Source organism: Lethenteron reissneri, chromosome 14, assembly GCF_015708825.2.
Source record: "Lethenteron reissneri isolate LAM-NWPU_2019-01 chromosome 14, ASM1570882v1, whole genome shotgun sequence".
In the NCBI taxonomy this organism is placed as follows: domain Eukaryota; kingdom Metazoa; phylum Chordata; class Hyperoartia; order Petromyzontiformes; family Petromyzontidae; genus Lethenteron; species Lethenteron reissneri.
Genome location: NC_083792.1, coordinates 6,866,930 through 7,118,975, shown reverse-complemented (window position 1 = coordinate 7,118,975; position 252,046 = coordinate 6,866,930). Strand labels below are relative to the sequence as shown.

At 53.4% G+C, this 252,046-nt stretch overlaps 4 protein-coding genes across 7 annotated transcripts; all 4 read left to right on the top strand.

Moving 5' to 3' along the window:
• Nucleotides 1-38,679: 38,679 nt before the first annotated feature.
• Nucleotides 38,680-46,997, top strand: ZFYVE21 (zinc finger FYVE-type containing 21). Its single transcript, XM_061551389.1, has 7 exons — nucleotides 38,680-38,864; nucleotides 40,861-40,911; nucleotides 41,620-41,788; nucleotides 42,530-42,608; nucleotides 43,021-43,115; nucleotides 45,311-45,453; nucleotides 45,880-46,997. The coding sequence occupies exons 1-7, from the start codon at nucleotides 38,712-38,714 to the stop codon at nucleotides 45,931-45,933; spliced, it is 744 nt and encodes a 247-aa protein (XP_061407373.1). The 5' UTR covers nucleotides 38,680-38,711; the 3' UTR covers nucleotides 45,934-46,997.
• A 7,358-nt stretch (nucleotides 46,998-54,355) lies between these two features.
• PTK7 (protein tyrosine kinase 7 (inactive)) lies at nucleotides 54,356-147,168 on the top strand. The gene is made up of 20 exons (XM_061551332.1): nucleotides 54,356-55,357; nucleotides 84,759-85,034; nucleotides 98,449-98,551; nucleotides 99,069-99,253; nucleotides 101,572-101,719; nucleotides 103,161-103,291; nucleotides 103,959-104,240; nucleotides 104,538-104,671; nucleotides 105,451-105,589; nucleotides 109,282-109,401; nucleotides 109,789-109,941; nucleotides 123,421-123,571; nucleotides 130,071-130,198; nucleotides 131,157-131,360; nucleotides 132,129-132,272; nucleotides 132,746-133,035; nucleotides 134,202-134,282; nucleotides 135,662-135,813; nucleotides 138,902-139,080; nucleotides 141,591-147,168. Exons 1-20 carry the CDS (start codon nucleotides 55,297-55,299, stop codon nucleotides 141,749-141,751), a joined length of 3,222 nt encoding a protein of 1,073 aa, XP_061407316.1. The 5' UTR covers nucleotides 54,356-55,296; the 3' UTR covers nucleotides 141,752-147,168.
• A 2,708-nt stretch (nucleotides 147,169-149,876) lies between these two features.
• Nucleotides 149,877-171,650, top strand: LOC133342288 (atlastin-2-like). Its single transcript, XM_061551358.1, has 13 exons — nucleotides 149,877-150,130; nucleotides 154,672-155,003; nucleotides 156,221-156,355; nucleotides 162,048-162,152; nucleotides 163,300-163,350; nucleotides 163,974-164,030; nucleotides 164,512-164,604; nucleotides 165,875-166,013; nucleotides 166,393-166,520; nucleotides 167,267-167,323; nucleotides 168,014-168,085; nucleotides 168,259-168,690; nucleotides 168,970-171,650. The coding sequence occupies exons 1-13, from the start codon at nucleotides 150,100-150,102 to the stop codon at nucleotides 169,081-169,083; spliced, it is 1,746 nt and encodes a 581-aa protein (XP_061407342.1). The 5' UTR covers nucleotides 149,877-150,099; the 3' UTR covers nucleotides 169,084-171,650.
• Nucleotides 171,651-178,572: 6,922 nt separating this feature from the next.
• LOC133342276 (sodium/calcium exchanger 3-like) lies at nucleotides 178,573-239,698 on the top strand. Of its 4 annotated transcripts, none has more exons than XM_061551335.1 (10): nucleotides 178,573-178,700; nucleotides 182,250-183,509; nucleotides 185,249-185,994; nucleotides 224,377-224,483; nucleotides 227,085-227,108; nucleotides 228,468-228,580; nucleotides 230,589-230,688; nucleotides 232,402-232,683; nucleotides 234,738-234,870; nucleotides 236,231-239,698. In XM_061551335.1, exons 2-10 carry the CDS (start codon nucleotides 182,349-182,351, stop codon nucleotides 236,472-236,474), a joined length of 2,910 nt encoding a protein of 969 aa, XP_061407319.1. In that variant the 5' UTR covers nucleotides 178,573-178,700; nucleotides 182,250-182,348; the 3' UTR covers nucleotides 236,475-239,698. The 4 variants fall into 4 exon arrangements, with proteins under 4 accessions (XP_061407319.1, XP_061407318.1, XP_061407321.1 ...); XM_061551334.1 differs by having other exon boundaries at nucleotides 228,465-228,580; XM_061551337.1 differs by lacking the exon at nucleotides 227,085-227,108.
• The last annotated feature ends 12,348 nt before the right edge of the window (nucleotides 239,699-252,046 follow it).

Below are 252,046 nucleotides of genomic sequence, written 5' to 3'. Positions count from 1 at the left end.
ACTTCTCGATATCACTCGCCACCGACGGTAGCCGTGGCCTGGAATCGAACTGGGGTTGACGGGCTCACAGCGCAGTGCCCCAACTCCCCGTGATGCCGGAGACAACTCCGCGCGCTCCTGCAAAGGAGACTCCATCCTGGTAGCTCCGAGCTGGTCCACGCGAAATGAACTTGAAAGTTGAAACCACTGCACCGACCCACTCCGCTCCGCGATACGGGTATTCCAACGGTTTCAAGGTAATTTTGGGGTGCTGATTCCAAATCTGGCATCAGTTTTTGTCTATCACATCAGGTTTGTGAGATATCAAATATTGCATTTTCAATAAAAAACTGCAGAAGAAAAATAGTAAATAAATGTGGATATCTACGTAAAATTATATTATAAACACACTATCCTAAAAATACAGCACCTTATTTTAACACTAAAGCAGTCACTGACTCGCAACAACTTGCAATCATAAGTGACAGAGTTAATTTCGGGTAAAATCAATGAAAATGGGGTATGCCGATAGCATAAAATGAGATGTGATAGAGCAAATCTGAGATCAGATTTGGAATCAGCACCCTGAAATTAGTCTAAAACAGCTGCAAAAGTCCAGGCCAAAAAAAAATGTTTTTCTTTGTTGACCAGTGTAATCGATTCCAAATCCGGCGTCCACCCCCCCAACCTTGGTTGCATGCAACTCGACTCGCTCCCTGCATGTGGAGTGTCTCTGTGATCGGTCGCTGCTCCCTGCCTGTGGAGAGGCAGTCGACTTCTGAAGCGCCGATTTGGCTCGGAGATGAGAGGCCGTGACAATCCTGAGCCTGCCGTTTGAGTCCACCGAGTCGCGCAACTATTCGCTCGGGTGGGGGACAAAGCAGTTCCTGGCAATTAAAGTTGCGCTGCCGATTGCTCGCCCAGGCGTGGGACATTGCTTCGGAATCGATGCATTTATAAAAAAAAACATTTCTACCGGTGATTATATTGGATCTGATGAGAGATCGGACGATACAAGACCAACGGGACCGGTGTAAATCGGCCACAATGATCCGTCGACTTCTGAATCGATTCGTGACAATCTAATTCTGGGGGGGGGCGGGGGGGGGGAGAGGGAGAATGTGGTGTGGTGGTGGTGTGGTGGTGTTGGGGGAAGGAGGGAGCAGGTGGTCGTGGGTGGGGGTAGGTGGTGGGATGGGCGAGAGAGAGAAGGAGGTGGTGGTGGTGTTGGGAAGGGGGTTAGCACGGTAGGCTACGTACGGTGCGAAAGAAGTTCAACATACATACGGGGGGGGGGGGGTTAGGGGGAGCGGGTGCGAGTCTCTAGGGGCACGGCAGACACGTGTAGAGAGAGCAGTCCCGGCTCGGGCTTGGTTCTGGCTCAAGCGAGAGCCGGCTCGAAGCCGCTCCTCACTTGAGCCGGCTCAAGGCCGCTTCTCACTTGAGCCGGCTCTCAGCACGCTCCTCACTTGAGCCGGCTCGAAGCACGCTCCTCACTTGAGCCGGCTCTCAGCACGCTCCTCACTTGAGCCGGCTCGAAGCACGCTCCTCACTTGAGCCGGCTCTCAGCACGCTCCTCACTTGAGCCGGCTCAAGGCCGCTCCTCACTTGAGCCGGCTCTCAGCACGCTCCTCACTTGAGCCGGCTCGAAGCACGCTCCTCACTTGAGCCGGCTCTCAGCACGCTCCTCACTTGAGCCGGCTCGAAGCTGCTCCTAACTTGAGCCGGCTCTCAGCACGCTCCTCACTTGAGCCGGCTCTCAGCACGCTCCCAGCAACGCCGAGGATTTCCTTTGAGCCGAGCCATTGGCTGAGCCGCTCACTGCGCGCGTCTTTGGCAGCAGCTGAGCGGCTCGAGGCCGAGACTCAGAATCGGGCCCCAGCAGACAGCAGCAGCGGGGGGGGGGGGGGTACGCGAGGTGAGGGCCAAGGGATGAGAGGGGGGTGGGGAATGGGTGGAGCTGCCCCGCCCCTCAGATGGCGATGTGCTTCATAATGGCCGCGCCCCCCACGACTCGACGATTTGATTAAAGTCGGAGCAAGCGGCTTAGTGAGCGGCGCGCTCCCCGTCTCTCTCCCTCTCCCCCGTCTCTCTCCCCCGTGGCTCTCTCCCTCTTGTCTCTCCCTCTTGTCTCTCTCCCTCCTGTCTCTCCCTCTTGTCTCTCTCCCTCTCGTCTCTCTCCCTCTTGTCTCTCCTTCTTGTCTCTCCCTTGCCTCTCATTGTTTCCCTGTCTTCATGGTCTATCGCTCCCTCTTCATTCACTATCCGTGTATTTCCCCGCCTGTCTCCCCGTGTGTCTGCCTGTCTGTCTCCCTGCCCCCTCGTATCTCTCCCCTCTCCTTGCACGTCGTTGTTGAGGCTGCAGCTCCCCCGTCTCCCCAAACCCCGCGCCCCCCACGTCTCTCCCCTGCCTCTCCCTGCCCCTCGCTCTCCCTCATCTCTCCCCGTCGACCTCCCCCCCCTCCCCCGCGTCTCCCTCTCTTTCCCCGCTCTCTGTCTCCCCGTCTCCTTTGTATCTCCCTGTCACTCCGTGTCTCTCAGTGTCTCCGTCTCCCCATCTCCCTCCCCCTCGAGTGAATAGGAGATGGGGAGGGGGGTGATTCTGGCGGCAGACCAACACCTCGTGGCGCCGTGTCAGCCTTAATAGGTGCTCGCTAACAGCACTTGCCCCAACAGTCTGTTCAGGCTGTATGGTGCATCTTTGTCTTTGTATGTGTGTGCTGTGGAGATGTACCGACGACGAGATCAGCTGGTGCAGAGGAGTGATGCTGATGGTGATGATGGAAGCCTGGGGCAGGTCTTTATGCAGCAGTGGGTAGACCATGGCTTGCTGCTGATGGTGATGATGGAAGCCTGGGACAGGTCTTTATGCAGCAGTGGATAGACCATGGCTTGCTGCTGATGGTGATGATGGAAGCCTGGGGCAGGTCTTTATCCAGCAGTGGGTAGACCATGGCTTGCTGCTGATGGTGATGATGGAAGCCTGGGGCAGGTCTTTATCCAGCAGTGGGTAGACCATGGCTTTCTGCTGATAGTGATGATGGAAGCCTGGGGCAGGTCTTTATCCAGCAGTGGGTAGACCATGGCTTGCTACTGATGGTGATGATGGAAGCCTGGGGCAGGTCTTTATCCAGCAGTGGATAGACCATGGCTTGATGCTGATGGTGATGATGGAAGCCTGGGGCAGGCCTTTATCCAGCAGTGGGTAGACCATGGCTTGCTGCTGATGGTGATGATGGAAGCCTGGGGCAGGTCTTTATGCAGCAGTGGGTAGAGGTAGACCATGGCTTGCTGCTGATGGTGATGATGGAAGCCTGGGACAGGTCTTTATGCAGCAGTGGGTAGACCATGGCTTTCTGCTGATGGGGGAGGCAGTGGTTGCAGGTGAAGGAGGGAGAGGGGGATGGGGCAGGTGATTTTTTTAAGGGGGAGGGAGCGCGTGCCGTTGAATTCGCTTAGGGGATCAGTGGGGGGGGGGGGATAAAGGGGAGGGGCCGGACCAATTACCGCACGCGCTCGCCCAGACCCATTCGCGTGCGGTCACGTGCGTGAGCTACAGAGAGGGAGCGGGCGGGGGAGGGAGGGGGCTGAGGGGGGAGGGGATGGGGGAGAGGGGACGCGTGCCCTGCGTGCAGAGCGGCGCATGGATGCGAGCGGAGAGTGCGTTTGTTGCGCACGCGCGTGCGTGTGTGTGTGCGTGTGTGTGTGTACTGTTGCGCATGTGGGGGAGACAAAGGCGGTCGGGCGTGGTGCTGGCCACCCACCCCCTCGTGTACCGTTCCGGCCTTCATAGGTGCTCGCTAACAGCACTTGCCCCTACAGTCTGTCAAAGCTCTACGGGGGATCTTTGTATTTGTTGTGCATGTGCACCTAGCCTGGCACAAACGCTGCGGTGACAGCGTCACAGTCACTTGGGGGTAGATTGGCGGCTGTGGTTGTGGCGTGTGCATGTACGGTGTGCGTAATTGGGGAGCGGTGGCGCAGTGGTTAGCGCACTGCGCTCTACTAAACCGGCTCGGCGAGTTCGATTCCCGCTCGCAGCCCACATGAATAAGGAGCGTCTCAACCGCTGCTGGGCCTTCCCTAGATCGACTCCGCCTCAAATGAGTATCAGGTGCAATCATAAGCACTGGGGAGACAAAGGCGGCTGGGCGTTGTGTCGGTGTTGGCCACCCACCACCATTGTGTGCCGTGCCCCCCCCCCCTTAATAGGTGCTCGCAAACAGCACTTGCCCCAGCAATCTGTTGAGGCTATACCGGGGATCTTGGTGTCGCCAAAGGAGGGCGAAGGAACGACGCTCACAACAACGAGCGAAGCACCAGGTGGCTAAAGCGCATCGAGGTGGCAACAGTGGAGAGCACAGGTGGTGCATCTCAGTCAGAACTCCTAGCCTGGCACATCAATCAACACATAACACCTGGTCTGTCACGTGACCTGCACCTAGCCTGGCACAGCAGTCAACACATAACACCTGGTCTGTCCAGTGACCTCCTGCACCTAGCCTGGAACAGCAGTCAGCACATAACACCTGGTCTGTCCCGTGACCTGCACCTAGCCTGGCACAGCAGTCAACACATAACACCTGGTCTGTCCCGTGACCTCCTGCCAGCAGCGAGCCTTCCACATTTGACATGCTCTCAAGGTGCACCTAGCCTGACACACGGCCCGTGATGACGCCGTGTGTGTGTGTAGGGGGAGCGGTGTCTAAGTGCTTATTACACTGCGCTATTAATTGCACGGTGACCCAGATTCGATTCCCGTCCACGGCTACCGTCAGTCGCAATCATCTCAACCCATCCCGCGTCCTGGGATGGGTTGAGATAATGAGTAGCTGGTGCGGTGCGCAGTAAACATGAGCTCTGGGGAGACAAAGGCGACCGGGCGTGGTTGTTGCCCACAACCATCTCATCGTGCACCGTATTGGCCTGAATGTGCTCCCAGCATTTTAAGGATATAGGGGATGTGTGTGTGTGTTTACTGTATATATGTATGTATATTCACACGCGTTAATAAACCAGTGTTTTATGTCCGTATGTGACGAGGTCCGTCGCTTGCTATAAACATACACAAGACTTGCTATTAAACATACACAAGACTTCAAGGAGGGACTCTGCCCGCGTAGCGACGCCGCTGTGTGCGATGACAATTGCAGAGTGATTTGAAGGCAATGTGCCACGTTCAGCATTGAGATGTTTGACCATCACCAGTTGCCCGCACCCGTGAGTGCGTGTGGGCTTCATCTGCTGGGGAGTTTGCAACGGGAGGACGTCTCGTGCAGAACACGGGCAGAGCCGTACACTCTCCACGCAGAGAAGCGCCCGAGTCGTGAGTCGAACCTGGGGAGGGGGGGGGCGTCGTTCTTGCAGCTCTAGAGCCTCCACGCTGCCTCCCAAGTCTCGTGGTGTCGTCGTCAAATTCATAAAGTCGCCGAAATCAACCGAGTCATTCGCCCGCGTGCAATGTGCGACGTTGCAGATTGTGTATTTAAATACACGCATATACATATATATACATGGATATGTATATACTTGCATGTATATACATCTTTTTTTCGACACTTCACGTGGCCTCAACGTGCACGTAGCCTGGCACAAGCGCCCTGGTGGCGTCACCGCCACGCAGTGACGAATGGCTGCTGTTGTTGTGTGTACATACAGACACGTGCCTCTTTGTGGTACTGTGTATGTGCGTCGATACACACACACATGCACACGTGTGCATGTGTGTGTGTGTGTATATATGTGGGGGTATGTACACACGTGTGTCTGTGTATACACACGTTGGTGTCTATATATGTGGGTGTGGGTATGGGGGTATATGTCATTGTGTATACATGTATGTATGCAAACATCGCCACTAAGAGAAACAAAGGCGGCCAGGCGTCGGGCTGACTACCCACCCCTTTGCGTGTCGTGCCGCCCTTCATAGGTGCTCGCTAACAGCATTTGTCAAGGCTATACGGGGTATCTTTGTGTGTGTGTGTGTACACGCGCGCGCGTGTGTGTGTGCGCTTTCGTGCGCACTGCACTACGAACCCGGGTCGTCGATTCTCCCTCCCGACCAAGAACCATGGCAGCGAATATTTGAACCATTCTTGGGCCTCTCCTGGGTCAACTTAGTCTCGGATTAGTTCCCGGTGCGGTGCGGCAACATCAGCACTGGAGAGACAAAGGCGGCCCTGGAGTGGCTGCTGGCCACCCACCCCGTCGTGTGCCGTGCTAGCCTTAATAGGTGCTCGCTAACAGCACTTGCCCCAACACTCTGGTGAAGGCTGTACGGGGCGATCTTCGTCTTTGTGTGAAAGAGAGGGATGCGGTTATGATCTACTGAGGATCGATGTTTGGAGAGGTCGTGGGGATAGAGACACACGGGGACAGAGACACGTGGAGACACATGGAGACACATGGATACACTATCGACACGTGGAGACACTGGACACATGGAGACACTGTTGACACATGGAGACACTTTAGACAGAAGGCGCAACCGTGGAGACACCGTGGAGACACCGTGGAGACATCGTGGAGACACATGGAGACGGCGCTAATGAATGCGCGGAGAAGGGGGCAGTGGTGGCTGGAGAGGAGAGAGTTGGGGGGGGAGAGCGTGGGAGAAAGAGAAGCATAAAGAGCGCTAAGAGGGAGAGTGCGCCCGGGCAGAAGCGGGGGGAGCAGGGGACACACGCAGTGAGAGACGGGGGGGGGGGGTGCGAGAGACGGAAATATAGGGGAGAGTCGGGGAAACAGGGAGGAGAGATTCGGAGGAGAGAGATAAGGAGACATATAAATATGGGGACAGAGAGAGAGTAGAGTAGAGAGAGACGGGAAGAGAGTCGGTGAGAGAGGCAGGGATACATAGAGATCAGTGAGATGGAAGCTATGACATGAAGAGAGAGCGAGAGAGAGAGCGAGAGAGAGAGCGCGAGACGGAGAGATGCAGGGAGAGAGAGAGAGAGCGAGAGACGGAGAGATGCAGGGAGAGAGAGAGAATGGAGGGAGACTGGGAGAGCAAATGCGGAACGCGCGAGAGAGCGGGGGCGGCTGAGACACCGCGGGGATCAGAGGCACCAAGGGGGGATCACAGGAGGAGGAGGGGGGGGGGGCGCGAGGGGGGGTCACTCACTGTAGACCCCAGGACCGCTCATCTCAGCCAAGGCGATTCCCGTGAGGCACAGCAGTAGGGATGCGACTCCCATCGCTCTCTCTCTCGGCTCTCGCTCTCCCCGCGCGCGCTCTCTCCGTCTCTCTCCGTCTCTCTGTTGTCTCTCCGTTTCTCTCCGTCTCTCCCTGTTGTCTCTCGCTCTCCTGCGAGGGCGGCAGCAGGAGAAGCAGCAGGAGAAGCAGCAGGAGCGTTGGTGAAGCTCTCCCTTCCCGGTGAGGAGGAGGAGGAGGGGGTACCACGTTGGAGGAGGAAGGCGCACAGGTGGAGGTGGGGCGCCGGGGTTTGGCTCTCAACACTCCACCGGTAACATCGCGCCCTCGTTTGCTCTCAGACAGCTGTGTCGATGAACAGCTGTTCTGCCGGGTAGCTGTTCCGATGAACAGCTGTTCTGTCGGGTCGCTGTTCCAACGTACTGCTGTCCTGCTGAGTAGCTGTTCCGATGAGCAGCTGTTCTGTCGGGTAGCTATTTCGATGGGCAGCTTTTCTGCTGGCTCGCTGTTCCGATTAACAGCTATCCTGCTGGGTAGCTGTTCCGATGAATAGCTGTTCTGTCGGGTAGCTGTTCCGATTAACAGCTGTCCTGCTGGGTAACTGTTCCGATTAACAGCTGTTCTGCCGGGTAGCTGTTCCGATGAGAAGCTGTTCTGTCGGGTAGCTGTTCCGATTAACAGCTGTTCTGCCGGGTAGCTGTTCCGATGAGAAGCTGTTCTGTCGGGTAGCTGTTCCGATGAGCAGCTGTTCTGCCGGGTAGCTGTTCCAACGGATGGCTATTCGTCCTGATATCTGTTTGGCTGAATGGCTGTGACAATTGGCAGCGGATGGTCAGCGTAGCTGTTGTGCTTGAGAGTCGTCGAACCGGACAGCTGTGCGGGGCTTGAATGCTCTTGGTATGGGTGGCTGTCTCGCTGGTCAGCTGTTGGGCAGGGTGGTTGTTGGGATGTACAGCTGGCCCCGGGACGGGGGTGGCTGTTGTAGCCGGAGAGCTGTCGCAGCTACGGATGGCTTTGCGTTCCAGCGTTACTTCAATGGCTCCGTCTCCGGATGGCTGTAGGGAATGGCTGTAGGATGGCTGTCGTATCCCGGAATTCTCGCTCGTCTCGGGGTGATTATTTCTCTCCTTCCCGACGGACGCCGATGCGAGGCGCGGGGAACGCGGGAGCCGGGGGGGGGGATCGCGGCTTTACCCCGCGGCGCGGGAGCCGCCGCCGCTGCTGCTGCCGCTGCTGCTTAATTGTGATGCTGCTTGCACATTACCGCATCTCCCGCACTCCCTCGCGCTCTCTCTCTCTCGCCGATCTCTCCCCGAGCTCTCGCCGCGCTCTCTCTACGAACACGGACGGACGCGGTGATTAAACCGCGCAGCGTTCACTTAATCCTCTTGCTCCTCCCACTCCTCGTCGTCGTCTCGTCCTCCACCACCACCACCTCCACCACCTCCACCACCTCCTCCTTCCTCCTGATCGTCGTCCGTGGAGGACGAGGCGCGATGATATCGATGGTTGCTCCTCGCAGCTCGGCAACGATGTGGCGCGAGAGAGGAGGAGTCTCTTGTCCCCCCTCCTCCTCCTCCTCCTCCACCTCCTCCTCCACCTCCTCCTCCACGAGCTGTCGCGCGCTCAGAGACGCGCGCCGCTCGGCGGCATCGCCACCGCCGTCGCGACGTCGCCGCCGCCGTCGTCAATTAATTAATTAATTGACGACCCGATTAATTGGCATTCGCGTCTCTCCTTAAAGCGCGCATCACGCTCGCCACGTCTCCCGATCCCGCGCGTCGCCCGCAATCCTCCCTCCCGTTCGCTCTTCTCCGCGCGCGCTCTTTCTCCCTGCCGCCGCTGCTGCTGCCTCTCTCCCCGCTCTCTCTCCCCGCTCTCTCTCCCCGCTCTCTCTCCCCGCTCTCTCTCCCCGCTCTCTCTCCCCGCTCTCTCTCCCCGCTCTCTCTCCCCGCTCTCTCTCCCCGCTCTCTCTCCCCGCTCTCTCTCCCCGCTCTCTCTCCCCGCTCTCTCTCCCCGCTCTCTCTCCCCGCTCTCTCTCCCCGCTCTCTCTCCCCGCTCTCTCTCCCCGCTCTCTCTCCCCGCTCTCTCTCCCCGCTCTCTCTCCCCGCTCTCTCTCCCCGCTCTCTCTCCCCGCTCTCTCTCCCCGCTCTCTCTCCCCGCTCTCTCTCTCCGCTCTCTCTCTCCGCTCTCTCTCTCCGCTCTCTCTCCCCGCTCTCTCTCCCCGCTCTCTCTCCCCGCTCTCTCTCCCCGCTCTCTCTCCCCGCTCTCTCTCTCCGCTCTCTCTCTCCGCTCTCTCTCTCCGCTCTCTCTCTCCGCTCTCTCTCTCCGCTCTCTCTCTCCGCTCTCTCTTCTCTCGCCGCGCTCTCTCGCGATGAGAACAGCGATTCGGTGCGCGTCGCGCCACCGTTCGCGACGCGGGAGCTCCGGCAGCCGTTGCCGTTTCGTGTCGCGATCTCCGCTTCTGCAGCGGCAGCAGCAGCAGCAGCAGCAGCCTCCAGCGAGCGGCGAGAGACGGAGATGTGGGGACCAGGGAGGGAGGGGAGGGAGACAGAGCGAGGGAGGTTGGGGGAGGGAGGGAGATTGGGGGAGGGGGTAGAAGAGAAGAGGGCTGGGGGGAGGGAGGGAGGAGGGAGATGGAGGGAGGTGGGAGATGCGAAGTCTGTAAGGCACGGAGCGCGCTGGGCCAATCAGCACCGCACCCCTCTCCCCTTCCCTCCCACTCTCCCCCTCCCTCCGTCACGATCAAGATCAGGGCTACAACGATCACCCCCACCCCCCGACTAATCTCACACAACCACCACCACCATCAACACCACCATGAACATCACAACCACCACCACCATCAACACCACCATGAACATCACAACCACCACCATCAACACCACCATGAACATCACAACCACCATCACCATCAACACCACCATGAACATCACAACCACCACCACCATCAACACCACCACGAACATCACAACCACCACTACCATCAACACCACCACGAACATCACAACCATCACCATCAACACCACCATGAACATCACAACCACCACCACCATCAACACCGCCATGAACATCACAACCACCACCACCATCAACACCGCCATGACCATCACAACCACCATCACCATCAACACCACCATGAACATCACAACCACCATCACCATCAACACCACCACGAACATCACAACCACCACCACCATCAACACCACCACGAACATCACAACCACCACCACCATCAACACCGCCATGACCATCACAACCACCACCACCATCAACACCACCATGAACATCACAACCACCACCACCATCAACACCACCATGACCATCACAACCACCACCACCATCAACACCACCATGACCATCACAACCACCATCAACACCACCATGACCATCACAACCACCATCACCATCAACACCACCATGACCATCACCACCACCATCAACACCACCATGACCATCACAACCACCACCATCAACACCACCATGACCATCACAACCACCATCAACACCACCATCAACACCACCATGAACATCACAACCACCATCACAACCACCATCAACACCATAGCTACCAACACTTCCCCACTGCGCAGACGAACCCCTCACAACAGCAACCATACCTCTCTCTCCACGCTCTCTCCTCCCCACGCTCTCTCCCCTTCTCCTCTTACGCTTCCTCTTCGCTCTTCACGCTCTTCCCTCGCTCTCCATGCCCCCCTCCCCTCTTTGCTCTCCACGCGCTCCCCTCTCTACCCTATCTTCCCACCCTCTCCCCTCTCTCTCCACACACTCGCCCCCCTCTCTCTTTCCTCTCTCTCCCTCTCTCCCTCTCTACTCCTTGTGCTCCCTCTGACCCCACGCTCTCCTCTCTCTCGTCTCTCTGCTGCCTTGTGAGGCGACAAAGCATCATCATCACGATCATCATCAGCAGCAGCAATAACACACTCATGTGTCGCTTCATCACCATCCGTATCATCGTCATTATCAACAGTCAGCATGAGCACCATCAGCAGGACCAACATCATCATCAGCAGGACCAATATCATCATCAGCAAGACCAATATCATCATCAGCAAGACCAATATCATCATCAGCAGGACCAATATCATCATCAGCAGCAGGACCAATATCATCATCATCAGCAAGACCAATATCATCAGCAGCAGGACCAATATCATGATCAGCAACGACCAATATCATCATCAGCAGGACCAATATCATCATCAGCAGGACCAATATCATCAGCAGGACCAATATCACCATCAGAAGGACCAATATCATAATCAGCAGTGGGAGTCGATATAATCATCGTCATCAACATTTATGTCATTATAATAAGGTAGCGTCAAAATAATTATGCATATCATTATCATCATCTGCAGAAACCTCAATATCGTCAGCAGCAGCAATATCATCATCATCATCAGCAGCAGCATCATCGTAAGCTCACCATCATCATAACCATCAATATCATCATCTAAACCACTTTGCTACCCACCCTGAACCTCATCACCCCCGCCCCTCCCCCCACCCCTTCCCCCCGCCCCCTGTACACACAACCCCCCCCCACTCGCTCAGCCTCGTTCAGCCTCGCTCGTCTCTTCACGCCGCCACCAGAGGGCGCAGGGGGGCGGGGGCGTCTGGGGGAGGGGGGAGGGTGGAGGAGGAGGGGCTCTGGCTGGGTTCATTGTGGCCCTCCTGGTGGGGTTGTTTTCTCTCTCATTGCTATTCAGAAGGGTCATTGCCTGGAACGTCTCCTGCTACTACATATTTCCCCAATTTAAAGCTGCAGCGCTGCTCTTGACACGGAACGGGCCGAGGTGGGTTCGTAGTTGGTGCTCTGAGCATCGCCACTGCGAGCACAATATCAGCAGCAGCAGCAGCATCATCAGTAGCAGCATCAGCATCATCAGGAGCATCATCAGCAGCAGCAGCACCACCAGCAGCATCATCAGCAGCAGTATCATTAGCAGCATCATCAGCAGCATCATCAGCAGCATCATCAGCAGCACCACCAGCAGCATCATCATCAGCAGCAGCATCAGCAGCAGCATCAGAAGCATCAGCAGCAGCATCATCAGCAGCAGCATCATCATCAGCAGCATCATCAGCAGCAGCAGCATCAGCAGCAGCATCATCAGCAGCATCATCAGCAGCAGCATCATCAGCAGCACCACCAGCAGCAGCATCATCATCAGCAGCAGCAGCATCAGCAGCACCACCAGCAGCATCATCATCATCAGCAGCAGCATCATCATCATCAGCAGCAGCATCAGTAGCAGCATCAGCAGCATCAGCAGGGACCACCTGGGCGCGGAGGGAGCGGCAGGCGGGGGGAGGGGACGCGAATATCTCCCACAGGCATCGAGCAGCCAGCGTGGTGAAGTATGGCTCAAACGAGCACGCAACCCACACGGCTCGGCAGACTTTATAATCCAGCAGTGGCTCGGCACACGGTTCGTGCACTGTTGTATTATATTAATAATAATAATGATGACTGTTATTATTGTTGTAACATCCAGGTTATATTTCCCACGGATGGATTTTGGCGCCCAGCCACTTGCATCTCGCCTCGTCTCCACGCACCCCTCCCCCCAAACCGAGAGGCTCCAGGGAGTCCACGCACCGCGCCTTCGTGAACCCGCGCGCATCCCCCCCCCTCTCTCTCTCGTAGGGTGATAACACTGCCGACTCGCATCAAGGAGCGTTCGAGTTCAATTCCCGACTCGGGTGCCCTTTTACTGCGTGGCGTTTCTACGTCTCTCTCTCTCTTTTGTTTACGATCAGTGGAAACAAGAAGATGCTCGGTGTAGTCGGCACTTTGCTTCGTTCATCATTTCGTAATGTTTTTAAAAACATTTTTAAACTTTGCTTTATGTAAACCCCCACCTCTCGCTCACTCTCTCGCTCACTCTCTCGCTCACTCTCTCGGCCCCGTGATCCGCATGGGGGTTTCTCCGGGTTGTCCGGTTTCCAAAAAAGACACAGACAGACTGTTTGGGCAAGTGTTGTAAGCGAGGCTTTGCTGGGTTCGTAGCACAGCGCGCTAACCGCTGTGCCACCGCTCCCGGTCTCCTCACACACGCACGCCCATACAATGCAGCTGGCATTGGGCAAAAACATCCCAATGTTGAAAAATGACCTTCAGATTACTCAATTGTGATCACACACAGCAGCAGCCGCAGCAACGTCGCCCGTCCCCTCGTGTGACGAGCTGGCAGGACTCTCCTGAACGAGTCTTGTCTGCGTGACCAATCGGCTCTAGCCGCTGTTGTACCCGGGGCACAGCGCGGCAAGAGGAGCAGAGTCAAGGATGCGATGCGTGGCAAGAAGAATAAGAAGAAAACAAAGAAACGGGAGAGGGAAGAAGAGAAGTGAAAAGCGCTTCATAGCTCATCGGATTCCTGCAGTCTAAATACAGATGCTGAGATCAAGAATGGGGAATGTGATGGGGAAGGAATGGAAACACGGGAGCAGAGGGGTTGGGAGAGGTGAGGTGTGGATCTGGAGGAAGAGGCCGCATCAGGGCCTCGACGCTGCTGCACTGAGATGAAGCAGCGTCTGTTTTCAAAGGGGGCGGGGAAAGGGGAGGGATGCAGAGTGGGGGGAATGGGGGGGCTACACAGGAGTCGCGTGATTTACGGAGAGGCTTGGGCTGGTTCAGATGGCTCTCGTTCGTTTATCCAGAACTAGCTGTACTACCCGGCTTCACCCAGGACTTGGATTCACCACGCCCGGCCGCCTTTGTCTCCCCAGTGGCGATGTTCACACACCACACCAGTTACTCGTTTGAGGCTGAGTCGCCCTAGGGGAGGCCCAGGACCGGTTCAAATAATCGTCACAGGTGGTGGCCGTGAGCGGGAATCGAACTCGGGTCGCTGGGTTCGTAGCGCAGCGTAGCGCTAACCACTACACTACCGCTCCCCCCACACACACACGCGCGCGCGTCCATAGGTACACATACACAGCTCATTGCAAAATAGATGCATTATTGCGCGCCCCCCCCCCTCCCCCCCAAAATACAAAAGTATATTTTAGAATGTTTGCATGGTGTACAGTCTGGAAGCTACCCACATGCCGAATGTAAAGTTTTTTGCATGTCGGGAAGTATGCTAAACATTTCGAACAGACACACATATTCACAAATTTCCCCTTTATATATCTAAAAATACCCTCAGGGAGTGTCAAGAGCAGTGTTGTCTAGGAGGGTCCCTGCTTTGCGAGGCTGGGCCACTTCACGCTTCGTGACAGGGAGTCTTGTTTCGTGTGTGTGTGTGAGGGACACGGAGATCCCGGAGGAAACTCACAACGCACACGACAAGCACCCAAAGGCTCCGCCAACCACCTGATAGGAGCACTTTCCCCTACAGTCTGATGAAGGCTATACGGGGGATATTTGTCTTTGTGCGTGAAATTGTAGTGGTAAGCACTGCAACGAAGCCTGTTCCATTCCCGATCATAGACAAAATCAGTGGCGAATATCCGAACCGGTCTTGGGCCTTCCTTATGTCGACTCAGCCTTAAATTAGTACTGACAAAGCCGGCCGGACATAGTGTTGGCTACCCCACCCCCGCGTGTGCCATTCCAGCCTTAATAGGTGCTCGCTAACAGCACTTGCTCTAACAGTCAGTTCAAGGCTATATGGGGGAGTCTTTGCACGTGTAACGCCAAGTGACTCGGCCGCTCGCGATCGGAAGCGTGCGAGTTCAAATCCTGGTTGGATGGGTTAACTCGCCTCATCATCCCTCGGAGGGTCGATAAAACGGGTACTACTTAGTGGGTACGTCAGCAGCGGTGGTCCTTATGAATCCCCTCGCGTCCGCCACGTGAACGTCAACAGGATATGACCACCGCCTTAATGCTCATTCTGAGCGGGGAATCATTTTGAATGTTTAATACTACGTCTGAGTTCGAGTCCCGTCCCGGGTTGCGGGTTTCTGTGCGGCGTGCAGGGCACGGTGTTTGCTCTCAGTGCCACGGATTAAATCCCACGCGCGTTGTATCACTCGCAGCCGAATTAAAATTAAAATAGATGTTTATTTTATTTATATTCCCCTCTCTTCCTGAAAGCACATAAAAGAATACGTAATTCACGCGCATTGATCGGGTCAAACATTGTGTATTTATCTCTGGATCCTTTGAAGATTAAGCCCACGGTCTTATCAGCTCTCAGCTAAGCAGGGTTGAGCCTGGATAATGCTTGGATGGGCGACCACCCAGCAAATTACGGGTTTTATAGGCCATGCAGCATCACCCGTTGTTTATGTCCTCACCTTATTCAACCTGCATTGACGATCGGGGTGAAATATGGTCAAATAACCTCCACACGGCGGGGAGACAGAGGCTTCAGCACCAGGGACAGCAGCTTCAGCGGCAAAGACGGCGGCTCGCCTTAGGTCTCTGAGCTAATCAGAGCGAGGAGAGCCAATTAACTTTTCTGACACAAGACTAAGATCCCCCGTATCGCATTAACATGCTTTTGAGGCACGTACAAGCACCTATGACGACCCGTTCAGCACACGAGGGAGTGGGTGTCTAGCACCACGCCCGGTCCGTAGTGGCGATGTTTACACGCCACACCAGGTACTCATTTGAGGCTGTGTCGACCTAGGGTAGACCCAGGACCGGCTCAGATAATCGTCACTGGTGTTGGCCGTGAGCGAAAACCGAATTCGGGTTTGTAGCACAGTGGGCTAACCACTGCGCCACCGCTCCCCCCCGCCCCCCCCCCAAACAAAGACAAAGACCCCCCGTACAGCTACAACAGACTGCTGGGGCAAGCGCTGTTAGCGAGCACCTATTAACCCGGCATGGCGCACGAGTTGTGGCTGTTTTGTTTAATCTTAAGGGAGTCTATGCATAAAGAATGAGATGCATATGTAAATAAGATCTGGATTGTTGATTGTTTGTTTGTTGTTGTTGTTGCCGAGGGTGTACGTAGCTCCCACAGTCTCGCAAGGGGGATTAACAGCTCCAGGACGGGAGAACGCGAGATATTGGAACAAATGCAAAGGTACATATCCCCCATTTATCCTTCAACAGACTGTGTGGACGAGTGCTGTTGTTAGTGAGCCTCTATTAAGGCCGGTGCAGCACTCGAGGGGGTGGGTGACCAAGTGCACACCCGGCGGCCTTTGTCTCCCCAACGTTGATGTTTACTCACCACACTAGGAACTAATTTAAGGCTGAGTCGAACTAGGGGAGACCCAGAACCGGTTCAGATCATCTTCATCGATGTTGGCTGTGAACGGGAATCGAACTAGGATCACCGAGTTAGGAGAGCAGGTAGATAGTACGTATGCATGTTGAACTTCTTTCACACCATACGTAGCCGACCGTGCTAATAGGAACACAGCAAACACGCACATTGGTGTATACACACACACATACACGTGTACACACGACTATATATATACACACGCACAAGAGTGTGTATATACAAATAGAAATACACAAATAGCACAAAACAACTTCCATAAATCCATGCAAGTGTTATTAGCGAAACGATGGTAATGATGATGATGGTGGTGGTGATGGTGATTAGAGTGATGAGGACGATGGTGATGACTGTTGTGGTGATGATTGTTAATGCGAATGATGATTACGATGGTGATGGTGACGATGACGATGGTGAGGATGGTACTGATAATGATGGTCATGATGATTACGATGATAATGATGATGATAGCGATGTGATTGATGATGGTAGTGAAGTTGAGTGTGTTGATGGTGTGTTTGCGTACTGTGGGTCGTGTCTCTCTTTGGTGAGTGCTCTGTGGTGAGTGCCCTGTAGTGAGCACCCTATGGTGAGTGTTGTGTGGTGAGTGTTGTGTGGTGAGTGTTGTGTGGTGAGTGTTGTGTGGTGAGTGTTGTGTGGTGAGTGTTGTGTGGTGAGTGTTGTGTGGTGAGTGTTGTGTGGTGAGTGTGGTGAGTGTTTGTGTGGTGAGTGTTGTGTGGTGAGTGTGTGTGTGTGGTGAGTGTTGTGGGTGAGAGTTGTGTGGTGAGTGTTGTGTGGTGAGTGTTGTGTGGTGAGTGTTGTGTGGTGAGTGTTGTGTGGTGAGAGTTGTGTGGAGTGTGGTGAGTGTTGTGTGGTGAGTGTTGTGTGGTGAGTGTTGTGTGGTGAGTGTTGTGTGGTGAGTGTTGTGTGGTGAGTGTGTGTGGTGAGTGTTGTGTGGTGAGTGTTGTGTGGTGAGTTGTGTGGTGAGTGTTGTGTGGTGAGTGTTGTGTGGTGAGAGTTGTGTGGTGAGTGTTGTGTGGAGTGTTGTGTGGTGAGTGTTGTGTGGTGAGTGTTGTGTGGTGAGTGTTGTGTGGTGAGTGTTGTGTGGTGAGTGTTGTGTGGTGAGTGTTGTGTGGTGAGTGTGTGGTGAGTGTTGTGTGGTGAGTGTTGTGTGGTGAGTGTTGTGTGGTGAGTGTTGTGTGGTGAGTGTTGTGTGGTGAGTGTTGTGTGGTGAGTGTTGTGTGGTGAGTGTTGTGTGGTGAGTGTTGTGTGGTGAGTGTTGTGTGGTGAGTGTTGTGTGGTGAGTGTTGTGTGGTGAGTGTTGTGTGGTGAGTGTGGTGAGTGTTGTGTGGTGAGTGTTGTGTGGTGAGTGTTGTGTGGTGAGTGTTGTGTGGTGAGTGTTGTGTGGTGAGTGTTGTGTGGTGAGTGTTGTGTGGTGAGTGTTGTGTGGTGAGTGTTGTGTGGTGAGTGTTGTGTGGTGAGTGTTGTGTGGTGAGTGTTGTGTGGTGAGTGTTGTGTGGTGAGTGTGTGGGTGGTGTGGTGAGTGTTGTGTGGTGAGTGTTGTGTGGTGAGTGTTGTGTGGTGAGTGTTGTGTGGTGAGTGTTGTGTGGTGAGTGTTGTGTGGTGAGTGTTGTGTGGTGAGTGTTGTGTGGTGAGTGTTGTGTGGTGAGTGTTGTGTGGTGAGTGTTGTGTGGTGAGTGTTGTGTGGTGAGTGTTGTGTGGTGAGTGTTGTGTGGTGAGTGTTGTGTGGTGAGTGTTGTGTGGTGAGTGTTGTGTGGTGAGTGTTGTGTGGTGAGCGCCCTGTGGTGAGCGCCCTGTGGTGAGTGTTGTGTGGTGAGTGTTGTGTGGTGAGTGTTGTGTGGTGAGTGTTGTGTGGTGAGTGTTGTGTGGTGAGTGTTGTGTGGTGAGTGTTGTGTGGTGAGCACCCTGTGGTGAGTGTTGTGTGGTGAGTGTTGTGTGGTGAGTGTTGTGTGGTGAGTGTTGTGTGGTGAGTGTTGTGTGGTGAGTGTTGTGTGGTGAGTGTTGTGTGGTGAGCGCCCTGAGCGTTGCGCGCGCCGAGTCAGAGCCAGGCGATTCGGGGAGGGTGAGTGGGTGAGTGGGTGGTGGAGGGATGTTGGCGAGGGGTGAGGCGCGTGTGGTGAGTGGGTGAGTGGTGAAGGTGTGCGGCTAGGAGCTTCACCACAACGACGTCACTGCGCCGCCTCTCGTCACCGTGACTTTCAGCTCGCTTGACCGCTGTCCAGTTGACGAAGCTCCCAGCCCCCCACCCCACCCACCCCTTCCCTCCCCTCCGCGTGTATTGCAGCCAGAGGTGCCCCGCGACTCGTCTCGGGAGCGTAACTACGAGAGGGAAGAGACCTGGGCACGACCGCCGAATCGCATCGCTCGCGTGCACCGCCCCCCATGGACGCCGCCCCTCCGACGTCTGTCCGAGTCGCCCGAGCCAACGAGGTGGACGATCTCGCCAGGATACCTCCCGCTTCGATAGTAAAGCACGCGGGCCAATCGATCGATCGATCAATCTGCATAATCGCTCGCTAAACACCCCGGTTCTTGTCCCCAATTAGCCGCGTCCCGGCCTCTCTGCGCTCACTAATTGCGCATTTGCATAGCCTCGTTCATTAACTTACATGAGCAGGCAGTAAGCGGATTATGATGATAATGATGTTGGTAATGACAATGGTGATGCTGGTAATGACGGTGAAGCAGTTCGTGACGAGGGTGATGACGAGGTATTTGATGGTGACGGCGACGACGACCACGATGGTGGTAATTAACCGTCGTGCTTTGTGTGCGATCGAGTGCTCTCCTCTTCGCCGGTGCGCGTCTCCTCGCGTAGAAAGTGCAGCTCGAGTGGCAACTGCCCCTGTGCGGCGTGAGGGTGGCTCCGCACCTGGCCTGACAACGGTCCCCGTAAGTCAGCCAGCAGGGGGGCGGACGATTGCAGTGATTCCCAATTGAGCCGTTTTCGAACACGGCAATTTTTTGTAGTGAGTCCACCTGAATTGCAGACGTTATTCATCAGAGGCAACACATTTATTTAACATCAACACGTTAACACAAACGGGTAACTGCCCCTTTACCAGATACAGCCTCGGGTGGTGACCACCCAGCTGACTACACTATACGTAGGAGTTACAGCTACGAAGGAACAGACCCTCACTCGGGTCCCCGACCACGTGTTGATGCCTCGTAGGACGTAGAGCTTCCAGCTTGTAGACGTGGAGTTTACAGCTTGTAGACGTAGAGCTTCCAGCTTGTAGACGTGGAGCTTCCAGCTTGTTGACGTGGAGCTTCCAGCTTGTTGACGTGCAGCTTTTGGCTTGTAGAAGTTGAGCTTCCAGCTTGTAGATGTTGAGCTTCCAGCTTGTAGACGTGGAGCTTCCAGCTCGTTGACGTAGAGCTTCCAGCTTGTAGACGTGGAGCTTCCAGTTTGTAGACGTGGAGCTTCAGCTTGTAGACGTGGAGCTTCCAGCTTGTAGACGTGGAGCTTCCAGCTTGTAGACGTGGAGCTTCCAGTTTGTAGACGTGGAGCTTCCAGCTCGTAGACGTGGAGCTTCAGCTTGTAGATGTTGAGCTTCAAGCTTGTAGACGTGGAGCTTCCAGCTCGTAGACGTGGAGCTTCCAGTTTGTAGACGTGGAGCTTCCAGCTAGTAGACGTGGAGCTTCAGCTTGTAGATGTTGAGCTTCCAGTTTGTAGACGTGGAGCTTCCAGCTCGTAGACGTGGAGCTTCCAGTTTGTAGACGTAGAGCTTCCAGCTCGTAGACGTGGAGCTTCCAGCTTGTAGACGTGGAGCTTCAGCTTGTAGACGTGGAGCTTCCAGCTTGTAGACGTGGAGCTTCAGCTTGTAGACGTAGAGCTTCCAGCTTGTAGGACGTAGAGCTTCCAGCTTGTAGATGTTGAGCTTCCAGCTTGTAGACGTGGGGCTTCCAGCTCGTAGACGTGGAGCTTCCAGCTCGTAGACGTGGAGCTTCCAGCTTGTAGACGTGGAGCTTCAGCTTGTAGAATGCAGCGACCCCGGTCCCTTTCAGGGACCCACCTTATATCCTCCCGGGTCGAGGCCGCTCCGCCCTCGGCCTTCTTGAGTGTTCCAGCTCCCTCTCGATCCCCCTCGAGAGCTCTCCCTGGACACGTGATCCCCCCCCCACCCACCTGGGGCCTTCTCTGTGGACACTCCGGATCACGTGTCTACGGGGTCAACCAGAGTGCCATGGCCCGGGGCACCCTGCCCCTGGGCTGACACTCTCCCACTCCCCCTTGTGGGAGCCCGCACTGCACGCTATGCGTGGTGCCCGCGCTATCCCAGCACTCACCAAGCCCCGCTAGGGCTGGTACTACACCCGCCTACGGGTTGTACGAGATGACGGTGCATCGCACGCCGTGCTATGCTAAAGCCGGCATCACACAGCAGCACACCGGTGCTCTCCGCGATGTCGGGACATCGCACGCCACGGCCCTCCCGGGCCGGCACCATACAGTGACATCCCCGATATCACTACACTTGGACCGTGACACGGGCACACACAGACGATGGGCCAACTCTTGCGAAATGACGCCGCGGGCGTCCTTAACGTCCGCTGTGAAAGCGGGCGGAGGCGTAGACATTCGCTTTCGTGGATAATCCTCCCGCCAGTATTAATCGGGGCGGCCGCTGGGCTTGAACCGGGAACCTCTCTGCAACAACCAGCGGCGGACGCGCGACACGCCGTGGGCCCGTGATGGCAATGGAGGCGCTTCTTGCCGCAGCAGCTACTGCTGCTGCTGATGATGGTTTTGATTGATGATTTTGACGTTTTTACTGCTGCTGATGCTGTTCGTTTATTATCAATGGTTATATATGATCCCGAGTGAAGCAGCGACGCAAGTGGTTCACCCACTGCGCCACGAACCCAGCAACCGCGGTTTGACTCTCGACCGCGGACCGACATCAGGGGGCGAACGATCTCTGAACCGGCCCTGGACCGCTGCCCCCCCCCCCCTCTAATCACCAACACGCACTGACCAGCGCGGTGAAGTATGGTCAAACAACCCCCATGACCCACACAGCGTGTATCGTCATCGCCATGAACCCTGCAACACCTGAGACGGACCGTGGCCGTGTTTGTGCGAGCGGCGCTGCGCGCGCACCAGTGACGAACGGTCCAAACGAGGGAACGAGGATCGGTTCACGCGAAGCGAGTGAACGCTCGGATGGATTTGTTCGATGCAGCGGTAAAAGACATCCGCGGAAGTTCCCGCGACTCGAGGGGATTTCAGCCCCGTGCAGTCAAATCGATCCCGCGATCCGCTTCCTGTGAATTATTCACCGCGATGAATATTAACGCGTTCATTACAGACGCGAGGCGGGGAGGGGTTAGACTGGGGGGCTGGGGGGGGGGAGCCGGGGGGGAGGGGTTGGTCTGGTAGACGGGAGGAGGAGGAGAAGGAGAGTTTGGATTGGAGGGTGGCGGTGGGTGGAGTGGAAAGAGGGCGTGCAGGCGGGGGTGCCAGGAGAGATGAGAGGATGAGGACATTAGGGGGGTCCCCCCCCAATCTCCCACCTCTCTTAGAGTAACAACTTCAGGTTCAATTCTCATTCCTCCGTACAGCCCCCCACCTCATCGCACAAATCCGCCCCCCCTTCTGTCATGCGCCCCCCCCGCCCCCCCTGCCCACGTCTCCCCCCCCCCCCCGCTCCCTTCCGCCTCCACTCCCAGCCACGTGGTGGAGTGCGCGGTAATTGCTGTCCAATTAAGCGGCGCGCGCGCCTTCTTAAACATCCACACGGGAGTCATTACGGAGCGAGCTGACACGGGTTGGGCGAGACAGCCCCCTGTCCCCCCCACTCAGCCCCCCCCTTCCCCCCCCCCCTTCATGCCCCCCCCCAACTCCACCCATTCAGCACCGCCCCCCCTGCCGCCCGTTCTTTCAGCCCCTCCCAGCCTCGAGTCGAAGCTCCACGGCTTAATTTCCCTAGCGAGGCGCGGGATAGAAAGGTTATCGCTTACCGACGAGAGAGGGGTGGGGTGGGGCGGGGGATCAACACTGCCCCCCACCCCTCCGCAACTACCTCCCTACTCCCCCCTCCACCCACCCACCCGCCCGCCTCTATCCCCTTGCTACGTCGCCCCCCCCCCCCCCCCCCCCCACGGCGGTTCGGTTGTCTAAACCCCCCCCTCCCCAGTGCAGTTCCCGGTTCTCACCGCCTTTGTATCTCCAGTGGCGATGTTTACACACCGCACCAGGTACTCATTTGAGGCTGAGTCGACCTAGGGGAGGCCCGGGACCGGTTCAAATAAACGTCACTGGTGTTGACCGTGAGCGGGAATCGAACCCGGGTCGCCAGGTTCGTAGCGCAGTGCGCTAACCACTCCACGACCGCTCCCCCCCCCACACACACACACCGGCAAACAGGGTCAGAATATTCATCAATAACACGGCTTACATAATACAACACATTTAGGCACATTTAAAACGGCTATGAATCTCCCTAGAAAGTTATAAATAGACGTCGCGCGTCGGTGAAGATGCGCTTGAGGACTCTGTGTGAGAACTGGCGCTCGCGCTGCCCGTACCGACCACGTGCCGGGCACAGGTCCACAGGGGGGCCCCATATATAAGAGGCCAAGCGGCCAGCTACAACCAGCACTATTCGTCTGTGGTGAGTCCATGGGTGAATAGGATATGTTGCACCCTGTGGGTATCCACTTGATTTGTGTATATCGTGGAGAGCGGTGGGGTGGCGGTGGGCTCACTGCGCTACGAACCCAGTGACCCGAATTAGATTCCCGCTTACGACCAGCATCGGTGATGAGTGTCTGAACCGGTTCTGGGCCTCCTCTAGGTCGAATCAGCCTTAAATGAGTACCTCTTGGTGCGATGTGTAAATATCGCCACTGGGGAGACAACGGCGGCCGGGCGTGGTGCTGGCCACCCACACCCCCTCGTGTGTTGTGCCCGCCTTCGTAGGTGCTCGCTAACAGCACTTGCCCCAAGAGTCTGCTAAGGCTATAACGGGGGGATCTTTGTCTTTGTGTAGATGTAATTGCATCAATTTTTAACACGATTGTTAAGCGCAGGTCCAAAGTGACCAACGCGTCAAACGGTCAACAACAAACGGGATGATGTAATAGTTGTCATAGATAACGAGGATGTGACGGCGATGGGGGGAGGAGGAGGAGATGAGCAGGGCGAGTGAAGGAGCAGAAAAATAAGTGTGGCGAGTGAGAGGGCGACGAATGGGAGGGCGAGTGGGGATGGGCGCGTGAGCGAGTGGGTGAATAATTGAGTGTGTTGCTGTGACCTGCAGTGTTGGTGATTGAGCACACAGGTGTGTCAATGTCGCGGCGGTGATGTTATTGTGGTGTCGTGGTTATGACGTTGAATTGTCATTGTTGCGGCTGTCGTTGTTTTGGTGATGATTGCATTTATTCTGAGTGTTGTTGTTGTTGTTGTTATTATTTCACCCAGGAAAGGTTTCAGTGATTCTTCAAGACTCTTCTTCAAGATAGTCCTGCCAGGCTGTCTCTCTAATGGGGGCGACGCTGTTGCTGCTGCTGCTGCTCTGCGTGTGATCCCAAGTTGAGTCAATTGCAGATGATTTTCCAGCACTGGGATGTTTGGCCAATCCCAGTTCCATTTCGCGGTGAGTCATTCTTTCATTTGAATCGTGTTTATAATCCATGATGAGTCGTGGTGACCGCTGCGTGGATATCATGACAGTGGCAGTGGTGGTGACGCTGCTGCTGTTGTCAGTGGCACAACAACAAACAACTCAACACATTCCTCAATAACAACACCGCGTGGCCTCCAAAGGCAAAATATAACATAGAATTGTTACGGGAAATAATTATCCCTCCTTTTATGTGCTTTCTGAAGTAGGCGCATTGCTAGAAACGTCGGCTATTTCTGTTAATGCCACACACGCGCAGAGAGAGAGGGTTGTTTACGAACGCGTTTGAGTATTTTGTTTGTTGTACTATTATCGCGACTGTAGTTATTGTTGCCGTAGTAGTGGCTGTTGTTTGTTGTGGTGGTGGTGGCGCTGTTGATATGAATTATAATTCGCTGCTCGCTTCGTGTCGCGTGGCGCAGAGGAAAGGGCACGGGGAGATGAATGCAGGACCCGAGGCGCAATAATGAAGCTTGGGGGGGGCGGAGGGAGTGGGGGGCCCGTGGGGGGGGGGGGGGGGCACGTGCGGGGGAGAGAGAGTCCGGAGAGAGAGGAAATGAGAGATGGAAGGGACTGAGAGATAAGGGAGCGGAGGAGAGGGAAGAGTGAATGTGCGTCCATGTGCAGCCCCTTGCGCCGATATCAACGCATCAAGAGTCGCAGTGATTTCCTGCACACGTGAGCGTGCAGGAGGCGGAGGCATTGGGGGTCATCTTCTGCTCACAGTCCTGCAGCGACAGTGGTGGGAATTCCACATTTCTATGGCGGGGCCCGGGGGGGGGGTCTCGTGGTAGAACAACCGCTGTTGACTCCAGGGGGGTGATGTGCTGAGTCAACTTCTCCCCTTTCCCCAACCGCGATGCGATCTCGCGACCTTCCGATTTTGAATTGATAATACCAATGATGATGATGCAGATCATTAACACCCTTCACTCCACTGCTGGATGAAGGCCTTCCCACGCCGTGCGGGTCTTGGATGGGGGGATTATTTCACCATACTTCACCATGCTGGTCAATGCGAATTAGTGAATGCGGGGAGCATAGACATTGGAGGAAATAGGTACAGTACAACAATGGACTGTGCTGCATTGCCCTTTGTTCACGTGGCGGCAGCCTATAACACCTGTTATGCATGGTCGTGGTCGCCCATCCAATCGTTGTCCAGGCTCAAGCCTCCAACATCTGGCCAGATCGGATGAATTACGGATGTCCGCAGACAAACGCAGAAGAGCACCTCGTGACGATGCTGACATCTCGATTTAAAGTTTTCGTGACTGCAGGGGTTCATCTTCTTGGTTCTTTCGGTAAAGTCACGTAGAAGGGAAGTAATAAAATAATACAAATAAAACATAATAAAATAATTCTCACGACGTTTCGGCCACAACGCAAGCAGCCGTCCTCATGTGAAGAACAGGTCTGTCAGAAAGACAGCGTCTGAATGAACACCACCAGGCTTGGCAGCGTATATTTAAGCTGGGTTGGAAGGGGAGGAGCGCCCCGACAAAGGAATTCGCATATCAAGAGGAATCTAGCATACCCATGGGAAATGCAGGTATGCGACCAGTACCACTTATGCCCGTGCATTATTATGTTTTATTTTTATTATTTTATTACTTCCCTTCGACGTGACTTTACCGAAAGAACCAAGAAGATGCTGACATCGAAGTGCGGCACAACAATGGCACGTGCCGCACTGCCTTCTGCTCGCTGCTGTGCTCAACGACTTCTCGGAATCGGCTTAAAATGTAGTCGCGAGCCGTGCACAACGAAAGTCGCGGGTTGTTTCCATCCGGCGGGGGCTGCAAAGTGTGCCACCCCTTGTCTCTATAGCCTCACCCACCCACCTCCTCCTTTCACCACCAACCCAGCCAGCCACGCTCGCACGCCGCTTAAATTGGCCGCGTGTTAATAATTGAACAGGAGGAGGGGAGGAGTGCAAGCTGGGCAAACCGAGCCGTTAAGGGAGCCTCGGTTACACAGTGCAGCGTCAGCAGCAGCAGCAGCAGCGTCAATACCTGCAGCTTCAGCAGCATCATATTCATCACGAGCAGCAGGAGCAGTCGCACCATCAGCTTAATCCCACCACAATTCCCATTGACATCATCATCATCATCCTCATCATCATCCGTGCAACAGCAACATCATCGCCATCATTTTAACCGTCATCATCATCATCACCAGCAGCAGCAGCAGCAGCAACGGCATTAGATTCATCATAACAATCACCAGCAGAAGTCGCAACACCGTAATCATCATCATTGTCACCATCATCAGCAGCATCATAACCATCATCATAAGCATTATCATCATCATCTCCATCAGCAGGAGCTGCAGGAGTAGCAGCAGCAGCGTAAGCAGTAGCAGCATCAGCAGTAACAGCAGCATCATATTCATCATTATCAGCAGGAGTGCAGCGATGGGAGCTCGGGGTGGGGGGTGCGGAGTTGCGGGGTGGGGGGTGTTGATGGATATGAGGGGCCTGGTGGAGGGGTACCTGAGATTGTGGGCCCCTAGCATCGCTCAGGGGTCCCTGATTACCCCAGTTAAACGTTGCCACGTGGGGGTTCCATGCTCAATCCAGGCAGCGGCGTGTCCCTGCAAGTTACCCAGGGAGATCATAACCGATCAATCACCGATCAATCGTTCAATCAATTTGCCAATCAACCCGCCAACCGATCAATCGGCCAATCAAACGATCGTCCAACCAATCAGCGACGATGTTGACACACCGCGCATTTGAGACTGAGTCGACGGAGGACGAGCGAGGCCCAGGACCGGCTCAGATAATTACCGTCACCGCGCGGGCGCACTCACGCAGACTCACACACAGAGACTCGCACTGGGGGACGGAGGAATCCCGGAGTGACTTCTGGTCGGATGAAGGGGGGCGGGGGGCGGGGCGGGGGGCGGGGCACCCACCCCCCTCCACCCCCCTCCATCCCCCTCCCCTTCTCTATCCCGACTCGCATTAATTGCTCCCGCAGGGTCCATCAGTCCCCCGTCAGTGACAGCGGCGTCTTGTTGTGGCGGCGCGCGTCAATAGAAACACGGGGGCAGGGGCGGTGGGGGTGTGGGGGAGGGGCGGTGGGAAAGGGGGGGTGGGGGGGGCAATGGGGGAGGGGGGGTGGGGGGGCAGTGGGGGAGGGGGGGTGGGGGTGTGGGGGAGGGGCGGTGGGGGAGGGGCGGTGGGGGAGGGGGGGCAGGGGCAGTGGGGGAGGGGGGTGGGGGGGGCAATGGGGGAGGGGGGGTGGGGGGGCAGTGGGGGAGGGGGGGTGGGGGTGTGGGGGAGGGGCGGTGGGGGAGGGGCGGTGGGGGTGGGGGGGTGGGGGAGGGGGTGGGGGAGGGGCGGTGGGGGAGGGGCAGGGGGGAGGGTGTGTGTGAGTGGTTCTGTGTGTGAGCGATTCTGAGTGTAATTCCCGCTCACGGTCAACACCAGTGAAGTTGACAAGAACCGGTCATGGGCCTCCCCTAGGTTGACTCAGACTCAAATGAGATACCTCGCGTGATGTGTAAACATAACCATTGGGGAGACAAAGACGGCCGGACGTGGTGTTGGCTACCCATCCCCTCGTGTGCCGTGCCGGCCTTCACAGGTGCTCGCAAACAGCACTTGCCCCAACAGTCTGTTCGGGCTACATGGGGGATCTGTGTGTCAGTGCGAGGGAGCGGTGACGCAGTGGCTAGCACACTGCGCGACAAACCAGGCGACCCGAGTTCGTTTCCCACTCCTCACGAGCAGCATTTGGCCGGTGGCGAATATTCGAACCGCTTCTGGGCCTCCACAAGGTCGACTCAGCCTCAAAACGAGTACCTGGTGCGGTGTGTGAACATCAGCACTGGGGAGACACAGGCGGCCGGGCGTTGTGTTGACCACCTGCCCCTTCGTGTGTCCTGTCGGCCTTAATAGGTGCTACTCGCTAACAACACTTGCCCCAATAGTGTGTTAAAGGCGAGACGGGGAAACTTTTTCTTGCATTATTATTGTACGCTCTGTCTGTTGTATCTTCAAATCTTGTAACTCAACTTTTACCCACTTCCCAATGTGGTATCGACTGCAAACGTGGTATACTTATGTCATACTGATGACCATACTATATTCTATCATTAAAAATAAAAGAATACGTATTTTTTAACATTATTTTTTATATGTTATGTTTCGGCTTGGGTCTAATTGTCCACGCTCAACAGACGTTGACTGTAATTGCCCACGGCCCCTTATGTTATGGCAAGCTTCGGGGCCACTTCATGGAGTCGTGGAGGTCTACCATCACTAGTACATTTCATTAAAGCGTGTTTAAAAAATAGTTTTTAAAAAATATTACTTATTTGTTGCCAGCAAAATGTGGACCCCTTTGCGCTGATCACCCGGACGGCTTAAACCATTGAGGCTGGCCATGCCTAGGATCCACCCTTGATCGAACCAAGCTGCACTGTTTGAGGAGCTCACAAATCCCTGAAAGATCGGGACACGGCTCACCCATCATCATCGGCGCTGGCTCGGTGGTCTCGCAGCCCGCAATGTCCACCCACCCGCATGCCCAAGCAGCTGCTGCTGTTTCGTCCGGATCGAGGCTATCGGGCCAAGTGCTGTGAGCGAGCACCGTTGACAGCCGGCACGACGGGGTGGCGAGTTTCGGCCACGCCCGACCGCCTTTGTCTCCCCAGTGGCGATGTACCAGGCACTCGCGCACACAGGCGCAAGTGTCTCGTTATCCGCGCGCTCTCCTCGCACTTGGTTCCAATTAGCCGGGTTGAGGCACGGCTCCCCTCCACCTCTCCCCTCTAGCGCCCCCCGCCCCCGCCACTCTCCCTTCGACACCCCACGGGAATCACGGAGAAGCACGCGCACCGACACGCCGCGGATGCGTAGCGGTGAGTGAGGAGCGGTGGCGTAGTTGTTAGCGCACTGCGCTACAAACCCCGGTGAACCGAGTCCGATTCCCGCGCTCACGGCAGCCAACGTCGACGATGATTGTTATCTGAACCGGTGCTACATGGGTCTCCCCCGTGCTACGGTGCGTAAACATCAGCACTGGGGAGACAAAGGCGGCCGGGTTCGGTGGTACTGTATCCCTTCGTGCGCCGTGCCGCCCTTAATAGGTGCTCGCTGAAAGCACTTGCCCCAATCACCGGCGTGGGCTACACGGGGGATCTTTACAAGTGGCTGCGTGCACGCGATCGCGACGTGCCCTTAGCAGAGACGCGCGTGGCATTTTGGGAAACCGCTAATTGGGTCTCGGACCCGACAGCAGCCGGGACAGGGGGGGGTCCCCTTACCCCCCCACCGCTTCCCCCCCCCTAATTACCCCCCACCCCCCGCCAGCCTCCCAGAGCTCACGTCGCTACCTTCCCATTCCCAAAGCCTTAACAGACACACACACAATCTGGATTTGAAGCTTTCGTGACTGCAGGAATCCATACTCACACACATATGCCACATGAACCCGGCCACGGCTAACGTCAGTGGCTCACGCAGTATTTGTCACTGGTTCCGGGCCTCGCATAGGTCGACCCAGCCGTAAATGAGTACCTGTTGCAAATGTGTCCTCGAGAAACAAAGATGCCCGGGCGTGGTGCTAGCAACACACCGTACAGAACACTTGTTTTTGAGGCTGCGTCTACCTAGGGGAGGGCCAGCTCCCTGGCTGGTTGATTTGTATATTCGTAGCCGATTGTAGCCGTGAGTGGGAATCGAACGCGGACGCCTTAACTACTGCGCCCACCACTCCCCGCTGCAACAAAGACAAAGATCCGCCGTATAGCCTTAACAGACTGTTCGGGCAAGTGCTGTGAGCGAGTACCACCTATGAAGACCGGCACGGCACACGAGGGGGTGGTTGGCCAGCACCACACCCGGTCGCCTTTGTCTCCCCAGTGGCGATGTTCACACACCGCACCAGGTACTCATTTGAGGTTGAGTCGACCTAGGGGAGGCCCAGGACCGATTCAGATAATCGTCACCAGTGTTGGCCGTAAACGGGAATCAACCTCGGCTCGCCGGGTTCGTAGCGCTAACCGCTATACCACCGCTCCCCATAAGTCGACCTACACACACGCGCGAACACACCCCACACGCGGCTTGCCCTCTCCTCCTCCCCCCCTCCCCGCTCCCCCGCACGTGACCGAATGAAGTTATAGGCGTAACCAATTAGCGGTGTTTGGTGCGGGGCGCGGAGAGCAATTAGCCGCGATCTCGAGGCGCTGCGCAAAGATAACGAGGGTGGGGTCGCGTCTGCCCCCCTCCCTCCCTCCACCCCCCACTGCTACCCCCCCCCCGATCATCACCACCTCACCTCTCAACACTCACCTCTGGCCCCACTGCTCCCAGCCCTGAGATCCTCGCCGACTCCACGGCCCGCAATCCCCTCCTCCTCCCCCACCGACTCTCTCGGTCAGGGTTCGTGTCAGGGTCAGGGTTAATTATAAGGGCCAAAGGTTCGTGCCCGAGACAATGTTTAGCTGACAACTATAGTTTCAAGGCGATGGCTGTGGTCACTGTTGAGGCTTGGGTCAAGACCCGGGTCGGGGTACAGGTGAGGGTCAAGGATAGAACCCTCCCCACACGCGCGGTCACGAAGCAGAGGGCTCCTGGTCAGCTCACCTCTCCCCCAACACCCCCAACTCATCCCTTCCCTCCCACCTCATTCCAGCGGCAGGAGCTATCGACGGGTGCGCAGGCGGTGCAACTGCACCGGGGGCCCCAGGGGCCGGAGGGGCGGGATAGGAAAGGGGTTGGAGGAGAAATGTGAGGGAGGTTGGGCCCCTCGTTTGCTGCGTCAGGGCGCCACGCAGGCCGCGTGTCTCACGCGCACTCTGTCGCCTGCACAAGGCTCGTTCTTCTCGGCCTTCGGGCGTGACCGTCCGTCCGTCCTTTCCTCCAGCCAGCCAGCCAGCGAGCAAAACTTTGTGTTCATACTGTACGAGTATGATACACACCGTGTCTGTGTGTGTGTGTCACTTACGCACGCATACGCGCACCCGGCGGAGGAGATTTCCCCTCGCTGCGTCTCCTCTTCCCCCATCTCTCTGCCATCTCTCCCCCACTCTCTCTCTCTCTCTGCCTCTCCTATTTCTCTCACCCATCTCTCTCCCGAATTTCTCTCCACGATTAAAATCTCCCTTCCTCTCTCTTTACCATAGCTTTCTCTCTCTCTATCCGATCTCTCCCACCCATCTCTCCTTTCTCCCTCCCGAAAGACTTTTCCCATCTCCCTACCATCTCTATCGTTCCCATCTCTTCCCTACACCCCCCCCCCCACATCTCTCTCTCTCTCTCTCTTTGTGTCGCTTTGTCGCTATTAGAGCCGAAGAGGCCACCACTAGTTTACACTGGCAGGCGGAGTTGGTGGAGGCGGGGGCGTAATTCCTCGCCCCGCCACGCGCGTCTACAGATGGAGAGTTTGATAGCGGGCGGGTATTTATGTCTCTCTATGGTATTTATGTGTAGAGTATTTATGGTCTGTGTGGTCTGTGTGGTCGCGAGGGTAGGTAATCATCGTGTCGAGGTAAACTGTCAGAGTAAACCACTCACAGGCTCCAACACCCCACATGCCGCACACCACACACCACGACACTCACCACACTCCACACACTCCACACACACCACGCTCCACACCACATACCACCACTATCACCACACTCACCACACTCACAACACTCACCACACTCCACAGACACCACGCTCCACACCACACACCACCACACTCACCACACTCCACACACTCCACACACACCACGCTCCAGACCACATACCACCACACTCACCACACTCCGCACACACTCACCACACTCCGCACACACTCACCACACTCCGCACACACTCACCGCACACACTCACCACACACTCCGCACACACTCACCACACACACTCACCACACTCCGCACACACTCACCACACACTCCGCACACTCACCACACACACTCACCACACACTCCGCACACACTCACCACACACACTCACCACACTCCGCACACACTCACCACACACTCCGCACACACTCACCACACACACTCCGCACACACTCACCACACACTCCGCACACACTCACCACACACTCACCACACACAAGCCTTAACAGACTTTTGTGTGAGTATGGGGCAAGTGCTGTTAGCCAGGACCTATGGAGGCCGGCACGGCACACGAAGTGGTGGGTGACCAGCACCACGCCCGACCGCCTTTGTCTCCCCAGTAACGATATTTACATACCGCACCAGGTACTCGAATTGAGGCTGAGTCGACATAGGGGAGGCCTAGGACTGGTAAAGACAATCGTTACTGGTGTTGGCCGTGAGCGCTAACCGCTACAATACCGCTCCCCACAATCACACAAACCTACACACACACCATTACTCCTAACGTCACACACACACCATCACTCACAGCATAACCCAAAACATGACATACACACATCACACCCTTTCACTCTCACAGTCACCCACAGCATCACACACACACACACCATCAGTCGCACAACCACACCCCATCCATCACGCCCCCTATCACACGACACACCATCACTTACACACAATCACTCACATAACTCCACCATCAATCAAACACACAATGACACACATCATACACACCGTCACTCATAACGTCAATCACACATTGCCACGACACACCATCACTCATGCATTCACATCCTCCATCACACACTCGTTCACTCTCACACAATCACCCCTCTCCATCATGCATACAAACTGCCTGCTTCAGTACGCGTCTGTGTGCGTGTGAGTGTCTGTGTGTGTGTCCCTGTGTCTGTGGGTGTCACTGTGTGTATGGAAGCGTTAGCGCGCTGCCCTACAAACCCGGCCACCCGAGTTCGATTCCCACTCACCGTCATCACCAGGTGACGATTATCTGAACCGGTCCTCGGCCTCCCCTAGGTCGACTCAGCCTCAAACGAGTACCCGGTGTGGTGTGTGAACATCGGCGCTGGGACGTGAATGGTGCTGGCCATCCACCCCCTCGTGTGCCGTGCCGGCCTTCATAGGTGCTGCTCGCTAACAACACTTGCCCCTACAGTCTGTTCCGTCTCCAGCGAGGGATCATCATCATCGTGAGTGGGCGACGCTGGTAGTACAGTGCAGAAGTTCGCGCGTTGTGCTAGGAACTCAGAAACCCGAGTTGGATTCCCTCTCGCGGAGGCCTCTCCTAGGTCGACTCAGCCTTAAAGCAGTACCTGGTGTATCTTGTGTAAACATCATCGCTCGGGACACGAAGGCGGCCGTGAGTGGTCATGAACACATCACCCCCTCGTGTGCCGCGCCGGCCTTCATAGGTGCTCGCTAGCAGCACTTGCTCCAACAGTCTGTTTCGGCTATACGGGGTGGGGGGATCTTTGTCTTTGTTTTGTTTCGCCTATTTCTCGTTGAATGCGAATAATCTCTTGTTCTCTTCCCATTGTCTCAGAATCCAGGAGCGAAACTGGGGCAGCCGAGGAGCGACACACACGTGACTCACACCTCGCTGCGAGCCACGCGACTCTCCCGAGAATCGAAAAGTGAACACAATGACACATACAAAGACCCCCGTGTAGTCTCCACCGACTGTTGAGGCAAGTGCTGTTAACGAGAACTTATTAAGGCCGACACCACACACGAGGGAGTGGGTGGTCAGCAGCACGCCTGGTCACCTTTGTATTCCCAATTATTTACGGCTGAGTCTATCTAGGGGAGGCCCATGACCGGTTCGGATATTCGCTGCGCCACCGCTCCCCACATGCACACCCTGGCACATAGCGAAGCAAACACACGGATACGTGCGTGTGTATCCTTGTGTGTGTATCTCTTTCTGAGTCTGCGTTTCTATGTGGTCCCCCCCCCCCCCTCTGTTACGTATATTTATTGAAACAGTCGGGAGAATCTGTGGGCTGCGATTGAATCCCGGATAGTCGCAATATCTCTCCACACACGCGGCTCGCAGGGATCGGGAAGCGGGGTGGGGGGGGGTCCTCCCCCTCCTCATCCCCCCCTCACCCCCACCCTCATCCCCCCCATCCTCACCCCCCCCATCCTCACCCCCCCCCATCCTCCAGGGTCTCTGCGTGTCCATGCATCACCGGGTACACAGATTCGTCAGTCTCTCCCTCCCCGCATCCCCCACTGCCTCCCCCTCCCTCTCCTACCCCCCCCCCCCTTCCATCATCGCTACCCGGCGACTGTCGATTAATGGCTGTAATCTATCATTAGGGTAATCGGTGAAGCTCAAACTGATTGCGCGTGCGATCCCGCGCTGGCAGTTGTGGATATAAACACAAATAACCACCAATCAACACATCCGTCAGTAACACCGTCGGCCTCAAGTGGGACAACAGTGTTGGTCCCTCTCTCTCTCTCTGCCATGAAGAAGGCTCGCCACCTGAAACGTCGCCTCACGGCTCGCAATCGGGAGGTTGCGAGTTTAATTCTTCGCTGGGGGTTGACTCCGCAGCCCATCGATGAAAGTGAGAACCGCTTTGTAGGGAAGACAGCAGTGGTGCTCCTGTAGATATACTCTCCCCCGCCATAGGAACGTGGAATTTCCACCACCGACTCAGGAGATGAGCACTGCCTCAGCAGGAAATTAATCGTCTCGTTGTTGAGCTGATCTTTTTCTCGTCTGCAAGTGCACGCGCGTATCACTATTTGGATTAATCGTCACGCCTGTGGTCACGATTCCAGGAAAGCCTCGCTGAATCTCGTGACTCGTATTCGGGAGGGTCCTGCCAAACGTTCGCAGGAGTGAGGGGGGGCGATGATTGCTGTGCATCATCCCGATTGGGTAAATTTGCGGTGTCATTTTTTTAATTGGGCAAATGTGAACCCATTTACGTCGCCACACAGCGGCCCTCTCCTGCGAATGACGCCACTGGATCTGTGTAATGTGCACTGTGAGCGAAGCAGACGGGTGCGTCTTGTGTCTACAATTAGTATGCACATCGCAGTATTCATCGCGGGCGGCCGCTGGAATCGAACCGCGACCCTCTGCAGCAAAACGGCGAATGGGCCACCGCTGGGCCGCGTTACCGTGGGCCCGATTCAGTGCCACCCAGAATCTAGAGCAGTGATTTGAGTCGAGTGACGCGAATGTATAAAATGTACAACTACCGTATAATCCACAGGGCTACGAATTCCAGTCTACACGTTGTAGTGGTGTGTGTGTGGGTGATAGTGTTGTGTTTAGGTGTGTGGATGATAATGTTGGAGCGGCCAACACCAGTGACGATTATCTGAACCGCTCCTGGGCCTCCCCTAGCTCGACTCAGCCTCAAATTAATACCTGTTGCGGTGTGTAAACATAGCCACTGGGGAGACAAAGGCGGCCGGGCGTGGTTGCTGGCCACCCACCTCCTCGTGTACCGTTCCCGCCTTCATAGGTGCTCGCTAACAGCACTTGCCCCTACAGTCTGTTCAGGCCCTTTGTCCTGTGTGTGTGCGTGCTGCCAGCACGCAATTTCCTCTGATGTCTCCTCTCTGCTTTGCATTCATTTCATCTGCGCCGCGAGTTCCTCGCCCCGGGCCCCCGCGCCCTCGCTGAGTCTAATTTACCAACTTCAAACATCCCCACGGGAAGCGCGCGGTCCCACAACCTTGCCCAAGGACCCACCACCATCCCTCGCGGGGCGCGCAGCGTGCCCACCACAACAGCCCTGCTCACAGCCAACATCTGCGGCGTAATAGTTGGACCGTTCCAGCGGCGGCCGATCCAGCACGGCGCATTCAATGAATTCTGCCAATTCGTAGAATCGCAGGGGAGCGGTGGGGAGATGGCGGAGGGTTATGGGATGCTGAATATCTTCTCGTCCAGTTGTTAATACCAATCCAGCAGCATTCGTTTAACACCCCTGACTGCTGATGATGATGAGACCCAGCAGGTGGAAACCGGATCAGAGTTATTTTTTTATTTTTTTAATACAAACGCAGTTTGATAAGACTGCTCTGGAAAGCCAGGATGCCAACGGAATAAAACATACGGAGTGCTTTTTTAAATCTAATGTTTAGGTATGCGTGTAGACACAACGGAGGTGTGCCGCTTATGATATCTGCTTTCCCCCGCTATTGATGTGGGAGGCGAGGTCGCTATCAATCGCCGGCAGAGGAAGAAGAAGACACGCGCCGTGGAGCATCACACACTCGTAATCTCATCTCATCGCCGCCGCCGCCGCCTCGCATTATCATGGAGGCGCCTGCTGCACATACAGATTACGCGAGACACTCTCTGCCGAACACAGGCGCGCTCAACAACGACGACTCCCGTTTGCCGCTAAGTGGCGGTGACGTCACCGCGGCGTTTGTGCCAGGCTAGGTGCACCTTTAGGCCACGTGAAGTGTCGAACGCTCCCTTGGAAGGTCACGCCATAGAGCCATGCGCTATGAGTTGACCGACTGAGATGACTGGCAGATGCACCACGTGCGTTCCACACTGCGCAAACTTGTTGCGTTTTAGCGGCCCAGCGCTCCGCGCTATGTTCTGAGCGTCGCTCATCTGCCCTCCGCTGTTGTTGGAGGACGACTTCCTCCAACTGCCCAGTAGCGTCCTTCACGAACCTCCTCCACAGAGGCCGATCTTGGCACCGCTGCTACCAGTCACCGGCAAGTCCACTCAGCCCCACATTCTCCTCCAGCCCGTGCCGCGTCCGTTTAGCCCCCTCTCTCCGGCCTAACAGAAGCTGCGCGCTCACACGCACACGTGTTTATCGCCTGCTCGCCCGTGCATGAAAGCACGTGCTCGTCATCATCGTCATCGTTATAATCGTCGTCATCGTCAATGTTGCGGATCATGATCGATTATGAGCGGTGGCGCGTTCGAGGCTTGTGTCGCAGAGGTTCCGCGGTTTGAGTCGAGCGGCCGCCCTGGTTATTACCTGGTTATTTGCAAGAGGAAGGCCATCGGGTGTCAGCGACATGGTCCCAATGTGCCAAATAAATCAAATACACCGAAAATGACTCAATTGCGATCATGCAAAGCATTAAAAGCCCCCCCCCCCCTCCCGATTGCAAAACTACTTGACAGGACCCTCACTGGAACAGAGTTTTGGGACTCACCGATGCTTTTCCTGGGTATTTAAAGCGTAATAATGATGACAATTAAGGATTCGTTAACGTTGAATTGTTACTAATGTCGTGGATAGTTACATAGTTTGGAGAAACGGTCATGCGTGATAGAAGCCAGCAGGTGGCGTGAGATTGAGCAGCGTCGGCGTGGCAAAAGAGCTCGGAGCATTCCTTTCTCCACGTGCCAGACGTTTCGAGAAACGGCCCTTCTTATGCTATGAAGGGCCGTTGCACAAAACGTTGCCATTATATATCGTGTGTCCTTTTAGGGCCAGAGTTTCATTGACGAATGTGTTTAGTATGTTTGTTATTTGTGCGTGTGCATCGCTGCCAATGCAGCAACAGCGTTTAGGCTAAAGCTATCACTGGTAACCGTTTTCAAAATCGATTCTTGAAACTGCTCGTGTTGATAGGAATTGTTGATAGGAAACTGCCGATGCTGAAAGGAACCGCTGATGCTCATGGCAACTGTTGATAGAAAATTATGACGTTGATGGGAAGAGTTGATGCCGATATGAATTGCTGATTCTGAAAGGAACTGCTCATATTCTTGGTTCTTTCGGTAAAGTCACGTAGAATTGAAATAATAAAATAATGCAAATAATGTTTTTATTTTATTTTATTATTTTCATTCTACGTGACTTCGGTAAAGTCACGTAGAATGGAAATAATAAAAGAAAAAGTAGTTTTATTATTTCATTATTTCCATGGAAATAAACAAATGAAACATCCTTTTATTTTATTTTATTATTTCCATTCTACGTGACTTTACCGAAAGAACCAAGAATATGAATCCCTGCAGTCACGAAAGCTTTAAATCGAAATTTGAACTGCTCATAGTAACTGCTGATGACTCTCGTAGCGATATCAACGCAACACCGCACGTGGCAGGCGTGACGTCACGCTCACGGAGCCGAGAATAGGCGGAGCCAGAGGAGAGTGGGCGGAGTATCGGGAAAGCGGGCGGGGGGTCGCCAGCGCAGAAGTAGGCTGGGCATCGACAAGTAGGCGGGGCATCAACAAGTAGGCGGGGCATCAACAAGTAGGCGGGGCATCAACAAGTAGGCGGGGCATCAACAAGTAGGCGGGGCATCGACAAGTAGGCGGGGCATCAACAAGTAGGCGGGGCATCAACAAGTAGGCGGGGCATCGACAAGTAGGCGGGGCATCAACAAGTAGGCGAGGCATCGACAAGTAGGTGGGGCATCAACAAGTAGGCGGGGCATCAACAAGTAGGCGGGGCATCAATAAGTAAGCGGGGCATCAACAAGTGGGCGGGGCATAAACAAGTGGGCGGGGCATAAACAAGTGGGCGGGGCATCAACAAGTAGACGGGGCATCAATAAGTAGGCGGGGCATCAACAAGTGGGCGGGGCATAAACAAGTGGGCGGGGCATCAATAAGTAGGCGGGGCATCAATAAGTAGGCGGGGTATCAACAAGTGGGCGGGGCATAAACAAGTGGGCGGGGCATCAACAAGTGGGCGGGGCATCGACAAGTAGGCAGGGCATCAACAAGTAGGCGGGGCATCAATAAGTAGGCGGGGCATAAACAAGTGGGCGGGGCATCAACAAGTAGGCGGGGCTAACGCTGCATTGGAAGCGATCGGAGTGGGCGGAGTCAAACAAAGTGGGCGGCGCCAAGGGAAGGTGGGGTGGGGGGAGGCCTCACGATCATGGCGGCCTCTGCCGCGGACGGGCGGGCGGTCGCCGCGACAGAGGCCAAGAAGCTGGTGCGGAGCCCCAGCGGCCTGCGCATGGTGCCCGAGAACAACGCGATGGGCAGCCCCTTCGCGCTGGACGAGCCGCCGTGGGTGCCCGACAAGGAGGCGAGGACATCCGCCGGCCCGCTCCCCTTCCCCTCCTCAGACAACCCCATCCTGTCTCTCTCTCTTTACCGCCGCCACTCCGCTATTACATTCCCCAGCGCGCATAGGCCGCGCTCGCACGCGATTGGGCCGAGCCACGCCGCGCGCGCGACCCCTTGGCCAATGGGAGAGGCCGGCGCGGCGACGCGCGCTGCCTATCCGCGCTGGGGAATGTAGAGCGCCTTGTGTCTGGGGCTGTGGGTTTTTTTTGGGGGGTGGGGGGGGGTTCGCTGATGAGGCACCGAACGTCGAAACCGCACCCCGTGCTTGTGTTGCTTTGTGTTGTTGTTGCTTGTGTTGTTGTTGCTGCTTGTGTTGTTGCTTGTGTTGTTTGTGTTGTTGTTGCTGCTTGTGTTGCTGCTTGTGTTGTTGCTTGTGTTGTTGTTGCTTGTGTTGTTGTTGCTGCTTGTGTTGTTGTTGCTGCTTGTGTTGTTGCTTGTGTTGTTTGTGTTGTTGTTGCTGCTTGTGTTGTTGTTTGTGTTGTTGCTGCTTGTGTTGTTGATGCTGCTTGTGTTGTTGCTGCTGCTTGTGTTGTTGCTTGTGTTGTTGCTTGTGTTGTTTGTGTTGTTGTTGCTGCTTGTGTTGTTTGTGTTGTTGCTGCTTGTGTTGCTGCTGCTTGTGTTGTTGCTGCTGCTTGTGTTGTTGCTGCTGCTTGTGTTGTTTGTGTTGTTGCTGCTTGTGTTGTTTGAGTTGTTGCTGCTTGTGGTGTTGTTTGTGTTGTTGCTGCTTGTGTTGCTGCTTGTGTTGTTGCTGCTTGTGTTGTTGTTGCTTGTGTTGGACCAATTCTCGTGGCCAATGACCCCCCCCCCCTCCCCACCAAAAAGGCGTGTGCCTGACGATGGGATGTGTAAAACAAATACTTGTTTTTGTGCGTGGGTAAGGGAAGCCAATTTCGATGACACTGCAGTGCTGTCGTCTCCACGGCAATGCTGGCGATCGCGTCCGTGTGCACCTAGCCTGGCACAGGCGCCCTGGCGACGTCCCCATGGTTGTTTTGGTGGAGGGGGAGGCGTGGGTTCGTAGGATTCCCCGAGGGTGAGGGGTGGTGGTGTTGTGCAAGCTCCCTGTCCTCATCCGACCCCACGTCCTTGGCTCGCAGTTGACACTGCGTTGGTAGTGAGCGGTGCGCACTCGCAAACAATGTGAAACTCGACGGACATTTGACAATAACACGGGGTCAAGGGGCTTCCTCGCCGCAGAGACGAGGGCCAATTGGTGACACTTTGGGTAATGATCGTCCGTAGCAAACAAAGGGCCAGTTCCCGAAACGTCGTCTATTATACATGTGTTTTCCTTCAAGGCCAGTGTTATTGACGTACGTGTGTTTGTGAGGCGCATGTTTTTCCAAGTCCCGCCAGTTTCTGCCAAAAGACCTGGAAAAACAAGTGCTTAGATGTGTTTGCCTGCTACTATAAATTCCCACAAGTCACGATATAAGCCACCTCGATCAGCTATTATGTGTGGCCAGGTCGCCTCTGGAAAAATAGCGAATAGCTCGGTGGGCGTTCCCTGATAAAAAAAATTGTTCACTTTGTTATTTGGCTAAGGTCCCCTGAGCCTATGGCCTCGCCTCACCGAAACCCGACCTGCACATGAACTCGCTGGACCTGAGCGCCAAATAACAATAAATTGCTGTGGACCTGACTACCCGAGTTTAATCATCGCCCGCTATTGGCAGAATAATACCCGCCTGCAGGCCAGATGCTGCGTCGCATTGTGCCGTGTAGGGACAGCTGCCACTGGGGGTGTTATTTAAAATGTATGAGGTGCGGTGTAAAAGTCTCTTCTCGCGTGTACAGCGCTCCCGAGACGTCCCCGGCGTAAAGGAGGGTGGCCCTATCAAACTCAAATCATTGTTACATCACAGGACCATGAGGAATGCCGCCGGCTTGCGGGAGGCCTTCATCCAGCAGTGGATAGGTCACAGCTGACGTTGATATCTCTTGTCTCCCCACAGTGCACGCGCTGCATGCTGTGCGAGGCCAAGTTCGACTTTCTCACGCGCAAGGTAATTATTCACAACCCCACGGCCCAATTGGTTCATCTCAACACGAGCTCTGCATGCGAGTGTGCATGTGAAAGTGTACGCTACTGTTGGTCAATCCACTGCAGGATGCGAGGCTTTCCCACACCCAGCGGGCTGTGGATACACTGTGTAAACATCAGTGCAGCAGAGAAAAAAGGCGGCCCAGGGTGGTGCTGGCCACACCACCCCTTTGTGCACTGTGCCAGCCTTCAGTGCTCGCTAACAGCTCGTACACCAGCAGTCTATGAAGGCTATACGACTGGATATCTTGCTAATGCTTGACAACTAACGTTGAAAGCCTTTACATATTCTGTATATCCGACTGTAACGGAGGGTGGCACTATAATACATTACGTTGAGCCAATATTTACAAAACTTTAGTAGAAGCTTTAGTAGAAAGTTTTTGGCAATTTGGGACATAACCCTAGAGAAACCCAGCCATATTGATAAAAGTGTTGCCTTTTCCCTCTGAGAAATACCACTGAGCCCCGTGGTCTCATCGCGACTTACGGACATGCTGCTTCTTAACACGCACTGCGCGAGCCCAACCATTCTCGCAAATTAAATCCTCCAGTGGACAAATGCGAATTTCAAGCGTATGCGTGATTTGGCTTTCTTGTCCTGTTGTCTTGACCCGCGTGTTGCCTCGCATCCCGACACGAATCCCGTCCCTCGTGCGCCGCTCATCAGCACCACTGCCGGCGCTGCGGCCGCTGCTTCTGCGACCGATGCTGCGGGCGCAAGGCGCCGCTGCCGCGCATGTCCTTCGTGGACCCCGTGCGGCAGTGTGGCACCTGTGCCGGGCTCTCCCAGCGCGAGGGCGACTTCTACGAGCGCCACCTGAAGGTCCTGCTCGCCGGTGAGCGATGGCGATGCTGCCAAATATTGCCTAACCCTGGGACGAGCGGTAGAATGATCTCGAATGAGCAAATGAGACGATGTGCAAGACACGTGATACATACTACGAGACAGGACAACTTAGATTTGACCCAGCGTCCTTCCCTGCCTTAACAACATTTGTGTGTGTGAGATTGATGGCAGTGGTGCACAAGCATAAATAATAAAGACTGGACACCTGTGTAGATAACACTGCCGGAAAAGAGAAAAAAAAATCTATAGAAAATAGACAACGTTTTGGGCAATGACCCTGATTGAGCCGAACAACATTTCCGCAGCCTTGTTTAAAATTTGCACTTCAACTTTATTCACCCGTGGTCTCATCGCGGCTTATAAGTTGTCCCTCCTTCCACTCCCATACCTGTCAACCCATACAGTTTACCCACACTCTTCTACAGGGAAATTCAGTTTTCAGGTCCAAATGGCGTACAGCCATTTCAATATAGGCAATTGTTTTTGTCTTAGTTTGTGTTTCTCCCTTGCGATGGGACTTTATAGGATGAATGTTGAGATTTATAAGGGCAGGGGTGACGAATAGGGTCTGAATTGGTCTGTAATAAGGTAGGTACTGATAAGGGGTTCACAGGTATGCGACTCCCTTGTGACTCGACGATGCTCACTGCCACTTCTCTCCCTTTTCCATGCTGGTGTCAACCCTGGTGTGTTTGTGGCTTGTGTTTGTGGCTTGCGCTTGTGGCTGCAGGAACCACGTTTATGGTGTCGGTTGAAAAGCCAAACTCGACCAGCCTGACCATGAACTGCCGCCTCTCCAACGACCACAGGTGGGATTTGCACCCACGCACCTGTTAACCCGCTCACCGACTCACCCCTTCACCTGCTCACCCATGCACATTGCATGGATCTCTGCATGCCTACCCTATTCATGTACAGTTCCTTGAGATGCATTTAGATGCTATATTAACCACGTATATAGAAACCCATACTCACTAAACAGACAAATGGACTGCACATAGTGGCCGACTCACTTTGAGACCCATACACTCACAGAGACCTACAACTGCCTTACTGTACAATATGAATATGCCCATTGTTTCTGTATAATGTCCAGAGATGCAGCCGCATTTATGGACGCTGTGTTATATAAATCTGCATTGGGCTGTGTTTTTAGTAGTTGCGTTTGTGGTCTCGGTGTCGGAGTGCTAACTGGGTGAGGTTGGTCGCTCTGCTGGGCAGACACGTGTTTCTGGATGGAGACGGGGAGCACTTTGCAGTGGAGGTGTGCCGGATCGCTGGGGTGGAGGGCCACACCGAGCCCGGCTCGCCGGACGGTAACATCCCCGTCATCGCCGCTGACAGCTCCCTTCACTTCACATCTTCACTTCTTCACTCTGCTAATCCGCGTCTTCACTGTGCCAGCCCTCTTCGTCATCATTATCATAATCAATCACGTGCAAACATATGCAGGCAGTCCTCGAGATACGAACGCCCGACTTACGAACATCCGCACTTACAAATGAACCACCATAAGATGTTATTATTTTTGACCTTCCAGCTTGCGAATATTCAGTCGTACTTACAAACTGAACCACGGAACTATTTTGTTCGGCGTAGCGATCCTCCGCGACATTATACATCCCGCGTGACAAGCCAGCATCAGAACTCAAAGTGAAAATAAGAATAATTTTTTTTCTTTGCATGTTACTTAATTTTATGTTTCATTTTATTTACTATACAGTATTTATTACATGCAAATATACAATATTTATTCTTATTTATAAGTTTAACAATGCTTCCCTTTTTTGTTGAATCCTAAGGCATTTTATAACACTATGTATAATAAAATATTGAGATACGAACAAATAGACTTACGAATGGCCTACATACATTGACCACGATCTCCCGTGTAGCCCACATACTCTGTGGACAACAACTGTTTACGAGCATCTACAATAGGTGCTCAAATTTACATACCCTATGCATACACAAATGTAGAAATACCTATACACATATATAATCAGCCTTGATCTATCTGCTGTTGAATGAAGGCTTTCCCAGAGATCCCAGTTATGACCTTTGTTTTGCATGGTAGAGAATAATGTTCGCCACAGGACAAGTCACATCGATATTTTTAATTCCAGGAACCCGAATTTTCCAAATTAAGTGCTCGATTAAATTCAATATAACAGGTTTTCTATTTAACGTGTGTGAAGTGATTGGTGACTGGTCAGAGACTATCAACTAACTACACTTGAGAACCCGGTTTAACCATCACTGGGTGAAACCCAGATTCGAACCCAGGTTCTCGGTGGTGCCAGCTCAATGCCGTGCAACCTCCGAGCCGGCCGGCCTCTTCACGCGGGCACATGCACTATTAACAGCGTGCTGTCCCCCATGGCACTCAAATCTTACCCCTGCCCAAAGCCTCCGTGTGTCTCATTATCGCCGCTTGTCGGGCTCGATGATGAAGCACCAGGAGCTTCGTGCAAGGTCACGCAGCAGCAATCCCCTCCCTAACGAGGTCTATTAGGGGTAATGGGGGCCGATGTGGAGAGGTGGTGTTAGCCAGCACCTCCAGGAACCTGTACGGAGCAGGACGAGGTGTGGGGTTCATTACTGTGACTGATGGGCGAGTAACGATTGGTTCTTCCCTTTCATCATCTTAGTGATCGTCAGCCGTCATCAATCCACTGCTGGGTGAGGGCTCCCCCAAGCCGTCGCCATCCCTCAGCATTATTATTCATCACTATACGTACACTTGTTCGTCACAGGAGGGTCCTGCCAAGTTTTCGCAGTGAGGGGCGATATTGCTGTTGTATGTGATCCCAATTGAGTAATTTGCAGGTATTTTTTCAGCATTGGGATGTATGGCAAGTAACATTCACATTATTTGTATGTAATACACCTAGCACATGCACATCAGCCGATTTCATTACTCTGTCTCCCTGGTGGATGTCCTCTTGGATGTGTTTCCACCCCTGGCTGCCACTCGGCCTCGTTGGACAGGTCCTGCCCCCACGCCCATGCCCACTTCTCTTAGGCGAGCTAGACGGAATAAGCGAGACGGTGCAAATGAGACAAAACAGAATTCATTCTTAAAATGAATCGTGACCTTGAATCACGACAATTTAATCAGAATGGATGTCCACAATAAGTGGTGAATTGTGTGAATGGCAGACAAACGTGGGTTTACGTGTGTGCGTATGATGATTTTGGGTGGAGCAATAGTCTCGTGGTTATAGTACCGCACTACAAACTCAGTGATCAGAGCTCAATTACCACTCACAACCAATATCGGTGATGAATATCTGAACCAGTTCTGGGCCTCCTGTAGGTATATTCAGCCTTAAATGAGTACCTGGTGTTGTATGTAAACTTCAGCACTGGGGAGACAAAGATGGCCAGGCGTGGTTCTGGCCACACCACCGCTTCTGCATGTCTGTGTGTTTGTCTACCTGTATCTACGTGTCTGTTGTCTACCTGTATCTACGTGTCTTTGTGTTTTGTCGCCCTGTATCTTGTGCAGGCAGTGGAGGGGGGCGGCTCGTGGGCATGGCGCTGCGCTACTCGGTGCCAGGGGAGGCTGCCCTGCGCTGCCTCTCCCTGCGCGTGCCTGAGTACAGCGACGACCGCAAGCAGGCGTCGCTGTGGCTCTCCGCCATGCACAGGGTACGCGCCACGCGCACCCACGGGGGGGGGGCGGGGGCACTGCTGGTGTGTCTCAGTCAACCCCGATCATCGGAGTCTGTTCCGTGACCTCCTGCTTAAGAGTGCACCTAGCTTGGCACAAGCTCTGTGGTCACATTACCGTCACTTCTTGGCGAATTATGGTTGTTGTTGCAGTTGCTGCTGTTGTTGATAATTGGGATGGTGTTGGTGATAGATGTGGAAATGGTGATTGTGGTGGTTGTGGTGGCTGTAGCAAGATGGTGTTCGTAATGATTGTGGTTGCGATGGTAGTGATTGTGGTGGCGAGTTTGCTGACAATGTGGCGATGTTGTAGCGAGCGCGGCGTTGGCCAAGGTGCAGTACTAATGAGTGAGGTTCATCCTCGCAGTGATGGTGCTTCATTCGGGCAACGCGTCTCGTCTTTAGGCCACCAAGTTGCTGTACGAAGGCAAAGACGACGGGCAAGTTGCCGAGTGTTGAAAGATCCAGCTCTACTCACGACACTGCACTACGCCACCGCGACGCCACCACACTACACTACTTTACATTTATTCTCATAACCTTTTTGTAAGAAACAAACACTTATAATACCGAAGACTTTATATATCCTTGATTTTTTTGTAATCCGTAGGGTTAATTGCACACAGCCACCGCGTTGATTGATTGACTTTGGAGATCGCAGTATTAATTGGGCGCAGAGCCTTTTCCACTTCCCTCTCTCATACTCCTTGCGTGGTGGATGCTCTCTCCGCTCTAGAGGAACAACTGCCCTCCCCGTGCGTACGTGCAGTGCCATTTTTACAGCTGTGCGGCGGGCTCACAGCGCTTCCTTTAAGGGGACCCAAAATGATTTGTCTCTCTTGGGCATGTAACGGTTCGCCTCCCCCATCCCCCCATCCTTGCGACTCGAAGGATTATCGCAATTCGAGGGTCATGATTTGAAACCTGAGAATCGAACGACGATTTGTATTGGCACGTTGGTGATTGTAGCCGACTGCAGTGGCTGCAGAGTTTACATAAACCGATTGCATACATCACATACGAATCTGAGATAATGGATTATTGTACTCGTGATTCCATATATCTTGAGCGTAACAATCAAGGTGAATTGATGAATCGATGCGTTGTTACATGCCTAATGTTACTTCGTGCCTGCGTGTGTTTATTTGTGTATCTGTGTCTCCGTGTTTTTTTTTATGTTTCGATCGCTGATTCTTGCTCTCTTTGTTTATTGTGTCTCATTGTGTTTTTCTATTTCTGTCTCTGGGTCTAATTGTACATCTCTTGACGTCTTTGTTTCTTTGTGTTTCTCATTGTCAATCTGTGTATCTGTGCCCATTTCTGTGTGAGTTCGTGTCTCTGTGTCTGTCTCTCGGGCCCCTCTTCCCCATGTGCACCGGGCTCTGCATAGAGTTGAGACAGCGCTGTGTTCTCTCGTATATTCTGTGTCCTCATTTTTGTACCTTACTGACTGCTGGGCAGCACGCCCGCTCAGCGCCATGCGTCGCATTAAACAAAGCTATTTAATAAAACCGTTCTTTGAAGATCATTTGTGTGTTTCCCCACACCCTGATAAAGTGTATTTCAATTGAGGGCTGCCCTGAGAAATCTTCATAGCCGACACAATTTCACCGTCTACAGAGTAGTAGGCATTTGTTGAGAGTGCGGATTACGTGGCTGTAAAAAATGAATTTGGATATTAATTATCTGGCCTCTCGTCAGTGGGGAGGTGATACAATTAGCATGAAAAGTGGATCGTACAGTGTTCTAATGGTGCTTGAATGCGTTATCTTAAAATATATAACCGTGGGTTGCTAAGTGTTTCCAGGATACTATCAACTCCCTACACTTGACAGCGCAAGTGTAATTACAGGGCAGCGTGAACATGGATTTGACTTCCAGGGGTCTCAGTCGTGCTGGCTCAGTGCTCTAATCTCTCGAGCCACCCGGCCACCTTTGTGGTGTTTGACCATACTTCACACTGCTCCGTGCGGGTTGGTGAATGGGGGGTACTATCCGGGACCCATTTAGATCACTCACCACTGATGCGAACTGTGGCTGAGAATCACACTCGTGGTCATTATGGGCTCTCGGATCCCCCGATGGCCACCGATGCTCTTGAAATTTGTGCTGTGCGGTCGTGGCTGGATGGGTGTTTCCGGGTGTCCATAATGAACACGAGCGGAAGCGTTCTGATCTCGCTCCTGGGTGCTCGTTATGAGCGTGTGGCAGGGCCAGGCTCATCTGTCACCCTCGCGGCGGCTCCAACTTCAAATTGCCGTGCTCCCCGACCCGGGGCCAAACTAATGGGGGCTCGTCGTCTCCACTTAATCAAGGAGAGTGTGTTGGTTTTTAATCTCCAGAGAGGTCACCCAGCCCCTTATGACCCCCCTCACCTCGAGATAGGATTCTCCCAAGAATCCTGGATTTCAGCGTTATCCTGAATACTAGTGGTGGAAGGTGATCAGATGGAAGTATAGCACTGGATTATTTAATCCACCTGTGTCGAACTTTCGGTGTCACCAATGTGCGTGTTTTTTTTTTGTGGGTACTGGTTTAAACCTTCAACATTTCCCTAGGTATGTTTTCTAGATGTCCATCCAGCTGATATCCTCGTTTAGTGAACGTGTACGTGATTTTTCACGCATATAAACATTGAGCCCAAATATACAGCATATTAATTAAAGCCTTCACTCATTTCCTGGAATTAATTTCCATCGATTTGTATGTTAGCAGTAAATCTGAGATGATCAATACCTCTCCATTTACGTTCATGCTTTAATTTCTCCTACCACGATTTCGGAAAGCACCCAATGTTACCGCGCTATAAAATACGATGGCCGAGATGGACAATGGAGTAGCAAAGGAGGAGGGAGGTCTGCGAGAAGACAACCGCTGTCGAGACGGAGCGATGAGGTCTGCTCGCCAGAGGTGGGACAAAGTCATTGTTATGCAAGTCCAAGTCGAGTCTCAAGTCATCAAATTCATGACTCGAGTCTGACTCGAGTCCAAGTCACATGACTCGAGTCCACACCAGCTCAGAGGTGGGACAAAGTCATTGTTATGCAAGTCCAAGTCGAGTCTCAAGTCATCAAATTCATGACTCGAGTCTGACTCGAGTCCAAGTCACATGACTCGAGTCCACACCAGCTCAGAGGTGGGACAAAGTCATTGTTATGCAAGTCCAAGTCGAGTCTCAAGTCATCAAATTCATGACTCGAGTCTGACTCGAGTCCAAGTCACATGACTCGAGTCCACACCTCAGAGGTGGGACAAAGTCATTGTTATGCAAGTCCAAGTCGAGTCTCAAGTCATCAAATTCATGACTCGAGTCTGACTCGAGTCCAAGTCACATGACTCGAGTCCACACCAGCTCAGAGGTGGGACAAAGTCATTGTTATGCAAGTCCAAGTCGAGTCTCAAGTCATCAAATTCATGACTCGAGTCTGACTCGAGTCCAAGTCACATGACTCGAGTCCACAGCTCAGAGGTGGGACAAAGTCATTGTTATGCAAGTCCAAGTCGAGTCTCAAGTCATCAAATTCATGACTCGAGTCTGACTCGAGTCCAAGTCACATGACTCGAGTCCACACCAGCTCAGAGGTGGGACAAAGTCATTGTTATGCAAGTCCAAGTCGAGTCTCAAGTCATCAAATTCATGACTCGAGTCTGACTCGAGTCCAAGTCACATGACTCGAGTCCACACCAGCTCAGAGGTGGGACAAAGTCATTGTTATGCAAGTCCAAGTCGAGTCTCAAGTCATCAAATTCATGACTCGAGTCTGACTCGAGTCCAAGTCACATGACTCGAGTCCACACCAGCTCAGAGGTGGGACAAAGTCATTGTTATGCAAGTCCAAGTCGAGTCTCAAGTCATCAAATTCATGACTCGAGTCTGACTCGAGTCCAAGTCACATGACTCGAGTCCACACCACCTCAGAGGTGGGACAAAGTCATTGTTATGCAAGTCCAAGTCGAGTCTCAAGTCATCAAATTCATGACTCGAGTCTGACTCGAGTCCAAGTCACATGACTCGAGTCCACACCTCAGAGGTGGGACAAAGTCATTGTTATGCAAGTCCAAGTCGAGTCTCAAGTCATCAAATTCATGACTCGAGTCTGACTCGAGTCCAAGTCACATGACTCGAGTCCACACCTCAGAGGTGGGACAAAGTCATTGTTATGCAAGTCCAAGTCGAGTCTCAAGTCATCAAATTCATGACTCGAGTCTGACTCGAGTCCAAGTCACATGACTCGAGTCCACACCAGCTCAGAGGTGGGACAAAGTCATTGTTATGCAAGTCCAAGTCGAGTCTCAAGTCATCAAATTCATGACTCGAGTCTGACTCGAGTCCAAGTCACATGACTCGAGTCCACACCAGCTCAGAGGTGGGACAAAGTCATTGTTATGCAAGTCCAAGTCGAGTCTCAAGTCATCAAATTCATGACTCGAGTCTGACTCGAGTCCAAGTCACATGACTCGAGTCCACACCAGCTCAGAGGTGGGACAAAGTCATTGTTATGCAAGTCCAAGTCGAGTCTCAAGTCATCAAATTCATGACTCGAGTCTGACTCGAGTCCAAGTCACATGACTCGAGTCCACACCACCTCAGAGGTGGGACAAAGTCATTGTTATGCAAGTCCAAGTCGAGTCTCAAGTCATCAAATTCATGACTCGAGTCTGACTCGAGTCCAAGTCACATGACTCGAGTCCACACCTCAGAGGTGGGACAAAGTCATTGTTATGCAAGTCCAAGTCGAGTCTCAAGTCATCAAATTCATGACTCGAGTCTGACTCGAGTCCAAGTCACATGACTCGAGTCCCACCACCTCAGAGGTGGGACAAAGTCATTGTTATGCAAGTCCAAGTCGAGTCTCAAGTCATCAAATTCATGACTCGAGTCTGACTCGAGTCCAAGTCACATGACTCGAGTCCACACCTCAGAGGTGGGACAAAGTCATTGTTATGCAAGTCCAAGTCGAGTCTCAAGTCATCAAATTCATGACTCGAGTCTGACTCGAGTCCAAGTCACATGACTCGAGTCCACACCTCAGAGGTGGGACAAAGTCATTGTTATGCAAGTCCAAGTCGAGTCTCAAGTCATCAAATTCATGACTCGAGTCTGACTCGAGTCCAAGTCACATGACTCGAGTCCACACCAGCTCAGAGGTGGGACAAAGTCATTGTTATGCAAGTCCAAGTCGAGTCTCAAGTCATCAAATTCATGACTCGAGTCTGACTCGAGTCCAAGTCACATGACTCGAGTCCACACCAGCTCAGAGGTGGGACAAAGTCATTGTTATGCAAGTCCAAGTCGAGTCTCAAGTCATCAAATTCATGACTCGAGTCTGACTCGAGTCCAAGTCACATGACTCGAGTCCACACCACCTCAGAGGTGGGACAAAGTCATTGTTATGCAAGTCCAAGTCGAGTCTCAAGTCATCAAATTCATGACTCGAGTCTGACTCGAGTCCAAGTCACATGACTCGAGTCCACACCTCAGAGGTGGGACAAAGTCATTGTTATGCAAGTCCAAGTCGAGTCTCAAGTCATCAAATTCATGACTCGAGTCTGACTCGAGTCCAAGTCACATGACTCGAGTCCACACCTCAGAGGTGGGACAAAGTCATTGTTATGCAAGTCCAAGTCGAGTCTCAAGTCATCAAATTCATGACTCGAGTCTGACTCGAGTCCAAGTCACATGACTCGAGTCCACACCAGCTCAGAGGTGGGACAAAGTCATTGTTATGCAAGTCCAAGTCGAGTCTCAAGTCATCAAATTCATGACTCGAGTCTGACTCGAGTCCAAGTCACATGACTCGAGTCCACACCAGCTCAGAGGTGGGACAAAGTCATTGTTATGCAAGTCCAAGTCGAGTCTCAAGTCATCAAATTCATGACTCGAGTCTGACTCGAGTCCAAGTCACATGACTCGAGTCCACAGCTCAGAGGTGGGACAAAGTCATTGTTATGCAAGTCCAAGTCGAGTCTCAAGTCATCAAATTCATGACTCGAGTCTGACTCGAGTCCAAGTCACATGACTCGAGTCCACACCAGCTCAGAGGTGGGACAAAGTCATTGTTATGCAAGTCCAAGTCGAGTCTCAAGTCATCAAATTCATGACTCGAGTCTGACTCGAGTCCAAGTCACATGACTCGAGTCCACACCAGCTCAGAGGTGGGACAAAGTCATTGTTATGCAAGTCCAAGTCGAGTCTCAAGTCATCAAATTCATGACTCGAGTCTGACTCGAGTCCAAGTCACATGACTCGAGTCCACACCAGCTCAGAGGTGGGACAAAGTCATTGTTATGCAAGTCCAAGTCGAGTCTCAAGTCATCAAATTCATGACTCGAGTCTGACTCGAGTCCAAGTCACATGACTCGAGTCCACACCACCTCAGAGGTGGGACAAAGTCATTGTTATGCAAGTCCAAGTCGAGTCTCAAGTCATCAAATTCATGACTCGAGTCTGACTCGAGTCCAAGTCACATGACTCGAGTCCACACCTCAGAGGTGGGACAAAGTCATTGTTATGCAAGTCCAAGTCGAGTCTCAAGTCATCAAATTCATGACTCGAGTCTGACTCGAGTCCAAGTCACATGACTCGAGTCCACACCTCAGAGGTGGGACAAAGTCATTGTTATGCAAGTCCAAGTCGAGTCTCAAGTCATCAAATTCATGACTCGAGTCTGACTCGAGTCCAAGTCACATGACTCGAGTCCACACCACCTCAGAGGTGGGACAAAGTCATTGTTATGCAAGTCCAAGTCGAGTCTCAAGTCATCAAATTCATGACTCGAGTCTGACTCGAGTCCAAGTCACATGACTCGAGTCCACACCTCAGAGGTGGGACAAAGTCATTGTTATGCAAGTTCAAGTCGAGTCTCAAGTCATCAAATTCATGACTCGAGTCTGACTCGAGTCCAAGTCACATGACTCGAGTCCACACCTCAGAGGTGGGACAAAGTCATTGTTATGCAAGTCCAAGTCGAGTCTCAAGTCATCAAATTCATGACTCGAGTCTGACTCGAGTCCAAGTCACATGACTCGAGTCCACACCTCAGAGGTGGGACAAAGTCATTGTTATGCAAGTCCAAGTCGAGTCTCAAGTCATCAAATTCATGACTCGAGTCTGACTCGAGTCCAAGTCACATGACTCGAGTCCACACCAGCTCAGAGGTGGGACAAAGTCATTGTTATGCAAGTCCAAGTCGAGTCTCAAGTCATCAAATTCATGACTCGAGTCTGACTCGAGTCCAAGTCACATGACTCGAGTCCACACCAGCTCAGAGGTGGGACAAAGTCATTGTTATGCAAGTCCAAGTCGAGTCTCAAGTCATCAAATTCATGACTCGAGTCTGACTCGAGTCCAAGTCACATGACTCGAGTCCACACCAGCTCAGAGGTGGGACAAAGTCATTGTTATGCAAGTCCAAGTCGAGTCTCAAGTCATCAAATTCATGACTCGAGTCTGACTCGAGTCCAAGTCACATGACTCGAGTCCACACCTCTGCTGCTCGCACACAACAGGAACGGATTGTTGCATGGTGAGGCCGTGGGAGATGGCTGATGGCTTAGCCTTCGTCCAGAAGTAACGATGCCTCTGCTTCCACACACCACACTGGAACTTACAAAACAACCGGTGACAGAAGCATCCTGAAAAAAACTTCTCAAGACTCGTCCAAGCTCTAGAAACCGTTTGTTGTTGTTATTATTTTGCCAGTTGTATGGGTCCGTGGAAAATTAGAACCATCGTAGTTTTATTTAGAAGAGTATGGGACCACAAAATGTATTAACTGTATTTAATCTTGATATGGCATTTACACAGGTGGTGGCTTATCACAATTCATTGTCTTGGGCAGGGGTTGATTTATCATGAAATATTTTGCACAGTCCGCCAACCACCCGTGACAACAGCCATGGTGGGGTCATCTATTCCGGAGATCTGCCTCGGACGGCTTCGGCAATTGGAAATATGGATGCCGATGAAAGTGATACTTCAATCTTGATTTTGATAGTTATTTTACATATTCTTAGGTTTTTTTTCGGTAAAGTCACGTAGGTAAAACATCAAAATTAGTACTAATTTTGATGTTTTACCTACGTGACTTTACCGAAAAAACCTAAGAATATGAATCCTTGCAGTCACGAAAGCTTCAAATCTACAAGTTATTTTACAATTTAGAATTTGCAGATCGGCAAAGATGGACTTACACCTCTCGCGAGAAAACCCCGTGTAAACACATGCGTCTATTATTTGTGGCCAATGTAGCTTCTATCTCAGTCGGCTTTACATGGTAAAATAAAAATAATTTATATTATCTGAGCAGGGACACAGTGCTGTGTGTGAACTTAAACTTTCAAGACCTCAAGCCACGCGGTTCGCCTCGACCCCCCCCCCCCCCACTTAACTTAACCACGCCCATCGGCCCACCCCTCAAAACATCTCCCCCCCCCACCTCCGTCTTGACCAATGGGCATCGTCGCGAGGCTCAGCAGCGGACTCCCTGATTGGCGAGTGGAAATGAAGGTGCGGTGACGTCAGGACGCGGCCTCGCCTATAAAAGGCGACCCGCCGCCGCGGAAATGGCGGCAGAATAATTCCCCATCGCCGAAGGTGATGACCGCCTCGCAACTTTCACAACTGACAACTTAACAACCCATAAGCCACCAAACCACCTAACTACTCTGATAAACACCACCAGAGGCACTTGCATGCAACGCGAGTCACACTCATGCCCAGTCGGCGGCGGTGCCACGGCGCAGCGTTCGTACAAGAATAGAGAGCTCTCATTCAGTTCCGTGGGCTCCGGGGTGTCATGGCAACGTGGGGGGAGGGGTGGGGGCTGTGGGGGTGTCATGGCAACGCGGGGGGGGGGGGGCTGTGGGGGGTGCCACGAGGCCTGTGGCCCGGCTCGGTTCGGATCTGGCGTCGATTTGGTTCTGAAAAAAGTCATCGAGTCTCTCGCGAACCGGGTCAGGGTGCAGATCAGACCGGGATTATTGTGGTTGTTGTGGGGTTTTTAAAGTTCGGAAACGAACGGGGCCAAGTCTCTTAATTAAATCTGGCTCTGTTGCTGGTTCGTCGTCTCGTTCTGTTCAGAACCGAATTTTGTTTCAAGGATCGAATTGGCGAACTGGGACTGTTGTGATCCAAGTACCAATCTGGATGGAATGTGGGACCCCCCCCCCCCCCACGTTCGTTGCTAGCACCGTAGATGACCCCCCCTCACCTCACTCCCCGTGAACCCCCGAGATTACGACGCGACCCAGGGACCAAAGACTGAGAACCGGGGGCCCAGAACTGCGGCTTAGGGGACCAAGAGACCCCGTCGAGAGAGAGAGAGAAGTGGTGGGGTGGGGGGTAGAGAGAAAGCGCGGGGAGAGACAAAAGAAGCTCGCGGGCACAAAAGCGAAGCAGCAGCAGCGGCGGCAGGAGGAGGGGTAAAGGAAGAGGAGGAGGAAGAGAAGTGAAGGAGGAGGAGCTCGGGGTAGAGGTTTGCGATTGAACCGAGTGGTAGTGGTGGTGGAGGGGGTGGGTGAAGGTGCAGACAGCAGCCGCCACTACCACAGCCGCCACTACCACAGCAGCCTCAGCCGCCTCGTCCCTGCCAGGCGAGGGAGACCGGGGAACCCCAAGCCAGGGGCACACGGAGAAGACGGACGACCCCGGGCCCCCTTCTGGACGCCTCCTCGTGGCCGCCAGGGCAAAGATTACTGCGGCGACCCCGGGAGCGAGGGCCTGGCCGCATCGTCCCCTCCACCACCACCACGTCCACCACGTCCACCACCACCACCTGGGCCACCACCACCCGGGTCATCCCCTCGCCACCCGCCTCCGCCATGAGGCTACCGGGCGCCCTGTTGCTGCTGCTGCTCTGCGTCCTGGCCGGAGCCCACGCGGGTGAGTCCCTCTTTGTCTATCCCCACGGACCCCCCTCCCCTCTCCTCCTTGTGGCGATTTGGGGGTCCCCTCGGCGTCCCCTTGGGGGTTCTGTGAGTCGTCTTGCGGTTCCTCGTGAAGCTCTCGTGTTTGTGTCCGCTTTGGATATCCTGCGGGGTCCCATCGGGGTCCCGTAGGGGTCCCATCGGGGTCTCATTGGGGTCCCGTAGGGGTCCCCACCCCCTTGTTGTTGTGTCCACGGACCCCTCGTGTCCCCTCGTCCCTTCAATCTCCCCCCTTCCCCGGCACTGGCGCGGGTCACCGGCATTGTTCCCACAAAGTTGTATCAAAGTTCCTCTAAAGTTGCCACGAGTTCACGAGTATCTCTCTCCCTGGGTATCCCCCTGAGCCACGGATTGTCCCCCTTCGCCAGCATCGTAGAGGGGTTCCACGGTGCGTTCTCGCTCTCTCTGAGGTCCCCTTGAATGGGGTTGAGGTCCCCATGAAGGGGTTAAGAGTTCCCAGGGAACCCGGGTCCCCCACCACCCCTACACGTGGGGGGTCTGTACAGTGCTCGATTGTGAATGGTGAATGGTGTTGGTGATGATTGTCGTGGTGTTGTTGTTACCAGTCTCACCGTGAGCCTTGCTTAAAAGTGTAGATGACAAAGATGATGGTGGTGGTGGTTGCGTGATGGCGCTTGATGATCACGGTGGCTGATGTCGGTGATGTGAATGATGATGTGGTCGTGGTCCACTCATCTCGCATCTCGCCACAGATCTCTCACCTCGATAATAATTTTTTTAGCCGGTGATGATGGTGGTAATCATGATGGTGATTATAATGGTGATGGTTACGATGAAGGTGATGATGGTGGTAATCATGATGGTGATTATAATGGTGATGGTTACAATGAAGGTGATGATGGTGGTAATCATGATGGTGATTATAATGGTGATGGTTACGATGAAGGTGATGATGGTGGTAATCATGATGGTGATTATAATGGTGATGGTTACAATGAAGGTGATGATGGTGGTAATCATGATGGTGATTATAATGGTGATGGTTACGATGAAGGTGATGATAGTGGTTATCATGATGGTGATTATAATGGTGATGGTTACAATGAAGGTGATGATGATGGTAATCATGACGGTGATTATAATGGTGATGGTTACAATGAAGGGGATGATGATGGTAATCATGATGGTGATTATAATGGTGATGGTTACGATGAAGATGATGATGATAGTGTTAATGAACGTGGCAGCGAAGTTGCATTCGCATTTAATATTAGCAATGGTATAGTGGTGGAGAGATAGCAGTGCTGCCACAGATAATTAAAATGTTGATGATGATGTAGTTTCAATCTCGCCTGAGTTAGGACCAGAGGTCGCAAACGGGTTTTGATTCCTTACCCGTACCCGGCCGCACAAGGGTCGCATACGGGTACCCGTACCCGGCCGTACCCGTACCCTACCCGTACCCGGCCGGGTACGGGTAGGGTACGGGTACCCGATTGCGACCTCTGGGATGAAGCCATGTTGCAGGCGCGGGTGGGTTGATTCTAGAAACTTGAATTGTGAGAAGAGACAAGACGTTGGGAATTGAGTGACAAACAGTTACTCACCAGTGACTCACGGCCTACCCGTACCCGGCCGCACCAGGGTCGCAAACGGGTACCCGTACCCGGCCGGGTACGGGTATCGGGTTAGCTGGTTGCGACCTCTGGTTAGGACTTTACACGATGGTGGTGACTGCGTAATTGATTGTACAGTAGCTCTGTTTTAATATCTTCGGTCTCTTTTACACTGTGCTGGTGTCACTTACTTGACCCTGGGGCACCAATGATGTTCTTATCTGCTGAAATGTTTACGATGTTGCTGCCGATAATGATACTTTAATGATGACGGTGGAAAGCATTTCCATCTCAGCTAAAATTTTCTTGGGTGGTTTTCACACCTTATGATGATTGCTTGTGTTGCAATCGAAACGTCGTGAGAATTTGTATTCTGTTTTATTTTTATTATTTTATTATTTCCCTTCTACGTGACTTTACCGAAAGAACCAAGAATATACATTTCCAAGCACTTACAGTGTTTTGGTTGCTATAGTGGGCAGCTCTTTGTGTGTGCAGAGAGTGTAAATTCCTGTTAAACTTTCATCATCATCATTGCCCCTCCGGTTAGCGCGGTTGGACACGTACGGTGCAGAAGAAATTCAACATACATCATCAAACATTTGTATATTTTTAGTTACAAAATTATTCCACCGGGAAAATCCCTCGAAGGAAGATTCGGTTTCGTTTGCACGGGTGTCCCATGGTCAATCCACTGCTGGATGAAGGCCTCCCTCAAGCCTCCATCATCTCACGCTCCTGTTGCGTAATAATCAACCCAGAATGGGAGCCGAATTCATCGCTCCATCTCCCCTAGCTGGACGTCCTTCGACGTTTACTTGGGCGAAACTTTCGTTTGGTTTTCTTACACCAAGGCCAGCGATAAGCGAGATAGAGATGTTCAATTCAGGTGTCATGTACAAGCAGTAATGGACACTCCGGCATGGAGGAGGTGAAGGGACCCTGTGTGTGTGTAGGATCTCGGGGTTACAGGCAGCCCCGTGACCCCCTTTTGTATCCCCCCCCCACACCCCCGCTTCTGACCCCTCTGTGTAGGACCATGAGAGAAGCCTTTGTCAAACATGGCAGAGGTGTAACCATCCACCCCTCGCTCTCCCCTCCCCCAACGATTCGATGAATGGTGCGCGATTCAATTCAAAGGTGTAACTATTTGAACGTTGTGGGGAACTCAGCGGCAACCGGTGGCTGCAAAGGAGGTGGTCACCCCGTTTGGTGAAGTACACAACGCGATGTACGTCCAACTCTTCCGAGACGCTTTGGCTAGAGGTGGAAGACCAGGCCTAAATGTCCTCGAGATATGGGGCTCCCTCGAGTCTCCCGAGTGGGGAAAGCCACTTTGGCCAGCGGTCGTGTGAACAAGCAATTAGTTGCAGGGCACCACTTTCACCATCATTTCTACATAGCGTGTATATAAGCGCCGGGATTCTGTGTGTAAGCACAATATTTAACTTTGTTCAGCCTGCTATATATAGGTTTATGGTACCGAGCAGAGGTCTGCTTGGGTCCGCGTGTCTGCTTTTATACAACGCCCTGAGTGGAATGCTCTTTGTCGTTTGTCATTTAAAGATGACGGACTGTCTTATGGAGTGTCTTTATTTGCACTCCCGCACTATACACTGTACTGGGCTGGTGGCGCCACCGGTTATAGCGCCACGAACCCGGCGAGCCCGAGTTTGAATCCCGGCCACGGCTGACATCAGTGGTGGTCCTGGGCTCGCTCCCACGCAACCCCTTTCACCGACCCCCACTGACCAGCGTGGTGAAGTATGATCAAACAACTCCCTGCATCACCGACATGGCACCGGGAGGCGCCTCATCTAGCAGTGACCCGAACTACTGCAACTTCGAAAAGCTTTGGTGTCACACTGCATGGGAGGTGTGGATCACTTGGTTCACTGATGGAGGCCGTGCATTTGTCAGCGTTTGGCGCAGTTCTCAAAGCAAATGTAGAAATCTGTGCTGAGCCAGTCCTATGACTGATATCAATCGGCCTCTGGGCTATAATTTTTGGTGGCCTATATATTACATTTTCTAGTTTTCATACATTTATGCATGAAAGGATTCGTCATGGAACAATATTTTAAATCGCTGATAACATCCATTATTATGCTCATGGCACAGTCCTTCAATCGCGTGCTTTTTCATGCTTATAAAATTGGAACAGTGTTTGACATTTGCAGACAAAAGCGCCCCACATACTTAAAAGCATGTTAGCAGAACTCTGTTCTGTCTCCACATATAAATAATAAATACTATTATTCCATTGGCCTGTTAGCGTTCCCAGTATCCAGCAGCATTTGTTGAAGTGTGCAAATCCTCTAATGTTGTAGACCTTTTTGGTCTAGTCAGAAGTCATGTTAATCAAACATGCGACTGGGTTCGCAGATAGGATGATTTTTTTTATTTTGACTGTGAGCTTGCCACATTCGTGGAACTTCCCATCGGTCACTTGTCAGTCACAATCGCACAAGTGGGGTCACTTCTGGAGGACTCGTGGGCAAGGTACGGGGGGGGGTTGCCCTGGGGGGGGTGAGGTGCTTCCTCGGTAATCGCCGCCGGTGTCTGGGTGGCTGGTGGCCATGTGGCGCCGCCCCGGGGTTTTGAGGCCGAAGAGGCCGACCCTGCCCCAGAATCCTGCGGCCGATCTGGTAAAGCCCTCAAGTGCAATTTTCCACTTAGCTTGTCTCTAAACGATGCATGTGACTGACTGTCTCTTAACGCTGTGTGACTGGCTGTCTTCTAACAATGTGAGACTCACTCTTAATGCTGTGTGCGACCAACTGTCTCTCAAATACATGTGTGTCCGACTGTCTTCATCGTTGTGTGTCCGGCTGTCTCCTTGTACAACGTCTTCATTCGCATTTTTCACTCTGCTGCTGTCTCCTTTCTAAGCCCGTAACTGCTCGCGCCCCTTGCGGTTCGACGGACTGTCGAGGCGGTCTGGTTTGGCGTTTCGATTCGAATCAATTCTCGTTGTGCCGCCGCGGTGCTTGCGAAACACGAGCAGAGACCCCCGTGGCGCATGCCCGGCCCGCAACTTCATGTCATGCGCGGCCACATGTGGCCCACCACTTCATAACGGCAGCACCCGTGAGATTTAGCTGGCACTGTAGGCGTCTTAACCGCACTCAATGGGTTGTAGAGGAGGGAATGTTTTTCACATGGCAACAACCCACGGTTTGTAATTGTAACAGCGCGTGCTCAGACACTCCAGTCACGGCGAGGGCTTCCTGCAGTGGCAGACGAGACCGAGGTGTGTGCGTGTGAATGTTTTGTTGCTGCCAAAGGTATTTGGAAGTCTTGTTCGCCCCTCGGTAAGGGAAAGGAATTCACGCCCCTGCTTGAATGATCTCTATTGGCTTGCAGGGTTTACGTCAGACCTAAAGTCGATTACACTTGTAATTGATAGCAGTAATTCATAATGAATGGTAGTCAGAATGTACAGTAAATTGTAATTTCAGCCTCTTAATGTCGCTATAATTGTAATTATTATATATTATTATCATCATGTCATAATCCTGGGGAAAAAATCTACAAATTAATTGGGATTACATAAAGCAACATCACATGGGATTTGTGTCGGTACATCCAGACACTGGTTATATCAACACACCAATCTTTCCACGGTTGTGCTCTATAGTTCTCGTGTGTTCAGTTTGTGCCTCGTGTTGTTCAGCAAGACGTCCGACGTTTCACACCACGTGCTGGGAGCTTCTTAAGGAACTGATGAGTGTCCATCGTGCTGAACAATAAGCGGTACAACCGGAACTCACATCGGAGAGCTGTAGCACACGCAAGTCTGCACAGATGGGTTCATGAATTGTTGTAATGTTCACGATGCTGATGGCCATGAATAATGACCGGGCACCATTGACAGCAAACATTCCAACGTTGAAACGTAACTTGAAAATTACTCAATTGGGATTACACGCGGCGGCAACATTGCCCCCTACTGCGCAAACCTTGGCAGGAGCCTCCTGATAAAAACAGCCTTGAGATTCGGGCTTTGCTGGGTGAACGAGCGTAATAAAAAAAAAGACAAGACGAGAAATTGTCTTGGCTGACAGTTGCACGAGCGATCGGGGTCTGCGTAAAGTTTAAAGTTTTCACGGTTTAAGAAATTAGCAGGTGCGTGTGTGCTTGCGTGCGTACACGGGTCCGTCGGCATTGAATTTCCCAGCGCTCATTATTCTTTGTCATCGTCGCAATATCCGAGGCGCTGTTTGCCGTCGCACGCGGTGGAGATTACGAGCGGTTTTAATTTTGCGTTTTAATAAACCCCCCTCCCTGCCCCCGGTTTGTGCAGGAGTGACGCCCACGAGCGTTCACGCTCCATGCTCTTTGTGCCATGCCAGTGTTCCCTAACTCGGGGCACAAAAATATCCAGTGTCGGATTTTCCACGTGTGCACAAAGACAAAGATCCCTCATGTAGCCTTATAGACTTTTGGGGCAAGTGCTGTTAGCGAGCATCTATGAAGGCCGACACGGCTTACGATGCGGGGGCTGGATAGCTCTACGCCGGGCCGCTTTTGTCTCCCCTGTGCTGATTGTTACACATCGCACAAGGTACTCATTCGCACGTGCAGAAGACACACACACGTGCACACACGTACACACCAACAAACCAACCCACCGTTGCATTTGATCAGATATCAAAGGCTCACACGGGCCTGGCTTCCTCCGGCTGCGTAGTTGAGATTTTTTTTCACGGCAGGTTGAATTCAAGTCATCCCGAACGGTTCACACTCACCTTTCCAAGTGCATGGGCCGTGCCGAGTCCCCGCGGTGCGGTCTGTCGGCTCGGGCCGCGAGCTTGAACGGTCGGGCCGAGCCTGCCAACAAACGGCGCCCTCGCACGACGATAAGTGAACTGACGAAGCGTGCTGCCCCGCACAGTCGGTCGCCGTCGTGTTTTTCTGTTGCGGTGCACGCGCTTGATCGCGCGAGCAGGGAGAGAATAGATTGCGATTCGTGTACGGTGCGCGGGGCGTGTGAGACGACGTCTGCCAAGGAGATGGAGCGATGAACTCGGCCCGTGTGCAAGCGCTGGGTGGGATTATTGATTTGTAGGTTCGTGAGTGGTTGCGGTTCCTTGTGGGGGTCTAAATCCAGCAGCGGATTGACCATAGCTGATGATGATGATGATGCGTTGTGTGTAATTAGTTTGTGATCAATGCAGCAACTGGAAGCATTGTATGCACCACAGTGTTAAGAAATTAATCCATTTGTTTTTTAAATCTGTTCGTGAGCCTAAACCGTGAGAGTTCATCAGATTTTCAGGGGGTTCTGCATTTTGATATTTGACCAATTCCATTTTTTTATATTGTAAGGTATGGTTTGGCTTGTATAAATAAACTTGAATACCCATAGAAATATCCACCACTGGTACATGGAGGTAGCCCGCAACAGTGTGCACAGATGGGTTCACTAACCAACCTGATGTACTGTCATCTCCGTGACACAACTCGTAGCCCAGCGGGTTTTTGGAGTTTCACGCAAATTCCCATGTGATCCACATACCCTCGACTCCAAAGCGCTTGATCATAGCCCGGCTAAATTTTGATTTAAAGCTTTCGTGACTGCAGGGATTCATCTTCTTGGTTTTGTCTACTCGACAGACCTGCTCTCCACCTGAGGACGGCTGCTTACATTGTGGCCGAAACGTCGTGAGAATTCTTATTTTTTTTTCATTCTACGTGACTTTACCAAAAGAACCAAGAAGACAGCCCGGCTGCCTGTGCGGTGCGAGTTTAGCGCAGCTCCTGGCTCTCTCTCTCACGCAGCAGCCGCCCACCACCCAAGGCAGTCCAGCGCCTAGCTGCTTGCCAGGATTCGGACGGCATGGTGGTGCAGTGGTAACACTCCTGCCTCGCAGCTAGAGGCCACTCGGTTCGATTCACGGCTCGGGTGCCAACCTGTGTGTAGTTTGTATGTTATCTCACCTGCTCTGCATTGGGCTTTTTTTCCAGGTTCTCCGGTTTCTTCCCATAGCCAAACAAAACATTCACTGTAAATAGTGTTTGCCAAACATCCCAATGCTGCAAAGTCACCTGCAAATGTGGGATTTACACAGTAGCAAAATCGTCCCTATTGCAAAAACAATTGGTAGGGCCCTCCTCAAAAAGTCTACTCGATGGGGGCTTCCCTGCGTTAAAAAAGCACGTGAATAATAGTGGTTATAATAATTGTTTCATGGTGAGATGCATAGAATATAATATCACGCAAAAATGTGTGCTGCTCACAGACAGCAGGAAGGCATAAACTCCCATCGTGCCTTGCACGTATGTCATGCGATCAACACACTGCATGCACAGTGCAGTCCTGTCAGCGTTGTCCAGAACACCAACTCAAGAGCTGACATTGTGTGTGGCTGTGTTATTGATTCGGCCACCGTCGAAAGCAGTTGAAAAATGTGGTCGTCCCAACAGGCAGTAGTGAAACAGAGACAACTGTAGCCTGGTTTCTTTATCATTAGAACTCATCAGGACAGCACAGTCACCAATCTTCATTGCTGCCATATGTTCCTGAGAGCCTCGTGTATATAGAGGACCTGTACCTTGACATCACGGTGGGGGTCCCCATTGGCATTTGGCTAAAGGCGACGATCACTCATCTTTGTTTCCAGCTTTGATGGGTTTACCTCATCATTTACAGAATCAAGTGTTGGATTTGAATCCGTGATATGCATGCATGACAAAGGCCTATGTGTGTATGTGGGTCTCGAACCTCCGATTAGCACGGTTGGCTACGTACAGTGTGCGAAAGACGTTCAACGCACATATGTGCAGTTTCTCCGACAGTCTGTTTGGCTATATTCTTTGGTTCTTTCGGTAAAGTCACGTCGTCATCTGATGACGACCGCTTGTGTTGCGATCGAAACGTCGTAGTTTTTTGTTATTTAATTTGAACCTATCTACGTGACTTTAGCGGAATACCCAAATATTATGAATTCCTGTAGTCACGAAAGCTTTAAGTCTAGTCTGTTTGGCTATATGGGGGATATTTGCTTATATTTTGTGTGCAGTACTGCTTGAGTCATAGATATTCATCGTACGAAGCAGAGCTGTTATTATTTCTGCGAGTGTGGAACACACATCTGGCGTTGAGCAGCGAAGCGTCGGCGGCGGCGAGACGCAATGACCTGTACCTGACTCAATGCCTTCTTATTAAACGCAGCTCGCAGCTGCGATTTTTGTTCCTCAGTTCCTTCAAGCCTCCTCGGCTGAATAATTAAACTTGTGCGTGAGCGCCGCGCGTTTAGTTTTCGCTGCTTTGGCCATGCGCATTTCAAAGGAGGTCCGTACGCAACGAATCCGAAGAAGTAGTTCATAGCGCCGGCGGTATTTGCGATATGTTTGATAACAGCGTCTGCTTTGTTGGCCGACCTCCCGGGGGAGTTTGGGCTTACACACGCAGAGGAAACCAGTTTGCCTGTTAAACCCAGCTGCGTGCCATCATAATTGGTGCTGTAATTGAGCCTCGGTTTTCTCGTGGGATGTCCACATCTTAAAGGCGTGTCGGCCTCCTTCTCGACGGCCGCCTCCTGCTATTATTATTAACTTCCTCATAATGATATACGTTACCGCTGCCTGTCCCGTGAGCTCCTCTGGAAGTTATGGCCCTTTGTGGGTTTACAATCAAAAGCTCTGTTGTCACCCAACTGCTTGGCCTCCGGGCAGTGTCATCAGCGTCATTGTTTGAACACTTTTACAGCCTTAATTCGCACAGGAAACACATGCCCGCCCTCGAGGGCTTGTAGGTGGTCAACAAAAGATCAAGGGAGGCCCTGTGCTTTACTGCCGCCCAGAGTTGTTGTCTCACTAATAATGAATTTATTTTGTTTGAAATTTAGCGGGCGGGGGGGGGAAACAAATCCTCTCGGCCAACGTAAACCGATTTTCCCCGGTGCAAGAGAGTTCAAACGACGCGGAGGCTGACTCCCGAGCGTTTGAGCGGTGGCGGTTTTAAGAACGCCGTGTCGCCAGGTCACTGCGAATAAGGTTGCGGATTGACGAGTGCCGGCCAGTGACCGGATCGTCCGGACAGCGCGCTCTGCGATCTCGTCAGATCTCGGAAGCTTGGCACAGAGAGCTTCATCCAGCGGTGGATTGATCACGGCCAATGATGCCGATGAGAGTGGTGGGCGGGTGGTGGCGCGAGCCAAGGTAAACAGCGCGGGGCTGAGTAACGGAGTAACGCGAACAAGCGTGGACACGGCCGCTTGTGTTTGCACGGGGCACAGTTGACGGGGCGGGGGTGGGCGGCACGGCTGCAGCTGCAGTCGAGGCAACAGCAGTCGGAGCAACAGCAGAAGCAGCAGGAGTCCTAGAAGTAGCTGCACGCTAGCAGCTGCAGCTGCTGCAGCAACAGTAGAAGCAGCAGTGTAATCAGCATTAGCACAAACAGGAGTAGTAGCAGCAGCAGCAGCGATGGGAGCCAGCCATGCGGCCTATCAGAGGGGTCACTGCTATCCAACTGTGCTAGTTCAGCTGGTGCAGAGTGGGCACGCTGTAGAGAGAAATGGAATCGCATCAGCCCTCCAGGATTATTGAGCGGGGGCCTCCAGTGGAGACCAAGTGAGTGATTGTGTGTGTGGGGGGCAGTAGGCCCTGACCCCCCACCACTTGCCACTGAGGTCAAACCAAAACCATTGGCTTGTAACGATTCACCTCCCAACCACCCTCCCGTTATTTGATGAATTGGCTCAATTCTGCTTCAAGGTTTGTCCTGTTCATATCAAGTTTCAAGTTTTATTTTGTTTAACCGCTTGAGAGATCTCGAAAAAGCAGGGCGAGTCTCATTGGCACGAGTGGCCTGGGTCACCAAAATGACAAAAGCAGTTCAAATAAAAATACAGCAATGAAGCGAACAGAAAATCAGAGCTACAGCAATAGTGTTGCAGGAGATCTTTAAAAACAAGAGCCAAACATAATATTACAGGAAATACATTTCCAAGAAGAAAATCTGGTAATGGACAAATCACTTCAAAGAAAAATTCGGTTGTAGTGACATAAAATATATTTATGGGAATGATTTGGCACTCGTACGTAAACAGATTGGGGATTTGCAGGGTGGTCCAATAGTCAGGACACATTTTAACACTGGCATGAAAAGATTTGAATTGTTTATTCTTCAAGTTATTATTTAATCTATTATTATTACAAATCTTTCTTCTTACTTTGAGGTCACCTCAAATCCATCGTTTACAAGACTCGGCCAGTACCCTGAGTGAATTCAGACAAAGCAGCATAATTTCTGAGTGTTCTAAGTTTTCACCTCATCTAAACAAAAAAGTCCTCCATTAATTTCAAAAGGGGATCCATGCGTGCATGCATGTTAAGTCAGTTTAAACGTGTTAAAATAAATTAAAATAACCTTGTGTGATTTGTTAAAGTAAATATAATAACGACCCAATGTGTCCTGACTTTTGGAAAGCAAGGGGGGGAGGAGGCATCCGAGTCGGGAATCGAACCTCGGGCCTTTCTAGCTATGTGGGGTACGAGTGTTACCACTACTGCGCGACATATACCCAGGTTAATGACGTGATTTTGACTGTTATCCAAAGTAAGCGGCGCTTGGACAGGACATGTCGCCGGGAGGGATGGCGGCCGGCGGTTGCGAATAAACGACGGAGTGGCGGCAAGATGAGGGAAATGCTCGGGGAGACCGCTCTGGAAATGAATTTGCGGTCTCCCAGCGCCCAACGTTTTAACCAAATGGAGTCGTGGGATTGCGGATTTGGGGAGGATTTACTGCGTTGCCCTGGGCGCCATGGGGCGAATTAAGGCAAGCTGACAAGATGACATGACGGTGCTGAGTGATGACGCATGGCGCTGGATCGCGGTACCGGCCATTGAGGACGCCGCGGTGCCCAGAGAGAGCGGAGCGGACGTCGCTGGCTGTGCCGCCTCTTATCGTCATCATCATCATCAGCTCGCTCGGTAACGCAAACGATTGAGGGCTCGTAGCGTGAACCGCAGTACGTTGGTTCCCCCCCCCCCCCCCCCCCCATCGTCGGCCATGATCAATCCACGACTGGGTGAAGCCATTTCCATCAGTCGTCCTGCGATGCTACAATCCATCTCGCCACTGCACACGAGCCCCGATCAGAATTTTTATTTATCCTGGAGAAATCCCATGAGCTTTGAAGCTCTTTTCACAGATGACCAGTAACTCCATCTCCACGACGGTCGTCCCCTTTGACGCGTTCCCTCCCTACGGGGCTGCCACTCGGTCATTCGTATCCACCACCGTCCACCCGCTCGGCACCCGCGCACGCTCCGAATTTATGGCTCCGTCTCTACGATGGACGTGCCTCTCTGCCGCGTTCCCTCCCTTGGCGGCAGCCACCGCTCCGCCAGCGTTTTCGACCGACGGCGGTCGTCCCCTCGAGTAGTGATGTGAATTTAGAGAACGAGATGGGGGAGGGGGGGACCTGATTCTTAATGGACAAACCCCCGGGTCGTCGGCGACGTCTCTGTCCTCGACGGATGCCACACGGCAAGCTTTACTTTCAAAAACTCGGCCTAAAAGCTTTCGCCTAATTACCCGGCTGTGTCGCAAACACTTATGTCCGCCCGTTTCACCCTAGATTTGTTTTTCAAAACCCATTTTACGTCATGACGTTGCGCCATCAGACGAACGCCCTCGGCGATGTCCAGCTTTTGTTTAAATTTTTTGGCGTTTGGGGAAACCCCCCTCCCGCCCCCCCCAAATCCAACATTGGTGTTGTGAGCGGGCGTTTTAGCCAATGGAGTAGCGTTGGGCCTCTGCCCACGACTCGGTTGGGATGGTGGTCGACTGCCTTGAAATATACCAGGTGCTCTAAGCTTGGGCCTGTGAGGTGATCAGGTGGAATTACAGCATTGGATTCTTGAGTCTATCAGTGCGGCACTTTAAGGGTTTACCCTCTTGTGTGCTCAGGTTTTTTTCCCAGGCTCACTGGTTTCCTCCGAAATGAAACCAATCTCTCAACCATCTAATGTGGTCACTGCTCTCCTATAAAAGAAATACTTATATTATTATTAATTGTCAGAGTGATTTCCTGCTCACATGTGTATGGGTACATCAGTGCTCGTCTCCTGCAGATAGCCCTGCAGAGCCAGTGGTGGAAATTCCACATTCCTATGGCAGGGGCCAGTCTATCCAGGGATTTGAACTCGCAACCTTCCGATGGGCGGCCGCCCCCCTCTTCCGCTGAGCCACCCGCAAACAATTTATTCCGTATTTGCCAAATGACATCCGCAACGCGTTGCTCTGCTGGAACACGAGTCTCAGGAGTTGGCGCGTGATCCTTTGCTCACTAAATAAAGAGAAATTTGCATTATAATCGTTATAAATGTCGTCGTTAATTGGGAGTGCAGGTGGTTGCCAGCGTGTGGGGGGGTTTGCTCCCTGCTGGGTGCTGCAGGGGGCCTCCCTGCAGGGTTGCGAGGACGGTGTGTGCGGCCCTCCGCTCGTTGCGTTTGATCGCTACTTCTCCCTGCCCCCCACGCTTCCTGCTCAAGGGGTGGGGGCTGCCCGCTCCCCGGGCGTTCCGCTATGCGCGCCTCTCCACGGGGGGGGGGAGCCGGGTCACGGCGGCGAGTGGAGCCTCTTTTTTTTTACGATCAGTGGAAACAAGAAGATGCTCGGTGTATTCGGCACTTTGCTTCGTTCATCATTTCGTTTTTTTTTTACTTTGCTTTATGTAAACCCCCACCTCTCGGTCACTCTCTCGCTCACTCTGTCGCTCACTCTGTCGCTCACTCTCTCGCTCACTCTCTCGCTCACTCTCTCTTTCTGCACGCAGCCCTTCTCGCAGTCCGACGGCCTCCGACGGGTAGCTGATATCAGCATGCAGAGCTCCCCGTCATTTGCCACCGAGCACACGGCCTCCTCCATCTCTCTCTTCCTTTCTCTTTGCCTCGCTCCCCCCCTCCCTCGCCGTCTCTGTCTCCACTGTCCCTCTCTCTATCGTGCTCTTTCTCCGTCGCATTTTTTCTTTCCCTGTCTCTCCCTTTCTGTCTCTCCCCTCTCTCTATCTCCCCCTATTTTAATCTGTCTCTCTCTCTGTTGCATGCTTTCTCTTGCTGCCTCTCCCTTCCTCTCCATCTCCCTTTCTGTATCTCCCTCCCCCCCCTCTCTCTCTCTCTCCAATGTCTCCCCGTTTCCCCTCCCTCTCTCTCACTGTCTCTTTCCCTCCCTCTGTCTCTTGTCTGTCTCCCCCTCTATTTCACCCTCTGTCTCTCTCTCCCTCTCTCTCGTATCTCTCCATCTCCCTCTCCATCTCTCTGTTTCTCTCCCTGTCGCTCCCTCGCCATACCCCTCTCTCCCACAATCTTTCTATCTTTCTCCTCTCTCACCGGAGAGAGGAGAACCAGAGCTGATTTATGAGCGAGGAAATTCTTTAAAACTTCATTGGTGGCGGCGGTGTGGGGAGAATTGGGTGGGTGAGGAAGACGGAGGGGCGATGTCAGTGTGGAGAGGCCGTCAACAGCAGTGGACTGAACATGGACGTATGAGCACGGATTATGCAACCCCCCCCGGTCCAGCCTCATAATTTCACAGTGTCACCGGTATCGACCAAAGCATCCCAATGCTGAAAAATTACAAATGACTGAATTGGCATTACATGTGGCAACATTGCCCTCCTACTGCCCGAAGCTTGGCAGGACCCTCCTGAAAAAGAATCACGTGACTCAGCGATGCCTTCCTGGGTAAACCGCCATCGTAGTAGCATTACTGATAAGACGCAGCCTTGTAACACAAGTACGTGTAATGTGCCAACAGCGTGGAACAATGCATCCACTCAAATCGGTTCTCGATACGTGCATTGCGTTACGCGCGTGAAAACCAATTACTTCATGCAAAGTTGCGTGCACGTATTTGAAGATATCTGGCCAGCGTGGAAGAGTAGGCCAAATAACCCCTTGAGCTCCATCCTAGTGGAGCTGCGCCGACGTTTTTCCACTGCAGAAGCCGAGCCACGACGCTTGCGTCGCACGCGACTAGCGAGTGGAGGCGCGCGTAGATGAAGCGGTGATGCGACGTCCTCGCGGCGTACTCGCTGACCTCGCTCGCATGCAGCGAACTTGTCATTATCTGCAGGAGGTCGTGGGTTCGATTCCAACCCTTGACGCCTGTATAGTTGGAGTTTGCGTGTCTCTCTCCCCGTGGTCACGTGGGTTTTTCTCTGGGCCCTCCAGTTTCCCCCCCACATTTAGAAACGTGCATTTAGAGTGCTTGGTTGCTATAAATTTCCACATGATAAGCCACTTCTTTAAGCTATCATTTGTGATGGCCAGAGCTACATAGCTCAGTGGCCCGTTCCTAGTAAAATAAAATAAAGTATGTCAAGGTATGGTTCTTGCTTGGGATCGCCAAATAAGCGCTGGCTAGGCTCGGATGTGCAAGTGGACAAAGGGGCTTTGGAGCATGGTGCGGCGGCGCCAGCGCGGCGTTCGGTCGATGGTTGCCATCGCGCCGTGGGCGCGAGCCGGCGGCCGTGCCGAGCCCGGCCTGGGAATACAAAGGCAAACGATGCGGCAGAGACGCGTGTCGTTTTCGAATCTTCCCCGGCGCCTGGCGGAGGAATGCGGCGTTATCGTGCCCTGCTGCACGCGTGCGCTCCGCTGCGGCGCGTCGCAGCTCTCGTTATTTAACGCCCCTCTGAGATAACGAACCGCTCGGATCGCGCGTCCCACAAAATCACGTCTGGTTTATTTTTCCTCTCGTAAATTATGCCGAGAGGATATTTACGGCCCGCCCGGGGAGAGCGCGAGACTTTGCGAGTCTGTCGCCCGCGAGTGCCGTACGCCGGTGGGTTCCACGCTTGGATCCGCCAGTCCCTTGGAAGTGCGCCACACAGATACGTTTTCCATTCACAACATAAAAACTAAGAGCTATAATATCTTTTTATTTTGGCAGGTAAGGCCCACTGAGCTATTAAGCTCTTTTGTTCAGAAGTGACGCGTGGGCCGCCCTGCTGCACACGTGCACCTCTGTCTACAGAGGAAGCGTTGGCCTGGGTTCATCGATTCTTATGCTCATCGCACACACATCGAATCCCTTGTGCCAGAATCGAGGCTTTTCTCCACTCGTGTGCTCTATGTGCGGTCATTGTTTACATTTGCCAAACGTGAAAGATTACCTGCGAATTACTGAATTGGGATTACATGTCCAGCAGCAATAATTACCCCTTTTAGCAGACAAATACTAACTTGTAGGCCGGTGCCGAGTTTGTACTGCACAAGAACAGCTGCCAATCGGGGTCCTCAAGGCTAAAAACACTGCACTGTGAGACGTTTCTTTAAGTTGCGGACGCAATATAAATGCGAGTTTTATTATTATGTACAGGGTTCAAGTGGCTGCTAAATTGACCGCATTGTTAGAAAAAGAATCAATTCTCAAATTAAATCGTGACTGAATTCCAACAGTAATTTGAATTGCCTTGGTGGGGGGGAGTGGGGAGCGAGGGCAGATGGGTGGTGGAGGGGGAAGGAATCAATACATCCCAAGTTCTCTTCCATCCCCATCGCCACTCCGCACTAATGGCACCTGCAGACGCTGTAACGATCTCTGATTGAATTTGCGCCGTGGTTATCCGTTTAAACAAAGCGCTGCTTAAAAAGTGAGCGAGGTAGAGAGAGGGAGAGGGAGCACTTTCTCAGTGTTATTTTTTGCTCAAGTGTCGAGCATTGGGGTGGAGGAATTGGTCTCCATGGACACAAAGTGGAAAGGGTTGGGAAGTCGGGGAGAAAGTCTGCAGGTAAGAGGTGCTCTCGAGATGGCGAGAGAGGCAGAGAGGATGAGAATGGATCGAGAGAGAGAGAGAGAGTGTTAGGGCTCGCGGCGGGGGAGATGGGGGCTCATGATTTGAGGGTCCCTGTCTGAACCCCTCGTGAGTCATGGTGGAGCGGTGAATGCAGGTGTCTGCGGCTCGGCCGGGCTTAACTCAACGGCAGCCTCCCACTCGGGACGAATAAAAAGCGAATACCAAATAATTTTATTTTGATTCGCTTCTCTGTCGGTCCGTGACCCGATCATCCGGAATGCGCCTGATAGCGCCGCATCTCTCGGCGTGCAACCCTCGCAGCTCCGTACGGACAGATTTGGGCCACTTACTGCCTCGTCATCTTCTGGCCACTTCACAGGCCAGCGGGTATTTGTGTGTACCAGTGCGAGATTTCCCGAGTTTGTATTTAATTGTGAGTGAGTATATGTGGGTGCGAGTGTGTGCATGAGATTTTGTGGGACGGTGGTGCAGTGGTGAATGCGCGGCACTACGAACCCTAGCGGCCCAAATTCAAAATCCCACTCGTGGCCAACACTGGCGACATTTTTTTTTTATTGGTCCTCGGCCTCCCCTAGATCGACTCGGCCTCGAATGAGTACCCGGTGCAATGTATAAACATCGCCACTGGGGAGACAAAGGCGGCCGTGCATTGTGCTTTCAACCCACCCCCCATGGTAAATGTTGATCTTCATATGTTCTCGCTAACAGCACTTGCCCCACCACTCTGCCAAAGGCTGTACTGGGGATCTGTGTCTCTGTGTGAGACCACCGTGTGTGTATCAGTGTGTGTACTGTGTACAAGTTTGGAGGCAGTCGCCCTCCATCGACAACAGAGGGCAGAGGAGTGACACTCACAACAACGAGTGGAGCGCCGGGCGGCTAAAACCCAGAGAGTTGGCGCAGTGGGGAGCACAGTTGGTGCATCTGCCAACCGTCTCAGTCGGTCAACCCATGGCACCTGGGTCTGTTCCGCTACCTCCTGCCAGCGGGTCTTCAACACTTCACGTGGCCTCGAAGTGCACCGAGCATGGCACAAGCGCCGTGGTGACACCACTGCCACTTAGTGGTGAACGGCGGTTGTTGTTGTTGTGTGCGCGACGGTGCTAGGTCCCCGCATCATCTCTGTGCCCGCGCAAGAGCGAATGCAATTGACCGCGCGACCCGGTTTCCATGGGGAGGGATTAGGCCGGAGGAATCCTCTAAACCCACGGCGCTCTCAGGCCCCCCCGAGGGAGCCGCTCGCAACCGCTTTTTAAAACAATGAACGTTAATTCACGTGAAACGCCGGCAAATAACCCTTTACCTCCCCCAAAGAGCCCGCGCCGCCACTCCCAAAATACCGCAGTGAAGCGTCCGCTAGAGCCGAACGCCGCGGCTGTCGCGCTTGGCAGGCTGCCGTCCGTGGGCCGCGCGGCCGATTTAAACATCAAAGCCCCCGTGCGATCCCGATTCCGAGAAGCCCCCTCGTTCCCCTATCTGCCGCGCATTCCTGTGCCAGGGCCGTTAATGACGTTGTTTTAATGGGGGGATGACAGATATGGCAACACGGCTGCGTGCGCTTACATGCCCCGCTCTCCTTTCCAGGAGGGCGGCAAGCCAGGGAAGGAATATGGCGGTTCGTTCGTCCGTCCGTCCGTCGGTTCCTTCGTTCATCCATCAGTCCATCTTTGTTTGCTCTCCATCCATTTGTCCGTTTGTCTGCCTTTCCATGTGTCCATCTCTCTGTCCATCCATTTGTCCGTCTTTCTGTCCATCCATTTGTCCGTCTTTCTGTCCATCTGTTTGCCTGCCCATCCCTTCATCCGTTCGTCCATCTCTGCGTCCGTGCGCCCGCTCGAGGACACTTGACGCGTTTCCAGGAAAGCCTCTCGGCCACGTGGCTACGCCGAACACCAGGGCCCAGATCTTGTTGGCTTTTGTGGCGAGATGAGCAACAAGATTCTCTCGCACAGAAAACTACCTCTGTCACCAGCGTAACATCATGATGCCTCAAAGAAAAAGGAACGGTGCCGCCCCGTGGTCGCCCCCGTGGTCGCCCCGGTGAGACGAGGATCAAACAAATCACTCGAGACGCCGGTGTGCGGAGGCAAGAGGAGTTCATGCAAATGCTGTGGGAAGAGGTCACACGTTTGGCGCAAAGGTCCTTCGCTCGCGATGCCTGATGAATGAATGTAACTGCTATTGGCCAAAACATCCCAGTGCTGAAAATGTACACTGCAGATGACTCGGTTGGGATGACGCACACGGCAGCAACTTCGCCACCCTTGAAGAACTTGGCAGGACGCTCCTGAAAGGGAGTCTTGAGACTGAGAGGCATTCCTGGTTAAATAAGCTGTAACAATGCCAATAGCAATGCCAGCCGGATTAACGGGAGGGTGTAAGCGCACGCGGCACAAATGAATGGAGACTCGCTTAATTGACTGGTTTGTCAGCCCGCTAATGAGCTGTTATTAAACGGCGCATAGAGGCCGTGTTAATGTACATGCGTTCTGACTGCACACACCTATTTGCATAATCATTTTTCCTCGTACAGATTTTTTATAATTTCTGATTCAAAACATTTCCACCACCTCATTGCGCGCGCGCTTGTGTGTATATACAGGCCGTGTGGCTGGCAAACAGCCTCGCGCAGTAATTCGTTTTGAACTTTGTTGTGAGCGATTGAGAAATGCTCTCGCCCCATTATAAGATAAGGTCTAGGAAATAATTGCTCCTGTGTTGGATGCGGTACTGCGTGGAAGTGGGGTGGAGTGGTGGCGCAGGGGAGGGTAGAGCCCCCTTTTGATGGCATTGCAAATGAACATGTGTTTGTGTTTCATACAAGTGTGTGTGTGTGTATGTGTGCTTTGTGTGTGTTAGAGTAATTGCGTGTGTGTGTGCGCACGTGTGTTTGTATGCGTGTGTGTGCTGGCCTTCATTAGGTTCTTGCTAACAGCACTTACCCTCAACAGTCTGTTGAAGGCTGTATGAGGGGTCTTTGTTGGTGATTGTGTGTGCGCTTATGCACGTGCGTGTGCCTTCGTGTGTGTGGGCATTTATGTCAGTGAAAGTATGTTTGTGCTTGCGTGTTCACAATTATGCGTGTGTTTGTGTGCATTCGTGGTTATGACCGCCCTTCTTTATGCTTGTGAAATCTAGACCCTTGCAAAAGAACATCTGTGCCTGTTTGAAACATTCAGGGTGGGCTGCCTAAGATCCATCTTGGGTTTAAGCATGCTGGATTGCGAGAGGAACTCTCAGATCCTTGTAAGATCTGGACACAGTCCCGTCGGTGAGCTTCTCCGGCAGTCATCGCTGCATTGGCTGGGTCATGTAGTCTGCATGCCCAGCCAACGCTTGCCCAAGCAGCTAATGTTTGGTCGGATAGAGAGGGCTCATCGGGCATGGCACAGGCTGGAGAAGAGATGGGTCTATGTGATACAGGAGGATGTAGAGCTGAGTGGACTTGTCAAAGATTGGTTCCAGTGGTGTCAAGCTTGGCCGCTGGAGGAGGTATGTGAAGGACACTCCTGGGCAGTAGTAGGCAGTCGCTCTCCCAACAACAGTGGTGGGCAGAGGAGCGATGGTCACAACAACGAAGTGGAGTGCTGGGCGGCTAAGGCACCTGGGTTTGTCCTGTGAACCCCTGTCAGCAGAAAATTACACCTAGCCTGGCACAGGCACTATGGTGATGTCACTGGTACTTATTGGCAAAAGGCGGCTGTTGTTGTGTGTGTGTATATTTGTGTTGGTATTTGCTTGTGCGTGTGGACGTGGGTATTTTTTTTTCTGTGTGTATGTGAGCATGCATGTGTTTGTGTATATGAGTCTGTGTGTCTTTTTGTTATCTAAACCAGTCCTGGGCCACCCCTAGGTCGAATGGGCGACTCAGCCTCAAATGAGTACCTGGTGTGATGTGTAAACATCGCCACTAGGGAGACAAAGGCGGCTGGGCGCGGTGTTGGTCACCCACCCCCTTGTGCACTCTGCCAGCCTTCATTGGTGTTCCCTAACAGCACTTGCCCCAACAGTCTGCTAAGATTATACGGGGAATCTTTGGCCTTGTGTCTGTTTGTATTATTATTCTCATGACGTGTGTGTGTGTGTGTGCGTGCTTGTGCGTGTGTGTGTGGACGCGAGTACCGTTGTGCGTTTCGTCATTGTGTGTGAGTCCAAGTCGTTCAATAGTCAATACAACCACCACTGCCGCACGTGACGGGGGGCAGGGGCGGCCACGCTGGAGGTGGACGCTCCTCCTGGCCTCCCGAGTGTGTGCGGCTGCTCTCTGCAACCCAGATACAATCTCAACAAATCAACAAATTATCTGGCGATGCTGCTGCCGTTGGCAGTGGTGCGCAAGCACAAATAACACAAATCAATTCGTCAATAACAACACTGTGTCTGCGTGTCTGTGTGTGTGGCCTTAAAAGGAAATGTATATATAACAGGCGGCGTTTCGGAAAACGGCCAAGGGCTTGCGCACTGCACATCAACGACCACCGCGAGAACCGGTAGCCGATTCGGTTATTTAAGTCGGGATCCTGTAGCCGATTTGCGTGTAATGTTCGTCACGAATGCACTGATTCGCTCGCGCGGTCGCACACACGGCACGGCGGCCAACTGTCACCGCGTGTTTCATTTGCTGTCGTTTCTCAGTTACCTGGTAAAGGTGCGGCCCCGTGATTGCTTGCTCACGTGTCCCTGCTGGTGCAAGGGCCTCCAGTCGCGGGAGCTCTAGAGGGTATTGGGTTTACCAGATGTCTTGGAAGCTGCAGACATTTTTGTACGTGTGGAAAACCGGTGACTGGTGTGGTCTAAATGTGTGTGGGGGTCAGCCCCGGCGTCGCCTGTGTGCCACTGTCCTGCCTGCGTATGTGCTCCCTTGTGCTTGGGTGGAGTGGTGGTGCAGTGGTTAGCGCACTGCACCACGAACCCAGCAGACCCGAGTTAGGTTGCTGGCCACGAGCAACATCGGTGGCAAGTGATATATCCGAACTGGTCCTGGGCCTCGCCTATGTCAACTCAACGGCTCGGCCTCCAATTGGCGCCTGGTGCGATGCGTAAACATTGGCCCAGGGCGAGATAAAGGAGGCCGGGCATGGTCCTGGCCACACCACCACACCGTGCATCGTGCCGGGCTTTATATAGGAGCTCGCCAACAACACTTGCCCCAACAATCTGTTCAAGGCTATACGGGAGATCTTGGCCCTTATCTTTGTGTCGCAGTGTAAAGTGTGGTGCGTGCGTGCCTTGATGGGACCCTGCCCCCGTGTGCAAATTTACTTTGACGCCGCCACCCGCCCGCCCGCGATAGTGGTCTCCTAAACTCGTAATTTATGTTCCGCGGGCTTACCCGCCGCACACAGTGCACACGGTCAGCCGTTCCGCGTCCACGGAGCACGCGGGCACACGGGGTTGGAGACGGGGGGGGTCAGCCGTCTGATCGTTGGCGTCAAGCAATGGAAGTTTAAACGGTGGCAGAGGGGGGGGGCTGGTTGGTTGGTGAGGGCACCCCCCCTCCTCCGTCTTGACATGGCCGCGGTGTCTGTGACAGCTGGAGACTGGCGGGGCGCCAAGCGTTTGAGGACCAATCTGAGTTTTTGGGTCGTTGTATCACCGCCCCTAACCACATCCTGATTGCGCAGCCCCGTGGGCTTGGCATGTGAATTATAAGCTTGCTGTTCTTGCGTATGTGTGTGTGTGCACATGAGCGGTGGCCACCCGAGTTCGATGCCCGCTCACGGCCGACATGGGTGACGATTACCTAAACCGGTCCTGGATCTCCCCAAATTCGACTTGGCTTTAAAACGAGTAGCTAATGAGGCGTGTAAACATCAGCACTCGGGGGGGGGGGGGGGGGGGGGCAAAGGCGGACTGGTGTGGTGCTGGCCACCCGCCCCCCTCGTGTGCCCTACCGGCTTTCATAGGTGCTCGCTAACAGAACTTTCCACAACAGTCCGTTTAAGGGGTGGGGGCCGATCTTTGTGTTGTGCGTTTACCAGTGGTGGCTGGGTGCTTGGGTGCCTACGGGCCGGTATTGGGGCTCTCTAACGAAGCATGGACATAATGACTTGCACATGTGGGAGCCCCCCCCCCGACCCACCGGTCCAGACCCACTGGGGCCGACCGCCAAACCCACCACCCCCCACCCCATCTCACCCCCATTGGCCTCCATAATTGGCTTCTATACAGTTTGTGTCCAAATGTATACGCACGTCTCCACGCATGGAACCTCTCTGTCAATCCACTGCTGGATGACGAGGGCTTCCCCGCGCCGCTGCAGGTCGTGGGAGTTGTTTGACCGCGCTGCGCCACACTGGTCGGTGTGGGTGGGTGAAGGCGGCGAGCGTAGGAGCGCAGCGCAACCGATGGATTTAGCCGCGCTCCCCTCTGTTGCCCGCCACGTAGCAACAGCCTGTAAGAAACGCTGTTGCGTTTGATGAAAATTCGCTCGCAGAACAACGTGCAGCTGATGGGTTGTGTAACTTTTATTCATGTCGAGAGGCAAATGTTATTTTGCTTTTAGGATTTTGCACAACGATTGTTTTGTGCTTTGTGAGCGGTGGTCGCGGGCGCATAGGCTGGTATATTTTTTAAGCAGGGTGAATAGGAGGATCCTGCCAAGTTCTCGCCATATCGGTATCGATGAAAGCTTACGTAGATTCCAATTTAGTAATTTGCGGGATGATTTGGACCACGTCACCGGTAAACAATGGCCCAGTCTCTGCGAATGACGTCACGGGATCTGTAACGTCCACCTGGAACCAGACGGCGCGTGGTGTCATTCCGGTTCGTGCACACCGCCGCATTAATCGGGGCGGCCGCCGGAGTTGAACCGCTAGCCTCTGCTAGTGCGCGGGGCCTGCATCGCCGCCCCCCCCCTCCCCCTGTTGTTACAGTAGGAAAAATCTTGGGAATTTGCCCGTGTTTTAAAAGTCCTGTAACGTTTTAAGCATGTGTCGTCGAGCGAAGCGGATCGCTTAAACGTATTCATGGGATGTTTTTAACCGCGGGTTCAACGCAATTTCATCTCTGCTGCTTTGATTGCAAAGTTTGCTGCTCGGCTTGCGCAACGCAACACGCCGTTTCGCTCCTTGCGAGCGTAATTGTGCTCAAAGACTCTGCTCGCAAATTATATTCTCTCCTTCGCGCGCGCAACAACAAAAAAAACCACTAAAAGTTGTCCCCGTGAAAAATAACAGCGCGAGCAACACTGAGACGCAAAAAACGCTGCATATATACACCCCGTAATGATCGTGCGGCACAAAACAAACCGAAACAGTGTGAGGCTAATGTTGACATGCGCAACGCTTTGCGTGAAGTATGGTCGTTAGAGAGCAGGGTCGCGGGAGCAAGCGCTCGGCGCGATCTCTCATTAAAATCTCGTCGTCGTCGTCCCCCCGTGCACCGCTGGCTGCCGCGCGACTCTGGCCTCCGTGGATATTTTTCGGTGAATTTCCAGTTAAATTACGCCTGTTATTTTATTTTATCCGTTCCGCTTGTTCACCCAGGAAAGCCTCGCGGAGTCTCGAGACTTCAAATTTCTTTTTGTCCAGGAGGGTCCTGCCAAGTTTTCGAATTCAGGGGCGATGTTGCTGCTTTAGCCTAATTCCTTCAAAGTTATTTGCAGGTAATTTTTCTGCATGGGGATGTTTTTGGCGGATGCCGGTTACATTGTACGTTTTTTTTTTTTACCTGTAGAAAGAAACGCAGAGGAAACCCGTGCAGAACATGGGGATAACGTATATATATTCCGCACACGCACGCATGCGTTCACTCGCGCTCACCCGCGCTCACCCACGTTCACTCACGTTCACCCACACTCACTCGCGCACACTCTGCAGGACAGGGGGACAAACTCCACGCAGAAAGGTGCCCCAGTCGGAATTGTAACTCACTTCCTTATTTCCGTGAGGACCCAGTGTTATCACTGCGCCACCCTGCTGCCCAATTTTCTTGCAGCCTTCCCCTCCACTCATACACACCAATTATCCTCACTGTGCTGTGAAGCATCGGCGATGAGTGTGTATGTGCGTGCGTTCTTTGGTCTGGCCTCCAAATGCACCTCGCCTTGCACAAGCGCCGTGGTTGGCATCACTCCGTGGCGAATGGTGGCCACTGCAGTTGTTGTCGTAGGCGAATCTTCCTCCCGTCTTGGCCTGCGTGGGCCATTGATCGTTTCCTTCACCGTTGTCTCCTCGCCATGCTCTTTCCACTTCTCTCAGTCGCTGCATCTTTCAACTGAGACGGCCTTCATCCCATTCAACCTTTTTGACGTCTGACGTCCATTCGCATCGTGTGCCTCCCACTTCCCCAGCAAGCTTCCGGCGTTCCCTCCATCGCCGTCCTCCGCAGCCGGGGGGGGGGGGGTCACCGTTCATCCCGGGCACGGTCGCGCACGTGTGTCACGCTCAAATTATCTCCCCCCTTCGTCGTATGTCAAGAAAAATATTTTGCTCGGGCTGCTCTGCGGACGAGCGACATCGGTGTCAGCGGGACCATCCATTCCGACCACATACATCCCTCGATGTGCCGCAACGCTTTGTCACGTAAGCGCGATGGCTGGTTCGAGCCGTGAACAACGGACGCGTCGCGACAGCCGCACCGCTGCAAGAAGCGCCTGCATCCCCAACCCCCCACCCCAGCTGTGAATCGACGGCGCCGCCACCGCCACTGCCCGGGAGGGCTGTGAGAAGTAATGTGGCAATCTTCTCCAGCTGTAATAACACGCGGCGGCGGCCGTGATGAGACGCGGCGCGTTATGGCCGTGCCCGCGGCTGGAGCGAGGTTTTATGTCGCGAAGACCAGCGCACGCTCTCTCGAAAACAGCCACCGCATTCCCTGAGCGGTCGCAACTTAAAAAGAGAAAAGCAAAACGACGGAGGAGGATGAAATTGACGGGTCTTTAAAAAAATGTTTTGCCGCCGAGCCAAATCAATTTTTGTCCAAAGGCAGCAGTGGGTGATGTCTGCGCGAGGAGAGCAACTTCCCCGTGATCGAGCGAGCGAGAGAGGGAGAGAGAGGGGAGGTCACGGAGGGCCGTGTGCGGAATAAAGATGCCGGGGCCCGTTCCTCCGTGCCTCCGCAAAGGCTTTTTGTGCGAGCGCCAGGCTTCGTCTCTGGCGAATGGCTGACATTGTCATTCAGTTTCTGTCCAAATTGGCTACGGGGTGATTTCAAGTAATGCACACTGCTCTGGAGCGGTGCCAAACCTCGCTGTCTTTGAGCCAGTATGCTCTCCCCTCCTCCTCGACCTCCCACCATTTGTCTTTTGGATCGGCTCTACAGGAGAAGCGATTATTTTTTTTTCTTTGAATTAAGTTTTTTTGTGTGCGCACCGTGATGGCTTCAGCAGGCTCGCTTCTTATTTGCGGTATATCACGAGAGAGCGTGCCGTGCGTGCACACGTCGCGGGAGCCATGTGCGCGCTCAGTTGTGTACACGCACTCGCGTACAGTTACGTGCATTTACTAACACTCGTGTGCGCACAGCCTGGTACGTGCAGTAACCATGTGCGCACGCACGATCGTATGCTTCCCTCTCCCTTCCTATCTCACTCTGCTCCTCCCCGCACACTCTCCTATCTCTCTCCCCTCTCATCTCACTCTGTTCCCCTCCGTGCACTCTACTACAGCAACCAAGGCTTTCTGAGGAAGCCCCCCAGTCGACCATCGCGAAGTGGAAGGTTGCTTATTCTCTTCTGCTGCCCCAGACCCGTGCTGTGGATTCCCTGCCCCTGTTCAATTCCAGGCTGAAGACCCTCCTGTTCTCCTCTGCCTATAACTGCCTCTCTCCGCAAATCAATATGCCCATTGTTTCTTTACAGCGTCTTTAAATACAGGCACGTTTCTGCGTTGTATAAATCCACATTGTGTTGCATACACACACGCGGCCACCTACACGCATAATCGAGACGCCAGCATAAATGCATTATGGCGTGTAAACGTTTGGCCTTGTACACACGTGTATCATGTACACGTGTAATCGTATGTTTACGTGCACTCTAATCATTGACATACACAATGGTAGGCTGTATACATGATGAAGATTATAGCGGGGAGAACGATCGTAGATAAACGTGCGGCGCGGAGACGGAGCGATGAAGTGGGCTCGTGCGCATCTCGAGACCCGAGAGAGAGGTTGCAGATGGCTTGCAGAGGTTGGCCTTCCTTCATCCAGCAACGAAATAGATCACGGCCAATGATGAGGATGGGACATTTTAGTTGGTTCGCCTAAACCCCGCAGCCAACGGAGGGACTGCATTCATTTACCACAGCGGCAGCAAGTGGAGGAGCGGGAACATGATGGGCCTGTCGTTTCGTGTCTGGTGATGGTGCCGTTTTGTGTGAATACGCGACGCGGCGGAGTCTAAACGCGAACGCATCTTTTCGACGCCGTCCGCCGCCGATGAGTGCCCATTGTGTTTGCGGCTATTGTGTTTGGTTATGAAGGACGTCGCCTCCGTTGAGCCGCCACTGAAACGCATTCCTGCGTTTGTGAAGCGGTGCGCGTACGTACGGACGGACGGAGGAACGCGCACGTCGCGTTCCGTCGACGCGGGGGGGCCTTGAACCACTCGGCAGCGAGATTTCCTGTTGCGTTTGTCTGTGACGGCACAAACTGATTATTTTTTGCTGATCGTGTGGCCCGAGGGACAACCGACCGAGCGGAGTCCCATGGCCTTTTATTCAGAAGGGGTCCCACGCTGCATTGGGATGTTTAGCCATGAATGAGAGTTTGGCTTCATGCGGGAGGAAACCGGAAAACCCGGAGAAAACCTCACCACACAGAAGTGGGCGATACTTTTCCAGCCACTCGGCCACTGAGAGTAATATTCATCGCGTGACAGCCAAGCTGATGTTTTAATTAGCAGAAATGGCATTTATCCAAATTTAGTGCAGGGCCAAATTAATTATCCCTCGTCCTGTATTTTGTGTGTGTGTGTGTGCAATCCCTGCCAACCGGACCAAGGCCATCAAATGGTGAAATCTATTATTTTTAATACCATCAACTTGCTCCGCTTGAGAACCCGGTTCTAATCACGGTTGGGCGGCTGGAACCCGGATTCGAACCCAGGATCTCAGCGGTGGCGGTTCTGCGCTCTGACCTCCTAGCCACCCGGTCACCTTGGCTGTTGTTTTTTTTCTTCTTTTTGGGGGTATCCTCTTCCATTAGGTGGAGCAAGAGCGAGCCACCCCACACGTGGTGGAACGTCGCTGGAGGTCGTTACCCAACTGACCCATCCATCACGGCAGACAGCGAATTAGAAATCCCAAACGTTAGGCGGCAGCCACTGATGTAAATGGCTCCGCCTCGCAGCGGTGGCATTTGGCGAGTGGCAGTCGCGACGATAGAGACTGGAGCCACTGCCTGGTCTGGGTTTTGATTAAAGACTCCTGATAAGGCTTCGGGGGTCTCTGAGTAATTTGCCCTCCAGTTTTGACGCTTCTGTGAGTAATCTGCATTATCGGGGTGGGGTAGTGGCGGCGGCGTCGCAGCGGGTTAACCCATTGCGTTGTGAACGCGGAGACCCGAGTTCGCTTCCTGGTCGCGGCTAAAGTCGGCGGTGAGCGATGTCTGAACTGGCCGGAGGGTAACCCCCCACAGTTTCACTAGCCCGTGCTGACCAACGTGGTGAAGTATGGTCAAACGACCATCACGACCGACGCAGCGCGGGCCAAGCCCTCTTGACAACGGGGCTACGCGGGGCTGCGCGTTGCTCGCTCCGATGCGTTACGTGACCTCGCGTTGCTTATCCTAACGGCAATGCAAAACTCTTAATGAACGAAAACCTACCTTGAAATTGTGCCCCGTCCGCAGTCCTCACTAATTACAGAAAGCGATTGGTGGTCCGCGTGCTCATTGCAGGAGAATCGTGAAAAGAAATTGGCCAGACTTGGGTTTGTGAATGTGGTCTCTGGCTGAAAGGCCCCTTGTGCCGAGCAGGCAGAGGAGGAGGAGGGCCTTTTGTGTCTTCTGCTGAGAACACGGCAATTAGCGAGCCTGCTTGCACGAGAACCATTCTCCACACATGGTGATTCTAGCAAGTGAAAGCCTCTCTCTCTGCACAAAGGCACGAATGCTTGAATACGGATTGCGGCTGCACGCCACGCCTCATCGTGTGCACCTGCTGTTTGTGGCTCGCGATTCCCCCATCTTCCACCTCCTCCACCTTCTCCACCTCCTCCACTTACTCGAGAAAGAGAGAGAAAGGCGCTTGTTTTGGTGATTAGACCTCTTTAGCCACTAAAGCCCAAAATAGTTGATGGACCGCGCGTTTTGTGGCTTGTGCGTTGCACTCGGCGTTTGCCGATTGAGCGTTGTGCTCGGTGTTTGCCGATTAATAATGGAGAGGCACTTTTTTACATCGCGTCGTCGGACTAGCGCGGAGCCGACCGTCGCCTTTTGGCCGCCGCGGCCATGAATTTAATGTGAATTTTGCGGTTAACGAGCGCGTCAATCGTTACCCATTTCATTTCGACGTACGTCTTCAATTAAGCGGGCGTTTAATTCGAGAGCGTTTTTTATCCAGGGCTACGGGGCGGGGAGTGGAGAATGGTGCACTGCACAGTACTTTTCTGCTCCCAACCCCACGTTCCCCTCCTCTACCAACCTGCGCTGACCAGCGTTCAGCCACGTGGATTGGCAAACCCACTGCTGTAATGCTTGTGCCTCACAGAATCTCCTGGGTTCGATTCCCGACTCGGGGCACCTTTCAGTGTGGAGTTTGTATGTTCTCCCCATGTTCTGAATGGGTTTCCTCTGGGTTCTATTGTTTCCTCCCATAGCTAAAAAAACACACACAATGTTGCTGGTATTGGTCAAAAAACATCCAAAATGATGAAAAAGTACCTGCAAATTACTCAATTGGGATCGCATACAACAGCAACATCACATGGCAGGACCCTCCTGAAAATTAGTCTTGAGACTCGGTGAGATTTTCTTAGGTAAGCAAGCATAGTAATATAAATATTTCTGCTCTACTGTCCCCCCCCCCCCCCCCCCCACCGTGCTGCTGGTGCAGCGATCGTGTTCACGGAGGAGCCGATTTCTCAGGACGCGCAGCATGGCCGCTTTGCCATCCTGCGCTGCGAGGTGGCCGAGCCCGCCGGCGTCACCTTCTCGTGGCTGCTCGATGGGCGCCGCTTGCCCGACACGGCGCGCCGCTTCGTCGAGGGCAGCAACCTCCAGTTCAGCGCCGTGGACCGCAAACTCGACGCCGGAGTCTTCGTCTGCGTGGTGCGCGACCCCAGCACCGGCGAGGTGGCGCGCAGCCAGGACGCCTCCCTCAACATCAAGTGTGAGTGGCGCTGTGCTAACGCCGCACCCTGACCCCTGACCCCTGACCTTGACATGAACCCTGACGCGAACCCTGACCCATGTGTCGCTCAACATCAAGTGTGAATGGCGCTGTGCTTACGCCGCACCCTGACCCCTGACCTTGACATGCACCCTGACGCGAACCCTGACCCGTGTCGCTCAACATCAAGTGTGAGTGGCGCTGTGCTAACCCTGACCCCTGACCTTGCCATGAACCCTGACGCGAACCCTGACCCATGTGTCGCTCAACGTCAAGTGTGAGTGGCGCTGTGCTAACGCCGCACCCTGACCCCTGACCTTGACATGAACCCGGTCGCGAACCCTGACCCATGTGTCGCTCAACATCAAGTGCGAGTAGCGGTGACCTGACACAAACTCTGACCTTTACCTCTACCTTTACTCTGACCTTCCATCACACCCAGAACCGAACTCTGACCCTGACCTGTACTATGAAAAGGGGCGCATAACCCTAACCCCAGCAACCTCCTCCTCCCTACCACGCAGAGTCACACGCGAGTGGCTGTGTCCTCGCTAACTGTACAACGTCACCCATTAACGATCGACGCCAAATTGCTCAATCTCACGTGGACAGGTCGCTCGCGGGCGGCAGGGGGGGGGGGGACGCCGCTGGTTCTCACGACGCGACCGCACATGTTAACGGTGGTGAGATGTTAACTACCTCGCCTGGTATACAGGAGGTTGCGGGTTCGATCCCGACCCTGACGACGCCTGTATATTTGGAGTTTTCGGTGTCTCTTTCCCTGTGGTTGGCAAGCACTCTCAACATGCTTTTAGAGTGCTTGGCTGCTTGAAATTTCCATGTAATAAGCCACTTAATTGAGATGTTATTTGTGATGGGCAGGTCGATTCTGAAAAATAGCTATTTCGCTGGTAAAATAAAAGTAGTTTTAATAGTTTAACATTGCCATCACACTCACGCAGCGTGGCAACGGGCGCACACAGCAGCTCGCACGGTCGCAGTTGGCGTGTGGCGCGCTTTCCGCCAGCGACGACGGGCGCTGTCCGGGTCGCGTTGATGTGTGACCACCGCGCTTGCCCTCTCTTCCTTGGAAGCAATTACAGCGACTGATTGTGCGTCTGCCTCGGAGTGACGCAACGGGGCACGATCGTTTACGCAATGAATGACCGCACGTAATCTCCATGATCGAGGAGTGGAGTCGTCGGTGCGTGGCGAGCGAACGCGCGCGCGTTCGTCATAAAGGTTAACTCGTTCGTCAATAGCATACCGTGGAATTAAAAGAGTTCAAATGAAATCGGAATCATTTCGGACAAAGGCCCTTCTTCAAAGCGCCTGCACGATTTATGTGCCAACATTGGTGGCGATTATCTGAACCGGTCTTGGGCCCTTGACTAGCTCGACTCGGCCTTAAATGAGCACTTGGTGCATTGTGTAAACATAACCACTGGGGAGACGAAGGCGGCTGGGCATGGTGCTCGCCACGCCACCCATTGTCATGCTGTGCCGATTTTCACCAGTACTCGCTTAACAGCAGTTGCCCCAACAGTTTGTTAAAGGCTACACGGGGTATCCTTTGTCTTGTGCGTGCATATGTGCGTTTTTGCGTGCGTGCATTGGGTGTGAATGCGCGCGCGTGTGGACGCGCGTGCCGCCTGAGCGTGCTGGCGCATCGCGAGAACGAGATCGCCTACCCGGCGAGCTCGGGGCGGCGTTGTAATTGCGCAAGCGTGTGTGCCCGCTCGGCGTCCGCTGATGGATCGCGCCGGCGCTCGTCGCAGGTCGTTTGCCGTTAATGGGGAAATACGAGACCTCCGCAATTAGCCGGTGGCGCAGCTAAACACCTCGTTTATGAGCCGTGCTATTAATTACGGGGCTACCTGCTTGAAATGAATTATGTGGACTAATCTCCATCTGTCCCTTCTCTATGGGGGATAGAGCGTTGCCCCCCCCCCCCTCGCGCTTGTGGGTTTTTCCGGGTGTTCCGGTTTCCTCCCACACGTTAATGTGGTGTTTAAATAGCCTGAAAGCATCTTCATATATAGAGGACTGCAGATCATTGGCGATTTGTTGTTGGCGCCGGCCATGCTGCCTGGATGCCTTCCAGCTTGTCAGTACTTCCTGAGCGATTGAGGTGCAATTTGCATGCATGACAACGCTATATAAATATACTATATATAGTGTTTCGGTACATAAACGAGAGGAGAATGGCCAATGGTCATCTCCGGATTTGGTGGAAATTCCACATTTTTGTGGCAGGGGTGAGCAGCACATGTACAGGGCAATTGCAGCCGATTGTTCGCAAGTGGCACTGTTTATCGATAAAGGATAATGGGCCGAGTTGCTCACTCTAACCGCTACGCCACCCGGCTGGATTCCGCGCTCTGCGGCCGAGGGTAATTTGAGTCACATTACAAAAAATTATACAATGGCAAACGATGCCAATTCACATTTCCTCGTTTTTTTTTCTCTTCCGTGTCGAATAACCACACATGTTGGTGTTCCCAACAACATCCCAAGAAACCCAGCTTTCAGCGGCCCGTGGTCAAACCGGATTCTCAAGTGTAGCGAGTTGATGGTCTTGGCCCGGTCACAATAGCTTGCACGAGAGAAGCACATTAAATTTGATGCTGCACTTAATTCGGATAAAATCCAAGAGAATGAAAAATATCGCTTTGACCGCCATGTCACACATGACGGGAGGGGGAAGTGCTTCCTCCCACTGTCTGCATTAGAGCTCACTTGAAGGGATCTCAGAGGTAGATATGCGATATCCGCTTCCACGGGATGTTCTCTAACACTGCTCTGCGAGAGATCCGAACGGATACCGATAGCCAAATCGTGATAAAACTGTTGAAGGATATTAATCATAATCTTTGTAAGTAATGGTGAGGCTGGGCAGGCGAGGTGGGAGGTGTGATTGCGCTCTCACAGGTGAGCAGGCGTGCTAGGCGGTCACGAACTCCCCTCGCCCCGTCGCACCACATTTCCTCAACTCGCTTGGCGGAATTTCCTCCCCCGTGTCGTTGGTGTAACGCCGCCACCGCCGCTGTCAGGGGCGTGTGGGGCGTGACCTCACCGTGCGGGGCTGGGCGCCATCGGCGCCCAACGTGACGCAAGGGTGCGGAAATTGGCGGAAGTTTCATTGAGTGGAGGGAAAGTTCCCCCCACCAAGAACGTCCTCTCTCACTGATGGGGCGAGCGAGGCAATCCTGTCCGTGTATCGCCTGCGGTGTTTGCACGCCAACGAAAAGCCCGTTTGTGGCTCCCGTCTGTTTCGGCAGCGGCGGCAGCGATAGCAGCAGCAACGGCGGCGGCTGTGGCGTCTGTGGCGGCTGCGGTGGTGCTGAGCGAGTTGGCTCGAGTAATTTGCTGTCTAGACAGGAAGCCTCCTCGTGCTCCCCGGGGACGCTGCGTTGAGCCACCCGACACCCCCTGGAACTCGCCATGCGGATACCGACTGGCCTTAGACTCCCGAGCGAGTGAGGTCTGCAAATTGTATCTGTCCAGCAGGCCGGCGGCACCCTGGCCCGCCGGCATGCCCTGTGGCTTGCCCTGCGACGCTCTCGGCTCCCCCCACCGGAGGCTGCTTTGAATTCTGGTTGGCGGCATGTGGTCACCTGATCTTCCCGTACTCCGAGACATGAAGAAACGGCCCCCGCAGTTATGTAGTATCCAGCTCGCTCGCTCGCTCATTCATTCACTCGGCCAAATTGCTGGCTCACTCACTCACATGCTCACCCACTGACTCACTGAGCCACCCACCCGCTCACCGATTCGCTCACCCATTTACTCACTGATTTACATACTCATCTAACCAGCTCACCTATTCACCCACCCATCCACCCACCCACCTCCTCACTCACTCACCAACCCAATAATCCACCTACTCGCTCATCCACCCACTCATTCACCTACTCATCCACCCATCCCCTCACTCATTCACCTACTCACTCATCCATCCACTCACCTACTTGCACATTTTTTGCTTTTTCCGGGCCATCTACGTGGAACTCCGTGCCGTTCTCTGTCCATGATTTGTCACCAACTCTTGGCCAGATCTGCCTTCCACTCGAGTGAGAAATGTTTCGTAAAAGCTTACAAAGCATAACCATAGCGCATTAGCGATCGCCTTTGTGCTATAATAACGACGCGAATACGAAATGTACGCGCATTAAAAACTGCCGTCTTGCAAAGAACGCCAATCCTGGCAACAGGATCGCATTGTGCTTTCTTGTTTGCGGTCCGCGGGGCGGAGGGGAGAAGTGAGTGGGAGGGGGCGGGGGCGTGGGTGTCTGGGGAGGCTGATATCAGTGGTTGTGATCTCGCCGACCTGCCTTGTTGGGATGAGCGCGCTGGGGTCGGCTCGCCAAAGGGCCACGCGGTTGACCCCTCGCCCGCCGGTGAGCGTAAAACTATGTCGCCTCTGCCGTCGATTATCGTGCGTGCATCCCCGAGTCGATCCACTTCTGGGTGGATGGTCGGTGCCGGTTAGCGAAGGGTGGGTGGAGGTGGCCCAGACCCACTCACAATGTCATTCCCCAAAATCGTTACTGGGAATCGAACTCGGGTCGGCCAGGATCGCAGCGCAGTGCGCAAATCGCAATACTGCAGCTGCTGAGCCCACGCTTATCAGATGTTCCCGTCGGCGATCGACACGCGTCTGTCATTCCTGAGCGATCCGTAAAATAAGTACGGTTTGGTGAGAGGTCAACAACAGCGGTCGTCCTGCGCAGAAACCAGGCCCCTACCATCGGAATGTGGAATTTGTGTCACCGGCACGGAGATGAGTAATGCCTCGTGATTATTTAAGCTCTCGTCATGATGATAATCATCATCGTCGGCCGTGAACTATCCACCGTTGGATGAGGCGCTCCGCAAGCCGTGGGCCATCTCACGGTCCTGCAATGTAACAATGTATCTAGCGTCCGTGCTCATTTCATCGGCGGACGTACCGCTTTCGTGTCGTGTCCTGGCCAAGGCCACTTTTCAAATCGTAATTATCACGAGGTAATACGCAGCAGGTTAACGCTCGGGTCAGTGGCTCTTCTACGGAGCAGACAGCACAATTAACGATGCTGGCGTTCGGGCCTTTGTGAGATTGCTCAGGGTATTTAAACCATCGCACGTTTCCCCTCTTTAATATTAAATCCTTTGGGGAGAAAATAACCTTTAATGAGGTGGGTTCCACACCTATTCTCGCGTTTTAATGCGAGGAACTTTGTTGCAGCAAGAGCAGAAACGGCTGTTTTCATTACGGGGTTTAATTTCGGGGCATCGGTTCTATTGACGTTCATTAATTACAAGCGTAATTAAAGTCACAAGAACAACATCGCCTTCAAAGGTGAGAGCGAGGGAAGGCAATCTGCCACCGGGCGGATTAGTAGCAATGTTCCTTTAAACTTATTACCCTGCCACGCACCCGCTCGGTTGCGTAATCCCATTAGACAGGAAATGGATGTCTTGCCCAGTTAATGATGTTAATGCTCAGATTATCACTGGCCACGTTTCCATGTGCTTTGCTTCCAAATTTCTCTGGAGTAGGTACAAGAAAAATCAAATGCCGTTACACGATTTGGAAACTCTGCCAGCGCTTGCGCTGTCCGCTCAGTTAAATGCGTGCGGCTTGGAGTGGGGGGGAGGGGGTGGCGTTGGATACGTGTGGAATGTCAAATGTTTCTCTTTCGTAACACAAAAAAACTCAACACGTCCGTCAATGATACTGCGACGTTTCGAGAAAACTAAATATATATCATGGGCGAATTTTCGGGTAGGGGCTCTTGTTCAAGGTGCAAATGAAGAAGGCTGCCATCAAGTAGGGTCATTGCCTGAACGTTGTCTTACATATTTGTTATTAACAAATGCACCGAGTTGTTTTGTAAATTGTGCTCGTGCACCACAAGTGACCGCAGAAGCATCGTGAAATTATTTGTTTACCTTTTAACGTAGTTTTTTTATATTTACGTGTAATTCAACATACGTTGGGATATAGCTCGCACCGAGGCTAACAGGCTAACACATGAAACTCAGTTTAAAGTTTATTTTATTCATGAGCCTGACTTCCATTCCCAGCTATGGCCAGCATTGATTTGTGAAGTGGGTCCTGTGCCTCTGCCTTCAGCAAACTACGCTCACCAGCGTGGTGAAGTATGGTCAAACAAAATTCCCACGCCCAGGACGGCATAGCCTGGGGCACTGGGAGCGGGGCGGAGCCCTCATCCAGCAGTGGATTATCAAAGTGGTGGAGGATGCACATGTGGGCTCTGTGTGCCGGGATGTCTGGCGCGGGTGTGAAACTTGGCTAATTAAAAGAAACAACTTTAATTTGTCTCTTTGGTTCTTTGGGTAAAGTCACGTATAAAGATAAAATAATTAATTAAATAATAGCATACTACGACGTTTCGATTGCAACACAAGCAATCATCATCAGGTATAAAATAAATAGTGTTCTCTCTCTATGTATCTTTGTGATATCTGCCTGCTTTATATGTCTGTCTATAGTTTTCTGGTTAGATTTTTGTTGCTATTTCTTTTATACCTGATGATGATTGCTTGTGTTGCAATCGAAACGTCGTAGTATGCAATTATTTAATTAATTATTTTATCTTTATACGTGGCTTTACCGAAAGAACCAAAGAGTAATTCCTGCAGTCACGAAAGCTCCAAATTAAGATTTAATTTGTCTTTCAAGTGCGTCCTCGTTACATCACTGCGGTGTGACTGTTCTCTGGGTTGATGCCACTGGGGTCCCACCTAAAAACCACTCTGACATTTGCATTGTGACACAGCCCAAGGAACTGGCCAATTGGCCACGGAACAAATCACCTCCACCCCCCCCGCGGCGATTCTTGAATCCTCACGATTCCTGGCCAAGTTTCAGTTCCCCTTTGGTCGTCTCGTTTGTATTGCTTCTAATTTATTGCCGCCTCGTTTGTACAGTTTCATTTGCCGCATTAAGCCTGAATGCAACACAAAGCTCATCGCTTGCAAGTACTTTTCAAAACATTGATTCTTACACGCTTGATTCGCTGCATGTGCTCTGGGCCCTGAGAATCGATAGCAATTGATAAATCTACACATTGTTACACCAATGCTCTAGACTTATAACTTTTACGGTGTTTCACCATCTGCCTTCGGGTCTTCCGTTGCTTCCACAGGTGACACAACCTCCATCGTCTGGCTTTAGATCTTTTCCTTAATTGGTGACCTCTGGGTGGCACTCCAATGCTCGTTGTAGTTACCTGCGCTCCTCCACCCTGCACGCGTGTCCCACCCATCACAACATCCTCCACCTGGTCATATCTACAGAGCTTTTCTCCTGCCACATTCAACTCCCAACCTCCAAATTGCTTACACTCTGCTCAACCTCTCTGCATGCGTGTCCCACCCATCGCAACCTCCTCCTCTACACAATCACATCTCCAGCACTTTCCTGCCACACGTCTCTTCTGAACTTACTAAAGTTGTTTTACCCTATCGCCGCCACGAAATACCTGGCGTCCTCCCAAAGTCCAGAAGCTTCTTTTCTGGTTGCATTGTTCGAGGCCAGCTCCGTGATCCGCGCTGCGGTCACGGGTAAGCCGACACAAATCACGTTGGCAGGGCCGTGGCCCAGGAGCGACCCCCCCCCCCCCTCCCCCACGCTGTGTTTGTCAAGGCGTGTTTATAAAATAAGCTAAACAATGGCCCCGGTGAGTTTGAGAAACACCGCAGCTCGCACCACGACGGGGCCCGTGCCAGGTGGCTGCAGGCAGATGGCCACGTCCCCTCCCTATCCAAACAAACCCCGTACATACCCGGCCGGACAATCTCCCCGACCCCAACAAGGGTCCTTTCACTGGACATGGCCCCTGGCTGCTTCTGCTGCTGCTTGAGGAAGGTGCGGGGGTGGGGAGCGGAGGAGGAGAGAGTCGTGCGTGGGGGTTGGTGGGCCCTGGGGGAGTGGGGGGTGGGTGCAGGCCAACCGGTGAAACGTGCCGTGTGTGTGTGTGCCGTGTTGTAGCCGTGGCCGCCCCCGTGCCAAGATTAGCCCTAATTGGGCTGGCCGGGGCCAGCTGTCGCCGTGGGTGTACGCCTCACACAAATATAAAACAATCTAGAGCTACACAGGGGGGGCCAGGGATGGTTGGGGGGGTGGCGGCAGCAGGCCCGAGTCTCTTCGTCTGCCTTCTCCCGCAGTGGGGGGCCGCTTTGCCGGTCCATTACGTCCTGCAGAAACTCGATTTGCTCCGTTCTTTAAATCAATAATCATTAGCGGTGGAGGCCTCGCTGTTGTCTGTCTGTTGCGAGGTCGTGTGTTCACGTGTCGGTGCGTGTGGGGGGGGTTATGGCCGAGTCGACCGCAAACACGGCGATCGGGGTTCGATTCCCGGGCCACGGCTGACATCGGTGGCCTGTGGCATCCGAACCGTTCGTGTGCTTTTCACAGGTCATGGAGCTCCTGGCGCTGTGTGCAAACAGTGCGGTGTTGTCCACACCCCACCCCCTTTTTGCGCCGAGGTAGCCTTAATAGACACTCTCTGACTGCACTTGCCCCAAACAGCGTGTCGACGGCTACACGGGGATCTCCATGTTTGTGTTCGCTTGGCTCGCGATGCTACGGCAAGGATGGGGGGAGGCTTGGAGCTGGCGACGCCTTGACAAAGGCACCACGGTGGCGAGATGTTAACTAACTCGCCTGGTACAGAAGCACGAATGGAAGGTAAAAGATGGAGCGGAAGGCCCATTCGTCGTCGTGACGCTGGTAGGACCTAAAGGATGAGGGGGGGGTCGTTTGTGGAAGCATAGAGGGGGGCCAGAGAGCAGAGAAGATGGCAGCCAAGGACGTTCCCATTAAGGCAGAGCATGAAAGACGTTATGCCGGCCGTGCGTGTAAGAATTGTTGTTGCACGGGCTGTCTCCTGAAGTATCGTTGCTGCACGGATCGTGTCTCTGTGTGTCTATCATTACCGGACCGGCTGTAATCCGTATTGTTACTGCTGCTGCTGCTGCTGCACAGTCTGTGTTGCGTGTCTGAGCCGCGTTGCTGCAGGGCAGACAGCCGGTCTCGTCGGGGCTCCCTCGGCGGCCGTCTCTGGCACGAAGGCAACAGCTGCACGCTCACACGGAGAGCGAAAGCATTTCCTTCCTGCCCCTGGCTGTCGTTTGCGTGCTATTCTGGACGCCGGAAACAAGGCCAACTTTACCAGCAACCCCACCCCCCTCACCCCCCCCCCACCGCCCTACCTAATTAGAGGCGAGAACGTGCGTCGACACGAAGCCGCGGTGTCACGGGCACGCTGGGGTTTACAACGGAATCGCCCAAAATCCTCCTCCCACGTCTGTTTTTGCGTCGGGATATTTTCCGCCGGCACCGCCCGCCGTTTAACGCTCGCCCCAGATCTTCGCTGAAAGCGGTGACGGTGGCGCGCCGCCGCCCGCCGCTGTTCACGCCGAGCCCGCCGATCCGTCGCCGTTCGCTTCAGTGAGACGTATCGTCGCGCCACGGGGTGGGGGGGGGGAGAACACCTGCCCGAGGGAATCGGCCGCCGCGGAGATGGAGCGATGAGAGCGGTGCGGGAGTGAGACGGATTCTGGCGGCTTTTTACTCAAGGGAGGGATGACGATGGCGTGTGGAGGCCTTTATTCAACATTGCGTAGACTATGGACGATTGACAATGTTCATTTTATGCACTGATAGTTTGCACCGCGCTAGGAATCTGGTGACGCGCGTTAAATTCCCCCTCGTGACCAACTTCAGTGAGGGATATATAAACTGTTCCTGGGCTACCCCTAGGTCAACTCGGCCTAAAACGAGTACCTGGTGTGGGGTGTAAACATCAGTGTTGGGCAGACAAAGGCGGCCGTGGTGCTGGCCTCCCACCCCCTCTTGTGCCATGTCTCTTTCCATAGGTGCTCGCTAGTACCACTTGCCTCAACAGTCCGTTAAAGGCTGTAAGGGGGAGGGGTACCTTTGTCTTTGTGCATGGTAACGTCGGGGCAGGCACGCGCCGCCGTTTTCACGGATGGCCCTGTACGTCTCGTTAATGCGTCCTTGTAAAAACACGGGAAAGCATAAATTCTTGCTCCGTCAAGCGTTCCCCGCAAATGTTTTGATGTTAGCGGCTGCAGGAGGTAGCAGCTGTTGAGCCGCGGTGATTGAGCGCATCTGGAGCGAAGGAGAGCGATGGTGTTTAATTAAGTGGTCTCGGCGCCATGGCAGGGCCGGGTGGGAGTTTTTTACCGCCTGGATTTTGTCGGCCCGAGCATTCGTGGGAGAGGCTGGAGAATTCACGGCGGAGCGGAGGAGGTTGCGTCCCTCACCGCCCCCCTCTCCCTCTCTCTTCCCCCACGCCGTTTGAGATGAAACGGTCTGCGTGATGCCCTCCTGTCGACCCACCCCATTTCTCACCGGGCGTCCTCGGCTGCGGAGCGATTGCGTCCAGGGATGATGGCGGATTTGTTTTATGGGTTTTTTTTTTTTGCGAACGGAAAAAGTTAAATGTTTTCCTTAGTCGGGCAATAAATTATCCGTACCTTTCTCTTGTGCCGCCATCACGGAGCTCCGGGGCAATGCAACGCTTGTAAATTCTGTACCAGGAAACTCCCATAACATGTCCGAGCGGCAGCATAACGTGAATTAGCGGCGTTTGCTATTTCATTTTTTTACGTAAACCTTTCAGAGGGGCGGTGTTGAAACAGACCTGCGCCCCAACGGTAGAGGAGACCACACACCTCCGCCATCGCTTCCTTCTGCTTGATCCTGTGGTTGTTTGCAAAATCATCGGGGTGGCAGGGTGGCGTAGTGGTAACACTTGCAACAAGAAGGGCCTGTGTTCGAAACCCAACATGTGCACCTTTTCTTGTGCATTTTGTTTGTTATTCCCCTGTTCCTCTTGGGTTTAAAAACATTCAACGTAACTGGTATTGGCTGCACATCCAAATTCTGAACGTTTACCGGCAAATTACTCAATTGGGATCGTACGTAGCAACATCGCCCCCAACTGAGAAATCTTGACAGGAAGGAGGAGTCTTGAGACTCCAGTGTAATAACAGTCGCAGTTATAATGACACCTGACCTCCAAGGAGAGCACTCTTAGCACAGTTTCATCACGAGCACTATCTGGCTCCAGCTCTTCCCCTTGGCACTACCAAGTTGGCTCCCCGACCCTTCCGGCTCGATCGTGGATGAGGCGCAGCACCTTGCAGAGGGAGTATCGGCGATGATTTCCACGCTCAATCACTCCTTCTCAACCCATGGTCGCGACGGTGATGTCGTGCGTTTATAAAATTCGCCTCTTTAACAAACGATAGCATCCCAGTAACCGGGAAGGCTCGCCGTATTAAAATGTGCGGCGGTCACACTGCCGTGACGTTGCTACAACGCTGTACGGCGGTTGTACCCGGGAGTCGCTTGAAAGTCTTTTTCCACATTACCGCGGCTTCACACTGCCCAGCAGCATACACAGCCCAGGCCGCTGCTTATCGAATAGATAAGGGCCGTTTGTTTTTGCGCTGCATCTTATTAAGTCCACAAACAACTTTTCTCTTTGTCATTGGTTTTTCCTCCCCCGTGGGGATGCGCGGGCGGGAAACCTCCCGCCCAGTGAATGCGTTTAATTTTATTTTGTTTAATATCGGGGTCGAGCGGCGAGGAGGAGGAGGGAGGGAGTCACCCATTCGACGCGGCGACTCTCTTTCATATCGCTGGACCCACTGGAGGAGATGAGCCAGCGTTGGCGTGGGAATTCTGGGAAGCGATCCACGCCGTGGTCTCTGCCGCCGTGCCGTCAATCACGCCGGGAAAATCGCAGCACGGGATTATCCACGCGTATAGACTCGCCCCCCCCCCCCCCCACCATGGGAACGTGGAGTTTCCACCACTGGCTCTGGCGTGTACACAGGAGATGAGCACTGTCAGCCTCAATGCTGACAGTGCTTTCCAGCATGGTTATTATGGTAGCATTTGCTTTGTTTCAATGAGATGCCACCGCCTCCTCCTCCTCCGTCTGATGTCAGAGCCTCAGGCCGTCGCCAATCATCGCCCAAACGCTAAACGCAAACGATCGCTCTGCTGCGTGGCTCTGTCGTGCGCAGTTAACGCAGATGAATTGAATACGCAAATTGTGCGGTGGTGGGGAGAGAACGTTACGTTATGTAACGGAGAGGTGTTAAAGGACACACGAGGGGGTGGGCGTGGATGTCGATGTTGAGACTGATACGGAGTAGCGCGCTCGGTACACGGGGGGTGTGAGTGGGGGTGTGGGATCCGCTGGGCGTGTACCATTCACCCGCCCCTATTCCACCAGCCATTTGATGAATCGTCACGATTTGGGGGTGAGATTCTACTCGGGAATTAATTGTGTTTGGTCTCTTGCTTTGCGTGATTTTGTTCTGCCCGCCAGCCTCGATTGTTGCATGGACAAATTGGTTTTGTGTGATTTGCGTACATAAGTATAAGTCATGGGTTCAGTCCGCGTATACTGAGCACGACGACCTTTATGTGTGTAATGTTGAATCTCTTTCGCACCATACGTAGCCAACAGTGCCAATCGGAGGTGTACCTGTCTGCGTCTCAGCACGTAGTGGAAATTTCCCATTCCTATGGTGTGAATGCCTATGATCTTGTTCCATCTCGTAAGTTGGAGCAGGCGTTAGCCTTAATAGCACTTGCATGGGTGATCACCTTGAATTAAACAGGTGGTAGAGGCCACAGGGTTACTCTGTGAGCAGCAGAGGGCGGTGTAGTGTAATCCTTCGTTGTACTGTACTGCTATGCATCTGCATCGATGCTCCCACGCCCTCGCCAACCGCGACCGACCACCATCGCAGATCGTGACGTGACCTCGCCGTGGCCGTTCGCCGTTCACGGTTAGAACCCAGTGGCCGCCCCCTGGTTACCACTGAGTGAATCAACCGTGAAAAATGATGCACTGTCCGCTTCGCAGTGGACGTTAAAGATCCCGTGACGTCATCCTCGCAGGAGAAACGCCACCGTGCGCTGGCGTCGTGGTCAACACAAATATTGGCAAAAAAAAATTCCACCGCAAATTACAACAGTTGGGATCTGCAATCATCGCCCCCTACGAGGAAAACTCGCCAGGACCCTCCTGAAAAAGAGTCGTAGAGGAGAGGCCCTCATCCAACGGTGGATTGACAGTAAGAGCCGTACGTGAAACGTGTAACGCGCGCGCACGGTCCACGTGCAAGCGTGGCCCGCGACACGGAGATGCTCGGCTTGCCGCTCCACCAACCCACCCGGCTCTTGTCAACCTCCCGCCGGCGTCGAGATTAAAACTGTCACCAAAACCCCGCAATTATCGGGATGCGACCTCTCGTCTCTGTGCATTAGCGCCCGGCCACCGCGACTGGAGCGCAGCCTGCGGTCCGCAGGGCCGAGTCGTGACGCGCGTGCGCTGCCGTTTGTGCCGCCGTTTAGGGATCGAGACGGGCGGCGTGACGCTGGACGACCCCGTCAGCCGGGAGGACATCAAGGTGTCGTCGTCCATCAAGCTCCACTGCCACATCGAGGGGCATCACCGGTGAGAGGTCGCGGAGGCCGGCGTTGCTGTCGGCCCTGGTTTCTCTCCCTCTTTCTTTCTCTCTCGCTCTTTCTCCCGTGCGGTCGCTTGCGTCACCGTGCGGCGCAGCGTGTAAATTATACCCCCGCACCTCCGATGAGCACGGTTGGCTATGTACGGTGCGAAAGAAGTTCAACATACATACGGGGTACTATTGCGACTGCATTTCAAGATTCTGAACAGGAACAGTGGGCATATTTACTTTATATAGAGAGAGAGGCTGTATATGGCTGTCGTGCAAATATATTGTTGTGTGTACAATTCAGCGGGTCTCTGCGAAATGAGGTCACGGCCGTATGTCATGAAGTCGATTAAAATTAAGTCGTGAGCCGGCCGCGTGAGATGGACGCCCTGTGGCCCGCAGTGTCCCCCCCGGCCCCCCCCTCCCGCTCCTGCCGTCACAGGAGACTTGGAAGCGCCGCGTTATAACAGGAGCTGGTGTTGCTCCCCCCCCCCCCCCCCCCCCCCCCGCATGCAGGCCGCTCTACCAGTGGCTGCGCGACGGCGTGGAGCTGCAGGCCAACGCACGGCTGGTGCTGAGTCGCGACGGCTCGCTCGCGCTGAGCAACGTGAGCGCCGCCGACAATGGCGCGTACACGTGCTGCGGTCAAAACCTCATGGGCAGCATGTGCAGCGTCTCCAACTTCACCCTCGACCTCTACGGTAGGATCGCCGCTCGGCTGCTGCTTCTACTGCCGGTGCTGCTATTTCTGCTGCTGCTGCTGGTGCTGGTGGTGCTACTTCTGTTGCTGCTGCTGGTGCTGCTGCTTCTGATGTTGCCTCTGTTGTTGCTACGGCTACTGATGCATCAGCTACTGCTGTTACTGCTGTGTCTGCAGCTGCTGCTTCTGCTGCTATTGCTGATGTTGCTGCAGTATTGGTGGTTCTGCTGCTGCCAGTGATGCTGCTGACTTTGCACATGATGATACTGCTAATGTTGCCATTGATATATAATTTTAACCCTAACGTGAACCGTCTCACCACGAGACCGTTCCCACCTCAACCTAAGCACGGTGGCTTGGCATGTCGCGATACGTCAATTCAGAAACCGATCCTCACGCTCACGTTAAATGCAGTGGTTTGTGCGTGTGCGAATCGATTCTATATTTTTGCAGCATTGATTAATGTAAGTCATGTGGAATTGCAAGTCAGTACTCGGTAGGCTAATGAAGGAAACAAGACTGCATTCAGGACAAACGATGAACATTGCAAGCCATGCAGGAAATGCGAGACAAATCATTCGTCCATTCTATAGCGTCATCAAGTCGTGAACATTATAATTTGATTTGGTGTGGTTGGGTGGTTGCGGCGCAGGAGGAATGGGGGGTGAATAGTTCATACTCTCAGGTTTTTTCAGTAAAGTCACATAGGTAAAAAAAGAATAATAATAAAATAAAATAAATAAAAACGAAATTAACTAAATTAAATCACGACGTTTCGGAGGCAACACAAGTCTCCGTCTTCAGGTGGGACCATCACAGCCAAATTTGTTGCCTCCGAAACGTTGTGATTTAATTTAGTTATTTCCATTTATTATTATTATTTTATTGTTATTATTATTTTTTTACCTACGTGACTTTACCGATAAAACCTAAGAGTATGAATCCTTACAGTCACGAAAGCTTCAAATCTAGGGTGAATAGTTATAATAGGAACACACCAATCTGATATGTTTATTCCATAATGTAGGCATGTATGTACGCACGCAATCACACGTTATGCTTGACGTTCACCGCGGCGATGGAGCGAAGAGATTGGCTTGTGCGCAGGTACCAGAGATGGATCGTTGCATCGCGAGCCTGAGAGAAAGAGATGGCGACAGCATAGGGGCCTTCATCCAGCAGTTTCCTAATTAATTGATTTGCGGTTTCATTTTTCAAATTGTGAAAATTTGTAAGATGAAGCTGGCACGCAATGTCCGAGCTGTTTCCTGGAATGGCGTCACGGGAACTTCCAATGTCCACCGTGAAGAAGACGGTAGTAGTGTACGGTTAAAATGCACGCCGTAGCCTCGCGCATCGCGGCCTGCCACTAGGTTCGAACCGCAAACCTCTGCAACAAGTGAGCGGACGCGCTGCCGCTGGGCCACGTCGGCCAGGCCCCATAATGATCGATGATGAACCTCATTCCCGACCCGTTACCCGGCGGGATACCGGTGTGCGAGACCCGTTGGCTCGTGCGCTTGCTGTGCCCACGAACAGGCTAATGAGAGGTTCTTGGGCGCGTTGGAGTGGCAGCCCTCGTAGGACTGCTTCCGTCCCCATTCATCGCCCTTTGCTGCTCGCGCGTGGCACCTCATTACAATATGCAGTCGCAGCGCCTCCGCGCTTTAATTATCCTTCCGAGCGCACGGGCTGCAATGGGATTGGAGGCTGGGGAATTGGTGCCAGGTATTTTATTGACAGAAATTATGACCTTGGCATCGATCGGCGCCCCCGACGCTTTGCATTCCTCAACAATTACGTTGACACAGATGGGTTTGCGATGGGAATTCCAATTTCCAGACGCATTACATCATTCAATTGATTTGAAAGAAATAATTATTCCACGAGATGGGATGGGGGCCCATCACTCGCTGCAAGTCGGCTGGCCGTGAACTATGGCGTGTCGGCCGCCCGGCATGTTACCAGTGGTCGTCCCGGACCCCGCCATAGTAATGTGGCCTTTCCACATTACACTGTCATCGCATTGGTCACGTGACACATCGCATGATGCGTCACTTCAGTGCCTTTCCAGCATTACGTGGCGTTGGGTGGCATCACCTTTGTCAATGCGAAGACGACGGTTAAACCGTAAAAAAAGAGCTACAAAAAATCCTGAATGTGTTTACATCCGAAACTGCACCCTCACTCGTGCACATCACACGTCGTATCAATGTATGTATGTTGAACTCGTTCCCACTGTACGTAGCCAACCGTGTTGACACAGGCGACGCCACGTTCTCTTGACCGTGCCTCCCCCGCTCTCCACCCCCCACCCAGACGTGTCGGTCCCTCGCTTGGTTGTCCAGCCGGTGGACCAGGTGGTGAGTCGGAACGAGGCGGCCTTCTTCCACTGCCAGTTCACGGCCGACCCGCCCCCCACGCTCACCTGGTACATCAACGGCGAGCCCATCACCAACAAGCCCCGGTGAGAAGCCCAGCGCTGCCTCGGTCAGGAGTCATTACCGTAGTAGTAATAATAACAATTGTTAATATTCACGGACGTTTCGCAGTATTATTGACTTCCTGGATTTTACTCCAAATTCCTGGATCTTGTTTTGATAATGTTTGACGCAATTTGAAGGGGAACGCTACGCCTATTTTCATCGCTAAAAATGGTTGTGAGAATTGTGAGCTGCAACAACGATAATTGGCACCTAGTTCAACGCAGGAAAAAAAAAATCCTCAACGTGATCGCGATCGTGCTGTCTGTGTCGCGTCTCGAGATGCGAGATCCCACTCGGAGAGCCGTGCGAGCCGGCGTGTTACAGGGACCGTTCGGAGAGCCGTGCGAGCCGGCGGGTTACAGGGACCGTTCAGAGAGCCGTGCGAGCCGGCGTGTTACAGGGACCGTTCAGAGAGCCGTGCGAGCCGGCGTGTTACAGGGACCACTCAGAGAGCCGTGTGAGCCGGCGTGTTACAGGGACCGTTCAGAGAGCCGTGTGAGCCGGCATGTTACAGGGATTGCTCAGAGAGCCGTGCGAGCCGGCGTATTACAGGGATTGCTCAGAGAGCCGTGTGAGTCGGCGTGTTACAGAGACCACTCAGGAGAGCCGTGTGAGCCGGCGTGTTACAGGGACCGCTCGTGGAAGCAAAACTCGCAGAGCCCCCTGAGATTCCTTCACATGACCTCTGGTCTGCACCGCACGGGGCAGGCCATTCCCACGTGCTTTGCCACTGACAGTAATACTCATCGTGTGACCGCCAACTCGATGTTAATTTAAAATCTCGGCTGGGAATTAGCCACATTCAGTGCAGAACCAAATTTAATGCGATCAGGGTTTGTTTTGTGCAGTCGTTGGGTGACCGAACTGAGACCAATCAATACTTGAGAACCCGGATTTAACCACGGGCAGCTGGAACCTGGATTTGAACCCAGGATCTCAACGGTGCCAGCTTAACGCTCTGACTGCTGAGCCACTTTGGCCACCTCTAAATGAGTGCCTCGCTTCGTGTGGGAGGAAATCCACCACCATACGGTAAACAGTCGCAGCTCTGCTTTACGGATGGATTTGCAAACACATTTGCTCTCCTGCCACCCGCTGGCCACCTTGCAGATGAGCAGGAAGTTTGCACGACCCACCAACCATACACATTGCAACACGACGCGGAGTTACGTAGCGGCGCCCAGATGCTGCACTGAAGCAGTGAGCCACGTGTACGCTCTAGACGGCAGAGGAGAGCAGCAAGGTCTTGGGTCTGAACAGTGGCAGGGACCTTGTAAGTATCTTATGTAAAATGATCTTTCGCATTACTTCTCTCCCTCCATGTACACCCCCCCCACCCTCCCCACGTGCGTGTTGAACGCGCGGCGCGATCGATCGAGTGTAACCGAGCTCACCGCGTCCTATCTCCGTGCCGCCCTTCAGGACCACGATCTTCCCCAACGGCTCGCTGCTCATCTCGCAAGTGAAGCAGCGCAACGTGGGCGCGTACCGCTGCGTGGCACGGGGGGCGCGTGGGAAGGAGGCCTCCGCCGAGGCCACGCTGGCGCTGGCCTGTGAGGCTCGCACGGCCGCGTCGGCGGCACCGCACTCGGCGCACTCGCCCGGTCCTACCACGCTCGCCAGACTCATCGTTTTGACCGCGCTCTCCAAACTCGGCATTCTTGCTGCGATCTCTACACTCGCCGCATTAAACGCACGCACGGTCTAACCATTCTCACCATGCTCACTGCATTGGCTGCGCTCGCCGCGCTTACTGCATTCACGACGCTGACCACTCACCGCCGCGGTCCATGCGGCAGTGTTGACAGCTTGCACCGTGTGCCCCGTGCACGGCTGTGAATATCTGGCGAAAGCGCGTCACATTATCTGACTCCCCTCTGCATGTGTATTTCGGTACTTCATGCCGTAAATTTTTAAATGTTGTTTTAATTGAGACCTCGGTATGTCAGGGCTCATATGACTGCGCCAGTTTACACTGCTCCGAAGGCCTGATCATAGGCCACAGATGCCCGCCGTGACTGTGAATGAGATTCAAATCCGTTCAGTGTGAGTGCGGCTGCCAGGCGTGTTGGTACATCGCAGGACCCGTGAGAACTGGCGACGGCTTGGCGAGGCCTTCATCCATCAGTGGGATTGAATGACGACTGTTGACGACGACGACGCCGTGAGGCTCACGGTTTTGCCCGTCGGGTGTTCCCCGCCGACCTGCCCCCACGCCAGACATCGGCGATCTGGTGTCGCTGGATGCGGTGGCGGTGCAGGAGGGCGCGTCGCGGCGCGTGCAGTGTGGCCCTGTGCCGGGGCAGCCCCCGCCGGCCGTTTGGTGGGAGCGTGACGGCGTGAGGATCGGCGCGGGCCGTGACGGCGGGGGTCGCGTGCACGTCACCGACGCCGGCGAGCTGCGGCTGGACCCGGCGCGCGCAGGCGATTCCGGCACGTACCAGTGCGTCGCCGAGAACAAGGCCGGGCGCCGGCAGCAGGAGGTCACCATCTCCGTGGCGAGTACGTGCGCAGCCGGCGTGTGCGTGAGCGAGCGACGTTCGAAGTCTAGCGATTTCTAAATCGGGCCGGAGAGCGTTTATGCACGAGCTCTGTTGCTAAGGGGAGTGTGGGATGAGATGATGCGAATGAAACTTCAATCTAAAGCTACTTTGCTGTGAGAGATTCTCCCTCGAGAACCGGTCACGTTGGTCAAAGCCCTAAACGCTAGAGACCCTTGATCGTCGGGCAGCAATGCGGATTAGAGGGGAAAGTTCACACGCACACCACAATCTCTGCATGATCCGCCAACCCCCGCAGCCGTGCCGGTGTGGGTGATGCCGCCGGTGGACAGCGCCCTGCAGGAGGGGCAGCCGGGGTTCCTGCACTGCTCCACCAACGCCACGCCAACCCCACACGTCGCTTGGTACAAGAACAACTTCGATATCTCAGTGGTACGAGCGCCACTCTCCTCATTCCTCTCAGGGGGGCGACGTGGGGTGACGTGGGGGGGTTGTGACACAGGGTGATGCGGGGTGGGCCCACATGAGGAGAACGCTGTAGAATTTGTACTCGCTCATTAAGTACGACTTTAACAATCCTCCCCGCGACTGGCATTACGTGGAGAGGCCTTCGTCCGCCAGTGGAATGGAAATCGCCGAGAAGTATGTAGACCGGATAGATTGAGCTAGAGGCGGAGACGGATGAATGGACAAAGTTTGACCGAAATATTGTCAGACAGACACATGGACACACATTTTGGCATATCGACAGATTGTGGGACATGTCGGTAACAAGGTGGACAAATCAACTCTGAGACACGCAGGTAGACAGACGCACAGACAAGTAGAATTCCTTGGAGACAGCTGGGACAAGCGGGAACATTCTCTGTCGGATAACAAAACAAACACAATACTGGCGCTTTCATTGTCCAAATAAACCGCACAGTGGCTGATCTTGTTTAAAGGTGTAAATTGGAACGGTCGTTTCGTCATTCATTAAAATGGCGTCAACATCCCACAAACATTTGTAAAACGGTAAAAACAAAGTGTCTTCGGCGTGAAACAGGCGCCAGCCACTCGCCGCGCTCGCGGGCAAGGAAACCCGTTAGCGTCCACGGCGTCGAATGGCCCGACGCGGTTGTGCCAAGTGCGGTTTGTGCCGCGCGTGTTCTCTGCTCCGCTTGCGGCGGTGACGCGCGCGTGCGGTTTGCGCCGTGTGTGCATCCGTGCAGCAGGACGGGCGGTTCGAGGTGTTCCCCAACGGCACGCTGCGGATCAACGCGGTGGAGGTGTACGACGGCACCGTGTACACCTGCAACAGCAGCACCGCCGCCGGCTCCATCACCAGGGCGGCGCGTGTGCACGTGCTCGGTGAGGCCCCGCGCACGGGGAGGCCCGCCGTGGCATCCCAGCAGTCCCGTCGTTCGCCCGCTCGTCACCACGGCAACCACATCGTTCGTTCACTCGCTCACTCGCTCACTCACTCCTCACCGGGGCAGCCCTGGCACTCACATCTCACCACGGCAGCCACGTCGCTGGCTCACTCACTCCTCACCGGAGTAGCCCTGTTACTCAACCTTTACCAGGGCAGCCACATCACTCACTCCTCACCAGCCAACCCTCTCGCTTACCAGGTAGTGGATAATTCCACAAGGCTGCCTAAAGCTCGGTCTACCAAATACAACTTGGTCTATCGGAAACGGTTTGGTCTTGGGCTTTCACCGACCCCGGTCTTCTCAAAGCAGCAACGGCAAGCTGTCAATTGGGCATCCAGTCAACCACCTGGCAAGCACACACACAGCAACCAACCGGCCAACCGCCCGGCCGCCGTGAGCAATCTGTCAGCCCTTTTAAACCCACCTAACACAAACACCGTGCATTTATTTTTAGTTTGTGAAGGAATTTGAAAAGTGGGGGAAAGAAGAGGTCAAGCTGCGGAAATGAGCTGAGACGACGACAAACGAGTGAAAATAGCTCGGGGCGGCTCATTTTGTTTCTCCGTTAAATGGTCAATAAGGCTTGGGGGGTGGGGGTCTCTCGAGCGGGGCGAGCGCTTTCACGTGCGAGGAGTCTCCATCAAAATGAGACGTGGCGATACGTCTCCCCGCCCTGGCCGCTTTGTCCACGCGAGGCGCCCGCTCCGCTTGTCCGGCACGCAGGCCGAAGGCGGCGGCTATTGTGTGCCTGCCACCGCCACTGCGGCGGCGCAGGTGGGACGAACAGGTTTTCCCGCACCCGAGTACCCGCGTGTTGGGTTACCGGGCCGCGCACGCAAATCCACTCTCTCCCTCCGCTCCTCGCCTGCCAGCGCACGTCCCCTCCCTACCCCCCCACCCGTCCGCCCCCTCCCACCCTCGTTTGTCTTCTCGCCTCATTTCCAGAACCTGTTCCGTCTCAATTAATCTCCCATCGGGCTGCGCCTTGGGCCGCAGCGCTCGTGCACGGTCGGCCGTGAGTGCCGGAACGTTGCGGTGCAGCGACGGTCGCTCGCCGTGCGCTTGCGTGGAATTTTTTCCCCCGAACTCGTCACTTGTTATCGATCTTTGTCATCGTCTTATCTCGTCTTTTTCCGGAATAGTTCCCGTTGTGGCCATCACGAGGCCCCCCTCCATCCGATTCGATCGGCCGCCCCCCCCCCCTCTTGCTTTTCCCGCCTCCGGTGTCGCTATTGCTCTTCAGATCCTATCCCCCATCCAGCTGCTGCTCTTCCTCGTAGCCCTTCCAGCATGCCGTCCACGATCGTCGTCTTTTATTGTTGCCGTTCGCTTCCGATCGTTTCTTAAGATAATTATTTTATAATCGTTAAGTAGCCGAGGGGTCACCTTATTGGGAGAAGCCGTTTGGTTTTCTGTGTGCGGTCGATTGAGGATGTGGCTCCTTCGAATTGCAAGGGAAATACGGGAGGTGCTGCCACTCGTGCGCATCGCCGCTAAGCTAATTTAAACCGCCGCGACGCAAAAGATTATCCCGCTGTGTGACTCAGCCCGGCTTAATTATCCAGGCTCCTAAAACCCGATGGCCCTGACGTAGCGGCCTGCAGCAGGGGCGGCAACCTCGCGACGTCTCGGCATCGTATCGAGCAAGCGGGCCTTGCGGGAGGCTGGGCGTGCGGATGAATGCGGGCTTGGGAAAAAGCGATCGCCATTTCGTCAACCGCGTCACTAAGTCACTAAATTACGCCCGGCATAAAAACCGGCGGAATTTCCCCAATAGGATTTGCACGCACGCAGAAGTAAGCGCGATGGCAAGACGTGGCGGTCGTCACCCGCGCCGGTCGTGGTGACCTCTTGACCTTTTCCACACTGTGATTGAATAGGTCACCAGAAGCGCAGGTGATTCAGTGTCCCCTCATCGTGCCTCCGTGCTCAGCTCATCCGAGGTCATTGGCCAGGCAGAGTTAATTGGATGTAGAGGGGCAGATTAATCATCGTGGGTAGAAGACGCCCACCGGCCCTCCCTGGGCAGGGCGGGGGGGGGGGTGCCTGTAACTTTACCGGGGTGTTTGCGTTTCTATTAAGATGCCTGCGCTGCGCGTTGTGCTATTGTGCCGCGCGGCCACAGAGAGTGGCGTGCGCACACTGCGGTCGTGGGCGTGATCGTTAAAAGCTTCCTGGCTGCCGCTCGACGAGTCTGACGCACCCTTCAATGGCTGATTAATGATCCCCGCGCCCCGACGCGAGGGTCGAGCGTTGACACCCCACCACAGAGAGCGCTCGATTGCGGGATCTTTCGCGCCTTCGCACAAAGCGCTTCACGCGCCGCCGTGCGTTAAGTGTTGCCTCCACGGTGAGCACACACACGCGTGCACCCTCTCAGAGCACGGCCCTGTGTCCACACTGTCAAGGTCAAGAGGTCGTCGCATCTAACGCCGTCAGCCTGTCGCGTCAAACACCTCGCCGACGCTTCCTTCTAGCCGATCCCAGAGTTGTGGCAAAGTTGGCGCTCGACCTCCATGGACCGTACTTACAGTCTCATCGCCGCCACCACCGTCTGGCTTTGTCTTCTATTCCCATTGGTCGGTGACCTCTGGGTATCATTGCAATGCCCGTCTCGATCAATTGCCCTTCTTCTCTACCCTGCACAGCCTCCACTTTGCTGATTACGTGCTTCCACCACGTTCTTCCCGTGTCATACTCTGAATCTCCAAGTTGCTCAGCCTATCCCGCCGTGGAATTCCCAGCATCATTTGTTAAAGTCCGGCTCTCTGACCCATACAGTCAACTTCAGTTTGTGGCCATAGAAATTGTTGGACACTAACACAGCCAGTACGTGTGTGTGTCTTTGCGTGTGAGCGCAGTGGGGAGCGGTCGTGCAGTGGCTAGTGCACTGCGCTATGAACTCGGCGACCTAAGTTTGATTCCCGCTCACGACCAATAACGGTGGCAAATATCTGAAGCCGTCCTAGGCCTTCCTATAGGTCGATTCAGCACTTGGGAGATGAAGGTGGCCAGGCGTTTTGCTGGCCAGCCACCCCCTCGTGTGCCGTGCCGGCCTTAATAGGTGCTCGCTAACAGCACTTGCCCCAACTGTCTGTTAAAGGTTATATAGGGGGGTCTTTGTAAGCGTGCGTGGGCTGCGTTTAGTCTGGTGAGGCATCGCGTAAAATAACTGCGCTTAAACGTTTGCTTAACCACGTTTTGCATTCCTGCCTGAAATGACATCAGCACTTCAATTCCAGCCCCTGGGGGCCCTTCGGTTGTAGCCATAACGTGGCCCATAAATAAATACAGGACCATTACTAATTTCAAAATACGGCCCTGCTGAATTAAAGCGTGCACGTACGTGAGTTTTCTGTGCTGTAATTCGGTGTTTTAATAGGATGCAGATGCAGTCGTGCGTTTTAATGGGAAGCCGTTGGATATCGTCCCGGATTATTTATTCATTTGTGTATGGTCTCGGCGCGTTTCGTTAAGATGTGCGCGTGGGATTCCACGAGGCTCCTGGGGAGTTTACGATCTCAGACTCGCGATCACACCAGAGGCGGGGGAGCAGACGCCGTCGCTTGTGCGCTGTCGTCGCTCGCGGCGATCGATTCCATTTATTAAGTTTTCGTTCTGTTCCAGCGAACCTCAAGTTCACGCCGACGCCGCAGCTGCACCAGTGCCTGGAGCTGGGGAAGAGCAGCAGCGTCCACTGCTCGGCTACGGGCCGTGAGCCACCCGTCATCACGTGGAGCAGACAGGGTTGGTACCCCCTCCCTCACTCCCCCACCCTCCCCGGAGCCCACTCGGCACGGTGTTAGAGTGGGGAAGGAATGGAGAAGGTAACGGGGAAGGAACTGGGAGATGTGGGGAAGATGGAGAAGTGCAGGAAGGCATGGGGGAGGTGCATGGAGGGGTGGGGAAGCAGAACCAGGGTGATTTTTTAAATGACTAAATTTGGATCGTGTTGCCGGCACACAACGGCCTACTCCACTTTGGAGTGACGTTACGGGTATCTTTTTGTGAAGCAGACGGCGCGAAGTATTTTTTTGGTTAATACAGACCGCAGTGTCAACCCAGGGCAGCATGTCCTCATTTCACTGTGCCACCGCGTGTCCCCGTGTGTCCTCGTGTGTATGCGGGGAGCAGGCCACGGCGCACCGCTACCCCCCGGCGTGGCACAGGAGGCCGGCACGCTTGTCTTCCGGAAGGTGGACGCCTCACACGAGGGCGACTACTCGTGCACCGCCTCCAACTCCATGCAGGGCGACATTGAGGCCACCGTCCGGCTGCAGGTTGCCGGTGAGCGCGACGCTTGTGACAGCGGAGGGCGAGTGGTGATGTCTGTAGGTTGCCGGCGGATGCGACGCCTGCACGAGTAGTGGCGAGCGTGACACCTGTACGGCGGTGTTGGCGAGCGAGACTCCTGTAGGGAGGTGCGGTGGTGAGCGTGAGATGCCTGGAGGCTGCGCGTGACATACTCGCCGTCCACCGTATGGAACCAGCTCCGCCACTACCCAGGAGTCGAACTGGGGACCTCACGATGCATCTCGATTCCACCTCTCCTGCCGGAATCCTAACCTCACATCGTTATTATAATTATGTAACTGTACGCTTGTGCAATGAGGATTTCCTCTCATCAGGGGGATAGAGGGGGGATAATCATTGCACTCACGAGGGAGGCCAAACGGATCCCTCTAATTGAACTTGGGATTTTCTTGTTTGTGGAGCTGTGGGAACAGCTGTTCCTTTGGTAGAAATAGTCGAGGGCCTTGTCACGGGACTCCACCGGGAGAAAGAAAATAAAAAAATACGAAACCCAAAGGCATTGTCGCTTGCTGAGCGATTCGTGCCTCGCACGCCATTGACGAGGGGGGGGGGGTGGCGGAAAGGGGTGGGCGGATGCCACCGGAACATCCCTAATCACAGGGCTCAAGCTGCCGCTGCTCCCACTCGTCGCAGATCACGAATAGCGGCTTAATTAAAAATCATCACCGGAATTCGCCTTTGCCGTCACCGAGAGGAAATGCAGACGTCGACGCTCATCCCGGCCAGTCTTCACCGGAATATACAGAGTGTTAAGTTTATTTTTACTTGGGCACGGTGAATATTGTGGAGAGGGTGGGTGGAGCTGGGTCGCTTTGTGATGTCAGACGGTGCGGATGTAATAGGCCCGGCTGAAATGCAATTTGTCGTCGGCGTTGGACGGTTTCCGGAGGCGTTCCGGGAGTTAAATGTGCGGATTGCCTCGCCGCGTTGTAATGAGTTTTTCCGGCGCGCGCACGCGCACCCTAATTTCGGCCGAGCGAGCGATTGAATCTACGCCCCGCGAACTCATCTCGACGAAGCGGCCCACCCCCTCTCGGTCTCCGCGTCACGATCGCCTTCGCGGCGTGAAAGAAAAAAAAAAACGCGCCGGGCCGACATAATGGCTCGCCACTTACGCTGTCAGGATTGGCGAGGCGCGGCGTGAGAAATCCCACGGGGGGGCCCCCACCGCGGGCCGGGGAGGGCCCGGCACCCCGCGTATTGTTGTCATCCGACCGGGAAATTGTGATGCTGCACGGGCAGAGGATGAATCGCGTGTAAATTTAGCCGCTTTATTTTGTTATTACTTTTTTTCTAATATTTCCAGCCGTAAGATGTCACACCCCAGACAGCAGGTGGAGGAGTCTTGTGACGGTAATGATCAGAAAGCCCCGAGGGGGGGAACCTCGCTGCGATTGAAGCCGCGGAGTTCTCCTCAATCTCTCGCTCTCTCACTCTCTCGCTCGCTCTCCCCTCTCACTCTTTCAATCTCTCACTTTCTCTTAATCTCTTTCTCTCATTCTCTATCGCTCTCAATCTCTTGCTATCGCTGTCTCAATCTGGCGCTCTCTTACTGGCGCTCTCTCTCTCGGTCACTGTCGCTCGCTCACTCTCTTGCCCTCGCTTGCTCACTCGCTCACTCACCCTCTCTCGCTCTCTCACTCTCTTTCACACACTCCCCTCTCTCTTGCTCACTCGCTCTCTCCCCACGGTGGGAAGGGAAGCGGTGGTAGTGACCGTATTGCGAGCGCCGCGGTGGCCCGGTGTGTGTCAGCATGGCGAGGTGGCGCGCTCGCCTGCGATCCGCCGCTTTGGAAACGAGGTTTGGTGGATCATGTCCAGGTTGGCAGTACAGCAAGTCGGTTGATGAACCCGTCCTTGTGGGCATTTGAGTGGTATCCTCTCGCACGCACCTTGGGTTTTCTCCGGGTATCACTATTTTCCTCTGATACGAAAGCACATTCTCAAGGCAGCACACTCCCAACAACGTGTCCTACGACTCGTGGCACAGTTACCCATCAGTCCTACCCAGACCCCTCGAGACCCCCAGAACCCCCAGACCCCTCGAGACCCCCCAGACCCCTCGAGACCCCCACACCCCGCGAGCCCCCCTTGCGTGAGTAAGGCACTGTAACGTCTCTCCGGCAGTCACTTAAGAGCTCACTCGGTGCTGCACTTAGGGCGCACGCGGGAGGACGCGGGATGCGCCGCGCGAGCGAGCGGCTGTCACGCTCGAGTGTGATGATGCCCCTGAGCTGCGACCGCATCACAGCTGGAGCGCCGCCGAAGCACTTATTATATTTTTATTTAAGCCTCCTCCTCGGTACACGCGCGTGCGTGTCACAGCACGGCCGAGCCGGCCAGCTGTAATGGTGCAACGAGTGGGAAAGAGTGGGTCTTTGTGCAGTGCCCGTGGCTGGAGTTGTCTGGGTGGGCAAGCGTGAAGGTGCACGCGTGTGTGTGCGTGTGGAGAGCGGTGGCACGGTGGTGAGCGCGATGCACTACGAACCCGGCAACCAGAGTTCGATTCCCGCTCACGGCTAACATTGGTGACGAATATCTGAACCAGTCCTGGGCTTCCTCCTCGGTCAACTCGGCGTCAAATGAGTACCGAGTTCAATGTGTAAACATCGCCACTCGGGTACAAAGGCGGCCGGGTGTGGGGATGGCTACCTTACCCCCCATGTGCCACGGCGGCCTTCGTACGTGCTCGCTTGCAGCAATTCCTCATACGGGGGATCTTTTTCTTCGTGGATATGCACATATATTTTCCCCTATGTTTTTTTTTTATACTTTTGCACTTTTGTGCATGTGTAGTGACATCGGGGATGTCACTGTATGGTGCCGGCCCAGAAGGGCCATGTCGTTCGATGTTCCTACATCGTGGACAGCACCGTGTGGGTGGCTGTGTGTGACACAGCCCTAGCGTGGACAGCACCGTGTGGGTGGCTGTGTGTGACACCAGCCCTAGCGTGGACAGCACCGTGTGGGTGGCTGTGTGTAATGCCAGCCCTCGCGGGGCTCGGCGAGCACTGGGAAAGTGCGGGCACCACGCACAGCGTGTGGTGGGGGCTCCCCCGAGGGGGAGTGGGTGAGTGTCAGCCCAGGGGTGGTAGGGTTGCCCCAGGCCATGGCACTCTGGTTGACCCCGTAGACACATGATCCGGAGTTTCCACACAGGAGGCCCCAGATTGGGGGGGAGGGGGGGGGCTAGTGGGTGATCACGTGTCCGGGGAAAGCTCTTGAGAAGGATGGAGAGGGAACGAGAATGCTCGTGAAGGCAGGCGGGGCCGAGGGCGGAGCGGCCCCGACCAGAGAGGGATATAAGGTGGGTCCCTGAGAGGGACTGGGGTCGCTGCGTTCTACAAGTGGGAAGCTCAACATCTACAAGCTGGAAGCTCTAGATCTACAAGCTGGAAGCTCAACACCTACAAGCTGGAAGCTCAACACCTACAAGCTGGAAGCTCAACACCTACAAGCTGGAAGCTCAACATCTACAAGCTGGAACCTCTACATCTACAAGCTGGAACCTCTACAGCTACAAGCTGGAAGCTCTACACCTACAAGCCGGAAGCTCTACAGCTACAAGCTGGAAGCTCAATGTCTACAGGCTGGAAGCTCTACAGCTACAGGCTGGAAGCTCTACAGCTACAAGCTGGAAGCTCTACATCTACAAGCTGGAAGCTCTACATATACAAGCTGGAAGCTCTACATCTACAAGCTGGAAGCTCTACATCTACAAGCTGGAAGCTCAACATCTACAAGCTGGAAGCTCTACATCTACAAGCTGGAAGCTCAACACCTACAAGCTGGAAGCTCAACACCTACAAGCTGGAAGCTCAACTTCTACAAGCTGGAAGCTCGACAGCTACAAGCTGGAAGCTCAACATCTACAAGCGGGTAGCTCAACACCTACAAGCTGGAAGCTCAACGTCTACAAGCTGGAAGCTCAACATCTACAAGCTGGAACCTCTACATCTACAAGCTGGAAGCTCAACACCTACAAGCTGGAAGCTCAACACCTACAAGCTGGAAGCTCAACATCTACAAGCTGGAAGCTCAACATCTACAAGCTGGAACCTCTACAGCTACAAGCTGGAACCTCTACAGCTACAAGCTGGAAGCTCTACACCTACAAGCCGGAAGCTCTACAGCTACAAGCTGGAAGCTCAATGTCTACAGGCTGGAAGCTCTACAGCTACAAGCTGGAAGCTCTACATCTACAAGCTGGAAGCTCAACATCTACAAGCTGGAAGCTCAATATCTACAAGCTGGAAGCTCAACGTCTACAAGCTGGAAGCTCAACATCTACAAGCTGGAAGCTCAACATCTACAAGCTGGAAGCTCAACGTCTACAAGCTGGAAGCTCAATATCTACAAGCTGGAAGCTCAACGTCTACAAGCTGGAAGCTCAACGTCTACAAGCTGGAAGCTCAACGTCTACAAGCTGGAAGCTCAACGTCTACAAGCTGGAAGCTCCACGTCTCCAAGCGGGAAGCTCAACACCTACAAGCTGGAAGCTCAACATCTACAAGCTGGAAGCTCAACGTCTACAAGCTGGAAGCTCAATATCTACAAGCTGGAAGCTCAACGTCTACAAGCTGGAAGCTCAACGTCTACAAGCTGGAAGCTCAACGTCTACAAGCTGGAAGCTCAACGTCTACAAGCTGGAAGCTCAACGTCTACAAGCTGGAAGCTCCACGTCTCCAAGCGGGAAGCTCAACACCTACAAGCTGGAAGCTCAACATCTACAAGCTGGAAGCTCAACATCTACCAGCTGGAAGCTCAACACCTACAAGCTGGAAGCTCAACATCTACAAGCTGGAAGCTCAACATCTACAAGCTGGAAGCTCAACGTCTACAAGCTGGAAGCTCTATGTCTACAAGCTGGAAGCTCAACATCTACAAGCTGGAAGCTCAACATCTACAAGCTGGAAGCTCAACATCTACAAGCTGGAAGCTCAACACCTACAAGCTGGAAGCTCAACATCTACAAGCTGGAAGCTCAACACCTACAAGCTGGAAGCTCAACACCTACAAGCTGGAAGCTCAACGTCTCAAGCTTTGTCCTACGAGGCAACCACGTGGTCGGAGACCTGAGCGAGGGCCCGACCCTTCGTAGCAGTAACTCCTTCGTATAGGGTAGTTAGCTGGGTTGTCACCACCCTAGGTTGTATCTGGTAAAGGGGCAGTTAGCCCTTTGTGTTATGGTGTTACAAATAGAAGTGTTGCCTCTAAAAGGAACAATGTCTGCGACTCAGTTGGACTCACTACACATGTGTGTATTCATCTTGTCAGTCAGCCGTCTCCGCTTCATAACCTCAAAGTGCACCTAGCCTAGCACAAGCACTGTGGTGACATCATCACCACTTAGAGGCAAATGGTTGTTGTTGTTTATGTATCTGGGTTTGTGTGAGTTTATTACTTGAAGCGGTGTAAACATCACTGCTGGGAAGACAAAGGCAGCCGGGTGTGTTCCTAGCCACTCCACTCCCTCGTGCGCCGTGCCAGCTTTAATAGGTGCTCGCTAACAGCACTTGCACATTTTATGTAGGCTCTGGGAGACATTCATCTCTGTGCATTGTGTGTGTAATTGTGCACATCTGTGCTTGCGATTTATTTTGGGCATGCTTGCGTGTATTTGTGTGTGCGTTTGTGCTTGCGTGTCTATGTATGTATGTATGTGCGTGCACATACGGCGCGTGCATGATGCATGCATGTGCATACAGGGTTGTGCGTACATGATGCGTGCATGATGCGTATATATAGTGTGCGTATGCCCGGTGTGTGCATGTATGATGCGTACTTATATTGTGTGGGCTTGAGTACGCGACGCGATTCTTCCCTCGCTCACCGCAGGTGGCCGTTTGAGAGAGTCCGACCAAGAGCGCAGATTAGCGCCGCAGTGCCACAATAGACGCTCCCAGCAAACACGACTCCCCCCTGCCCCCTCCCCCCCCCCCGCCGCCCCCTCCACCCAACCCACAAAAACAAATTCATAAAGAGCCCGTGCTGGCATGGGGATGGGCGGTGGAGGAGCTGTCGCGAGGCCAAGCTGCCGTGAATGGGATTTCTAATTAAACGTTCCCGCACCTTGCGAGCCGCTGCCGCGCTTATCGCGCGGGCAAGGTAAACGACGCGCCGCCGCCCCCACCGCCGATTCCAGCGGATTTTTTCCCACAGCCGCGGCCCGCGGGCGCGCGTTGTTATCTTGCCGGCGAGCGTGGAGGCGGAGCGACACCCGAGACGACGCATACCAATGCCCCGAACATCGCATCGTCGCCCCCCACCCCCTCACACGGTGATGGATTGTAGGCGAGTTACAGTTAGCCCCCTCGACATCCTCCCCACAACCCCCCCACTCACCCTTTATGCCAAATCCGACCCGCGCGGAGGTTCGACGAAGCGTCGCGATTGATTCGTGGGTTGTGATTCAATTTTGCGATCCCATTATACTCGCGTCATTATTGCCGTCCCGCTTACTCTGTTCTCGTCTCAGTCGTGCAGTTTTATTCACTCCCGTTTAGCTCCGAGCCCGCCAACCTGAGTTTGATTCCCAGCCACGGTTAACTTCTGAACCGATTTCAGTCCTCCTCTTGTCGATTTAGCATGAGCTGGTTTGCTGTGTAAAACATCGCCGTGTCATTTCACTTGTATGCTTACCCGTTTGTTCCGTCTCGTTTGTCTTGTTACGTTCACTCGAGCCTGCGTGGAATATTTAGCTCGTCGTTTGTGCCGTCGGGTTGGAGGCTGGCAGCGCGGTACGGAAAGAATGGGACCGGGTTCCCTTCCCGACCCGGGCAACTTTCTGCGTGGAATTTGTATGTTCTTCCCCTGTTTGACATGGGTTTCCTCTGGGTTCGCTGGTATCATCGTATAGCTTAAAAACATACCATGCAAACTGGTATTGGCCAAAACATCGCAATGCTGAAAAATTACCCACCAATTACTCGGTTGGAGTTATACACAGCAGCAACATCAGACCCCACTGCTAAAACTGGCAGGACCAAGTTTTATTTACGTGTAAATACAAAAAATACATATATATGGCAAAGCATCCAGTGCTGGGCTTTAGTCTGGTGGTTCTGGGTTCACAGCGTGCCCTCTTTTGCGCATATCTTTTCAATTAGCGGCATTTAGTGTGATGCACTAATCGTCATTGCGTGTGCCTTGCTGGCTTAATTGCGTATATGTGATGATGTCTGGCCGAGTGGAGCTGTGGTTAGAGCCACTGGCTCAACGTCTGAAAGTTACGAGTTCAAATCCTGGGTTGATATAATGAGCCCCACTTTGTCGGGAGTCTCATGTTACGTAGATAGACTCACCCCACACCATAGGAATGTGGAATTATGTCCACTGGCTCAAGGATGTATACAGGAGATGTACACTGCCCCATGCTCATTTGAGATGGAACCACGAGCTCTCTCATTTTTTATTTGTGTATATTTTGCGGAATTTTACGTCCCTTTGCCAATCCGCTGCCAGATAAAGTCCTCCCTGTGGCAGACGAGGGGGTTGTCCGACCATACTTCACGCTGCTCGATGTGGGTTGATAAAGGAGGCTGCCAGGACCGATTCAGACATCATCACTCACCACTCTTGGCCAGGGATCGAACTCGGGCTACCTGGCTCATAGTGCGGTGCCCTCGCCACAACAGGCGTCATTGTCAGGATCGAGCTTACAGCCTCCTGTATACCAGGCGAGGTAGTAAACATTTCACGTTTTGTACAAATCACAAGGAGCCGAATAGACGCGTGCACTGTGAGCATTAGAATCGACTTGAGGAATCGACGCTTCTTCACTCGGCTGATGGGTGACACACGTGGGCAACTATGTGTCTTCCACCCAACTCTGTGGTTCATATCTTCTGGATGTAATTCTTGCCCCGCTTTAGTGCTTGGTGGTTATTGGGGGGGTAGGGTCGTTGTTTAAATGTTTTATTTGTGCCAGAAAATGGAATTCTGTGTTGCCGGGCCAGCACGCTCGTTTACCGTCGCGCCGGGGCCTTGTAAATGTTTTACCGCACGCGCACTCTCGGGCCGTGCCGTGCCGTGCCGCCACGTCGCCCGAGGTGTTCGCTGCAGTTAATCGCGGGCGCCGGTGAAACCGCACGAGCGCCGGGGCGGTGGCGACGTCGGCCGCCGCCCCAGAGGAGCCTCGTGCACGCCAGGAAGGGGGCTCAACGTGAGGTCCGGCAAGGCGTAATAGGGCGCCGCGGTGGCGAGATGTTAACTCCCTCAGCCTGGTATACGGGAAGTCGTAGGTTCCATCCTGACCATGACGTCCTGTTGTATATTTGGAGTTTGCATGTTTCTCCTCGTGGTCGCGTGGATTTTTATTCAGGTCTCCTATGGTTTTTACCTTCCACATTTTTTTAACACGCGTTTTGAGTGTTTGGCTGCGATAGATTACCACGTGATAAGCCACTTCGTTGAGCTATCATTCGTGATAGCCAGGTCGCTTCTGAAAAAAGAGCTACATAGCTCAGTGAGCCTTACCTGGTAAAAGAAAAGAAAACAAGTGTTTAGTATATATCCGAGCCAGGCAAGGTTGTCTTGGATATCAGCATGGCTCACAGCAAGCAGGGCACTTTTCTGAGTGGAGTTTGTATGTTCTCCTCCACCTCCTGCCCCCCCTATTCTGCATGTTTTTCCTCCCAGGATCTCTTGCTTTCTTTCCAAAGCTAAAAGGCACCATGGAACTGGTATTGGACAAATTTTCCAATGCTTCAAAAATTGCCCGTAAATTAATTCGATTGGGATTACGCAGCAGCAGCCACAGCAACATCGTCGCCCCATACTGCGAAAACTTGGCAGGAGCTTCCTGAAAAAGAGTCTTGAGACCCGATGAGGCTCTCCTTGGTAAGAAAATATATCTGAGCAAGGCAGGGGGGTGCGTGAGCCAGGCTGGAGTACGTGAGCCAGACAGGAGCCTCCATGTTCCATCGCGCGCACTTCCACACTTCGGTGCTCAGCAGCCGCTCCTGACATTCCGCGTAGCGTCGCGAACACCGCCGTCGTCGCACGTGAACCCTGACCTCTGTCACCGGCGTGCAAATTCGCGGTGGCTCGTTTGGCTCGGCGAGTCCGAGGCCCTTTGCGGTTTATCCCACCAGGGGGGCCTCCTGGCGCCGTGTGCCAGCGCTCTCGTGCGCTGTACAGGATGGCGTGCGCCACGGTGAGGGTGAGATGGCGCCGTTGACACGGGCCGCAGAGGGGGTGGTGGGTGGGGGCGAGCGATATCGGCTCCGAGCGTCTAGCCGGCAGCTCCCGGTGCATTCCTGTGTGTGGCCCCAAATGATGGCAGTTGGGACGGACTCCGATAATTTGTGTTCGCTCGGGATGGACGGCCGGGCCAGGGAGACTCGCCGCGATGCTGAGCGGACGTCGTTCGGACATGTGGTCCGAGGCTCAGAAGACGACGGTGGACGGAAAGTTCAGACCGTGAACGTCGAGGGAAAGAGAAAAAGATGGATGGGGAGACCGAAAAAGACCTGGAGAGAGGTTTTCAACGAGGACATGAGAACACTCTGCCTCGTGTGTTGGAGGTGGCGATGGATCGAAGACCGTGGAGGAGGGGGAGAGGACTCTGAGATCGGACCCCATCCGTCGTGCGACAAGATGAAGAGGCGTGATCAGTCCGCTGCTGGATGAAGCTGTCGCCACGTCCCACTGTTCTGCGATGTAATGATCCATGGAAGCGCCTGTACATGGCGGATGCTCAGAAGGACGTTGGGTGACAGATAAAGGGACACGTAGATTGGAGAAGAAAGGCAGGTTCAAGACATACTCTTTGGTTCTTTGGATTCCTGTAGTCACGAAAGCTTCGAATCAAGGTTAAAAACATTGACTGTTAAGAAAGTAAGTGGCCTTGGACAGGACACGTGACGGCCAGAAGGAACGATGCCCGGTGGTCGAGACTCACGACGGAATGGCAGCCAAGGAGGGAAGGTGCCTGAGAAGTTGTATCTGTGTAGATTTTCCTTTTTCTTTTACAGCCGCAGAGGTTAATGCGTCCGTCTTTGAGGGTTTATTTGCCGCTCGTTGGATAAGATGTTTGTCTCGGTGGGTTTTTTGGCTGACGTCTCTGTTGAGAACGATGTGGTCAAATCTCCAAAACGAGATGGGAAATGGAGCCAATCTCTGTTGATAGAGAGACCGGTCCTGTTCAATTCACGTTGTTCATTTGCTATGTTATTACGGAACCACGGCATAAAGTACAATCTTGCAAAACAGCGAGTCGGCCAGCCTCTCCGCCCTCCCTCTCCGCCCTCCCTCTCTGCTGTGAAGCAGCTCCATTGCCCAAACATCAGCCGCTTGTGTAAATGTTGATACTGCAGCCGTGTTAATGACGGACGTGGTGAGTTGCGCTTGCGCCCCACTGCAAGCACAGGTTCTTCGACCGTTATGGCGCCGTGAGCCCTTTGAGCAGGATCTGTGCGGAGAGGCATCGAGTTCCAAAAAGGGCGGCGCTGCCGCAATATTGGAGCGTCGGTCGCGTAGGTGGGGCCAGCTGTCTACTGCCGGTAGTTGGGAGCCGTCTGCGGGGCGCTGCCGATGTTGCCATGCTAGCCCCTGGGGCCGGAGGAGATAAAGCGGATAAATCCCGGCGCTAAAAACACGCAACTGCTCGGCTTTAGCCCCTCGCGGGGGGCCCCCCGATGTTTTGATAGCGGGGCAATTGGCCAAAATGATCTGCAGCCTAAACATTTTATGCGGTCGGCTTAACTTAGGGGGCTCGCTCACCCCCTCCTGCGTCGCGCGGTACAGAAAATGCGGCGTTTGTTTTCGCGAGCCCTTTTCAAAACCGTTCTCTGCTCTTGGCAAAACACGAAGGTGATGAGCCACAGGAAGGGACATGTGAGCAAGCGGCACGTGGCGGCACGACGCCGCGTTGGCTGCCAAAATGCCGGGCGTCTTGGCAAACCGCGCTCGGGGTTAACGGGAGGTTAACGGGAGTCGCACGGTGGGACCAGGTGCGCCGTATACCTAGCGTGCGCCACCAAATCGAGGCTTCTTGGCAAACGCTCTTACGTTGGTGATGTAATGCCGTTGCCGCCGGGAGAGAGACAGAAACTGGCGGAGCGTCTGCTGGGCTGCACGGCGAGTCACCAGGAATGGGTTTCATCCAAGAGGAGAAGCGCTCACCGTGACTGGAGAGCGCAAAAAAGTGGACGGTGTCTCTCCATCATCGGCCGCCACGGTGACGATGAGATGAGAGGGAGAATCCGATGCTGAAACGGTTGCTGCGCGCCCACAGCTGGTGGTGCATATTCCACATTCCTATGATGGGGGACCATTTCAATTTTAAGACAACCACCGTCTAGATACCACATTCTCTTTCATGCTTGGGTCACCGAATTTTTTTTATTGGCTCGTACTGCGCCATGTATTTTTTGTTGTTGCGAATTTTAATTTAATAATTCATCTTTGCCTCGACAGTTGCCTTGGTCTCGGTCCAGGAAAAAATTGTGTTTGTCCGAGACTCCCGCCGTCACTGCCGCCGCCAACCCCGCCGCTCGCTCGCTCGCTCGCAAGGGAAGCAACTCTGATTCTGGGCCAGATGGGTAATTTGTGCGACGGGCCCTGGGAGGGGAAGCTGAGCGGGCCTGGCTCGCACGTGCACTTGATTACCTTGGCAATGCGGGCGAGCGGAAGGCTTGGGGGTAGGGGGTGGGGGGCAGCGAGGTGACGGTGGCGCGGTTGCCGGTCACGGAGGTGACGTGCGCCGTCGCTTTGCTTCACTGGGGCGGCCGCCACTGTGTTGCATGACGCCAGGATTGTCGCGTTTGTCTTGTCTACGCGCGTGTTTCCTTGAGGGCGCGCCTGTGTGCGTGCGTGCGTGTGATCTCGGTCCGGTCCTCAGCCACGGTTAACATGAGTGATATCTGAATTGACTGAGCCTTAAATGAGTACCCAGTGCTGTGTGTAAACATGAGCACTGGGAAGATGGACGAGTGTAGTGCTGGGCACACAACCCCCCTTGTGTGCCGATTAGCACGTTTGGCTATGTACAATGCGAAAGAAGTTCAACATACATTCATAGGTTTTTGCTAACAGCTCTTGCCCCAACAGTTTGTTGATGAAGATCTTGTCTTTTGCTCCCTTTTGCATGCCTAGTTCTGTGACGAAATTTCACCCTTCTCTTCCCACTCGAGCCCCTGCTCTTGCTCCCCATACCCTCTCCCCCACACCTGCTTACCCCCCCCCCCCCTGCTTACCCCCCCCCCCCCGTATAATTTTCCTTGTCATCCATCCGTTTGCGCTGCAGGAATGCGGCTCGCTGCAGACTGAAGTCATTACTGCGAGCATGTGGCTTCCTCCCCTGCGCCCCCCCACCGTACAGCCCCCCCCCCCAGTGGCCTTGTTAATGCATCTCCTTTTATATCCTTGCCAAGAGAAACTGCTCCTTATTTGTGTGACTCGGGCGACGGTTTCTGTAGATTCCGGTTTTGTGGGAGCGGCGATCTTCCGTTCGTCGTATTTCGTTTTTTTGAACGGACCCCCATTTTTCTGTCCCGTGGAGTTTAGCATCGTCGTCATCGCCGCCATCAATCATCGTCACGACGGTAGCCGTCATCGGTCATCGTGCGTTGTATATCCACCACCGGGTCATAAGCCCCCCCCCCCCCACCCTGCACCGTCCCCCGATCCTTCGTGGTCCTGCGCTGCCGTGATCCGTCTCCCTCCCGCACTGCACGCACGCGAGCCCATTTGCTCCACCTCCACGACGGTTGGCCTCTTGGCTACCGCTCCGTTGCAAATTCTCAATCCCTTCCAAGCAACCTGTCCTGCCAAGCTCAATTACTTTGGTTTGTTTTTTTGACAGACAGCACGGTCGGCGAGTCGTGCGTTTAATCAAAACCGAATGCGGTATGGGCCGTGGCTTGCCAATGATCGCCGTGACGGTGTGGGCCTCTTTGTCGTCGTCGTCGCCTCCGCTACGCGTGCGTCGCGCTGTCGTGCTGCGACTGAATCAAAGACCTTGCCTTGGCTCTCCGCGTCATCATCAACCGTGGTCTCTCCACTGCTGGATGAGACCATTGCTCACGGTCTTGTGATGTAAGGGTGCGTCGAGAGCCTGCACGTGCTCCCGATTTGATCGCTCCGTGTCTGCTGGGGACATCCTTTTGGGGCTCCCTTGGCTACCACTCCCTCATTAGTCTTGCCCAGCGGCCTCCTTCCCGCAACATCACCTGCCTGAGCCCGCTGAATGTTCTTATCAGCCAATAGGATGCCTCTGATTTGCGTATTGTTCTCGATTGCTGTTCATGTGTTGAACACTGTTCTGTTTGCCCCTTTGTTCCCTTGTGTTGTCCCCGTGCCTCCTTGTGTATCCCTTTGTGTCCCTTCCATGTCTCCCCTCTGCGTATCCCCACCCCCTCCGCCTCGTGTGTGTCCCCCCTGTGTGTGTGTGTCCTCCCTGTGTGTGTGTGTCCCCACCGTGTGTCGTCCCCCGTCCCCGTCTCCCAGTGTTCCCGTACTTCAAGATGGAGCCAGAGAACACGACGGTGTACGCGGGCGACTCGGCCATGTTTCACTGCCAGGCGCTGGGCGACCCCGAGCCGAGCGCGCAGTGGAAGGTGCGAGGGCACATCCTCAACTCCAACGAGCCCATTAACAGGTAGGAGGCGCGTGCACGCTCGCACGACGGGCGCCGCGGTTCGCCGTTAAGTGGCGGTGACCTCGCCGCGGTGCTTTTTGCCGGGTTGGGTGCACTTTGGGGCCCACGTGGAAGTATCGAAGGTTCACTGGCAGGAGGTCGCAGGACAGACCCAGGTGTTATGGGTTAACTGATTGTGAGCATCGCTTCCCTCCGCCCTTTGTTGTTGTTGGACGGCGACTGCCTCCAACTGTCCCAATTGCCTCCTTCACAGAGGCTGATCTTGACACCGCTGGTTCAATAAGCTCCACATCCTCCTGTACCACATCAAAGACAAAGATCCCCCTGTAGTCACAAGAGACTGCTGGGACAAGTGCTGCTAGAGAGCACCTATGAAGGCTGGCATGGCACACGAGCGGGTGATGTGGCCAGCACCATGCCAGACCACCTTTGTTTCTCCAGTGCTTATGCTCACACGCCACATTTGAGGCCGAGTCGATCGAGGGGAGGCACGGAACTGCTTCAGATAATTGCCATTGGTGTTGGTGGCATTGAGCGGGACTGGAACTCGGGTGAGCGTGAATCGAACTCAGGTCACCGGGGTTCGATGCGCGGTGCGCTAACCGCTACAGCCCAGCGCTCCTGACGACACTCGCCCAGGCACATGCGCACGCTCCCTCACGGAACATCCCAACAGCTCAATGCTGTAATTAAGGCCACGCAAGACGCGGCTGGAGTGGGAACATTTTGCTATCATCATCATCGTCATCGCCGCCGTGAGAGTGTTCCGGCGCTGCCCACGGGGCCGTCTCCTGCTGCCCCACTGTCTGTTGCTGCTCCTCCCCCCTTTGTGGGGCTGCTGTGCCATCGCGTGCTGCCCTTCCTGTCTTCAACTGCCCCTTGCGTTTCATGTTGCACATTTGTTTCCTGCTGCCCCTCTGTGTCATGATCACCCTGCTGTCTGCTCATGAAAATGATTTGTTTTTAGTGTCGCATTGTGGGATTTTGTTGCCATGAATGACGGTATATTATTATCGTGCTGCCTCCTTAACCTCGGGGCATCTCAGAGCGCTTTGCGCGTGGCAAGCGATTTGCAGCACATCTCACCTTATCACATTTGAATGGGCATCCCCAGCGGCAGCTGCCCCTGTGCACCGCGAGGTGACTAAGCACCTGGCCTGCAAGCAGGCATGGCTCTGCCAGTAGGTGCCGATGATTGCCTCCGTGTGTAATCCCTATTGAGCAATTTGCAGGTAATTTTTCAACTTGCCAGATTTTGACCATTATGCCGGCACACAGTGGCCTTCTCATTTCGAATGGCGTCAGGGGATCTTAAACGTTCGCCGCGAAGCAGGCGGCGCATAAAACATCTTGATTAGTACTCGCCGCAGTCATAATCGGGGGCGGCCTGCCAGATTTGACGAGCGAGGCTGTGCAAACTAGCGGTGACTGTGCTACCACTTGGCTATGTCAAGTCGCCTGCTTGCCCTCTGTCTCGAGAGAGACGGGAAACGGGAACACGTGGCTTATAGAACAAACGCAGGTTAGAGACATCAGTCTTTGCTGTGAGGAAGAGCGAGTGGGCTTGAGCGGGAAACGTCACGGCTAGGAGGGGCGACGGCCGGTGGGTCCAGTCCCACGACAAAGTGGCAGCCACAAGGAGGGAAGTCGCCCAAGAATGACATCCACCGCAGCGATGGAGCAATGAGATCACGTCACCGGGCAGGAGCAGGATAGAACATCGCATCACGGTTCCAAGAGGTTGACGATGGCTTGGGGGGGGGGGGGGGAGGCATTCATCCTAGCAGCGGATAGAATCACGTCTGATGGTGACTGCCATCTTCAGACGCTCTCCGAACCCCCCCTCCCCCCTCCGCATGCTGCAACTTTATTCATTGTCACCTCCGCTCGCTTTCTTGAGATGCCGCCCCTCGTCTTGGCGCTGCCGCCCCCCCTCCTCTCCGCACGAAGGCCGCTCTTCCCGCTCCCTCGCTTCGGTCGCGACGCCAACAAAGGAGCGCGTGGCGCGGCGGAGACTTGCATCTCTCAACGCTTTTGTTCGTCGTGATTCACATTTTGGTGTTGTGGGAGCCGCACAAGTCTGGCGGTCAGATTATCCTTGAGCATAATTGGCAGACTCTGAGCCATATTTATAGCCGGTGTAATCCGGTGTAAAATGACTGATCAATCGCGGAATATGCTTTTCGACAATGGGCGCGTTCATTTCGGAGGCTCAGAATTGCCGTATTGTTTGCGTTGTACGGTCGCGCTCGGCACTCGAATTGAACATTCCCGGGCCGCCCCAGTTGAAACCGCGGGCGCGTTAACTTTAAAATATACCGTGCACCGTCTGCTTAAAGGGTGACGTTGAGGATCCCGTGGTGTCATTGAGAGAAGGGTAGGCCGCGTGCGGCGACGTCGTGAAAATGTTGTTTTTACCAAGTTTAAGTCATTTCCCGCAGATTACCTGTTTGGGGAAACGTGGCGTCATCGCCCCCTGCTGCGAAACTTAGCAGGACGCTGTGAGGTTTTTCTTGGGAATACGAATGTTAAGGAATTTAATTAAATAGAAATCCGTCTTCACACTTGCACCGTTGCTCCAAAACCTCATGTAAAATTCTGCCTGTTTGTATAAATATGGTAATTATTGCGTAGGAGAGAGGATGGTGGCAGTTGTTTAACCACCACATCATCAGGGTCCTGCCTGGCTAACCGCCGCTGCTGTTATTGAGACTTCAGACCAGCGAGTGTGGTGGTGGTAAGGCGGGGAGGTTCCAGGGGTTCAGAGCCCTGCGGGAGCAATTAACATATGCGTGGGGAATGGCAGCGCAGTCATTAGCGCACTGCACTATGATCCCGTCAAGCTGGATTTGATTCGTGGCCACGGCTAACATCAGAATTGGTCCTGGGCACGGCGCGTAAACATCAGCGTTGAGCAGACAAATGCGGCCGGTCGCGGTGTTGACCACTCCACCCTTTCGTGCGGCGTGCCGCCCTGTGTAGGCGCTCCTTAACAGCACTTGCTTCCTCAGGTTAAAAGCTACACGGGGGATCTTTGTCTTTCTTCGGGGTTACTGGGACATGTGGCAAGGGTCTTGGCTCACCGCAGCGTCACGTGGGTGGCAGCCGCTCGCACAAATGAGTCTGGCTGCCTCCCTCGTGTAGAGCGCGCCGAGGCTGCATGCCGCAATCGTGAACGTGGCACTGAGCGCCACACAGCGGGGCAGGATTAGCGCCTCTCGGGCAGACGGGCGCTGTGTGGCGACGGGGTCGAGGCCGCCACGCTGGCGCGCAGCCGTCTGCTGCAGTGGTGCTCCTTTATCTTGCGCGAGCAGCACTTTACCAGTTTCAGCGGTGTGTGCGTGGGCTTAAGGCTATACGGGGGGATCTTTGTCTTTGCGTGTGCTTACATGAGGAGCGGTTATGTATAGGTTAGCGCACTGCACTACGAACCTGGTATCCCGGAGTTCGATTCCTGCTCACGGCCAACACCAGTGAAATTTATCTAAATCGGTCCTGGGCCTCCCCTCGTTCAATTCAGCCTAAAATGAATACCTGGCGAGATATGTAAACATCACCACTGGGGAGACAACGGCGGCCCGGCGTGGAGTTGGCCACTCACCCTCTCGCGTGCCGTGCCAGCTAACAGCACTTGCCCCAACAGTCCGTTCAGGCTAAACAGGGGATTTTGTCTTTGTTGGTTTCTATGGTTTAAAGTCTGTGTCTTGCCTGCACCGACCGACATTCTAATAACCCACATGGTGCATGGAGGCCATTATCCAGCAGTGGATTGAAAATGGGCTGTACACGTTGCCCCCTTCCACTTGCATGGTGATAGACACTGATGAGTGTTCTAATGATGATGCTGGCATTTATATTGCACCCGTAACTAAACGTAATGAGACGTCTCAAGAGTGTAGTTGTTTTTAATAAAGGGGACCTCCTAATGGCAGCTGTCCCTGGGCAGCACAATGCGGACTCAGCGCTTGTCTGCAAGGATGCTTTAGCCTGCCAATAGGGTGGGTGGGGGGGATGATGTTGCTTTTGGTTATTCCATTTAATACATTTGTGAGTCATTTATCAAATTTGGGCAAATGTGTTCTGCCTCTTGTGTTCGGCTCATTCTTTCCGCATGTGCCCACGGCGATTGATCTTCGCGCACGGTGCGACGCTCGCAAAGATCTTTTTATCAGCGCCGTCGTTACGCTCCCTCCCATCCGTCAGCGTTCGCTCTCGCCGGCTGCCCCGGCAGCCGGGGCGACTTGTGCGACTCGCGTCGTTCCGGGCCGCGCTCCCTCGCGAGCCGCCGATTGTAATCTCGGCGGGGCGCGGACGGCGCAGCCGCCACCTCCGCAGGTGCGCGACGCCACTCGTTAGCCTGAGCGCCGGGCGTTGTCTTACCTTGTTGAGTCGTGGTGCGCGCTCGTTAAAACGCGACGCAGCCCGAGTGCCGGGAAACAAACAGCGCTTGTGTTGACGCCCCGCGCCGTCCGACGTGAGTTCGGAGCTTTGCTCATGAGAAAATAAGACTTTAAAGTGACTTTCAGGCGACGGTCGCCGTAGCGCCCTCGAGTGCTGTAGCTGTATCGGCGCACCGCGCGTACGATCGTGTTGTTGGACGACGATGTCACTGGAATGCTGTCATCACGTGTTTGTAGCGCAATTTATTTTCCACTGAAAAAGCTTGAGACTCGTGTTGGGCAGCCCCTAACACGACCTCGTATCTAGAAGACGAGAGCTCGCCGGCTTTTTGGGTTTTGTCCTAATTTTTTGGCTCTTCGCCATTGTATTATGTGCTCGCAGCCTCGCATCGTGAGATGCTGTCCGTAGGAGTTTCTCCCAGAGTAGTGCGTCCCTTCTGCCCACGGAATTGATTATCACAGAACTACTTCTCCACGTGACCACTAATCAACACTAGAGGCGCCGTACTCTCCCATCCGCCCTGCTGGGGCGATATTCGTCGCGTGCCGGTCAAAGCGACGCTTGGGAATTTTTTTCCGAATTCAGTGAAAACAGACGTTGAATACAATTTATTTTGTGTGCAGCCATTGCTACCGCGGGCACCGGTGTGATGCGGTTTAATCACGGGCCGTTGAGGTCAGGATTCATACCCAGAAGGTTAACAGTGGTGCCGGTTCACTGCTCTGACCCCTGGTCCACTGGGCCACCCCTGCGCTGTTTGTGTTTTGGATTGCGTCGTTCTTCGTGTCCGGGCGCCGTGAATGTTGCTGGACTATCGACGTGGATCATTGTCGGTGGGCTTATTGGCGCGCGCCTGCGATCCGGCGCTTTGGAGGACAGGGTTGGTGGATCATGTAGAGATATGAAAAAATTGCCGGTGGTCAAGAGCAACGACAGAGTGGCAGCCAAAGGAGGGAACACGCCCGATGTGAGGATGTTCACGATGGAGATTTAGCGAAGGGATAGGATTTGAGTTGGATTATTTAACATCGTGAACAGATCGTGGTTGACAATGGATGACAACGATGCCTCTTGAGTTGCCCCCCTCCGGCGCTGCCAACTCAAGTTGCCCCCTCCGTGTGGAGGGTGACGGCGACAGCTTTGGGAGGAGGTCTTCCCACGGCCCTGACACAGTCAACGTCAATGACGACGACGACGATGTTGTTGACAGGTAGCGCCTGCTGCGATCGCCATCGTGTCAACTTAGCCGGGGGTCTAAGCCCGTGTCTCGGACTCCCCGTGCTAATGCGTTTAGGGCGTGGGCTTCCCGCAGAGGCTGATCGGCTCAGCAGCCTAATGCTCCGTGTTATGGCACTGAGCCAACACCGCCACCGCCCCCTTCTCCGGAGCTTGACCCCCCACCACCTCCCACCGCCACCACACGCGTGTACGCGCGCACACGCGTGCAGAGACGCGCACGCAGGTGAAAAACACGCGCGTCGCATTCCCCCGTCAGGAAGGGTCTGTAATGGCGAAGAGCCCGATGGGATCTTCCATCTCGCCGACTCGGCACAACCGAGGCGCTGTGCGGTTTGCGGTGGAGCTCGCTTAGGCTGCAGTCGATTGGAGTGGCTGTTGGGAGGGGGAAGGGTGTGGGGCTGCGGGGGCGGGAGTGTTGTTGGGGGTGGAGGTGAAGTGATCTGTCAGACGAGCTCTGGCAGGGGAGGCTGGGCCGGCCGGGATGCTAAAACCACTGTCTCGCGTGCGGTGAATTCACGCCGCTTCCCTGCTCATCCCTCCCATGATGCTCCTCTGCATACCGCCCTTTTGTCAATCCACTGCTGGATGAGGGCCCTCCCCATACGGTGCGAGTCGTGGTGATTTATTTGACCATTGCATTTCCCGCTGGCCACTTGCGTGGTTGGGACGGCACATTGGTGCACTATAGCGATGGATGTATCCTCCTCCACCCTATCCTCCATCCTGCACACACGTCCATCCCATCTACAGCACTGACCACGTAAAAAACGTTCTCTCGGCACCGCACGGCAGATGATAACAAAAGCATTCTGGTCCACCCTGCCCCAACCCCCTGCCCCTTTTGATGCCCCCATTGCAGGGTGGAGCTGCTGCCCAATGGCTCGCTGTTGATCCGGGACGTGCGTAACGAGGACTCGGGCTGGTACACGTGCATCGCCGGCAACAAGTGCAACATCAAGCACCACGACGCCTACCTCTACATTGTCGGTACGGCGGCCGGCCCGACCCGTATCGATCTGTCGGTTTTCGTCAACCGGCTGCTGCCGCCGTTGTTGTGGTTCTCAATTGTGGGCTCGGCGCCAACGCGATTCTTGGGTTGTGAAGTGCGCACCTTGGTTCCGTGCCCATAACGCGAGACCCGCCCCCTGGTGATGATCCCATGACGGTAAACATCCAGCCGGGGTACGTCTCTGCTCTGTGAGCTTCTCGCCGCTCGTGAGACGATGGTTCTACATCCCCCATGGTGCGGGCGACGAGTCTATTCGTACGAATGCCCCAGTTTGGCTTTTCGCAAAGTGGTAGCTATTTTACCCGTCGTAGAGGAATGATGAGCTGGGATTGAACTTTTGTGACCTTCCGCTCGCTTAGCCACCCAACTCGCCCGCCCGCCCATCTGTGCTAAACTACGACGGCGCTTACCCGTAGTGGCACGTGTCCAAAATGGGTGAATTCGAATTTTTTTATTTTTCCACGTGTCCCTCGCTTTAAAATAAATCTGCCTGAGGATTAGCGCGCACGGGTAGGCGTGCCCTCGTGTAGTCGTGTAATACGAGCCGCCGGCGGATTCGCATAACGAAACGCTAGCCCTGGCCCACTCGGGCGCCAGGGGCCTGTGCGGGACCCCGCTCTCACGCCCCCCCGCGGTGCTGCAGCCAAGGGTGTCGTGCAAAGAGAGGAACACAATGGGCACACAAAGGAGGGGGAAAAGGTACAGCCCTGAAATTGCTTGCTCACCCATTACACCACCGTGGCAGCTCTGAAATACAATAACCATTCTTTTATTTAACCATGAAAGCCTCACTTAAAGATGTCTTTTCACATGAGGCCCTGCTTTATTGACAACGTTTGGAAAATTTGCTATTTCGGTGTGTGGGAGGGAATGGGAGGGTCTGGAGAAAATTCACCCCATGCCCCCCCCCTCCCTCTGCCCCCCTCCTCCTCCCAGTGCGCCCACTGACCGTGCCCCCCACGGAAGAAACCCAGGTGTCCCCCTACAAGATGATCCAGACGATCGGGCTGTCGGTGGGGGCGGCCGTTGCCTACATCATCATGGTGCTGGGCCTCATGCTCTACTGCAAGAAACGGCGCAAGTCTCGCAGCTCCAAGAAGCAGCCGAGCACCGGGGAGCCGGAGACGGAACATCTCAATGGTGGGTGGCGGCGGTGGTGGTGCGGTGGCGCTCTGATGGTGGTGGTGGCAGCGCTGTGGTGATGGTGGTGCTACAGTGGAGGTGGTGCTGCTGCAGTGGTGGTGATGGTGCCGGTGGTGGCGTTGTGGTAATAGTGGTGCTGCAGTGGCGGTGCAGTGGCAGTGGTGCTCTCATGGTGGCGGTGGTGCTCTCATGGTGGAGGTGGTGCTCACCTGTTAGTGGTGGTGCGGTGGTGATAGTGGTGCTGTGGAGGTGACGCGGTAATGGTGCACTGGTGGTGGATTGCCGTGTCTTTTGCAGTGGTTATACAGTAAGATAAGCATTTAACCGTGTGTGTAGCTGTGTTTTTTCCTGTGTGTGCATTGTACCGTATTGAACAAACCTAGCATAATGAGAGCTTAATTCTCTGCCACGGCTAACATCAGTGGCGAATATCTGGACCGTCCCTGGGCCTTTCTTTGGTTGACTGAGCCTTAAATGAGTACCTGGTGCAGTGTGTAAACAAAGGTGGCCAGTCATAGCGCTGGCCACACCACCCAGCAGTCTGTGTGGCTACACAGCGCGAATCTTTGTTTCTCTGTTTCTACGTAGTTATTGAGTAACAAGGAGCGTTAATCTATGTGTTTGTGCATATCTACGTGCAGTCGTAACATTGTGCAAGTCATTTCGTTTACGTGAACACGTGGCTGTTGTACAACAGCAGTAGGCGCTTGTGTGATCGTCCCACATCGGTGTGGTTTTGCGGTTGTGTGGGTCGTCTCTCGTCAGGAGACCCCCTGCACGAGAACGGGGACGCGGTGGCGGAGCTGAAGGAGGAGGAGATTGCGCTGACGGCCGGGCCTGGCAAGCGCGCCAGCCTGCACGACCGCCCCACCGTGGCCAAGCAGAGCATCCAGCGCATCACGCTGCTCGGTGCGAGGCCGCCAGCCGAGAAACAATGCTCCCCGCTCACATTTTGTGTCATTTATCATTTTTTTTGTCTGGTCTCTCTTCCCCTCCAGCTTTTGTCCCTATTGTGCTCTCGCTCTCTGTGTCACGAGACGAGGAATTCATTAGGAATGCGCAGAGAGCGGCAGAGTCATCATCTCCCCTTGTTAGAGAACGGCCCGCGGAAGTGTATACAGTTGAATTGCAAAGTGTAAAGTGAGCGAATCATTGTGTTAACTATAATTAGTGTCAACTGAAAAACATGCATTCTTACGCTTGGGATTCGTTGCATCCATCACGAGTCTCAAGCCTCTAAGGCATTTCCGCCGAACCCATCGTAGAGTAGGTTATCCCCCTTCTCCTACCGCGACTGCAAACCGGTGGCCCCTGCCTATAGTTGCGCGCCACCATTCACCGATGGACTCGTCGTGCGTGCGCATGCGGTTTCCCGCGAGCAGGCAAGGGTCAGTTCGGCGAAGTTTACCTGGCCAAGGTGGTGGGGCTGACGCTGCCAGCAGCGGGAGGCAAGGAGGAGGAGCACGATGACGATGACGAGGATGCGGCAGCACCGGCGGCGGAGGCGGAGACGGTCGCCATGGTGAAGGCGCTGGGTTCACGCGACGAGCGCGCCCAGGCCGAGTTCCAGCGCGAGGTGGACCTGTTCGGCAAGGCGAGCCACGTGGCCGTCGCGCGGCTGCTCGCCGTCTGCAAGGAGCCTCTGCAGATGGTGCTGGAGTACACGGACTTGGTGAGTCGGTGCGGATGAGCGAGAGAGAGAGAGGAAGCAGTGTTGTCGGCTTCTAAACTAAACTATTTTTATTTTATCAGGTAAGGCCCACTGAGCTATGTAGCTCTTTTTCAGAAGCAACCTGGTCACAAATGATAGCTCAACAAAGTGGGTTTTATTGCGTGAAAAATTTGGAGGGATAAACCGGAGGACCCGGAGAAAAATCCACGCTACCACGGGGAGATCGCATGCAAGCTCCAAATATACAGGCATCAGGGACGGGATCGAATCCACAACCTCCTATATCCCATGCGAGGTCGTTAACATCTCTCCACCGTGGCCGAGTGACTCTCCGGCTCAGAGCGCGGAGCCGGAGACGTTGGTTCAAATTAAGGTTTCAACAGCCTGTGATTAAACTGTGTTCTCAGATCTGTGCTGCACTGATGACCTCAGCCCCGGACACCGATGACTGCACACAGAAAGAAAAAAACCCATCACATTAAATTTTGTTTCTACATTTAATGAATGTTCATCGCACGACAGTCAAAGCAGTATTTTTTTAATTTGGGAGCTGGACTTTAGCCAAATTAAGTGCAGAACCAAATTTAATGTGATGGCTCTTTTGTGCGCAGTCATTTGTGATCAGGCCGAGATCATCAACTCGCTTGGTACCGCCTTTTTTACTTGAACAAAAACGTGATGTATCTGACAGGATCTTCTGAAATCTATTTTGTTGTGAGATCAATACTCATCTCTTGTGACTTATAGTGGTATCATTTCTCCCCAAGCGTCCCCCGCCTTGCGCCGCCCTCGCCGCTCCAGCGAAAGTGGCACCGGCCGGTGTGTCAGCCATTCAGTTTGTATCCGCCTCTTCTCCCCTCTCCTTCCACCCTTCCGTTGTCACTCATTCTGGATGGTCACCATTCCACCTTGAGTTTATCATCTATTCGTTGCGTCCCAACAAGCGGGAGAGATGGCGACGGCTTAAACAGACTTTCGTCCAGCAGTTGATAGATCATGGCTGAAGAGGGCGATTTCAGTTACTGACATTCACTATTTATCCAGCGCACCTGATGTACTCCCGTGTAATGGTTCGATTTGTTCTTTTCTACTTCTGCTGAACCGTTATCTGCAACGGAATTAAAACGCTGGACTCCTTCGCTTGCTCGTGGGGTTTTTCTTTCCAGGGGGATCTGAAGCAGTACCTGAAGCTGTCCAGAGGCGACGACAAAGAGATCAAAATGAAGCCGCTCACCGCCCAGCAGAAGGTGGGAGTGCGGTTGACCTTGGCAGATGGGGGGGGGGCGGGGGTGGAGAGGGGGTGGCGGTTGCTCGGTTGAATGTCGATGGCACGTGTGTAACCCCTACGTTGTGAGCAGCGGGAGGGTGGTGCAACAACATGCGGTATTGTACCATACTTCTGTGCTTCTCACTTTCCCTAGCCCCCCACACCAACCAGCCTGATCTCTTGTGAATACAATAAATAATACGTACAGTACGTCCATTAACCAGCTCACCAGGATCTCATCACATCTGAGAAGCTAAGCAAGTTGGGCCTGGATAGTGCTTGGATGGGTGACCACCATGCATACCAGGTGTTGTAGGCTGCTGCATTACATGGTGGGCCCAGCAAAGGGCAGTGCAGAAAAATCTCTTGTTATACTGGACCTTTGCGCAATGGCGGAGCCAGGATTTTCAGGTAGGTGGGGCAACCCCTCCAGCAATGAAAATTTTTAGGAGTTGTTAGTAAGTAAGGACTTGTCCCTTGCTTTTTATTCGACGCGTGTGCTGCGATGGCACAGCCGTCGATCGAGGGTCGAATTCGAACCACGTTGTGTAATTGGCATCGCGCTCACTGAAGGTGAATGCCTTCTGCGCACAATTCTGTAAGTCATTTACAACTGCTTTGCCGTTACTTATTGCCAATTATGGACTCGGACTATTGTCCTATCATCTCATAGAGTCCCTGGCACGTAATAATATGCTACACAGTGGCAGTGGGGGTCGCAAAATGCAGATTTATTACTAATAAACCCCAATTATCCGATCTAAATTAGGGATTTCGATTGGATCATTGGGGGGGCATGTGCCACCCCCCCCACCCCACTGGCTCCGCCAGTGTCTCTACGCACCTGGGTTTCACCACCTTGCACTGACACACCCCACACAGCTTGAGAAGGGCAGGGTGGTGTGGGGGTCCCTTATCCGGTAGTGGATTGCCAGCAGGCTGAGCGGTGCGTGTACATGCCACCTAGGGATGGGGAAATTCCGCCGCTGGCCGAAGATCGTCACCAGCAGCAATATGAGCGGGACCCCATTCGCTATGACACACGCACCGTGTCTCCAGAGTACTGCCAACCGTTGACTTGTGTTGCTTTTTTTACACCGAGGATCATGATGGGTTGACTTACCTAAAGCTCTATTAACCCATTTTAACCATGTGTGATTGTATGGTCACGTCACACTGTCTTGTATGACAGCCATTAGGTTTGCCATTTAAATTAATCGAAAAGTTAATTGGGGTTACATTTCGGTGAATTTTGATTAATGCAGGGAGGCGCTTTGTTCTTCAACTTCTGGCTTGACCCCATGACCCCCTTTGCCTCCCTTCCCCCTCCTTCCCCCATGACCCCCGCGTGCCCCCCAGCTGAGCGTGTGTGTGCAGGTGGCGCAGGGCATGGTGCACCTGTCGAGCCAGCGCCTTGTGCACGGAGACCTGGCCGCGCGCAACTGCCTCGTGTCGTCCGACAACAGCATCAAGATCTCCTGCCCCGGCCTCAGCAGGGACGTCTACAGCAGGTCGGAATCGTCGTCGTCGTCATTGTTATCACCATCATCGTCGTTGACATCGTTGTCATCGTTGTCGTCATCGTCGTCATCATCGTCATTTCCATCTCTTGTTTGTTACTTACACCGCGCCTCCCATGCAGTGCGGAGCCCTTGTGAGCCGTGATGCCACCGCCGCGCCGTGGTGGCACAGGCCCAAAGGCTTCAAAAGCTTGGAGGAAAGAGAAAATGAGGGGAGAGAAAGCCTAAGTGGAGCAGTGCGAGGACAGAGGCAGAAAGAGAAGTGAGGTGACCTGCAGTGTGTGTGGTTGAGATTATACAGTGAGTGTCTGGTAGACGCAAGTCTTCAACATGGGTGGAGGAATCACTGAGTGATGATGATGACGATGGAAATACAGATGATGAGGAAGGAGATTATGTTTTGTCTTACGATGATGCTGACCCCGCTCCCTGCTGGACCCCAGACAAGTCCCATGTTGGTGCTGGTCAACCGCACGCAGCTCTTGGGTTTTCCTTCCGTTTTCTTTGTCAGTGCCTACGTTTGTAAGCCACATGTCCATAGCAGGTAACGCGCACTGATGGAAAACTTATTCAATCACCGGAGGGTGAATTGTCACAGACCCAGTACCTAGGCTGCGTGTCCCGTGATGTCCGACACGATTTGGAGCAATAAAAAGACTTTAAATTCATTCCGGCACTCGGTCATAGCACTGCGGTTGACATCGCCGCCATTGACTCTGCATTCGAATTTACGGCAGCCACAGTAACAGCGGCATCGCCGAAGCACTTATTGGCGACACGCCAGAAAGTCACTTTAAAGTCTCGTTTTTTTTTTCTTTTTTTTCTTTATGAAGCTTCTAAGCCCGTGTTGGGACAATCGTGGCTGGTCCACAGCCGAGGCACTGGGCTGTATCTACAAGATAAGAGCTGCGCGTGTCTGTTCCGCATTGTCTTCCCGTAATGCGGCTCCGACGCGCTCCGCACGGGGCCAGGAACGCTCGCGGTCGAGGCTGATAAAAAACACCGGCGGGGAAGTGCGTGGGCGGCGACGCCGTAAATCCCACGCAGATGCACCAAGAGAGCGAGAGAAAGAGCAAAGTATCGCACGCTCCGATGATTCTCACACTTGGTTGTTTATTGTTAGGGAGTGTTGGCGCTGCAGTTATTTATTATTAATATTACGCTTGTTGGCCCCCGGGAATGATTCATTGATTCTCAGGACCCTTTTTCAAGAGGGCCCTGCCACATTTTCACAGCAGGGAGAGATGATGCTGCTGTGCAATCTCAATCGAGTAATTTTCGGGTAATTTTGCAGCATTGGGATGTTTGGCCATTATCAGCTACAGTGTGTGTGTGTGTGTGTTTTTGTTTATGGGAGGAAATCGGAAAATCGAGAAAAAACCCATGCGGAACAGGGGGAGAACATAAAACACTCCTCCACACAAACGTGAGGTCAGGAATCGAACCCAGGTCCTTCTAACTGCAAGGCACTAGTGTTGCACTACGCTGCCACTCTGCCGGCCGGTCACTGGTGCGGTTAGCATTGTGTTCTATGGTTGTGCGACGTCATTGTTTATTGGTGGCATCGCTCGATCTCCGTGGCTGGGTGGCAGTTGTGGGCTCACCGGCGCAGGGCGTCCAAGTCACATTTGGAAGGACGCTGTTGAACAAGAACACTCGGCACATACGTCAACAAGTCTATGACCTCGTAGGGAAAAATATATAACAGGTGATGTTTTGGGCAATGACCTTCACAGCGCATAAATAAAAAGGCCATGGAGACAGAGTGGATAACAATAAGGGTTGGAGAATGCTACACACCGTGCGGTCTTATTAGAATCGCTGCTAAATTGGCTTTAGCTTAGTTACCTATGAGCGGCTATTGAGTAACAGACAATCGCTTCAACAATCACAAAGTGTATTATGAAATAACCTAATTTGTATTCCAAGCAAACGTATACAATGTGGCCGTCACATTGCATTATGTATAAACGCTATTCCGATGGATAGACTCGGCCAATCATCATCGGCATCACCCCACTGGAGTTGACAAAATGAGCACGGCCTTGTGGGACGTCAGTAAGTCGTTGATCCTTGGGTCCGAGCCAGTTTTGCAACAGACTTGAAGCAGTGATTCAAAGTGCCGACTGTGTGTGATCAGCATGGCGCATTCGTGATGGACGGGTCTCTTAACAGTGCGCAATAACAAATGTTCAGACTTTATATTTCTATGGAGAGAGATTTGGCCTTGCCATAGGAATGTTGAATTTGAATCATTGGCTCAAGGCCAACGTGAGAGAAGAGCACCACCCTCTGCTCTTTTGAGCGAGAGGACACCATAATTGTTGACACTAACGGTAATGTGAGATAAATAACAACAGCATGTGCATCTATGCGTGGCCCGGCCATCTGTGTATGCCGACATAAATCTGTCTCTGCGTGTGTGTGTGTGTGCGTGCGTGTGTGTGTGCGTGTGTGTACATGCGGTGCGGTGTGGTGGAGCAGCGGTTAGCGCACTGTGCGACGAACCTGACACCTCGAGTTGACTTCTCACTCATGGCCACCAACACCAGTGACAATTCTCTAAACCGGTCCGGGGCCTCCCCGAGGTCATCTCACCCTCAAATGAGTACCTAGTGTGAATTTTGACTTAAAACTTTCGTGACTGCAGGAATTAATATTCTTGGTTCTTTCGGTAAAGTCATGTAGATAGAAAAAAAAAGCAAAAACCCACGACGTTGCGATCGAAACGTCGTGGGTTTTTTTTCTATCTACGTGACTTTACCGAAAGAACCAAGAATATGAGTATCTAGTGGGGTGTGTAATAAACATCGCCACTGGGGAGACAAAGGTGGCCGGGCGTGTTCCAAGCCACCTACTCCCTTGTGTGCCTGTGACAGCACTTGTCCTGACAGTCCGGTCAAGGCCATACGGGGCATCTTTGTGTTTGGTCTGTGTGTGTGTGCACCTTGGTTTTCCCATTGCCCCATGTGTGCGTTGCCACTCGTACGTTCCTGCACCCAATGTCGTGTAACCCCCCCCCCCCCCCGCCGTACACGTGTCGTCGTGCCCCCCCCCCCCCCCACACGCGTGTGCGCAGCGAATACTTTGAGCACCGCCAGGCGCTGATCCCTCTGCGCTGGATGGCGCCGGAGGCGGTGGCGGAGGGCGACCTCTCCACAAAGTCGGACGTGTGGGCCGTGGGCGTGCTGCTGTGGGAGGTGTGCACCCTGGGCGAGCTGCCCTACGCCAAGCTCAAGGACGAGGAGGTCTTCCGAGGTTCGCCCGCCACGTCGTGCCCGCACTCGTTCACCGGGGGGGTGGGGGGTGGTGTCACGCCGCATTGCATGACAGTTCAGAGACAATACGTTTTTGCTCAAAATACAAAAACGTCGCAATCGAGCGGCGCTTCGAGCCCTTGTGTGCGAACGACACAACACTCGTACATATTTAATTATTTTATTTAAGGCCAGGTCGAAGCAACGAGATGAATCTATCTCATTTACAAGGGTGACCTGGGGGTTAATAAAGGGAGCAGCAATTACAGGAATATAAAAGAGCAAAACAGCACACCTGCTGACTTGAGTGCCGGTGGGGGGGGGCACGGCTGCGTTTTCTCTTCCTTTAGTTTGCCCTCCAGGATATATTCCAGTAGCTCTCCTGTGTAATGGGATGAACCATTCAACAACGACGCTCCCATTTGTAACTCTCACAGAAAGCACTGTGATATCACGCTAATCTGGATAACGGCATCGGAAAGAGGACATCACAGAACTACTTCTGAGGTCCTTGCAATTTCCTCTTAACTACAGTGGGTGGTGTTGGCGGCTTGACTTCTCGCGTGCCCTGCTGTGGGCAGGTGTTCACTTCATGGCAATAAAACCGAACGCATTTTAGTCCTTGGAGCTAATGTAGACCAAACTGGGAGAAGACCAACGTCCCAGCAGTCATTGGTGACTGGGCTTAATCACATAGGCTGGTGAAACCTGGATTCGAACCTTGCCCTGTCAGTGTTGCCGGCTCGGTGAAGCCCACCCAACCACCTCAAGGCACACTCTCTCTTACCTGAGCACGTCCGGCTATTTGGTTCGAGCGGTACTTTTCTCCGCCGTGTGTAAAGTGCATCGGCTTAATACCGCAGGACCGAGCAGCAATCACGCACTACACACTCCACGCTTCTGGCTGTTCAGCAGAGCGCAGTGGGAGACGTGGGGTGGGGGGACGGGGAGTGGGGGACAGGGGGTGTGGAACGGGGGGACGGAGGAGGCGAGGGGGGGGCGTGGGGACGTGGGGACGTGGGGACGTGGGCTTGAGGGACGTGGTTCTCGTCAGGGCCACCGTGTTTTCTCCGTCCATGGCGGCGTCGGCCCAGGCGGCGCGAGGGGGCGAGACACCCTCAGGAAATGTTGTCAGAGCGAAACACAGCGCAGCTAAATAGAGGCTTGTAGAGTATTGACCGGCGCTGCTGCGGCTGCTGTGGCTGCTGGACTGCCCCCATCCAATTGCTCGCTCGCCATCTCGCCCCATTTGCTCGGAGCTGTGCAGTGTGTGGATTAAAGGCTGATTGGTTTTTTGTTGCTCGTGTCAGCCCGGAGAGTCTGTGAAAATGCCTGGACAAGAGTGCGCCATCTCTCTCTCTCTCGCTCTGTCCCTCGTTAAATTTCCCCACCATCAGTGGGAGGCTTCTGCTGACGAAGGGAATGTTGTGCGGAGGTCTCGTGGTGAATGTCAGCGCGAGCCACTTGGTTGGGTTCCCACCGCTGCCTGACGGTGTGCCTGTAGAGAATCGCAGAGGCGTGCCATCTGCTGCCAAACAGGATTTCAAGACCAGCTGACGTCCTTTGCTGTAGTCGCCTGCTGTGTGCCAGTGACCCAGGGCACATCTCAAAATAAAAAATGTCCTGCCCAATGTGGTCAAGTATGGTCAATTAACCACCCCCTCTCGCACCCCTCCATGACCCACATGGTAGAGGGAGGCCCTAATCCAGAAGTGGGTTGGCAGTTACATTTGACCCAGCTGGAAATTGAATAACACGTTAAATCATGAAGGTTTACAAAGCGTACGTATCGTGGGGTGGTGTATTTAAGACTCGGTGTAGTGAATGGAGTCTGCTGGCAATGTGGGAAAGCCTGCTTTTTTCTAGATTTGAAGTTTTCATGACTGCAAGGATCCATACTCTTTGGTTCTTTTGGTAAAGTCACGTAGGTGAAAAAATTAAATAAAATTAAATACAAATAAAAATAAGAATAAAAAAATAGAAATAACTAAATTGTAGAAGATGGACATTTTAATTGTTTTTATTATTTTCAACTTCGGGTGAAATTGTTGACTCATTAGCTCTGTCTTTGTAGCAGGGTCGGCAGTTTTGGGTCACAATAACTCTCTTGAAGATGACGGAATTTACACAGAACATTGGTGTAACGTTGCATCACTATTGGGGACCTACTTTACCCTAAGGGAAACCGACCAAATTGATCAAAGGGTTGCTCAAAAAAACTTGGCGATTAAACACGGCAGCACTTGTGGACTAAGGCAATTGATGTCATTGCTTATGACGTCCCGATATGTTATTGCGCGTAATGTCGTCTCGTTGTGTGGCTCGGAGGGTAACATTGTTTTTGCTAATTCTAAACCTACGAGGACGACCGAGCTTGTTTTGGAAGCGTTAAACAGAATCCGCGCACATGCAGGATTTTTCATTGTTTTGTTTGGGAAAGCCTCCAGGAAAGGTCCCGGCTGAGGTCGCGTCGCACGTCTCTCACTCTGCGCTGCCTCTCCGCTTCCCCAGCCGTGCAGTCGGGCTCGCTGAAGCCGCTGTCCACCAAGGCGTGCCCTGCGCACGTGTCCAAGCTCCTGCAGCGCTGCCTGGCGCCCAGCCCGCGCGACCGCCCCTCCTTCCCGGACGTCCTCCACGACCTGAGCAGCGTGCAGCTCGACACCAGCGTCTAGCCGGGCATGCGGCCGCACCGCCCCTCCGGCCACGCTGCTCCCACTCCCCCTCCGTGTCGGGAGACAGGTGAGAGGAAGCAAAACAAAGTAATCAAAACAACCCACAGTTATCTCATCACGATGTTTTACTCTTCCTGTACGTGGCGACGGGCGCCACGAGGAAGAAACGGTTCGAGATAAAACCGTCGAGATTGAAAAAACACAAACGCAACAAAAACTTGAAAAGAAACTTGTACAAAAACTCTTGCTCCTGAAGGAACGTGTGCGCCGTCGCGAGGACCATGAGGCCGGGCTGGTCGGCGGAGCGGGCTGCGCGGGCAGGCGCCGAACAGCGTTACGGCTCGACGCCATGGCGGTCCGTTGTCTCCACGTTCGTGGCTGCTGGGCACTCGTGACGACGCGCGCGTCGCACAACGCCGCGCGCTCGATGCGGGCGCGTGGCGAACTGGCGGCGCTGCGACGGTGGCGCCACCATGCAGCTGGAGGGGGGGGCCCCTCTCCTCCTCCTGTTTACATCTGGCGCGGAAAATCTACGCTTGAAGTTTGTATTCATCGACCCAGCGGCTGTGCTCACCAGCCGGCCTTCCACCACCGCTGTTGCACCGATAAAACCTTCCTCAACGTTGCCTAAAAACGGTTCACTGCAAACATGAAATGAAAACTCTTTTTGTATGATTTTATTTTTTTAAGCTGTATTGTAGCCTGCACGTGGAAGAGTTGGAATGTGAGACAGCATTGAGTTGTAGGGCTCTTTTGTCAATCCGGTTCACTCTTTCAGCTAAATGAGGCATCCTCGTTTGTGACACTGGTACTCACTCACCACCCGCGACACTTGCCCACCATCTCTCACACTCGCCTGCTATCTTAAAGACAAAGATCCCCCGTATAGCCTTAATAGACTGTTGGGGCAAGTGCCGTTAGCATATGAAGGCCGACACGGTATACGAGGGGCCGCCTTTAACTCCCCAGTGCTGATTTTCACCCACCACACCAGATGATTATTTAAGGCTGAGTCGATCTAGAAGAGGCCCAGGACTGGTTCATATTATCATCACTGGTATTGGCCGTGATCGAGGATCGAACTCGGGTTGCCGCGTTACCTGCTGCACGACCACTAACCCACTGTCTTAAACGCTCTGCATCTCACACACACCCACCACCTCACACAAAGATCCCCCGTATAGCCTTAACAGACTGTAGGGGCAAGTGCTGTTAGCGAGCACCTATGAAGGCCGGAACGGTACACGAGGGGGTGGGTGGCCAGCACCACGCCCGACTGCCTTTTTCTCCCCAGTGTCGATGTTTACACACCGCACCAGGTACTCATTTGAGGCTGAGTCGACCTAGGGGAGGCCCAGGACCCGTTCAGATAATCGTCACTGGTGTTGGCCGTGAATCAAACCCGGGTCGCTGGGTTTATAGCGCAGCGTAGCGCTAACCACTACACTACCGCTCCCCACATTCTCACACCCACCATCTCGCACTCCCCCACCATCTCACACTCCCCCACCATCTCGCACACTCACCGTCTCACACACCCACCATCTCCTACACTCACCATCTCACACAATCGCCCACCATCTGACACACTTGTCCGCTGCCTTAAATACTTGCCATTCCTCACACTCGCCATCTGACACGCTCATCCTGAGGCCACAATGCACTGTGCCCGTGAGCAGAGGCAATTGCTGGCATTTTAAACCAAAACACCGCACGGAGGAATTGTGCTTCTCCCGCATTGTGTTGGCAGCGCGATATCCTCACCGCGAAGAGATGCAAAACACGCGTCAAAGACTTTATACCAAGCGTTTTATGTAGAGCATGTGTTAAAGTTAGCAGCATTATATTTAAACAGCAGAATTAAGCTTCTAACACTAAGCATTGCAACATCTCAGGCTTTCAGCATTGCCCTGGCGGTGGAGGCAATGTGGAAAATGGGAAACGCAAAGAGACGCCGAGATTTCTGAGCGTCTGGAGTCTTTAAACCCACCCTTTATGACGATTTCCATTTATTTTATGACGTATATACAACAACAACAACAAAAATAGAAATGTTACTATTGTTGCTGTACGACGATTGTACCGCTTGTTGACCCCGAGCGCTGGCTGATCGGATGGTGGTGGGTGCCTTGGTTTACGAACTCGCCAGCGATGCCGTCGAATCTTTACGAGCGCGTCTGGGCCTGGCGCTGCGTGCGCTGCGCGTTTGGGCTGGCGGGAGTGGGAAGTGTCGTGGTCTGGGCGAGCAGCCATCGTCTCGTCACCTCGTCGCGCGCGTGATTGCCTGAGAGGAGTGACCCGGGGCGAGCGAGAGAGATTCGTGCGAAGTTGTGATTTTTTACGATTTTGCCTGGTCTCTCGCGCACCTTAACACGTTATATCTGGCGACTGCCTGCTGGCCGGACCCCCCGTGTGACAGATGGCACCTGAGGCGGCGGTGGCTCTCGCCGACGTCTGCAGGTGCCGTTTCGCTGGCCCAAGCGCGCTCGCTTTCCTGTCTCGAGCCGCGACTCGGGCGAGCGACGAGTCTCGTGTCACCGTGGTATCGCGAGTGAATTGGGTGCGAGAGACGTTCACTCTAATGACACGAGGTCCAATTCTCATGGCTGGCGTCGTGCCCCCCCGCATGCCCTGCCGAGTGGGGCAGCCTGGCCGTGGTGAGAACTGGTAACTTGGTGCTTTGTGGACCTGACTTTGAATTGAGTGGTCCACCCGTGTGAGGCTTGCTGGTGCGGTGGCGACACCTACAGGATAGATGTGGGTTTGTGATGTCTATAAACGCGTATCTGGGCCGGTGAGGCCTCTTGGCTCAGCACGCTGATGTGGCATTGAGAGGTGACAAAAACGTGCCTTCTCTCTGTCTTCATCTTGTAGAGCTCAACATTTTAGTTTTTTAGTACTGTACTTGTATAGACTTTTTCTTAAAATATGAATTGTCAAGTTTTTACCAAGTATGAAGATAATCAAAAAGCATCTTATGTTCATGTCATCAAAATGTTAACTTTTTAAATGATTTAATACATCAACGATGCTTGTCCCTCCCCCCCCCCCCCCCCCCCATTGCATCAGCCCTTGCTCCACGCGATGACTATGGTACGCTGCGCGGTATAGTTGTCACGCTCGTTATGATATTACTTTTGTACGGCACACACTACGCATCAAGGTACGTTATGCGATCCAGCAGGCAGGGACACTGTACGCTATGCGCTCCAAATAGCAAGTTAATGCCGTGCACGCAAGGTGGCTGAAGCGATCGTACCGGGCTGGATGTCACCGGTGGCAAACGCCGTGGCGCCAGTTTAAAGCAGGCCAGAAATTCCACCCCGGGCTTTCCATTCTCAGGTGATTACGCGTGCAGGTGGATTCATTGAGTCACTGGAACGCGATGGGAATGGCTTCTTCATCACCGATTTGTCCATGACGCTGGCGCAACGCCGCAGTGCATGCAGCTTCCCAGGCACATTGGTCTGGTGGAGACTCGTTATCTTCAGGTATATCTCGATTCATCGATTTAAAAACAAATTTTGGTATGCTCACGATGGATGTCTAATCGTCTGTGTGAGAATCCATTATAGTGCCCACAGTACTGTTTGGATCTATGTAGCGTCTGAATGCCGCCACATTTCGCGACGCTGTACAAAAATGTTGGGCGTGTTTTGTAGAGAAGGGAGCAAAAGTAAGGTTTGGAGCCTGGATTTGAACAGGGCGAGGCAAACCACAGCACGGATTGCTTGCGGAGGGTTATGGGATCAGCAGAGTAGAATGAGCGAACTAGGCACATTTCAAATTATGCAAGTTACGTTTTGTAAAAGGTGAGGTGGAGCGTCTTGCCTCATCAAACTGCAGCCACTGGACGTCACCGAGTGAGGAACAGTCTGTTAGTCCAGAAATTGGAGATTATATAAATGCATTGGCAAATTATTTGATAATCCACTCATTTCAAATGGTTACCACATTTCTCTGTTATTGGTACCGACAAGTTAAATATCTGGCCTGGGCTCATCGACCAAATGGAATTATGGCAAGAAATTATACCAACTCCATGCCCCCCCTCACCTCGGTAAACTTTCAATGTCTGTGTGGCGCTGGAGGGAGAGATGAGAAGGAAAACTCGGTGTGTTAGAGAAAGCACAGTCTTTGTTATTTTTTTTAGCATGGAATGGAAGTACTGTTCTGTAGTTTGTTTTATAAAAAAAAATGTGTTTGCATGAATTTGTCTTGCCAAGGAAACTTGTAATGTGTTTAATAACGAGGCCGTGCCTCGCACAAAAAAAAAACTGAAGGAATAGTGGCATCGTTGCTAAAAGTTTTTTTTGGGCTGCCATATACCTTTTGCATAGGTGAACATGAGGGATGATGTCGTTTATGAAGTTCAACTGCAGAAAATTTCCCGTTTCACATATGAAGAGAGGGCAGCTGCCCAAATAGTTTTGATATCCATGTTTTTATAAAGTTGCAGTATTGTTAGCAGTGTAACCCAGAGGGGGACATAGGGGGGGAAAGAGCTTTTGAATTCTGAAAACTACTCAAACCTAAATTTCGATTTAAAGCTTTCGTGACTGCAGGGATTCATCTTCTTTGTTCTTTCGATAAAGTCACGTAGAAGGGAAGTAATAAAATAATAAAAAGAAAACATAATAAAATAATTCTCACGACGTTTCGGCCACAACGCAAGCAGCCACGCATTTCACAATTAGCACTATTCGCATTCCTGCATTTCCCATAAATATGCTAAATATGCTAAATTCCTCCTCTTCCTCCTCCCTCACAGCTTAAATAGACACTCCAAGCCTAAGACGTGTCATTTAGACTCGGTCTTATCGACAGACATGTTCTTCACCTGAGGACGGCTTGCTTGCGTTGTGGCCGAAACGTCGTGAGAATTATTTTATTATGTTTTATTTTTATTATTTTATTACTTCCCTTCTACGTGACTTTACCGAAAGAATCAAGAAGACTACTCAAACCGTCCCAATTCAATTGCATGGTGTCTTTCCATCGCACACACTTCCTGCAATAGGAATGTGGAATTTACACCACTGGTTCAGGCCCGCGTTGAGCAGGAATACGGCGCGTTGACTTTTTATTATTTGGCCCCATCGCCTTTCCTGACGTGAGCTTGTGCTTTACGTGAACCCCGTGTCTTCAGGACTTGTGAAACTTACGTTCTGTGTCACCAGGAGCAATTACCACAAGACGTCTCCTGTAAACGGTACTTTGCAGAGTTTCAAAATGAGAAAATCATAGTCATGTTTACTTTGTACAGTGTCTTCACAATATCCACTCTGGATTTTTATGTTTATTAAAACACATGCTTAAATCTTCACAGACCTGCGTAGCATAGCTTGAGATCATGTTTTTCTATTGTAACTTGTTTTAACAAAATAAAAAATGAGTAAACACCACTGCGTGAGTGCTTCACTTTCACTCGGAACGCACACTCCAGATGTTGCTGTCAATAATGGTCACTCAGCAAATAAAGAATAAACACTTTCGTTTGGTGTTTTCGGCTTTTCGTATTGCACCTGCGATTAGCACGGTTGTTTACGTGCGGTGCGAAAGAAGTCCATACATACGGCAGAGATGCTATCACGAAGGTTGTACGGTTAGTTAGCCCTTGTAACTTTTACAGAATAATTCCTTCTACAGGACTGGGTTACGGTGGCTTAAAAATCCCAGACAGCACCGACAATGAGTTCCACGTGCTTTGGCCGGACACGGAAACAATGTCGAGGCAAAAACTTGTGGTATCTGCGTGGGATTTTTGGGCCATGATGTGAAATCAGCTCCATAAAAATAAACCAATGTTAGTGTGAAACTTCCTGCATAAATTGGCCTCTTGCTGGGAAAGCTCGGTGCGAGGATCATTATGAATGGTGTCTTCACTGAATATACTGTACAGGTATTCAAAACATCTGGAGGTTTTGCGCACCAATCTAGAATCTAGAGCGGTCATGCGTTCTCAGTCTCTAGTCCGCCCAGGGTCGCTAGTCGACTGGAATCGGCATGTGACCAGAAGTATACTGGATGTGGTGAGCCGGGTGCAGAAATGTATTTGGTTCGACCCAACTGGCATTGAGGCCTCTGGAAAAATCACACGGCTTTTACAACGGATGACTTTGCATACGCAAGGGCTTGCGTGCGAGAAGCATTATCAGAAATGAACCATCTTCTTGGTTCTTTCGGTAAAGTCACTTAGAAGGGAAAAAATAAAATAATAAAAATAAAACATAATAAAATAATTCTCACGACGTTTCGGCCACAACGCAAGCAGCCGTCCTCAGGTGAAGAACAGGTCTGTCGGAAAGACAGCGTCTGAAATGAACCATTCTCCATCACTGAGGTACCCCCCCCCCTCTCTCACTGCTCACTCCGCGTTCATTCGCTTCCCTTGTGGAAATCGCGGGGGGCTCTGTCTGGCGTTGTCACAGTCCTTCCCCCGTGCTGATGTTGGTGTCGGCTTACATGGAGGTGGTTGATGAGCAACGCGTCTCATCACGTCGGGGGTAGCCGAGTGTTGTTGTATCGCTGTGACCGATGCCTGCTTCGTAATTGTGAATCGGGTATTGTGCAATGCCCTACCGTTTTCAAACATTTCCATTTGTGCGTTAAAGCATCCGCATCTCCTGCTGCTGCTGCCATCAGCGTTCGTGTGGCGAATGCGGTTCCAGAGGCTTCACACAAGATCCATGCTGGGGATCTTCTAGTTGGGTCTTTCACGATGATGAGGAGGAGGTGTTTGTGGCTCGTAGTCCTTTCGGTTTTCAGAGCAACAACAGCAACATCGTCATCATCAAGGTAGAAGTGGCATTGTTGAATGTTAAGTACGTGGGTCCAGAAGGTTTGCGGGTGGTGGTGGTTGAGGGACATTATTGAGATATCCCCGTGCGCTATGAGCCAGTCCAGGGGTCAGCAACCAAACATTACAATAGCAGCAAATGTTTTCGAATTCAGTAAAAAAATAAAACTCAATATTTCAAGATACCGCAATGCACTGCGTGGTGAATACGAGACGGTGGTGGTCCTTAACCCATACCTGCCAACCCCTTATCAGTGCCCTGCCTTATTACAGACCAATTCAGACCTTATTGGTCACCCCGTACCCCTTATACATCTCAACGTTCATCCTACAAAGTCCCATCACAAGGCAGAGAAACGCAAACAAATAGACAATTATGTTTGCTCGTATTGAAACGGCTGTACGCGGTATGGACCTGAAAACTCAATTTCCCCCTACAATAATACACGGGGCAAAAGCGTTTGTTTTGACGGCTGTGTTTGTGTTCATCATTAGCAGTCCTCAATGAGCCGCATGCGATTTAAAGCTTTCGTGACTGCAGGGATTCATCTTCTTGGTTCTTTCGGTAAAGTCACGTAGAAGGGAAATAATAAAATAATAAAAATGAAACATAATATAAAATAATTTTCACGACGTTTCGGCTGCTTGCGTTGTGGCCGAAACGTCGTGAGAATTGCATTTTATGATGTTTTATTTATATTATTTTATTATTTCCCTTCTACGTGACTTTACCGAAAGAACCAAGGAGATGAGCCGCATGCGGCTTCTGAGTCCGCGGGTTACCGACCGACCGACCGCCCTCTTCACCCGACGTCTGCCGACGTTGGTGGTGGTTGAGTGGGGGGAGTGGAAGCGGCTGGGGGAGCAGCCCCCCCCCCCGTCTGGGGGAGCAGCCCCCCCCCCGTCTGGGGGAGGCCTACTCCCCCCGTCTGGGGGAGTAGCCCCCCCCCCCGTCTGGGGGAGCCGCCCCCCCCCCTTCTGGGGGAGGCCCCCCCCCCCGTCTGGGGGAGCAGCCCCCCCCCCCGTCTGGGGGAGCAGCCCCCCCCCCCGTCTGGGGGAGCAGCCCCCCCCCCGTCTGGGGGAGCAGCCCCCCCCCCCCCCCCCCCCCCCGCCTGGGGGAGCAGCCCCCCCCCGTCTGGGGGAGCAGCCCCCCCCGCCTGGGGGAGCAGCCCCCCCCCCGTCTGGGGGAGCAGCCCCCCCCCCGCCTGGGGGAGCAGCCCCCCCCCCCGTCTGGGGGAGCAGCCCCCCCCCGCCTGGGGGAGCAGCCCCCCCCCCCGTCTGGAGGAGTAGCCCCCCCCCCCCCCCCCCCCGTCTGGGGGAGCCCCCACCCCCCGGTCTGGTGGCGTCACTCTCCCCCACAGCACCACCACGGCAGCAGCAGCACCACGGGGATGCCCAGGGCCGGCATGGCACGGCGCTTCTCGTGAAGGCAACCCAAGCGCCGCGCCGCCTCACGGAGTGGGGATCCATAGCGGCGAGTTAAAGTTGCGTTCGTTGTTGTCAGAGGAGGTGGAGAGGTGGTGGCGACGACGCGGCCGGTGCTGAATCCATGGACACTCGTCGGACGAGACGCGGCCCGGGTAAACGAAAGTCGCGTTGTTATGATGATTCTTGTTGTTGTTATTGTTTATTTCCCACACGCAGAGACGACCCCCGCGTTACTTAGTCGCCGCGTCGCTCTTGCCACGTCGTCCTGTGAGTTTATCTGCCTTGGAGACTTGGACTCGGCCAGCCCCGGGCCGGTGGTGATTGTTCCCCTGCCGCCTCCGTCGCGCCTCTTGTGGGGCAGCGCCGCTAGGCAAGGTCGGTGTCTCCGATGGGAGTAGGCCCAGAATCCCGAGAGACGCCGTTCCCCTCAGCGACGGAGGCACATTTTACAACATAATAATTAACGACTCTGTTACAGTATTAATGATCGTTAATGTTAATTCGCACGGCGACACGAGCCGTGTACGGCTCGGCACTTGGGGGTCAATGAGGCGGTTTTAAGTGTTGGGTTCGCGTTGTAAATGTACTGCGGTTACGATGCGAATTCTAGGGATTGCAAGGGGTTGGCGTTTGGTTGTATATATTTAAAAAAATACCGTAATTTTAATTTAGTTTGTCGGTTGTCATTTTGAGGGAAAGGTGCGAGTAATTTGAGACTCATCATTACAATCGCCCACAACGTTCACGAGTGTAAACACGGGCGGTCTGGCGAATTACCCGAAGGTTTGAGGCGTTAAAGCCCCCGGGTTACGTTACACCAGCACCGGGTTTCGATAAGAGGCGCAACGCCTGGGTCTCTCATGTGCAACCCGCACGGGTTTCGGTTCTAAAGCCCCAGGGGTTTCACGTTCAACTTCCAGAGATGCTGCTGTACTAAATCTGCAGGGGTTCATGCGTAAGTCTCATACCTGTCATACATCATTGCATACCCTTCAACGACTTATCCGTGCCCTATCTTATTACAGACTAAATCAGACCTTATTGGTCACCCTGTGCCCCTTAATCAATCTCAACGTGCATCTTACAAAGTCCCATCACAAGGAAGAGAAACACAAACAAATAGACACCACTAGTACCAAAATATGGCAAAGGAGGTCCCATGATGTAGATGCTCACCCCGAGCTCTCATTACTCTGATAGTGGCATTGTCTTTGTGCTGTACGCCTTTTGGAGTCCTCTGGTCTAACACCGTATTGAGACGAGGCTCAAAAGAAAGCTGTCTCTGTTGTGGACCAATAAGTTTCAAAGACAATTCATATATTATCAAGAGCATGTTTTTTGTTTGCATTCTTACCACAGGTATTGTGGTTAATGCAGACCTGATTCCTTGTAAAAGGTTTCTGTTTGGTGTTTTAACATCTTAAAAACCTGTTTTATTGCCGGAAATAAGGGGAAAACCTATTCTCACCACTAGTACACTCACCACTAGTACACTCACCACCACTACACTCACCACCGCTACACTCACCACTAGTACACTCACCACTAGTACACTCACCACCACTACACTCACCACTAGTACACTCACCACTAGTACACTCACCACCACTACACTCACCACTAGTACACTCACCACTAGTACACTCACCACTAGTACACTCACCACTAGTACACTCACCACTAGTACACTCACCACTAGTACACTCACCACTAGTACACTCACCACTAGTACACTCACCACTAGTACACTCACCACTAGTACACTCACCACTAGTACACTCACCACTAGTACACTCACCACTAGTACACTCACCACTAGTACACTCACCACTAGTACACTCACCACTAGTACACTCACCACTAGTACACTCACCACTAGTACACTCACCACTAGTACACTCACCACCACTACACTCACCACTAGTACACTCACCACTAGTACACTCACCACCACTACACTCACCACTAGTACACTCACCACTAGTACACTCACCACTAGTACACTCACCACTAGTACACTCACCACCACTACACTCACCACTAGTACACTCACCACTAGTACACTCACCACCACTACACTCACCACTAGTACACTCACCACTAGTACACTCACCACTAGTACACTCACCACCACTACACTCACCACTAGTACACTCACCACTAGTACACTCACCACCACTACACTCACCACTAGTACACTCACCACTAGTACACTCACCACTAGTACACTCACCACCACTACACTCACCACTAGTACACTCACCACTAGTACACTCACCACTAGTACACTCACCACCACTACACTCACCACTAGTACACTCACCACTAGTACACTCACCACCACTACACTCACCACTAGTACACTCACCACTAGTACACTCACCACTAGTACACTCACCACCACTACACTCACCACTAGTACACTCACCACTAGTACACTCACCACCACTACACTCACCACTAGTACACTCACCACTAGTACACTCACCACTAGTACACTCACCACCACTACACTCACCACTAGTACACTCACCACCACTACACTCACCACTAGTACACTCACCACTAGTACACTCACCACCACTACACTCACCACTAGTACACTCACCACTAGTACACTCACCACTACATACCTGTCAACCCCTTATCAGTACCCTACCTTATTACAAACCGATTCAGACCTTATTGATCACCCCGTGCCCTTATCAATCTCAACGTTCATCCTACAAAGTCCCATCACAAGGGAGAGAAACACAAACAAATAGACAATTATTTTTGCCCGTATTGAAACGGCTGTACGCCGTATGGACCTGAAAACTAAATTTCCCTGTACAAGAATACGGTGTAAACCGTTTAGATTGACAGCTATTCATCCTGTACATACAGTAGTCGAATGGTCACCGCCACGGGTGAACAGAGGCAGCTTTGTCGCTGTGTTTACGCCACGTCATCGACCTTTGGTACTTGAACCCTGTTCACTGCGGAGCGTTTCGGCGCACTCTTACAATGGTATGCACTGTTCGGCACTTAAGTAGTCACCGGTGTCTTTGGGCGTTGGGTTTTGTCCTCCAAACTTAGCCCAGTTCGGCTTTTGAAAGCAATTTCTCACTTTTGAGTGCTGCGCCCTCAAAAATGTGGATGATAAATTGATTACCGTACCGCGTGTTGCGGGCGAGGGTTATCTTTGCGTGCAGGCACCGTGCACGAACGATGCTGTGCTGATAGCAATAAGCTGTTTGCTTAAGTTAGAAATGTTCGGGCACACGTTGGCACGTGATATCGCACCGATCAGTCGATTAAAATACATTATTTTGGTCACGATGTAATTGGTCATTGTCACCCTGCAATCACTAGAAGCGGTACACACACGACAGTGGTAAATATGAGTCATTTCAAGAATGGAAAGCTTGAATAATATCACTTCTTCTTGGTTCTTTCGGTAAAGTCACGTAGAAGGGAAGTAATAAAATAATAAAAATAAAACATAATAAAACAATTCTCACGACGTTTCGGCCACAACGCAAGCAGCCGTCCTCAGGTGAAAACCAGGTCCGTCGAGGCGACAGAGTCTGAATGAAACAGCACACGAGCTTGGAGCATATATATAAGCTGGGCGCATTGACAAGGGAATTTGCATATCAAAAGGAATTTAGCATATTTATGGGAAATGCAGGAATGTGATTAGTACTGCATATGCATGTGAATTATGCAGGATTAACAGCATCAAAGGGAGCTGCAGTTACTGCTGCTGCTGCAGTTGCTGCTGCTGCTGCAGTTGCTGCTGCTGCTGTTACTGCTGCTGCTGCACTTGCTGCTGCTGCTGCAGTTGCTGCCTTATCCATTTTAATATAACACTATGTATTATTCTACCCACCCTAATGTGTATCACACTGCTATATGTTTACTATACAATTACGACACCATACATTACTCTGCACACTGCACCATGCCAGTGAGTGGAACGCGGTCTGAAAGTCACCGTAAACGTGAACACAATCAGTTAAGATCCGAAATGGTTTATTACGTCCTTCCAATGATTGCTAAGCCAGAATCCATCTTCTCGGTTGAAATTGTCTCTGTGTTTGTATATGTGGATCGCCTCATGAACGAATCTCTCATGATAGCCAGATGGCTTGCAGAGAACCTCTGTCTTGGAGAAGTCAATATCATGTGAGCCCACTGACTTTACCGAAAGAACCAAGAAGATGAATCCCTGCAGTCACGAAAGCTTTAAATCGAAATTTAATATCACTTCATTGAATTGCGTTGAAGGTGAATAAATCCATGCATGCCCATTCCATTGAGTCAAGTATTTTTTTAAACAGGGACTTGGGATGATCTTTGCTCAGTGAAGGCAATTGACTCGATTTAACTTTATTTAACGCTAAAGAACTGCCAGGATTAAATCTACCGTGAATACACGGGTCTATGTTAAATCAAATGGGCACGTCTCGTGGCAGATCTGCCCTCTACTCTTCTTCACGAGTGCAATTTCAGAGAAAATCCGACATGTAATTACGGAAACACCAACCAGTCCATCGAAAATTCAACGCAGCTATAAAAGCAATCCCTTTCACATTAACCGAAGCCATTTCGTGACCAAATAATCTGGAAATAGACGTGTAAGTTGCTATTCATCTAGCCACATTGCAATGTAGTGAAAGCAATTGACTGCTGATTGGTGCTTTTCCAGCGATGAATTGGGACTTGGAAGGCGAGATGGTGGGAGACGAGCTGGCAGAAGACGAGGTGGCCAGAGGTGAGGTAGCCGGAGACGAGATGGCTGAAGATGAGGTGGCGGGGATGCAGGACCTGGAGGCTCCGCTGACTAAAGCGCCACACGCTGTGCCAGTGGTGCTGGCCGGGGAGGGACACATGTTCTCTTTGGACGAGCAGGCCCTGGAGGACACCCTGCTCAAGAAGAACTTGCGTGACAAACCTGTCGTCGTCATCTCAGTGGCTGGGGCCTTCCGAAAGGGCAAGTCCTTCCTGCTGGACTTCATGCTGCGCTACATGTACAGCAAGGTGAGGGAGGGATGAATGAAAAATGCTCCGTGGTGCACTCAGTTACGTGGATTAGCTTTCCCTGCCGCATCTGTTGGGGATTTAAAAAAAAAGCATGATCCAAATTGTGGCTGATGAAGGTGACCTCGTTTAGTTGAGATGAAATTTGTTTATGGATGGCAAAGGGTCGCATTCCGCGAGGGATTATCCCAACTGGTCATGTTGAACTGGTTTCGTAAAAGGGAAAAACCCTTAAATTGTACATAAGCTCATTATTGTGCAAGAGGGAAGGGAACTGCATTCTCTCTGCTCATATTACCAGTTACCATTATTTCTGGTGATAGAAATGCTAGTTGCCTAGCTGGCCAGGCAGCTCGGGGGGATGATACCTTGTCAAAGACACGTAAAAATAGAAATTATTACATTCACAATTGTTCGGTCACGGATTCGGAGGCGGCAGCCGAGTCGGGGAGGTTTCGGCCACCCACAATTCATTTGGGTTCGCAAGTGTAGCGAGTTTATGGTCTCAGCTTGGTGACCAACGACTGCACAAAATAACATCATTTTTTTTTACTTAATTTAATGTATTGCAAATGCAAGAATAAAAACCTTGCTTCGTTATGCAAATAATATTTTTTAGGGTATATAAGGATGCGCCATCTCGTACAGAGATATGAGGCCAATTGAGTCTAGTCCACCTTAGCCTTCTCATCACACAACATCGATAGCACAATTGGAATATGAGTTGGCGTTAAAAACTAAAATGCGATTGAACATTACGAATTTACAAGTACTTATTGCTGTTATTGTCCCCATATTCAATCCTGACTGTGCTCTCGGTGTCAGAAAACGAAGCATCAATTCAGACCTCTCACAGAGCAATGCAACCCTGTGTGTTAGACAACGGCCCACAGAAGTGAATAGCACAGAGCTACAGCGGAGATTCCTTCAGTTGACCTCTGATCCACATAGTGGGATAGTTTAGGGGGCGGCACTTTTCACACCAGTTTTGTATATGATAATATTCGTAGCACTACAGTCGAATCAATATTTAAAGCTCAGGTTTAGAATTTAGTCAAAAGAAGTGCACGTGGGGTTTTTTTGTGTAGTGCCATTGTTGACCAGACTGAGACTGTGAGCTCACAGGAATTGAGAACCACGGTTTAATCTAAATCCAACAAAGTAAAAAATAAATGCAATGGACATGTGTATTGAGACCTCTAAACTGTGCTCTGCAGGGGAACCCTGCCTGGCTGGGAGGGGACAATGAGCCCCTTACGGGGTTCTCATGGCGTGGAGGAAGTGAACGCGACACAAATGGCATCCTTCTGTGGAGTGATGTGTTCTTGGTGGACCGACCTGACGGCTCTCAGGTGAGTCCCGGTTAGTCCTTGATTGGTCTCTGTTGTGTGTGCCAACTATGGACCAATTAATGTGGCCATAATATTAGCCTGTGAAGCATGTTCCATGAGAAGGCAGTACCGATGGCAGTGGTAAGGTTGCTCTGTGCATCTGAAGATGACTGTGGTTTATGAATAGAGTGAACAATACATACCGTGCACCAGTGACTAAATCACCCGGAATGCAAACAATCTCAAAAGCTTAGCAGAATTGAAACCGCATTGTATTTGGATGGGAAAACACCAAGCACATCAGGTTATTGTATTTTACAGTCAGCGACATGACAAAAACAGACATACATTCATCATCATCATTGTCTCCAGCTGTGAAATCTGTCAGGGCGTGCCGGGTGGATTGGTTGCCCTGCATGTGCTTGTGGGAGGAGGCTGTCACATGGCTCTGTGGCTATGTGGGCTAACGTCCACTCACATGACATCGACATACATCTGCATGTATTTCCTTAATTATGTGTCTTGTGTTAACTGTGTACAAGTCACATGCAAAAAAATTGCTAAATAAATAATCATCATCAGCCTTGATGAATCTGCTGCTGGATGAAGGCCTCCCCATGCCGTCAACGCGTTTTACAGTTTTGCAACGGAACAATCTGTCGAGCCACCTGTACATGAGCTGATTTCAGTGACACGTGGTGTAATCAATATTGAGGCTGATGAGCCGAGCCCTGGATGTTTCACCTATTGGGAAGCTGAACCAAAGGATTGTTTATTTCACATCAGCCTCCTTCATATAACCTTGTATTTGCAGACCGTGTGCGATCTCGCTTGTGGCTGCATCAGGCTCGGTTGTTTGTGTTTTTAATTTAAATTCACACTTTCATTCTGGTCACGGCTGTGCAGCTAAATCCCCCGGATTAGTGGGAGTGGCGGCGGAGTAAAGCCCTTCACAATTATTTGCGTAAATATTGATGTGAAAAATCTGCACTTGGCATTTACTTCTGTCAGCTGAGGCAGTTGGGTTGTGTGAGACGCTTGATTTATGAAGGCTTGATTTTCACAGTTGTGTCAAGGTAATGTTAATAATAATAATCGCCGTAATTAAAATTGCGCTCATATAGGGTGGAGGGGTGCGTAATGAAATGCAGCGACCTGAAATTGATTCGCGGTCACAACTTATAGCAGTGGTGGCTGATATCGAAACCGTTCCTGCCCGCTCCCACCATCGCCCCTCAACCCACACTGACCGACCAGCAGAGTGAAGTATGGTCAAACCACCTCCATGACCGACACGTAGAAGCGAGGTCTTCATCCAGGAGTGCGTTGACAAAAGGGACTGAATGTAATAAAACATTTAAGGCGGCAATGGTGGTTTGACATTTTCACCATGTATGGGTTTTCTCTGGGGTTGCTCCATTTAATTTGCCTCTGTGTGGAGCAGCATTTCCCACAACGCCCAACAGGGTTCCAGTTTCATTCAGGGGTCAGGGGGAGGGGTAGGGGGTCATGACGTGGACCATAAATAAGGTGGGAAGATATCTGTTTTTAACGACCAAAATAACATAAAATGTGAGCACTGATATTAATCCTACCCTCCGTCAGCCTCACACCCAAACGTTTCTGGGTCACCAATTTTTTTGGCATAATGAAGGAGGCTTCGGTCCTGGGTTGAACATATTTTAGAAACACTTGGTGAAGAGACCCAATTCCCAAGTGGGCGGGCGTTTTAATGTGCGTTTTGACAAAGCTTCACACGTGCCCAATGTGGTGACTGCACGAGGCTCGGCCCGCCGAGGACATGTCTCTGCTTGTTGGCAGGCGTTCATTGTGCATGTGTCACTTGACATGGTGGAGAGCACAGGAGCTGCATATGCCAGCCATCTCAGTCCGTTAACCACACCAAAGAGCCTTCAGCACTTCACATCACCTTAATGTGCCCATAGCTTGGCACAAGGACTGTGGTGATGCCACTGTCACTTAGTAGCAAATAGAAGCTGTTGTTATTATTATTGTGTGGGTGTGCCACTTTGCACAGGAGGTTGTATATCTGCCAGTCATCTTAAACGGTTAACTCAAAACACTTGTGTCTGTTCCGTGACCTGCCAGCAAATCTTCGACACTTCACTTGATAGCCTCAAAGTGCCCATAGCCTGTGGTATGGTGATGACATGGTCACTAGGCCTCGGCAAGGTAAGGTAAATTACCTTTATTACCGGGTAAAAGGGTAAAGGTAAGGGGTAAAGGTTTAGACATCCCAAGGGGTAAGGTAAAGAGTAGGGTAAAGGTAGCTCAGAAGAATTATCCGGTAGGGTAAGGGTAGGGCGAATAATTACCCGGTAAATACAGTACCTTGTTTACCGCTAAAAGTTCCGTGGCGCAGTCCGTGGCCTCCATTTTAAAGTGATGGCGGAGCACATGGAGACGGTCCACGTTCTTGAGGTCGAGGTACTAGAGGACGAGGATGCCAGCAACGGCTTTTTTGGGGTTGCTGCGAACAGCAATCGAAAGAGGCAGCGGTATGCGTTCCCGTGGGAGCACATACACGATTGGATGGAGGGTGATCCGCATGCACAGCAAGGGAAGCGGCAGTGCGTGCACTGCCGCAAGTGGTTTTCCACCCACACGAACGCGTCGAGGTGGAAAGCCCACCTCAAGAAACACAACGTGCTCGCCCCAGGCAGCGAGGTCGGGACGTCGGCGTCGGCGAGCCACCTAATACAGCAAACGCTGAGCCGGTCAGCAATCCCGGATCGCCTCCTGGTAAAGTTTGAGAACGCGGTGGTGTATTTTGTTATCCAAGGTGCAATCTCTTTGCGAGCCGCCGGCAGCGACAAATTCAAGACCTTGGTCAACACATTGACGCAGGGATACGAGGGCCCATCGACCCGCACCATCATTCGCAGGATTGTCGAGCATCACGCCATCATGCTGCCCATCGTCGGGGCGTTCTTCTCCAACCAGGACGTCGCCATCTCGCTCACAATCGACGGGTGGTCGAACCGCAACCTGAAGGGATTTTGGATGGTCACGGTGCACTGGATCGACAGCAAATCTGGTGCGTCAAAATCCATGCTGCTGACAATCCTCGATGTGCAGTCCGGAAGGGGTGTCGGCAAGCGCATTGGGGCCGCTCTGTTTGAGCACCTCCAAAGCCTTGGGCACAATATCTCGACCAAGCTGCTCGCTGTCACCAGCGACAATGGCTCCGATGCAAACAGTGCTGTCAAGACGTTGTTCGCCCTGGTCAACGTGGACGCCGGATATGAGCAGTTGCGGGCTTGCCACCATATTCGATGTGCGGATCATTCCGTCCAGATCGGTGTCGTCCAAGTTCTAAAACTGATCAAGTCAACAAATGCCGAACTCCGCAAGGCGCTCGTCAATATCAGGTGCAGCAAGGTCGTCCGGCAGTCGTACCGCCGCGAGGCTGAGATCGCCAAGCTCGCCAAGCTCGCCAGCAAGGAGCCGACGCACCAGGACTCGCCGACCAGGTGGCATTCGACGTTTGACATGGGCGACGAAGCCATCAAGAAGCGCGTCCCATTGGACATTATCATGGCGCGCTTCCAGGATGTGATCGGTGTCGGTGCTTTATCTGAACTGCAGTGGGCAAACATCGAGGGCGTGACAGCATTCCTGCGAATGCCGCGCCAGGTCATGGCCTCGTTGTCGGCGGACCACAATTCGACATTGGATCTCGTGCCGGTGACGATGGAGCACCTCGTCCGTCATTGCGATCACGGTGAAGCCGCCCTTAGAGCGATCGATGAGCCCTTGACTGCGACGGGGATGAAGGTCGAACTGGTGCGGTACCGCCACCTACTGGTTCAGGAACCCGCCATTGTGGCATCCTACTTGAATCCACAGCTGCCGAAAATGACAGACCAAGACGAGCTGGCTACACTGAAGGCCACGATTCGCTCTGTCCTGCAGCATCGCTACTCGGACGTGCTCACGATCTCGCCGACGGCAGTTGCTGCCCATATGGAGGAGCGGTCGCTGTTCAGCACCCTGTTCAGCAACGTCGGCAACTCCATAGACGACGGCGATGAAGTCGATCGTTTTCTGAGTATGGGCGTCACGACCGCCAGCGCCTTTATTGACGTAATGCAGTGGTGGTTTCTCCGCAAAGAGCTGCTCCCCGCCCACTACAAGATGGCCTGCGAATACTTGGGAGCGCCGGCGACGTCAACTCCCTGTGAACGTGCGAATAGCGGAGCCGGGCAGGAGTTCACATGCGATCGCCAGTCGCTGTCAACGACGCTCTTCATAAAGTCCATGTGCTTGCGCTCGTGGATCACGGCCGGCTGCCTGAAGGTTCCGTCTAACTGGGCTGGAGCGGCGCAGGATCTTATTGCCTGTCGTCCGTCCAAGGATGATGGCAATGACGAACTTGATCAGGTTGTTGATGAGATCGCCATCGACCAAGACGACTGGGACGAGGAGGTTATGGAGGACGGTATCGTCGACAGCCTAAACGCCCGATTTGAGAGTATTCTATATGAATAAAGCGTCTTCTTGGTTCTTTCGGTAAAGTCACGTAGAATGGAAATAATAAAATAATAAAATAACATTTTGTAATAATTCTCACGACGTTTCGGCCACAACGCAAGCAGCCGTCCTCAGGTGAAGACCAGGTCTGTCGGGGAGACAGCGTCTGAATGAAACAGCACCATTCTTGGAGCGTATATTTAATCTGGGTTGGAAGGGGGGGAAAGGGCGCCTTGACAAAAGAATTTGCATATCAAGAGGAATTTAGCATATTTATGGGAAATGCAGGTATGTGATTAGTACTACTTATGCCCGTGCATTATGCAGGATTAGCAGCATCAAAGGGAGGGGATATGGGAAATGCAGGTATGTGATTAGTACTACTTATGCCCGTGCATTATGCAGGATTAGCAGCATCAAAAGGAGGGGATAGGGATAGCATTAATAAAGGGAAGGAGTGTTAATAGTATGTAGCTGCAGTAACTAAAACCACCACGTAAACAACTAAGTAGTACTAATCACATACCTGCATTTCCCATATCCCCTCCCTTAGATGCTGCTAATCCTGCATAATGCACGGGCATAAGTAGTACTAATCACATACCTGCATTTCCCATAAATATGCTAAATTGCTCTTGATATGCAAATTATTTTGTCAAGGCGCCCTTTCCCCCCCTTCCAACCCAGATTAAATATACGCTCCAAGCATGGTGCTGTTTCATTCAGACGCTGTCTCCCCGACAGACGCTTGCGTTGTGGCCGAAACGTCGTGAGAATTATTTTATTATGTTTTATTTTTATTATTTTATTATTTCCATTCTACATCACTTTACTGAAAGAACCAAGAAGATGAATCCCTGCAGTCACGAAAGCTTTAAATCGAAAAATGAATAAAGCGCTCTAACTAGCATTTATCGTAAAAAAAAATTCCATGTTTTTTACCCCAGTAATTACCCTGTAATCGCGAAATTTGTATGGGATAAGGGTAAAAGGTAAGGTAAAGGTAGGCTCGTTCTTTTTTTACCTTTTACCTTACCTGCTAAATGGTAAAAGGTAGGGTAGCGCGATTGTATTGTGGTAAGGTAAAAGGTAGGGTTATGTTTCTCTTGTTTTTTGTTACCGTTTAACTTTTACCTTACCTTGCCGAGGCCTAACGGTCACTTAGTGGTGGATGGCAGCTTTTGTTGTTGTTTGTGCATGTGTGCGTGCATGCATGCAGGTCGCAGTGCTGCTGATGGACACTCAGGGGGCGTTTGACAGCCAGTCCACGATTCGCGACTGTGCCACCGTGTTTGCCCTCAGCACCATGACGAGTTCGCTGCAGGTGACGCGTTGCGCGCCCCTGCCTCTACCTGCTGCTCTCGCTCTCTCTCAGATTCCCCCCCCCCCCCTCCCAACGAATTTGCTGTTGAGCCGTGGAGAAAGGGCTTTTGTAAATTCTGTTCAATAACAGCACACATGTTGAGTTGCATATCCTAAGAGGCTTTACTTGTATCTGGTGGTTGTGTGCCTGCTGTGTGCATCCATGCGTTGTGCGAGTGCCTATGAAGTGCTTTTTTTATCTGCATTGTGATGAATTTTGGCATCATTTACAGACTTTAATATTTTTGACTTTAGGCAATCACGAGTGAGGTCCCCATAGTTTACAAGGCTCCCAAATGCTTCGGGCAGCAGCGACCGTTGATGACTCCACCGTACTGATGAGTCGTAATGAGGATGAAACCGGTCTACAGTCATGTCCTTGTTTCACTGCTGCCTGTTGGGACGGTCACATTTTTAGATGGTTTGAACGACAAACTGGCCACACGTTCAGTTCTTTGAGCTGGTGGTCTGGGTAAGAAAGTATATTTTCAAATATACTTCTCTGTCCTGTGGCCACCTACGTCTCTTTCTGCTGTCCGTTATAGAAATTATCTTTAACAAAGACCCTTCCCTTGCTCTGAAGATATACATGGCCTCCCTACTTGTAAAGCGCACTGAGATGCAGCCGCTATATATATATCACAACATTGTATTGGCATAATCATAATGATGTATGGTACTTTTTATTTATTCCGCAAGATCACCATGTGTCTCAAGACTTTCTTTTTTCAGAAAACCCTGCCTTTCAATGTTTGGCCGATTCTTGTAAAGTTTCGTGTTTGTAAGAAACCCGAGTTCTCGGAGCAAACCGAGCCACCGAGCAGAGACGGCGATAACACTCAAAGGTCCTCGCAGCTGGGCTCCTGAACTCACTTTTGCAGTACTGCCATCTCATGGCTGCGACTGCACAGGCCGGCAGCTTTTGGAGAGCTCCCAAATATCCACGATCCCACAACCCTAGCCTCCAAAGAGCTGAATTACAGGTCTGTGCGTGTCTGTGTGTGCCTGTGTGTGCATTCATGTGTGGGTGTGGGTGCATCGTGTTTAATCGGTGCTGCTATGAATGCATATCTCGCCTTAACTCTGAATGCCATTCTCGCTCCGCGCAGGTTTACAATGTGTCCCACAACATTCAGGAGGACGATCTGCAGCACTTGCAGGTAACATCATGTCACTCCGCCTGAGCAGCCCTTCACATCAATACCTCAAACTAAAGTGATTATCCGCCCCATAGCGTTCTCTCCTTAATCCTGTCCTCCTTAACGGAAACATCGATTTCATTTTTCAGAGCATCTAATGGAATTGCATCCCAAGGCTCTTTACAATAACAAACAACTACATTCGAATAGAAGGGGGTTTGGTGGGTGGGAGTGGGGGTTAGAGGCCATCAGTGCGACGCAGCCGAGGTTAACGAAACCAGGGCTTGGGGCCCCCAGCACCAACAAAAAAGAGCCCAAAGGTACAGCCCTGGGGCAGCACTATTGAGTCCTAGGGCGTCCACGATTGTCCGGGACTCGACTCCTAGGGCAGTATTGGGGGACCGAGACTTCTTCCCACAATCTCGTCGTGTGGATGTCTTCCTCCGTGCGCAGTGTCGCTGCGTTCAGACGCTTTGTACGTGCACGCTCTTCATAGTATTGCGATTGTGCTTGGGAGCGCCTGCTTATGCGCACCTCGAGTCATCGGCTTTAGTATTTGTCGTGAGCGGTGCCCGAGTTAATTTACTTCATTTGTAGCCTCTGCTGCTCTTACCTGGCTGCACTGTGGCGGCTGTCTTCCCCAGCTGTTCACAGAGTACGGAAGACTCGCGATGGAGGAGATCGTCAACAAACCCTTCCAGGTGCCGTCCCCACGTTTGTGTTCCCTCTGCTTGCTGCCGTGTATTTTGTCTTCAAACTTTACCGTACTTGAAAACGAGACTTGTTTGTAAAATATCCTTCTCGTTTCGGTTTTATCTGTACACGTAGGCCGATTGCTAAAGCTGCATTGTGAACAGCAGGGTGCAGTGTAGCAAAAGCCATTATTTTGTGCTTCAATATCCCTCCTTTCCACTCCCTACCTTTACCAACCCGCACTGACCAGCACGGTCAGTTAACCACTGTAACCCGCATGATGTCGAGAGGCTTTCATCCAGCAGTAGATTGATTCATCCTGGGGCACGATTATAAGTGGGCTGATTCAAAGTAGTAATGTGGGCATTTCGCGCCTCGCATCACCGCCACTGCCACCCCGTTGCGTCACTGTCCTGCGTTTTTTAAATAACGGACAGCCCCCGGCGCACACAGTTGAGCGGTGACGCGCACGTGTTTGTCTCGTCGCAGTCGCTCACGTTCCTCGTGCGAGACTGGAGCTTCCCGTACGAGTTCGTGTACGGCGCCGACGGCGGTCGCCACTTCCTGGAGAAGCGGCTCTTGGTGAGTGCTCGCGAAGCAGGCGTGACGTACGCGTGACGTACGCGTGACGTGGGCGTGGTGCGTCGTCACGCGCCTGCCGTTCGGCTGGACGGGAGCCATTCCAGGCCGTTTAGCGTCGGAGAGTCCTGATGGATGTCAGCGTTCCAACGTCGCTCCGGTCAGTTGGCCGGTGGTGCTACGGCTGCTGCGATACGGCGGTCCTGCGATGCATTATATCACGTAAGGTTTACAATCATCGTGCCGTCCATTTTGCCAAATATCGTCATCATTGCTTATTTTATTTTTCTTGAATATATTATTTCCTTACAAATATAAACAAACTTGTAAATAAAACAGCTTTTTCCATTAAATGAGTGATTTGCAAAATATTTTTCTCAGCAATTGATGGCATGAAAATGTTTGTTGTGTAATTGACAGCATGTATAAGTGTTATAGGCTAATTTTTTGCGAACTGCTGGTAATTTCAGCAAAGCACAACGACAACACAAGCAAAAATGTGAAGTACAATTATACAGTTATGGGAGACTGATATCACGATATAAGGTTAATATCGTGACATTTGATATCATATTATATGATGAAAAATTTCATTGTATTACGCCCCTTGAGCCATTGGTCCAAAAATAGATTCCCGGTACCACCCAGGGTGGCAATGGGTGACAGTAATATTCTTTAAATATCTTACGTATGATTGCAGCTTTTGCGTGGTAGCTTATTACGAGAACGATGTCGCTCAAGGGTGCTATGGTACGTTTCATAAAGAATATTGTTTGGGAAGAAAAAGTTAATCTACGGAATCTGAGAATAAGCCGGAAGTGTGTCTATGAAGCAGACGGTAAGTACGCTAATATTTCTGCTCACGGTGGTCGCTTCCTGCGGTACATGTGTGTAGCACTTTCCACGCCAGGTGGTAGCCACCAAAAAGGTCATGGGTTCGATCCCGACCTTGACGCGTGTTTATTTGGAGTTTGTGTGTATTTATCCCCGCAGTCGCGTGGATTTTTCTCCGGGTCCTCCGGTTTTACCCACCACATTTACAATCAATGTGCGTTTCGAGTATTTGGCTGCTATACATTTCCACGTGATAAGTCACTCCGTTGAGCTATTACTTGTGGCCAGGTTGCTTCTGAAAAGAGCTGTACAGCTCAGTGGGCCTTACCTGGTAAAGTAAAAAAAAAATAGTAACCCCCTCGGCTCATGGGCTAGTGGTGCGAATGAGCCGCCTTCACCCCCCCCCCACCTCCTCCTCGTCGGGCCGTTGCGCCTGCAGGTGAACGACCAGCAGCACGAGGAGCTGCAGACAGTGCGCATGCACATCAACTCGTGCTTCAGCAGCGTCTCCTGCTTCCTCATGCCGCACCCCGGCCTCATGGTCGCCACCGACCCCCACTTCGACGGGCGCCTGGCGGGTGAGCCGAGCGGCGGCGCCGTGGAAGGCGACCGTTTGCGAGGGCGCGCGACGAACTTGATTCTATTCCGAATGAGTACCGCTCGTTGGAATACAACTTTTTTTTAGGAAAATCGCAAGGGCGGATTTTTTCAAATGTGCACGTCATTCGAGAAAACTGACCCATCCACACGCGCACAAGCGCATCCTCTCACTGACCCACTCACCCACTCGCTCACTTATCTTTCTGTCCACTTAAATACACCCACCCACTCGGCCAGACACTCACTCCCGCACCCACTCACTCACCCACTGTAAGGAAAACACGAGCACCACCGCACGCTCGCTCTGTCGAGGAGACCGCCGCTGTATTTGTGAACTCTCCCTTGTGCCCTCCACAGACGTGGACACCGCCTTCAAGCAGTGCCTGCAGGAGCTGGTGCCCATGCTGCTGGCCCCAGAAAACCTCGTCGTCAAGGAGATTAACGGGACGCCCATCACTTGCCGCTCCCTCGTCGAGTACTTTAAGGTGACCGCCGGAGCACGGGGCCGACGCGTCCACGCTTTCCGTCGTGCAACCCACGGTGACGAGACATTCACTACCTCGCCTAGTATACAGGACTTTGTAGGTTTCATCTCAACCCTGACGCCTGTATATTTGGAGTTTTCATGTTCTCCCCATGTTCGCATGGATTTTTGTCTGGGTGCTCTTGTTTTTCCCTACACATTTAGTAGCATGTATTTATAGTATTTGGCTGCTATAAATTTCCACGTGGAAAGCCATTTCGTTGAGCTATGATTTGTGGACTGGTCGCTTCTGAAAAAAAGCTCTATAGCTCAGTGGGCCTTACCTGGAAAAAAAAACATCTCGACTCCGTTAAGCTTTCCTGGTAGACAAACATAAATACAGTCCCCACACCGCCATTCTTATGTCGGCCTTTATCAGAATTAAACACCTCGTCGTCGTCGTCATCATCAGCCACGATCTCATCACCGATGAAGGCCTTCACCCTCTCTCGCATTCTTGCGATGTAATAAACCAGCTAGCTCCTGCACCCAAGCTGATTTTTGGGGAGGTTCCAAGACCATCAAACAACACTCGCACTTGGTCCGGAATTTCTCTTGAAATTTCGCGTCGAGCGCGGACCCAGGAACCGAGCCCCTCGTCAGATCGGCGCTGGCAGATTTATCCGAGGCGCGTGTGGCACCGGCTTCACGCGGCGCCTGCGCGGGAAGCGGTGGCGCTGACGCGCGGTGTGTGCGGGCGGCGTGCAGGCGTACATGAAGATCTACCAGGGCGAGGAGCTGCCGCACCCCAAGTCCATGCTGCTGGTGCGTGGCGAGCTGACGTGCTGTGTCAACGCCGGACTTCCACCCCCTCCTCCCCACCGCACCTACTCCAGCGATTCCATTTGTCACGATTCGTGCTCGCGCTCGAAAACAAAGTTACAATATCGTTTCCATATTTATATACAACCCCCGGTTAATCTGCTGATAGACGAAGGCCTCCCCAAGCCACATCGGTCACGGGCGTTGTTTGATCACGATTTACGTCGGTGAGTAGGGGTTGAAGAGAGGGGTGCCCAAGACCGATTCACATGTCATTCGCCGCCGATCTTGGCCGTAACTGGGAATGGAAATTGCATCACGCTGGATGGGAGGTGATTGTGTGAGAGGCGATGGACGGGGCGTGGTGACATCTTTGTCATCATGAACTCCTACACTGTGGGCGTTACTCGTTGGGGGGTTTTCTACCTTGGGGAGGCAGGATGTCGGGGCAGCAGACATTTTTTAAAATGAGCCCGAGTAATTTACCACAAAAAATTAGTTGAATAATTTTTCATTTAGTTATTCAACTGGATCAATTATTCGTTTCAGCTCCAGTGTTGATGCAGGTTCATTTCTTCTGATAAATAAGTCCCATTACTGCGTGGGGCAATCTCCTGGCAACCTGGGCATAAACGAGGGCTAGGCCAATGGAAATGAAAAAACCTAAACTTGTGTTCGAATTTATATCCTCAGGCAACGGCAGAGGCCAACAACTTGTCGGCAGTGGCGGCCGCCAAAGAGTTCTACACGACCGAGATGGAGAAGGTGAGCGCGAGGACGAATGTCTGTCCGCGAGCGGCGTTCCTTTCGGAGGGCGAGTGCGTTCAGCAGCCGTGCGCGTTCGGGGTAGGTGTGTTCCGTTCGGTGGGTACGCGCATGCCGGTACGCGCGCCCGTCCGCCTACGTCATCACTTGCCCTTTCGGGGCGCGTGCCACAGGTGTGCGGCGGCGACCGCGCGTTCCTGGCGCCTTCCGAGCTGGAGCGGCACCACCGGCGCGTGGCCACGGGTGCCGTGGCCCTCTTCCGCTCCGTCAAGAAGATGGGCGGCGACGAGTTCATCTGCCGCTACCAGGAGCAGCTGGAGAACGAGGTGGAGCAGCTGTACGGGAACTTCGTCAAGTACAACGAGAGCAAGAACATCTTCCACACGTTCCGCACGCCCGCCTCACTCTTCGTGGTGATGCTCGCGGCCTACGTGCTGTCGGGCGTGCTGGGCTTTCTGGGGCTCGACATCGTGGCGTCGCTGTGCAACCTGGCGGTGACGGTGCTGCTGCTGCTGCTGTGCACGTGGGGCTACGTGCGCTACTCGGGCGAGTACCTGGAGATGGGAGTCCTGATCGACGAGCTGGCCAACTTCATCTGGCAGACGGTGCGTTTGCTCGTTTCGTCGTCGTGATTTTTTCGATGTGCGTGTCTCTCGATGTCCAACTTTCACTCGCTTGCCATCTCTGTGTCTCTCTTACTCTGTACATCTGTATGTCAAAATGTGTGTCTCATCTTACGTCTGTCTGTCACTAACTTGCTGTTCGCCTGTCTATCCCTAAACATGTTAATGTTTTTCAGGCCAATCGAAGGCGCTCCGTGCGCCGCGACGCCACCGGTGGCGTGCAAACGTAACGGTGCTGCGCCACCCTCGTTGTCCCTACAGATGATCAGCCCCCTGAGCGAAAAGCTGCTGGGCGAGGCGGCGAGGATGACGGTCTCCGGCTCCTTGGGCGCCGCGCTGCCAGCCAAGTCCAAACGCAAAACCAAAACCAACTGACCCCGCCGCCGTGCCGGTCGGCGCGCGAGCCGTGCGGCCGCTGGGGGATCAAGATAGTGGCACTGTTGGCCAGACGGTCACCACGGCGCTGACCTCTATGCATTCGTCGCCGGACGGCGTCACTTCGAGTTCCCTTGCTTGCGACCGACGGCACGGTTCGGCAAGCACGGGCTGGTGGGGGGGGGGGGTGTCGCCGAGGAGGAGGGTCTCCCGTCACCGGGGTCTGTGGCCAGTCGCCGACGGTAAATTTAATCCGCACGTTTGGAGAACGTCAAATTTTGTCCGATTGTTTGCGAAGACCTGCCGGGTATCTTTTTCGTCCCACGATTGGGCAAATGGCCAAGGCCATTAATTGCAGCCGTTTCATCAAGGTGTGAATCTGGCAGCAAAGTGCAATGAGATAATACAACAACATGCCAATACTTAGCACGTGTGGGTTCTTTACGCGGACCCCTGTCATTCCTCATTGAGCGGTTGGTGAGCGCGAGACCAAAATTGAGAGCCACACGGAGCCCCCTGTGGAGAAGCACAATTTCCGCGAGCTTTTGCCACAACGGCGATGAAATGCCATTGATTGTCAACGTCCAAACATTCCCTGCTCGCAACACGTGCATGCCAACGCGCCTTTCCCACTCGCATGTACCTCGATCGACCACCAAACACGCTCGCTTCACGGCCTGTCCTCACGCGTGTTGACTGTTATACTCCATTCGCGCACACGTGTGCTGTAGGCAGCAGCTGCCGTTGACGCGTGTTGTGTTAACCCGGGGGTATTTTGAAAGGCGCCGTCGCAGCAGCCGCGGCAGCACCAAACTGACGGCGTGGTGCGTGGCTTTGCCGGCCATTGGGCTGGTTCTTCGTTGTTGATGTGCCCTGCTGCTGCACAGAGGCAGCAGGGCCTGCACTATTCGAGGTGGAGGTAACACAAGTCGAGCCGATGAACAGTCCTGGTTTTGGAAGCGTGCTTAATTTTTAACTCGGTCCACGAAGCTGAAACTGTAACAACAAAAAAGAACCCGTGCGGTGATGCACGCTGTTCACCTGTTTGTCATTTTATTTCCATTACCGCGACGCTTGCTGCGTCCTCGTCGAATTGAGCGTGCGAGTCACAATGTTGCTTTGTTAAAGCGCTCAACTTCCGAGGGTCTCTTAATCCGTTACCGTCTACCCGCCTGGGAACTTTCAATTTGACGCTTTGACCTTTTGCGGGCCAAATTAAATCAAACGGCACGCTTTCCAAAGCGAGGCTATTTGACGGTTACTGTTTGTCCCTCCCGCCTCTCAATACCGCATGGTACTCGCTCCACCGTCTGTTTACAGCACAGCAACGTGGCCTTAGCAGTGGTAAGGTGCCGCTTCCCGCGACTCACCCGGCTTTCCGCGTCTGCCAACCGCCAGGCGGATCGGGCGGTGCACGCCGTCGATTGGTAGACGCGGAAAGCCGGGCAGCGTCCAGGCGGTGTGATGGTGGCAGATGGTGGTCCACGGGGTCTGGAGCCTCGGAGCGACTTAGTTGTGAGGAGCGTGGGTCAGAGACCAAAATTTGTCCGGCCCTGAACTCCACGAATACCCCCGCTCCCCATGTGCTCTATCGCCGCGACACGGAGCCGCTGGTGAGAGATTCGTCGGAGTTTGGTTCCGGATCAACCGCTCCAGGCTTTGACAGAGACCGGGGGGCCGCCTGCCCATCCACTGGCCTTGCTTCGAGATGGGAAGCAAGGGAAAAAATAGAACAGCTCCGTTGTGCTTGGGACATAGACGTGCTTCAGATTACACGTAGGATGCTAATTTATGTGCATTTCTGTTGATCTTGTTAAACACGAGGGCTGTTTACATCCAGCGAGTGAGCACGTTAATTGTAAACGCCGCACCTGCCTGCAAGCCTGCAAAGTCCAATGTGTAGATATTTTATGTTTTGTTTTCTCGAGGTCCACGCTTTACATTGCAAAATGTTATTGCCAGGAGTCACAGTGTTGGAGAACGCGTGCGACTCGCAAGTAAGAAAGTCGCGAGTTCAACTCCAGGTCTGGGGGCGACTTTGCCCGTTCTTCCTCCGTGCTGATAAAAACGAGAGAGCCACTCGTTGTGAGAAGGCAACATTTCTACGGGTTGACTCATCTCCGTCATGGGTTTGTCATTTCCACCTACAGCTCGTGGCTGTACGGGAGTAGTTGACCGTCTCAACATTTTTTTGAGCAAGAAACCACTCTGACCTCTGACTTGTGTACCAGTGGAACGATCCCGCTCGGACGCCATCTCGTGCGAGAAACGCGTCTTGAATTGGCTGGCTAAGAGGGGAACCAACCAAATGCACTGGGAGGTCGGGGGTGAGTCCACGTAGTTTACACAGCGAGGGGCGCCAAGTCCGCTCGAGAGCTCAGTTGGCACCCTATGCATATACAGTGGTACAACCACACGTGCGTACGTGTGTATTATAAAAAGCACCTTAATCGGTAACTTGAAGTGATTTTTGTTATTTTAGAGTACATTTTCTGTTGCCAAAATTGCAAGAAATGTTTTCAAATGGTACGGTTAATTTGGCTGTATATTAAATATTTGGTTCAGCATCTCTGTCTCTGTTTCTCGTTCCATCTCTTTCTCTATTTTTATTCTCAGACATGTTGCCCTGCTTGCGTTCTAACCCATTTTTCCCTTTTCCTCCACGTCCAAGGCACTTTCCGCTTAATCGGCTATAGTTATATTATTGTTTAAAGTGGTGTCATGCTGTTCGTCGATTGGCTCATCGAGGCGTTTGAATGTGTCGGTTAAAGTTGGTCTCGAACCAGCAACTTGCCTGCCTAGCTATTTGATGTTAACTCCCTTGTCGTCGGCTGTAATTAGCCTTACTCTAGCTTTGGCTATGTTGAAGTACAACCTGCATCACACCAGCGTGTACTCACCTATTGCATTGGTTTTGTTAATGATTGAAACACTATTGAACACACCCGCGTGGGTGTTGATGTCATAGCGAGCATCGAGAGCATGGCATCAACAAGACCGTTGATGATTGGCAGTTTTCAGAATGAACCAAAGCAAAATTAATTTATATATTCCAGCACTCAGAACTTTTTAAATCCTTTATATTAAGTTCGCTTGCTTGCTTGCTTGCGTGCTTGCGTGCTTGCTTGCTTACAACCGTACAAATCTTTCGGTCGTTTTTTAACCCACTTCCTGTGATCCAATCGAGCTGACATTTTGCACACAGACTCGTTGTGCGAGACAATGTTCGTGAAAAATTTTTTCCAAAATTTTACACTGTTTAGGGAAAACAAATTAAATATTTAATTACCAATTGCTTAATACTGGCAGACAATCATCTGACCCATAGGTGGCAGCCATCTCAAGCCAGAGGACGAGAGGACTCTAGCCGCCACGCATATAAAGGATTTAGAGTGAAAAACTTTGTTTTTACGGGTTATACTTGTTTCAGATGTCATTGGTGACAAAACAAACCGGGGGACTTGCGCAGAGTGACAGCCAAGGGAGGCTGCACGAGGTGTGTCTGGCGTGCATGGACGAGCATTGCCTCCCGCGTGCACAGAGCCGTGGAATCAGCTCTTTGTGCAGGAAATTGTCAGCGTCGTCGTCGTTGGTGACGACGGCCCGGCGAGACCTTCATCCAGCAGGGGATTGATCACGACTGGTGATTGCCAATGGAGCCTGGTCGTGTTTATTAGGTGGTGTGTTTAAAGTTGTTGAGACAGCTGGTCGCGATTCCTACCTTGCAGACCAACTTAGATCGTATTGGTCACCCCGTGCCCCTTGTCCCTTGTAAATCTCAACGTTCATCCGACAAAGTCCCATCACAAGGCAGAGAAGCACACACAAATAGACACATTTCTCTGTCCGTATTGAACGGCTGTACTCCGCATGGACCTGAACTCAATTTCCCTGTACAAGAATGCGGAGTAACCTGTATTGTCTGACAGCTCTGTCTGGTTGCAATTTAAACGCAGTGCTCGAACGCCATCGATCTGGGTGAGAGTACGGAAAGTAGACTTTCCCTTTCAGATGATGTTTCAGTTTTCAGTTTCATTTATCAGGTATAGACCTGTGAGCCATGCGGCACTTGACTCGGGTGCAACCGCAAAACAAAACATGATCAAGGAACATCTTGAAGTGACTACGCGAACAAGAAAAAAATCCAGGAAAAACAGCAAAGTCTTCCAGAAAAAGCACCGCATATCAACGCTGTGTGTAGGATGTGAACAAACAAGAATGATACAATACAATCTCGCGGTTCGCTTTGAGTTGTGCTCACGGCACCGGGCGAGGATCTGTGCCGCGTTGCGAGTTGCCAGGCCGAGTCCCACCCAGGTCACCGCCGCCCGCCACCACCACCTGCACGGCCGTGGAGGCGCGCGGGTCTCGGGTTCGATACCGGCTGCTGGCACGAGGGGGCGACTCTCGCGCGCGACACGAGGCCACCCCGAGTAACGAACAGCGCTCTTGCTCTATGAGACCTCATTTAGCAGTGGCAAAATATAGTAATAGGTTTTTACCCTTTCAACTGGTACAAAACTGACACCTTTATACAAGGCATCATGTTTGCAATAACCACAACACAAGCAGTCAAAATGAAAACAAGAAGAAACAACTCTGATAATGGTAATGATATGCATTGTCCTTGAACTTGATTGGTCCACACCCGAGACAGCTTTTCTTAGAGCCTAGTCTCCATTGGTGTTGGACCAGATGACGCCAAAAGGCGTACAACTCAAAGACAATGCACTATCAGAGTATTGAGAGCTCCGGTTAAGCATTTACACTATGAGACATCTCCTTTACCAGTGGCAAAATATAGTAATAGATTTTTACCCTTTCAACTGGTACAAAGCTGACACCTTTATACAAGGCATCATGTTTGCAATAACCACAACACAAGCAGTCAAAATGCAAACAAAAAGAAAGGGTAAAACCCTATTACTATATTTTGTCACTGGTAAAGGAGGTCTCATAGTGTAAATGCTTACCCCGAGCTCTCAATACTCTGATAGTGCGCTGTTTTTGAGTTGTATGCCTTTTGGCGTCATCTGGTCCAACACCAATAGAGACTTTTATTAATTTTAATGTTTTACCTACGTGACTTTACCGAAAAAACCTAAGAATAAGAGACTAGGCTCTAAGAAAAGCTGTCTCGGGTGTGGACCAATCATCTTCAAGGACAGTGAATATCATTATCAGAGTTGTTTCTTTTTGTTTGCATTTTGACTGCTTGTGTTGTGGTTATTGCAAACATGATGCCTTGTATAAAGGTGGCAGTTTTGTACCAGTTGAAAGGGTAAAAACTTAACACTACAGCGCTCTTGCTGTTGATGAATACGTCTCTGCAGTGGTGTCACTAAAGCTGTAACGAGTGGTCAAAGTGTTGCATATCGGGTCTCATCAATTAAGTTTCCAACCCGTGAACATTGACATGCACGGCATTATATTTTTTTTGCCAACCTATTTCTGGACGAAGGGCCTCCTTCCGCATGCTGTGTTGCAGATCGTGGGTGTCATTTGACCATACTTCACCGCGCGGGTCTTTTGAAGGCGTGGGTGCGTAGACGTGCAGTACAACAGTGCCGTACTGCCCGCCACGTATCCCCGCAGAATGTAGTGCAGCTGGCACGCGCCTGATCGCTCTTCAACATACGTCCCAGGTTCATCCCCCGTCCTGCTTAACTTCCGAGACCCTGGCGAATTCAATCGCCAGCCTCAGCGATGTTGTTGGTCACCGTTCTTAAGAGTGCCATGTCTTCACCAGGGCTACGGCTCGCCGAGTCTCAAGACGCATTGCCAAGGAGGATCCTGATACATTGGGATCATTTGGCGCAGCTTCAATATTGCTTCGTGAGCGTTTGGGCTCCGCGTGCGTTGGCTACGTACGGTGCGAAAGAAGGTCAACATACATTACGACCCTCAAAGCTCTACACAGATAGATGCAACAATCACTGGCTGTACTGCGGCCACCTGGCCACCTCGCAACCCACGCCCACAACACGGGGGAATCCCAGGCAGACTCCAACTCTAACCTGTCCATAGGATTTTTGGAATATTTATGTAGCCACAAGGTGTGTGTGTGTGTGTAGCTCCAATGTGTGTGTGTAGCTACAGGATAAGAGAATATTTTTGTTTCTTTAATTTTGCTCTCCCGTGCACGCGACACTGAAAGCAATCGGTCATCCTTCGAGATGGGGGTAGACCACGTGTGTATTAGGTTCGGTTAGCTTGGTCCTCGAGGCGCGAGTGACTATTTATACCTCTCAGCAGCGCGCTTGATTGTAATTACTGGTGATTTCCCCCCCCCCCGCCCCTAATCGGCATCATCAGCTGCAGCAAAAAAAAACCAGCAGCGCCATCAGCTTACGACTTCATCACCCGCACCGGCCAGATCTCAGCAGCAAAGTAAACGCCGAGCCTGGCTGCCTGCCTCGACAATGCCGGGGTTGTCAGGGTTGCTGGTGCGCTGCGGGTTGGCCAGCCACGAGGTGGAGGAACGCGCAACGGATTATTGTATTCATCTGTGCGGAGCTGTCAGCGCGACGTCGCTTGGAAGTGGGTGCGGGCGGGGGGGGGGGGAGATGGCGCGCGCGGAGCGGATCGATGGCAACTCCCAAGGTCGCGCCGCCCTTCAGCAGAGCGAGGTCGGAGTCGAGGAGGAGGAGGAGGCGCGCGTTCACACGGAGGGCGTCGGAGAGAGAGGGAGGGAGGGCGATTTTATTGAGTGTGGACTACCTCGCGAAGGCGAAGCGAAAGTTACAACTCCGATTTTGTTTTCAATCGCGTGAGAGTTCCGGAGACCAGGATGAGTGTCATTTGCGAAAGTGGGGCGGGTTATAACCTATGCGACCATTTTTTTCCGGTATTGAAATGATGATAAGAAATTAAATTATGTAATAGGCAATTAACCACGATGGCTGAGGCAAAGCTTATTTGGAAATGAAATTATTTACTTATCAAGGACACCTTTTTCAGGAGGCTCCTGAATTGTTTTTTTTTAACAGAGGGTAGTAGGTTTTTACCCTTTAAACTGGTACAAAACTGACACCTTTATACAAGGCATCATGTTTGCAATAACCACAACACAAGCAGTCAAAATGCAAACAAAAAGAAACAATTCTGATAATGATCATTATCAGAGTTGTTTCTTTTTGTTTGCACCAGTTGAAAGGGTAAAAACCTACTACTATATTTTGCCACTGGTAAAGGAGGTCGCATAGTGTTTTTAAACAGAGGTTTCCAGGCAACTAATGATGAGTTGTGATCATTATTATCCGTGTGGGAGGAAGCCGGAGCACTCGATCCCCCTACAGATGGAAACATCTGGCGATTAGTGCACTTCCACAGTCCGCCCGTGTGGCGACCCACCAACACTATCTGCTGACTCCACATCACCGGAGCGCAGACAGCAGCCACGTGCAGGGTAGCCACCGCCGCCGCTCGGCTCCAAGTACCCCCACAAAGGAGGACGCTAAAGTCGAGGAGGACTCCCCCGTCGTGGCGACATTCATCGGGAGGACGGTGCGAGCTTGAGTGGAGCAGTGAGCCTGGGTTCTTGGGAGTCAGGTGGCGATGCAGAGTTGGGAGTCGCCATCGAGAAGGTGGTGAGCGTTGGGTTGTGGGGAGGTAAGGATAGAGACTTTATGGGACACCGTAGCACGGGCGGGGGGGGGGGTCATGGTGAGAGGAAGAGAGTCCTTGTGTGGGCATAGAGAGAGTGGTGCGAGGGTTAAGAGCACGGACCCAGGAGATGAGTGTGGTGGTGGTAGTGGTGGTGGTGAGTGGTAATGTAGCGGTCAGCGCACTGCGCTACGAACCCGGTGACGCGAGTTCGATTCCCGCTCACGGCCAACATCGGTGACGGATATCTGAACCGGTCCTGGGCCTCCTCTAGGTCGACTCAGCCTCAAATGAGTTCCTGGTGCGGTGTGTCAACATCGCCACTGGGGAGACAGGCGATCGGGCGTGGTGCTGACCACCCACCCTGCTGTTCGCTAACAGCGCTTGCACCGACAGTCCGTGAAGGCTACGCGGGGGGGTGGGGGGGGTCTTTGTCTCTGGTGGTGTGGAGTGGCCCCCTGGTGCCAGACGCGGCAGAGAGGTCGAGGGGACCTCGGGGTGAGAGTGGCCCACGGCGCGAGATGCGAGGAGGACATTGGGACACGAGAGTGCCGGGATTGGCCCTCGCCCATCCCGCCCCTGAGGGTTCGGCGAGGGGTTCTTGGGGGGGGGGGGTCGTCGTCTTCGGCGGCGAGGGAAGGGGGACGGAGGGGATTCTGGGGGGAGTGGATGGATGAATGGGCGAATAGGTGAGTGGATGGGTTAGTGGGTGAGTTAGTGAGTGTGAATAGGTGAGTGCATGGATGTATGGGTGAATAGGTGAGTGGATGGGTTAGTGGGTGAGTTAGTGAGTGTGAATAGGTGAGTGGATGGGTTAGTGGGTGAGTTAGTGAGTGTGAATAGGTGAGTGGATGGGTTAGTGGGTGAGTTATTGAGTGTGAATAGGTGAGTGGATGGGTTAGTGGGTGAGTTAGTGAGTGTGAATAGGTGAGTGGATGGGTTAGTGGGTGAGTTAGTGAGTGTGAATAGGTGAGTGCATGGATGTATAGGCGAATAGGTTAGTGGATGGGTTAGTGGGTGAGTTAGTGAGTGTGAATAGGTGAGTGAATGGGTTAGTGCGTGAGTTAGTGAGTGTGAATAGGTGAGTGCATGGATGTATGGGTGAATAGGTGAGTGGATGGGTTAGTGGGTGAGTTAGTGTGAATAGGTGAGTGCATGGATGTATGGGTGAATAGGTGAGTGGATGGGTTAGTGGGTGAGTTAGTGAGTGTGAATAGGTGAGTGCATGGATGTATATAGGCGAATCGGTGAGTGAATGGGTTAGTGGGTGAGTTAGTGAGTGTGTGAATAGGTGAATAGGTGAATGAATGGGTTACTGGGTGAGTTAGTGAGTGTGTGTGTGTGAATAGGTCAGTGGATGGATGAATGGGTTGATGGATGAGTGCGTTGGTGAGTGGGTGAATGAGTCGATTGGTATGTTAGTAGGCAAGTAGATTTGATGGGAGGATGTTATAGGTGAGTGAGAGTAAATAGTTGAGTGAGTTTTATGGGTGGATGAGCGATACTCGATTAAGTGGATGTGTGAGTGGAACAGTAACTGAGTGAGTGGATGAATACGTGAGTGGGTTGGTGAGTGAGTGAATAGGCGACTGAATATTTGGAGGAGCGAGTGAGTGAATGAGTTGTTAATAGCTGAGTGGGTGGTGGCTGAGTGAATCGTTGAGTGGATTGGTGAGTGGGTGGATGGATGAATGACTGTGTGGATGACCGAGGGAGCGAATAGCTGAGTGGGTGGATGCGTGAATGAGCGAGTGGGTGTGGGGGGGGGGGTCTCTGGGTGGGGGGGGGGGGGTCTCTGGGTGGGGGGGGGGGCTGGATCTCTGGGTGGGGGCGGGGGGGGGGGGGTCTCTGGGTGGGGGCGGTGTGCGGAGCTTAGAGGCGGTGCAGCACTGTGGGGCTGAGACTGAAGCAGCAGCAGTAGCAGCCGCAGCGACAATAGCAGTCATCAGCAACAGCAGGATCAGCAACAGCAGCTTGCAGACATCAGTTGAAGAGGCGATACGTGGAGCCAGGTATGAGCGTGGTGTGTGTGGTGTGTGTGTGTGTGGTGTGTGTGGTGTGTGTGTGTGGTGTGTGTGCGTGGTGTGTGCGCGTGGTGTGTGTGTCTGGTGTGTGTGCCTGGTGTGTGTGCCTGGTGTGTGTGCCTGGTGTGTGTGGTGTGTGTGTGTGGTGTGTGTGCGTGGTATGTGTGCGTGGTATGTGTGCGTGGTATGTGTGCGTGGTGTGTGTGCCTGGTGTGTGTGGTGTGTGGTGTGTGCGTGTCACTGTCTTCGTGCAGCGTGCTCTGCCTGTGTTGTGTTCCGTGCGTGTCGTCTGTCTGCGCGCGCGCCCGTTCATTATCCTGTCTCATGCATTGGCATGTGCGTGTGTTCCGATGTGTCGTGGTTGTGTGTACGTAGATACACGCGTGTGCTCGCGTGTTCACGTGTGTGTGCGCGTGTTCACGTGTGTAATAAACGTGCGTGTTAATGTTGCGTGCGCCTTTGTGTATTCCATCGTGTGTGTGTTTGCAATGTGTGTGTAGGGTGATTGTATTAACGGACGTGTTGATTGAGTGTAAATGTGTGTGATGTGTGTGTGCGTGTGTGTGCGCGTGTGAATGTGGCTCGTTCAATGCGTGTGTTGTGGTGTGGTTTTCCTGACCGTGCGTTCGGCGTGCGCGTTGATCGTGCCGACCTTCGTGTTGTAGGTTGCGCCCGTGGGTCGCGATGGTGTGCGTACACCATTCGTCCGTGTGTGATCATTATAATAGAATCGCGTGTTGGGGCGTCTGCCCGTGTGTCGTAGTGTAGCGGTCAGCGCGCTGCACTACGAACCCGGCGACCCGGGGTTCGATTCTCGCTCACGGCCAACACCGGTGACGATTAATCTGAACCGGTCCTGGGCCCTTCCGTAGGTCGACTCAGCCTCAAAATGAGTACCTGGTGCGATGTGCAAACATCGCCACTCGGGGAAACAAAGGCGGCCGGCCGTAGTGCTGGCCACCCACCCCCTCGTGTACCGTGCCTGCCTTCATAGGTGCTCGTTCAGAGCACTTTCCCCAGCAGTCTGTCAAGGCTACACGGGGGACCTTTGTCTATGTACGTTTCTGTGTGTCCTTGTGTGGGGAGCGGTGGCGTAGTGGTCAGCGCATTACGCATGGAACCCGGCGACCAGAGTTCGATTCCTGCCCAACATCAGTCCCGAATAATTGAACCTGAGTCTCCCCTAGACTCAGCTTTAAAGGCGTGTGCCGTAGGTGCCCGCTAACAGCACTTGCCCCAACAACCTGTAACGGCGATACGGGGCGTACGTGTGCGCGTATCCGTGTGTGTTTGCGTGTCTCCTTGTTTGTCATCATATAGAGAGCGCAATCATCATCATCACCAGCAGCAGCAGCATCATCAGTCGCATGCTGGTAATTCTAATGGCGTGTGTTTGTTAATGATTAATGGGAGGCGAGCTCGCCCGTGTTACAAGAGAACACAGGTTAGGCTCATTAATATAATCAACAACATCATTAACAAAATCATCATCATCATTAATCGCATCACCATCGTCATGATCATCAACCTCATTGGCACCATAGGCATCGTCAACATCATCGTCAACATCATCATCAACTCCATTGACATCATCGCCATCAGGAACACAGCCATCAGCAGAAGCATGATCATCAAGTGCACCGTCAACCCTGATCGTCATCATCAACTCACCAACCACATGGACACCATCCAACCTCATCAAACCTCATCAAGCCTCGAGGCTCAAGTGAGACTTGACTGGAAAGAATGAGTAGGATCATTATAATATCGTCGTAGGATTGTGGAGTGTCCACCACTGGCTTCAGTAACACCAAGGCCTTGCCCCCGTGGATGAACGTCTGGGGTTGGGGTCGAGTCGCGGTTAGTGGTTGGGCTTAGGGGGTTAGGGGTAGCGTTTAGGGGTTGTTATGGACTTGGGGTTAAAGTTGTTAGGGTTAATTTAGTTTAGGTTATGGTAATAGTTGGGTTAGGGTTATAGTTGTGGCTGGGGCTATGATTGTGTGTTAGGGTAGTGGTTGTGGTTGTGTGTTAGGGTTGTGGTTCTGGTTGTGTGTTAGGGTTGTGGTTATAGTTGTGTTAGGGTTGTGGCTATGGTTGTGTGTTAGGGTTGTGACTATGGTTGTGTGTTAGGGTTGTGACTATGGTTGTGTGTTAGGGTTGTGGTTATGGTTGTGTTAGGGTTGTGGCTATGGTTGTGTGTTAGGGTTGTGACTATGGTTGTGTGTTAGGGTTGTGGCTATGGTTGTGTGTTAGGGTTGTGGTTGTGTGTTAGGGTTGTGGTTATGGTTGTGTGCTAGGGTTGTGGTTATCGTTGTGTGTTAGGGTTGTGGTTATCGTTGTGGTTATCGTTGTGTGTTAGGGTTGTGGTTGCTCTTATAATTAGGATTGAGGTTAGGTTTGAGGTTGCGATTCGGTTTAGGATTTTGGTTGTGGTTGGGGTCAGGGTTCACTGTGGTGAGGCTGAGGGGTTTGGATGGTTGCTGTTGTGGCTCGGATTGTGGTTGTCATAGCGGGTTATGATCACGGCGGGGATTTAAGGGTTACGGGTTCTCTGCGGTTCCGCTTGGGGTGGTGGGACTGTGGTTGGGGTTGGGGTGCGCTGGGGGTCGGGTTGCCGGTGGTCTTGCCGAGTTGCTCGGTTTCCACTTTGCGCCGCCGCCGCCGCATTGCGAGCTCGGCGAAGCGACGCGACCGCTCGCAGCACGAGCGAATCACGGACACGCCGCAGCCAAGACAAAGGTGCCCTGTGTAGTCTTGACAGACTTTTTGGGGCAAGTGCTGTTGGCGAGCACCCGATGAAGGCCCGGCAAGAGTGACCTGGGTCATCAAAATTACAAAAGCAATGAAATAAAACAAGTACATCGATGAAACGAAGAGAAATCAGAGGAAAAAAAAAGAACCACGGTACAGGAGAAATATCAAATATTGTAACGAGGATACATCTCCCCGGTGGCGAAAGTCAGCTCGGACAAACGCGTCCAGCACCCGCGATTACTGTCGCGTCATTCCCAGGGGGATTGCTGCCACCGCCGTTGAGCCACCTCCGTTGAGCCACCGCCGTGGGAGCCGCGGCGGTAACGGCGAGCGGCGCTTGCACCGAGTGAGCACCGGTTCCTTCCCTCTGGCCGAGAGCGAGCAGCCACACAAGATACGGCAGTGTAGCGGTCAGTGTAGCGGTCAGTGTAGCGGTCAGCGCGCTGCAAACCTGGCGGGCCGAGTTCGATTCCCAGCCAACACCGGCTCACGGCCAACACTGGTGACAATTACCTGAGTCGATCCTGGGCTTCCTTTAGGTCGACTCGGCCTAAAATTAGTATCTGGTGCGGTGTGTGAGCATCGCCATTAGGGAGACAATGACGGCCGGGTGGGGTGCTGGCCACCCACGGCCTCGTGTGCCGTGCCGGCCTTCATAGGTGCCTGCCAACAGCACTTGTCTGTTAAGGCTATCGGGGGCATCTTTGGTCTGGTTGATGGTAGTTGGCGGTGATTATGACGATGATGATGATGATGGTGGCTGATGACGATCTCTCTCACCAGGCTCACCTCTCCCACCTCTCCCACCTCCCTCGTCACCTCTCGCAGCCGCCCCCGCCCGCCGTGCTCCTCGTCTCCCCCGGGGGGCCCGGAGCGGCCACCATGGGCGGTCTGCGGCTGCGGGGCCTCTCCCGGGGCGGCCTCCAGCTGGGCCTGGCCGCCGCCGCCCTGCTGCTCGCGCTGCGCGGCGCCGGCGCCGCCACCACCGCGGCCGTCCCGCCCGCGGGGCCCACCTCCTCCTGGCCCGGGGGGGCGACCGCGACGACGGCAACGGCCAATCAGAGCAAATCGTGCCTGGGCACCTACACGTGCTTGCCGGGCATCCTGCTGCCCGTATGGCTGCCCAACGACCCGCCGCTCCCGGACAAGGTGGCGCGCGCCCTCGTCTACTTCGTGTGCCTCATGTACATGTTCCTGGGCGTGTCGATCATCGCCGACCGCTTCATGGCCTCCATCGAGGTGATTACGTCGCAGGAGAAGGAGATCACCATCAAGAAGCCGAGCGGCGAGACCGTCACCACGACGGTGCGCGTGTGGAACGAGACGGTGTCCAACCTCACGCTGATGGCGCTGGGCTCGTCGGCGCCCGAGATCTTGCTCTCCGTCATCGAGGTGTGCGGGCACCACTTCGAGGCGGGCGACCTGGGGCCCAGCACCATCGTGGGCAGCGCGGCCTTCAACATGTTCGTCATCATCGCCATCTGCGTGTACGTGGTGCCCGACGGCGAGACGCGCCGGATAAAGCACCTGCGCGTGTTCTTCGTGACGACGGCCTGGAGCGTCTTCGCGTACATCTGGCTCTACCTCATCCTCGCCGTCTTCTCGGAGGGCATCGTCGAGGTGTGGGAGGCGCTGCTCACGTTGGCCTTTTTCCCCGTGTGCGTCGTCTTCGCCTGGGTCGCCGACCGCCGCCTGCTCTTCTACAAGTACGTGTACAAGCGCTACCGTGCCGACAAGCACCGCTGCGTCATCGTCGAGTCCGAGGGCGAGCGGCCCAAGTCGTCCTTTGAGATGGACGGCAAGGGGGCGGCCACGGCGGCCGGGGGGGGCGCGACGGCCGTGGCGCTGCAGCTCGACGGGCCCGACGTGGCCGACGAGCCCGAGGTGGGCGAGGGCCGGCGCGAGATGTTCCGAATCCTCAAGGAGCTCAAGCACAAGCACCCGGACAAGGACCTGGAGCAGCTGACCGAGATGGCCAACTACCAGCTGCTGAGTCAGCAGCAGAAGAGCCGCGCCTTCTACCGCATCCAGGCCACGCGCAAGGTGCTCGCCCCTGCCTCCTCGGCTGCTCCCGCTGGACTCCTGGCCCCAATCGCAGCGCGAATGTTTTGGTTTTGTCGGTAGCAATGGAGGAGCGGTGGACGTGACGGGAGTCTCGCGGTCAGCAGCTCTGTCCGTAGTGGCCGATGGGAGATGACGCGGTGTCGTGACGATGCCGTGGTGTCGTGACGATGCCGTGGTGTCGTGACGATGCCGTGGTGTCATGCGTAGCACCCTGAAACCGCAATCCAGAGGTCGCCGGTTCGATTACAATGGTGCAAGTTTCCCCAATCCCCCCGCTCCCCACCCCCCACGTGTTAACACCACGTGGTATACAGGAGGTCGTAGGTTCGATCCCCACCCTACCGCCTGTATATTTGGAGTTTATACTGGTAGGAACCTTCTGGTTACACCAGCCCACAGGGGATTATTGTGTCCGTCGTGCAGGGAGGGGCTGGGTGGGGAGGGAGGGGCTGGGTGGGGAGGGTGGGGAGGGGTTGGGTGGGGGGTGGGAAGAGTGGGGCTGGGTGGGGAGGGGCTGGTCACCCCGTGGTGCCCTTATAAAACTCAACGTTTAACCTACTCACGCCGTCTTGTGCCCGCCCTCACAGTCGGGCATATTTGCGGAATACACCACGCCGCCGTTGACCCTGGCCATTGACCGAGCAACCCGACGTTCCTACCAGCTCCCTCCGCAGGAATGTGTTATGTACAGGCGGTAGGGCCGCGTAGATTTTTCTCCAGGCCCTCCGGTTTTTCCCTCCACGTTTAAAATCAACACCACACGTTTAGAGTATTTTTTGCCGCTATAAATTTCTACTTCGTTGAGCTGCCATTTGTGATAGTCAGGTCGCTTTTGAAAAAAGAGCTCTACAGCTCAGTGGGGTCTTACATGGTGAAATAAAAAAAGTGTATTTTGAGTCTACATGGGGACACCACGGTTAGTCGATCGGCAGGCAGGTCGCGTGTGATGGGGTAAAGTGTGGGTACGCCCACCTCTACCAAAAGGTCGGGTCAACGTGGACGAGTAGGCCAAGCACTGTCTCCAAGTCGCGAGCATCGTTTTTTTAAACTTTCCTCATAAAAAAAACTCCCCCCCCCCCCACAAAAAGTCTTGGCTCAACGGCAGCTCCTGAATCCCCAGGGCAAGAGAGACGAGCATCTCGTACACGGGAGGTCACCCGGCTAGATTCAGGACGTGGTGTTGTAAGACCCTCCCTGTAGGAGGCAAGGTAATTCAAATTCCTATTTTAAAAAGCGATTAAATAATGCAGCTAAACAAAGGCCACTGTTCTGCACAGTAGGGACATCCGGATGTTCCTGGAGGCCTGGGGCTATAGGCTCGGGGCAACATGGGGGGGGGGGCCTTGTTAATTAGCGTGAAAACAGCCGCTGTGGGGCCCTCTCTTGTGAGGTTCTGGGTAAATAGTAGCTTCCCCCTACCCCACACCTGCCGTGATGTACCTTTGTAATCAACGTAAATCCGTATTCCTACACTGCAGGCGACGGTGATGACTAATTATACCGCTGATCATGTTGAGCGGCGTTCTGTCGCCGCCGCCAAAGCAGGCAAGCGAACAAAGATTGAAAAGTTGAGGCCCGAAGAGCCAAAGGTGCGGTGGGGGGGGGGACAGCACTCGTGGCTGGCTGGTTAACGGTCGCGGCAAGAATAGAATTTCCCCAACTGCTGCTGTGGCCCTCCGATCGCGTCACCCGCCCCCCCCCCCCCCTTGTGCCTCCAGATGACGGGCGCCGGCAACATCCTGAAGAAGCACCTGCTGGAGCAGGCTCGCCGCTCGGCCAGCATCACCGAGATCCACGTGGAGGCGGGCGACGGCGCGGGCGCCGCCTCCTCGGCGTGCCGCGTGTTCTTCGAGCCGTCCTCGTACCGCTGCCTCGAGAGCTGCGGCGCCTGCACCCTGACGGTGGTGCGGCGCGGCGGCGACCCCCGCGCCACCCTCTACGTCGACTACCGCACCGAGGACGGCTCGGCGAGCGCCGGCTCGGACTACGACCTCGCGTCCGGCACGCTCGTGTTCCGGCCCGGCGAGACGGAGAAGACGATCAGCGTGGGCATCGTCGACGACGACATCTTCGAGGAGGACGAGCAGTTCTTCGTGCGGCTCAGCAACTTGCGGGCGGCGCCCGGGGCGGGGGACGAGGAGGCGGCGGCGGCGGCGGCGACGGAGGCCGGGCAACCGGACGTGGTGGCGGTGGCGGTGGCGGGCGTCACGCCGTGCCTGGCGACGCCCGACGTGGCCAGCGTCACCATCCTGGACGACGACCACGCGGGGCTGTTCGGCTTCGAGGAGGCGGCGATGCGCGTGAGCGAGAGCGTGGGCTGCGTCGAGGTGCGCGTGGTCCGCTGCTCGGGCGCACGCGGCTCCGTGCTCGTGCCGTTCGCGACGGTCGAGGGGCGGGCGAAGGGCGGAGGGGAGGACTACGAGGACGTCAGCGGGGAGCTGCTCTTCAAGAACGAGGAGAGCGTGTGAGTAGATCGAGCGAGCGCGCGCATCCACCGACATCGTCGCCACCCTAAACAAAGTCGTCGTCGCTTTGATCGATGTCGTCGTCAGCATCACCGCCACAGCCACGAACGTCAGCGTCATCAGTGTTATCATCAGCAACACCGCCGCCACCATTCATCATCGCTATGATCAATGCTATCATCTCCTCAGCACCGTCTCCTCAGTCGCCCCTTTGGGTGGAGTTTCCTTCCACCAGCACCGTGATCATCAATGGTATCATCGGCATTATCACCATCGCCACCACAACGATCATCAAGCAGTCGTTACCATTGTCATCGTCGCCATTGTGACGTCGTAACTAATGCCACACGCGTGACTCGTGGACCCACGTGGTCACGGGTGTCCAGTGAAAGCGCCGTCGTCATGAGAGACAGACGCTGCTGATTTGAGAGTCGTGGGTGCCCATGGTGTGTGCATGTCACGTGTTTTGTGAGTGTATGGGGAGCGGTGGCACAGTGGTTAGCACACTGTTCCACTAACCCGCCACTCCAGTTTCATTTCTGCTCACACCCAACATCGGTGTCAAACATCTGAACTGGCCCTGGGCCTCTCCTAGGTTGACTCGGCCTCAACTGAGTACCTGGTGTTATGTGTAAACATCAGCATTGGGGAGACAAAGTCGGCTGGGTGTGATTCTGGTGCGCCGTACTAGTTTGCATAGGCGCTCGCGAACGGCACTTGCCCTGCGTATCGTTCCTTCTCAGGCAGTGTTATTGATTCATGTGATTTATTTAGCGATGTGCCATACGTAGGCTAGACATGGCATGTTTGTGTTTGTTCACGCGTGACGGGTGGTGTGTACTCGGTGCCTGATGAGTTTGTGATGTGTGTGTGTGATGTATGCATGTTATACCAGTACCGGTGATGTCGGTACAGGTGATGTGTGATGTCTGCATATTTGATGCATGTGATGTGTGTAAGTTTACGTTTGTGTGCTGTTTTTCTGGGCCAAGTGAATAGACCCGAGCGGTGATTTATGGCCAGAGTTTTGACATTGCGTAGAGGTTACTTGCGATATATTTATATATAACACACAGCCAGAGTAAATTGCCGCTGCTGTTGCAGCAGCGGTAATACATGGGGTAATTAAAGGAAACATAATCACATTTCCTTTTGCCGTGAGTGGGCGTGTGTTAAATTGCGTGCTGGCTTGTGCGCGATATTGAGTGTGTTGGGAGTTACGATGCCACGTGTGAGTCTTGGTGGTGTTGGCCGTGAAGCTTGTGTTGGTGCGTGCGTGGACGATCAGCGTGTGGAGCGGTGGTGCAGCGGTTCACGCACCGCGTTACAAACCTGACAACCCCCCCGATTCCCGCTCAAGGCCAACACCGGTGACGATTATCTGAACCGGTCTTGGGGCCTCCCCTAGGTCGACTCAGCTTCAAATATGTACCTGGTGCGGTGTGTACACCGCCACTGGGGAGACGGAGGCGGCCGGGCGTGGTGCTGGCCACACACCCCATCGCACACCATTCCAGTCTTAATCACTCATGGCACTTTCCCCAACACCCCCTGCGACCAGGCGGAGAGGGTTTGCCGTTGTTTCATTACATTCGCACGCCATCCACGTGTGCGCTGTGCAGGTGTATCGCGTGTGCACGATAGATTATAACTGTGGGTCTACAATAGTATGATGTGTATTATAATGGTGTACAGGATTATGATGGGTGCAGGTGTGTGTAGTGATGGGTGTGTACAATAGGCAGGTGTGTGTAGTGATGGGTGTGTACAATAGGTAGGTGTGCGTAGTGATGGGTGTACAATAGGCAGGTGTGTGTAGTGATGGGTGTACAATAGGTAGGTGTGCGTAGTGATGGGTGTACAATAGGCAGGTGTGTGGAGTGATGGGTGTACAAGAGGCAGGTGTGTGTAGTGATGGGTCTACAATAGGCAGGTGTGTGTAGTGATGGGTGTGTACAATAGGCAGGTGTGTGTAGTGATGGGTGAACAATAGGTAGGTGTGTGTAGTGATGGGTCTACAATAGGCAGGTGTGTGTAGTGATGGGTGTACAATAGGTAGGTGTGTGTAGTGACGGGTCTACAATATGCAGGTGTGTGTAGTGATGGGTGTACAATAGGTAGGTGTGTGTAGTGATGGGTGAACTATAGGTAGGTGTGTGTAGTGATGGGTCTACAATAGGCAGGTGTGTGTAGTGATGGGTGTGTACAATAGGCAGATGTGTGTAGTGATGGGTCTACAATAGGCAGGTGTGTGTAGTGATGGGTGTACAATAGGTAGGTGTGTGTAGTGATGGGTGAACTATAGGTAGGTGTGTGTAGTGATGGGTCTACAATAGGCAGTTGTGTGTAGTGATGGGTGTGTACAATAGACAGGTGTGTGTAGTGATGGGTGTACAATAGGTAGGTGTGTGTAGTGATGGGTGTACAATAGGTAGGTGTGTGTAGTGATGGGTGAACTATAGGTAGGTGTGTGTAGTGATGGGTCTACAATAGGCAGGTGTGTGGTGATGTGTGTACAATAGGCAGGTGTGCATAGTGATGGGTGTACAATAGGCAGGTGTGTGTAGTGATGTGTGTACAATAGGCAGGTGTGTGTAGTGATGGGTGTACAATAGGTAGGTGTGTGTAGTGATGGGTGAACTATAGGTAGGTGTGTGTAGTGATGGGTCTACAATAGGCAGGTGTGTGTAGTGATGTGTGTACAATAGGCAGGTGTGCATAGTGATGGGTGTACAATAGGCAGGTGTGTGTAGTGATGGGTGTGTACAATAGGCAGGTGTGTGTAGTGATGGGTGTACAATAGGCAGGTGTGCATAGTGATGGGTGTGTACAATAGGCAGGTGTGTGTAGTGATGGGTGTACAATAGGTAGGTGTGTGTAGTGATGGGTGTGTACAATAGGCAGGTGTGTATAGTGATGGGTGAACAATAGACAGGTGTGTGTAGTGATGGGTGTGTACAATAGGCAGGTGTGTGTAGTGATGGGTGAACAATAGACAGGTGTGTGTAGTGATGGATGTGTACAATAGGTAGGTGTGTGTAGTGATGGGTGTACTATAGGCAGGTGTGTGTAGTGATGGGTGTACTATAGGCAGGTGTGTGTAGTGATGGGTGTGTACAATAGGCAGGTGTGTGTAGTGATGGGTGTGTACAATAGGCAGGTGTGTGTAGTGATGGGTGTGTACAATAGGCAGGTGTGTGTAGTGATGGGTGTGTACAATAGGTAGGTGTGTGTAGTGATGGGTGTGTACAATAGGCAGGTGTGTGTAGTGATGGGTGTGTACAATAGGCAGGTGGGTGTAGTGATGGGTGTACTATAGGCAGGTGTGTGTAGTGATGGGTGTACAATAGGCAGGTGTGCATAGTGATGGGTGTGTACAATAGGCAGGTGTGTGTAGTGATGGGTGTACTATAGGCAGGTCAGCGCTGTCAGAGCTCGGGGTTTCCGCACTTCTCCCCTCATTCAGACGCCACTCGGAGTGCGATGGGAGAGTCTGGCAGCGTGTGTTGTCTCTGTGTGTGTCTCTGTGTGTGTGTCTGTCTGTGTCGGACGTGGTGTTGGCCACCCATCCCCTCGTGTGCCGTGCTAGCCTTCATAGGTGCTCGATAACAGCACTTGCCCCTACAGTATGTTAAGGCTATACGGGGGATATTTGTCTTTGTGTTCTCTGTGTGTGGGGAGCGGTAGTGTAGTGGTTAGTGCGCTGCGGTACGAACCCGGCGATCCGAGTTCGATTCCCGCTCGCGGTCAACACCAGTGACGATTCTCTGAATCGATCATGGGCCTCCCCTAGGTCGACTCAGCCTAAAATGAGTAGCTGACGCGCTGTGTAAAACATCGCCACTGGGGAGACAAAGGCGGGCGTGGTGCTGTGATGTGTGCCGTGTCGTTTGCGAACAGCACTTGCCCTAAAACTATGTTGGAAGCTATGGGGGGGATCTTTGTCTTTGTGGAGAGCGGGTGGAGCAGGCAGCTTGGCTCGCTCACCACCACTCGGAGTGGTGGTTGTTATTATTTATGGCCCCGTGAAATGGCCACGCAGTTGATTGCGGAGCACGGAGACAGAGGGACAGTGGTGATTACACCTCATAGTAAACTTAACGGCAATATAATATACAAAACCAAATAGTCAACAGTTTTAAGCCCGTGTCAATCCACTGCTGGGCGAAGTATTCCCCGTGCCGTGTCGGTCATGAGGGTTGATTGACCATACTTCACCACGCTGGACCAGTGTGTGTTGAGACCCCAGGATGTTAACCGTGGTCGGGATTCGAACTCAGGTTTCCATGTTCATCGTTCAGTGCGCTAACCAGTGCGCCACCGCTCCACTCCCTCGCGACTTGTGCACGTAACGACTAATAATTAATTTTGGGAATCGTGCAAATGGGATGCTCATGATGTTACGTGCACGGCACGTACTCGATGCTTGCAAGCAGCGCGAGAGAGTGGAGCGGTGGCGCACTGGTTAGCGCACTGAGCCACGAACATGAACTGCGCACGGAGCTGGACCAAAGTGAGACGAAATGTTGCACCGAGCGGCGACAGCTCACGAGCACGGCCGTCGTGAGCACAAGCGGGCGGCGCTGGACGTCGTGGACACGGCCGCCGCATCGCCACCGCCACCGCCACCCCAACGCTCATTGCGCACCCAGAGAGAGAGGGGAGGTTGGGGCCGCGGTGACGGCAGTGGCGAGCGCCACCCGAGTTTCGATTCCCGACCACGGCTAACATCAGTTGCTCGGAGTGATACCGAAACGCCGGTTGTGGACTTCCACCCACCCACCCGCCACCTCCTTCCCCCGCATCACTTCACCAACTCGCGTCGACCGGCGTGGTGAGGTTTGGCGATACCGATTCCCGAGGGAACCAGAACCTACGGAGCCTCTCGTCGTGGCGGTGGTGGGCGGCTAAAACTGCGAATCCTCGTCTGCGCAGAAAAAGGACTTCAAAGTTCACACTCGGGCACTCTGTGATGGCATCGCTAGAATCAGAATATTATGCGGAAGGAATCCGATGAGCTGAGAAGCTTTTTTTTCACAGATGTCCAGTCGGGGCGGGTCAGAATGTTTAAACGACAGCGCAAAAACTTGATAGCAGTGCTAGGTATAGAAAAGATAAACAAATCACTTGAGAAAATATATAAAACTAAAACTAAACCATTTTTATTTATCTTACCAGGTATAACCCACCGAGTTATTAACTTGTTTTTCAGAAGCGACCTGGCCACAAATGACAGCTCAACAAAGTGGCTTATCGTGTGGAAATGTACAGCAGCAAAATAATCTGAATAGTCTGCGGGCAAATGTTGTGGTTGGCGTTTGTGAAGTATCACAACGCGGCTGCGTTGAACCGCGTGGGCAGCTCCACCGCTCTCCAGACTTTTCCGAGTCGAGGCGACAAACTCGAAAGCGGCCCCAGGTGCCCGCCGCTGCGGAGACGGAACGCTCGGCTGGCAGCAACGGTCAGGGCCGGCGCCGTGAGTTGGAGGAGGACACTTGAGCGCCAAGCCACCAAATGCGCCCCTGTGGCACCACACAAGTCCCACGTTCCTCCCTCGCGGAGAATCAGTGTCACGGTGGCACCGCCACCCCCCCCCCCACACACACACAACAGCTCCACTGGCCACCCCCTGCCCCCGAAACGAGAGGAGCTGGGAACTCGGTGGCGGGCCCAGAGATAAGTTTCAGCCAGGACGGTCCGGAACGCTGTTCCCCTGAAGTGTTTTTGTTCACGCCATATCTCACCTTGTTTTTAGGCCTCGTATAATTTGTATAACCCCCTCTTCATGGGATTATTGGGATATACGAGGTACGATAATAGGGGATGATTACGGATAGGAGTGGCGGCTTTTCGTCGATAATCCTAACTCCAAGCCGGCCTAGTGGCGTGCCGAAAAAATACTCAGCGAGAAATTAAGCCCCGTGCCGGCCCAAAGGCTGATGGATTATAACGTAGTTTTATTTTATGTATTTTTATTGTTGCGTGCTATCCAGACAAAAACGTTAAGGTGCTGAGTTGGCAGTGGTGTGTGTTTGTATGGACGGTGTCTCAATGTGACCGCGTCTCACGATGCTGAACTAAAACAGCAAAAACATCTCATTGAAAAGCGCACATTACAACACGCACACACACACATTAATCTCTCCAGAAGAAGGGCCATGGCTCACAACGTTAGCTTACTGTATCCCAGTAAACATGCAACGTTGGTCCAACTTTGGCACGTGGTTGGAACCGTTGGAGCAACGTCAGCCCAACGTTGACCCCACGTTGAACCAAAGTTATGTTATTAATTTGTCTGTTGCAAGGCAATGTTGGCACGAGTCCCCGAAGAGACCGCCCATCGTGGAGATGGAGCGATACAAACAGCTCGTGTGCCAGGAGCAAGACGGACTGATGCATCGCAGGAGTGCGATGGCTTTAGGAGGCTTTTATCCAGCAGTGGATGGATCATAACCCGCCAATGATGGCGATAATGGATGTAAAAGTTGTAGATTTGCTCTCCAACACACCGGTGTGCTGTACTAGTAACACCAACCTGACGAATTGGCCGTGTCGGGCGGTGGCGAGTTTAACGACACATTTATATTTACACGATCTAACCCATAAAAAACAACCCTCTAATTCACGGATGTGCAGTAGACACGGGCGCGTCACGCGCGCGTCTCGTTCGACAGCGGTGAGAGCCGGGATCTGTGTCGACGGGTCGCCTCGTGCGCCGTGGCTGACGATGCCGACGAAGGCAATCGTTGACGACGCACGTGCCTGGGACGTTCATTTAACCCTGTGCCAAGGTGCAAACGGTCTGTTTACCCTTCACATTGACGGAGTCTTCTTCGGACTCGCGTGCCACAAGCCACGGGACGCGCACAGTCTTGCATGGGACTGTTGCTACAAGATAGCGGCCGTGGTGTATTTTGGATTTTGTCTTCGTGTGAAGTCTTGCTGGGATGTGAGCCGCAGCTGGCTCCGTCTCTTCCTCGCCCCTCTGCCATCACCCACTCTACCCTTGCGCCGTCAGTTGCCGAGATAAAGGCCCCGTGCCTTGCTATTTCATTTGTTATCGTATATTTTATATCGACTCTGTGGAGATTGCGCGGTGGGGGGAGGAAGGGTGCGATGCTCTGCGGCGGTGTGGAGCTTCGGCCCCGTAGTGAAGCTTTTGGGTTTCTCCGTTTCTCCGTCTCTGTATTTTTTCGATATTTTTTGTATTATTATATTTCTCTGAGTTAGACGTCAGAGCTGTCAAGAGACCGAGCGAAAAATATCCAACATCTCTCCCCTCCTCCCGCGCCCCCCCCCCCCGCTGTGAGAATATCAAGCGTGCAATTTTCTCCGTCATTAATCATCGCCGTTGTCATCGTTGTCGCCATCGTCGTAATCATCATCATTGTCACCGTCATCACCTTCATTACCATTATCAACAACTTCCATCACCATCATCACCACTATTAGCATCACAATCATCATTCCGAGTCTGTTTCTGATTAATAGCCAGAGATTTGATTATCTCTGGTGCACATATACAACACTGGCTACAATTTAAGTATTTTTTCAATTTTTTTCGTCTCCCTGCATGTGTTGCCCGGTTTTGTTTGTGCCTTTCCCCGAAAATGTAGCAATCACAGTTAATTTTCATACAATTTGCCGGAATTTCAAACTCCATGTGCTGGGACGTGTCGGCCTTAATAGACGTTCACTGATAGATCTTGCCATAAATCATCGATGAGAGCGAACTGTGGATCTTTATTGTTGTACCACAAAGTCATGATTTGAAGACCTTTGTGGGCAGCTTCTTTCCGGTGTGCGTTCGCGTGCGTGCCCAGGTATCGGTCATCTCAGTCAGTCAACCCATGGCGCCTGAGTCTGTCCCGTGAACTACTGTCAGCGAGCCTCCCGCACTTCAGGAGGCCTCAAGGTGCACTTTGCCCGGCACAGGCGGCTGTCGTTGTGTGCGGTGTGGGGAGTGGTGGCGCAGTGATTCGTTGGCGCGGTGCGGTGCGCCGTGCCCACCCACACCGAGGTGGTTTCACGAGCCGCGGCCCTCCGGTTCTGACGAGCAGCCCTTGTGACTGGCCGCAAGGCGTTTCCGCGGTGGATCGGAGAACCGGCCCCGGGATGGCCGCGTCTCCGCCACCGTCCGGTGAACGTGTCGCAGAATTGGGGGCTCTCGCCTCGCGCCAGCTGTGCGGAGAAATGTCGCGCTGCGGCGTTTCTGCGATGGCGACGATCTGTCATCTTGACCGGGCTGATTAGTTTCTGCTCGATCAAGCGCATTAGGCGCACGTGAAACCCCGACGCCTCCCGTCGTGAACGCACCTCGGCACCTCGGCGCTGCGTGAAGCGAGCGCGCGCGAGCAATAGGATGCCCGTTAACGAGAAGAACAAGTTGATTATCATTTTTTGGAATGTCACCGGGAGGAAAGAAAGATGCTTGATGCTTCGGGTGACTGGCCCGCTGCAGGAAAATATTTGAAGCTCGCAGGGAGAGTCCCAACTGTGCCGGAGAGCGTGCGGTCTGTGATTGTCGGCTTTGATGCGCCAGAGTTTGGGCGCATGATGCACCCTGCCGCATCGCAGATGGGGCCGTCAGTGGCGCAGTCTGCGTCTTCGTACATCGATGCATCCGCGTGTACGAGTACTGGCAACACGCCACTCGCCGCTCTTTTGACAATTTCCAAGACTTGGTAATCGGCCTTGGCCATCCCGCTGCCGATCTCCGTGCGTCTGACCCGGACGAGAATCGCCCTGCTCTGCGGGTGCTCAACCTGCCCTCGATTGTGATGCCCTGACTTGCTTCTGGCGTTTCCCGCTTTCTGCCCGTGGTTTTTTTTTTATCGGCGACCCCCTGGCACCCTTCACGCGCGACTGCCAATTTGTTTCTTGGTTCAGTGCCACGAGTCCCCCGCTACGCCTCGATGTGCTGGGGGAACTCACCGAGTGCTGGCCGCCAGATGGAGGAGGAGCTTGATAAGCTGCTTCCCGACGAAGCGGGCCTCCCAGAGGTGGACAGATGTTGCAGCCTCGTGCAGCGGCGGTGTTAAGAATTAATCCCTCTGTGAGCCCACGCCACGCCGGATGAACAGTGGCTTGGCGGTGATAATAGCCTCCCCCCACGCCGTGCCGGTCATTGACCGTATTTCTCCACGCTGCTCAGTGTGGGTTGGGGTAAGTGACACCCGAATTTGATTTTGAAATAAATTCTCCACCGTCCGTCGCCACGGAAAATGCGTCCACGGCACACCACATCCAGTATACATCTATGGTTACGAGTCACGTGCCAGCTACTCCAGTCCACAAGTGAACCAGCAAAACATATATTCGATGAGAAACGAATCCCTGGTACTGTAATGCCCAGGGACTGAGTTTAGGCATCACCCACCACTGATGTTTGCCATGGCCTAGAATCAAACCCAGTCGGTAGAGTTCACCGTCCCCTCTCAAACCTCACCACCACCGCTCCCGTCGCTCACCGATGCCGGCACCTCAGCGTGGTCACGGTGAGGAGGGGGTGGGGGGCGGGGGTGGGGTAAGCGCCACCGTTTGGCACCGCGGACGTCGCTTTATCTATCCCCCAGAGATGTGGCCCAGCGATCACGCTGGCGGGGGAGACCCGCGGGGCCTTCGTTACGGGAAGGAGAAATTGTTTGCATTTGTCCCCAGGGAATGTCTCCCCTTTCTCTCCGTGGGCGAAAGCGGCGTGGGCTGCGATGACAACAACAACATCGCACGGGACGCGGCTCGCGGGCGGTGGTTTTAATTGCGCCCCGGGAGGAAGGCGCCACGTGCTCCCTGCGCGCGCGTGGGGGGTTATTGCGAATCGCGATAGACGACGACGATGACGACGACGATGATGACGACGATGCTGATGACGACGATGATGATGACGACTATCCTCATGACGACGACGATGATGACGACTATCCTCATGACGACGACGATGACGACGACGATGCTGATGACGACGATGATGATGACGACTATCCTCATGACGACGACGATGATGACGACGACGATGACGACTATCCTCATGACGACGACGATGATGACGACGACGATGACGACTATCCTCATGACGACGACGATGATGACGACGACGATGACGACTATCCTCATGACGACGATGCTCATGACGATGATGACGACGATGATGATGACGACTATCCTCATGACGACGACGATGATGACGACGACGATGACGACTATCCTCATGACGACGACGATGATGACGACGACGATGACGACTATCCTCATGACGACGATGCTCATGACGATGATGACGACGATGATGATGACGACTATCCTCATGACGACGACGATGATGATGACGACTATCCTCATGACGACGACGATGATGACGACGACGATGACGACTATCCTCATGACGACGATGCTCATGACGATGATGACGACGGTGATGATGACGATGATGACGACGGTGATGATGACGACGGTGATGATGACGATGAACAGTGACGACGACGACGATAACCGGTGACGCATCGGCGTCTCCTCCCTCGAATCGGTCACAACTATTAATCTACCTGCTGGGAAATCGGAGCGTGCGAGGAGCAGCCAAGACATCTCAGCACGAAACCCTGCGTCCCCCCCCCCCCGGGCGTCTCCCCCCCCCCCCCCGTTCATCGTAACGAAGGCGCCGAACGACAGCGCTTAGCTTCAGTCGGAAGTGTCCGGGACGCCGTTCTCCACAAAGTTTTTTTCCGGCACGCCACATCCATCTCGCCTGAGCGTGTCCTCCTGTGTGTACAGCAAATGTCAAACATGCTCATAGGGTCATATAGAACAATACGGAGCAATAATATCGCGTTGTGGTGGATAGGCGTGGGGGGGGGTCAGACATTTGTGACGATGTGTGACGAGGGGGGGAGGGTTGATAAATGTAACGTCACATCAAAATGTGCAACTTTTAATAAATATAGACAACGCGTTCTACTTAATTAAATATACTTTTTAATAAATGTGTTCTCCTACAACATCAGAGTGCAGCGCCACATTAAATACGTACTACAATGACAATAGTTTAAAGCGATTTGAAGCATGTTTAATTTTCAAAATGGAAATATGGTTTTGGGAGGGGGGCAGAGCTTTGTGACGTCATATTTGAGAGGGGGTCTGACTTTTTGTGACGCCGTGTGACGAGGGGGGGGGGGGGGTCAAAAATCGTCCAAAATCGCGTGACGTCATTTATGGACGGCCCCGTAGCGTGCGCTCTAGTGGAAGTGCCTTACTCTCATAATCGCGACTGGAGCCGCACCTGGCGGCGTTCCACAAAGCATCGAGTGAGGAAACGAGGCCCAGCGTAACGACGCATCGCTTAATCGATTAAAATCGATTCTCAAGCTCACGAGACACACGCCGAATAATCGGGGAGTGATAAGCGATTACGCACGACGACAAAAAACGCGTTCGATAAGCGACCATTACATTCAGGACAACGGAGCGAACAGAGCTATAGGAACGAGGCAAAACAATCGATGAACGATGTAAACGGCCGGGGGGAGGGGGGGGGTAACGGAAATATCTCGAAGGAAAAAAAAACGTTTGATATTGAATCGCCACGTGGAACCGCGACGATGTAAACCATCGCTGAAGGGGGGCGACATTCCTCCTCCCGCTCCTCGTCGCCGTAGCTGCCGCTGTGCGGAGTGAAGGGAGGAGGCGAGAGGGGTGGAGGTGCGGCGGCTCGGGTGGACGCGCGCTCGACCCTCTCGCGTTGAAAACCCCTCAGCAAAAGGCCCCTCGGCTTGGTGGACACAGGGAGGGAGGGGGGAGTCAGAGATTCCTAAGAGGCGTCGCGATGGACGGGCGGAGGCGGACATTTCTGATGCTCGGCTGTGCCGTGGAGGTTGATGAGCGAGGTGGATGAGTGCTGAAGGTCGATCGGAGGTCAGATGGGCGATGGAGGGGCGGCAGCTTTGCTGCTAGGTAAAGGTGGGACGGGAGGTTGATGGGTGATGGAAGTTAATTTGTGCTTGATGAGAGGTGGAAATTGCTGGGAAGCAGACGGGACGTGACTGGAGGTCGAGGGAGATGAAGGTTGCCGAGCGATGGAGGTTGCCGAGCGATGGAGGTTGCCGGGGAGTGAGGGCCCTCTCCTCCATCATCTCCACGTCAGAAGTCTCCCCGTGCGTGGAGACGCCGCGTGGGCGAGCGTGGCTGCCATATAGTCTTGCGTTGCGCCCCCCTCTAGACACACGCGGACGCTCCGGCAGATGTGGGCTACAGGAACCCATTAGACAGTCCCGTCTCATTACCCATCAGCCGGCGAGCCAGCCTCGCACGCAAGCACGCAGCCATGCAATATTAAACGTGCCCCCGATAAATTAGCCATGAGCTTCCCCCGCTCGGTGCCACGTCCGTGGGGTCGCAAGCAGCAGCAGCGGCGGCGGCGGTTGCTGCTGCTGCTGCTCCTGCTGCTGCTACCGCAGCAGACGAGTTGCGTCCGTGCAGGTGAAGCTCGCGGAGCCGTGAGAGAACCAACGTGACCGGGTGCCGATCAGTTTGTCGTCGTCGTCGTTGTTGCTGCTTTCCGCCACCGCGATTCACGCGCCGATGACCATGAGGCGACCGGGGCCACCGTGTGCCCTCGCCCATGGCCGTCGAGCCAGAAGACACAAAGCTGCTGCCGCCGTCGCTTTCTGGTCGAGTGACGCTTCGTGCGCCGTGTGGGTCCGTGCGGTAGCGATGGCACGGTGACCCCAACCACCCGAACCACCCGAACCGCCCCAGATTGGCGATGTTGCCCGTGGCGCCGCGTTCTTGCGTGCGGCCGCTGTCGATTGCGCCGTCCACACGGCTTCACGTCTCACTCGAGGCTTCTCCGGAACGCCGCGAGGCTTGGCTAGGGATCGACGGCGTAAGGCACTACCACAAGATTGCAAGCAGGGTTGCGATTTCCGCATGGAAAATGCGGAAGGAGGGTTCAAATTTTCCCGCATTTTTGCTAAAGTCAACCGCAAACGGTGGAAAGACTACTCCTATGACCGCGCGCTTTTAACAACACGTTAATGCGTTCTATTGGAAAGGATACATCATGTACATGTGTTCGTAATCACGGCTCCGCATTTGAATAAAGTATGTGGTTCTTGTGCGGAAATGCGGAAATCATATATTCATTCCAATCAGTAACTCAAAGCCCTACGTGATGCTGGGCCTTGCATGTATCCTTTCCAATAGAACGCATTAACGTGTTGTTAAAAGCGCGCGGTCATAGGAGTAGTCTTTCCACCGTTTGCGGTTGACTTTAGCAAAAATGCGGGAAAATTTGAACCCTCCTTCCGCATTTTCCATGCGGAAATCGCAACCCTGATTGCAAGCAATACGTCTGTCAATAATGGTCCTACATTATTTTGTCCTGTAGTCCCAGGAGCAGATTTGTAAAGTGTCATGAGGACCGCGATGTGGGACGATGGACGCGGCGAGCCAAATCAAATTCCCAGAGCAGCGACCCCCCGACTGTTGCGGCTGATTTGCCTCACTGGGTATGATGTGTGTGACGATGCGGCTACTCGTCGATTATAGACGATTCTCGTGCCCGCAAAACACACGTCGAATGGTACGCGTTAAGAGTGGAAGACGTGCTCGATTTGTGCGCGTAATGTACGCAATTGGTTAAGTGGGGCGCGATGTTGAACAAGTAATCGACTTGTGAATCGATTTGCATCTCTGAATAATCGCGGGCGGGGGGCTGCTGCTGGAGAAACCTTGCGCGCCTCCGAATTGTGAGAAAACCTCTTAAGTTTACAAACGCCATCGCACATCTCACTTTGAGCCACGTTCATACATCAGTGGGCGGCGGGGTGGCAGCACCTTTACTTGATACAGCAATCGTGCTGTGACGGTTCCACCTGAAGACGGAAGCTTGTGTTGCCTCCGAAACGTAGTGATTTTTATTTTACTTTTATTAATTTAATTTTTTTTTTTGTACCTACGTGACTTTACCGAAAAAGACCTAAGAGTATAAGCACCGTGGTTAATGCTCCGTGCCTCACAGCAAGAGGGGCCTCGGTTCGAGTCCCAGGTCGGGCGCCTCTCTGTGTGTCGTTTCTACGTTCGTCGACATACCCCGGCGGAGGTGATGCACGTTGTCGATGCTGGTTTGTGTTTTATGTGGCGCCCTCGTGTTCGCGAGGGGGGGGGGGGGGGTGTCTCAGAGCCCTTTACACCACATCTCATCTCAACGCATTTGAAAGGGTACCCCCCCAGGGGCAGCTGTCCCTGTGCAGCACAAAGTGACTCGGCACCTGGCATGCAATCGGCACATTCGCGTGCCAGTAAGGGACGATTATTGCTGCTCCTGCTGCTGCTCCTGCTGCTGCTGCTGCTGTGTGTGTAATCCCAATTGAGTGCGAGTCATTTTCGAATTTGCCAAATTTCGGACCATGCCGCCAGCACGCGATGGCCTACTCTCGCGAATAACGTCGCAGGATCTTTAACGACGTTCACCGAGAAGCAGACAGCGCGGAGTATTTTGTTTTACGACGAATATTCCCGCAACAGCAAGCGGCGGATGCCTTGCCGCTAGGCCGCAACACCGGCCCGAGCGTATTTTTTTCATGAAATGCTCAGAGCCGGCTTAAGATGAGCGTTGCAGCGAGAAACAAACACCCCATCTATTGCGGTAATTGATGACCGCGCCGCCGAGGAGACGTCACCCTCGCTCCGCCGGAGAATCGGAGAATCCACTTCACGTGCCGGTGCGGCAAAGACCCCGGTTCCACGCGCAGCGCTCGGCGCGTCTCACCCAGGCCGCCACTTCGCAGCAACGGAGACATCATCCCCCGGCTTTGACGGCCGTGCCGAGGCGCGAGGAAATAAAAATAGCCATCACTTCAAAGGTGGATGTGAGTGTCAGCTGACAGCGGGGGCAGGAGTGGGGGGACGGGAGATGGGAGGTTGAGGGGGGCGTTGGTGGTGGTGGTGGTGGAAGCGGCGCGGGTGAAGAAGGGTGGATGTCGCGAGAGTGGAACGGGAGGAGTTGGCAGAGAATTCCGCAGGGGAAGTGGACGCCGTCGGAGGTGCGCGTCGGCCGAAACGAGACCGCTGCTGTCAGCGTCCTCCAGCGTGGGGGCGCGTGCACGGCCGCAGTCGCTGAGCCGGAGGTCATGCCGGCAGGGCCGTCCATGGGGTGGGGGGCCTGGGGCAATCCTCACTGGGTGGGACTCCCCCACCCCCCCCCCCCCCCCTCAACGTCTTCAAACTAAACCGGGGGGAGTATTACTACGTCTGACGCCGTGACCTCGAAGCGCGGGGCCCCCCAAAGCGCGGGGCCCGGGACGGTCGCTCCGATTCGCCGTGTACCCGAGGGACGGGCTCTGCGTACGGAAATTCGTGTCATTTGCAGCCTGGACGAATGAATGATTCGTCATCATCATCAGTCGCGATCATCAGTCGTGATCCAAGCATTGTCTTGTGATGTGACGGTCCACATGGCGACTGCGCACGAGCTGATTCCATCAACGCTACCTCCACGATCCGTCCAGCATCCGTCCTAGCGGCGCGTACTGCACCACGGCCACTTTACGTTTTATTTAATTTTTTAAATCTCCAATCCATTTGCTCCCAGCGTGCGCCTCTTGATTTTTTTCCTGAATACAATTTTCTGCTTTCGTGTGAGAGCATCGCCCATTTCGTTGCACGCGCACATGAAAGCGCGTTCCGTAAAATTGGGTAAATCTCTAAAGCGCTCTGTACTTTCATTTCCATCGCCCCTACCCACAGCTGCCGTGTCTCTTAGGCAGTCGCCCGCAGCGGGAAGGGGTTGACTCGTGAATCGGCGGGGTGGGGGGGGGCTCACAGAACGCGGCGTGACCCCAATACTGAAAAATAAGTGAATAGTTCAGTGGGCTGTACCTGATAAGAGAAACATTTTTTATTTGGATATATTTTTAAGCGATATGTTCACCTCTGCTATACTTTGCGCTCCTATCGTGTTCTGCATTGTTTGTTGTTGAAACGTTCTGACCCGCCGCGACTGGACATCTGTTGAAAAGAGCTTTATAGCTCATGGGCTTCCTCCTGCAGTATAAATCTTCTCGTTCTGGTCAATGGTGCCCCTGCTGAGACCCCTGCTGAGACCCCTGCTGAGACCCCTGCTGGGACCCCTGCTGAGACCCCTGCTGGGACCCCTGCTGAGACCCCTGCTGAGACCCCTGCTGGGACCCCTGCTGAGACCCCTGCTGAGACCCCTGCTGGGACCCCTGCTGAGACCCCTGCTGACCCCTGCTGGGACCCCTGCTGAGACCCCTGCTGGGACCCCTGCTGGGACCCCTGCTGAGACCCCTGCTGAGACCCCTGCTGGGACCCCTGCTGAGACCCCTGCTGAGACCCCTGCTGGGACCCCTGCTGAGACTCCTGCTGGGACCCCTGCTGAGACCCCTGCTGAGACCCCTGCTGGGACCCCTGCTGGGACCCCTGCTGGGACCCCTGCTGAGACCCCTGCTGGGACCCTTGCTGAGACCCCTGCTGAGACCCCTGCTGAGACCCCTGCTGGGACCCCTGCTGGGACCCCTGCTGGGACCCCTGCTGGGACTCCTGCTGGGACCCCTGCTGAGACCCCTGCTGAGACCCCTGCTGGGACCCCTGCTGGGACCCCTGCTGGGACCCCTGCTGGGACCCCTGCTGAGACCCCTGCTGAGACCCCTGCTGGGACCCCTGCTGGGACACGCGAGAGGCTTCGCGCCGGGGGGTTGCCGCACAGGAGGAGTAGCGGACGACATTGAGGGCACGGCGCCATCTGCTCGCACAATAAACAACAACAAACAAACAAACGACGGCGGCCTCGCAGCACCGCGCCACCCAGGACAGTCCCGACTTTCCCGAACCGAAACCCCGACGATGAGAAGGGGTCCTGGTGACAATGCGGAGGCGGTGGTGGTGGTGGTGCAGCATGCGTGAATACCGGACTGTACTTGTGGGCAGCTCGTCCTACGGGGGGGGGGGGGGGGGGGGTGACTTACCACTCACGTGACGCTCACCTGAGCCTCGTCAGACAATCGCCACTCGCCTGACCCTCACCGCCACAACCACCACCACCACCGCTCACCACTTTATACACCACGCGTCTCTCGGGGCTGCGATTTTTTTTAAAGGGCCACGCGTCTCGCTCCATGCCATCGCAACTGATCCAGCGGATAGACAATGGCGTGCTGGATAATACACCGGATTATTATCGGGTGGAATGTGCGGTTGTCTTAAAGTAAAGTTTCGACGGGGATATCATAAGCTATAAGCCTTCAAATAATGACTCATTCGACTCGGAGGAGCTCTACGGGAGGAGGTCTCGGAGGAGTTTAAGTTGATTTGATTCGCTTCACGGATTATGGTCCCGTGTAGCTATTTATACAACGGAAGATCCGTGGTATGTGAGTAGCAGCAGCAGCAACAACACAACAACAAAAGCATCGATCATTGCAGGGAACGCAGGCAGCCAGGGCCCTTCAGGAATATTGCACAACAAGCAGAGCCGAGGTCACCAGGCGAACAAACGCACATTATCCGCTTGTTACGCAATAAATCCGAATTGCTGCATTTCCTCTCAACTCTTGACGCAGACCCTTGCACCACACGAGGGCAACTTCAACTTGCAATAGCGTCTGCGTGTTACAGCAACTCAGGGGGATACGCGGGGCTTTGCTTAAATCTAAACAAGGTATGTCTAAACCCTACATTCGCACCTCCGATGAGCACGGTTGGCTACATACGGCGCAAAAGAAGTTCCAACATTTGTACAAACTATATTGCTAAAGTCAAGTTCAAGTTCATTTATTTGGTATAGCCCTGTGAGCCATTCGGCTCTTGAATCGGGTGCAACCGCAACAAACAAAAAACTAAAACATGAACAAAAAACATCTTATTTCGCTGTGACAGTTTCACCTGAAGACGGAAGCTTGTGTTGCCTCCGAAACGTCGTGATTTTATTTATTTTATTTTTTATTTTATTAATTTAATTTCAGTTTTTTACTTACGTGACTTCACCGAAAGAACTAAGAGTATCTTAAAGTGAATATGTGACTGAGTCACCCGAACCTGAACAAAAGACGACGCTTCTAATATGAACACAATACAAGCGACCATCCAATGCCGCTGGATTAAGTTGCTTAGAACATGAAACACAACGAGGCCACTGTAATGGTAAGATCGACAGCATAATCGGGCATCTTGCGACGAGGCGACGGCGCGGTCGTACGAGCAAAAGGAGTCGCCACTTCGATCGGGCCCGGCGCTCGAGGAGGCGAGGGGAGGGGGGTGGTGCTGAAGTGGGCCCTGCACTGCTGGCAGAGTGGCCCCACACACACGACAGCAGATCTACTGCCCCCCACCACCCACCCACCACCCACCCACCACCCACCCTGACCCCGAGCGAGAGGAGCTGGAGCCAGGCCTGGCGTGATTGCGAAGGAAAGCCAGAGTGGCCGCTCTCGTTGCCTCTCCTCTACACAGGCGGCAAATGAAGGAGGACTAAAACTAGTCTTCTTGGTTCTTTCGGTAATTTTATTATGTTTTATTTTTATTATTTTATTACTTCCCTTCTACGTGACTTTACCGAAAGAACCAAGAAGATGAATCCCTGCAGTCACGAATGCTTTAAATCGAAATTTAGACTAAAACTAGATTAACAACTATCAAACCGTGTTTTATTTTACCAGGTAAAGCTCACTGAGCTTGTCAGCAATTTTTCTCAGAAGCGACCTGGCTATCACAAACAATAGCAGCTCAACGACGTGGCTTATCATCGCGTGGAAATGTATAGCAGGCAAAGTAATTATTTAAATGCCCTGCTTCGAAATGCGGAGGGGAAAAAAACTGTAGGAACCGGAGAAAAATCCACGAAACCACGGCGAGAGAGACGGGCAAACTCCCAACTATACAGCAGGCGTCAGGGTTGGGATCGAACACACGACCTCCTGCATACCAGGCGAGGGAGATAACATCTCGCCACCGTGGCGCCCCCCACCAGTTAAGAGCGAGCGGAAGTCCGAAGGGGCATTGACTGTGGGATTGAACCTAATCCTGGCGAATTGATGGCGAGTCGCGAGTTGACGATGCAGCTGTTGCGTAGGTTTTGTGGAACGTCGCTGGAACGTCGCTGGAACGTCACGGGCGCGTTTCTCTGCCCTCGCGCAATCAGAGTAGCTGGCAACCTCGGGGGTAATGAGCCAGTGTCCCAGCTGAGATTATTCAAGGATCTCATTATAACGTATATTCCTCCCACGCACTGGAGAGCCGCTCGTTATTATCGCAGCCTCGTGCCCCAAATTGCGTTTATGTGTTCGCGTAGGTTACGGATATTCTAATCGGGCACAATAATAGTTATATGTATTATTGTATTACAGCAAAGTGGCTATTCATTAACAGAGTGTCTTGTCCCCAAATTGAATTTATGTAGAGAAATTCAAAAAAATATGCAATGAGCAGGATTGTAGAGATTAGAAACCACAGGCTCACGCAGAGACCCACGGGCTCACGCAGAGACCCACAGGCTCACACTCAGACCCATAGTTTCACACACACAGATCCACATGTTCACACGCAGACCCATAATTTCACACACACAGACCCACAGGCTCACACGCAGACCCATAGTTTTACACACAAAGATCCACATTTACACGCAGACCCACATGTTCACACTCGAACCCATAATTTCACACACAGAGACCCACAGGCTCACACTCAGACCCATAATTTCACACACACAGACCCACAGGCTCACACCGAGACCCATAGACTCACAAAGCAACCCACATGCCCACATCAAGACAAATAGATTCAGAAATAGAGCCATAAACCCGCACGGAAATGAGATTCATAGATTAGGGGAGCTATGGAGATGCTACAACCGGCGCGGGGCAGCAGGAGGGCAGGGCTGAGTGCGAGGGTGCGATTGAGCGAGATAAGAGTTCCGTACAGTCGGATGTCACCAGAGAAGAGGCACGGATTCGGAGCTCCCCGTGCTGTGATTGGGCTTCTTGGAAGCAGCACGCAGAGACATTACAATTGGGCACAGTAATTGTGATGTTATTGTTGTACCGTATTACGTAAATTTGCTCTTCGTTAACGCACTCGCCTATCCCCAACTTGCATTTATATAGAAGTGCCGTGACGTGGCATAGAGAACCCCCGAGGTGGTATTTGGTCTACTCTTCCACGCCGGTCAGACGTCCCGGAAGACGTGGAAGGACCCACACTTTCCCCGGCAACACGTGGTGGGGGTTGGGGAGGAACCAGACCGGACCAACGACCTCTGGATTACCAAGTCGAGTGTGCTAACCATTACACCACAGCGGCATCGCGTGTGCGTATATATATTGTATGTCACTGCATTATTACTGTTACGATATCAAATAAATTCCCATTAGCCACCGCAGCGCTGCGCAGCAACGCGAGCTGGCGATGCGAGGTCGAGCGTGGGGGCTTTTTGTATCTTTCCCCGCAGAGTGACCCACGTCTCGTGCACCCCAGCGTGGGTTGTCAGCGGGACGATGGAGGGCAAAGGTCACCCCCCTGGCCCAACCCCACCGGGCATCTGTGTAAGATGAACGCTGTTCGTCTCACTCCGTCTGCTGCGGCCGTTTTCATTACAATCCCCCGCGGGACCGGATCATCGCGTGCGCGACGTTTATGTAACACGGCGGCTGCGGGGTGAGAGGTGCAATTTGTTTAACTGTGAGCGGACGAAGGCCCCCCCCTGCCCACTCCCCCACACATCGTGACAGGACGGGAGGTCATAAGGGATGAGTGACCCATACTTGGCCGCGTTGGGCAGTGCGCATCGGTGAAGGCGGAGACGCAGCACAAATCACTCCTCTCCGACGACGCTCGCCGAGTTCACGGTGCAGTCCGCGAACCGCCGTGGGAAGTGGCTGAGAGAGAAGCCGCGTCTTTACCGAAGCGATGCAAAAAAGAGGCTTCGAGGAGACGAATGAATACCGGCGCACGGGTGGGAATTCTGGGCACGATGGGAGTAGCAACTTGGGAGTTGAGATGTTGTCGTGTGGCGGCAGCACCGTCCACAGGGGGGGTGGGGTGGAGGGGCGCTGGGCCTGGGGCTAATCCCACTGTGGGCCCCCCCGACGCCTGCTAACTAAACCTGTCTTACAGCTGACACCGCAACGTCGAAGCGCCCCCCCCAAAGCGCGGGGCCCGCGGCGGTCGCCCCGATTCGCCGTGCACCCGAGGGACGGCTCTGAGTGCCAGACAAGGAGTTGGTATTCGATTGCGATCTGGTTGTGATGGGTGGGACACGGTACAGGATGGGGGGGGGGGGCAGTTCCTCCAGGCATGCAGAGTCTGTGACCCCGGGGAATAATAAAAACCAGGTGGTGGTGAGGCTGTAACAGCGGCCGTTGAAGGATGTGTCAACTGGTAACAATGGGATGATGAGATCGTACGGCCAGAACAGCTTCAAGATTGAGAAAACGATGGAGAGGCTCGGGCGGTGGGCTGTGGTGGCACCCACATTCACCAGCATTGGCCGCGGTGACCTCCTGACCTTGGGAGCGAGCGACATCGCACTCGCTGTCTCGGTCACGATATTTACAATTATACCAGGTCGCGCAACCTCCTCCGCGACCCGGCGGATCAGCCTCGCCGCGTGCGCCGGTCGCCTTGGGTAGATTGCAGCAACGTCTGCCCTTCACGCTCCGTCAGCCCCCCGATCGCCTCTGCGCTCCTCGCGTCTTCTCCGCCTCACTCATAATTCATAATATGTGCGGCGGCGGGTTTAACGACGCGTTTATATTTACGCGATCTAAGCCAACAAAAAACCTCTTGTGGATGATATTGGTCACGAAAGCCTACGACTACGCGTTAAACTCACCCGTAATTGTTCGTTCGCGTCGCCGCCCCCCAACCACGGGGTGCCCGCGCCTCCTCGTTAGCGGAACATCGCCCCTGACTTTGCCGCCGCACACGCGGGCACAGAGCCAAGGCCCCTCAGACTCGGGCCCGCCTCGCGTCGCCCGTGCCCTCTGTCCGGCGCGTCGTCGCTTTTCTGATCCAACCGCTGTGGTGGTGCCACCAACCGCCACCAACCACCACCAACCACTGCGGTGGTGCCACCAACCGCCACCAACCACCACCAACCACCACCAACCACTGCGGTGGTGCCACCAACCGCCACCAACCACCACCAACCACTGCGGTGGTGCCACTAACCGCCACCAACCACCACCAACCACCACCAACCACTGCGGTGGTGCCACCAACCGCCACCAACCACCACCAACCACTGCGGTGGTGCCACTAACCGCCACCAACCACCACCAACCACCACCAACCACTGCGGTGGTGCCACCAACCGCCACCAACCACCACCAACCACTGCGGTGGTGCCACCAACCGCCACCAAACACCACCAACCGCCACCAAACACCACCAACCGCCACCAACCACTGCGGTGGTGCCACCAACCGCCAACAACCACCACCAACCACTGCGGTGGTGCCACCAACCGCCACCAACCACCACCAACCGCTGCGGTGGTTCCACCAACCACTGCGGTGGTGCCACCGCGGCCGTGCTGAGCTCCTCCTTCCAGTTGCTGTAGAAACGGGGGCAGCCCCCTCCCTCGCGATCTCCGTCGGCGAGCCCGCGCCGCGCTGGCATTTACAATCGACACAAAACCTGAATGCGGCTCAGCCGGTGTCGGCCGGGCGCACACGCAGATGAGCGATGCCTTATCACGCCTAGCACAGGCGCGCGCGCACACACACACGTGCACGCGCGTGTGTGTGCGCGTGTTTCTCGTGAACGGCACTTGCCCCAAAAGTCTGTCGAGGCTACATGGGGGGGGGGGGATCTTTGTCTTGTGTTGTGATTCTAGATTTGAAGCTTTCGTGACTGCAAGGATTCATACTCTTAGGTTTTTTCCTATATAAAAAACACGTGTCTTGAATATCTCTCTTCACACGCTACAGTAATTTTACTGGAGCAGTTACACCTGATGACGGAGGCTTGTGTTGCTTCCGAAACGTCGTGATTTAATTTAGTTATTTTCATATATATATATATTTTACACCTTGTGTTGTGATATTTGGGTGCGGTGGCGGCAGGGGCTGCTGCCGTGAGCTATGAGGCCCCGAGACTTCGGTGAGATTCCCGGCTACGACTATCATCAGTCGTGAATGTGTCTGTTCCAGGCCTCCCACAGGCCAACTCAGCCTTAAATGAGTAGTACGCAATGCGTTGTCTGAACATCAGCGCCGGGGAGAAAAGAGTGGTCGGATTTGATGCTGGTCTCACATCTATCCCCAGTGTCGCGATATATAGTCAAACAATCATCATTACTAATACGCTGTGGGGAAGCTTTCATTCACTAGCGGATTGACAGGGTCATTGTAAATCAATTGTACTTCTATGCAAATAGCAAGGGACAAACACAAACCAGACCCGTGATATTGACAATTAGGTTTAAATAATGGACATGGGCAGGACGCATCACTGGGCGGGGCGGTGGCCGACGGACCAGACTGGTGATGGAATGGCAGCCGACGAAGAGGGAGCGACGTGATGCGATGCTTGCGCAGGCGTGAGATGGATGGCAGCGCCACTGAACCGTGAAGAATGGTGACAGCGTCGGGAAGTCTTCATCCAGCAGTGGATAGACAATATCTGTTGACGACGACGATGCCTATATGCACATTCAGGACAGTGCACACGTGGCGCGCAAACCGGGCACGCTAATGAATGGGAAGACTGAGTGGTGGTGATGATGGCTGCGTTTAGGGGTTGTCCCTGGAGGAGTGGGGGGGGGTGAGAGGGGAATGGGTGGATGGGGTCGTACTCTTAAGTGTTTTCGGTAAAGTCACGTAGGTAAAAATAAATAATAAACAATAAAAAATTATATAAATAATAATAGAAATACATTAATAAATCACGACGTTTCGGGCGCAACACAAGCGTCTGTCATCAGGTGGGACAACCACAGCGAGAAACAATTGCTGAAGTGGGGTCGCTCCCAACGTGGCGCGCTATCGATCGGAGGCTCTCAGCTGTAAGTACTTTTGTGTCCGAGGCTTCCACCGTCTTACCGGGCCAGCACGTCGCTCAGCACAAAGAGGAGTCGTCGTTGGTAATTGATTAACCCATCTGCGCTCCCTGTCACCTCCCCACCCACCCACCCCCATTCACTGTCAGCTCCCCTATTGGCCCCGAAGATATCTCACTTAACTCATCAGCTGTCTCGGTAACCTATCGGCTCACTTGCTATCTCATCAGATAGCTCATTAGCCCATGAGGTATATAGTTAACCTGCTCCGCTATTTCATCGACCCATCGGATATCTCAGTAACGTATCAGATAGATCATTAACCTCAGCTATCTCATTATATCCCATTCGATATCTCGGTAACTCAATTTCCCCTGCGTTAAATCTCCATCTGAATAACCCATCCGATATTTCAGTCGCGCCGTTGTACAGGCCATTAGCCACACCAACGATCGCGTTTGTCCAATTTTGCTCGCGCCTCACATGCGCATTTAATCAACAAGAACGGGCAACGCGTGACTGCTTGAGTCGGCCAGGCTAAGATGATGACCAAACTGAGGATCGACGAAACGACGAAACTTCCACACCAACTCCACAGTGTCAAAGTAATTAGTGGCCTCCTGCTCAATGAGCATAGGGGCAGTTGCTGCTCCCCCATTCCACGGCCCTGAGCCAGTGGTAAAACAACAACAAAATCCACATTCCTATGACGGGGGCAAGTCTGTGACAAGCGGTATCGTGGCCGGGCTGGCCCAGGGTGGGATCCGTGTGAGTCGGGCCCTGCGAGATCTGCCCGGAGCGGGTTGAGAGGCGCCGTGGAGGGGGGTGCGGGGGGGTAGGATGTGGAGATCTCACGGAGGGCTGGTGGGGGTGTGGGGGGTGTGGAGATCTCACGGGGGGCTGGTGGGGGCTGGTGGGGGGTGTGGGGGGTGTGGAGATCTCACGGAGGGCTGGTGGGGGCTGGTGGGGGGTGTGGGGGGTGTGGAGATCTCACGGGGGGCTGGTGGGGGGTGTGGGGTGTGTGGAGATCTCACGGGGGGGGGGAGGCGACTCGGCATCGGCGCAGCAGCTGCTGCTGTTGTTGTCGTCGTCCCCGCGATGAGGGGCGCAGCGAGCAGGAAGGGGGCGAGTGTCGCCGGCGCCGATCTCGGCAGAGCGGGAAGCGACTTCCCCCACGGAGACGCCGCGCGTACAGCGCGTGCAGCGCGTGCCGCCGGGGGGCGAAACGATGCCGGGTGACAGCCTCGGAAACACGCTGCTTTGGCGATTGCGTCAGAAGTGCCAACTTCTGGAGGGGGTAGGGGGGGGGGGGTTATAAAATAAATAAATAACAAAAACACAATGTAAAGAAGAGGAAGAAGCTGTCATTCCACCACTCGCTGAGCGGACAGTTCGCATTTTGATTACTCGGGGCGAAACCGTGCACCGGTTCGTGGGGGGAAGCGAACGTGGAGTGGGCGATGGGTGGGGTGGAGTGGTGGCGCAGCGACTCGCACGCCACGCTCCGTCAGTGCCGAGTGATACCTGAACCAGTCGCTGACCCGCGCGCTGAAAAGTGTGATCGTCAAACAACCCACTTAAGCCACGCAGTGCGCCAAGGCCGTCATCCAGCAGCGGATTAACAAAAGGGCTGAGCAATCTCAATGATGCACCACCCCAGCGATTCGATATTTCGTCACAGTTTCGGGGGTCACGATTTTGAGTCAAAATTATCCGTTATTAAATCACACAATGAATCACCGTATTGTTACGTAAGCACTGTAATCGCACCGTTGCTGTTTCGTTCGTTACCCCCCTCCCCCCGCACCTCCGATGCGCACGGTCGGCCACGTGCGGCGCGAAAGAAGTTCGACGCCGCACAAAACTCCCACGCGAACCCCGTTGCGCACGACGGAGGCGAACCCGAGGAGCGCACGGGGAACGACTCCGCGCGCCCGAGAGGCGATGGCGCAGGAGCGATCGAAGCGCCGTCACCGACGTCGCTCCTCGCGCCACGCGTCTGGCCCCCTGTGGATGTCGCGCAGAGCCCGGGAGACAAAACCTTACAGCGGCGAGCGGGGGAGGGGCTGCTGGGCGCAGGGTGTGTGGGGGGGGGGCGCACTTAAAAAAGAAGAGTCCTAAATAAATAGTATTAAAATTAATCGCGGTATTTTTCTCTCGCCGGTCGATGCCAATACAATCGCGATTGTGGGGGGTCTCTTGGGAGCGTTGCGGGCGGTGGTGGTGGTTGAGAGGGGGGGGGGGTCGATTGCCCGATGCCCCCCCCCCCCCCCCTGGGCAGCGGCGCGCCCCGTCCCCATGTTAATGCAAATCGCGTCGAGTTCACGGGACGAGCGTTCGTGGCACGTCGGCTCCCCCCCCCCCCACCACCATCACCACCACCATCACCACCATCACCACCACCACCACCACCATCCTCACCATCACCACCATCACCATCACCACCACCATCACCACCACCATCACCACAACCACCATCATCACCACCACCATCACCACCATCACCACCACCATCACCACAACCACCATCATCATCACCACCACCATCACCACAACCACCATCATCATCACCACCACCATCACCACCATCACCATCACCACCACCATCACCACCATCACCACCACCACCATCACCACCATCACCACCACCACCACCATCACCACCATCACCACCACCATCACCACCATCATCACCACCATCACCATCACCACCACCATCACCACAACCACCATCATCACCACCACCACCATCACCACAACCATCACCACCACCATCACCACAACCACCATCATCATCACCACCACCATCTCCACCACCCCCCAGGATTGTCTCGGCGTCAGGGCTCGCTCCGGTCGGCTGCCTCCGCCCTCGTCAATGTGTTTGTGCTCCAGACGCGCGGTCGAGAAGCGTCCTTTGTTGTTGTTGTTGTTTAACCTTCCAAAAAGAAACGTTGCGTACAACTCTCACGAACATTATTCAAACTCTTTGGTTCTGTCGGTAAAGTCACGTAGGTAAGAAATAAAATTAAATAGAACAAATCACGACGTTTCGATCGCAACACAAGCGAACCTCACCAGGAGGAACACCCACAGCAAGGAAACGCCTCATCGAAAGATCGTGATTTGTTCTATTTAATTGTATTTCTACCCACGTGACTTTACCGAAAGAACCAAAGAGTATGGATTCCGGCAGTCACGAAAGCTTCAAATCAAGATTGAACATTATTCACACGTTGCGTTTGGTCTTTCTGGGGGGAGAGGGAGAGATGCGGAAGAAGAGAAAACAACCCGTTGTTTATTTGACCTCATCGCTGGTATTATTTATTAGCTTATTAGTTTATCCTCACGGCCCTTGGCTGACGGGGCTTTCCCGCACGATCAATCTTCGTCCTCCCCTTGCCGCGTTGCAAGCCCCGACGGCGGCTGCGGCGGCTGCTGACGAGGGGGGCTGAGTGTCGGGTGGGGGTGGGGTGGGGGAGGGGTGGGGCCCCCCTTCCCATCGAATGGAGGTCTCCCCCCCCCCCACCGTCCCCTCGTGTCACCGGCCCCGAATCCGTATCGCCCAGTGGCTTTCATAGCGGGAAGGGGGGTGGGGGAGGCCACTTTCAGCGATAAGACATCGACAGTGTGAGTGCCGCCACGCCATTTGTGAAACCATTGGTTGGGTTTTACAGCAGCACGATGATGATGGGTGGGGGGGTGTTGTCACTCTGTGTGTCTTGTCACTCTGTGTGTCTTGTCACTCTGTGTGTCTTGTCACTCTGTGTGTCTTGTCACTCTGTGTGTCTTGTCACTCTGTGTGTCTTGTCACTCTGTGTGTCTTGTGACTCTGTGTGTGTTGTCACTCTGTGTGTCTTGTGACTCTGTGTGTGTTGTCACTCTGTGTGTCTTGTCACTCTGTGTGTCTTGTGACTCTGTGTGTGTTGTCACTCTGTGTGTCTTGTCACTCTGTGTGTCTTGTCACTCTGTGTGTGTTGTCACTCTGTGTGTCCTGTCACTCTGTGTGTCTTGTCACTCTGTGTGTCTTGTGACTCTGTGTGTCTTGTGACTCTGTGTGTGTTGTCACTCTGTGTGTCCTGTCACTCTGTGTGTCTTGTCACTCTGTGTGTCTTGTGACTCTGTGTGTGTTGTCACTCTGTGTGTGTTGTCACTCTGTGTGTGTTGTCACTCTGTGTGTGTTGTCACTCTGTGTGTCCTGTCACTCTGTGTGTGTTGTCACTCTGTGTGTCTTGTGACTCTGTGTGTCTTGTGACTCTGTGTGTGTTGTCACTCTGTGTGTGTTGTCACTCTGTGTGTGTTGTGACTCTGTGTGTCCTGTCACTGTGTGTCTTGTCACTCTGTGTTTCTTGTGACTCTGTGTGTCTTGTGACTCTGTGTGTGTTGTCACTCTGTGTGTGTTGTCACTCTGTGTGTCTTGTGACTCTGTGTGTCTTGTGACTCTGTGTGTGTTGTCACTCTGTGTGTCTTGTCACTCTGTGTGTGTTGTCACTCTGTGTGTCTTGTCACTCTGTGTGTCTTGTCACTCTGTGTGTCTTGTGACTCTGTGTGTCTTGTGACTCTGTGTGTGTTGTCACTCTGTGTGTCTTGTCACTCTGTGTGTCTTGTCACTCTGTGTGTCTTGTCACTCTGTGTATCTTGTCACTCTGTGTGTCCTGTCACTCTGTGTGTCTTGTCACTCGGTGTGTCCTGTCACTCTGTGTGTGTTGTCACTCTGTGTGTCTTGTCACTCTGTGTGTCTTGTCACTCTGTGTGTGTTGTCACTCTGTGTGTCTTGTCACTCTGTGTGTCTTGTCACTCTGTGTGTCTTGTCACTCTGTGTGTCCTGTCACTCTGTGTGTCTTGTCACTCTGTGTGTCTTGTCACTCTGTGTGTGTTGTCACTCTGTGTGTCTTGTCACTCGATGTGTCTTGTCACTCTGTGTGTCCCGTCACTCTGTGTGTCTTGTCACTCTGTGTGTGTTGTCACTGTGTGTGTCTTGTCACTCTGTGTGTGTTGTCACTCTGTGTGTCTTGTCACTCTGTGTGTCTTGTCACTCTGTGTGTCTTGTCACTCTGTGTGTCTTGTGACTCTGTGTGTCCTGTCACTCTGTGTCTTGTCACTCTGTGTGTCTTGTCACTCTGTGTGTCTTGTCACTCTGTGTGTCTTGTCGGGTGGAGGAGAGAGCACTAAAGGCCACCAGGGGCCGCCAGGGCCCCGCACCGACGACACGGGCAGAGCGACTGCTCGAGTCGGGTCCACGTTCTTGAGTCGTGCGGTCCATATTCTAGCGCCATGGGGAGGTCGGCACACGATGTTGATTGAGAGGACGCAACGTGGCTTGGGCTGGGAGCCACCTCTCAGAAAGTGTTGGGGGGAGGGGGCTGGAGTTACACCTCCCCCCCTCCCAAGCTGCTACATCATCCCACGCCTGTCCCGGGTGACGATTAGAGAGTGACACCCCACACCCACTCACTCACTCACCCCAACACGACAATTGCGATCTAATTCGTGTTTGTGAGTCTTTAAGAGGAGCGGCAACAAAAAGACGCTCAGCTTAGAGACGGCGTCAAGACTTCAGCGACTGTTTCCCACGCACACTCCTGACGCTTCCCGCGAGCTCAATAATCAACCTCGTGAGATCATTAATCAATCCCGTGAGCTCAATAATCAATCCCGTGAGCTCAATAATCAATCCCGCGAGATCAATAATCAATCACGTGAGCTCAATAATCAACCCCGTGAGCTCAATAATCAATCCCGTGAGCTCAATAATCAATCCCGCGAGCTCAATAATCAACCCCGCGAGCTCAATTATCAATCCCGTGAGCTCAATTATCAATCCCGTGAGCTCAATCATCAACCCCGCCAGCTCAATAATCAATCCAGCGAGCTCAATAATCAACACCGCGAGCTCAATTATCAATCCCGTGAGCTCAATAATCAATCCCGTGAGCTCAATGATCAATCCAGCGAGCTCAATAACCAATCCCGCGAGCTCAATAGTCAATCCCGCGAGCTCAATAATCAATCCCGTGAGCTCAATAATCAATCCCGTGAGCTCAATAATCAATCCCGTGAGCTCAATAATCAATCCCGCGAGCTCAATAATCAATCCCGTGAGCTCAATTATCAATCCCGTGAGCTCAATTATCAATCCCGTGAGCTCAATAATCAATCCCGTGAGCTCAATAATCAATCCCGCGAGCTCAATAATCAATCCCGCGAGCTCAATTATCAATCCCGTGAGCTCAATAATCAATCCAGCGAGCTCAATAACCAATCCCGCGAGCTCAATAGTCAATCCCGCGAGCTCAATAATCAATCCCGTGAGCTCAATAATCAATCCCGTGAGCTCAATAATCAATCCCGTGAGCTCAATAATCAATCCCGCGAGCTCAATAATCAATCCCGCGAGCTCAATTATCAATCCCGTGAGCTCAATTATCAATCCCGTGAGCTCAATAATCAATCCCGCGAGCTCAATAATCAATCCCGCGAGCTCAATAATCAATCCCGCGAGCTCAATAATCAATCCCGTGAGCTCAATTATCAATCCCGTGAGCTCAATAATAATCAATCCCGCGAGCTCAATAATCAATCCCGTGAGCTCAATAATGATCAATCCCGCGAGCTCAATAATCAATCCCGTGAGCTCAATAATGATCAATCCCGCGAGCTCAATAATCAATCCCGTGAGCTCAATAATCAATCCCGTGAGCTCAATAATGATCAATCCCGGTCGTCGAATCGAAGCGCCACAATCGTTGCGGCGCCACTCAAAATCACTCGTGACCGTCGAACTGCGCCCCTCTGTTCTTGCCGCACTCCGGACAAAGTGGCGACATGAAAGGCCTCTTGCAGCCCCACCGGGAGCTTTGAGGCTCAGGATGATGGGGGGTGGGAGGGGGTTGACAGGAGAGGCGCGGGATTCAGTGTGGCTGGGATAACCACCGCCATAAACGCGCCCCATTATTAATTCAGCAGCTCGCGGAGTCTGGGCTGCTGCTGCTGCCGCTACGACCGCCCTCCTCCCCCTCTCCCGGTAAATGCCGTCCTCGGGCCGTCTTGCGTACGAGCTTTCTCTTCTCCAATCTATTTTGACCTTGACTTCATTACAGGTCGTCCCCCGTGTGAGTTTGTGTGAGTGCGGGAGGGAGAGGGAGATTAGACCGTGTGTTCTCAACGAGCTCCCCCCCCACCACCCCCCCTACCTGGACAGATTAACGCCACGGAATGATTTGACTAATTTACAGCTGGTATCGCCCAGGGAAGTTATTTTCAAATTAGCGAAAACGTTGTCGGAAAATGTCAGCGAGGTGGCTGATGCTTGTTAGAGAATTGTAGATGTCTGTGACATTGGCTTGGGCTGGGAATTTCCCAATGGTGCGGCTGAGTTGAAGATTATAATGTTTTGTCTCTGTCAAGGTTAATGACAACCACGTGCGTTCAACAAAAAGATGTGGCCATCTCCGTCTTCTATCTCCGCTTTGAAGAAGGGCCATGACCCGAAACTGTCAGCCTTTTGTATCGTTCTGTTTCGAGGCAGCGATAATAACTAGTGGTGAGTTGTATTTGTTTGTTCTGTACCCAAGTCTCCCTTTAAAAATACTTTTAGACCTCGTGCAATATCTATTTACAGATTATGTACAATCACAGCAGGCACATTTATTTTGTAGAGAGAGGCAATCAGAGGCAGAGGAGGAGAAGGGGGGGCGATCTTGAGTCTGGATCTGCACAGGGGCAAGGAATCGACAGCACGGAGGACTGTGTGAAGGAATTCTATACGATGGGGGCAGCAGAGGAGATTTTGAGACGTCCCACTGAGAGAAGGTTAACCTCAATAGAGGGCCTTGGTTCCTAGAGCAGAGTACGTTGGAGTAGAGATGAGAGAGAGGCAGGAGAGTGTGGAGGGGAGTAGAGTGAGATGAGAGGTAGGAGAGATAGGAGAGTGCGTGGAGGGGAGTAGAGTGAGATGGGAGGGGAGAGGTAGGAGAGTGCGTGGAGGGGAGTAGAGTGAGATGAGAGGTAGGAGAGTGCGTGGAGGGGAGTAAAGTGAGATGAGAGGGGAGAGGGAGGGGAGTAGAGCGAGATGGGAGGGGAGAGGTAGGAGAGTGTTAGGAGGGGAATAGAGTGAGATGAGAGGTAGGAGAGTGCGTGTAGGGGAGCAGAGTGAGATTAGAGGAGGGAGGTAGGAGAGTGCGTGGAGGGGAGTAGAGTGAGATGAGAGGGGAGAGGTAGACAGGGGAGAGTCTTTGGAGGATCTTGAAGACGGTCATCGTGATTTGGAAAAGTCCGGCAGCCTGCATTTTGGATCATGTGGAGTTTGGAGATGGGATTTGCAGAATATATGTATTCGTACTGGAGGAATCCGATAAGCTACACATCTCTTTTTCACAGATGTCCAGTAGAGCGAGTAAGAACTTTACAACAACAACAACAGTAAAAAATACACGATAGTAGTGCAAAGTACAAGAAAGGTAAACAAATCACACAAACACATAAAAATAAACTCTACCATCCCCATCCTACCAGGAAAAGCCCACTGCGGTATCACCTTACTTTACAGTCGCAACGTGGCCACAGTTGATAGCTCCGAACGTGACTTATCATTTGGATATTTATAGCAACATAATAATCCGAATAATCTCAATGCATGTTTCTAAATGTGGAGGGAAAAACGCGGAGAAGCCGGATAAAAATCCACGCGACCACAGGGAGAACATGCACACTCCAAATATACAGGCGTCATGGTCGAGATCGAACCTCCTGCATACCAGGCGCCGTGGCGCTCTCCTTGAATAAATAAAGCCTAAAAGTTATAATTGCATAATCAATTCCCAAGCTTTCGGAAAGGCAGTAAAACAACAGCAAAAACAGTCCCAGACCACACGAAGACAACACACAGCCCCGCAATAAAATTGTGCTTTTAGAATGGAACTTTTTGCGTCACGGATTCAGGATCCACGTCCGTTTGCCTGCACGGCACGGGGCACGGCACATCCTCCATCATCAGGTGGTGAGACCAGAGAGGGCTTTAATGTCGCACTCAATGTTGTCTAGGTTGCTGGTTGACTCGAGTAGGAGGCACCTGACGAAGTAACCAGAGCCATATCGAGATGGATACTGGACGCGTTGTGCCGGGCGTGGATTTATTTTTAAAGTCACTGACCCGAACAGACCCGGCTGAAATTAATTCCTGGGCCGAACGCGTAAAGCACGCACGATATTTACCGCACGTGCTTGTGTCTCAATTGACTTCCTCCCTCTTGCAAATGTATTCCATTGATTCATTGACTGAACGAATGATAGATGGGTTGGCCGACTGATGGACTGATTGGATAAAACAAACTGCAGCTCCCCCTGCCGTCAATAGAGTGGTCTGGAACCTGGTGCCATTTTAATAAAGTCGTGTGCTCTCCGTCGTAAAAAGAATTGACACCCATTTGTTTACCAGGGAGTCGATGGATAAACAAACGGAGTGGCTGAATATACAGCCTCCTATTCAGGAGGGTCCCTGCCACATTGTAATGTTGAACCAGTGATCGTAATGAACCAGTGTCGGTATTGTAGAACCAGTGATTGTATTGAGCGTTTGCCTTCACGTGGGAGGGAACCGGACACCTAGGAGAAACCCCGGCGCGCCATCGTGCGAGTGTAACTATGAAACACTCACACTCCCGAACTCAACCCACTTGCTGCACTGCCATCTCCCAGCCGCAGGCTTGTTCGGGAGTCCCGTCATTCTCGACGTGCACCACCAACCCCTCGCCAGCACAGCGCAAGGCGTGCGTCACCGCGGCGCCCGGCTCGGCCAATCTGGTCATCGCCCGGTGCCTGTGGACAACGTGGAGTGGAGGGGTGGGGGGCAATGGGGGAAGGATTTGAGGATGCGGGCAGTTCTAGCGGGTGGTGAATTTTCCCCATTGATGTTGAAGGGGGGCGGTGCGGGGGGGTAGACAGAGGAGCGATCGTGGGGGAGAGAGCCAGGCGCGTGGCCAGCTTAGATCGCTGGTCGCCGCCCCCCACCACCACCCTGCCCCCCCCCCCCTGCCGCCTTACCCCCTAACGTCGCGTCCCTTGGGCCAGTGCGGTGCGACACGCTCCAATTACAGCAACAAATGAATTTGTAAAGATGCCCTGAAATGTACACGGCCGCGATCCCGGGAGCTGCTGAATGATTAGTGAAAGCTGTAATTAATATCGCCGGGCCTCATGCACAATTCACCAATCTCCGACGTAGGCGGGGGAAGTGGGGAGGGGGGGGCACGGGGAGGGGGGGTCGGTGACCCCTCGAGCGGAACGTCCACGGCGGCAGTGCGGGCGGTGAGCAGTGCGGTGTGAGCGGCCGCGGGCAAAACAAACAAACACACACGCAGCACCCAGGCGCGCAGGGGCGCGCGTTCAGCGGGCGCCGCAGTGACTCGAATTGTCCCCGCGATCTGTGTTGTGACCGGTAGAAAAAAGGGGGGGGGGCTAGAGGGGATGATGGTGATGATGGTGATGGTGACCGTTAGCAAGAGAGGGGGGGGGGCTAGAGGTGGTGATGGTGATGGTAGTGATGGTGACCGTTAGGAAGAGAGGGGGGGGGAGTGGGGCTAGAGGGGATGATGGTGATGATGTTGATGGTGGTGATGATGGTGATGGTGGTGATGGTGACCGTTAGGAAGAGAGGGGGGGGCTAGAGGTGATGATGGTGATGATGGTGATGATGGTGACCGTTAGGAAGAGGGGGGGGGAGTGGGGCTAGAGGGGATGATGGTGATGATGGTGACCGTTAGGAAGAGGGGGGGGAGTGGGCCTAGAGGGGATGATGGTGATGATGGTGATGATGGTGACGATGGTGATGGTGACCGTTAGGAAGAGAAGAGGGGGGGCTAGAGGTGATGATGGTGAAGATGGTGATGATGGTGATGATGGTAATGGTGACCGTTAGGAAGAGAGGGGGGGGGGGGCTAGAGGGGATGATGGTGATGATGATGGTGGTCGTAGTCGAGACGGGAGTTGGCGTGACCCCCAGGGGCAGCCAAGGAGGAGACGGACCTCACGCCACGCGGCGGTGCTTGATGAGACTCCAAGAGTGGTCCCTGGAGGAGGTGTGAAATAAAAAAAAAACAATCACATTGATTCTGCTGATCCTTTATGGCAAGAACGACTGCACGGAGCCTCACAAATCTGTGGCAGTGGAAAGACCTCGCGCCAGGTGGTGCTGCTTGATGTAATTATATCTCAGAGTTTGGGGGGGGGGGTCAACTTTGAAACGGCGAACAGATCTAGCGAGAGGGAAGGAAGCAAGGGTTAGTTGTTGTTGCGACATCAACAGCATGTGCCGTGACGAGGTCTGGACCCACGTGAGCATCTCGCGCTTTCTGATGCGCTTCTGCGGCCGTCTGGAACGCTCTTCCGATATTATGAAGCCACCTGTGCTTTGCATTTTTAAACCGTCTAGATTGAAAACTCGTATTTTTACTGCTTTTTGTGTTTAGTTTGTTGTACTTCCCTCGCGCCTCCGATGAGCGTAGTTGGCTACGTACGGCGCGAAAGAAGTTGAACTCTTCACGTAGATACACACACGGAGGAAGCAGTGGCTCAGTGAGACACGAACAGACACCACGACAACATCGCTGTGCTGCTGACCCCCACTTGGAGATGGAACCCATTGCTCCCTCCCTCCTTCTCCTCCTGCCCCCGTCACACAAATGGGGTCCACACCTCCTTGGACACGGAGATCTTTGATTCCGTGCTTTTCTCCGTTAACGAGTGTGGCTTGCACCTCCGAGCAAAAGAAAAAAACGCCACCGCAGATGAATAAATGATGGCGTGGGTTTGTGTTGCCGGAAAGAGTCCGCTCCTAGACGCTGAGAGTAACCACACGTGGTGTCGCGAGCGCATGGGGGCAGAGGGGACGAAGAGGGCATGGTGGGGGGCACAAAGCGGGGCACAGGGGCACGGCGAGGGGGGGGACATCTGTGGCCAATTTAGTGAGTGGGGCACAGGGCAGGGTGACATCTCCCCTCCAGCTCCCATCTCTCCACTTGATCTCCGTTTCCCATCTACCTCCGCTGCATCTCCCGTCCACCTCCGCTCCATCTCCCGTCCACCTCCGCTCCATCTCCATCTCCCGTCCACCTCCGCTCCATCTTCTCTGCTTGCGACACTGCACCTGATTTAGGGGGGTGATGCTAAGAAGCTTGGTGGCAATGGGATTGAGTTTAGCCTGATAATAACAATCAAAGTAACCCTAAACCCATCTCTAAATGTTAACCCTGCAACTAAGATTAACCCCAAACCCTTAAACTGATCCTATCTTAACCCTCGTATGAGTGCAACTCCTGAATAAGAACGTCCACGTATATATGTTTGTAAAGCCTTTGGTCAATCCACTGCTTGATGAACGCTTCCCGATGCCGTGTCGGTCGTGGGGGTTGCTTGACCATACTTCACCGCGCTGTCAGTGCGGGCTGATGAAGGCCGGGCACAGAGTTGCGAGAGCGCACAGCTCCAGTACGGCGATGGATTTCTCTGCACTGCGATCCGCATCCCACAAGGCAACCCCGGCGGTCCGGTGACAACCAGCGGTGTCCCATTCAAGCACCAACCATCCTCAACTGTGCCTAGCTTCTGAGATCGGGCAGATTGTGGCTTAATTCTGGGCGCTTCGTTTCACGGGCGCGAGGAGGTCGGACCGCCCGGGACTCGCGGCCCGGGTGCGTGGCTACCGGATGAGAGCCGATCGGCTCCGTTTGGCGTTGCGTTTGAATTCGACCGCTCTCCCGTCAACGTGACACTGAAAACAATTCCCAAGCGGTCGAACCCCCATGCAAGTGCTAACCAGGCCCCGAAAATACCTGCTTAGCCTTGCCGAGATCTGATATCGGGGGGCACGTTCATGACGGCTTGGTCGTAGGGATCGGCTTCCTCGAGCTCACGACACAGACAGACAACCGACAGAACAAGGAGTCCACGACTGCGCGGGTCATCCCGCGCGCATCTCATTAAGGGGTCGGCGCCCGCGGTTGATGCAATTAACCCAATTGGAGCGGCGGCGCGGTGAGGGCAGGCGGCTGCTCCGCTGATTGAGTCCTCGCGCTCGTTAAAGGCGCTGACTGATTGGGGCTACAGATGCTGCATCTTACCCCGGGAATGCTCGTTAGGGAGAAGCACTTTGCACGATGAGCGATTAGCGCTTTGGGCACGGAGCGCGCGCACGCGAGACGGGGGGGAGGGGGGGGCAGCCCTCCACACGTGCGGCTGTGGTCGGGTACAGCAGAAAGCTCTCACCACCCCCCCCCCTCCCAATTCTGCGAGCGAAAATGAACATTTGACAAACGGCTGAACGCTGGCTTAGAAAACCCAGGATCTCAGTTTGTTCCAGTCCAGCACTCTGACCTCTGAGCCACCTTTAACCTCTGACCTTTGTGTGAAAATGAACGTTTGACGAACGTTCGATGTAAATTTTCAGCGCTCAGTCGATACCGGTCACATTTTGTCCGCGCTTAGCTACGGCAGGAAACCGGAGAACCCAGAGGAAACCCGTGCAGAACAGGGAGAGAGCGTACCAATGCCATATAGAATAGACACCCGAGTTGCGAATTGAACCCAGGTCTATTTCGCTGTGAGACACGCGTGTTGCGTTGCATCAGGCTTAAACTAAAAAATTTTATTTGAACAGGTAAGGCCCACTGAGCTGTGTAGCTCTTTGTCAGAAGCGACCTGGTCACAAATGATACCTCAACCAAGTGGCTTATCACGTGGAAATGTGTAGCAGCAAAATACTCTAAACGCGTGACGTCGATTCTAAATGTGGAGGGAAAACCCGCAGGACTGGAGAAATCCGCGCGAGCACGGGGAGAGAGACACGCAAACTCCAAACATACAACAGGCATCAGAGTCGGGATCGAACCCACGACCTCCTGTATCAGAGGCAAGGTAGTTAACATCTCGCTACCGTGGCGCCTGCTAGCAGGGCGAGTGACTGCGTTCGAGTTGGCGTGCGGATGGGGCACCGTCTTGGTTTGCATGCTGCTGCAGCATCACCAGCTGCTGCTGCTGTTGCTGCTGCTGCTGGTGATGCTGCTTGTGATGCTGCTGCTACTGCTGTTGCTGGTGATGCTGCTACTGCTGCTGCTGCTACTGCTGCTGTTGCTGCTACTGCTGCTGGTGATGCTGTTGCTGCTGTTGTTACTGCTGCAACTGTTGCTGCTACTGCTGCTGCTACTGTTGCTGCTGCTGCTGCTACTGCTGCTGCTACTGCTGTTGCTGCTACTGCTGTTGCTGCTGCTGCTGTTGCTGCTGCTGCTGCTGTTGCTACTGCTGCTACTGTTGCTACTACTGCTGCTGCTGCGTGTGACTGCGGAGCCGCCCAAAGAACGCGGCGCCCGTCTCCCCGTGCCGGCAGGAAGACGATCCAGATCCGGATTGTGGACGACGAGGAGTACGAGAAGAACAAGAGCTTCTTCCTCGAGCTGGGGGAGCCGCGCATGGGGGACGTGAGCGACAAGAAGGGTGAGCCATGGGCCCGTGACCCGGGGCACACGCACGCGCCGACACGCACGCGCCGGTACGCACACACACCGGTACCCTTTCTGGCAATAAAACAGGTCCCATATTATAGCTGCTCACCCAGGGCTATAAATGCCCTGATAGTGGCATTGTCTTTGTGCCGTTCGCTTTTTGACGTTCTCTGGGATAACACCGTTTGAGACGAGGCTCTTTCGAAAGCTGTCTCTGGCGTGGACCAATCAATCAGGCTTCAAAGACAATGCATGTATTATCAGAGCATGTTTTTTGTTTGCATGTTCACCACAAGCACGTGTGGTTAATGCAAAAGGTTTCTGTTCGGTGTTTTAACATCCTACCACCACCTGTTTTTTTGCCAGACAGGGTAAAACCTATTCTTAAATGTTGATAAAGACAAAGACACACACACACACACCACTACGCACACACCAGTACACACACACCGGTACGCACACGCACCGGTATGCACACACCGATACGCACACGCACCGAGACACACACACTGGTACACACACCACTACGCACGCACCGGTACGCACTGGTACACACACACCGGTACGCACTGGTACACACACACCGGTACGCATCGGTACACAACACACACCGGTACACACACACACACCACTACGCACGCACCGGTACGCACTGGTACACACACACCGGTACGCACACATACTGGTACACGCACACACCAGTGCGTACACACTGGGACGAACACACCGGTACGCACACATACTGGTACACACACACCGGTACGCACACATACTGGTACACGCATACACCAGTGCGTACGCACTGTGACGCACGCACCGGTACATTCACAATCTGCACGATCCGCGGTCACAAACCAACCGCTTGGCGGCCACCGCATTCGATGGGGGCGGGGGGGGGGGGGGGTGGCCCGGTGACCACGCGGTGGTGTCGCGGCACCCCGAGGGCCGGGGGAGCGGTGATCGATGCATCGCGATGGACCGGCCGCACCGCCTCCAAAGAGAACCGATTTATTGTTCCCCATCTCTGGGCTTCTTTCTGGAAATAATAAAGCAGCCGGGGCACAGAGCAAACGGATCAATGGACTCGAAGCGTTCGATATGAATGGCGGACGTGCGGGTCCGTCAGTCCGTCTTTGAGATCGCTGCCCCCCGCGGAGAAACGCTTCAAATTAAGGTTTTGTTCAAAGTGCTTTCGGTAATTTATCTCGCTCCCACCTGCGGTCCCTTTCCTGTTTGTGCGGCTCACTCTCGAGCGCGTACGCGTACGTGATGGTGTGTGAGTGTGTGTGTGCGTGATGGTGTGTGCGTGATGGTGTGTGTGTGTGATTGTGTGTGTGGTGTGTGTGTGTGATGGTGTGTGCGGTGTGTGTGCGTGATGGTGTGTGTGGTGTGTGTGCGTGATGGTGTGTGTGGTGTGTGTGTGTGATGGTGTGTGTGGTGTGTGTGTGTGATGGTGTGTGTGGTGTGTGTGCGTGATGGTGTGTGTGGTGTGTGTGCGTGATGGTGTGTGTGTGATGGTGTGCGTGTGTGTGTGATGGTGTGCGTGTGTGTGTGTGATGGGTGTGTGTGATGGTGTGTGTGTGCGTGTGCGTGATGGTGTGTGTGCGTGATGGTGTGTGTGTGCGTGCGTATGTGATGGTGTGTGCGTGATGGTGTGTGCGTGCGTATGTGATGGTGTGTGCGTATGTGTGTGCGTGATGGTGTGTGAGTATTTGTGCGTGATGGTGTGTGAGTGTGTGTGCGTGTGTGTGCGTGATGGTGTGTGAGTGTGTGTGTGCGTGATGGTGTGTGAGTGTATGTGTGCGTGATGGTGTGTGAGTATTTGTGCGTGATGGTGTGTGAGTATTTGTGCGTGATGGTGTGTGAGTATTTGTGCGTGATGGTGTGTGAGTGTGTGTGCGTGATGGTGTGTGAGTATTTGTGTGTGAGTGTGTGTGTGTGCGTGATGGTGAGTGTGTGTGTGTGCGTGATGGTGAGTGTGTGTGTGTGCGTGATGGTGAGTGTGGGGAACCATAGTGCGGTAGTGTAGCAGTTAGCGCGCTGCGCTACGAACCCGGCAACCCGAGTTCGATTCCCGCTCACGGCCGACACCAGTGACGATTATCTAACCCGGTCCTGTGCCTCCCCTAGGACGACTCAGCCTCAAATTAGTCCCTGGTGCGAGGCAAATATTGAGCCAAAGATGGCTTGGTGTGGAGCTGAGCACACCATCCCCTCGTGTGCCCTGGCAGCCTTCATAGGTGCTGCTCGCTAACAGCACTTGCGCCAACAGTTTAGTTTCTGATTCTTCCCCCGCACCTCCGGTTAGCACGGTTGGTTAAATACGACACGAAGGAAGTTCAACATTACATACATACAATAGTCTGTTAAGGTTCTAGGGAGGGGATCTTTGTCTTGTGTGTATTGTTGATGTGAGTGTCCCCATGTGTGACTGCGTGTCTGCGTGTGATCAACTGAGGTTGTCTCCCTTGTTTAATTGACGTCTGCTGATTTCCCGTCGTTCTCTCTCTAACCTTGACTGACGCTCCTCACTCTCCCGTCTCCTCGCCCCTCCTCACTCCTCCTCACTCCTCCTCCTCGCTCTTCCCTGCAGCTGCTCTTCTGTGGTGTGAGCACGGTGAGTTCTCGCGTCCTCTCCGCGTTCCCCGCGCGCGTCCCATTGCGCAGGTGTTTCCGTCAGGTCGCCGTGATCCCCGCGTGACGTTCTCGCGACTACGCCACCACAACCAATTCCCGTGACCGCATCGCCCGGAACTCGCCGGAATGCTTGCGCCCGATCTCATCAGATATCCGCGCAAGCTAAGCAGGGGTTTCAGCCTGGATAGCGCTTGCGTTGGGCTAGCCCCGTGCGAAACAGGTGTTGTAAGCTGCGGGGCTACGCGCTGCACGATGCAGAAAAATCTTGTCCACTTCCTGTGTTTATATCCTCTCACTCACCCGCACGGTGTGGGGATGCCCTCATCCAGCAGTGGAGTGACATAGGGCCCGATCCATGCACGCTTGTACCTGTACCATAATATTAACACTCATGGGAAATTCCACATTTGTCTCCGTAGAATGACCACTGCTGGCTACCCACAAAGTGGTATAAATTTTATCTACCACGGTAAAGATGATAGGCTGAGCTATCAAACTATTTACATTTAGCGCTGGGATTTTATGGCCAAGTTTTGGGATATGTTTGTCCATGCCAAATCCTTAACAGCAATCTAACTTGTATCAAAATTCATTCCGATTAGATCATCTTGGCAGAATTATCATGAAATCCTCAACAATTACAGACAGACAGGGCTACTGCATGGACACTTTCAACCTTAGTTGGGCAGTATAAAGAAAACAATAAAATTACACCACCAACAGTACCAGACTTCCCACAAAGATAGCAAACCCGTTCACTTCATCCAAAGTCCAAAGCACGTCTTCCTTGCAGAGGTCGCAGAGGGTACGGGTACAGGTAGGCCGTGAGTCACTGGTGAGTCCCCGTTTGTCACTCATTTCCCAACGTCTTGTCTCTTCTCACAATTCAAGTTCCTAGAATCAACCCACCCACGCCTGCAACATGGCTTCATCCCAGAGGTCGCAATCGGGTACCCGATACCCGTACCCTACCTGTATCCGGCCGGGTACGGGTAGCCGGGTATCGGGTAGGGTACGGGTACCCATTTGCGGCCCTGGTGCGGCCGGGTACGGGTAAGGAATCAAAACCTGTTTGCGACCTCTGCTTCCTTGTGAGATGTAGACTTTGGGTAAACCTTAATTATTTAAAACATAACTAGATTTTCAGCCCTTTGTCAATCAACTGCTGATCGAAGGCATCCGCACGCCGTGTTGGATGTTGGGGTTACTCAACCATATTTCACCGGACTGGTCAGTACGGGTTGGCTGCGAGCGTAACGGTAACCGCACGCCTCTATCGATCCCCCATCCATCGTCGCCCCTCGTTGTTTGACGAGCGCGTTGCCGTGCCCCGCAGCAGATGGCCTCTCGACTGAGGAGTCGGAGGCCCGGAGGGTGGCGGCCCTCGGAAAGCCCGGCCTGGGAGAGCACCGCAGGCTGGAGATCATCATCGAGGAGTCGTACGAGTTCAAGGTGACGAGGCCGCCCCTGCAGACTCCTGCCCAGCCACTCACTCGCTAGCCCGCCCGCCCACCCACCCGCTCACTCGCCACTGCATCCAGTCACCCATCTGCCCGCTCACTTTTGCCCAGTCGGACACCTGCCAGCCCTTCTTGGTTCTTTCGGTAAAGTCACGTAGAAGGGAAGTAATAAAATAATAAAAATAAAACATAATAAAACAATTCTCACGACGTTTCGCCTGAGGACGGCTGCTTGCGTTGTGGCCGAAACGTCGTGAGAATTGTTTTATTATGTTTTATTTTTATTATTTTATTACTTCCCTTCTACGTGACTTTACCGAAAGAACCAAGAAGATGAATCCCTGCAGTCACGAAAGCTTTAAATCGAAACCTGCCAGCCCGCCTGCCTGCCCACCAAGTCACCTGTAGGCCCACTCACTTGCCCGTGTGCCTGCTCACCCTCCCGACCGCTCACCCGTACGCACACCTGCCCGCACACCTGCCCGCACACCTGCCCGCACACCTGCCTGCACACCTGCCCGCACACCTGCCTGCACACCTGCCCTCACACCTGCCCGCACACCTGCCCGCCTGCCCGCTCATCAGTCAACCCGGTCACCCACCTGCCCACTCACTCATGCATCAGGCCACCCGCCTGCCCACTCGCCCACCGACCCAATCACCCCCCTTGCCTGCTCATCCACCTGGCTGACCACGCAGGACGCTGGGCAGCTGCCTGGTCTCAAGCTGCCAAACGTGCCGGTTAGGCCGCCACAGTCCCAGGTTCAGAAAATCTGGCCTGGTTCTCCCCTCCCCCCTGCTCTCCGCTCCCCACCCCCCGCCGGCCTTCGAATGTTTTGTAAAAATCTGGATTTTGTGGCCAGTTTAAATGTTTCTGGCCTCATCCTCGACTCATGACGTGAGAAAGGGCGGAACTCCCTGCACAGTCAGCAGGGCCTGCGAGTAGTGAGGACCACGTGAGACCGGGCGAGGAGGCCGCTCACGGCATGGGTGAGGCTGGTGATCGAGTGGGTTGTGGGGGGAGGCTGCCAGCTCACTATGTACCCTGGTTGAGCCTCCCAGAAATGTGTAAACCATAGCCTGGCCAGCAATCATCAGCGGTGCAGGGGATTCCGTGGCCTAGTAGCTACTGATGGCCCAAGCATCCAGGCCCCAACCCCTCCAGCCTCCGTTGCCCTGTGTCGTCATAACCCAGTGCGGACAGCCGGAGCTTCTATGGCCGTGAAATCAAGGTGAGGTTTTGGCCGCTGGAGTGGAGGGTTCTGTGATGTCAATCACTTACTTTCATTTGTAAAGCGACAGTAGATTGGCGATTAAGCAAACAAATGATGTAATGAAAATGTAAAAGTGAACCATGGAACGCGTGGAAGTGTCGTGGATTGTAAGTCGTTTTGTTGTATCGGCAGAGCGATAGGGTGCATGCTTATGTTGAAAACGGAAGCGTGGTTCCGACTCGCTGCTACATTCCCGCGGTAAGATCCCTGACACCGTTTGCTGGGCAGCACGAGGGCAGCACGGGGGGCAGCACGGGGGGCGGCGCGCTGAGTCGGTGCACACACCGGCACACACCGGCACCGTGTGAAGGTTCCACCAGCCGGCAGCCTGGCGAGAGGTTTGCCAGGGTGCAACACCGTGACACGGGACAAGGGACATAGAGATACTGTAAAGTAGACGTGGGACAGATTTGTGAGAGGGAGATGGGACAAATGCATGGACACAGAGATGGGACAGAGACACGGAGCAGTGAAATGGGACGGGAAAAGGACAAACACATGGACACGCATTGGACGGGGACATGAACGTAGATGTGGGACAGAGACACAGAACAGAGACAGAGACAAAGACCTACAGTTCATGTTGAACAGACACACAGGATGGTGAAGCAGGCTGCCACCACTGAGGCCTGGCACCCCCTGGTTAGGCTGAAGCCCGCCTGCTCCTGCTGCCCCCCCCCCCCCCCGTATGCTACCCCCCTACCCCCCCTCTCTCCTCATGCTCAGAGCACGGTGGACCGGCTCATCAAGAAGACGAACCTGGCGCTGGTGGTGGGGACACACTCGTGGCGAGAGCAGTTCGTGGAGGCCGTCACCGTGGGCTCCGGTGAGGGACCGGCACAGCACGGCTCGGCAAACACAATGAACAACACGCGGTGATCAACACGCGGTGATAAACACGCGGTGAACAACACGCGGTGAACAACACGCGGTGAACAACACGCGGTGAACAACACGCGGTGAACAACACGCGGTGAACAACACGCGGTGATCAACACGCGTTGAACAACACGCGTTGAACAACACGCGCACAACGAGGACGCGATTCGCCCCGGGAACGTGACACAGGCATCGTTTTCGCGAGCGAGCACGGCAACTGGGCGCTACGCGAATTCCTTTAACGGCAACGTGAATGAGAACGACCACTTAGAAGAGTGTAAAGGAAGTTGAACTATCGAAGGGAATTAGGACAGAACGAGGACGTCGTCGGACGGTGTCGGTCGCGGCACGGAGTCGCGTGCGGCTACGCAGCGGTGTTGTAAACACAGTCTTGACGACGACGTCCTTATGAGTTTAAAATGACGAAACATTCTGTCACTGAGAACGAGAACGGCCTGTAACTCACGTTACGCTTCGCTGCGAACTGAACCGCAGCTACATTTGTCGTTGCAAAAAAAAACAACCCTACAACGAATGAACGATTACAAAGTTGAAATCGCGCTGCGTAACGATGAAGAAGCGGCGGATGATCGCGCGACGCTCACGACGCGAACGTTGCACTGGGACATGGCGCGTGCCCTTGATCGACGCGAAGGGCACGACACGGACATGCCACGGACACGCGCGCGCGACGATGCTACGCGACGCAAACGCGCGACTCGTGACGCGACGGCGCGGCTAACGAGAGCGGGGGAGCCGCTCGACGCGCTCTAATTGGCCCGTCCGTAACGAGCCGCGGACGCTCGGCCTGCACGGCCCGCCCGGGGCCCTGTCCGCACAGACTCGGGGTCGATCACTCGATTCGCGGAATGAAATTAACGGAACGGCGTGAGCAGCGGCGGCGGAGGAGTTCGCGAGCGCCGCCGTCACCGCGAGCGGTTGCGACGTGAGGGTCCGTAGCCATGGCGACAAGGGGGCCTGCATTAATCTCTAAGTGGCAGCGCAGTTTTGGGACGGCGGGAGGGGGGGGGGAAATATTGGGGTCACGCTTTGTGGACGCCGCGGAAATTAAATGGCACAAAACTCACCGCGCTCACCCAGGGGCCAAAGATCTGTCATTGAAAACTGTTTGCCGCCTGGGGAAGAGAGAAAATATTAGATTTTCGGAGCCGACCGCCCAATGGGGGGGGGGGGGGGGGGAGGGGGAGCCTGTGATTATCGTGGCTGCTTCGCCGCATGCCTTTTTCACGACTCTACAATCACCCGCACGCCCTGAGCCCTCTGGTCCTCCTCCAGCGCCACGGAAACTCGCACCGCCTCTGCCTCTGAGCTCGTCCACCCTCATCCCACGTTCCCTCACCCTCTGCCCTTTTACTGCATGACCCCTCACCCACGGCCTTCACCTCACATCCCCTAACCCCACCACCTCGTGCTTTCTCCATCCCATAACCCATAACCCCTGACCCCATGCCCTCTCACTCCACGGCACTCTCGCCTCAGTGCCTCTAACCACCACAACACCCCACACCCACCTCTAGCCGACCCCGTGATCCCTCCACGTCTCCTAACATCGCGACCTGAGCCCCAACCCCACGGACCTTTCACCCTGCACCTCTGCACCCCCCCACCCCCCGTCCGCCCTCCCCCGGCCTTGCCACAGGTGACGACGATGACGAAGATGGCGGCGGCGGCGGCGAGGAGCGCATGCCGTCGTGCTGCGACTACATCATGCACTTCCTCACGGTCTTCTGGAAGGTGCTGTTCGCGTGCGTGCCGCCCACCGAGTACTGGAACGGCTGGGCCTGCTTCGTCGTCTCCATCTCCGTCATCGGCATCCTCACCGCCGTCATCGGCGACCTCGCCTCGCACTTCGGCTGCACCGTGGGGCTCAAGGACTCGGTGAACGCCGTCGTGTTCGTGGCGCTCGGCACCTCCGTGCCCGGTGAGAGCGGGCGGTGAGGCGCGGGTGAGGCGCGGATGACTTGCACCATCGCTTGCACCTTGTTTGCATTCAACTCGTAAGTCAGTGCGGTTGAGGTGCAGGTGAACTGGAGGTGTTACAGGGATGGCGGGTGAGGTGCAGGTGAGGGGGATGAGGTGCAGGTGAGATGGGTAAGTCCAGGTAACACAGATGCGTCCGTCAGATAGGTGAGTGTGTGACAGGTGAGTGTGTGACACAGGGGAGATGGGCGAGCCATCCAACCTGCCATCCAACCTGCCATCCAACCTGCCATCCAACCTGCCATCCAACCTGCCATCCAACCTGCCAGCCAACCTGCCATCCAACCTGCCATCCAACCTGCCATCCAACCTGCCATCCAACCTGCCATCCAACCTGCCAGCCAACCTGCCATCCAACCTGCCATCCAACCTGCCATCCAACCTGCCATCCAACCTGCCATCCAACCTGCCATCCAACCTGCCATCCAACCTGCCATCCAACCTGCCAGCCAACCTGCCATCCAACCTGCCATCCAACCTGCCATCCAACCTGCCATCCAACCTGCCAGCCAACCTGCCATCCAACCTGCCATCCAACCTGCCAGCTAACCTGCCAGACAGCCGTCGTGAGCTTCGCCTCGCGAGACGGAGCTCTCAAGGGCCCCGCTAGAGACGCCGTTTGCTCTTCTTCTTCACGGCCGGCGGCGACGGCTGCGAGAGCCAGGGAGCGACGCGAGACGAATCGTCAACGGGTGATTGAGCGAAGCATCAAAACAGTCTGAACGCGCAACGCGCAAACGAAATGAGTCCGCAGCTGCTACGTCTCAACGAGAGTGAAATATACACAGCCGGTTTCTTTTGTTCGATTAATCAGGCCCGGCTCTTTAATATTCAGCGCACGCCCACTGCAGCGCCACTGCCGCTCGAGTGCCGGCATGGGCCCCGGCAGGACAAGGCAGGCCGAGGGCCTCCTCCGAGTGGTAATTGCCTCCCCGTGCCACCCGCGCGGGGAGGCATCGCGCCACTGCACGGGTAATTGTCGCCACGGTCAGGAGAGATCACGGCACGCTTCCAAATAATTACATTCAACAAATTCGTCTTTGCGTCCGCCCGCTTAATCCGTCTCTGGGGGGGCGGGGGGGGGGGGCGAGTGAGAGGTCACGGGTCAAATATTGGATGTAAGCCACGGTTCCGGATTCCTCCTCGCTGTGCTCCGCGATCCCACGAAGCGGTGGATGGTTAAGGTGCAGATGCCTGGCTCGACGGAGCTCTCGACGGCCCCGCTAGAGACGGTGTTTGCTCTTCTCCTCCATGCTCGCCAGACATCGTAGAAGACGTGCAAGTACCCACACCCCACCCCACCGCTCCGAGACCCGCCGATCGACCGACCGCGGTTGTATACCCACTTACGCGGCGAGGGGGGATTTAATAAAGTTGCCCCATTGTTTAAACTGCCGCGCTGCGAGATCAAATCGAATCGGTGACCTCTGGATTGCAAGTTCGGTGTGCTGACCGTTACCCCCCCCATCAGCATCCCCACAATGCTATGAAATGACTCTGTAAATCAGTAGCACAAAGTAACAGACGGCTGTTATCTAATTACGAACCTAGGCCGCGTGCCCCGGTCTTTAAAACGTGAGTATGCAAGTACGTTGATCAGATCGAGAGTAATAATACCCTTTGTATGTATGTTGAACTTGTTTCACACCGTATGTTGCCAACCGTACTAATCGGAGGTGTGGGTGGAAGGACAACTGAACAAAAAAGCAGTTCTAAAGAAACTGGGTTTTCAATTTAGATGATTTCAAAGTGCATAGCTCCAGTGGCTTCCTTTAGAGTCGTTACACACGACTGTGATAGAGGGAGGTCACCTTATTCGGTACGGTGAGGCTTGGTTGGCATCGAGTGCGCCACAATCGAGGCCTGTCCCACGTGTCGTGCTTCTTGTGACAGACGTCCGCGTGTGTGCGTGCTTGTTGCGTGCGTGCATTCCTCCCACCCATGTTCCGCCGCTGTCTCCCGTCCGACATCGCCGGCTCTCGCTCCCGCCGACAGACACGTTCGCCAGCAAGGTGGCGGCCGTGCAGGACCAGTACGCGGACGCTTCCATTGGCAACGTGACCGGCAGCAACGCGGTGAACGTGTTCCTGGGCATCGGCATCGCGTGGTCCATCGCCGCTATCTACTGGTGAGCGGGCGGAACTCTCGCACACACGGGCTGGGCCGCTAGGGACGGGGAGTTCCGGCCTTCGCTCCTTTTCCACTGGCTCATCTATGCCACGCCAGGTCAAGGCCCTCACAGTGCATTTGATTTTTTCCACTGGCTATTTGCCGAGCTGAGCCAGAACCAAACCGTGCCTTTATAAGGCGCCACGGTGGTGAGATGTTATCTCATACTTTTAGGATTTTTCGGTAAAGTCACGTAGGTAAAAAAAAGTAAAAGAAAAAAATAATAAATGAAAATAAATATTTTTATTTTTTTTACCTACGTGACTTTACCGAAAAAACCTAAAAGTATGAATCCTTGCAGTCACGAAAGCTTCAAATCTAGATGTTATCTCCCTCGCCTGGTATACAGGAGTGCATGGGTTCGATCCTGACCCTGACGCCGGCTGTATATTTGGAGTTTGCATGTCCTCTCTCTCCATGGTCACGTGGATTTTTGTCCGGGTCCTCCGGTTTTTCCTTCCACATTCAATGTGCGTTTAGAGTATTTGGCTGCTATACATTTCCACGTGATAAGCCACTTCGTTGAACTATCATTTTTTAGCAAAGTCGCTTTCTGAAAAAGAGCTGTAAAGCTCAGTGGGCCTTACCTCGTAAAATAGAAACATAGATTTGTTAAATATACATTACTCCTTTTCCACTGGCTCATCCATGCCACACCAGGTCAAGGACTGCACTCACAGTGCATGTGGTTTTTCCACTGGCTATTTGCCGAGCTGAGCCGGAACCGAACCGTGCTACGCTGGCTACACAAGACGTCCGAATCTGTACCTTTGTTTCAGATCGATGCTTCTCATTTTCGTTGTGCATCGGCACACCAACGAAGGCCTCTTATCTATCTGTGGTGTACACGTAGAGCTGGGCTTACCCTGGAACTAAAGATGACACTACGGGCCACGCAGGGGTCATCGAGGACACTGCACGCCCCGAGACCTATCGCTTTGCGTAAGATATCACCCGTGTTCTCAAACCACGCGGCAAAAAATAACACGAATATTTTGTACGTACCTATTTTTTACTTCTTTCGCGCCGTACATAGCCAACCGTGCTAATCAGAGATGCGGATTAGCACGGTTGCCTAATTTTGACTTAAAATAAACAAACTTATATCTTGATTGCAGTCAACTTCATCAAGAGTAATATAGTTTTTCGCTTATTGCCCGCCGCTTCATGGCCACAGGGGGTAGATGGAGGGGGGGGGGGTAGGACCCTAAATTGCGAATCGGAACCCAGCAAGTGGGAACGACCTCCGCCTGTGAGCGACGTAAATGCGGCGTTGCCGTGCCGCGTCTCTCTCTCTCTCTCTCCACGCGGCCGCGCAGGTGGACAAAGGACGAGCCGTTCCGCGTGCAGGCTGGCACGCTGGCCTTCTCCGTCACCCTCTTCACCATCTTCGCCTTCGTCTCGGTCGCCGTGCTCATGCTGCGCCGCCGCCCGTCCATCGGCGGGGAGCTGGGCGGCCCGCGCCGCCAGAAGCTGCTCACGTGCGCGCTCTTCGTGCTCCTCTGGCTCATCTACATCGTCTTCTCGGGCCTCGAGGCCTACTGCCACATCCCCGGCTTCTAGATGCGCCGGCGCTCGGGGGTCTGTCGCTCGGCGCGCGGCGGTGCGGTGGTGGGGTAGGGGGTGTTGTGGGCGTTGCGGCGGTGGGGCTGCTGCCACCGTCGCTCACCGACGTCGCCGCCATCGTCAACGTCGCTGCCACCGTCGTGGTTGTTTCGTCCGGGTGGAAACTCTGAGGCCTTGCGTTGCTGAGGACTTCTGAGAGCGCAATAAGGAAGTGTTAAAGTTCGAGTGCGGTGAGCTAGAATGGCTCGTGTCACGCTGCTGCTGCTGCTGCCCCGCACACGCCACAGATGCGGGTCTCAGGTGGAGCTCACCACGCTGGCGGTGGTGATGGCGGTGGTGAGATTATACATTTGAGTGGTGTCTCACTGACATGGCACCCGTGGCTGTGGCTCGTGGATTGCGGCCAATGGACGATAATTATCGGCCGACTTGGAGGTCGGGCGGCTCTTAGCGGGCCAAGTCCCCGCAGGATTTCTTGGCGAGAGATTCTGCGATGCTCGGCGAGTGTTAGCGTCACAACTGACGGACCTCCTGGGCTCAGCGTGGTTTATTCTCGCAGCTGATCCACAACTCATTTGAAGTCGAGTTTGCCGTGCCTGGGTGCCAGTGCACAGATCTCCCAGGGCGGTGTGTGCTGCCATCGAGGCACTCTGCTCATTAAGGACGTTGTTTCTAACCCCCGCGATGTTCCAGCCTTCACCGACTGCACTCCCGCAAAGCCCGATGTGTGAAGGATGCATGGACGCACACGTGGCTTTGTTAGCCCGGTGGCTTCAGGGCGCTGCTATGCCACTTGCAGCCATCGAACTGTCCACGCCTCCTCCTCTGCCACCAACTGCCCGACTTTGCCACCCACTGCCCCACTCAGTCACCCAATACCACCTGTACTACCACCCACTGCCCCACGCCACTACCCATCGTCCCACCCTATCACCCTCTGCTATAGCCTACCACCGATTGCTGCTAGACCCGGTCATCCCGTCACTCTTTGCTGCCAAGTTTGTTCTCAGCCTGGTGCTTTACGTTGGCAGCATGGGCCATCAGTTCTTTAACCAAAAACAAATGAAAGAAAAAAAAAGATCTATGCTCGATGTCTGCGACTGCACTTAATGAAAAACAAATGGTATCCCGCGTGCGGAACCGCCTGCCACCACGGTCCGCTGTGTTGTGTTGTTTCGCGGTGATTTGTGAGTGTGAAAACCCTTTTTCAGTTGCCTTGGCGCGCGCCATTGGCGAGACGCTTCCATCCCTGCGTCGCTCGTAAAATCTCCTCGCCTCTAGCGATGTCGGCGTTTAATTGTATCGCGCTTCGACGATGCGTTGGCCTCTTCCTCGTGGCGTTGCTTTCAAAGCGATTTCCCGCTCACGTGAGCATTGAGGCTGCGTGCTCATCTCCTGTTTACAGGCTTGCAGCGGCAGTGGTGGAAATTCCACAAATTTTAATCATGGGGGGGGGGAGTGGTGGGGAGCTGCGGTACAAGTCTATCCATGGGGCAAGCACTGGTGACTTCCCGACAGTGGTACTAATTTTTATCCACCCCAGAGGGATGATGGGTTTAGTCAACCCCTCCCCAAACAGGATTTGAACTAGCAACCTTCCGATTGCAAGCCGCGCTGCTGGGTCTGCCGTTGAGTCACCTGGACGGATAATCACTCTCATTTATACCCTCGGATGTAGATAGGTTGAGCCATAGGTAGCGTCGTACCCGTAGGTAGGTAGGCACGCACCTGCTGTGCGTGCGATGGCGCATACAGCCCCGAGCAACGTCTGAAGTACGTTTTACAGAGCCTTATTAAAACGTTAATTTATTTAAATTATGTAACGTTGAATGCGATTTATAAACCCATCATCGTGTTGGGCCAGTGGTCCTTTGGTTTATTCAAAGTGTCTATAAACGCGTGTGTGTGTGGGTTGTTTTTTTGTGTTTAGGCGTAAAATCCCAATCTGCTCTTTTTCGTGTTGAAGCACATGTACCTGTTTGGAACCCCACGTGATCTGTGACTTTGTTTTGTTCGCAAGCCGCCAATTTACCAGCGGAGATTCATTACCACCAAGCTATGGAACGCCTTGCCACTTTAAATCAGGCAATCGGAGTCGGCAGATATATTTCAGCCTGCTTTAAAAACCCATCTCTTTAAAGTGGTCTTCCATCTCTAAGTTGATCGGTTGGCCCTGGTCCTGTTTGTGTTTCCTGCTTCCCATGCAATGCACATTGGGATCATAGGATGGACTGCGCATTATACATTTGATTTATTATTAGTATTACTCTGACGACTACTGAGGGCTGCCCTCGTGTAAATATCTGGACGTCAATCAGGTGACTGAACCGGCTTGCATTGTGGCCTCTGTGACGATGCCTGTGATGATGGCGGCGGCGGAGGCGATGATGATGATGGTGGTGGTAGCTCTAGCGGCTAGAACGACGACGCCTCTGTTAACAGTCATTGTGACTGAAGGTGGTGGCGATTAAGCAATAATCGTCACGAATCGTTCCGCGTCCACGACTTGCATCCACGACGATTTGGCATCCAATCCCCCCCCCCCTCCGTGTGTTCGCACACAGAAGAAGAGTGACGTCATGGCTAAACGGCGCCCCCCCCGCCCCCCCCCAACTTTTGCACGGCATTTGGCAGGAGAGCGGCCCTCGTGGACTAAAGACTGAAAAGAAAAACCCTCTCGGCTTCCCGCCTTCGGCATCTCAACAATGCCGATCGCACGCGAAGCGGGTCGTCTCGGTATTTCGCCATGATAGATGTCCCCGTGGCGGCGGTGGATTTGTTTCCTTCCAATTCGTAGCCAGAACCGCGCCCGTTGGGGTATCCGTGCCGTGCCCCGCGCTGTCTGTCCGCACCGCATCCCCCGCTGGGAGGAGGTGGTCGCGTCTCTGCACGTCAGGGCTGAACACCCACGCGCTTGAGAGCAGGGCAGACGTTCACTTCGCACGACATTTGGGAATTTGTCAACTGGGGGGGGGGGCAGTGCCGGATGTAGCTAGTGCGGGGCTTGTAGCATATGTTGTTATGAAGGGGCCCTACATAAAAAAACACGTACATATGAAAACACAAATGTTTAACTTGCAAAGTAAAGTACTTGTATTTTTTCATTTGCTATACAGCCATATAATACGACAAATCGCTAATCTTAAACACCCCAGTCGTTCATAAAAGTTGAAGGCGCTATATTACTATAGTAATAGAGCAAGTGCAGAATCACTGAACCGGAATTGATAGCTTGAAAACATTTAGCGCGGGTCCCTTGAAAGTGCGGGGCCCGTAGCTGCTACACACGTGTAGCCGCTACACGTGTAGCTGCTACACGTGTGTAGTAGCTGCTACACGTGTGTAGTAGCTACTACACGTGTAGCTGCTACACACGTGTAGCTGCGACACGTGTAGCCACTACACGTGTGTAGTAGCTACTACGCCGGTTTAGCTGCACATGTAGTAGCTACCACATGTAGTAGCTACTACACGTGTAGTAGCAACTTTAGCTACGAGGAGAATCCCGCCCAGGTGCCGGGGTCGCGACAAGGGTTGACGGATCACGCAGACGCGCGAAGCTCCGAAACCATCCCGTGCGGCCGGCGTGGCTACCTGGCGGCGGAGTTGAGCGAACCCGTTCCGGGTGTCGACCACAGGAATTGGCGGGCGGCTTGTGATCGCCACGTGTCCTTCCTCCGGATTTCTTCCCACGTGCGAGAAACATTCCTTAATAGCATTTATTGTAAAAACCAAAAAATTACGACATTCCTTGCCCCAAACATCGCAGAAACCTTTCTGGTTTCCTGGGACCCAGTGATTATTTCCTGCGAAAAACATTGTTATGACATTATTCATGTTGTGCAAGCAATTACTCAAATGTTCTGTAGGCCTCACGAGCACAGGTCGATGTCGAGTCAAAAAATTCTGGCGTTCTAATGTCCAGTTTTGTCCAGGTGCAGACCACGAGGTTGTGTTTAATGTGTTGTGTTTAATGCGTGTTGTGTCTTGCTGCACGTGAGGGCCGATTCCGTGGCAGGGCGCCCGTTGGCTGTGGTCCCACGACGTTTTCTGGCTCGCCGGTTTAGCTGCAGCGGGCATGTGACCAGTAGCGGTAGCCAGGGTTCTAGTGGTAGGTGTACTGGACGTGGTGTGCCGGGTGCAGACATTTTCCCGGGTCGCCAAGCCAATTAGGCTTGGCTGGAATTAATCCCAGGCCATGCGTGTGTGCGTGGAACCCTATACGTGGTACCCTATACGTGGTGCCCTATAGTGGTGCCCTATAGTGGCGCCCTATAGTGGTGCCCTAACCCCGCTTAGAGGTCCCTCTCAGAGCGCGAGTCGAGCGAGTGTAGCGGTGGTGCAGCGGTTAGCGCGCTGCGCTACGGACCCGGCATTTGAGCCGTTCCTGGGCCTCCACTGTGTCGACTCAGCCTCACATGAGTACCAGGTGCGATGTGTGAACATCGCCACTTGGGAGACAAAGGCGGTCGGGCGTGGTGCTGGCCACCCACCCCCTCGTGTGCCGTTGCCGGTCTTCATAGGTGCTCGCTAACAGCACTTGCCCCAACAGTCTGTTGAGGCTATACGGTGTGGGGGGGGGGGCGGGGTCTTTGTCTCTATGCCCGCTCGAGCGCGACATGAAATCAAAGCGTCGTCCCGAACAATAACAACACACGAACAAGAATTAAAACGAATTTTCTAGAAACGCTAAAATCTTGCAACGTTAAAGGCGGTCGGGCGAAGCGCATCTCCCGTTCTGGGGAAGCTTTCGTGGCTGCGCGATGCCGTTCGGCAGGCTCCGAGCGACGAGCGATGAGAGATTTCGAGTCGTCGGCGGCTTCCTCTGGGGGAATCGGGCATCGATCTTGGGTGGGGGAGTTGCGAAACCGCATCGGGAGGGGGCCCAGACACTCGGCGCTTCTTAGCCACGCGCGCGTGTCTCGGTGCGTGTGTGCGCACGTGCGTGCGCGTGTGTGTGCACGTGCGTGCGCGTGCGTGTGTGCGCGTGTGTGTGCACGTGTGTGCGTGTGTGCGTGTGTGTCGTTGTTGTTGTTGTTTATTGTCGAAGCCAATGGACGTGGCTCATTCGCGGCTCATTCGCGGCTGCTTAGCCCACGGGGGGGGGTGGAGGCGGGATTCACAGGCGAAGGTGTTACATTTTCACTTGAATTTAATGTGCAAGGCGGTCGGTCGTGTGTTGGTCGTGTTTTTTTGTCTATTGGAGTCCGTTTACAGTTACCATTGTAAAGACGTTCGTTTAACATGCAAGACGTATATCTCTTCTCTATATATATACAAATATGCGATTTTAAATTGAAAAACGGTGTGCTGTGTAACACATCATATTATAGACGTATTTATTTATAAATTATGCAAATATATGTAAATGTTACTATGTGTGTGTATATGGAGCAGCGGCATTAGAGTGGTTGGCACGCGGCCCAGTGCAAGGAATAAAATCGAGCCCTCAATCCACACGCTGATTCCGCGGTGGTGAAGATGTTAACTACCTCGCCTGGTATTCATGAGGTAGTTGGTTCGATCCCGACCCTGACGCTCGTATGATTGGAGTTTGCATATCCCTCTCTCTCCCCGCGGTCGAGTGGGTTTTTTTTCCGGGTCCTGCGGTTGCCTCCCTCACATTTAGACACACCACCTTTAGAGTATTTGACTGCTGTAAAAGTTCACACGCGATAAACCACTCAATCCGTTGAGCTATCATTTGTGGCCAGGTCGCTTCTGATTTGACCCTCTTTGTTGCTCAGCCCCTGGAGCCCTCTGGCGCGTGGGCCCCGGTGCAGTTGCACCGCCTGCGCCCTCGATAGCGACGCCAGGAATAGGGGAGCCAGGAGCAGGGCTGTGTACCGTGGGCTAGATCGCTGCTGCTTCTGCTGCTGTCCGGTTAATGCACGTTAGGCCCTGCCCAAGAATGTCCGGGTTGTATTATTTATTTTGCGAGCCGCTGTGTTCTCTGGATGTCATTGTATGTATGTTGAACTTCTTTCGCACCGTACGTAGCCAACCCCCCCCCCCCCCCCCACCGAGTCCGTTTAGTCTTCACACAAACACAGGGTTACAATCAGGAGCAGGCCCTGGTCGCGTGTTGTTGTCGAAGTTGAAATGTGGTCCAATTTGTTGTGAAACCTTGCTGATGTATATCCATCACCGATGAATCAGGCCTTATTAGTGGACGAAATTAGTCGATCATTATCATAATCAACATTCATCTATCCACTGCTGGATGAAGGTCGACCCCCAAACGATTGCCGTCTCAACGATCCACGTATCTACGATAAGGGTTTTTGGGTTGGATCGCGTAAGTATAAATGTGTCGCAACCCTCCACCACCCGACACGGCCAATCAGTAAAAAAATGTGTCACGTTAACAAACGCCAATTAGTTACTTCTTCTTCAGCCCACCGGTGTGTTTGAAGAGTGAATCCACAACATTTCGAATTTGAGTAGTACGACGTTTCGCTGGTAATTACATCCAGCATCTTCGGGCGATTTGCCAGAATAGTGAAGCCATCCACCTGCTTCCAGTCTTAAATAGTCCAGGACGACGTCATCATTGAACCCCATCAGGTTTCGAGATCGGAGGTGGGGGGGGGGTAAGTAACTAATTGGCGTTTTGTTAACGTGACACATTTTTTTTACTGATTGGCCGTGTCGGTGGTGGAGGGTTGCGACACATACTTACGCGATCCAACCCAAAAACCTTTATTATGAATAATACCGGTCACGAAAGCCTCCGTGTTAAACTGATCCACGTATTGTTTGCACGTCGGCTGATTCCATCGCTCCATCTCTACGGGGGGCGTACTTCTAGGCGGGTCCCGGCTTGAGCTGCCCCTCCCCGTCATGAGTTGCGAGCCACGCGCCCTCCGTCATCCCTTCTTGTGACGTATCCTCCCCAAGGCGACTCAAATGTCTTAAGAATCAATACGATGTCTCGAACTTATTTTTTGTTAAATAGCTTATTTTCATCTTGGTTCTTTCGGTAAAGTCACGTAGAAGGGAAGTAATAAAATAATAAAAATAAAACATAATGCAATAATTCTCACGACGTTTCGGCCACAACGCAAGCAGTCGTTGTGGCCGAAACGTCGTGAGAATTATTTTATTATGTTTTATTTTTATTATTTTATTACTTCCCTTCTACGTGACTTTACCGAAAGAACCAAGAAGATGAATCCCTGCAGTCACGAAAGCTTTAAATCGAAATTTAGCTTCTTTTCATTCACTGCATCATAAGTGTAACTTATTAATAAAAAGAACATCCACAAACCCTTGTCCCGATCCTAAGTTGGATATTGTTGGTCAAGGAGTAAATTTGGCCGTCACGTCATTTCCCTGAACGAGTTTTACCGGTTTTGAGATGCAAACTTTCACGGTGGCCAACTCTATCCCATAAATTCGATTCTGGATAAAGGTCGAGTTCTTTTATAGTTCATAGTACATTAAATTAATTACGTACTGTAGATGTTATTTTAACAGCGGAAAGTATGCGTTAATATGTAATAATACAGCAAGTATAATAAAACATACACTTTACTCTTCAAATTAAGCAGAATATTATCAGCGAAACGTCGTACTCAAAAATTGTAAATGTTGTGGTTTCACGCTTCAACACACCGGTGGCCTAAAGCAGTGAACTATTTGTCTTTTGTCAACGTGATACTTTTTTACTGATTGGCCGTGTCGGGTGGTGGAGGGTTACGACACATTTATAAATAACGCGATCTAAACCCAAAAACGTTGATTATGAAGAATATCTCCTGCCTGCCATGTCCGTCGAGATTTTAGCAGAGGACTCGTTTCTGTGGTGCCCCGCACGTAAAGATGATGGTGATGGTTAGTTCTTACTACTGCTCGGTGTTTGCTCTGGGTCTGAGGATACATCGATTTGTATTGATGCTGTTGGGTCGAACGATACATGGATTAATATTGATGCTGAAGCTCGCAACACTTGCGTCGAATTTCACGTGTGAGAATCAATGTGTTTCCGATGCCTACGTGGGAATGGGTTTGTGTGATGCACTCCACCCCTTCGCCAGCCACTAGCGGCCACTACATTGCCCACAATATAAACACATCACAATGTGATTTCTGAATCTAAATGTTGCACTCCTACTATGGGTCAGCCAAGACCGTATATTTTTTTTAAATGAAAGAGTTCAGTGGTTCCCGTAAGGCATTAAGATGCCCAAATATATTCAATGGCTCTATGTTTCTCAGCCAGTGGTAGACATTTCTGTACGTCACGGACTGTGGTAGGCCCTGGTTTTAATTGAGGCTCCGACTGCATCGCAATTTTGGCGCATGTCATCGCGCGGCATTCTGCGGCACTGTGGTCGGAATTGAATGTTTACGTACGGACGAGAGGATTTCAAGCTAAGAATTCCAGACACGCTGCGATACCCGAGGGACCAAGGTTCAAAGTACTCGGCGGAGAAGTGGAAGCGTATGAAAACAAACATTTTGGCACCCTGGGCAAGGCGACTTCCTCGCCCCACCAAAACATTTGAGCCACCAGTCTCCACTGCTAGCTTCATTTTTAGAAAATCAGCTCCACATTCGGCTGGCAACCTCCCTCGGGAGTGGCACCTTGGGCGGCAACCGTACCCGACCCCTGCCGTTGTTTTTTTGTTTGTTAACGGACGCTACCCCCGTGTGCGACATTCGTGGCATGGGGCAGAAGGAGTCACCGAGCGCGCCGTCCGCTTGAAGGGGACGTCCAGCGGAACGGCGAGCATTGACGTGACACCGAGAGGTGCGCTGATTTGTGCGTGGCAATTTTGAAAAGGCTCCCCTTCTGATGTCTTTCCGTCCGTACTTTGGGTTCGGCGATGCCACTTCAGTACAACGATGTACGGCATTGGACGCAGGACCGCTGTGTTACTCGACCGAGTAGAGATGGCGACACAGCTGTGCGGCATCTTCACGCGCTCTCCTTGTGAACGGGCGGGACGCGGTTCGGCTACGGTGCCGGGTGTCCCCCTCCTCCTCCTCGGCCCTGGCTGAGAGGGACCTCGGAAAGCGGGCGTCTATTTGAGTCTCAGGGATTTAAAATTGGCTCCGTGCGTAGGTGTGGGTTGTGCGTGGCACAGCGAGGGTTTGAGCGCTGAATCCACACTTGTGGGGGCTGCTCGGTTCGAGCCATGGCCGTGACGCCCACGAAGGAAATGCTTTGACTTGCGATGGGTTTGATGGTTTCAGTCAGCGCTTTATTTCTCACTGGATATTTTGTTAGACGCGAGTAGGCATGTGACCAGTGTTATTATACAATCAGCTGTGGTCGGTGCGGAAATATTTTCACGGTCAACAACCCGAACGGACCCGATTGTAAACTGATTGCACAATCATCTCGCCCTGTCTGTCCGCGAGTGTTGTGTTCCTCTATTGGACTGCACCTGGCTCCTTCGACCACGATATGAGGACGATAACTCCCCAGAGCACGCAACCTCGGGGGGATCACGTGACTCTCTGATCTGATTGGAAGTTGGCCATCCCAGTTGCCCACGATAAAGTGTGGCCGATCGTTACGGGCGACGATTGCACGTGACGGCAACTGTAAACGTATTCGAGCCTATTGTGGCTGCAGGGACAGAGCGTGGTTGAAGTGAACGGCAGGCGTGTGAGGGGTCGTTGACCGAGAGCGTGGAGAGTGATGGACATTTCTCACCGTGTCTGGCCGCGGGCTCGAGCCTCAACCGGAATGTGTGCCACCCCTTTAGCGGTCGTTACGCATTCTGGGAATGGTATTGTGTTCTGTGAAGGATTCTCACAGCATGTTGCGAAATGAAAAAAAAAATCTCGAAAAAAACACAAATATTGCTTGAAAGTAAGACAAAAGTGAAGCTGGGATTTGTAAGATTTACTGTTTAATGATAAGCGGGCTCGACTGTTATTGCTGTTTTGTTCTACTGTGAGTCTCGTGTCTCGATGATTTGCCTTTGCCCCCGGGGTGTGGTGAACTCTAACAACTGAGAAGTAATCCTGAAGTGGGAATGGCGCCTGGCATAAGCACCACAGGTGTGGGGGCTAGGAACAAAGTTCGTGCCGCTAAAATGCCGGTACAAGCATTTGGCTGCCCGATTAGAGATACGGTCAGTGGAGAGGACTAGCACTGGGAGGCTGGTTTTACTAGCTGGTTAGCGCTGGGGATAGAACGACGATTGCGTGGTGGGCTCGTGTGCTCCACCCTCAACCTACTTGCCCATATTTCTAGATTTGAAGCTTTCGTGACTGCAATGATTCATTCTCTTAGTTCTTTCGGTAAAGTCACGTAGGTAAAAAAATGAAATTAAAATTAAAAAAAACAATAATAATAAAATCACTTACTTAATTTTTTATTATTTTTTATTTCATTGTTTTACCTACGTGACTTTACCGAAGGAGCTCCGCCACGGGTGTTGAAAGTGCAGGTGACGTCGTCGTCACCAGCCAGGAACTTCTGACTGCTGGACTGCTGTGAGGCCTTCCTCCCCCCCCTTCCATTTCCTTAAATCCCTTCCTCTCCCCAGAGCTGCTCCTGTCCAGCGAACTGTTTGATGTCGTCTCACCGCCATTTCTTCCGTTGTTCTCCTCTGCTCACTTTCCCTTCTCTCGGTCTCCGCCTCTAAGTTAATTTTGTCTCTCATCAGTCGTTCTCGTGACGCGCGCTGCCCTTTTCCTTTTGATTAATTTTGCTTTAAACATTCACATCCATCGGTGACAACTGCTCTTTAATTCCTTGTTGCTTTATCGCTTAACCTGCCTCTTCAACTTACTCCTAACGCACTTCTTTACCTGCAGTTCTCTGGCAAACTTCTCGCTTTTTTGTACACCACTAACTTGTAGTCCCATTGTTTTCGTTGGCAACCTTGCATCTTTACAAACAAAAAACTTGTTTTTAACTTGTTTTTCGCAGGTCAGGTGCACGAGTGATTAATGAATGTGGTTCGGTGGGGGGGGGAATGTTTGCTGCACCCGTGGCTGGGCTACTGTCACCAGTCCACTTCTCCTCCTCGGTGGCTGCGTGGATTTCGAGGCTCAAAATCCACCACGCAGAGCTCGCTGCCTGCCTGACCTGGAGCCACTCCCTTGGCCCGTGGCTCAATCCTCACCTTCGTTGCTCGGAGCAATTTTGGGCACGTGGCCAGGGCTTTTGGCGGCGGGGGGGGGGTCGAGGACGCTGGGTGGCGCCACTCTCACGTCAGGCCCCTCAGCCGTTGAGTCAAAAGGGCCAGAACAAAACAGTTTCCGCCCGAGGTAGCTAAACTTTCGTGCCACCAATGGCGAGTACAAGTAAATCGCGCGATGACCCCCCCCCCCCCCCACACTCGGTTGAAAAGGTCAACGAATAACAATTCACTTTGATTGGCCGCGCAAGTAAATTGGTGCCAACACGGTCTGGCCACACCGGGTGGCACTGAGCTGTGCCCCCTCTGGGTCATTATTCACAGCACGGGAGACACGAATGGGCACACGAGGTCACCAATTAATCGTGAGACTGGGATCGTATTTGCATATCCGAGGGATATCCAAGTGGGCGGCCCTGGTGGGGGTAGGGGGGGAGGGCCCGCGCAGCTCTAGAAGTTGTTGACTAACGAGGGAAGGGGTCGCCGTCGTAATTAGTGCCACTTCAGTCGGGGACTTGGAGAAGTTTCCGCCTGCGCTGGGCAAGAACACACAGGGGGTGGGGGTAGGGCGGTAAGATTGTGGCAACCGCCCCCTCCAAAAAGTTTGGTAACGTCAGGTGCCGCCCACTCCCCCCCCTGCCAAGGCGGCTTGTATAGTTGTGGTGAAGCAATGCGTGGATTCATCAATTGATGTCGGTACTTACGCTCACGACACGTGCGAAGAATTGACCATCGATTCTAATCGACGTCGTCCGAGCGGTGAACGTCGCTGCCGCTCTGGGCGCGATATTCACCGCAATGTTGGGGGAATTTTAAAAAAGAACAAAACAACCATCGGTTTATTTTTTCGATTAAAATCGCAAATCCCCCAGAATCGTGAAATGTCATCGAATCATTCATCTACACGCCTGCCCCGCTTCAATTGGCAGTCATTTTTTTATTTCTCTGATTTATTTTTGCCTCATTGCTATAACTTTTTTTAGATTTATTTATTTGTCATTTCGGTGACCCGGGCTCACTCTTGCAAACGAGCGTATTGCTGGTCCCCTGAGTTCTCGCTCAGTTTGAACGAAATCAACTTGAACTTAAGATATGGAGGGCACGCCTTCATTCGCTCGATGGTCCTGCTGACCCGACATTATCTCGCGTGAACGAGGGGCAATGTCGCATTGGAGGGTGGTTTACGCACCATTACCGTAGTTTCATTTATCAATCCGAATGTGACATGTGCAGTGCATTCCAACACCAGTTGGTTGATCTTCTTCTTCTTCTGTACAACACGGAATAAATTTAAAGCCGCGACGAGCAACATCTTAGCGGGGTTTGGCCTGGGCTGACCACTCGTGTGAGGACCACGCATTGCTTCACGGCCAAATGGCCCGCCACAGTACTTCTTACCATCTTGCCCGGGTTTGTGAGCGGAAATCGTGGGGAACGCAGCTCCGAGGGGTTCGGCGGGGGAGGGAGCGCAATGAGACGCCGCCGGCATCAGGGATAGAGGACGAGCCATGACCCTCCACTGCTGCCCGTGTCGTTGCACTCAGTGTGGCGTCGTATATAAATGTCGAGGTGGCTACGAACACTCCCTCCTCGGGGTTTCCCCGTTCTCAGGTGATAACAACGCCTTGCAGGTGGATTCGTTTGGTGATCGGAATTTGACGACGGTGACTTCGGCAATGATTTTTTTGCCAGCGGACGGGCGCGCACACACGCGCGTACGTACACATATATATCCATGCACACATACATGCACGAATGTAATACGCACATGCATAGTCACAGTAACATACAAAATACATATGACGCTACATGCGTGTACAGCAACAACCGCCATTTGACACTAAGTGGCGGTGACGTCACCACGACGCCTGTGCCAGGCTATGTGCACGTTGAGGCCATGTGAAGTGTCGAACGCTCGCTAGCACGAGGTCACAGGGCAGATCCAGATGCCAAGGGTCAACTCACCGAGATGACTGGCTGATGCACCACCTGGGCCCCCTACTGTGCCAACTTGCTGTGCTTTAGCCACCCGTCGCTCCGCTCGTTGTTGAGAGCGTCGCTCCTCCGCCCTCCGTTGTTGTTGGAGGGCGACTGCCTCCAACTGCCCAGTAGCATCCTTCACGAGCCTCCTCCACAGAGGCCGATCTTGACACTGCTGGTACCAGTCATCAGCAAGTCCACTCAGCTCCACATCCTCCTGTACCACATCACTCCATCTCTTTAGCCCGTGTCGCTCCCGTTAAGCCCTCTCGATCCGGCCGAACAAAAGCTGTTTAGGCATGCGGTGGCTGGGCATGCAGGCTACATGACCCAGCCAACGCAGCCTTGCCTGCCAGAGGAGCTCACTGATGGGACTTTGTCCAGATCTTTCTTGGATATGTGAGCTCCTCACACAATCCAGCCTGGTTAAACCCAGGATGGATCGTAAGCAAGCCAGCCTAAATGTTTCTAACCGGCGAAGATGTTGCATTAAGGGGGGTCCACGTTTCGCAAGCGTAGAGAAGGGAGGGAATAATTGTGGCCGAGAAGACCTGAAGCTTCATGCGGAGCGAAAGACCAGGTAGCTTCCACACAGCATCACACAACTGATGAAAATAATGCCGCTCGACTGATTCGGAGTGAGACCTATGCTGTCAAACCGGAGCCGGTCATGAGCACACTGCCGAGGTATGGGAATCTCTCCACTCTCTCCACAACTGCCCTATCAAAAATTTGGAGTTGTGGGGGCAGAGTGTCCAATGGTACAAAATACCCAGGCAGGTGCTTAGTTTTGGTGGGGCTGATGGTAAGGCCTCACCTCTTAGTGGCAAGCTCCAGGTTCAGCAGCAACGCCTCCAACTCCTCCTCTGAGTGAGCAGCAATTACCATATCATCGGCATACATAACATGGTTGAGCAATAGGGAGCCATCCCTTGACTGCACCTGGGCATCGGTCAGCCTCCCATTGTATCTGTACCAGATGGAAATTCCTCCGGTACAGCGATTAAAGGATTCATGGACTACATGGTCAAAATAGATGTTAAATAATGTGGGAGCCAGAGGACATCCCTGTTGCAGCCCAAAGTGTACAGGGAATAGCTCCGACTCTCGGCCACGTAGTTTTACCTGGGCCCGCTCACCATCATGAAGGTCCTTAATGGTCGTGAGCAGAAGGTCAGGGACTCCAAAAGCACGAAGAAAAACCCAGAGCCCAGGCCTATTGATGGTATCATAGCCCTTGACCAGGTCAATAAAGCAGAGATGTAAGTCTTGTTAACATTCCCTACACATCTGCTGTAGCAGACGGACAGGCATCTGTGCAAGACCACCCTTTTCTGAAACCACATTGGGGCTCCACAAGCCTCTCCTCAGCGTGCCTAGCAAGGCGATGTTGAATAATCCTTGCCAGGACTTTTCCTGGCACACTGAGGAGTGAAATGCCCCTGTAGTTACAATCTGTGTGGTCCCCCTTCTTAAAGAGGGGGACCACCAGGGCATCCTTCCAATCCTGCGGAACCCATCCAGTGGTCCAGACTGTAGTTATGATGTCATGTAGGGCAGTCTGTGCACAAACGCCACTTTCCCTCAGCATTTCGCTTGGGAGATCATCTCTGCCCGGTGCCTTTCTTCGTCTCAGACTCTGGATCGCCTTCAATAATTCCTCAACAGATGGCATCTCAGCCAGCCACTCATAGGGGCTGACTTCTTCTTCCAATATTTGAGGCACCGCAGCCTCAGCAGGGTCATCCCCACTTTGTCCCACGTTGTTCTCCAGACTGAGGGATTTCCCCTCCCTCAGAACCTCACAGAAATGCTCAGCAAATCTGCTAATCTGTTCCTGGGGGTTGGAGATTGGATCATCGTTCTTTCCCCGAATGATGGCAATAGGTATGGCGCTAAAGGTTACTTTTTTGATGAAGTTAAAGAGCGATTTGTGATCGCGGGCCATTGAGGCAGACTCCATCTCCTCAACAACCAGCGATCACCACCCATCCTTGCAGAGCCTCATGGCTCTCTCAACCTCCAAGCAAAGGTTGCGGCAAGCCTCCTCATTCTCAGACGTGGGATGCTGTAGCCAATGAGAGTGGGCCTGTCACTTTTTCTTAGCCAGCATGAACACCTCCTCTGTCAGCCAGGGTCTCTGGGGAGGTCTGGACCATGTACCCAACGCAGCCATAGCAGCTGCATGAGCCACAGTCCTAAATCTCGCCCATTTCCCCTCGACATCAGGAGTAGGGGATGATGGAAACCCCAGCCGCAAATGATGATTAAATTCTAGCTTGCAACTTTCATCAGATAGCTGAGACCATGCCACTATGGGTTTGAATGGGGTCCTGGGTGTACACCCACCACCGGAGTGGAAGAATGGCAGGCGCATCTTACAGATGACAAGTCGATGGGCAGTGGGCAGATCAGCTCCATGGTAGGTCCTGGTGTCAAGGACATGGGCCCACATCCACTGTTCCGTCACTATGTTGTCCAGCA

Coding starts and splice junctions, on each gene's coding strand:
- LOC133342276 (XM_061551334.1), top strand. CDS start 182,349: ATGGGCGGTCTGCGGCTGCGGGGCCTCTCCCGGGGCGGCCTCCAGCTG. Junction 232,684..234,737: donor GCTCGGCACCTCCGTGCCCG/GTGAGAGCGGGC, acceptor TCCCGCCGACAG/ACACGTTCGCCAGCAAGGTG. Junction 234,871..236,230: donor TCCATCGCCGCTATCTACTG/GTGAGCGGGCGG, acceptor GCGGCCGCGCAG/GTGGACAAAGGACGAGCCGT.
- ZFYVE21 (XM_061551389.1), top strand. CDS start 38,712: ATGGCGGCCTCTGCCGCGGACGGGCGGGCGGTCGCCGCGACAGAGGCC. Junction 43,116..45,310: donor CGAGCCCGGCTCGCCGGACG/GTAACATCCCCG, acceptor TATCTTGTGCAG/GCAGTGGAGGGGGGCGGCTC. Junction 45,454..45,879: donor GGCTCTCCGCCATGCACAGG/GTACGCGCCACG, acceptor TCTCGTCTTTAG/GCCACCAAGTTGCTGTACGA.
- LOC133342288 (XM_061551358.1), top strand. CDS start 150,100: ATGGACACTCGTCGGACGAGACGCGGCCCGG. Junction 168,086..168,258: donor ACACGACCGAGATGGAGAAG/GTGAGCGCGAGG, acceptor CGCGTGCCACAG/GTGTGCGGCGGCGACCGCGC. Junction 168,691..168,969: donor CCAACTTCATCTGGCAGACG/GTGCGTTTGCTC, acceptor TTGTCCCTACAG/ATGATCAGCCCCCTGAGCGA.
- PTK7 (XM_061551332.1), top strand. CDS start 55,297: ATGAGGCTACCGGGCGCCCTGTTGCTGCTGCTGCTCTGCGTCCTGGCC. Junction 103,292..103,958: donor GGCCACGCTGGCGCTGGCCT/GTGAGGCTCGCA, acceptor CCCCCACGCCAG/ACATCGGCGATCTGGTGTCG. Junction 123,572..130,070: donor TCCAACGAGCCCATTAACAG/GTAGGAGGCGCG, acceptor CCCCCATTGCAG/GGTGGAGCTGCTGCCCAATG.